The sequence below is a fragment of the Cervus elaphus genome, chromosome 15 (genome assembly GCF_910594005.1).
Source record: "Cervus elaphus chromosome 15, mCerEla1.1, whole genome shotgun sequence".
Classification (NCBI taxonomy): Eukaryota; Metazoa; Chordata; class Mammalia; order Artiodactyla; family Cervidae; genus Cervus; species Cervus elaphus.
The window spans coordinates 19807393-20095750 of NC_057829.1; the positions used below are offsets into that span (position 1 = coordinate 19807393).

Consider the following 288358-nt stretch of genomic DNA (forward strand, 5'->3'; position numbering starts at 1 on the left):
AAGAAAATATTTGTCAGTGATACGACCAATAAGTGGTTAATCTTCAAAATATATAAACCACTCATACAACTCAACATCAAAAAACAAACAACCCAACTAAGAAATGGGCAGAAGACCTGAATATACATTTTTCTAAAGACATACAGATGGCTAACGGGCACATGAAAAGATGCTCAAAATTGCTAAATGCAAATCAAAACGAAAATGAGGTATCACCTCACACTTATCAGAATGGCTATCATCAAAAAGAACACAAAATAACAAATGCTGGAGAGGATGTGGAGAAATGGAAATTCTTGTACACAGTTGGTGGGAATGTAAATTGGTGCAGCCACTGTGAAGACAGTATGGCAGTTTCTCAAAAAACTAAAAATAGAACTACCGTGTGTGCTTGTGTGCATGCTGTCGTGTCTGACTCTTTTGCAATTCTATGGACTGTAGCTCTTCAGGCGCGTCTATCCAGGGTATTTTCCCAGCAAGAATACTGGAATGGCTTGCCATTTCCTCCTCCAGGTGATCTTTCCCACCCAGGGACTGAACTTGAGTCTCTGGTGTCTCCTGCAGTGGGAGGTAGATTCTTTACCACTGAGCAAGTTGGGGAGCCCAGAACTACCATATGATCTAGCAATTCCATCCCTGGTTGTATATCTGAAGAAAACAAAAACATTAATTTGAAATGATATACGCTTCCTAATGTTCATAGAAGCATTATTTACAATAGCCAAGATAGGTAGCAACCTAAATGTCCATCAACAGATGAATGGATAAGGAAGATGTGATACGTATATACAGTGGAATACTAGTTAGCTATAAGAAGAATGAAATTTTGCCATTTGCAACAAAATAGATGGACTTGGAGGGTAATTTGCTTGGTGAAATAAGTTGGACAGTGAAAGACAAATAACTGTATAATATCACTTATGTGTGGAGTCTAAAAAATAAAACAGATTCCCAGACAAGGACAAATTCGGGGTAGAGGATTAAGAGTTACAAACTATCAGGATATATGGTACAGCACAGAGAATATAGCCAATATTTTCCCATAACTATATATGGATTATAACCTTTAAAAATAGTGAATTATTATATTGTATACCTGAAATGTATACTATACATCAATTAAAAAAGACAGGGGGAAAAAAATAGAACTAGCCTTTGCCCTCAAGGATCTTTTAGTTTATTTGGGAATCAGATAAAGTAACACATTGAGTGTGCTAAAGGGCTAAGCTTCAGATGTGCCTCCTGTTTTGTGGAAGTCCAGACCAAGGGACCAGGGAGTGGGACTTGAAAGATGAAGGAAAGTCTGCAAAGCAAAAAACAGGCTGGGGGTAGGATGGAACATCATCAGCAGTTTGTGTTTTTGTCATCAACACAGACAAGACAATAGGATAATCATGACTATAAAATCTAATAGCTTTAAAAATGTTAATCTCTCATGTTTTCAACAGGCTTGTGTTAGCTTGAGACTTAATGTACCTTAAAATCCAGTATTTGCCTACCATAAAGTGATAGGATGCTAGAACGTGAAAGCATATTAAACATCTTAAGTTCCTTTCCAATATTAAAAACCTCTTTTTAAAATATGAAAATGGGACTTCCTTGGTGGTCCAGTGGCTAAGACTCTGTGCAGGGGGCTGGAGTTTAATTACTGGTCAGGGAACTAGATCCCACCGGCTACAACTAAGACCCCTCGCAGCCAAAAATAAATATTTAAAAAAACCCAAAGTAATTCATGTTTTTATAGAACATGTGGATCAGAAAAAGCTGAGAAAAAAAATCATCTTTAATCCTGCTTCTGAACTGTCAGGACTATTTCGTAGCTAAATACTTGTAGATGCCTGAGATTATTCTCTTGAGGTAAATGAGGAGTCACTCCAAGATAGGAATTCAGACTTAAAGAAAATGCCCATTTCAAGGCTTTTCACTCAAACTGACAAATACAAGACAGCATTTACTTCTGGAAGCCTGAGTTCTGGAGTCCCAAGTTTTCTTCAGAGTCCACCATTACAAACTCTGAGACATGGCATGTTTCCAACCTTCCTAAGCTTTGGCTTTTTTGGCCAACGGGCAATTGCCCACAGAGCCGGGTGATCAACGGACTTCATTTGGCGGCAGCTGTGAAGACCGACCCGGGCAGCTGGAGGCGTGAAGAGCTCGCTTCCGGGAGGCGGCGGGCATCCTGAGGCGCTAACATGGTGCCCGCCTGAGGCGAGGCGGAGGGCAGGTACAGAGATCTGGCCACCAGTCTCCCCTTGCAGAGAGCACTCCAGTAAGACCCCGAATGTGTGTCAAAATCAGAGGCCTGCCCCTCAGGCCGAAGTTCGGGACAAGCAGAGGAGCCTCCTCCACACAAAGTCTGGGTGCCCAGCGGCTGCTCTGCGCTGGGCCCAGGGTCAGGCAAACCCGGGTTTGCTCAGGTCCCTGCAGTCTTCTGGGTCTTTGGCATGTGCGCCCCAGCTGATTTTCAAAGCTAGACATTTTGGGCGCTCACCTCTCAGGTACAGCTCTTAAAGGTTGGGGTACCTTGTGTGGGGTTCAAATCCTTTGCTCCTCAGAGGTGTCCTGGGTGCTGTTTCCTTCTGACTGAGGGTCTCCTGCGAATGCTGGCTGCGGGGAGGGGAGAGGGGCCTGTGTCCCAGCCTTTCCCACCTGCTTCCTGTGGACTTCTGCTTTGCCCCATGTGTAGAAGTTGCTCAGTTTTAAGGTTTTTTCCAGCGGAAGTTCTTCCATTTGTATCAGTGTGTGTGTTGTCATCTTGAAACTGATTTTTAAAAGGAAGTAGTTAGTCACATATATATTTTTTAACAATGTCTAAAGTAAATTAATATTTCTGTCTTCCTCCTGAATAAGATTAATAATTTTAGAAAGTCTGCTTTGAGTAGCTTTTTCATCTTCTGTGCTATTTTTATCTAGTATTTTAATTCCATTTTGTTTTCCGTACAAAAGGTTATCATCATGTATTTATTTTTTAAAAAGTAAACTGTTTTTAAAAGCAGTTTTAGGTTCATGGCAAAATTGAGTGGAAAGTACTTGGAGTTCTCATATACCTTGTGCCCCCATCCTCATTATTTTTATAGTCAATTAATTCTTGCTTAAATTTACCCCAATGGGTTTTCTGTTTTTTGGTGTCCATGCATCCCTTACCTTCCTTCTGCATTTATTTTCACTAATGTGAAGTGAACCTCAATTCTAATTTCTAGAAATGCAAAATAAATGTATACATACTTTTTCAGGGGTGAAAACTGTTTGTTGGGTCTGTGGACTGACTTAGTCATTAGAGTTCCTGTCTCCGCCCCCCCCCCCCCCCCATTCTTGGTGAGTGAGGTCATTTTCATGGACATTGTTTCTTTTGAGAGTTCCATGCATGCCTGGGGTTCCAGACATCCCAGGAGACATGTTTTCAGTTTGCCTCTGTTCACGTTCATTGGTACTCATGAGTCCCCAGTTATTTTTGTTGTAAATAGTTTTGGACTTAAAGAAGAGTTGCAAAGATAGTACAGGAAGCTCCCATACACCCTTCACCCAACTTCTATTACTGCAGCCCTTAGTGAGCATTTGTTTGGCCTTCAGTAATTTGTTAAACATTTCTGACTAAATTCTTAATGGCTTCTGTGGTGTCAGGTGTTAGTCCCAGTTAAGCAAAGGCCTGGGTCCTGTTTCTTCCTTGTGGATGCCTGTCTTTCCTCAGATTCTGTGTTGGTTATTGGCTCTGTGACCTCAGTTTTCTGATTTCATAAAAAATTGTTAATTTGCAGTTTCTTTAGCTTGTTCCTTGTTTAAGTGTAGGTGTGATGCTTTCCAACACTATGTCTTCAAGTGGAACCAGTTTTGGGGTTAGTTTTTTCTTCCAGATTTCTGTACTTCTCAGGTGATGGGAATTGGGAACTACACAGGCAGTCAGCATAGTTTTAGTGCTGCTGGTACAGTTGGCTATCGGTTGGTTTCCTGGCGCCTCAGACAGTAAAGAATCTCCCTGCAGTGCAGGAGACCCAGGTTCGATCCCTGGGTGGGAAAGATCTTCTGGAGAAGGGCATGGCAACCCACTCTAGTATTCTTGCCTGGGAAATCCCGTGGACGGAGGAGCCTGGTGGGCTATAGTCCATTGGGTTACAAAAAGCCGAACACGACTGAGCAACTAACATTTTCACTTTTCACTGGTTGCAATCCTAGGTTAGTAAGCAGAGATTCTTTAGTTTCTGTTTATGGACAGGTAGGTGGGTTTTATTTGTTTTTTTTTTTTTAATTTTAGTTTTGGTAGCCTTTGTAGAAAATAGTGATTACTAGTGACTCCATGGGGAGGTTCCCATGAAGATAGAAATTTCTTAGTGTTTTCTGTTTTGTAACTTATATGGACTGCCTATGCACCTCTATGGCACTTTCCATATAGTCTGTCCTACATGTGATTTTCTTCTATTTTATTCTGCTTCTGTTTGTTTTGTGTATTTTAGATTGGATGCACTTTGAATAAAGAGGACATAATTTCTACTTTTCTACACCATGTTATTGCAGAGGATATTTTTTCATTCAGCAAGTATTTTCTGATTCCCTGCTGGGTGCCAAGATCTAATCTAGGATCTGGGTGTACAGTAGGGAGCAAGCAGAGAAGTTCCTAACTTTTTAGTATTGTGAGGAGTCAGAGACAGAATAAATATGTGTAATTACCAACTATGGTAAAGAAAAGTACAGGGTGCTCTGAGGCCTAATTTTTGGTGGGAGCTTAGAAGGACTTCTCTGAGGGAAGGAACTTGTTTGATTTTTGGCCACACCATGCAGCTTTCGGGATCTTAGTTCCCTGACCAGGGATTGAACATGGGCCCTGTGCAGTGAAAGTGTAGAATCCTAGCCACTGGACTGCCAAGGAGTTCCCAGGAGAAACTTTTAAATTGAGACTTCATGGTGAAGAAGGGTTAGGTAAAGAGTGGGAGGGAATAGCATCACAGACAGAAAAGTATATGCTAAAATATTTTGGTGGCAAAGAGTGTGGAGCATTCACAGAACAGAGCAGTCAGTGAGGCTGGATGGAGTGAGGTGGAGTGTCGCATGAAATGAGCTAAAGGAGTGGTCAGAAGCTGGAAGGTACAGGGTCTTGGAGGAATTGATATTTCATTGTAGTCTTGCAGCCATAGAAGGGTTTTGATTTAGTTTACATGAGTAGAGGACTGATTATAAGGGACAGAGAATGGGAATGAGCAGATGATCTGGGTGGTCCAGGCAAGAGAGAAGACAGTGGCCAAGACAAGGGTAGTAGTAACAGGAATCAAGGAAAGAAGTACAGTCTGGATGTGGGAGGGGCAGGATGATGCTGTGTTTGGGGAGGGACGAGCGGGAGGGGGATGAAAGTACCAACAAATCTTTTCCAGTTGATTCATTCATTTCCTCCTAAACGAGGGAAGAAAATGGTGATGTGAGTCTGGTGTTTTTTTTTTTTTTTGGTGGAGGGGGCATTTTCATTGAGCAGACACCTGCTCTACACTACACAAGTCTGGTTTGTTCCAGCTGCTGTGTTCCATCCTACATTCTGTCTTGGTCTAGTGAGATTTTCCTCCTCAACGGGATCGTTATTTGATTGGGGGTGTGTTGAGGATAGGGGAAGGACTATGTTGCTTCTGTCTCCTCTGTCCATGGGATTCTCCAGGCAAGAACACTGGAGTGGGTTACCATTCCCCTTTCAAGGGGATCTTCCCAACCTTGGGATCAAACCTACGTCTTTTATGTCTCCTGCACTGGCAGGCGGATTCTTTACCACTAGCACCACCTGGAAAGCCCACATAAAAGTTAACACAGTCCTTGGCTTGATGCCAAAAGTCATTTTTGAAATACATTTCTTTTGAGCACTTTGTTTCTTCAGTTGGACAAGAGAGATTTTACTTTCATTTGGGCTTAACCCATCTTTCAGTTTTTAGTCCGTTGGTAAACTATGGTGCACTTGGCATGTTGACGATCAGTTTTTCCTCTGCTCTTTAATTTTAGTCTGCAATAGAATCAAATTGCTGGACCAGCACACCGCCAAGCACTTTATCCAAGCCTGGTATTTGTGAGGTGAGCTACTGAGGAGCACACTGAAGCATTTTGCAGATGTGTTTTTTTTTCTTTTGCCTCTGTGGTAAGACATTTTCCTAGCTGTGCTTCGAATTTTTCCCATTCCAGTTTTGAAATTTCCACATGGGGTTTAGCCACTGGGTGAAGCGCTCTCAGATTCTGTGCTCACCATCATGCTGGCTTCAGCTGTGAGACCTTTGATATCTTTCTGTTTTTCTGAGCTTGGGTTTACTGCCCCACTGGCTGGCCTCTGCCTTTATTCTTTCCCAGTATTTTATGGTTGTAATGTATGGGCTTTCCCTTTCAACAGTTCTCTGTCCTCAGGGAAGCACTCTGTCTTGTCTGTTCCGTGGTTTTTGATTTTGACTCTGTTGCTTCCCAGCTGTGATTATTGCAGTTTGAATCACAGTGCCCCAGAGCATGGACCATTTTTCTTCACTTTTGCCTGTTTCTCTCTTCCTCTGCTCTGACATTGTTTCAGACATAGTTTTTAATTCAGTAGAATTTTTCTCATTATTCTATTTCTTAGTTGCTGATTCCAGTCTGTCTCTAAAATAAAGTCGATTTTGTCAATTTCTTTCTTTCTTTCTTTTTTTCCATTTGGCAATGTGGAGATTGCCATTGCTCTTGACAGCTGCTTTCCAATATGTCATTACTCAGCCTGGGAAGTAATTTTAGAATGTTGTGTGCCCCTGACTGTGGAACACTGCGTTACCAATGTCCTGAGGGTGGTGCATCTGAAGGTGGGGATGACCTGGAGGAGAATCTGTGATATTTACACAGTGCCTTGTAGTTCACAAGGGACCTTTAAATCTGTGATTTTGTTTGGTATTCACAGTAAGCCTAAGAGGGTGGCAGGGCATTATAATTTCCTGTTTTAAAGTCAAGGAACTTGAAGATCACAAAGTAAAGTGTTTTGCCAATGTTGCCTAGCTAGAAGGTGCTGTTTAGACTATAGGATCTTGTCTTTTCAATATCATTTATTATTATCATTTTTAATATTTGTCTATTTATTTATTTGGCTGCCTTGGGTCCCATTTGTGGCATGCGGGATAGTTGGTGCACCATGTGAGATCTTGCGCTGGGGAAAGCAGACTCTCCAGTGTGGCTCATGGGCCCAGTTGCTCCTCAGACATGGGATCTCCATTCCCAAAGTAGAGACTGAACTCACATCCCCTGCATTACAAGACAGATTCCTAACCACAGGACCACCAGGAGACTCCCTTCAATATCATTTAAATTTCAGACTGGAATGGACAGGGTAGATTTCAGGCACAATTGGATATAGGAACTCAAAACAACATTATCAGGAGCGAGTCTTTCCCTCTCTTGGCTCTGCCTTCCTCTGAGTTGATTTTCTCTTTATCCAGGTTCTTCCCTTGGGGGGACATGTGGCTTCCAGTAGCTCCAGGCTAATATCTTCCAACATAAGGGGAAGGAGAACATGCCTCTCCTGCAGAAAAACAGCAGTTTGCTTTGCATTGGTCTTAAATGAGTTCTATTTCTGAGCCAGTTACCGTGGTTAGAGGGGTGTGGTGCTGACTAGGCAGGCCTGAGTCACAGGACCTCCCCCGCTGGTAGAGATGCTATCAAATGGGCTTAAATCATGTGACAGGAGAATGGGAGGGAAGGGGTTCCCCAGAAGAAAACTGAGGTGCTGTTACCAGAATAAAAGCAAATGCATGGGACTTCTCTGGTGGTTCAGTGGTTAAAAGTCTGCCTTGCAATGCAGAGGGTTTGATTCCTGGTGGGGGACCTAGGATCCCACATGCCTTGGAGCAACTAAGCCTTTGTGCTATAACTGGAGAGTCTGTGCCCTGCAATGAAAGATGCCACGTGAGGCAATGAAGATCTCTTGTGCCACAACCAAGACTCAATGAAGCCAAATAAATACATAAGTATTTTTTAAAAAAAGTGTATACATGCTGAGTGGTCTTCTCTGGTAGCTCAGATGGTAGAGTCCACCTACAATGCAGGAGACCCAGGTTTCATCCCTGGGTCAGGAAGATGCCCTGGAGAAGGGGATGGCTACCCACTCTGGTATTCTTGCCTGGAAGATTCCATGGACAGAGGAGCCTGGAGGGCTACAGCCCATGGGGTTGCAAAGAATCAGACACAACTGAGCTACTAACACACACACACACACACACACACACACACAATGCTGACATGACATGACATGAGATGTCCTGTGATATTTTCCATTTGCTCCTCAGATCTTCTCACTGCTTTGCTATATGTCCCAAGGATTTAACCTTGTATGAAGTGCACTGATGGACTTCCTTTTCCTCAAGTTTCCAATTATGTTTGGCCAATGGAACGCTCTGGCAGGAGATCAGAGTCAAGGAGAAGAGGTAGGGAAGAGTTTTTATTTCACCAACTCATTCCTGTGAGGCTACCATCTGAAGCTTAAGGTCACAGGTCCTGCCAGGCAATCCTCTTTACTTTGCTTGCTCTGTACCCAGGTTCTGCTAGCTGTTTTCCTTGTTTCTTCAATACCCTGGGATATCGTACAATCCCTTTTACTTTCCCTACCCTCTGCTCCCACTTTTGTAAATGGTCCTTTCATTATTCCGTCCACATGTTACTAAATTTGGGTGTGCCATATCTTTCCTGCCAGGGCCTGGTTGACCTCTACAGGCAGGAAAGTAAAAACTTAATCCATGGCACATGAAAAATGATTTGGACCATCTGTGGTATTGGGTTAGAAGTTGAGAAGGTATAGTGGGCTATGAAAACTATGATCAATGTAGGTGTGAAGGATGACCACAGAAAAGAGGGAGGAGTAGTTTTTTGTGATTTTATTCAAATCAGAGTTGTTAGAAGTTGCTAATAAATTGTGCTGTTTAAAAATGAAGTGAGCTGTCTTACGGGTAATGAGTTCACCATCATTGATGGTACTCAAATGGACAGCTGTAGTGAAACCCAACTTTCAGAATTTTTTTTTCGGAAGGGGATTCCTTCCTCAGATAGTCAGTGGACTAAATGGTCTTAAACTGACTTATTGGAAAAGACCCTGATGCTGGGAAAGATTGAGGGCAGAAGGAGAAGGGGGCGACAGAGGACTAGATGGTTGGATGGCATCACCATCTCAATGGACATGAGTTTGAGCAAACTCTGGGAGATAGCGAAGGACAGGGAAGCCTGGCATGATGCAGTCCATGGGGTTGCAAAGAGTCAGACATGACTTAGCAACTGAACAACAACAACAAAATGATTTTCAGAGTCCTTCTACAGTTCAGTTCATGAGGAACTGACTTTCCAGAGGAAATTTTCATTTTTTCTGTCCTTTGGATACCCACTGCTTTCTCACTGCCTGGCAGACTTTTTGGTGTTGAGACCAGAGTCTATGGGTACCCCTGCATTGATCAGTCTGCACTGATCTCCTGGGTCATCCTAGTTCCTAGCATCCCCCAACACCCTCTGGTGTGAATGTCAGGAATCAGACGTGGTGAGTTGTGCTTTGTTATCTTGTCAGTTACATGTTAAAGACAATGAAAATCCTCACCCAAAATTTTATCATCACAAACTGGCCAATGTCCCCAAGTGGACACTTTGGGGAGGTAACTGCTGAGGCTCAATACTAAAGGTACCAAGTTGTCACAAAGAAATCAGCTACTACTCCTAGAGAAGTAAGATTACATGGGCATCAGGAATTCACTATATGATGACTATTGGTACTAACTTAAAATCTGACATGATGATCATAATCTCCTTGTATGTTCCTGCATTCAAAAACTGAATTAAAAATCTCTTCTAAGGTTTTATAGGTTCAATCAAGACCTTTCTCCTGTAGTTCTGTTTTTTTTAGAAGGAATATGATTCCTTAGAGACAAATTCTCCTACCCTGCAGGTTTTTATGAACTGATTATATCAGCTGGGACTGGTTACAAGTGACCCACTGATCTGGTCAACTTGGTTTAAAGTGGAGCTTACATCTGAAGAACCAGGCTTGGGAAGGACTATTTGCAGAGCAGCAGGAATCAGGAATCTTGGAAGGACACTGCTGCAGGTACAAATCAGTTCTCACTAAATTTCTGGCCATGAGTTATGATATTCCAGGTGTGAAATTCTGGGAAAGGAGTCCTAATGGGCCATTTGAGTCTCAAGCCCGTCTTTGGTTAGAGGACGGCAGGGCACCTTGATTGAAAGTCCTGCCAAAACTGTACACAGTGGACGAGGCAACCTGCCTGGAAGTTGGAAAAATGGAAACTGCTATCCGCAAAGCTACTCTTACAGTGATTTGAGAAATTATCACATGAAACAGAGATTGAAACAGGTCTAACAATAGTTCTGTGATTGTATAGCCAATCCTAGAAAAGTGGATTATGGTTAATGTGGAAAAAGTCCCAACACATATACATGTATTTAAGAAATATCCACTGAGAGAAATACTATTTCAAAACATTGTGATTTCATTGTTCCTCTCACTCGTGGTTTTAGGATTATCTATAGGACAATGAGCTATTGCCAGTATAGTATGGGTCTAGAGCAGGGTTGACAAACTTTTTTTTTTGTAGTGGGCTACCTTGTAAATGCTTTAGATTTTGGAGACCATACAGTCTCTATTCAACTTTGCCATTGCAGTGTGAAAACAGCCATAATATGAAAGTAAATGGGCATGGCTATGTTCCAAAAAATCTACGTTTACAAAAACAAGCAGTGGTGAAATTTGGCCCACAGGTTACACTTTGCAGAGCCCTGGTCTAGAGGGATATTTTTATTGACTATGGTAGCTTGGTGGAGCCCAGTCAAAGTCAATGACTGCAGGCTCAATGTGAGTGACTAGTTTGTGTTACAGCTGAGCCCTTAAGCATGTTATGATGAGCTGTGGAAGACATGTCTGGTGTGGAGGAAAACACAAGGGACTTTACATCAGGTGGCCTGGGTTCATATCCTTGCTTAACCACTCTGTAATTGAGGGCAAGCTGCTAGATCTTCCTGAGTCTCCAGCAATGTAATTAGAACCCAACTTGAAGTGAAAGTGAAAGTTGCTCAGTTGTGTCTGACTCTTTGCGACCCCATGGGTATAGTGCATGGAATTCTCTAGGCCAGAATACTGGAGTGGGTAGCCTTTCCCTTCTTCAGGGGATCTTCCCAACCCAGGGATCAAACCCAGGTCTCCCACATTGTGGACAGATTCTTTACCAGCTGAGCCACAAGGGAAGCCCAGAACCTAACTTATTTATTTATGCTTTCCATATGACTTTAGGAAGGGAGGAGAAAGGAAACAGAGTGTCCAGTGAATATTATATGTCAAACTCCATGCTGAATATTTTTCATACATTACTTCATTCCTTATTTCATGGGTAGAAGGATAAAGAAGACCTGTTCCCCTTGCTTTCTTTACAATCCTCTTTCTAGCCTGGCTGCCTTAGAGCTGGGCAGACTCCCTTCCAGAAACTGGGTGGTTCTGAAGTGTATTGACAAGCAGGAGTTCCTATGGAGGGGCTGTTAGTCAGGCCCTGGGATAACACTTTAGGAACACGGGGATTTTCAGAAACATGATGATTTTACGTATTTGAAGGACTAAGCACCTTCTGCTGCATGGACCCAGAGGACAGAAGTAGAAACAGTAAGCAGCCAAAAAAGGCATGAACTGCCTGGCCAAGAGGGGAGTTTCCTATTGCTAGAGGTATACAAGCAGAGGGTTTCTGGTATGTTGGAGAGGGAATAAGATCTGGAGAGGGCTGTAGATCAGGCCTTCCAACTCAGGAATCCTTTCGGAGCCTGTGGAAGTTCAGAATAGACAGGTTCATGCACCAGTCCCCAGCTTTTTGGGCACCAGAGACCAGTTTTGTGGAAGACAATTTTTCCATGGCTGGGGGAGGGAGGATGGTTTCTGGAATGATTTAAATGTATTACATTTACTGTGCACTTTATTTCTAGTATTACTATATCAGCTCCTCCTCAGGTTATCAGGTATTAGATCACAGGTTGGGGACTCCTGGATTCTTCTTTGAGCTGTTCCTGAAGATATGTTGCCCCTAAATATTAGCAATAGTCCACCCCTAGCTGTGGATAGGCTCTTCTCCTTGATTGAAGAGTAATTAACGTGCCTTCTCTGGGCAAGGATATTAGTAGATAATATTTATTGAGCACTTAGAATGTGCCAGGTGCTCATAGATGCAGTGCAAATATTCTGTCTTCTCAAAGTTGCTTTAAGAGGTAGATGCTCATTGTTATGTCATTTTAGAGATGAACCAACTGAGGTCAAAGGAGGTTGTATACAGTTACCTAAGACCACACGGATAACTCCAGAGCCCACTCTTAATCCCAAAATAAAATCCCACTTGTATTCAAAATTAAATAATTAGGGGAGAGAGACCTTTCTGGCATGACATTGGGCTGTATTAGTGCTCCTAATGGCACTGACATAAATTCGCATTTGACAAGAAAATTGTATTTCAGGAGCTGAATGTTTGAATATTTAATGAAGACAAATGGCCACTGTTAGCAAAATTAAATAGTAATGTTTGAGCTGCTGGTATCCAGTTTAGGATTGCCCTCTCAGGGTAGGGAGCTTTCAAGTTTAGTTCCGGCTTTGACTGTTCCTTATCTGCATTATAACCTTGAGTTGAAATACATGCAGGGTGTTCACTGCAGACTCTGCTTTTGTGGAGGCCGTTAAGGAAGTGTCTCATCCTGGTAACTGGTGTAGGAAGGGGAGGAAGGGAATACATCAGCAAGTTCGAAAGAAGTCCTAAGACATGCATGCAGTTGGGTTAAAAAAAAATGCAAAAATTTATTTAGACAGCTGGGCTTGGGAGAGAATGGCCTTTGTTTGGGGAAACTGCTTAATCAGCCCTCTAGTGTAGAAGGCGAGGGCTGGAAGAATGATCTGCATGGCAGAATCTGGGAGAGGAGTTCAGGCCCTTTGGACTGATTCTCAAAAGCTGTGTTGACCATAGCTGACAGGTAGGTGGCATGTACATACAGTCTCTTAACCCCCGCTTCCCCTTCCTGGGAATAAGGCCACAGTGTGCTGGCTTGCTCTGCTGACATCTGACACATGCTGGGCTGAATGTTTGGGGCTTTACCATGTAAGGCTGTGCTAGAGATGTTAATTTTAACCTGATTTTCCTTGGATGTGAATGCTGAAAAGCTGAGGAAGGGGTGGCTGACAGTGATTTGCTACAGGCCTGGAAACATTTTAGATATGTGATTCAAGAGAAAAAAATAAAACTACAGAGAACACAGTTGGAGCTTCTATCCTGGAAAGCACAGTCCCCAAACAAGCCCAGGCTGCTGCTAGCTCCGGCTCTGTGGTGTGACCTTGGGCGAGGCATGTAGGTTGTCTCTCTGAGTCTTTTTTTCCCATTTGTAAAATAAGGGCAGTTGGACTGAATGATCTCTCAGGTCAGCCCCTCATGCTGAAAATTATGTGAGTCCTCAATATTTCTTTCTCGGTATTGAAGTGTTTATTCATTTTTAAAATTCTCTACTAATTTTAGAAGATATTGCAATTCAAGGAGAAGAGTAGTGACATGATCCTGGAAAAAAAAATCAGTGTATTTTCAGAATTTAAAAAAAAAAATGTAAATTCTATATGTCTGTGTGTTTCTTGCTCCCTCTTCTGTCCAAACTCTAGTTTACTCTGGGTATTTTCACATTTTGAAGACCATTGTATAAACTTCCTTACTGTTTGAAATCTGTGCTATTATTATAATTGTTGATATTTCCTGTCTCCTTTTAAAATTGAGGTGAAATTCAAATAACATAAAATTAATCATTTTCAGCTGTATAGTTCAGTGGCATTTAGCACATTCATAATGTTTTGCAAACAACACCTTTATCTAGTTCCAAAACATTTTCCTTGCCCTCAAAAAAACCCTACATCCATGAAGTAGTTACTGCCTGTTCCTTCCTCCCCTTAGTCCCTGGAAGCCATCAGTCTGCTGTCTATCTCTGTGGGTTTACATTTTATGGATGTTTCATATAAATGGAATCATACATGTAACCTGTTGTGACGGACTTCTTTCACTTGGCAAAATGTTTTTGAAGTTCATCAGCATCATAGCATGTATCAATACTGCGTTCCTTTTTATGGCTGAATACTGTTCCTTTTCATTGTCTGTATATACAATGATTTGTCTATCAATTCATTAGTTGATAGACACTTGTTTTGTTTGTATCTTTTAGTTATTATGAACAGTGCTACTGTGAATATATGTGTACAAGTATTTGAATACCTGTTTTCAGTCTTTTTGGGTGTATATCTAGGAGTGGAATTGCTATGGTAATTCTGTGTTTAACTTTTTGAGAACCTGCCTATTTTCTGCCACTGCACCATTTTATATGCCCACCAGCAATGTATGAGGGTTCCAGTTTCTCTACATTATCATCATGCTTGTTACTTTTTTTGAGTATAACCATCTTAGTAGATATGAAGTGGTATCTCATTGTGGTTTTGATTCTTACTGTGAGGAGATCACAAGATCCCACCACTGCAACCCAGTACAGGAATGAACAGATACCAGGCAAATCCTTTGGTAAAATTAATTTGAATCACCAATCTGTGCTGTATCCCTGGCCACTTAGTTTCATGCCTGTCTCAATCTTGTTCCTAGGGTACAACTCTGTGCCTTTCTGTGAAAATGTCTTTTACTGACCGTTTCTTTGTCCTTAACAGAAAATACTTTAAAAATCATATGCAGAAGAGGGTATGAAAGCCAAGAGTCAAGGAGGGAAATGATTTGGATTTGGTGAACATTCACTGAAATATACTGAATTCTTTTCTCTGGGTACACTCTAGGTGAGAAGTTTAATTACCCCTGGTTCTATGTGGAGTTGAGAGTTGAGAGCATCTTCCTGGACAGACGTCTTCTGGAGATCCAACTGTTTCAAACACTTGGTCTCTTACAGGGATCCTTGAAGCTGTTTTTTTTTCAAATAATTAAAAAAATTCATGTTTTTGTCTATGCTGGATATTCACTGCTTTGTGGGCTCTTTTCTAGTTGTGTTGAGACGGGGCTACCCTCTAGTTGTGGTGCTTGGACCTCTTATTGTGGTGGGCTCTTTTGTTTTTTTTTCCTTAATTTTAATTCTGTTTAACATTAAAAGCATTTTGTTTTGTAGTATAGCCGATTAACAATGTAGTGGTAGTTTCGGGTGAACAGTGAAGGAACTCAACCGCACATATGCATGTATCCATTCTTCCCCCAAACTCCCTTCCATACAGGCTGGCACATAATATTGAGCAGAGTTCCATGGGCTATACAGTAGGTCTTTGTTGGTTATCCATTTTAAATATAGCAGTGTGTACATGGAAAAGACTAGAGATCTCTTCAAGAAAATTAGAGATACCAAGGGAACATTTCATGCAAAGATGGGCACAATAAAGGACAGAAATGAAATGGACCTAACAGAAGCAGAAGATATTAAGAAGAGGTGGCAAGAATACACAGAAGAACTGTACAAAAAAGATCTTCATGACCCAGATAACCATGATGGTGTGATCACTCACCTAGAGCCAGACATCCTGGAATGTGAAGTCAAGTGGGCCTTAGGAAGCATCACTATGAACAAAGCTAGCAGAGGTAATGGAATTCCAGCTGAGCTACTTTAAATCCTAAAAGATTTGAAAGTGCTGCACTCCATATACCAGCAAATTTGGAAAACTCATCAGTGGCCACAAGACTGGAAATTGTCAGTTTTCATTCCAATCCCAAAGAAAGACAATGCCAAAGAATGTTCAAACTACTGTACAATTTCACTCATCTTACACACTAGCAAAGTAATGCTCAAAATTCTCCGAGCCAGGCTTCAACAGTACCTGAACCATGAACTTCCAGATGTTCAAGCTGGATTTAGAAAAGCCAGAGAAACCAGAGATCAAACTGCCAACATCTGCTGGATCATCAAAAAAGCAAGAGAGTTTCAGAAAAACATCTGCTTTATTGACAATGCCAAAGCCTTTGACTGTGTAGATCACAATAAACTGGAAAATTCTGAAAGAGATGGGAATACCAGACCACCCGACCTGCCTCCTGAGAAATCCGTATGCAGGTCAAGAAGCAACAGTTAGAACTGGACATGGAAGAACAGACTGGTTCCAAGTTGGGAAAGGAGTACGTCAAGGCTGTGTATTGTCATCCTGTTTATTTAACATATATGCAGAGTATATCATGCGAAATGCTAGGCTGGATGAAGCACAAGCTGGAATCAAGATTGCTGGGAAAAATATCTATAATCTCAGATATGCAGAGGACAAAACCTTTATGGCAGAAAGTGAAGAAGAACTAAAGAGCCTCTTGATGAAAGTGAAAGAGGAGAGAAAAAGTTGGCTTAAAACTCAACATTCAGAAAACTAAGATCATGGCATTTGGTCCATTACTACATGGCACATAGATGGGGAAACAATGGAAACAGTGACAGACTTTATTTATGGGGGCTCCAAAATCACTGCAGATGGTGACTGCAGCCATCAAATTAAAAGATGCTTGCTCCTTGGAAGAAAAGCTGTGACCAACCTAGACAGCATATTAAAAAACAGAGACATTACTTTGCCAACAAAGATCCATCTAGTCACAGCTATGGTTTTTCTAGTAGTCATGTATAGATGTGAGAATTGGACTATAAAGAAAGCTGAGTGCTGAAGAATTGATGCTTTTGAACTGCGGTGTTGGAAAAGACTCTTGAGAGTTCCTTGGACTGTAAGGAAATCTCACCAGTCAATCCTAAAGGAAATCAGTCCTGAATATTCGTTGGTGACTGACGCTGAAACTCTAATACTTTGGCCACCTGACTCGAACAACTGACTCATTGGAAAAGACCCTGATGCTGGGAAAGATTGAAGGTGAGAGGAGAAGGAGATGACAGAGGATGAGATGGTTAGATGGCATCACCGACTCAATGGACATGATGAGTTTGAATAAGTTCTGGGAATTGGTGATGGACAGGGAAGCCTGGTGTTCTGCAGTCCATAGGGTTGCAAAGAGTGTGGACATGGCTGAGCAACTGAACTGAACTGTGTACATGGCCTTCCAAAAATCCCTAACTATTCCTTCCCTCTGGCAAACACAGGTCATTTTCTAAGTCTGTGAGTCTCCTTTTGCTTTGTAAGTAGGTTCGTTTGTATCATTTCTTTTCAGATTCCACATATAAGGGATGCTATATGATATTTGTCCTTCTTTGTCTGACTTACTTCACTCAGGATGTTGCTCTGTAGGTCCCTCTATGTTGCTGCAAATGGCATTATTTCATTTTTTTAATGGCTGGATAACATGCCATTGTATATATGTACATCTTCCTTATCCATTCCTCTGTCAATGAACATTTAGGTTGTTTTCATGTCTTGGCTCTTGTAAACAGTGTGGCAGCGAACATTGGGATGCATGTATCTTTTTGTACCATGTTTTTCTCCGGATACATGCCCAGGAGTGGGATTGCAGAGTCATATGGTAACTCTATTTTTAGTTTTTTAAGGAACCTCCATTTTGTTCTCCAGAGTGGCTGTACCAGTTTATATTTGTGTGGTGGCCTCTCTTGTTTTGGAGCATGGGCTCTCGGGCTTCAGTAGTTGTGGTGTGTGGGCTCAGCAGTTGTGGCCCGCAGGCTCCAGAGCACAGGCTCAATAGTTTCGGTGCCTGGGCTTTGTTCCTTCACTGTAAGTGGGATCTTCCCAGATCAGGGAGCCGACATGTTTCTGCTACACTGGCAGGCAATTCTTTACCGCTGAGCCACTAGTGAAGCCCTGAAGCTACTTTTGGTACTACTCTATGCTCATCAACCCAAGAAGTGCTGCTTCGGCAGAGGAGGCCTGTGAATTTCTAACTGTAGTAGTTCCATCTTAAGGGGACTGTACTCAGCGGTTCCTCAGCCCAGAGAGAACGGTAGACACCTTCCCCTTCTGAGTTCCAGATTTACATGTGGCATGATCAGTGAGGTCTGGCAGGCTGGCAGATGGCTAAGGTTAGTAGGGATTAGTTCTTTCCCACTGCCATCTGAGTGACCTTTCATATCAGGAATTTCTTCTCTTTCCTTACACATCATTCCTCTTGCCAGTCAGTCAAGGCCAAGGTCAATATTTTTTTATGGACAGTTCACTTTGAAAAAATTGATGAGAGGAGGCTTCTCTAGTTTCTGTGGTAAATGAGATTTACCTACTCTCTACTACAAAATGAAGCATTGAGGAGTTAAAACTTACTTAAAAATTGGAAATAAGGCAAAAAGATGGATAATATGTCCTTTTAACATCATCTAGGGACATAGTTTAGCAGATCCACTCAAGAAGTATTTAGGCAGAAAAATATACTCTGTTCATCCCAACCATTATTATTCATTGAAGTCTCATGTTAACATATAGATTTGGCAAATAATTTCTGTCCAATAGAAAAGATAGCCACAAAGATTATTGCTTTTTGCTCGTCTAGGTCATTAGCCAGTTTTGTATTTAACCTAGTGATCTTGTTCTAATGTTCCAAATACTTATGAAAATCTAGATCCTGAAAATGCTCTTTCAGTGAGCTTTACCATCTTAATGGTTCCCTAGTTAATTAACAAATTGAATAACCTCTTTGACACATGTTCATCTGATATTTGGATGAGAATCATGTTTTTAGCTTTTTGAAAATTATGTTTTGACAAGTGTTTCAGATGATTTTACTGGAAACTTGGGAGGATGGAACTGGGTCAAAGCTAGCATCAGTAGGGACTTCCCTGGTGGTTCAGTGGTTAAGACTCCACGCTTCCAGTGGAGGGGATGTAAGTTTGATTCCTGGTCAGGGAACTAAGATCCCATATGTCACGTGGTAAAGTCAAAAAAGCTAGCATTAGTAAAGTGATTATGTCCCGTGAAGATTGCCATTTTAGCTTTCCCAGACAAGATGATCGCAGATCCATTTGCTGTGTCTAGCTGAGCAATGCAGATTTTGGGGGTGGGGGGAGGCATCTGACTCTTTTCACTTTAAGGCTATGTCTTAGGGTATTTCAGAGCCTTACCTTCCATTGTGTAGGTGCATTTGTGTGTGCTAAATCATGTCCAACTCTTTGTGAGCCCATAGATTGTGGCTTGTCAGGTTCCTTTCTGTCCATAGGATTTTTCAAGCAAGAATACTGGAGTGGGTTGCCATTTCCTCTTCCAGGGGATCTTCCCAACCCAGGGATCAAACCTGTGTCTGCTTTATCTCCTGCATTAGCAGGCAAATTCTTTACCACTGAGCCACCTGGAAAGCCCCTGCCTTCCATTGCCAATGTTAATTCTGCCCAACATTGAGACTTCTGCTCCTGGTCTCTCTGTGCTCTTCCAGCACTTCAGGATTATTTCTTTTCCCAACCTAGATAGACAATTGGCAAGCCCTTTCTCTCCCAACTTCTTTTAATCTTTCTCTCTTGAGTGTGAGACTTCTATACTTAGGGGTTCTAAAAGCTGGATTTCCAAGCCACTCAGTCCTTGTTGACACTTCTTTCTCCTCCTGTGTCTGTGAGGCACACATGTGATCTGGCTGGAGAAGAAACGCTAGGGAAGAATTTTTTTTTTACAAGAGCAGCTTGTTAGTTCTAAAGTAAAACCTTAGCTTCTAAAGAAAAACTTGAGTTTTTCTCATCTTTGGGAATGAATGATCCTGTGTGCTCAATGATATCACTGTTGCACTTGCTGTCATCGGTTCCTTAGGCTATTTAATCTCTTGGTCACTCGTCAGCAGCTTGGGCTGTTCTATTTTTCCTTTGATGTGTATATCTTCCCACAGGTCATACCAGGATTTTCTGGGCTGAAGGTTCATTTTGATATTCCTTCCTCTTTTCCCACCCCTGTGAGTCTTACTCCTCTTTCTTTTAGTTCAGAGTTAATTTGTGTTTCATCTCTGTGCTTTTTGGGTGGAATGAGCTCTTGAGAGCCAGATTATCCTGTCTTGATTTAGGCTGAGGAAAGATACATTTCATTTGGAGGCCTTCTTTCTTGCCTTTCTATTCTTCTCTATTCTCGTAATGTCTTTCCTGAGGCATCTCATTTCTCTCAGCATCTGGGATTCCAGGGGAGGCCAGGGCTGAACAGCTCTATACCTAGAGTTTCTGTCTGTCCCAGGTCAGCTCGGCTTTCCCCTCCAGCCATCTAACCACATTGACGGCACTCTGGGAGAATGCCAAAGTCCTCAGTTGTCCATCTTGGGGTGAGAGGTATTAGAAGGTCTGCTCTGCCCAGGCTTGTTAGAGTCTGAAGGAAGAGGTGACCTCACCTCTGCTTCTCAGGTTATCAGAATTTTTGTAATGGGCTTCTCAGCCTCAGAATCTGCCTGCAATGCAGGAGACCTGAGTTTAGTCCTTGGGTTAGGAAAATCCCTTGGAGAGGGGAATGGCAACCCACTCCAGTGTTCTTGCCTGGAGAATCCCATGGGCAGAGGAGTCTGGTGGGCTACAGTCCATGGGGTCGCAAAGAGTTGGACATGACTAAATGACTAACACTTTCACTTTCTCAGGGGGAGCAGGACACTGTCTTTACGCCTCCCCAGAAGCGCTTTTTATACTCTGCCATGGGATGTGTTTCTGTAAGCCTTATAGATCCCCCACAATGCCTAGAATAGTTGCAAAAAGATGTTGCTCAATCTGTGTTTGATGAATAAATGAATGAATCAAATTAGTGGGATTTATTTTGGCACTTGAGTTCCGCTTTGGTTAGAGCCCAGATTGGTTCACGTATAGCATTTCCATAGATCTAGCTTTGCAGCCTTCATTATTGAAAATGTTATTGTAATAGTAATTTAAGAAATTTCATTAAAAATATAGATGCTGATATAAATATAAATGCCTGTATAATTAAAAGCTGGGGTCTTCTGTTTTTAACATTTTGCAAAACCCAATTTCTATCTATTTTGAGAAAATGCCAGACATGGAAGGTCTGTTAGGCTCATGTCAGACCAGAACGGTACTAACAACTTAGCCACTGTTTGTGGTTGAACCGATAGAAGGAGGTCAGCTGTGGAGTTTTGATGTTGCATCCCTGACTGAAGACTAATTAATGTTATTAAATGGTTAGATTACTTAATACAAAAGAAGAATAGAATCTTCCTTACATAGAGTGACTGCACACTGAAAGTCAGTTTCTTTCTGTATGCAGACTGAAGAAAAATTATTTTAATTTTTAAGATTTCTTTCTTGCCTTTCTACTCCTTATTCTGTTCTCAAGCTGTTGTTGACGGGATCTAGGTTTTCCCAAATGGGACAACTTGAAACACAAATGAACTCATGCTCAATTGAAATATATGAGAAAAGAGAACAGCTCTCAAATGTATTTTGGTGATTAGCCATCAAGCCAGGAGAGAAAGGGCAGCAGTTGGCTGGAAATCATCCGTATGAAATCTGCATTCATTTAGCATCCTTCTTTATCCATATGTCACTTTCCTGTTTTAATCGAAAAAGTAAAACAAGTAAACACTTTTAAGCATGCATTTTTGTTGAGGGGGAAAAGATTTAGTCTTAAGATTATGCACAGTATTCATACAAGAGAATTTTGAAATATTTTAGAAGCAAATGAAATTAGATATTTGCAAATCCTTTACAGACTGAAGTGATGTGTACAAATAAATAAAATGAAGAGAGATTTCTCTAGTCATCTTTGGGAGATAAAAAGAGTACATTTAGAGGGATAGAATGAGTAACATTTTTATGAGAGGTTTATGAAACACTGCAGCTTTTAATTTGGATGCCGATGTACTTAGAAAAGAGAAAAGATGTCACTAAGAGAAAAGATGGAACAAAATATGACTCATATTATTTTTTTGTCTTTTTTTTTTAGTTTAAATAAATTGAATAAAAAACTTTATTCTGAAAAATTGTGACTCATAGTGTGCTAAAGAGCCTTCAGAGGTTATTTTGTCTGGTCTCTATTTTATACAAAGAAAATTGGTGCTTAGAGACGTTGAGTAACTTGCCCAATGTCACCCAATAACTTAATGGCACATCCCGGGGTTGAAATCTAGTCTTCTCTTAAATAAACCAATATCCCAGTAGTGTTATGACTCCCCAGCCCCCATTTACCTAATGTGGGCCAAGGTAAAGGTTTGGGAGAATCCAAAATGCTCCGATTGAAGACACAGAGAATTGCAGAATAATTTGCAATCCCCTGACCTTGCTTTGCAATTGCGGAGTGTGCAGCTCATTTTGTTTAAAATACGCTAGTCTCTAATGGATAGTTTTATGGCAGAATTATATTTAAAAATTTTTGTGTTAGACCTTTGGAAAGGAGTGAAAGTTCCCAAGGTCAATGCAGTTTCCTTGGATAGGCTTTGGCTGTAATTAAAATTTTCAGACTCTATTCTGCATTTAGATACATGTGAAACCAGGGCATTCTAACTTCATTATCCCACTATTTTGGTAGTTAAAAACTTGAACATTTACTTGATTATTCTGGCACATATCTCTGTGAACACATATCTAGTTGACAAACATTATCATATTTAGTTTTTTCTGAAAGTTTTTTAAGCTCTTAGCTTTTTTTATTTTATAAAGCTTTGTTTGTGTCTCCTGAAGATTTACCAATTTTGCTGACCATTTGTTGCCTAACTTTTTTCTTCTATCCTTTTGGCTAAATTAATAGATTTTATTCTATATAGTCCTCTGACCCTTTTCAGACCTTGCTGTTTGATTTTGAATGGGCAGAGATTTTCTCTATGGCTTAATTCATTTTTAATTGTGGTAAAACAGAGGCAAAATTTAACATTTTACCTATTTTTAAGTGTGCAATTCAGTGGCATTAAGTACATTCACAGTTTATGCAATGTTGTATAGCTAGTAATAGTTAATCATCTTCAGAACTTTTTCATCACCCCACACAGGAATTCTGTGCCCATGAAATAGCAATTTCCCATTCTTCTCTCCCCTCAGTCCTTGGTAACTTCTATTTTACTTTCTGGATCCATGAATTTGACTAGTCTAGGCACCTCATCTCAGTGGAATCATACAATAATTGTCCTTTTGTGGTTGGCTTATTTCTCTTAACACAATTGTTTTTTCTTTTAAAATTAATTTTATTGGAGTACAGTTGCTTTACAAAGTTGTGTTAGTTTCTGCTGTACAGAAAAATGAATCAGCCATACATATACATGTATCCCCTTCATTTTGGACTTCTTTCATTCAGGTCACCACAGTGAATTAAGTAGAGTTCCCTGTGCAATACAATATGTTCTCCTTAGTTGTCTATTTTATACATAGTATCAACAGTGTATATCTGTCAATCCTAATCTCCCCTTTCCTTCTTGGTGTCCATATATTTGTTCTCTACATCAGTGTCTTTATTTCTGCCAGCACAATGTCTTTTATTAATTAGTATTTATTTTTGTTAAACTATTGTTGATTTACAGTATTGTGTTAGTTTCAGATTCTTTTTCTTTTATAGGTTATTACAAAATATTGAATATAGTTCCCTGTGTGATACAGTGAATCTTTGTTCATCTATTTTATATAGTAGTTTGTATCTGTTAATCCGATACTCCTACTTTATCCTTCCCCGCCCTGTCACTTTCCTTTTTGGTAACCATAAGTTTGTTTTATATGTCTATAAGTCTCTCTCTGTTTAGCACAATGTTTTTAAGGTTCATATGTATTGTAGCCCATTTCAGAATTTTATCCTTTTTTTAAGGCTACTTAGTACTTTATTTTGTGTGTATGTGTATATATTTATCTGTATATCCCCAGGTGGCACCATGGTAAAGAATCCACCTGCCAATGCAGGAGATACAGGAGTAAAGGGTTTGATCCCTGGGCCGGGCAGATCCCCAGAAGTAGGTAATGGCAACCCACTCCAGTATTCTTGCCTGAAAAATTCCATGGGCAGAGGAGCCTGGTAGGCTACAGTCCATGGGGTCACAGAGAGTTGGACAAAACTGAGCAATGGAGCACACATAGGAACATTGACTACAGGTGTCTCTTTGAGTGCCAGCTTTTGATTCTTCTGTGTATATACCTAGAAGTGAAATTGTTGGGTAATATGATAATTCTATTTTAATGTTTTGAGTTAAACACCAAACTGTTTTCCACTACTGCAGTATTTTATATTCCTAACAGCAGTAAACAGGGATTCCAATTTCTCCATATCCTCACCTACACTTGTTATTTTCCTTTCCTTTCTTTTTTTTTTGATAATAGCCATCCTAATGGGCATGGAATGGTATCTCATTGTGGTTTTAATATGCATTTCCCTAAGACTAGTGATGTTCAGATCTTTTCATGTGTTTGTTGGCCATTTTATATCTTTTTTGGAGAAGTGTCCCCTCCAATCCTTTGCCCATTGTTCTGGATCAGGTTGCTTTTATTTTTGCTGTTGAGTTGTAGGAGTTCTTCAAGCATTCTTGATAGTAATCCCTTATCAGATGTAATTATTTACAAGTATTTTCTCATTCTATGGGTTGTCTTTTCACTCTCTTGATAGTGTCCTTTGTACAAAAGTTTTTAATTTTGCTGAAGTCCAGTTTATTTTTTCTTTTGTTGTCTGTATGAGGCTTACAGCGTGTTGAGCATCAGGTAGGCTTGTAACTGTGTTTCAGCTGTAACGTCAGGTGTGCAAGGATGGTAGTGTCTGGGTCTCCGCAGCTGCGATCATCAGCCATAGATACTCTGGGTTCCACCTTGCCCAGGGAGCACCTCTTACTGACCCTGTAGAGATGGCTGCTTAAAATCTGGCAGAGGACAAACAGGCCCTTCTCAGATCGATAACCCAACTGTACCACCGTGCAGACCAGAAGTCACATGCCATAAAGCTGACAAGAAATGTCAGTGTGGATCTGGCTGAGTGTAAGCCAGAGCTGGAGAGGCAACTGCAGTACTGTGGCTGGGACCTGCATCTTAATCCTGGCTGGGCTATTTACTATCTGTATGATTATTCAGTTCTCTGTGCCTTTTTTATTGTAGGTAATATGGGAATAGGTTTGGCAAAATTCGTAAGTTCGTACACATTAAGTGATTGGAGTGGTGCTTGAAGCACTCCTCCACGTTGTCTTTCTGTGTTTATTAACTCTGCTTGCTTTCCCTTGGATTTATTCTCAGGTACATCTCCAAGTGGTGATGAGATGACTCCCCTACTCTGCCCCTGCAGCTGCTGGCAAGCATAATCCTTAAAGCCTCTCAAGAGTCTCCCCATCCCTAGTTTAATGGTGGGATACGGACTGGTCCTATTGGTTATGTGCCTGCCTCTTAGACCAGTCCCCATAGTGAGTGTGACAACTTGCCAGTTTTTGCATGCCCCTTCCTGTGACCCCCACATAAAGAAGGGATATATGTATACAAATGTATAGATGTCTGCACTTTCCATTCATGACTAAAAAGATGGGAGTGTTTTTCCCTAGTCTTCTTATTAATTAAAAAAAAATTCATTTATTTGACTGCAACTGTCTTAGTTGCAGCTCGAGGGTGGAATCTTCAATCTTTGTGGCATGCAGACTCTTAATTGTGTCATGTGGGGTTTAGTTCCTGGACCAGGGATTGAACTCAGGCCCCCTGCATTGTGAGCATGGAATCTTAACCACTTACTCCCAGCTTATTAATTTAAAGGTTGTTTAGACTACCTTAACTTTACCCACTAGTCTTCAATTCTATTGGAGATGTTTTATATAAAATTAATAGTGGTCATTAGGCATTGTTTTAGGTGCCAGCATAGTGACATTAAGGCTTCCCAGGTGGTGCTACTGGTAAATAACCCACCTGCCAATGCAGGAGATGCAAGAAACTTGGGTTCGATTCCTGGGTCAGGAAGATCCCCTGCAGGAGGGCATGGCAATGCACTCTGGTATTCTTACCTGGAGAATCCCATGGACAGAGGAGCCTGGTGGCCTACAGTCCATAGGGTCTCAAAGAGTCGGACTTGACTGAAACAACTTAGCATGCACACATAGTGAAATTCAAATGAAGGCTGTGTATGAGCTCTACCAGCCCAGCTTCTAAATTTAAGAGCTGAGGTTAGGTCAACTTCTGGATGGCTTTCTCAGGTCACTGGGCTCACTCATTCATTGGGATCCCACTGCGCCGCATGTGTTGGGGTATAATCTGATGGAAGAGTAGTAGGTAATTTCATGAGATCTGTGTTTTGACTCTCCGTTGTCATACAAAATGTGTGATTCTTATTTTGTCACAAAGCAAATATGACTATGATTGGTTTTGCATTTGATGTAGCTTTTCTAGTGTATTATATTTCACATTGAATCATGTTTCGGACAGTTAGAGAAATAAAAATGGCTTTAGGAGTTTTATTCTGACTATAAAAATGATAAAGCCTCACTGTAAACAATGCAAGAAGTATGGGAAAGTATAAAGAAGAAAGAAAAATGGCCTCCAAATCTGTCACCCAGAGATAAATACTGTTAACATTTTGACAAATATCCTTCTGGATATCCTTCTGGGCATTTCTCTGTGCATATATATTGTTACCTGTCTAAAAATGCAAGAATGAAGGCTGCATTTCCTCAAGTGCCTTCTGGAACCCTTTGAAACGCGGGTATGATATATTGAGCATTTTCTATATGGACTCCTTAAAACAATGAAAAACAGTATTTGTCTCCATATTTATTGATCTGTGTATTTTTTCCTGTAGAAGCTACTGGGCTTCTTACAGAAAGACTGACATATCATTCTGATTTTCGAGTTCCTTAATTTATCCTTTTTTCCTATTGTTAATCTTTCTTGTTTTCCTTGGGCTTTTGTTGTTCTTTTTCTAACTTCTGAGTCATACATTATGGCAACCTAAGTTGAGTCCTGTTTTTTGACCCTCCTTTAACCACCAGAAGAAACTCAAGAGTTCACACTAAATAAACATCTCTCTGTTTTGATAACTCTTTAACTTGGAGTAGAGAGACAATGGGAGAGGCTGGTGACCTTTTCACATAGTCGGCTGTAACAGATGGGATTGCCATTTACTTGTGTTTTGGAAGCTCAAGGCAAATAACCATAGCATCTGGGATGAGATCAGTTACATTTAAGAATGGAAGAAAAGAATTTGGGTCTTTCTACAAGATGAAGATGTAACCGTTCGCTCTAAATGTCACCACCGAAGGAAATGTTACCCTCTGCATAAACTTAGCAGTGCCGGCTCACCCAGCAGGCTTAACAAAATTTAGTGTGGATTGTAGACTGAAGGGCCTGATGTGCTTAACAGAGTTTAGTGATTCCTATTATAACAGGAAGTTTCTGGAAATCATATTTCCTCTGTTGATATACTTAGTGTGGCTGGTCTTTTCAGCCTGAGGTCCTGAAATCTCCAGCATAAAACCTGCCCTTCTAGGAGGATCAAGAGTTCAGACTGGAGTCACGATCTGTGCTCAGTCACTATGAGCTGTGACCTTGTTAAGTCTCCTGCATCTCTGAGCCTTAGTCTCCTCTCCCAGAGTGCAAGACTGATACAAGAGTTAAATTGGCTAATGCATGGAATAAAGCACTGATTTTCCAACTGTTGAATGGGGGCATTGGCCAGTTGGACGAGGCACAGGTCACAGTGCTGAAGAGGGTCCTAGAAGCATCCTTTTATGTTTTTAGTTCTTGAAGAAAGGGGACATGGGAAGTTCTAGCAAAGGGAGCTCAGATAATCAGGGCAGCGGGGGCCTCTTAAGGGTACTCAGCGTAATGGCTGCTTGGTAATGAATGAGATAGTATTTTAATATTCATTTAAATAAGAGATTTTGATGTGGACATCTTAAAAGTCTTTATTAAATTTGTTATAGCACTGCTTTTATGTTTTGGTTTTTTGGCCCTGAGGCATGTGGGATCTTAGCTCCCCGACCAGGGATCTGACCTGCACCCTCTTATTCTGGAAGGGGAAGTCTTAATCGCTAGACCTCCGGGGAATCCCTTTAAATATTTTAATAGCTACCGGTTCAGCCTGGAAAAAAGCACTTAGCGCAGCGTCTGGTGTACCGTAAGCATTAAGTACATATAAGTTATGGTGGTTCCTGTTATTATTTAAAAACTAGTGAACATGATGATGACTATACATATTCCTGCCCACAGACTTGTGCTCTCATTTATGCTACTTGAAGGATGGTCATGAGTTATAAATAAGGAACATGGTCCAACATAGCTCTTTTTTTTTTTTTTCGCCAGTGCCATTTCTTATTTAGTCTTCCGTTTCTATCAGGATCCTTTTTATCACCATGTTAGCGCTCCCCCTAAGGATCACTTCTCATTGACAGGAATCACTGAATATTCAGGACCTCTGATGTGCTCAGCACCATGTTAGCACGCTGGCTCTGGTCCTTGTCTTCAGAGTCCTGAAAAACCTCTTTGATGGCTTCCTTTGGTTCTTTTAAAGCCTTCGGTGGCTCCCAATAAACTCTGGATTCTCCGTCAAAATCCCCAGTGCTATCCTCTGGCACTCTGCATATTACCAAACATTTTCACACTAGACAGAGTGTTCCACATTGTCTTTTATTTATTTATGGTTGCGCTAGGTCTTTGGTGCAGCACACAGGCTGTTACTGCAGTCTGGCTTTCTCCAGTTGCAGTGAGCAGGGGCTGTTCTCTAGTTGTGGTGCATGGGCTTCTCACTGTGGTGGTTTCTGTTGTTTCGGAGCATTGGCTCTAGGCTACTTGGGTTTCAGTAGTTGTGGTGCACAGGCTTAGCTGCCCAGCTGCGTGTGGGATCTTAGTTCCTGGACCAGGGATGGAACCCGTGTTTCTTGCATTGGCCGGTGGATTCGTAACCACTGGACTAGCAGGGGAGTCCCAGTCCCACATTCTTGACTGATGAGACTATTTGTCCCTCTTCTCCAACCAATTAGGTAACTTCCTGCCTTCTTGACTCATATTGTCCATATGGCATATCTTCCCCCCAATCTTCATCTGCCTGGCCTCCTCATGTTTCCTGAAAATGCCATGAGAGTTTCTGATCTTTGCTCAAGCTGCTTTCTCTATAGAATACTTTTCTCCATGCCTCTCTGTCATGTCTCCTCTTCTTCTAACTCCCCCAACCTTGTAATTATATCCTCTATAGAATTTTTTGGCATAGTTATTTGCACCATTAATTTGATACCTGATATTACTTTGGTTTTATGTCTTTTGAAAACTAGGTCCTACATAATTTCCATAATTGTATTATATGCTCCTGGACGGTGCTTTGCATCTGTACATCAAGCATCCATAATGAGAATGCAATAACTATTTGTGGATAGTAGTGATGATGAATCCACTGTTAGTTCTGAGTAGGGGATTTACATGTCCAATGCATGGGAGGCAGGAGAGATTTTGCAGCAATGTACAGAATGAATAGGATTAAGAGAATGTGGAAAACAAGAGACCAGCTAAAAGTCTGTTGAAGTAATTCATGCCAGGGCAAAGGTAATGGCACTGGGAATGAGGAGGATGAAACCAATCTTAGAGCCATCTGGAAGAGAAAACCTGCAAGATAAAAGTACAGATTCTGTTCAAGGGATAAAAAGCATAGTCAGAAATAAGTTCTGAGGTCTTTTGTTTATAGAACAAAAAAATTGACAGATAACAGGAAAATTTGGATGCACAGATAGTTTTGCTTTGTACATGTTGAATTTGAGAGGGCTCACAGACAAGTAAGAGCTGCAGAATAGAGTTAAAAATCATAGGTAAGGACTTCCTTGGAGGACCAGTGGTCAAGACTCTGCCTTCCAAAACAGGGGATGGGAGTTCAGTCTCTGTTTGGGGAACTAAGATCTCACATGTTGCACATTGAGGCAAAACAAACAAACAAAAACCCACCATAGGTATTGGTAAGGCCATTCAGAGAAAGAATTAATGGAAAAACTAGGTGGCACTAGTGGTAAGGAACCTGCCTGCCAATGCAGGAGACTTAAGAGACGCTGGTTCAGTCCTTGGGTTGGGAAGATCTCCTGGAGGAGGGCATGGCAACCCACTCCAGTATTCTTGCCTGGAGAATCCCATGGACAGAGGAGCCTGGCAGGCTACAGCCCATAGAGTCACAAAGAGTTGGACTTGTCTGAAGTGACTTAGCATGCATGCATACAAAGAAGAGTAGAAGCCCAGGGACTGAGCCAAAGATCAATCAAGAACTGGACACAGAGGAGAGAGAAGGGGCTGGGAGAAGACATGGGAAGAGGCTGAATCTAGAAAGCACAGTGCCTTGGAAACCAACAGAGGACAGTGTGAAGAAGGTTGGGTGGTTAGATTCTATTCGTACTTGTGGAGCATGAAGAATAGCGGACTGAGAAAACAGACAGGACCTGGGGTGGGGATTCACCTACTTGTGGTGGGGGGAGGACCTTTAGTAGGACAGAAGCTGGCCTATGAGAAAAGGGTATATGTGAATGAAAGGAAACTGATTTTAAAAAAAAATTATTTATTTGGTTGTGCTGTGCCTTAGTTGTGGCATGTGGGATCTTTTTCTTGAGGCATGTAGGATCTAGTTCCTTGATCAGGGATCAAAGCCAGGTCTCCTGCATTGGGAGCATAGAGTCTTAGCTACTAGACCTCCAGAGAAGTCCCTAGAGGAAACTGATTTAAACCACAGTCTTATCTAGTTATTGCTGATAAAAGGGAAATGTATTGAGAGGAATGTTTGGAGGAATATCGCATGGAACCTGGGGTTAGGTTCTACAGCCAGGCTGTATGAGAGTCTGGGGCAGGAACTTGACAGCCAATGGTCAGCTTCATTCTTTGTTCTCTCCACAGTATTTCTTTAAGTACTCCGGTGTGTGCACAACCAAAGCTCCTGGATTTGAGTATCTTCAGTCCAAGTCAGGAGTTCAGATGTGATTATGGACACCCATCATCTAATAAGCTGTGGCCAGGGCCAAAGGGTCTTAACACAAAAATGAGGATGAAGGGGTCCAGCCTGTGGGTGGGGAGGAAGTTCTCAGGAGAAAGGGTGTTGACTCTAACTGAAGAGTTAGATAGCAAAAGGAGGAGCAACCCAAGAGTAACAAAGGGAAGCAGCATCAAATACATAGGCTTAAGGTGGAAAGAAATGTGTTCCAAGGCAGGAGAGATGGGATCCTTATAAAGGGACAGCTTAGAAGAGGAGGTAATTTGGAGTCCCGGAGAAGGGAAGATTATATGGAATATAGTGAATAAGTAGAGAGGCTAACTTCCAGGAGAAGAGAGGAAATGTTTAGTCTGGTGCTAGGAAGACAAAAAAACAAAAAGTGATATGTTAATGTAAAGAAGGGGAAAGTAAGATTCCTATTAGAAATCTGTAGTAGATATATCCTGCCCCCCTCCCCCCAAAAGATGTCTTTATTCTAGTATCTAGAAACTGGGAATATGTTATATTACATGACACAGGACTTTGTCAATGCAATAAAGTTAAGGATCTTGAGAAGGGGATGTTCTCCTGAGTTATCTGCATGGGTCCAATATAATCTTTATAAGAGGGAGGCAGGAGTATCAGTGTTAGAAGAGGAGATATGACAATGGAAGCAGAAGGCAAAGAAAAGGGGAGGGAGAGAGAGAGAGAATAATTTGAAGATGCTGTGCTACTGGCTTTGAAGATGAAGGAAGGGGCCACCAGCCCAGGAATGTGGGTGATCTCTAGAAGCTGGAAAAGTCAAGGAAACAGACTCTCCCATAGAACCTCCAGAAAGAATACAGCCCAGCTTACATCTAGATTTTAGGAATTCTGACTTCAATAACTACATGATAATAAATTTGACTTATTTTAAGCTGCAAAGTTTGTGGTAAATTGTAACAGCACAATAGGAAACTAACACAAATTCTTAGTCTTTTCTGACAAGTGCGTGCATGCTTAGTCGTTCCAGTTGGGTTTGACTCTTTGAGACCCCATGGAGTGTATAGCCCACCAGGCTGCTCTGTCCTCCTCTGTCCATGGAATTCACCAGGCAAGAATACCGGTGTGGGTTGCCATGCCCTCCTGCAGGGGATCTTACCAATCCAGGGATCAAACCTGAGTCTCCTGCATTGCAGGTGGATTCTTTACCCTGTGCCACTGGGGAAGCCCTAGTAGAGGTCAGACCATAGAATCTGGATAATAATACTAGAAATAAAGTGCTAAGATAAGTATTAGAACTTATTGAGGGTTTGCTGTATGCCCAGGCACTGTTATAAGTGCTTTACATAAATTAAGTAAATAAATAAACCTTATATAAATAAAGAATCAGAAAATATTCTCAATAACTCCCTAGAATAGGTGCTATTTTGAGCACTATTTACTCATTAGGAAACTGACCTATTGGAAGGTTAAGTGACTTGCCTACTGCTATGCATAGTGGCTCAATCAATAAAGAATCTGCCTGCAATGCAGGAGACCTGAATATGATCCCTGAGTCAGGAAGATCCCCTGTAGAAGAGCGGGCTACCCACTCCAGTATTCTTGCCTGGAGAATTCCATGGACAGAAAGGACTGGCGGGCTATAGTCCTTGGGGTTGCAGAGTCAAGCTACTACCAAGCGACTAATACACAGACAGACAGACAGACAGACAGACACACACACACACACACACACACAGAGTAACATCAGTGCTGGGACTTGAACCCAGTAAGTCTGACTCTGAGGTCTGTGCCCAAGTTCTACGATGGACGTGATGAGGTGGGTCTGTTCTTTGCATCTCATTTCTGAAGGCTTGTGTCTGGGGTTGGAATCAGATGAAGGCCTGACACTGAACACTACCTGGCCTCCAGCTGACATTGCTCTAGCAAATGAACTCATAGTCTAGTGTGCATTAGGGTTAGGGTTGGGATAGCTTCACCTTCTCTTCTCTCTCATCTTCAGTAATCTCCACTCTTCTGCGTCAGCTCCTCTGATTGTCTTTTCCTGAACATCTACTTCTCCAGCTCCTCTTTGAAGAGCCAAATAATGGAAGCAGGATAATAGTCAAAGCTTTTCTAAGTGTCAGACTTAAAGACAGAGTAGAATAAGTTATACATTCCTCTTTGAGTTAAACACCTAATAAATGCTAAACACCTTTCTGTGGAACGTGTTTTGATTAGCTTGAGCTTCTATAACAAAACACCCCATTGAAAGGCTGATTTCAACAGCACACATTTTATTTCTTATACTCTGGAGACTGAGAAGTCTAAGGTCAAGGTGCTGGTAGATTTGGTTCTTGGTGAGAGTCCTCTTCCTGGCTTGCAGGTGACCTTTCTTCTCCCTGCATCCTTATGTGGTGGAGAGAGCGAGCTCTGGTCTTTTCCTCTTCATATAAGGTCTCATGACTTCATCTAAATCTAATTGCCTCCCAAAGTTCCCATCTCCAGATACCATCACACTGGGGCTTAAGGCTTCAACATATGGATTTGGGGATGAGGACAGAAAATAATGCAGTCCATAACAAAGGTATATTTAGTAACTGCAAAGAAGCACTTGTAATCTAAATGATTTCAGGGTTGAAGTTGCATAGCGTCTATAGGATGCAACCTTGACTGCTACTCAAGTTCAATTAACTCAGCACGGTGGTAACTAAATAAGGACTGTTAGAAGGATATTACAGACCATTTGTATTGCTACTCCCAACTTTCTTCCCCTGAGATCCTCACGGAGAAGGTCATTTGGACCTTGAAAGTCATTGACCAAAAATAAAACTCAGACACTATGATGCATTATGCATGCTGTGAAAGGTAATGTTTGGTTACACTTACATACACTGCACTCCAATTGTATTCTGAGATCAATGCCAGGCCCTTTGGGAGTACAGAGAATGAGCATGAGTTCTCTGGTTTCAAAGAGTCCTTTTAGTAGAAGCTTCTGGTTTAGAACCAAAGAGGGCTAAGGGTAAACATTTAGCTTCCCCCCCACCTTTTTTTTGCATTTCTAAATTAATTAATTTATTTTAATTGGAGGCTAATTACTTTGAAATATTGTGATGGTTTTTGCCATACATCGACATGAATCAGCCACGGGTGCCCATGTGTTTCCCCCATTCTAGTTTGCTTTTGGAAACTCTGAGAGGCAAATTATTGGACATATCATGATTCCAACAGCACAGAGCAGATGAGTTTGCATTGGGAGGCAGCATGAAATTGTCCTTACCTCTTGGGCTATGCACCTCGCACACTCCAGTTTGAGTTAGGCTCCATCACTTACTCATTTCATGAAGCTAGGTATGTTGTTCAGTCTCTCTGAGCTTCTCACCTATAAAATGAGTCTAATAATAGTGGAATCCTTCTTGCTCAAGGGTATGTTTTTCCTTGAGCTGTACTAATGATTATATAATGACAATGTATCTTGCTCGAGGACATGTTTCTCTTTCTTAACAAGAACCTTCTAACCAATCCTGCTGTCTTAAAATGTATGTTATGGGAGCGGGTCTGGTAAGACCTTTCTATTGTTAGTAACCAACTGAAAAATTATATAAGGCCTTGTTAAGACTGGCGAGTGGGGCAGCGTCTGGCCCCTTCTGATGTCTATAACAGAAGCTTTCTCTGTCCTTTCTTCAATGCAATAAAACTCTGCTACACACACACACACACACACAATAGTGGAATCCTTGTGAGGATTAAATGAGAACATTATAGAGCATTAAGAAAGCACTCAGTAAATTCAGTGTCTTTATTCTAGGCAAGAAGGAATCAATGCCACAGATATACTGGTAGTTCTTGGGCTTGGAAGCTTCTTGATGCAATATTATTTAATTATTCTTTGAGTTCTTCCATTATTAATAGGAATTGCAAGATTTAGCAAAACACAGGATACCCTGTACAAATATAGAACATCCAGTTAAATTTGAATTTCAGATAAGCAATGAATACTTCTTAGTATAAGTATGCCCCAAATATTGCATGGGACATAATTATAATAAACATTATTTGTTGTTTGCCTGAAATTCAATTTCAGCAGGGAATCCTGTATTTTATCTGGCATCCCTAGTAGCCTTGTGACTTAAGGCAAGTTACTTCTGTGTGTCTCAGTTTGCTCCTTTGTTAAATGGTTTGTTAAAAGTAAAGCACTTAGAACAGTGGCTCATAGTAAGTGCTATTTGAATTATTAAAATAATTATTACCATTCAGGAGAGGGTTGTACCTGAATAATGCCAGGGGTTAAGTCATAGAATCATAATATTGAGGACTCAAGTGACATTTAAAAAAAATTACATGTTCACTGCTATTGCATTTAGCACCCATTTGGGATTGTCTTTAAAATGCAACCTTCAAATGAAATCAAAAGAGGCTCCATCCTTATCATAGGCCCCTTTGACTTTAATGATTTTCACTCTCCCATAAATACTTACGACAGGATTGACAATCATCAAGGAAAATTCAATACTCACTCTCCATCTTCCCAGTTTTGCCCTCTGGAACAGAGTTAAAATGAAATTCAGTTTCCTCCTTTTGCTCAAGTTGCAGAAGGTTTTTCTGAAGAGTTTTTAGAAGTTTCAAACCAGTTCAAAACTGTTTCTTAAATAGAGGCCTCTGGCATTGAGAAAGTTTTAGATGAAAGACTGAATCGGAGGTGTAGCTGTGGTTCTGATGGGGGGAGGTGTTTATTTATTAATTTAACCCAGATATTGTATTTCAAATTTGTCAGAGGTTAGCACTTGCCGTTAACTATTTTTATTTTCTATCAGAATCTTAACTAGTTAAAACTAGTAGTTTTACATGTCTTTGATCTGAGAAAGTAGCTCAACTAAAATTATTTCTTTCCACTTAAAGTAGTCCTCCAACCCCTTATTCTTCTTGAACTCCACCGGTCAAAGTTCTGCTTATCTTTCCAGAGTCTAATAAGTTCTGCTTCCTTGAGGGCATCTCCAAGTCCTGCCAGAATTAATCTTTATGAGACCATTTGTCATAAAGAAATAATCTTTATGAGAACATGTATAATGTACATCCTCAGATGCTGGAGGGCATCTGAGAACATGTATAATGTACGTCCCTTAGGAGGAGGGACGGAGACCATGTGTAATTCATTTTGGAATTCCCTGTGATGCCTTACAGGTAGTAGACTGCTCAATAAATATTTGTGGTATTGAACTGAGAACATATGAACCTTTGGTAGGGCTTCAGTGTAACAACCAAAGACTCATATTTTCACAAATATTCACCTTTGCAAACCAATCCCAAGGAGCTGCTTTCACTAGAATTGGCGAAATTAAAATATGGAAGAAAATAGATATTTAATTCAAGTCCAAAGCATTATTCTATTTATAGTCTTAAGATAGGTTAAGATAGGTTGGAACATGAATAATTCACAGTAGACATAGGAAATAAGTGCTTTGATGGAAATTCTCTGTGTTCTTAATGAGAATTCCCTTTATTCCTACCTGAAGGAGAAGGAAGGGTGTTGCCTATGATGTGGATAATGGCTGGCTGGTATTGAGACTCCAGGCTGATGTAAAAGGACTGGAACTCTCACTGGGTAGGTTGCTTTCCATTCGCTGCTCCTGTCACTCTCCGCCATCATGCCCCGGAGGCTGACCTTCTCAGACTGCATCTCCTTTATTCACCTGCTGGCAGCCTTCCAGGTGGGTTTCGCCAACAGAAAGCACCAGCTGGTCAGGAAGAAGAGGTGGGGGAATTCTTTTTCGGTTTCTTCCCTGTTTTTACATTGTATCACAGGCAGCAACTGGATTCCTCCACAATGACAACTCCTGCTGGGCCCCTTCTCTGTAACTGGTTTAGCTCTCCTAGGTCTCATGGGAGGTAATAGGTCCTTCACCGTTGCTCACCTCTGGTACTTTAACAACTCTGTTTCCTAACCTCTGCCTTCACCTCTATGACAAGTCTGTTCATTCATCTTTCTTTATTTGAAATATCCAGAGTTGGTATTTTTGTTGTTACAGTCACACCATCCGAAGCAAAGACTTAATAAAAGATTAAATCCTTCTAAGCAAAGACTTAACAATATTTTTATTTATAGGAGCTTTTCAAATTATTTTCTTTCTGTTTACATTGGAATATAATTGCTTTACAATGTTGTGTTTCTGCTGTACAATGAAGTGAATCAGCTATATATATACATAAATCCTCCATCTTGAACCTGCCCTCAACCCCTCACACCTCTCCAGGTCATCACAGTATCAAACTGAGCTCCCTGCGCTGTGCAACAGCTTCCCGCTAGCTATCTGTTTTACACACGGCAGGTGATATATATCAGTGCTGTTCTCTCCATTTGTCCCACCTTCTCCTTCCCCCACTGTGTCCACAAGTTTGTTCTCTATGTCTGTGTCTCTATTCCTGCCCTGAGACTTAACATTCTTCACCTAGTAAGTCTTCATGAGGTTCCCTCCTATGTCCCAAACCCTCTTTAGGGGAGGGCAGAATAGGCAGTAGAGAGGAAAATATCGTTTGGGTGTTTTAAAATATGATAACATACTTTGTGTATTTCATTCCATAACTTTTTTTGCTTCAAAATTATGATTGTGAGGTTCATACTTGTTCGTCTGTATAGCGCTAGTTCATGTCATTTTCATAACTTCTTCATTCTCCTGATGATGGATATTTAGGTTGTTACAAGTTTTTTTTCTACTACAATTAATGCTAGCAATGACAGTAATTTCTGTACGCCTGTTTTACTCATTCATTAAATAAAATCAGAGCCTCTTCTCTGCCTATATTGCAGTATCACTTACAATGACATTTTTAGAGCATTTTCCAGTTTACAAAATGCCTTTAAATCTATTAAAGCCTCTCATTGACAGAGACTAGGCTTATGCTGGCCTTTTCTGGGTCTCAAATCAAGACTCGTTACAGTACCTTATGCTAAGAAACCTCTTTATGTTTATAAAGACTTTCACCAATGTGAAATAACATCATCACTGCTGAAAAGTACCTTTTGCAGTAGCTCAAAGCCCACTTGTTCTTTCTGTTTATCTTTCAAATAAGGCTTCAGATTCTACTGCTAAAGTTTCCCAAACCAAAGTATTACAAAAAATTTTCAATTTTCCATCCCGAGGTAAAAAATAGTTCCTTGCAATAACCTTGGCATTGCTGCCTTGTCAATGTGGCTTTTTAGTGAGTTTCTCTATAATCAAGATTTCCATGGATTTTTTTTAGTTGAGTTTTTACAACTATAAAATTAGTACAAGATTGTTATATAAGGATTTGGAAACTGTAAATGCAGAAAGAAGAAAAACTCACCCAGAAACAAGCACTGTTATCATTGTGATACATTTCTTTCCAGTTTTTTTTCAATATGTTTATATAGTTGGGCTTGTGCTGTTGATCCAGTTTTGTACCCTGCATTTTCCACTTAACTTGATAATGTAAGCTTTCCCTCTATGGACTTTTAGTGGCCAAAATTTACCCAGAAAGGAAGTCTGTGTCTCTAAGGAAGCTTATTCTCAGAAAGGAAAAAATTCTGTTCTTCACAAGGTTATGGGAAAAACGCCTCTGGTGGTTCAAGCTGTCCCTGAATAACTCTTTATTAAATGTGCAAGTAAACTTTTGTGTTCTGTTGGAGTTTGGTTTCCATGAAGATAATGGCTGGAGTAAATAAAATATGTAAAATGTGTATATATACCTCGTGTATACACGTGTGAGTATATATGTATATATGTGACTAGATGTTTATACATACATACACACACATTCACACACATAGACACACACCCCTTAAGGAAGGAGTTGTATAAAGACAGACATACCTACCACATTACTATTATTTTAGTATTTTGAAGTCATCTTTTTATGATTCTATGTTATCTTAATCTCAGGCTTCTTTCAGGAAGTAAAGTGAAGTGGAAGTCACTCAGTCGTGTCTGACTCTTTGCAACCCCATGGACTATACAGTTCATGGAATTGTCCAGGCCAGAATATTGGAGTGGATTGCCGTTCCCTTCTCCAGGGGATCTTCCCAACCAAGGGATCAAACCCAGGTCTCCCGCATTGCAGGCAGATTCTTTACCAGCTGAGCCTCAAGGGAAGCCCAAGAATACTGGAGTGGGAAGCCTATCTCTTCTCCAGTGGATCTTCCTGACCCAGGAATCGAACTGGGGTCTCCTGCATTGCAGGCAAATTCTTTACCAGCTGAGTTACCGGGGAAGCCCTTGAGGAAGCGGGTGACATAACTATTAATGACAGCTTGGAGTCCAAGTTAATTTGTTGTTGGAAGAACTAGTTATTCATTCCAGGGATTCTCCATCAGTGTAACAAGACAACCTCTACCCATCAACTCTTTTGTTTGTGATGAAGCTAATTAAACAGATTTGAGTTTACAATGCAAATAATTGCAAGTAATTAAGGTACACTAGGCTTGGAGAAGGCAATGGCACCCCACTCCAGTCCTCTTGCCTGGAAAATCCCATGGACAGAGGAGACTGGTGGGCTGCAGTCCATGGGGTCGCTCAGGGTCGGACACGACTGAGTGACTTCCCTTTCACTTTTCACTTTCATGCATTGGAGCAGGAAATGGCAACCCACTCCAGTGTTCTTGCCTGGAGAATCCCAGGGACGGGGGAGCCTGGTGGGCTGCCGTCTATGGGGTCGCACAGAGTCGGACACGACTGAAGTGACTTAGCAGCAGCAGCAGACTTGGAGAAGGAAATGGCAACCCACTCCAGTATTCTTGCCTGGAGAATCCCAGGGATGGGGGAGCTTGGTGGGCTGCCGTCTATGGGGTCGCACAGAGTCGGACACGACTGATGCGACTTAGCAGCAGCAGCAGGCTTGCAGTATATGCAAAACAACTATCTTCTTAAAAATTATTTATTTTTAATTGGAGGATAATTGCTTTACAGTTTTGTGTTGGTCTCTGCCATACATCAGCATGAATGGTATACATATGTCCCCTCCCTCTTGAACTTCCCTCCCACCCCCACCCCACCCCACCCCTCTAGGTTGTCGCAGAGCACCTGCTCTGAGGTCCTTGCATCATACAGCAAATTTCCACTGGCTATCTGTTTTACATATGGTAATGTATACGTTTCCATGCTACTCTCTCAAGTTATCCCACTCATTCCTTCCCCGACTGTGTCCACAAGTCTGTTCTCTATGTCTTCATCCCTATTGCTGCCCTGCGAATAGGTTCATCAGTACCTTATTTCTAGATTCCATATATATGTGTTAATATACAATATTATTTTTTCTCTTTCTGACTACTTCACTCTGTAGAACAGGCTCTAGGTTCATCCACCTCATTAGGACTGACTCAAATGCTTTTTTTTATGGCTGACCATTGTATATATGTACCCCAACTTCTTTATCCATTCATCTGTTGATAAATCTAGGTTGCTTCCATGCCCTTGTTGTTCAGTTGCTAAGTTGTGTCCAACTCTTTGTGACCCCATGAACTGCAGCACGCCAGGCTTCTCTGTCCTTCACTATCTTCCACATCTTAGCTATTGTAAATAGTGCTGCAGCGAACATTAGGGAACATGCAGATCTTTCAGTTGTGGTTTTCTCAGAGTGTATGCCCAATAGCAGGATTGTTGGATCTTATGGTAGTTCTAGTTGTACTTTTTAAAGTAATCTCCATACTGTTTTCCATAGTGGCTATATCATTTTACATTCTCACCAAGAGTGCAAGAGGGTTCCCTTTTCTTCACACCCTCTCTAGCATTTATTGTTTGTAGATTCTTTTTGATGATGGCTGTTCTGATAAGTGTGAGATGATACCTCATTGTAGTTTTTATTTACATTCCTCTAATAATGAGCAATGTTGAGAATCTTTTCATGTGTTTATTAGCCATCCAGAACAAATATCTGAAAATGGAATCGAGTTTCCTCAGATTCAGTGAACATGTTTGTGATATAAACAGAAATCAAGTCAAGAAGTCTGCAAGGAAATTTTTTTTCATAATCCGTCTTCAGCTTTTAAAAAAGTTACGTCATAGTTGGCTATTTTAATTTATAAAGTATGTAAGGGCATGAATTTCCCCAAACAAGGTATAGCATGCAGAGGAGCCCATGTGAGGTTATGGAATAGATTATTTTTTGGAAATGTTTTTGAAATGAAATGCTTTTGAAAGTCATAGTTAATAATATTGAAAGTCATTTTCCAGTTTACCTGAATTCTCTGTAGCCTCCTCTTTGATTCCAGACTGTGTAACAACTTCACCCCCATCGCCACAGAGGAGGTAGAAAACATTCCTTGATTCCTGGCTGGAATTCTGTATAGATGCCTGACAGGCTGGTCCCGCAGGGAATCATTCTTCTTGTTGTGGTCCCTGGGTGGCCAGTCCATCCCATCTCTGGGTCATTTTACAGGGGTGAGCTGGGAGGCAGAGCTAATTGTTACTTTCTGATGCAAGAGCTCTGCTTGGCCCATGATTGGGATTGTTTGATGAAAGAGAAGTAACATTGGTAGTTACTCCGTTAGAAGTGTCTATCCTTAGAAAAATACCCTAGTTGGGTAGCTTTTGCAAAAGGTTTATTCCAATCTTATTTCAACTTATTCCAACAAGAGCAGTGGCAATGAGCTCCTCTTAGGTTTTGAGCAGCTTCGTGCATTTTGAACTTGACAATACTCTCAGACTAGAACCACATTTCTTGCTTCCTGCCCTGGGGGTTCTGTGCCCTTGAGAACCTGCTTGGCACTCAGTATTCAAAACAGAGGCATATTGGAGAGTTAAAAAGCCCTGTTGGGCAAGCATTGACCAACACTTGACACATTCTTCTTTTCCCTTTTCTTTATGGGGAGTCCATTTGATAAAGTGACTGAACACTTAGAAGCTGGTAGTGTTGGCCAACTCAGTATCACATCTTTGAATTGGTCCTTTTTCCTTTCTTGTTTCACTCCCCTGTCCCTCACTTCTGACTCTGGGATCCCACTACCAAACAAACTACTTGAATGTAAGCCACTGTCTCTGGCTCTCCTTTTGGGATAAGCCAGGTAAGATATGTTAGGCTTGAATGCATGAAAGGATGGCGGGCTTGTAAAGAGGAATAGGAAACCATGGATGAAGGGCAAGCTGATGAGGTCAGTTTGGGTTACTCTGAGTCTGAAGCAGTGGATGCAAATCTGATCACAGAATGCTCAGTTAATATCTCAATGTTATTGCTAGCCAGGGTTTTCCTGAAGTTAGAATCCAGGTTTCTTAGCTGCTGATCTTAGCTTTGGATCTGTGTAACGACAATTCTTCAGTTGCTTTTATTTCTTTAGGGTTAGTAGTCTTTATTAGTTATTTACTGCCACACAAAAAATTACTCAAAAACTTGGAAGTTTAAAACAACAAATGCTTATGATCTTGTGCAGTTCCTGAAAGTCAGAAATTTGGGTGTGGCTTAGCTAGTTCAGGGTCACTCATGAGGCTGCAGTCAGTTGTCGGCTGGCACTGCCGTGAATGGAAAGTTGATTAGGGTTGGGGGTGGTCTGCTTCCATCTGATTCTTATTGCTGTTATCAGAGACTTTAGTTCCTCACCCTGGGGGCCTCACCACAAAGAGTTTTTTTGGAGTATAATTGCTTTACAGTGTTGTGTGAGTTTCTGCTGCACATGAAGTGTACACATGTAATGTGTACACTTGTGTGCGTGGTCAGTTGCTTCAGTAGTGTCCAACTCTTTGTGACCCTAGGGACCGGTAGCCTGCCCACTCCTCAGTCCATGGGATCTTCCAACCCACTCATACTGGAGTGGGTTGCCATTTCCTTCTTCAGGGGATCTTCTTGACCCAGGGATGGAACCTGCATCTCCTGTGTCTCCTACATTCCAGGCGGATTCTTTAACCACTGAGCCACCGTGAAAGTACCTGTTTGACACATGCTAGTGTATATAATGTCAGTCCTGTGCTCCCAACTTGTCCTATCCTCCATTCCCTACCCTGTGTCCACATGTCCATTCTCTATGTCTGAGTCTTTATTCCTGACCTGCAAATAGGTTCATCAGTACCATTTTCCTAGATTCCAAATATATGCATTAATATCTGATGTTTGTTTTTCTCTTTCTGGCTCACTTCACTCTGTATGACAGACAAATGACCCCATTTTGTTCCTTTTTATGGCTGAGTAATATCCCATTGTATTTATTTACCACATCTTCTTTATCCATTCCTCTGTTGATGGACATTTAGGTTGCTTCCATGTCATGGCTTTTGTAAATAGTGCTCTGAAGAACACTGGGATACGTGTTTTGAATTATGATTTTGTCAGGTTATATGTCCAATAGTGGGATTGCTAGGTCTTAGAGCTTTTTATTGTGGCTTCCCACAGAGCAAGTGATCTGAGAAAAAGATTTATCAAGAAAGAGAGCATCCAAGACAGAAACCTTAGTCTTTTATTAAATTTTAAAGTGACCTACCATCATTTCTGTCCTATACTCTTAGTCACACGGCCTTGGTACAATGTGGGAGGGAGACCATACAAGGGTATAAATACTGTAAAGTGGGATTATTGGGGACTGTCCTGGATAGGTCCCCAACCTTTTCATTTTATTTTCACAGTCTTTCACAGTCTTTTCATTTTCTTCTCTTAAATAGGAATCTTATTATAAAGTGCTAAAAAAACAAAACAAACAAACAAACAAAACCACTGCAGAAGATTTTAAATGAAGAGTAAAACTCTTCCTCATGTCCTATACCCAGGTTCAATCCTCATAGATAATCAGTGTTAAGAGTTTCATTTTTTCTTCCTAGTGTTTAAAGCTGTGTTAAATAACTATAAATAGTATACTTTAATTTCCAAATTTGTCAGAGATTTTTGTTCAACTCCCACTTTCATGACTCTTTTACTTCCCAAATGTGTTAGTTACATAATTATTTTTAATTCCTCTCCTGGTTACTGAAACGTTGCTGCTGAACCACGAAAGACGCCAGGATTCTTGGCCTCCAGAGGAGAAGAATGCAATCTGGGGCCAGTGACAAGGCTTGATTGCTCAGAGCTTTTGTGTAATAAAGTTTTATTGAAGTATAAAAGAGATAGAGAAAGCTTCTGACATAGACATCAGAAGGGGGCAGAAAGAGTCCCCTCCTGCTAGTCTTTAGCAGGATGTTATATATCTACTAGTAAGCTGTTCATTATAGAAAGGAGATGTCTCAGAATTCAGAGTGGCACCAGGCCCCTCACCCACAGCACACATTTTGAGATAACACTGGCACCAGATGAGTCATCCTGGGCCATAAAATGATTGACATGAATCTTGAAGAAAGGCAGGTTTCCAAGTAAATATAGAGTTTCATTAACATAGATTAGGAGGACAATGTATGAGTAAAACATACTGGTTTAACAAGTTGGTTCTGAGTCTTAGGTGGACTGACTTGAAGACAGAGTCTAGGGTAAATACATAGTTCATTAACATAGCTTAAGAAAAGCATTTCCATAAGAAAAACACATTGCTTAGCTCAAGGTTTGAGAAAAGTTAAGTTCAAGTGGAATCAGGTATTGTCATGGCAACACAGAATTTTAAGAGAAACCTCTTTTTAAATTTGTATAGAGAAGGGGAAAAAATATAACACTAGTAGTTTGTTTCCTCCTGCTGCTTAAGAGAGAGATAAAAAATGTCTGACACTTGCAGCCTATTTTCTCCTTTTGGACACCCCTGGCTTTCCTGCCTGTTACACTCTCATTACCTTAGATGTTTAATATGTACTTAGATCCTTGATTTACAAACATTATCTCTTGACTCCACTATAAAAGATGATGTAAGATGAGATACTTAGTAACACACTTCTCTTTACTTTTGACCTCTGTCAGCTATTTCATTCCTTTTGATCTTATGGGGGTTGATAATATTTATATTCTGTTCTGTAGGCATACTCGCTTTTCATTCTTTGACTATAGATTGACTATATATTTTAAAGCCGTGGAACAACACTTATGAGTATGTGAGTATTGGGAGTAAATGCTTTCTGCAAAACTAGGAAAGGCACTCAAAAAGCCAGTGTGCTAAGGGCAAACGGATTTATTTATTTTTCTTTCTTTCTTTTTCTTCCTTTTACAGCCAATTGATTGCTTAAAATATGTCAGATTTTAGTTTGCATCATGTTTGCACAATGGCTTTCTTTTTTAGTTTTTTACTGGTATTTTGAATTGCTTTTCTTTTTGTTTTGTTTTTTAATAAAAGAAATGTAATGCTTTCATTTTATCTCTAAGGAATTTCTGACTCTTAATCATACATTTGTGTAATGGAATTCTTCTTCAGCTTAATGACATTCTTCACAGAACTGACCTCCTGTTCTCATCTGTAACAATTTATATCCTGTCCTGATGCACAGTATTCCCTCACTGTTCCCTTGAGTTAGCTCTTTGAGTTAGTGTTTCTTCTCACTTTTAGATTCCTTTAATAATTTGTTGTAGTGTGTCCTCACATGGATGTTTTTTGAATGGGTTCAGAGGAAGTGAACTTTCTGAGTTCTTTTATGTCTGAAAATGTCTTTATCATGTCTTACATTTGATTGATAGTTTGGCTTAGTAAGGAATTCAAGTTTCAACAGTTTTTCTTAGAACTCCAAAAACGTTTGTTATTGTCTTCTAAAATCCAGTGATGCTGATAAGAAGTCTGATGTCAATGAAATTCTTGTTCTTTTGAAGGTAAACCTCTAAGGAAGCCTCTAAAATTATTAAGTCTTTAGTAGTTGAATGTTTGGACTACCTGGGTGTGGGTCTTTTTCTGTTAACCGTGTATGGCTCTTGATGGGTCCTTTCAATCCCAATACTAGAGCCTTCCTAGAGTCCAGCCTCTATGGGCTCACGTTCTCTGATTCTGTAACTCTTGTTACTCAAATTGCTCATCATTGTAATAGGAGTTTTTATTTTGAATTTTTGCTCTGTTTTGGGGGAACTAGCCCTGACTGTCTTTCAGATCAGGTAAATTCTTTAAAAAAAATTTTTTTTTAAATGTATTACTTTATTTATCTGGCTGTGCCATATCTTAGCTGTGGTTTGTGGGACCTTTGATCTTCATTGTGTCAGACAGAATCTTTAGTTGTGTTAGATGGAATCTTGGCATGTGAACTCTTAATTCTGGCATGCGAGATCTAGTTCCCTGACTAAGGATCAAACCTAGGCCTCTCCATTGGGAGCATAGAGTCTTAGCAACTGGACCACCAGGGAAGTCCCAGATCAGTTATATTCTTCTTTTACTCATTCATTCATTTATTTTTTTATTTTTAAATGTTAGGTAGGTAGAATAGGAAAAAGGAGTCCAGAATGGAGGTGGCTGAAAGGCAAGGAAGGGAAAAGCCCGCAAAAATAGAACAAAGGGAAGATCCGAGGACCAGAGTGAGGACCTCAGGTGAAACAAACAGCACTCCTAGTTAGCCCAGTTTACTAGGGCAGGCCCAGGGGGAGGAGAAAAAACATAAAAAGAGGAGCCAAAATTGGGCCGGGGGCCTCTCTTCTCTTCACATCTTTTGGGTCAGTATCCCCTCACTCCTTGAGGATGTATTTTCCTTTACTTTCTAAATAAAACTGAGCTGTAATATGAAGCTGTAACACTGGTCTGTCTGAGAGCTGTAACACTGGTCTTTCCGAGGGCTATAACGCTGGTCTGTCCGTCACTTCAAATTTTTGTTGCGACAAGACAGAACCAAGGAAATTACAAACTCCCCTGAGAAATGAAACAAAGATGAATATTTTTAATGATAAAAGGTACAATTCACAAAAAAGATAGACACCATAAATCTTTAGACATCTAGCAATCAAGAAACCAAGATACATAAAGCAAAAATCAGAAGAAATATAAGGGAAAAGGAGAAAAATATATAATTATAGTGAGACATATTAACATTTCTCTGAGAATATTTTATGAAGTGCAGAAAAAAATAATAATAGAAACATCCTGATGTCATTAATAATTTAAATATAATAGATTTATATTAATCTTATATTCTACACAAAAATATTTAAAATTAAAAAAATAAATTTAAAATCTCATATGTTGTTATTAGATTACCATAGGACATTCAGAAAAACAGGCAAAAAGATAAACATTACTAAATTTCAAAAAGTAGAATTCATTTTTTTGGTGATTCAGTTATTCATATACATAGGTTATTACAAGATTTTGACTATAGTTCCCTGTGCTATACAGTAAACTTTTTTTGCTTGTTGCATATTTATTTTTTAAAATTAGAAATCTAGCATTCTCTTCATACTGTATCTAAGAAGTGGAATCAAAATGTCATAAATTTTTTAGTTAGGCAAAAATTCATAAGTTTTCTGAAATATATATATTATACATACTATTCATGTATATGTATACAAAAGTGTTTCTACTTTGCTTGATAAAGGCTTGAGAAAAAACATCAAAAAGAAAAGAAGAGATGGAGAAACTGGAAAACGTAAGGTCAGGTACATTCTTAGTGGAACTGAGTAAGTTGCATTCCTCTTCTGGATTTGTGGCTGTTCTCCTGTTGCTCTTTCTTCACAGAAGCCTGTGCGCATTTGTCTCCTCTCTCATCTTTCTGAATACCCATAAGCATTAAAAAAAGCCCTTCCTTGTATTACTCCTTCCTCTCTGTTGGGATTGGTTCTTCTCTTCGTTCATCTTAGTCTTTCTCATTTATCCAGCCTCAGCACCAATATAATGCACTTGCCTCAGCATAATTGTTTATTGCCTTTAGAAAACAGTTGTTCAGGTCTCTAACAGGGTGACAATATTCAAGCCAGTCCTCTATATACTCAGGGAAAAGTGGTCCAACTTCTAATTCTGACTTTCCTGGCAGCCTGACTCTTCGTAGAGAAGACCTATTATCTGTTTTACGATGGAAAAATGTTAGCCTAGACTCCTTGTCTTAGAGGAATTGGGGATCTTTATCTATGGCGATCCTAACATTGAGCCATCATTTTATTAAGAAGGGCTTCCCTGGTGGCTCAGACGGGAAAGAATCTGCCTGTAATGCAGGAGGCCTTGGTTCAGTCCCTGGGTTAGGAAGATTCCCTGGAGAAGGGAATGGCTACCCACCCCAGTATTCTTGTGTGGACAATCCCCTGGACAGAGGAGCCTGGCCGGCTACAGTCCATGGGGTCCCAAAGAACTGGACATGACTGAGTGACTAACATTTTCACTTTATTAAGAATAACAATCATTTACAGAGTGTTGTCTGTTTGCCAGAGACATAACATATATATTATCTCTTTCAAACAACTTTGAGGAGTAATTACTGTTATTCCATTTTATAAAGAAACAGACAAAACCAGTTAGAGTAATTTCTCCAAAGTTACCTAAACAGTAAATTCAAAACTAAGGTTTGAACCTCAGACTGTTGGAGGCTCCAAGTCATAACTTCTGAAAGGCTTCTATTCTATGGCTTGACAAAAGATGAAGAAATACTGCAACACTTCAAAAAGGCTCAATTTTTTTTCTTAAGAGTTTTCTCAGCTTGCAAAAGACAGTGTTTTCAAAAGTAGCATTTGGCATAATTCTCATCTTCCCTCATGTACAATACTATTTTAAGATACCAGGACTTGTTTACTGGCAGAAAGCTTTTATAGAATTTGAAGAGCTCTCTTGCAAATAGATGGATCTATAATCTTGTGGAGAGAGAGGGGCAAAGTTATTTGTTTGTTTGTTTGTTTTAAATGAAGCTGAAGTTGGAGTGTATCTCCAGGGAACTATACTTGGTGCATTAGAGTAAATATTGCAAGAATATTACTTAAAGTGAGACTTAGGCAATTTGGGTAACGGAAAATCATTATCAAGATCTACAAGGGTTAATCAGATACTATAGTATGGTGGGGTGAGGGAGAGATTATAGGCCAAAGAGTTCTAGGATTTACATATTTATTTATGTATTTCCTATGGGAAAAATGAGTAGCCTACTTGTCAGCTAAAATCCTTATTTTGGACAGACACCCTGGCATAATGTGTGCTAGCAAAACAAACAACCATATGTACACAAAACCAAACAAGAAGTGGGGAGGAGATGCAAATATAGGGTTAAATAAATTATGTGACACATAAAATGAAATCTGTTGTGCCCCACAGTCAATTGCCACTCCCATTGGCTTCTAAGCCACTCCCACAGGCTACTATGTTTTATTCCAGGCATCTGGGCCCAGACAGTTGCACCAGCAGAAGTCTTATCATGAAAAATCTGCCTTAACTCTGTGTTTTGTTATAGCCCTAATTCGCAAGCAACTTCCTAGAATCTTCCCATAACCTCCCATTTCTGAAGATTTCTATTGCTAATTTGACTTGCACTCCCTCTACTGGCAGATCCAACTATTTTACCCAATTACTGTGGATTTCACCATTGCCAAAATCACATGATGTTTACTAAGTACCAAAAAAACCTTTCTCTTTAACTTGTTTTGCTGTTAAGACAGCCACATGGTGAAAAGGAATATTTTTCATAATGGACTTTCAACCTACAGGAAACCCTCTATGGATGATGACTTCCTTTATTCAGGTTCATTCCGTAATTGTTCATAATAACAATGCCCTAGACAGAAGGCCAAATTAAAATATGTACCCAGTAGAGCTATAATTTTTTAGTTCTAATAAACCAAATCTTTCTCTTTGAATGTAAATGATCTCTCTCTCTACTCTGAAAGTTTGCCACTTAAGATTTACCCAGTATGAATTTTAAAGTAGATTAAAAAACAAATCTCTTCAAATCTATTTCAAAGATAAATGCCTTCTACAAATCTTGTCATCAGATATGTACTACTCACTAGATTCATATGTGCCTGAGGCATTGTTGCTGATGCTTGGGGGTGGGTAGAGTTTTTATTTCTATTTTATATTCTCTTTTCCCTCTCCTAACATTTTGAGTAAATGGGGGTGGATGGATTAGTAGTTAGAATCTCTCTCCTTTCCCAGGACTGGACACAGAGAAGGTGAATGTTCTCTCCACAGAACTTTTTGAAGAGTGTAGCTCCTTCTTTTCAGGGGGGAGAAGTAAAGGAAAACCAAAATAACATCGTCCTTTAAAATGGTTTATAATTGCACATGTATGCAATCATAAATATATGTACTTTCAAGTTTCTGACACAGACCTCCTAGTTGTTCAGTCGCTCAGTAGTGTCTGACTCTTTGTGACCCCTTTGCAGCATGCCAGGCTTCCCTGTCCTTCACCGTCTCCTGGAGCTTGCTGACACTCGTGTTCATTGAGTTGGTGATGCCATCCAAACATCTCATCCTCTCTCACCCACTTCTCCTCTTGCCCTCAATCTTTCCCAGCATCAGGGTCTTTTCCAATGAGTTGGCTTTTCGCATCAGGTGGCCAAAGTATAGGAACCACAGCTTCAGCATCAGTCCTTCCAAAGAATATTCAGGATTAATTTCCTTTAGGGTTGACAGACCTCCTAAACCCTTTGCAAATAGAGGTGCTCAGTTCAGTTCAGTTGCTCAGTTGTGTCTGACTCTTTGCTACCCCATGAATCGCAGCACGCCAGGCCTCCCTGTCCATCACCAACTCCCAGAGTTTACTCAAACTCATGTCCATTGAGTCGGTGATGCCATCCAGCCATCTCATCCTCTGTTGTCCTCTTCTCCTCCTGCTCCCAATCGCTCCCAGCATCAGGGTCTTTTCCAATGAGTCAGTTCTTTGCATGAGGTGGCCAAAGTTTTGGAGTCTCAGCTTCAGCATCAGTCCTTCCAATGAACACGCAGGACTGATCTCCTTTAGGATGGACTGGTTGGATCTCCTTGCAGTCCAAGGGACTCCCAAGAGTCTTCTCCAACACCACAGTTCAAAAGCATCAATTCTTCAGCTCTCAGCTTTCTTCACAGTCCAACTCTCACATCCATACATGACCACTGGAAAAATCATAGCCTTGACTAGATGAACTTTTGCTGGCAAAGTAATGTCTCTGCTTTTAAATATGCTATCTAGGTTGGTCATAACTTTCCTTCCAAGGAGTAAGCGTCCTTTAATGTCATGGCTACAATCATCATCTGCAGTGATTTTGGAGCCCCCCAAAATAAAGTCTGACATTGTTTCCACTGTCTCCCCATCTATTTCCCATGAAGTGATGGGACGAGATGCCATGATCTTAGTTTTCTGAATGTTGAGCTTTAAGCCAACTTTTTCACTCTCCTCTTTCACTTTCATCAAGAGGCTTTTTAGTTCCTCTTCTAGGAGACTCTTTTATTCTGACATTTAGTCTGACCTTAGTTACTGACACAGAACTCCAAAATCCCTTGAAATTTCCTAGGTGATAGTAGTGTCTTTTGTTCTAATGAACTCACTCTTGTTGGCTCCTGTATGGGGACTGGTTACCAGAAAGATGAAGCCATGATTAGAAGCTTTGAATTTTCGACCCAACCTCAATTTGCAAGAAAGGGGAGTGTGGCTGGTAGTGGAGCTAATAATTGATCATGCCTAATGTGATGAATCATCTATAAAAATCCCAATGGTGGACTTCCCTGGTGGGCCAATAGTTAAGACTCTGGGCTTCCACTGTAGGAGGCATGGGTTTGATGTCTGAATGCTGCGTGGCATGACCAAAGAAAATATCCCAATAGTACGGGGTCTGGCGAGCTTTCAGGTTGTGGAACACACCCATGAACTGGGAATGTGGTGCACCCCAACTTCACAGAGGAAGAAGCTCCTGTGCTCAGTACCCTTTCAGTCCTCAGCCTATATACCTCTCGTGTATGTGTGTGCTCAGTCGTGTCCAACTCTTTGTGACCCACAGACTGTAGTTTGCAAGGCTTCTCTGTCCGTGGAATTTTCTCAGCAAGAATACTGGAGTGGGCTGCCATTTCTTCCTCCAGGGAATTTTCCCAACCCGGCAATTGAATCTGTGTCTCTTTTATCTCTGGCGTTGGCAGGCAGGTTCTTTATTACTGAGCCACCATGTACCTCTTACCCAGATGTTTATTTTTTATGACATCCTTCATTACATAGTAAATTGGTAAACGTAAGTGTTACCTTGATTTTTGTGAGTGGTTCCAGCAAATGATCAGATCCAAGCAGGGAGGTCATGGGAGCTTCTGATTTGAAGCCAAGCCAGATAGAAGTTGTGTGTAGCCTTGGGACTTAGTACTTGTGATTGGTGTTTGATGTGGAGGACAATCTTATGAGACTGAGCCCTTGACCTGTGGGTCTGTGCTAACCCTGATTAAGGTCAGATTTGAATTGTAGGGTACCCAGCTGATGTTATGGAATTGCTTGATGTGTGGAAAACCCACACCTCTGGGGTCAGAAGTGTTGTGTTTGGTAGTATTGTGGGGGTAAAGGTGAAACATGTGGGCTGTGTTTCTTTCAAATAACTGAGTGATTGTTCTGTTCTACTTGACATTTTCTGTGGAGTTTGAGTATTAAATAAAATGTCTTCTTTGGAAGGAGTGACTATGAGATATGTTGAATGCCATTTTTCTCATCTTGTCTTCTTTCTCAAGCATTATGATTTCTTACTTGAATTTCTGTCTTTCACATAATAAAAATGTAGAAATAAAGATCATGTAAAACTTCCTTTCACCCTAGATAACAGGTGACTAAAAAGCCATATTTCATAAATATGAATGCAGTTTTGAATCTTGGTTGGAAATCATACTTTTCTTCTTTCCTGTAAAATTAATTGAGACTTTTGCTATAGCAAAGGCAAGATGCAAATAGTTAAATCCAAATGAGAACTTGCCCAAGAAAATATTTTATAAAAAATAAAAATTGACTAACAATCCAACATTTGTGTTGCATTTTCTATTTAGCAAGATAAAGTGTGCTGATGATAAATACTTAAAAAACTGTGGCCCAAAGAAAAATTTTCTTAGATAGAAGGAATTTCCTCAGAGGCAGGAGCATAGTCTTAATTTGAGATCAAAAAGCATTATCATAAAACAGACTCCCTTCTGTTCTCACAGAAATTGATGATTATCAAAAGAATTTTAGAAGTAGTGAAGGACAAGGAAGCCTGGTCTGCTGCAGTCCATGGGGTTGGGTCTCAAAGAGTTGGACACATTGAGCGACTGAACAACAGCAACAATGGCCAATAGGTCTCAGTATGAGAAAAGGGCATATGCTAAATGCCTTTACTTGGGTCATTTTGGGGTTGGGAAGAATCAATTTGTTACATTTGTTGTTAAATTCTCCTTCCTTCTCACCTGCTTGAAATTTTCTGTCCTTGTTTTAGGTGGCCGTTAAGAATGATGGAGCTTAGTTGACAATTAGACTAAATGATTCTTCCTTGGGAGTCATTCATTAACAGTGCCAGGTTTTGTGGTAGAAGGACTCAACCCAAAAGGACTTTTCTGAATTTTCTGAAAGGCAAGTTCTCATGTCTGCTGAAGGTGATTGAAGAAGAAAGACTGGCCTTTCAGAATGCTTCAGTGCTGTGTGCAAGAAATGTGAAGTGACTAGAAGGTATAGGAATAGTGGAACAAAATAAAGTGTATGCCTACTTTTTCTGCCCAGTGAATGTAAAGGACATTTTGTTTCTCTGTCCAGCATTCATGTTATGGGGGATTGCTCCTTCTGTACTCTGCTGTCCTGGTGGGATATAGATCGTGAGACCTCACCCCATGATACTAGGGGGTGGGGCTTTGGTAGTAGGCACATGACTCAAGCTAAGCCAATCAAGGTCTTCTTCTGGAGATTTGGATCATTAGAGGTGATACCAACTAGAAAGTAGATTGGTATTGGGCCATCTGATGGCTGGAGCCAAGGCAGCTGTCACTGAATTACTGTTCCTCAGGTCCCTGGGAGTTTCCCCAATTCCTGTCTTTCTGGTGGCCGTGGTGTTCAGTGCTTCTTTCATAATGCTGACTACCCCAGTTAGCATTAATATTAATTACATTAATATTAGCATTAGTTGGGATTAATATTTTTAATAAGCCCCTTTTTCTTGTTTAATATGGCAAGATCAATTCCCATGGTTTACTATATAAAAACAAAAACAAAAACAAAACCCAACTAACAGGTTCAGGTCTAACAGCAATTTCTGGATTAGAAATTAAATTGAGTGTATGCATGAGAGAAAGAAATTCTATGGTACAATGGCTCTAAATTGTCAGTAGCTTATCTGCAAGCCTGGTTGGCATTATATCACCTTGAAGTTCTGCATCATGTGCTCTTTGCAGCTCTGAAGCTCAGTCAGTGAGACCAGAGAAGCTAGTGAGGCAATGGGGCCAGTGCCATGTTTCCCAGTGTGTTCTAAGAAATACTATACTAATCCCTTGAGAAACTACAAATAGAAACATCGTGTAGCTAAATAAATGGAGAAACAACTTCCCTTGTAAGTGTTTTATGGAGATTTATGTAAATCTCTGAGTTGCATGGGAAAGGAAAGTGTTAACCTTTTGTCTATCCCAGCATTTCCTAAGCTTGTTTAAATATAAAATCCTTTTCCTGCAAAATGCCTATTGATATCTCTTGCAACTAGAATTTTGTATAATGTATTTGGGAAAAAGCAGGTGTAGAGAAATTAGAAATTTAGATATTTAAACATTTATTTGGTAGATTGCTAACAGATGAATTTTTACTTTATTCTCTTTTTGCCTAAAACAATATTTCATCTTTAATCATATGATTATTTTTGATAATGATTTGGGGTATTTTACTGAGACCTCATTTGGGTCATTGTAGTGAGTATTTGATTCAATGGCTATTATGATTTCAAACACTCAAACACTAATTCTACCTTTCCTGAGGGAGAAAGATAAATTCTTTCAAAGATCACTAGCCCAAAGGAAACAAGTTCCAATTTTATTACTCTAAACATGTATTTTAAAATTATGGACTTTGAGAGAATTTATCACTTCTTAATGGAAAAAAAAATGAGCATATGTCAGTTAGAACAACGATTCTCAACCTGGGGCAATTTTATCCTCCAAGAGACTTGTGGTAATGTTTGTAGATGCTTTTTGGTTGTCACATCCGAGTTAAAGGGAATGCTACTAGCATCTACTGAGTAGAAAGGATGCTCTCAACATTGTACAATAGTATGACAGACCCCCACAGCAAAGAGTTGTTCAGCCCAAAATGTTAATAATGGGGCTGAGATTGAGAAACCCTGAGTAATGCAAGTGTTCCTGGAGAAGATGGAGAGAGCCCTTTAAGGTATTACCATATTCTTAAACAATTAGGTTCAATGATACACTCCTCATAGGCTTTGTGGCATTATGTTTGACAACCTAAGTCTAGACTTTGTCATAACTGAAATTTGACCTGTGCAAATCACTTGAGGGCTCAGTTTCTTTTCCTGAAAAAAAAAAAAAAAATGATTAGATGAGATGATTGAGAGGTTTCCTGTGATGTTGTGAGTCATGTAGAGCAATCCTGAGTCTTAAACACTTGTAATGTGAGATAAACGACATTGGGCTTACACTTTGGGACGTTTAACCTTGTAGAGTAGATCTGCATCCAGTGATGTTGCCACCTTGTGCCTGGATGTGTCTGGTACAGTCATGTAGTGATCATGGGCTGAGGGATAAAAGGCTCAGGTCTCCCAGAGAACCTCATCGACTATTGCTCCTCTCATCCCTTAAGTGAAAGCTGGGATCTCAGCCCTCTCCTCAAACTACACCCATCTTCTGGCCAGGTTCTCCTCTCTTGTTATGCTCCGTCCTAATCTCTGTGTGAGTATAAATACCCATTTCACAGCCTCATCTTTCTCATGAGCACTGGTTGCTGCTGCTGCTCAGCCGTGTCCTACTCTTTGCAAGCCCATGGACTGTAGCCCACCAGGCTCCTCTGTCCATGGGATTTTCCTGGCAAGAATACTGGGGTGTGTTGCCATTTCCTCTTCAAGGGGATCTTCCTGACCCAGGTATTGAACCCATGTCTCCTGCATTGCAGGCAGATTCTTTACTGCTGAGACACCAGGGAAGGCCAAACACTGACTCTCAATGGTTTTTTAGGCATCTCCATATGGATGACAGTGATGATGAGGGCGATGATAATAATCATAGTTAAAAAAAATAGCTAACACTGTTGATCTCTTGCTGTGATCCAGGCATTGTACCAAGCTCTGTCATTAGCTTAATAAGTAATTTGTTCAACATCAAGCAATTAGTATATGGTAGATCTAAGACAACACTGCTAGGGTTCAAAATTCCCACATGTTCTAATAGATTGATCAGCTTCTGTCTTACACAGTTCCTTTTGCTGTGTTCCCTATAATGATAGAATCCATTAACTATTAGTAGAATGGAGTTATCTCATATCCTTATATTTGCAATGAATTAGTTTCCAAGAATTTAACACAATTCATCTTTTCTTTTCCCCAACCACTATTCCCATCATTGCCTTGTCTGTACTGCACATCTTCATGACTCCCTATCTATAACCAACTAACAAGATGACTTGCTTTCATTTTTGTTTTGTGTTTTTGGCCTTGCTATGCACCATGCCAGATCTTAGTTCCCCAAACTCATGCTTCCTGCAGTGGAACCAAGGGTCCTAACCACTGAACTGCCTGGGAATTCCCCAAATGACCTGCCTTTAAACTTTTCCTTTTGGTGGTTCTTTCTGCAACCTTACTTTCCCTTGTGTAACAGAAATCTAGTCACTTCCTGCCAATCTCAAGAACTTGTATTGGCTTTTTCTTGCTTATGGAATAAAGTCCTCACTCTGGCATTCAACACTCTCCATGACTGAGTCCCAACTGTGGTATCAGCTACAATACTCACCAGTCATTTTCATTATTTCTTTGATCATATCATGTACTTTTACATCCAAATTTCTTGAGGGTGTGGTTTAAAGCTTCTCCTAGTTGTAACACTAGAACATTAGTTCTCTTGGTTGAGAAAAACTAGTTTACTTTTTCCTTGTACTCATCAGAGGCACACATTGACTCCTTGACTCCTTGCTTAGAGGACAGAATGGATGTGGTTTTCAGAATGGATCTGCATTCCTTTTTTTTTAAAGATTTTTTTTTTCATGTGGATAATTTTCAAAGTCATTATTGAATTTGTTACAATATTACTTCTGCTTTACATTTTGCTTTTTTGGCCACGAGTCATGTGGGATCTTAGATTCCCGACCAGGGATCTGATCTGCACCCACCCCTTTCATTGGAAGGCGAAGTCTTAACCACTGGACCAAAAGGGAAGTCCCTGCTTTCCTTTGTTTATTCGTGTTTCATTACCCTAGAATGCCCATCCTTTGCCCCATCACTTCTCTTTTCAAAGTCTAGATTTGAAGCTTCTTTCATCTCTGATGTATGTTCGTCAAGAAGTATTTATTCTTCTATGATCTCATAGGATGTTTTAATATGTTTCCCCTATACATTGTAAGCTTCTTGGGCAGGGACACTGTGACTCATTCATTTTTGTATTTCCTGAACTATCATCCATTACAGGGTGATATGTATGTATTGCCAACATGCAGAAAGGGATCAGTAAAGGTTTGATAATAGCCACATCTCTTGAAGCTCCTTTTAGTTCTGTGATTCTAAAATTATCATTCATTATCTACTTCTTTAAACTTCTTACTGCATCAGGATACATATTTCTCCCTGATGGTGGAAATATGTTAGAGTTAATCTGAAAATTGAAAGTACATAAGGATTTTAATCACAGTGTAATTAAGATCTAGGGTTTTTTTTTGAAATACAGCGACATTCATAAAGAATAATGAGCTCCTTTCTCATGAAAACAATATAGCCTGTGGAAAGTTTTCTTTTCTTTTTTAAAATTTCATTTTTTTAAAGCTTCTTCCATAAGCTAGAAAAGTGTCAATTTTATTACTATTGCATTTAAATTTTTTTGTCTTTATTTTCTGTATGAGACCAACCTATATAATATACTGATTAAATATCCCATGCATTTAAGTTGTTTGTATTAATAACCTCAGTACTTAGAAAATACAAGTTAGTAGTTTTGTATTTATGCTAAAATACTATTTGTATTATAGCAAATCTCTATGCAGTTCTCCTTTCCTTCCTGGGAATACAGGGCAAAACTTTGCAGTTTGCTAAATTTGCACCTAAGCAGAGCTGTGTGACAGCTGTGGCCAAGTAAATATGAATGGAAGTGATGTGTGGTGATGAAAAGCAAACACAATCCTCCCATTCTTTTCTCTTATCTTAAGCTGTCGTGAAGGAGGCCACATGGTGAGAGAGCTACGATGTGAAAACAGTCTGAATTATTTTTCTTTTAAAGCAAGTAATATGCATTTACCATCAATTTGAGGCAGATGTAAATGAACAGGAATATTTGGAGGATAATTCCTATTGAAAAACATTTCATGGTGTCTACTGCAGAGTACATCATGAGAAACGCTGGGCTAGATGAAGCACAAGCTGGAAGCAAGATTGCTGGGAGAAATATCAATAATCTCAGATATACAGATGATACCACCCTTATGGCAGGAAGTGAAGAGGAACTAAAAAGCCTCTTGATGAAAGTGAAAGAGGAGAGTGAAAAAGTTGGCTTAAAGCTCAACATTCAGAAAACTAAGATCATGGCCTCTGGTCCCATCTCTTCATGGGAAATAGATGAGGAAACAGTGGAAACAGTGTCAGACTTTATTTTTTTGGGCTCCAAAATCACTGCAGATGGTGATTGCAGCCATGAAATTAAAAGACGATTACTCTTTGGAAGGAAGGTTATGACCAACCTAGATAACATATTAAAAAGCAGAGACATTACTTTGTCAAACAAAGGTCTGTCTAGTCAAGGCTATGGTTTTTCCAGTGGTCATGTATGGATGTGAGAGTTGGACTGTGAAGAAAGCTGAGCGCTGAAGAATTGATGCTTTTGAACTGTGGTGTTGGAGAAGACTCTTGGGAGTCCCTTGAACTGCAAGGAGATCCAACCAGTCCATCCTAAAGCAGATCAGTCCTGGGTCCTCATTGGAAGGACTGATGCTGAAGCTGAAACTCCAAAACTTTGGCTACCTCATGCGGAGAGTTGATTCATTGGAAATGACCTAATGCTGGGAGGGGTTGGGGGAAGGAGGAGAAGGGGACGACAGAGGATGAGATGGCTGGATGGCATCACCGACACAATGGACATGTGTTTGGGTAAACTCTGGGAGTTTGTGATGAACAGGGAGGCCTGGTGTGCTGCGACTCATGGGGTCGCAAAGAGTCGGACACGACTGAGTGACTGAACTGACTGACTGACAGACTGGTCAGAATACTATGGTATTATGTGGTATAAACTACTCAGAGATATTTCTGTTTATTTCACCTTTAGTAATAAAAACTTTTTCTTATACATGATTGAAAAAATATTTTGCTTTAAAATTAGTAGTCACAATTGAAAGAATAAGGGTTTATTTTTCTAATCAAGTGACCAACCTGCTGAATCTTAAGACCATGATAAATGTCACACCTTATTATTTTAACTAAACAGCAGGACCTTCTATTTTGACTATTACTGGTAAATTGCAACTTTGTTTCTCAGTAGTTTCTAGTTGCCAAATAGGGGCCTCCCCAATGGTTCAGCTAGTAAAGAATCCACCTGCAATGCAGGAGACACAGGTGATGCAGGTTTGATCCCCTGGAGAAAATCAGGAAGCTCCCCTGAAGAAGGAAACGGCAACCCACTCCATACAAATAAATTTTTTTTTGGTATTTTTGCCTGAAAAATCCCATGGACAGAGGAGCCTGGTGGGCTATAGTCTAAAGGGCTGCAAAGAGATGGACATGATGGAGTGACTAAGCACACACATGCATGAAAATAGTTTAAACTGGTAGCTATGCTCTTGGGAGACTCTGTCCGATGAAGCTGCATTTCCAGTGCAACGCTGTTGGCAATCCTCCCCTGAAAGTTCATTCATCAGGACTTTTCTATGGTGGTTGGTCAAGAGTTGCTTTGGCTGCCAGGGCTTCATTCTGCTGAATAGGATATTCCTGAAATTTAACAGACATTCTTTGCATCACTTAAAAATACTTCTATAACCAATGTTCAGAACACATGATCTCATCAAGTTTTACTTCTCTTCCTGTGAAGTCTTTTAACAAAGTCCAATAACCTTGTTTCTTTGAGAGTAGGTTCCAAGAAATTCCTTGAACTGTTTGATCAGATTCTGGTATTTGTACAGCCATATATATTTTACTTTTAAAGATTTATTTATTGATTATTGGCTGTCCTGGGTCTTCGTTGCTGTACGAGGGCTTTCTTTAGTTGTGGAGAGCAGGGCCTCCTCTCCTGTTGTGGTGCTCAGATTTACTGCAGTGACTTCTCATTGCAGAGCACAGGCTGTAGGACACACGGGCTTCAGTTTGGGCTGAATAGTTGTGGGCTCGATAGTTGTGGCTCATGGACTTAGTTGCCACAGCATGTGGGATCTTTCTGGAGCAGGGACTGAACCCATGTTCCCTGCATTGATGGGTAGATTCTCTACTACTGGACCATCAGGGAAGCCCTGTGCAACGATATTCTTTCGGTATGTTAATCAGTCACTAATTCTATTGCATGAGTTTCCTATCTGTTGTAGATAAGCAGTTAAACTTTGCCTGAATGTCTCCAGTGAGGCCTGATTTCTTCCTTAAGCATAGGCTTTCCCATCTGCTACCAGTATGAGGCAGAGAGGCTAGTCTGGAGGTAGAGCATTGAGGTACAGGTGGGTGCTTGGCTGCTGGATGGCGGAGAATCTAAATTTAGCACTTGAATTGTTGAGTCACCTCATGGAGTCAGCTGTCCCAGAGTGTTACCAGGATGTATTCCTGTAATCTTTGCTTGAATGCAAAATGTTTTTAAGCCAATGAGATTTTGGATTAATTTGTCACTGAATTTGTCACAAGAATCACTTGACTTATTCTGACTAGTACAGGTGGCACTGGGAATTGCAGTCACTGGAGATAAAAGAAAGTCCATGATAGCAGTGCATGCATACATGCTCAGTTGGTTCAGTCATGTCAGCTTTTTGCGATCCTATGGACTGTAGCCCTCCAGGCTGCTCTGTCCATGGTATTCACCAGGCAAGAATACTGGAGTGGTTTGTCATGTACTACTCCAGGGGATCTTCCAGGCCCAGGGATCAAACCCACAACTTCTGGGTCTCTTTTGTTGGCAGGTGGATTCTTTACCCACTGAGTCACCTGGGAAGCCCCAGTAATAGCAATAGCTAGCCCTTATTAAGCACTTACTCTCCAGCACTTGTCCCATATATTTTGAATGAATTATCTTTTTCGACTCTCACAAATTTTACTTAACAGATGAGACTGAGACACAGAGAAAGTTAATAGCATACCCAGGGTCACAGATTTTATAAGGCTTAGAGCTACAATTCAAACCTGCATTTGATGTGATACCAAAATTCATTTACTTACTGTGTATGCTCTAAAGTCATTTGGTTTATTCACATATTTGTAACTTTCTAAGTAAATGAAAATATAGAGCTTGTTTCTAAGGTGTCAGGTGAAATAGTCTTTAGAGGAGCATAGTAGATCTTGTCTTCTGAGAAATTTGTTGGAATTTATGGAAACTTTATTTTCTTTGGGGTCAAAGGGAAAATTTCTGTTTCTTAGGACTGGCTTCGTTTTTATAGTACCCATATTTTGGGCATAGAGTAGTATTAGAGCCAAGTTCTTTTAGGATTTAGGAATGCTGCTGTGATTAATTTGATGTGATTTCACAGTGATGACAACATAGAGCAATCAGCAATTTAATAAATTAAATTTCATTTATGTGCCTTCTGGGAAAAGGACTCTTTGGCAGATTAATAAGACTTTGTGCCCTGATTGCTGATGGAGTTTTGAACTCAACCTGCCTCTGCACAGTGAGGATCAAATCCTGAAGTTCTGGCTTTACTCATCCATCATTTCTTTGACTCCTTAAGGAATCATTACTTTAATGAAGACAAATTCTATTACTTTAAACACTTATTCTTGATAATAAAAATTCAACCAGGACTCTAATTAATGAACTGGCAAATTATTTTACTCTAGCCTGATAAAGTATAAGTTGGTATGAGTTGTTCACAGGTGTGCATGTGTGCGTGCAAAGTTGCCTCAGTCGTGTCTGACTCTTTGCTACTCTGTGGACTGTGGCCTGCCAGGCTCCTCTGTTCATGGGATTTCCCAGGCAAGAATACTGGAGTTGGTTGCCATGCCCTTCTCAAGGGGATCTTCCTGACCCAGAGTTCGAACCCGAGTTTCCTGCATTGGCAAGCAGAGTCTTTACCACTAGCACCACCAGGGAAGCCCATGGGTTGCTTGGGGACATTTTTAAATATATTTTTTTGGGGTGGGAATTTAGAAATATTGGTTCTTTAGGGCTCCCTGAAGAATTTGAGAGCAGTTGGGGAGCAGGGAAAACATAAGATCAACTGAGATATCTTGTTGGGCAAAATGTAAGGGAAAACTCAATGACTAGTGGGTGTGTGTGTGTGTGTGAAAAGGTATTCAAGTCAGCTTGAATGGGCTGCTCTTGACAATATTAGGGGACTGTTTAAACGTAAAAAAATATTGACTGTGACTGATGGTAGAAAGAGAAGAGGAGTCTTTCGTAAGTATCTCAAGGCAAATAATTTGCTGTAGAAGAAGTATATGTGGGTTAAGAGCTTGGTCTGGGTTTTGTCCTTCCCTGGTGGTCTGGTGGTTAAGACTGCCTTCCAATGCAAGGGATGAGAGTTCAATCCCTGGTGGGGGAGCTAAGATTCCACATGCTCTGTGGTCAAAAAACCAAAACATAAAAAAATAGAAGCAATATTGTAACAAGTGGAATAAAGACTTTAAAAATGGTCCACATTAAGAAAATCTTAAAAAAGAGCTTGTCTGGGTTTGAATACTGACTCTGTTACTGAAATGGAGCAGGATGCTCTGGTCCTTGCCCACCAGCTGCCATGTCTTCAGTCTGTCTTAGTTAAAGAATGTTTTGTCAGAGAAATGAACAGGTGGAAACAAAGGAATACAGTCAGAGGAGACCAAATATTAATAATGTAGTCATTAAGCATAGTCAAGGGCATTTAGTTCCTTCTCAGGGGCCGTAGATAATACTCTGAGCCATATCCTGTGAGCTGTCTTATCTTAACATATACTGAGACACCAGGTGGAAAAAGTTAACTACATGATGATCAGACTGTAGCCACAACATAAGCTGCTGCAGTTTGGAGTATTGTCTTCAAACAAATGGAAGCAAGCTGACCCTGGAAATGAAGAGTAAGAGGCTAGTCAGACCACCAGCGCCCAATTTGAAGATGACTGTCAGAGCTGTCTGTACTGTGTCTGCACATAACCCCCACCCTCAGCCTTTAAAAGCTCTTGGCATACTGACTGACAGTAACGGGGAGCTGGCCTTTGGACATATACCCCTCTGCCCCAGTAACGGACATTAGAAATAAAGCAAATTTCCTTTCCACCAACCCGGCCTGTTTATTTGCTTTTGAGCAGCAAGCAGCTGGACCCCTCACCTTTTAGTAACATTACCTCTTTGCTGTTAAGTTTTTAAACTTTTCTATCCCTCAGTTTTCACATCTGTAAAGTGGAAATAACAATAATAATAACAACAACTTGGTAAGAGAATTAACTAAGACAAAATTTGTAGGTAAAGTGTTGAAAACAGTCCCTGGCACATGTATCGTGGACTAAATAATTTTTATTTATTATGTTATTTTTATTATTGTCTATATTGTCCATTACCCACTAGGGAACTGCCATACCAGCTCTGGGCATCTTGTTTTGTTGTTGTCATCATGGAAAATTGTTTTTTTTTTTCAGCTTTATTGAGATATAATTGACATATAACATTGTGAAAGTTTAAGGTATGCAATATATTGACTTGATACTACACATGTATTGCAAAATGATACCACAGTAGTGTTAGTTAATACCTCTGTCACTTTACCTAATTACCATTTCTTTTTTGTGGTGAGGACATTTAAGATCTACTCTGTTTCAAGTGTATAGTACAATATTGTTGTTTATAATCACCGTGCTGTACGTTAGGTCCTCAGAACTTATTCATCTTACATCTGGAACATTATACCCTTTGATCAATGTCTCCCCATTTCCCCCACACTCCAGGCCCTGGTGACCACCATTTTGTTCTCTTTTCTTTTGGTGTCTTTTTCTGGCTTTGGTATCAGGGGAATGCTGGCTTCATAAAACATATTTGCAAGTGTTTCCTCCACTTTAGTTCTTTGAAGAAATTTGAAAAGGATTGATATTACCAGACCATCTAACCTGTCTCTTGAGAAATCTGTATGCAGGTCAGGAAGCAACAGTTAGAACTGGACATGGAACAACAGAGTGGTTCCAAATAGGAAAAGGAGTATGTCAAGTCTGTATATTGTCACCCTGCTTATTTAACTTATATGCAGAGTACATCATGAGAAACGCTGGGCTGGAAGAAGCACAAGCTGGAATCAAGATTGCCAGGAGAAATATCAATAACCTGAGATATGCAGATGACACCACCCTTATGGCAGAAAGTGAAGAGGAACTAAAAAGCCTCTTGATGAAAGAGAAGGAGGAGGGTGAAAAAGTTGGCTTAAAGCTTAACATTCAGAAAACTAAGACCATGGCCTCTGGTCCCATCACTTCATGGGAAATATATGGGGAAACAGTGGAAACAGTGTCAGACTTTATTTTTGGGGGCTCCAAAATCACTGCAGATGGTGATTGCAGCCATGAAATTAAAAGACACTTATTCCTTGGAAGGAAATTTATGACCAACCTAGATAGCATATTTAAAAGCAGAGACATTATTTTGCCAACAAAGGTCCATCTGGTCAAGTCTATGGTTTTTCCAGTCGTCATGTATGGATGTGAGAGTTGGACTGTGAAGAAAGCTGAGTGCTGAAGAATTGATGCTTTTAAGCTGTGGTGTTGGAGAAGACTCTTGAGAGTCCCTTGGACTGCAAGGAGATCCAACCAGTCCATCCTGAAGGAGATCAGTCCTGGCTGTTCATTGGAAGGACTGATGCTGAAGCTGAAACTCCAATACTCTGGCCACCTCATGTGAAGAGTTGACTCATTGGAAAAGACCCTGATGCTGGGAAGGATTGGGGGCAGGAAGTGAAGGGGACAACAGAGGATGAGATGGCTGGATGGCATCACCAACTCAATGGACATGGGTTTGGGTGGACTCCAGGAGTTGGTGATGGACAGGGAGGCCTGGCGTGCTGTGATTCATGGGATCACAAAGAGTCGGACATGACTGAGTGACTGAACTGAGCTGACTGAACTGATATTAATTCTTTAATGTTGAGTAGAATTCATTGGGGGAAATCATCTGATTCTGGGCTTTTCTTTGTTGTAAGATATTAAAATTTTTTTTTTTTTAGTTATTTATTTTGGTTACATTGGGGCTTAGTTGTAGCATGTGGGCTTCTTAGTTGCAGCATGCAGTTTTCTTAGTTTCGGCATGTGGGATCTAGTTCCCCAACCAAAGATTGAACCCAGGCCACTGGGTTGGGAGTATGGAGTCAGCCACTGGACTACCAGGGAAGTCTCCATGTTGGAAAATTTTTGATTACTGACTCAATCTTACTTTTTTTTTAAACATTAAAAAAATAATTTTATTTATTTTTTTGGCTATGCTGGGTCTTCATTGCTGTGTGGCTTTTCTCTAGTTGCAGCAAGCAGGGGCTACTCTCTAGTTGCAGTGTGTGGCTTCACATTGTGGTAGCTTCTCTTGTTGAGGAACCTGGGCTTTAGGGTGCTTGGGTTTCAGTAGTTGTGGCTCCTCGGCTCTAGAGCACAGGCTCAATAGTTGTGGCACATGAGTTTAGTTGTTCCACAGCATGTGGGATCTTCCTAGATCAGGGATTGAACCCATGTCTCTTGCGTTAGCAGGCGGATTCTTTACCACTCAGCTACCAGGAAAGCCTCATCAATCAATCTTGCTAATTATTGTTGTTCAGTCATAAGTCATGTTCAACTCTTTGTGAACCCATGACCTGCAGGACGCCAGGCTTCCCTGTCCTTCACTACCTCCCGGAGTTTGCTCAAACTCATGTCCTCTGAGTCAGTGATGCCATCCAACCATCTCATCCTCTGTCGCCCCTTTCTCCTCTTGCCCTCAATCTTTTCTGGCATCAGGGTCTTTGCCAATGAGTCGGTTCTTTGCATCAGGTGGCCAAAGTATTGGAGGCTCAGCATCAGTTCTTCCAATGAATATTCAGGGTTGATTTCCCTTAGGATTGACTCGTTTGATCTCCTTGCTGTCCAAGGGACTCTCAAGAATCTTTTCTAACACCACAATTGGAAAACATCAATTCTTTGGCACTCAGGCTTCTTTTGATCCAACTCTCACATTCATACTTGACTGCTGGGAAAACCATAGCTTTGACAACATAGACCTTTGTTGGCAAAGTGATGTCTCTGCATTTTAATACACTGCCTAGGTTTGTCATAGTTTTTCTTCCAAGGAGCAAGCATCTTTTCATTTCGTGGCTGTAGCCACCATCTGCAGTGATTTTGGAGCAAAGAAAATAAAACCTGTTACTTTCCACTTTTTCCTTGCCTATTTGCCATGAAGTGATGGGACTGGATACCATGATCTTAGTTTTTGGAATGTTGAATTTTAAGCCAGGTTTTTCACTCTTTTCTTTCACTATCATCAAGAGGCTCTTTAGTCACTCTTCATTTTGTGCCAGTAGAGTGCTATCATCTGAGGTTGTTAATACCTGAGGTTGTTGATATTTCTCCCAGCAATCTTGATTCCAGCTGTGAGTCAGCCTGGCATTTTGCATGATGTACTCTGCATATAAATTAAATAAACAAGGTGACAATATACAGCCTTGAAATAATTATTTCCAAATTTTGAACCAATCAATTGTTCCATGTCCAGTTCTAATTGTTGCTTCTTGACTTGCATACAGGTTTCTCAGGAGATAGGTAAGGTGGTCTGGTATTCCCATCTCTTTAACAATTTTCCACAGTTTGTTGTGATCCACACAGTCAAAGGCTTTAGTGTAGTTAATGAAGCAGATGTGTTTTTTGAATCCCCTTGATCCAGGGGTTGTTGGTAATTTCATCTCTGATTCTTCTGCCTTTTCTAAATCTAGCTTGTACATTTGAAAGTTCTTGGTCTATGTACTGTTGAAGCCTACCATAAAGGATTTTGAGCATAATCTTGCTAGCATGGGAAATGATTGCTATTATATGGTAGTTTGAACATTCTTAAAGTCCTGTGGCCACTGGTGAGTTTTCCAAATTTGCTGGCATATTAAGTGCAGCACTATAACAGCATCATCTTTTAGGATTTGAAATAGCTCCACTGAAATTCCATCACCTCCACTAGTTTTGTTCTTAGTAATGCTTCCTAAGGCCCACTTGACTTCACACTCCAGGATGACTGGCTCTATGTGAGTGATCACACTGTTGTGGTTATCTGGATCATTAAGACCTTTTTTATACAGTTCTGTGTATTCTTGCCATCTTTTCTTTTAATCTTTTCTGCTTCTGTTAGGTCCTTGCCATTTCTGTCCTTTATTGTGCCCATCTTTGCATGAAATGTCTCCTTGGTATTTCCGATTTTCTTGACAAGATCTCTAGTCTTTCTCATTCTATTCAGTTCAGCTCAGTTCAGTTGCTCAGTTGTGTCTGACTCTTTGAGACCCCATGGACTGCCGCATGCTAGGCCTCCCTGTCCATCAGCAACTCCTGGAGTTTACTCAGACTCATGTCCATTGAGTCAGTGATGCCATCCAACCATCTCAATCTCTGTCACCCCCTTCTCTTCATGACTTCAATCTTTCCCAGCATCAGGGTCTTTTCAATTGAGTCAGCTCTTCACATCAGGTGGCCAAAGTATCCCATTCTATTGCTTTCCTCTATTTCTTTGCATTTTTCACTTAAGAATGCTTTCTTCTCTCTCCTTGCTATTCTCTGGAACTCTGCATTCAGTTAGGTAACTCTTTCCCTTTCTCCTTTGCCTTCTGGTTGTCTTCTTTTCTCAGCTATTTGTAAAGCCTCCTCAGACAACCACTTTGCCTTCCTGCATTTCCTTTTCATGGGGATGGTTTTGGTCACCACCTCCTGTACAGAGTTATGAACCTCTGCCCATAGTTCTTCACTCTACCAGATCTAATCCTTCAATCTATTGGTAACCTCCACTGTATAATAGTTGTATGATCTAGTGGTTTTTCCTACTTTCTTCAGTTTAAGCCTGAATTTTGCAATAAGGAGCTGATGATTTGAGTCACAGTCAGCTCTAGGTCTTGGTTTTGCTGACTGTATAGATCTTTTTCTTCTTTGGCTGCAAAGAATGAAATCAGTATGACTTCAGTATTGACCATCTGGTACTGTCCTTGTGTAGAGTCGTCTCTTGTGTTTTTGGAATAGGGTGTTATGACCACTGTGTTCTCTCGGCAAAGCTCTGTTAGCTTTTGTGCTGCTTCATTTTGTATTCCATTTTGTACTCATTAATAGTATGTTCAGATTTTCTATTGATTTATGATTTATTCATTCTTGGCAGGTTGTATATTTCAGGGAAGTCTATCCATCTCTTCTAGTTTATCCAATTTTTGGTGTATAATTGTTCATAGTAGTGTCTTATGATCCTGATCCTTTATATTTCTGTGTTATCAGTTGTAATGTTTCCTCTTTCCTTTCTGATTTTTTAAAAATCTTCTCTCTTTTTATCTTAGTTTCTTTCTAAATGTTTGTCAATTTTGTTAATTTTTTCCAAAAATAACTGTTTCATCTTTTCTATTGTTTTTCTGGCCTGCATTTATTTCTACTCTGATCTTTGTTATTTCTTTTATTCTGCCAACTTTGTAGCCTTGGGCTTTCTTACTCAGGACTTAAAAAAAATATGCACTCTTAATTGGATCTTTGTTACAGATGAATTGCTGTTTAATACAGTAAGTCATCTCAGAGGTCACTGTGATATCAGGAAGATGATAAAGTCAAAAGCTGTGAAATAGAAAATATGTAGAAATCCCACTGCTGTGTCAAAAGCAGTTCTATGGTTCACTGCCCTTTGGGACTCTATCCTCATGCAAAGAGATCTGGTGAAAGCTGCAAGGGAAGCATCCCAATTTAATGTCACAGAACTGATGATAGATGAAGGTAGAAACCTCAGGGCCCCAGAGACCCAGGGGATCAAAGAGAAGTATGGACATGAACTTCGGTGTTGAGATGACTTGGGCCAATTGTAGTTTGCTTGGCTGTTAATTTCCCTGCATGAATCCTAGGAAGTGTTTCATTAAGAAGTCTATGAGGAATTCTATCTTTATCTGCCCTTCTCTCTGTCTGGAGCATTTAAATACCTTCATCTTAATCCTATTTCAGTTAATGTTCAATGAAATTGTATTTGGACTGGTTTTAGTTTACCATAACACTTTTTAGTGTTCCTTTGAAAAATCTGCTTCTGGAATAAGTTATTTGAAAAATGTGCTTCTGGAAGAGGAGAAATAAAATTTTCATCTCATGGTCAGTTTACATTTCAATGTTTTAAACAATCTATGCAGAGTACATCATGCAAAATGCTGGGCTGAATGAAGCACAAGCTGGAATCAAGATTGCCAGGAGAAATATGAATAACCTCAGATATGCAGGTGACACTAAACTTATGACAGAAAGTGAAGAGGTACTAATGAGCCTATTGATGAAGGTGAAAGAGTGGAATGAAAAAGCTGACTTAAAACTCAGCATTCAAAAAACTAAGATCATGGCATCCATTCCCATCATTTCATGACATATAGATGGAGAAACAATGGAAACAGTGAAAGACTATTTTCTTGGGCTCCAGAAACACTGTGGACTGTGAAGGCAGCCATGAAATTATAAGATGCTTGCTCCTTGGAAGAAAAGCTATGACAAACTTAGGCAGTGTATTAAAAAGCAGAGATATTACTCTGCCAACAAAAGTTCATATAGTCAAAGCTATGGTTTTTCCAGTAGTCATGTATGGATGTGAGAGTTGGGCCATAAAGAAGGTTGAGCACCGAAGAATTGATGCTTTCGAACTGTGGTGTTAGAGAAGACTCTTGAGAGTCCCTTGGACTTCAAGGAGATCTAACCAGTCAGTCCTAAAGGAAATCAATCCTGAATATTCATTGGAAGGACTGATGGTGAAGCTGACACTCCAATACTTCAGCCATCTCATGAGAAGAGACAACTCATTGGAAAAGACTCTGATGATGGGAAAGACAGAATGTAGGAGGAGAAGGGGATGACATAGGGCGAAATGATTTGATGGTCTCACTGACTCAATGGACATGAGTTTGAGCAACCTTCGGGAGATGCTGAAGGACAGGGAAGCCTGGCATGCTGCAGTCCATGGGGTTGCAGAGTTAGACACGACTGAGTGACTGAACAAAAACAATGTTTCTAGAAATCATGTTTTAGTATCAAATGCATCCTTAATTTTTAATGTAAGATAATGCCAAAGATAGGGTCTGTGATTCAGGTTTTCACTAAATGCAAAATTTTCATAGGATAGAGCAAATGCCTATATGAAGGGAAGCCATTTTAATCCTTATTTTAAGCCCTTCAATAGTATTATTGGCCATATGAAAAAGTTTCAAAGTCAAGTAGCTGTATGTGCTCTTGGATAAATTAGTCTCTTTGAAACTTAGTTTCTTCATACATCAAAGGATGCCCATGGTGATTGTGAGTGTACTATAGTACCTGTTCAGTTCCCCTTTCTTCTTTTTTTGTTATGACATTTTAAAGGAACAGTTTTAGGTTCGCAGCAAAATTTATGGGGACAGAGACTTTCCATTTCTCTCCTGCGCCCACACTTATATAGCCTCTCCTGTTATCAGTATTTCCCACCAGAGTGGTGCATTTGTTACAGCTGATGATCTGACATTGATACGTCATCACCAGAAGTTCATAATTTACATTACGGTTCATTCACTCTTGATGTTGTGCGTCCTGTGGGTTTGGACAAATGTATTATGGCATGTATCCATCACTATGGGATCATTCAGAGTATTTTCACTGCTCTAAATCCTCTGTGCCCCACCTGTTCTATCTTACCTCCTGCCACCCCTTGGCAACTGCTATTTTTCTTACTGTCTGTCTCTCTAGTTGAATCTGTATGTAGCCTTTTCAGATTGGCCCCTTTCACTTAGCATTATGCATTTAGCTTCCTCCATGTCTTTTCATGTCTCAATAACTCATTTCTTCTTAGTGTGGAATAATAGTCCCTTTCCTGAGTGTAGCACCGTTTATGTATCAGTTACCCTACTGAAGACAATTTGGTTGCTTCCAAGTTTAGTTCTTATGAATAAAAATCCTATAAACATCTCTGTGCAGGTTTTTGTGTGGACATAAGTCTTCAGCTTTTTGGGGGTAAATACTCAGGAGTGAAATTGCTGGATTATATGGTAAGAGTATATTTAATTTTGTAAGAAACTGCCAAACTACCTGACAAACTGTACCATTTTGTATTCTCACTAGCAATGAAGGAGAATTCCTATTGCTCCACATCCTCATCAGCATTTGGTGCTGTCAGTATTATGACTTTTGGCCATTTTAAATAGATATATAGTGGTTTCTTATAGTTGTTCTAATTTGCATTTCCCTGATGACATATAATGTGGAGCATCTTTACACATACTTATTTGTCATCTGTGTATGTTCTTTGGTGAGGCATTTGTTAAGGTCTTTGGTCCATTTTTAAAAATCTTTTATTATTATTATTATTGTCTTTAAAAATTTTTATGTATTTTGGATAATAGTCCTTTATCAGATTTGTCTTTTGCAAATATTTTTTTTTGTCTTTTGCAAATATCCCAGTCTGTGGCTTGTCTTCTTATTCTCTTGACTGTGTCTTTCACAAAGCAGAAGTTTTAATTTCAGTTTTAATGAAGTTCAGCTTATCAATTATTTCTTTCATAGACCGTGCCTTTGGTGTTGTATCTAAAATGTCATTGACATACCCAAGTCTTTCTGGGCTTTCTCCTATGTTATCTTCTAGGAGTTTTATAGTTCTGCATTTTACATGCAGGTCTGTGATCCATTTTGAGTTAATTTTTATGAAGCATGTAAGGTCTGTATCTAGATTTTTTCTTTTTGGTACGTGGATATCCAGCACCATTTGTTGAAAAGACTGTCTTTGCTCCTTTGTCAAAGATGAGTTGACTATATTTATGTGTGTCTATTTCTGACTCTATTCAGTTCCAGTTTTTTCTTCCTGTAAATTCCTATTCTGTATTCTGTCACTAGCCCAGAGGAAAGGGTTAGCTTTGTTTGTGATACTGAGTATGTTGTCCAGCTCCCATGTCACTGTTTTCAACATAGTATACCATATATATTGTGAAGGATCATCACTTAGGACTTAGCAAATTTCCACCAGAATTCAAGGTCCTTGATGAAATATACAAGTAGCATGGTTGTTCTTCTTAAGAAACCAGTGTTCTAACAGGAAGAAAAATATCCTCAAGAGCATCTGTGTCTACTTTTTCTCCCCAAATTATCTAGATTGTATAAGGATTTTTCAGGAATACTTAAAGAGAGGAACAGATTCTGTTTCTTTTTCTTTCTCTGCCTATTTCTTTCTGTATTTTGTCTCCATCTGTTTGAATCTTTGTCTTGCATTCACAGTAATATTCCTCTTGTGAAACATTTGCATATGTGGATTTATTTCCAAAAAACTTGTCCTAAAACTGTAAAGCTTTCAGTTCACATTTTATATAAGCTTCAGTCAGCATTCATATGAATTTGCAATTACTCTCAATGGAGACAATTTAAAAAAGACATACCTGGGAGTTGGGAGAATAAGGAGGAGGAAAACCAAGTAGCAAAGCAGGAGCAGGAGTTTTTGCTGTGCATCTCTGGGTAAGAGCCAGGAAGCTGAGCCAAGGTGCACCTGAGCCAGAGGGCAACTCTCCTGCTTGTGAGTGGGAGGAGGGAGCTGGCAAGGTGAGAGAAACAGTTGGAGCTAGGGCTTGGGGTACTGAGACCTTCTGATATGTTTCCAGTCTGGAAGGATCATGATGGCAATAAGGCTGTAAAACCCACAGCAGAAATGGAAAATCTGAGAAATGCCAGTTTAGTTATAGGGTAGATAAATAATTTATAAACAGTTTACTCAGGAAGTTTTCATATAAAGGTTCAGACTGCTAGTGGCCTACTCAATACTAGTCTCCCTTATAGCCTTAATAAACAGAACCTTCTCTTTGATCAGAGTGGCAGTACATCAATGGAAAACTGCATTACCCAGCATCCTCTGCAGTTACGGGTGGACATGTGACTAATTCTGGTCAACGGGTGTAGGGGAAGTTACTGAGTGGGGGCTTCATGGAAAGTACCTTCAAAAGGGGGCTAATGCAGTCTGCAAGCTTCTTTTGCCCCTCCCCTTTCCTATCTAAAATAGAGTTGTATGAAATTCCCTGGTTGTCCAATGGTTAGGACTCTGCTCTTGCAATGCCAGGGCCTGAGTTCAGTCACTGACTGGGGAACTACAATCCTGGCAGTGTGGCCAAAAACAAAAGTGGTAAATGTGGTGAGTCTTGAGCTTAGAATACATGTGCTAAGGATAGTAGAGAGAAAAATTGGAAGCTGAAATACTAATGGCATCCTGGTGCCACCATATCAGCTAGGGAATTAGGGAATGCCTTTTTCTTTTCTTTTCTTTTCTTTTTTTAACATCTGAGAACAGCTCTGTCAAAAATGAATGTAATTTCTAATGGAGAGAGATCCTCCATCTCTTAGGCCATCTTTAGACATGGGAAGGAGAAAGCTTCCAGTCTGAGTCATAAAATCATAAAGGCATTTAACCTTGAATATAGGACCAGTTAATCTTTTTCTTTCAGGTTAGAAATCTCTGTTTTCCTTTGAGGTTATTAAAAAAAATACCCAAGTACTAGTTAAAGCAAGAAATGAAAACTAAAGTGTACAAAATGAAAAGTGAGAGTATCTTCTAATTTCACCCTTCAGAGTAACCATTGTTAACTGGGTTCTGTATTTTTCAAAACATCTTCTCTTCCTATTTGTATATAAAACATAAAATAATTTAAAAAGTATTCTTGATAAGCATATTTTCTACAAGGAAAATAAATTTGTAAACCTCTTGAGAGGAGAAAGTGATACTGAGAAGTGATTGTGACAATCAATTAATGCAATTAACTATATGGGGAGTATTATACCATGTTAAGATATGTAGAAGGTCATTGATAGTCTCATTTTGCTGAACGATGATTTCAAACCCAAGTTCCTCAGTGTCTGCACATAGCGTGATTTTTTTGCCCAAGGTAGTTTCCTTGTACCTTGGTGGGAGGTTACTGTTCCCGGAAGAAGGGCAGGATTTCGAATAGGCAATAATTTGGATTCTCTATTTTCTTTTGCTCTGTGAAATAAGACTGCATTTTATTTGACTTGTATCCCCCAAAGCTAGCATTGTTATTGTTTAATTGCTAAGTCATGTCTGACTCTTTACGATTCCATAGTCTATAGCCTGCCAGGCTCCTCTGTCCATGGGCTTCTCCAGGCAAGAATACTGGAGTGGGTTGCCATTTCCTTCTTCAGGGATCTTCCCAGCCCAGGGATCAAACCAGAGTCTCCTGTGTTGGCAGGTGGATTCTTGACCACTGAGCCACCTTGGAACTCCCAAAGCTAGCATAGGACCTAGTATAAGATATGTCTGCTGTGTGCTTCTGCCAGTAAGAGTTCTATTCAGAAAATGTGGAGAACCAGAAAGAGGTAGAGAAGCCCAGGAAAGAGTTCCAATTATTGTTCTGAGACAGGAGTGGCAGTGAGAGAATAAAATTGGGACAGTGAGAAGATAAAATTCATATAGAAGTAATTCCTTCTGAAGTTCATTTTTTTTTTTTTTGTGGCCAACTATATAAATATGTATGGGCTTTCCTTGTAGCCAGTCAGTAAAGAAGCTTTCTGCAATGCAGGAGACCCAGGTTTGAGAAGATTCCCTGGAGAAGGAAATGGCAACTCACTCTAGTATTCTTGCCTGGAGAATCCCATGGACAGAGGAACCTGGCAGATTACAGTCCATGGGGTTGCAAGAGTTGGACACGACTTAGTGACTAAACCACCACCACCATATGTATGTATATATGCATGAGAAACTATACACATGCAGAGGACTCTCTGCAGATCAGAGACTCTTTACTTTCAGTTTCCAGTTACATCAGCTCATCTGGTAGTTGATTATTGGTCTATTTTTGTGTTTTATGTTACAACTATACTTCTACTCTCTATCCACTGCCTTCAGGGTACATTCTTAATTCTTACCTGGCTTTTTACTCAGCAAATTGTTCAGTAAACACACAACAGTAAGTTACCACCCATGTTTCTACAGAATATTTTGATTTTTAAAAACATCCCATGTAGTTAACACTGAGTTTTTAGAGCAGACCATATAGGTGTAATTCCATCTTGCAAGAGCTAGAAGCTTAATTTCAAGTTGGATAGACTTTTTTAGTTTTTCATTAATGAGTTCAATCCCTTTTTTATACTGATGAACTTCTCATATTTCTTGGTTTCTGTGGGTTCATGCTGAGTTAAAAGAAATTTCATGCCACCATTCATTCAACAGTTTTACTTTTCCATTTTTACTTAATGTAGCAGAAAAACACAGAATCTTTCAATCATGGAAACCTGAGATATCAAAGGACATTTGATATTCATGGTTTGAATTTCATGATTTTACAGGAAATTGTTCCCTAATGAAAGTGATTCAGAATGGGCTGCTTGAAAATGTAGCAATGGAACCACTTCTGCATGTATTCAAGAAGCTGCTACATTCCATTTGCAGATTTATATTCAACATTTTAATTTAATATTTAAGAGGTAGTTTAGGGGTATCATCATCTCTCAGTGTTTATCTTTGCTAAAAAGAAATCTGAGGACTTCCTGGTTGGGTTGATAAAGTATATAATGAAAGCAATTCTTTCCAGCCAATGGCTCTCAGAGGCCATCTCTTGAGAAGACAAAAAACAAACGCTATAGGAGGTATCAGTATCAGTTCAGTTGCTCAGTCATGTCTGACTCTTTGCAACCCCATGGACTGCAGCCTACCAGGCTCCTCCATCCATGGGATTTTCCAGGCAAGGGTACTGGAGTGGGGTGCCATTACCTTCTCTGAGTCTGTGCTATAAGCATGGCTTTTTAGCAGTGAATTTCCTAAGTTGCACTTCCTCAGCTCTTTCACCTCTGATTCCTTGTGTTAAACCCTCTATGCTTGGAGTATGTAGAGTGGCTACTGTTTTCTAGACTTGATCTTGACTGACATGCTTTTCATGCTGGTTACCTCAACTTTATTGGAATATCAGACTTCCTCACTTCCCTAACATTTGGCCACAGAGGTTGTTGGAATTCTCCAGGATGACGGCAGAACTTAGAAGAAGTTCAAGAGCTAATACATAAAATTTCATGAATAGGAAATTGGGAAATGGCAGCTTGAGGAAGACCAGAAGGTGGTGTGGGGCTGCAGAAAAGGGTTAGGACATTCTGAGCAAAGAAACCTGCAATCTGGGTCACAGGACAAGTCTTATATCTTGTGGCTTAGATGGTAAAGAATCTGCCTGCAATGTAGGAGACCTGGGTTCAATCCCTGGGTCAGGAAGATCCCCTGGAAAAGAGAATAGCTACCCACTCCAGTATTCTTGCCTACAGAATACCATAGACAGAGAAGCCTGGTAGGCTACAGTCCAGGGGTTGCAAAGAGTTGGATATGACTGAGTGACTAACATTTCACTTCGCTAGATAGTAAGAGACCATCCTGAGAAATTTACCTCCCAAGGTAAATATTTACATTTCAGAAGAGGAATGAAACCTAATATCATGGAAATATTCCAGAGATTGTTAATTTGTAGATGCTTGACTTCTTCCTGGATCTTCCCAGGTGGCATTAGTGGTAAAGAACCTGCCTGCTGATGCAGGAGATGCAAGAGACATGGGTTTAATCCTGGGTCAGGAAGATTCTCTGGGGAAGGGAATGGCAACCCACTCCAATATTCTTGCCTGGAGAATTCCATGGACAGAGGAGTCTGTTGGGCTGTAGTCCATAGGGTCGCAAAGAGTTGGACATGACTGAAGTGACTTAGCACACATGCATGACTTCTTCCTGTAGACATTTATTTATATTTCAAAGGACCAGAACTCAGGACTCGTTCTCTTCTCTCACTCAGTCTGTATTAGGAAGAAACATTTTTTCCCTCTCATGAGGGGAAGGGGACAGCTGCTTTTATCCTAGGTAAACTCTCAGATTCATGTTTTGGGTTCCTTGCCTATCATGTCAATCCTAGTACAGGTAGGCTGACATCTGGTTCTCAATACATAGCCCCAATGAGAAGAATTGAGACAGACGAGAACTGATGTGGTTATTGCTGTAAGTAATAATAACTCTGCTCCAGAAAACTTGTGTATACTTTCAGGATAATGTAAACAAATATAGATACCAAAAACTTATCAGGAGCTAGAATCAGATGATTTGAGCTTCAAGGGCGGCAGTGGAGGTTTTGAAATACAAATAAGAACAACTTGGAGAAAGCCCTAAAGAGGTTGCCAAGCCTGATCTCAGGGATTGGGGAGGATAATGGCAATGAACAGTTTCCTCTTGAGGGCTATGAGAGAATTTTGTGCAATCAGTTCAGCTCCAATGGAAGAAGTCTTACTGAATGAGAGGCTTCAGATTTCAAATGAAATTTTTCCTCGTCTTTACTGGGAAGGAACATATGTAGTGGTAACAATTACGTAGTTTGGATTAAAAATGCAACTCCACCCATTATTCATTTAGACAATGTTTATTGAGCATGTATTAGGTACAAGGCTGTTCTGCTATGTGCTGAGGGATGATCTCTGCCCTCATGAAGCTTACAGTCTACTGCAAAAACCAGATAATGTAAGCAAAAAAAGGAGTAATAAATGTGATGAAGAAAAATAATAATGTGAGAGAAAATAGAGATGACCAACTTTAGATTGAGTGGCCAGGAAAGGCTGCTCTGAGAATGTAGCAGTTAAGCTAAAATCTGAAGGAGGGGAAGGAGCTGGCTACATGAGAAGAGGGGGTGTGAGCTTCCCAGGTGGAGTAACTTGATTTGCTAGCTGGATGTGAAATGCAACCCCTCAGAGGTGGTCTGCGTGAGATATTTAACAGTTGGGGCGTTTCTACACTGGACGTGAAATGCACCCTCAGAGGGGGTCTGAGTGAGGTATTTAACAGTTGGGGCATTTCTACACTGGTTTGTGGTTGGCTCTCTTTCTTCAGTCTGTATGAAGGAGATGGTAACACCTACTGCCCAGGCAGGAAGCTCTGCTGTCCAAGAGACTGATCTAGAAATGACCACCTTCCCCCAGCTTTGTGGTTCTGGTAAACTCTGTTTCTCATCCGAAGGTGAGTGACCATCACATCTCAGGAGGGAGGTATATACTGTTTGTTGTGGTTTAGTCACCCAGTTGTGTCCAACTCTTTGTGACTCTACGGACTGTAGCTCGCCAGGCTCCTCTGTCCATGGGATAGATACTGTTAGGGAAGTTTATCTGGAGGCAAGGAGGAGTGACTACAGGTGAGTTCTACTGCTATCCAAGGTCTTGATCTCTGATAATGCCTTCCTCCTTTAGAAGAAAAATTGTAGCATAGAAATTTCAGCCTTAGTACAAATGCAAGTGGGAAAGAATTTTTGAAGGCTCTTCTCTGGGTCCCTCATGGTGCATATGACAATCCATTTCACTTATGCGTGAGGCTGCTTTGACTTGGGATTCTGGGCCATCTCCTGTGACATGTCTGACTTGCAGGCAAGCAGGCAGTTGTCTGGGGAGGTTTGAAATGGGAGAGGGGTAATTAGGGATGATAGCAGAGAGGTGGAGTTATGTGATCTTCATCTTGGTATTTATTTCTAGAACTCTTTGACTCAAGGGTTGCTATAAGTGCATTTATTTTCCTCACAATAAAGCAGATGTGGAGTGGGATTGGGAACTAAAGCAATTGATTTTAGGAGTCTAGGCAAGGCTGGAATCAGAGGGAATTGCTGCCGTGATGTATACATTGATAAATCAGGAAGCAACTTGGCGTTTGTAATGACTTCTTAGCTATAATGCTGTAGACCATACCTTATTGGAGTCACAAGTCCCTGGGAAGTGTATTTGTTTCCTGTTTTGATCAGATAAGTAGTGTCTCTAATGATCATGATACAATCCATAAATCTAACTTTGAAAAGATTAGACACTGGCTTTTATAATTTTATTGCTGATGATTATTTTGATGAAGAAGGTACTTGCAGTAGGGTAAATGGGAAGCAATAATAACTCCCCTGGCCAGAATCATTCATTTACTGAATGTGTATGAAAAGAAAGTACAAAAAGGTCTCCAAGATGCACTTCACATTCTGTTAGTTTTCTCCATTGCTTCTTCCCCTATTGTCTCTGAGTTCTTGGAAATTCAAATGCATCACTTCTAAAATTGTGACTTGCTTCTCAGAATTGAAGGCTTTAAAATTTTCCACTTGTTCAGAATCTAGGAAAATGGTACAGATGAATCAGTTTCAGGGCGGGAATAGAGACGCAGTCCTAGAGAACAGACATGTGGTCTCAGTGGGGGAAGTTGGGTGGGATGAACTGGGAGATTAGGACTGACATATATACACTGTCATGTGTAAAATGGATAGCTAGTGGGAACCTGCCATATAGCACAGGGAGCTTAGCTTGGTGCTCTGTGATGACCTAGAGGAGTGGGATGAGGCAGGGGGTAGGAGGGATGAGGCATGGAGTGGGTGGGAACAAGGACCAAGAGGGAGGGGATATATGTACACATATACCTGCTTTACTTCACTGTACAGCAGAAACCAACACAACATTGTAAAGCTATTATGCTCTAATATGAAGAAATTTCTACTTCTTCAGAAAAGGCAATGCCAAAGAATGTTCAAACTATCACACAATTGCACTCATCTCACATGCTAGCAAAGTAATGCTGAAAACTCTCCAAGTCAGGCTTCAATAGTACGTGAACCGAGAACTTCCAGATGTTCAAGCTGGATTTGGAAAAGGCAGAGGAACCAGAGATCAAATTGCCAACATCTGTTGGATCATAGAAAAAGCAAGAGAGTTCCAGAAAAACATCTACTTCTGCTTTATTGAATACACCAAAACCTTTGACTGTGTGGATCAAAACAAACTATGGAAAATTAAGAAACGGGAATATCAGACCACCTTACCTGCCTCCTGAGAAATCTGTATGCTGGTCAAGAAGCAATAGTTAGAACTGGATATGGAACAATGGACTGGTTCCAAATTGGGAAAGGTGTACATCAAGGCTGTATATTGTCACCCTGCTTATTTAACTTATATGCAGAGTACATCATGTGAAATGCCAGATTGAATGAAGCACAAGCTGCAATTAAGATTCCCAGGATAAATATTGATAACCTCTGATACACAGATGATACTACCCTTATGGCAGAAATAGAAGAACTAAAGAGCCTCTTGATGAAAGTGAAAGAGGAGAGTGAAAAAGCTGGTTTAAAACTCAACATTCAGAAAACTAACATCATGGCATCCTGTCCCATCATTTCATGACAAATAGATGGGGAAACAGTGGAAACAGTGACAGACTTTATTTTCTTGGGCCCGCAAATCACTGAAGATAGTGACTGCAGCCATGAAATTAAAAGATGCTTGCCCCTTGGAAGAAAAGCTATGAGAAACCTAGACAGTGTGTTAAAAAGCAGAGGCATTACTTTGCTGACAAAGGTCCATCTAGTCAAAGCTATGGTTTTTCCAGTAGTCATGTATGGATGTGAGAGTTGGACTATAAAGAAAGCTGAGTGCCAAAGAATTGACGCTTTTGAACTGTGGTGCTGGAGAAGACTCTTGAGAGTCCCTTGGACTGCAAGGAGATCCAACAAGTCAATCCTAAAAGAAATCAGTCCTGAATATTCACTGGAAGGACTGATGTTGAAGCTGAAACTTCAATACTTTGGCCACCTGATGGGAAGAACTGACTCAATGAAAAAGACCCGGATTCTGGGAAAATTTGAAGACAGGAGGAGAAGGGGACAACAGAGGATGAGATGGTTGGGTGGCATCACTGACTCAAAGGACATGAGTTTGAGCAAACTTCAGGAGTTGGTGACGGACAGGGAAGCCTGGTGTGCTACAGTCCTTGGGGTTGCAAAGAGTTGGACATGACTAAGCGACTGAACTGAAATGAACTCAGAAAAGGAAGCGGACATGTCCGCCTTCTGTGTTTGTTCTATTTTTGTATCTGCCATTGTCAATAGAAGTCAGAGAAGACCAGATTGGAAGTCACATTGTGTGATTTAGAGCCTTCCAGTAGTCATAGCTCAGTCTTAATATTTTAAGCATCTTGATGAATACTTACTCCCATTTCCCCCCAAGACATGATGAATGGCTCCTTCCTCTGTGCCTCTATCAAGCTTAGTCCAGCATTCAATAGTATATATTTACTAAGTTTTAATTATATGTCATACTGAGAGAGTCATTGGGTGTGCCATGGTGAACAAGAAAGACGCAGTCTCTCTCTCTATCTTTTTCTTCTTTCCTCTTGCCCCATGCTTCCCTGCTCTCTCTCCTCTCCCCTTCTCTCCCTTACCTTCCCCTCCCCACCCTCCCTTTTTAACCCCTGCCATTCCCTTCCTTCTCTTTCCCTTCCCTCCCCTCTCCTCCTCTCCTCTTTCCTCCCTCCCTCTCTCTCTCATCTGATAGGAGGACAAACAAAATAAACAATTAACCCTGTGTGATGTGGGGCTCCTCTACTGGCCAACTTTGCCTTGAGAACCCCCTGTCAGCATTGCTGAGACTTTCTTAGAGTTGCCTGCAGTCTAAAACTCTTCCCACCTAGTCATCCTCTTTCCTATCCTTTCATAGGTGTCAGTGTGTGTGTGTGCATGCTGAGTCATATTCCACTCTTTGCAACCCCATGGATTGTAGCCTGATAGGCTCCTCTGTCCATGGGATTTCCCAGGCAAGAAAACTAGAATGCGTTGCCATTCCCTTCTCTAGGGGATCTTCCTGACCCAGGGGTCAAACCCATGTCTCCTGCATTGGCAGGCAGACTGTTCACCACTGTGCCATCTGGGAAGCTAATAGGTGTCAGACCTGCATTGAAATCCCAAGTCTCTCCCTGCCTACTCCTGCTTCTCAATCGTTACCCTTCACAGGCATTTCCCCCAATAAGTCTCCCGCACATCTACTCCCATCTTGGATCTGCTTCCCTGAGAGCCTGGACTAATAAGAGATTAATAGGTTTTATGCTGAAGAGTAGAAATGGGGATGGAGAGGGTTAAGAGGGCCAGATGATGAAGGGTTTTATCTGCTAGGTAAAGCCTTTTGGATGTTGCTCTCAGGAGTCAGTGGGAAGCTATAGACAGTTTTTAACTGATGAGTGAGAGGTTTTAGAAAAAAATATTCTTTTCTTTAAAAGTCTCAGATTATTTATTAGTCTGTGCAAATCCCAACATGATTTCATGTATTTCTAGGGGACATATTTCCTGGTTACATGGAAAATTGTGCAGTGGCTTCTGGAAGATCTTCATTCTAAGCAGCTTTATAGCAAAAAGTTTCATTTAGAAGTCTGGACCCTCTTTGTTCAGTTTACTGTCATGTGCATTCACTAAGTAGAACTTGTATTGATCATTGGGACCTTGTTTGTTCCAGGATTCTCGGTTATTCTTTCTGTCCTGACTGACACCTGGATTGAGCAATGTCTTGCCAGGCACAAGGCATACAGTGCTGCTCCAGTACCTCCTGCTCCAATAAATATGATGAAGAGGGGGATTGAGCTAGCATGCTTCTTGCCTGACCATGAGTTGGCAGAGCGTGGTTGTGACAGAGGCCTTGAGTCTAGAAGGAGAGAAAAATCAACCTGCAAGGCCCAGGACTAAGCAGTCTCTGCACCAAGGAGGAACAGACATCCCTAGAAAGAGAATTCTTTAAAAAATTTTTTTTTAAATTAATTTTTACTGGAGTATAGCTGCTTTATATTGTGTTAGTTTCTGCTGTACAGCAAAGTGAATCAGTTATATATACACGTCAGTTCAGTTCAGTTCAGTCGCTCAGTCGTGTCTGACTCTTTGCGACCCCATGAATCGCAGCACACCAGGCCTCCCTGTCCATCACAAACTCCCAGTTTACTCAAACTCATGCCCATCGAGTCAGTGATGCCATTCAGCCATCTCATCCTCTGTCATCCCCTTCTCCTCCTGCCCTTGATCCCTCCCAGCATCAGGGTCTTTGCATGAGGTGGTCAAAGTATTGGAGTTTCAGCTTCAGCATCAGTCCTTCCAATGAACACCCAGAACTGATCTCCTTTAGGATGGACTAGTTGGATCTCCTTGCAGTCCAAGGGACTCTCAAGAGTCTTCTCCAACATCACAGTGTAAAAGCATCAATTCTTCGGTGCTCAGCTTTCTTCACAGTCCAACTCTCACATCAATACATGACCACTGGAAAAACCATAGCCTTGACTAGTCGGACCTTTGTTGGCAAAGTAATGTCTCTGCTTTTTAATATGCTGCCTAGGTTGGTCATAACTTTCCTTCCAAGGAATAAGCGTCTTTTAATTTCATGGCTGCAATCACCATCTGCAGTGATTTTGGAGCCCAGAAAAATAAAGTCTGTCACTGTTTCCCCACCTATTTGCCGTGAAGTGATGGGACTGGATGCCATGATCTTAGTTTTTCTGAATGTTAAGCTTTAAGCCAACTTTTTCACTCTCTCACTTTCATCAAGAGGCTCTTTAGTCCTTCTTCGCTTTCTACCATAAGGGTTGTGTTATCTGCATATCTGAGGTTATTGATATTTTCCCTAGCAATCTTGATTCCAGCTTGTGCTTCATCCAGCCCAGTGTTTCTCATGATGTACTCTGCATATAAGTTAAATAAGCAGGGTGACAATATACAGCCTTGATGTACTCCTTTTCCTATTTGGAGCCAGTCTGTTATTCCATGTCCAGTTCTAACTGTTGCTTCCTGACTTGCATACAGGTTTCTCAAGAGGCAGGTCAGATGGGTAGTCTGGTATTCCCATCTCTTTCAGAATTTTCCACAGTTTATTGTGATCCACACAGTCAAAGGTTTTGGCATCGTCAATAAAGCAGAAATAAATGTTTTTCTGGAACTCTCTTGCTTTTTTGATGATCCAGAGGATGTTGGCAATTTGATCTCTGGTTCCTCTGCCTTTTCTAAAACCAGCTTGAACATCTGGAAGTTCTCGGTTCACGTATTGCTGAAGCCTGGCTTGGAGAATTTTGAGCATTACTTTACTAGCATGTGAGATGAGTGCAATTGTGTGGTAGTTTGAGCATTCTTTGGGATTGCCTTTCTTAGGGATTGGAATGAAAACTGACCTTTTCCAGTCCTGTGGCCACTGCTGAGTTTTCCAAATTTGCTGGCATATTGAGTGCAACACTTTCGCAGCATCATCTTTCAGGAATTGAAATAGCTCAACTGGAATTCCATCACATCCACTAGCTTTGTTCATAGTGATGCTTCCTAAGGCCGACTTGACTTCACATTCCAGAATGTCTGGCTCTAAGTGAGTGTGAGTGATCACACCATCGTGATTATCTAGGTCGTGAAGATCTTTTTTGTACAGTTCTGCTGTGTATTCTTGCCACCTTTTCTTAATATCTTCTGCTTCTGTTAGGCCCCTACCATTTCTGTCCTTTATTGATCCCATCTTTGCATGAAATGTTCCCTTGGTATCTCTAATTTTCTTGAAGAGATCTCTAGCCTTTCACGTTCTGTTGTTTTCCTCTATTTCTTTGCATTGATCACTGAGGAAGGCTTTCTTATCTTTCCTTGCTCTTTGGAACTCTGCATTCAAATGGGTATATTTTGCATTTTCTCCTTTGCTTTTTGCTTCCCTTCTTTTCACAGCTATTTGTAAGGCCTCCCCAGACAGCCATTTTGCTTTTTTGCATTTATTTTTCTTGGGGATGGTCTTGATCCCTGTCTCCTATACAATGTCACAAGCCTCCGTCTATAGTTCATGAGGCACTCTGTCTATCAGATCTAGTCCCTTAAATCTATCTCTCACTTCCATTGTATAGTCATAAAAGATTTGATTTAGGTCATACCTGAATGGTCCAGTGGTTTTCTCCACTTTCTTCAATTTCAGTCTGAATTTGGCAATAAGGAGTTCATGATCTGAGCCACAGTCAGCTCCCTGTCTTGTTCTTGCTGACTGTATAGAGCTTCTCTATCTTTGGCTGCAAAGAATATAATCAATCTGATTTTGGTGTCGACTATCTGGTAATGTCCATGTGTAGAGTCTTCTCTTGTGTTGTTGGAAGAGGATGTTTGCTATGACCAGTGCGTTCTGTTGGCAGAACTCTATTAATTAGCCTTTGCCCTGCTTCATTCTGTACTCCAAGGCCAAATTTTCCTGTTACACCAGTGTTTCTTGACTTCCTACTTTTGCATTCTAGTCCCCTATAATGAAAAGGACATCTTTTTTGGGTATTAGTTCTAGGAGGTCTTGTAGGTCTTCATAGAACTGTTCAACTTCAGCTTCTTCAGCATTACTGGTCAGCACATAGACTTGGATTACCGTGATATTGAGTGGTTTGCCTTGGAAACGAATAGAGATCATTCTGTCGTTTTTGAGATTGCATCCACGTACTGCATTTCGGTCCAAGTACTGCACTCTTTTGTTGACTATGATGGCTACTCCATTTCTTCTAAGGGATTCCCGCCCACAGTAGTAGATGTAATGGTCATCTGAGTTAAATTCACCCATTCCAGTCCATCTTAGTTTGCTGATTCCTAGAATGTCGATGTTCACTCTTGTCATCTCCTGTTTAACCACTTCCAATTTGCCTTGATTCACGGACCTAACATTCTAGGTTCCTATGCAATATTGCTCTTTACAGCATCGAACCTTGCTTCTATCACCAGTCCCATCCACAACTGGGTGTTATTTTGCTTTGGCTCCACCCCTTCATTCTTTCTGGAGTTATTTCTCCACTGATCTCTAGTAGCACATTGGGAACCTACCAACCTGGGGAGTTCATCTTTCAGTGTCCTATCATTTTGCCTTTTCATACTGTTCATGGGGTTCTCAAGGCAAGAATACTGAAGTGGCTTCCATTCCCTTCTCCAGTGGACCGCATTCTGTCAGACCTCTCTACCACAACCCGTCCATCGTGGGTGGCCCCACACGGCATGGCTTAGTTTCATTGAGTTAGACAAGGCTGTGGTCCTGTGATCAGATTGCCTAGTTGTCTGTGATTGTGGTTTCAGTCTGTCTGCCCTCTGATGCCCTCTCTCAGTGCCTACCATCTTACTTGGGTTTCTCTTACCTTGGACATGGGGTATCTCTTCACGGCTGCTCCAGCAAAGCGCAGCTGCCGCCCCTAATCTCAGGTGTGGGATAGCTCCTCTCGGCCGCGCTTGTGCGCTGTCGCAGCCGCCGTCAGGATTATATACACATATAATCCCCTCTTTTTTGGATTTCCTTCCCCTTTAGGTCACCACAGAGCCCTGGGTAGTTTCCTGTCCTAGAAACATTATTCTTGTTGCAGGGTAGAATGAACTGGAAGGAAGTAAAGTAGGCGGCATATAGATATTGCAGTCACCTCGACAAGCAATGATGATGGCTTTAATGGTAGTTCATTATATCAACTCTGTCTATCCTGGGAGATTCTGAACAACCTGAAGGCCAGAACTCAGTTTTACTGGCCCTGCTTCCCTTGCACAATGGTAGCTAGTCAACACACGTTTGCCAAGAATATGTAATTATTTTTGTCTCTGTAGAAATATGTTTTATCATTTTTAACCTGTTTATGTATGTACATTAGCCTAAAATCAATTGCTTTTCTCATACTGAGCTGTCAGCCTAAGCCGTGAGGCATTTTAGTAAATTATCTGTGATCACTGTTCTTTGCAATTCTGATTAATTTTACCATAGGAGCTACACTGTTTTGGTGTCAGTTTTGAGAGGGAAAAAACGTTAGCTATAACTTGACATCTTAAAAGTCAGTTTCAGTTTTGCTCTGTCAGTTATTCCCATAAGCAATTTATTTGTATATTCAGCTATTCATTATGGTTTTAATGACAAATTAGATACTAACATGGCAAGGGGAAGGATTTGGTAAGAAAATTTGTTAAAATGTCATTTATTACTTACATGAGCACAATGATAGATTTTTTTTTTTTTTTGGTATATCATGTCATATCATCTATCATATTCTATCTATGTGCTTATCCCTTTAAAAATATGTAGGAGCTGTCTAGATGCAAAGGAAGCTGTGATTAATGTGATTATCAGTATGTATGTTCCTATTACTATTTTCTTAATTGTTTTGGGCTTGTTTTTGTAGATCTTTTTTCCTCCCTTCCTCTTTTGTTCTTTTGTGGTTTGATGACCATCTTTAGTGTTGTGTTTGGGTTGCTTTGTCTTTTTTTGTATCTGTTGTTGCTTTTTGGTTTGCATTGGCAGATGTGATTAATAACATTTATATTCATTTAAAAGTCTAGAAAATCTTATTGTGGGTAGTCGGACATGACTGAGTGACTGAACTGAACTGAACTGAATGGAAAACTTTCTCCATGATTAAGGATACTTGTACTACACTCACCGTTTTCTTCCTTTATTTTGATCTTGATTGCTTTCTTTCAAAACTACACCCCACTTCAGACCAAGAACCAGTTCTTGTTGTTCAGAAGTAAGTCTGGAATAGCTCTCATTGTCTAGTCTATATTTGCTGGTCAGGTTTAAGTCCAGGACTCTGTTTCCATTACTTGTTCTATCTCCAGAGAGATTGGGTTGTCATTAGCACATACCAAGAATTTATTAGAATCTTTGCTTTTATCATATTTTGACTTCAGGCAGAAGGTAGGCTTATTTTCTTGTATTGCTTACTGTAGCATCACAGGCTTTAATTTTATTCTTTTAGCTTGATGTTTAGGTGTGTAAGGAATAGCTCTATGCTCTTTAAAAATTTTTTTTGAAAATTTTTATTTATTTAATTTTGACTGTGATGGGTCTTCATTGCTTTGCTTGGGCTTTCTCTAGTTGTGGTGTCTGGGCTTCTTACTGCCGAGGCTTCTCTTGTTGTGGGCTTCTCTGAGCACGTGGGCTTCAGTAGTTGTGGCACACAGGCTTACTTGCTCCACGGCATGTGAAATCTTCTAGGACCAAAAATCGAACCCGTGTCTCCTGCATTGGCAGGTGGATTCTTATCCAGAGAGCCACGAGGGAAGTCTCCTATACTCTTCTGTATCCCGGTGGCACCTTAAACAATGCTGAATAAAGCAGAAATTTTTATTTCTTTTTGTGTTTAATAGTGTTTCCACTTAGGAATTATTACTATTTTCATAGAGTCTTAAAGTGTTGGGGATGAAAGAGATCTTTGAGCTTATTTTAGTCAATTTCTCATCCATATATGATTAAACTGAGGCTCAGAGCAGTCTCATGACTTGCAGGCAAGGTCATAGTTGTATTAGTGCAGTGTTTTCATCTGGTCAGGGCTAACTGCTGAAAAAAAAAAACCTTATAAATCTTAGTGGTTTATAAGAAACAATAAAGGTTTATTATTTAATTACATGATAGTCTATGTGGGTCCTTGGGAATGGGATTTGTGTGTTCCATGCAGTCATTTAGAGACTCAGTGTTTCTATCTTTTAGGGTCTCAGAAACTGTCTCCTCTGCATCTTGGCTAACAGACAAGAAAAGAGAGAGACAGCATGAAAAAGGTTCATTTTCTCTCAAGTGCCTCAGACCCAAAGTGATAAATCATTTCCACTCATATGCCATTGGTGAGAATTAGTCATGTGGTCCCATCTAGATGCTAAGGGGGCTGGGAAATGTAGTTTACCTGTGTATCCAGGAGGAGAAAACAGGTGCGGTGAACATCTAGCCAGTTTCAGCCATATTTAATCTTTCTATATGGTAGCAATTTTCTAAGTGTCAACACAGCAGCAGCAGCATCACTTGAAGACTTGTTAGAAGTGCAGAATCTCAGGTCACACCCAGACCGACAGAATCAGAAACTCTGGGTGATTCTTGTGATTTATTTATGCTAAAGTTTGAGAACCACTAACACATTCTATTAGACATATTCCAGTGTTTCTTAACCCTCAGTTCAGTTCAGTTGCTCAGTTTTGTCCAACTCTTTGCGGCCCTGTGGACTGCAGCATGCTAGGCTTCCCTGTCCATCACCAACTTCTAGAGCTTGCTCAAACTCATGTCCATTGAGTTGGCGATGCCATCCAACTATCTCATGCTCTGTTATCCCCTTCTCCCCTGGCTACATGTTAAAGTCACCTAAGGAAACCTAAAACAAACTTAAACAACATTTCCTGAACTCCACCTGGATCAATTAAATAAAAATTTGTAAAGGGAGACCCAGGCACTGGTATCTTAGGCTAAAGACTACTCAGTTATTCTGAATGTGATCAGGATCAGGAACTATTATCTTAGATGATAAAAAAAATTCTGTTTCTTTTTTTGTGTAATTTAGCTTGCAGCTTACCACCTGTGTGCCTTTGAATAAGTCAGTTACCTTCCCTGAACTTCTGTTTTTCCCACCAGTAAAATGGGGCATAACCCTAGAATCTACTGGACTGTGAAGATGACAAAGAAATTGTATTTATAAAGTGTTTATATAACATCAGGCATGTAGTGAGTGCTCACGCATAAAAGGAAACATTTTTTTCAAATCACGTTTTGATTGCTCTGTTGAGAGAATGACAGAGGGAAAATAGAGCTGCTAAATCAGAAGTAAGGAGAGTATTCATTACATCTTCCTATATTTTCAAGTTATTTTCCCTCCCTCTCTCTCTCTCTCTCTCTCTCATCTTCCCCCTACATTGAAAATTTGAGATTTGGATTTTTAACAATTTGCCATTTGGGACTGTCAATATTATTCTTTCCTTATGGTGGCTACATTCCCATTGCTCCCTACTAGAGCTGTTTCAAGCATTGAATTTGGGCAGGACATTGATCTCATGTGCTAAGTGGAGACAAGGGAGTGGGGTCTCTCACCCTGAGAGCTGCTTGGCGACTGACCATGAGGTGCCTGGTTGGCAGCTGGACACGAGGGAGACCTAGTCATTGTCTGTGTGACACCTCCATGGTGTCTGAAAAAACGTAGAGATTCTTGCCTCTGTGTTTATTGTGCTGCTGGAAAGGAGGAAACAATTTTATGCCACGTGGTTGCATAGGTTTTCTTTTACATGCTGTTTGCTGATAAGGTGAAATTTTAGCAGAGTCTGGATCACCTAAAAAAGTGCTCAGGAAGTTCATCCATCTACTGTGGCCTTCTGGCAGGACAGCTTACTCCTGTAGAATTTTCAAGCAAAATAGCTCATTGACAGGGCAAAATAGCCAGCTCATTTGTCCTTATCTTAATGGAATTAAGATTAGATTCTATCTTTCCTTAGAATTAAATGGTTTTTCTGGTCTCTGTCTGCAAGCTTAGCTAAAATATTAGATAAAGGCTTATATTGGTTAGTGAAACTCTTCAACTTGAAGTAACTGTGCTTTGTAAAGAAAATGTGTTAGGTGACAGTCGTGATGGATTAAACCCGGAAACAAGGCAGAAATTGGTACTACATTTGATAGAGAGTAGATGAATCATGTTAGGGTTAATATTCTGACAGCAAAACACTTGCATTTAAACTTCTGAATGGATATAAATGGCTCATTCTATTCAGACATCCTGGCAAGACTGAATTTAGGATCCTGGTAGGATGCTGGTTTGTGAGAAGCATAATTTTCAAGGAAGTAATCACAAAGTTGGAGGTTGACACCTTTGAGTTTACATCTCAGGTTCTCTTTGTGATATTACATAAATCACTCAGTTTCTCTCTGGATCTTGTTTACTGCCTGTAAAATGTGATTCACAGTGTTTCTGTAATACATATCTTATTTTTTAAGAAGTTATTATTTTTGGCTGTGCTGGGTCTTTGTTGCCGTGCAGGCTTTTCTCCAGTGGCAAGCAGGGCTGTTCTCAAGCAGGCTTGTTCTCGAGCAATAGAAGCGGTGCACAGGCTTCTATTGTGGTGGTGGCTTCTCCTGCTGCGGAGTGCAGGCTCTAGAACATGGGCTGAGTAGTTGCAGCTCTTGGGCTTAGTTGCTCTGCGGCATGTGGGATCTTCCCAGGTCAGGGATGGAACTGAGTCTTCTGCACTGGCAGACAGATTCTTTACCACTAGAGAAGCCCCACATATCTTCTTGTAGTTCTCACTAAAATACTTCATATTTCAAGGATTGTGTGTTAGTCACTCAATTGTGTCTGACTCTGCGACCCCATGGGGTGTAGCCCACCAGGCTCCTTTGTCCATGGGATTCTCCAGGCAAGAATACTGGAGAGGGTTGCCATTTCCTTCTCCAGGGATCTTCTTGACCTAGGGGTTGAACTCGGGTCTCCTGCATTGCAGCCAGACCCTGTACTGCCTGAGCCACCAGGGAAGCCCCCCCCCCTTTTTTTGCCAAATTATAGTCATTTAGAAGACACATAATTTCCCCCCAGAAAATCCTTTATTCTCTGTGCCTGTTAGAAAAGTGGGGGAGTCTTACACCAATTAGATGCTAGAAACAACCTGAAGCATGAGTTCAGGGTAAGCCATGAACCAAGTTCGGTTATGGGAATAAGACGTTAGTGTTCTTCTTTTCTCTCTTTGATCATTTCTGTGAGCAAGAGGAAAATCTGAGTTTTTGAGAAAGCAATTTTACTCAGTGGGTTCATAATTTTGGCTGACAAATGGATAGGTAAATTGACAATGACTTTCTAGCTAAAGAATACTGTGTATGTTTACCACCATAGGGAGTCGGAATTTTGTCAGTTAACATGATGTCTTTTTAGCTTTCCTAAGGTTTCCAGCTAAAAAGAAAAAGCAGCAAGATTAAATTTCTCTCAATGAAAAAATGCCTTATAAAAGTCAGGGAGGTTCACTGTTGGTACTGGCTGTGTCTGTAGAGGATGAGATTGTGATGGACTGTCATCAAGGCTGTAATGGGGAGATTCTTCTTCTATCATCAGCAAATATTGAGTCTGCATGGATGAGGTGAAGGTTGTGGAGCCAGATGACAGGGATGCAGAATGTTCAAGGCATCCTAGGGAGACAGTGTAGCACTACAGGAAAGGCTTTGCTTAGGAGTCAGGGAGGCCTGGGAGGGAATCCTGGCTCAGCACACAATACATGTGCAACTTCAGATGGCTGACTTAAGTTGTTAAGTCTCACTGAGCTCAGCTGGACTTCCCTCATGGTCCAGCAGTTAAGACTCCATGCTCCCAAAGCAGGGGGCCTGGGTTTGATCCCTGGTCAGGGAACTACATCCCACATGTCACAACTAAAAGATCCTGCATGCGGCGACTAAGATCTTATATGCTGCAACTAAGACTCGGTGCAGCTAAAAATAAAATAAAAAAAGAGCTCATCTGTAAAATGGGAGCATTATCACATAACTTGTAGTTTAGGATTACATTAGGTTGTGTGTTCCAAATATTTGGCAACATCAGGGCCTGGCATGTGGCATGAGCTCAACCTTCTCAGGCAGCCCTCCTAATGGGCTTTCCTTTCTGGTCCCATTTATCAATGACAAAGAAAAATATCTGGTGTTCATTGCTCTGGGGAAGGATTTTGAATTGTTATTGACATTTTAGTATAATTTCAAGTCACTGACCTCCCTCTACCTCTGTATGAAGCAGGGGACTGAACTTGGGTTTAGGTACAGTACATGTTCCAACTCAGTCATTTCTAGGAAATGAGGTGGTAGCCCCAGGCCTGATGCTGTGCTATGTAACACCCTCTGATCCTGGTTCACTGCTTACGGACAGACCTGAAGCCTGAGATCGCTGTAGTTGGGGGTCTATGTATTGGATTGCCAAAACGTTTGTTTGGATGCAAGATGTTACAGAAATACCTGAAGAAAACTTTTGGCCAACCCGGTGTAAAATTCCCAAAGCAGTTTCATTAAAATCTCATTTGGATAATGAGGAAACAGGTTTTGGGTACCACTGATTTTTGTAATATTGACAGTAATGAGGAATGGTGCCTGTAACTTTATGGTAACTTTTTAGTAACGAGCAATAGCATTGTTGGTATTGGCAGTGCAGACATTAGCACTGTCAACATAAGGCGTTGTGTGCTTTGGACCAAAGGACACTACAGAATTGCAGCAGTAGTGGTGTCTTTTGTTAAGCTTTGTTAATGGTGGTTTTGGTATTAACCAGGGTATTAACAGGGTGTTAAAGATAACCTCAAACTTATGCCACCCATCTCATTAAGAGGTGAAATTCACTTTTCTTTCCCTTGAATCTGCATTGGTCTGCATTGGTTCTGTGACTTGCCTTACCAATGTGTTACTGTTCAGCTGCTAAATTGTGTCTTACTCTTTGTGACCCCATGGATTGCAGCACAACAGGCTTCCCTCTCCTTCACCATCTCTTGGAGTTTGCTCAAACTCCTGTCCATTGAGTCAGTGATGCCATCCAACCATCTTAAGCTCTGTCACCCCCTTCTCCTGCTCTGATTCTCTCCCATCATCAGGGTCTTTTCCAATGAGTTGGCTTTTCACATCAGGTGGCCAAACTATTGGAGCTTCAGCTTCAGCATCAGTCCTTCCAATGAATATTCAGGGTTGATTTCCTTTAGGATTGACTGATTTGATTTCCTTGCAGTGCAAAGGACTCTCAAGAGCCTTCTCCAGCACCATATTTCAAAAGCATCTATTCTTTAGTGGTCAGCCTTCTTTATGGTCCAACTCTCACATCCATACATGACTACTGGAAAAACCATAGCTCTGACTATATTGATTTTTGTCAGCAAAGTAATGTCTCTGCTTTTTATTATGCTGTCTAGAGTTTTCATAACTTTTTTTCCAAGGAGCAAGTGTCTTAATTTCATTGCTGCAGTCACCATCTGCAGTGATTTTGGAGCCCAAGAAAATAAACTCTTTCACTGTTTCCCCCTTTTCCCCATCTATTTGCCATGAAGTAATGGGACCAGATGCCATGATGTTAGTTTTTTGAATGTTGAGTTTTAAGCCAGGTTGTTCACTCTCCTCTTTCACCTTTATCAAGAGGCTCTTTAGTTCCTCTTCACTTTCTAACGTGGCTTTGTAACTTCAGAGGCCGGGCTTCCAAAAATCTTCAACAACCAATTGTACTGCTTGGAATACTCCATCTGGGAATTCAGTCCCCATGCTGTGAGAAAGCCCAAGCAGCCACATGACAAGAAGGGTGAGGCTCCTGGCTGACAACCAGCATCACTTCCCAGCCATGATGAAGTCATTTTGGAACAGGCCATCCCAGACTCCCAAATGACACCAATGAAGCAAAAAACAATTTGATCAATCCATGGAATTAATGGAAGTAGTATATTCTTGATTTTTTAAGCCATGAAGATTTGGGTGGTTTGTTATACAGCAATGGATGACCGCACAGTGGCTATTTGCATTGCAAGAGATAGTGCCCTAAAGCTGGAATAGAAAAGGAGGAAAATATCAAGCCCCATGGAATAGTTAATAGAACTAGTTAAGAGAACACACTTGAGCTGCCTTCAGAGGATTCTCAGAATAATAAGAAAGAAACTGTTTTGGGGGAATGGAGATGAGTTCATTAATAAGTAGGAGATAGTAGTACCAACCTGTTAATGATGTGATGAAGATTCAGTGGGATAGTATGTGTGAAATAATTAGTGCTCTTTTTGGCCTGAATGTACTCAGCAAGTAATAACCATTATTGTTACCCTCATCTTCTCTGAGGTTAGCCCACTAATTTGATGTTCAACAGAAAACAGCCATGTTAACTGTTATTGTTGCTTAGTTGCTAAGTCGTGTCTGACTCTTGAGACCTCCATTGACTGTAGCCCGCTAGGTTCCTCTGTCCATGGGATTTCCCAGGCAAGAATACTGGAGCAGATTGCCATTTCCTTCTTCAGGGGATCTTCTCAACCCAGAGATGAAACCCGTGTCTCCTGCAGGAGGATTCTTCACCACTGTGCCACCTGGAAAGCCCACATTATTTGTACGTACATCTTATTTCCACAGCTAGATGGACATTCTCTTAAGGGCAGAGTTAGTAGCTTATATTTCTTTGTGTGATATAGCTCTGAATAAATATTTGTTGATTGAGTAGCTTGAAATAGGGCAGATTATATCACCTAATTTTAGGATTCTATTTTCATTCACATTAGACTCATGTGTCAGTTGATAATCTTAGCTAAATTTCTAAAGCTGAAAGATGGAAACTGATTGGATTTCAACTAACATGGGCATGCATTGAAAGGGTGACTGTGTCATGTACATATATTTCAGGTGGTAATACAAAGCCAGGTGCTCTGTTGCCAAGGGGGTTTGTCTGTTTGATTGCACTTAACTGAATCAGCTAGACATCTGTTATGAACTCAGGTTGCCTATCTCCGGAGATTTGGGAAGCTTTCTTCAGTCAGTGTCAGGTACCAAAACAGACCCGTTGTTATAGGCAGGATAGCTACATCAGGGCTTGTGGAGCTAAAGTCTTTTAAGCCTCTATGAAGCTATGGTAGTATGTGATTGGCCCTTTTTAGCACTGCTCTTTACAGATTGGCTGTTACCACCTCTGTGGTACAAATAGCAGGTCATTGCTGCTGCTGCTGCTAAGTCACTTCAGTCGTGTCTGACTCTGTGCGACCCCACAGATGGCAGCCCACCAGGCTCCCGTCCCTGGGATTCTCCAGGCAAAAACACTGGAGTGGGTTGCCATTTCCCTCTCCAGTGCATGAAAGTGAAAAGTGAAAGTGAAAGTGAAGTCGTGTCCCACTCTTCGCGACCCCATGGACTGTAGCCTACCACACTCCTACATCCATGGGATTTCCCAGGTAAGAGTACTGGAGTGGGTTGCCATTTCCTTCTCCAGGAGGTCACTAAGGTTTCTTTATTTGTTGAGAAGGTATAATCTATAAAATACCGCCTGACTTTAAGGGGGTACATATTGATTTGAGGAGGCAAAACCTTTAACTATTACAATGTTCTGTGGCCCTTCCAAAGGCCGTGGTATATAAACTGGTATATAATATCATGGGGGAGGCAATTAGGAAAAAAGAATAAAAAAATGATCCTTATGGGAACAATAATAATAATTTAAAAAACCCCTGAGAAACACTGTTCTGGATCCAAGAAAGCTGATGTGTCTTAGGACATGAACCAGAATGAGACAGATGTTAGGAAACTTGTGATCAATGATGCAGCATGAGTTGCGAAAACAGAACCTGAGTTTGAACCAGCTCACTTTCTGGTGAAAATGACAAGTAACTTAAGCTCCTGGCACCTCAGTTTCTCTATGGTGATATTTTGCCATCGATCCCTCTTTTGACCCCTGGCCCCAGGCAACCACTGATCTGTTTTCTCTCATTATAGTTTCCTAGAATTTCATATGTATAGAATCGTACACATAGTCTTTGGTTTTGACTTCTTTTGCTCTTGTCTTTGAAATTACATGGACATCACCAGATGGTCAACACTGAAATCAGATTGATTATATTCTTTGCAGCCAAAGATGGAGAAGCTCTATACAGTCAGCAAAAACAAGACCGGGAGCTGACTGTGGCTCAGATCATGAACTCCTTATTGCCAAATTCATACTTAAACTGAAGAAAGTAGGAATAACCACTAGACCATTCAGGTATGACCTAAATCAAATCCCTTATGAATATACAGTGGAAGTGAGAAATAGATTTAAGGGACTAGATCTGATAGACAGAGAGCCTGATGAACTGTGGACGGAGGTTTGTGACATTGTACAGGAGACAAGGATCAAGACCATCCCCATGGAAAAGAAATGCAAAAAGGCAAAATGGTTGTCTGAGGAGGCCTTACAAATAGCTGTGAAACGAAGAGAAGCAAAAAGCAAAGGAGAAAAGGAAAGATATTCCCATTTGAATGCAGAGTTCCAAATAATAGCCAGGAGAGTTAGGAAAGCATTCCTCAGTGATCAATGCAAAGAAATAGAGGAAAACAACAGAATGGGAAAGACTAGAGATCTCTTCAAGAAAATTAGAGATACCAAGGGAACATTTCATGCAAAGATGGGATCAATAAAGGACAGAAATGGTATGGACCTAACAGAAGCAGAAGATATTAAGAAAAGGTGGCAAGAATACACAGAAGAACTGTACAAAGAAGATCTTCATGACCCAGATTATCACAATGGTGTGATCACTCACCTAGAACCAGACATTCTGGAATGTGAAGTCAAGTGGGCCTTAGAAAGCATCCCTATGAACAAAGCTAGTGGATGTGATGGAATTCCAGTTGAGCTATTTCAATTCCTGAAAGATGATGCTGTGAAAGTGTTGCACTCAATATGCCAGCAAATTTGGAAAACTCAGCAGTGGCCACAGGACTGGAAAAGGTCAGTTTTCATTCCAATCCCTAAGAAAGGCAATCCCAAAGAATGCTCAAACTACCGCAAAATTGCACTCATCTCACACGCTAGTAAAGTAATGCTCAAAATTCTCCAAGCCAGGCTTCAGCAATACGTGAACCGAGAACTTCCAGATGTTCAAGCTGGTTTTAGAAAAGGCAGAGGAACCAGAGATCAAATTGCCAATATCTGCTGGATCATTGAAAAAGCAAGAGAGTTCCAGAAAAACATCTATTTCTGCTTTATTGACTATGCCAAAGTCTTCGACTGTGTGGATCACAATAAACTGTGGAAAATTCTGAAAGAGATGGGAATGCCAGACCACCTGACCTGCCTCTTGAGAAACCTGTATGCAGTTCAGGAAGCAACAGTTAGAACTGGACATGGGACAACAGACTGGTTCCAAATAGGAAAAGAAGTACGTCAAGGCTGTATATCATCACCCTGTTTATTTAACTTATATGCAGAGCACATCATGAGAAACGCTGGGCTGGAAGAAGCACAAGCTGGAATCAAGATTGCCGGGAGAAATATCAATAACCTCAGATATGCAGGTGACACCACCCTTATGGCAGAAAGTGAAGAGGAACTAAAAAGCCTCTTGATGAAAGTGAAAGAGGAGAGTGAAAAAGTTGGCTTAAAGCTTAACATTCAGAAAACTAAGATCATAGCATCTGGTCCCATCACATCATGGGAATAGATGGGGAGACAGTGGAAACAGTGTCAGACTTTATTTTTTTTTTGGGCTCCAAAATCACTGCAGATGGTGATTGCAGCCATGAAATTAAAAGACACTTACTCCTTGGAAGGAAAGTTATGGCCAACCTAAACAGCATATTAAAAAGCAGAGACATTACTTTGTCAAACAAAGGTCTGTCTAGTCAAGGCTATGGTTTTTCCAGTGGTCATGTATGGATGTGAGAGTTGGACTGTGAAGAAAGCTGAGCACCGAAGAATTGATGCTTTTGAACTATGGTGTTGGAGAAGACTCTTGAGAGTCCCTTGGACTGCAAGGAGATCCAACCAGTTCACCCTATAGGAGATCAGTCCTGGGTGTTCATCGGAAGGACTGATGCTGAAGCTGAAACTCCAACACTTTGGCCACCTCATGCGAAGAGTTGACTCATTGGAAAAGACCCTGATGCTGGGAGGGATTGGGGGCAGGAGGAAAAGGGGACGACTGAGGATGAGATGGCTGGATGGCATCACCGACTTGGTGGGCATGAATTTGAGTAAACTCTGGGAGTTGGTGATGGACAGGGAGGCCTGGCGTGCTGTGATTCATGGGGTCGCAAAGAGTTGGAAACTGAGCGACTGAACTGAACTGAACTGATATTGTTGCCTATATTAGTATTTCATTCTTTTTTATTGCTAAGTTGTATTCCACTTATTAACTGATTGGCATTTGGGTTATTTCCAGTTTGGCATTGGAGAGCATTATGAATAATGCTGCAATGAACATTTGGGTTCCGGTCTTTCTGTGGATGTGTATTTTGAAACAGCTTTTCATCATTTTTGTTTTTTTGCTACCAGATGCCAATGGATGTCAAATATGCTATTTGGTCAATGCATACATAAACTACATCTGAAAACAGACAAAAGATGAAAGAAAAAATATAAATGGATGAATTTGATAAATTCTTTTTGAAATACTGCAGATTTTACAAGTACTTATTGCCAGAAATAGCACATTTCAAAAAATACTTGAAATGTAGAAAAGTATGTAAAAAAGAAAAAGGGCATTTAAAAATGTCCAAAATCCTTTCTCCAGGGACTCTTCCTGACCCAGGGATTGAATCTGGGTCTCCTCCATTGCAGGCAGCCACTTTACCATCCAAGCCACCAAGGAAGTCCCAAAACACAAAAAGGGCATTAAAAAATGTCCAAAAAATCATACTAGTGGTAAAGGTATGCTACAAAACTAAGGTATAATTAATGTAAAAATACAAAATTAGGTTCAAAGTATCTTTGGACAAATTGGTTATAAAAATCTTAATTTATAAACCCTAATTCAGAATTTTGGCAAAAAAAAATCAATAGGAAGTTAATCATTAGGCAAGTAGATTTCAAGTTAACACATTTTTGGCAAAGTACCTCAGGCAAATTTCACTGTTAATGGAAAGGGATTTGTTATTATTTGGATATAGATCGAAAAAGAAGAGGTCAAGTATGGACTGATTTTCAGATTTCTGCTGTGGACTACCAGGCATTAGAGGTGTCATTCATGATGATGGAAATTCAGAAATGGAAGGAGGATTCATGGTGGGGACGGAAGGCAGATGGTGAGCTGAAGTTTGTTTGTGTTGAGTTTGAGTTGCTTGGGAGAGGCAGCTGGTAGGCATTTGGATTTAAGGTGCTGAGGAAAGATCTGGTGTGGACATATGTAGAAAGCCAGTAGCACACAGGTGTTCAGACATATGTGGACATATGGGGAAGATTGTTGGGGCTGGAGGATCTCTGTAGAGGAAAATAAGGCTTTTTATCTGCTGTTGCCTTCTAGGAGCTTGTTTAGACTCTCCAGCGCAGCAGATGCATGCACAGGGCCCTGTGGCTCAGATGCTCAGGCTTTGGCTCACAAGGAGGGGTGGGGTGATGCCCTGAATTCAACCTTTAACCAGGGGTTAGTGTGTATTGGAGTCTATAAAGAAAAACTGTGAAGACTGACTGTCTGAAAACCATACTGGGTCTTTAAGACCCTTCCTACAGAGTGTAACATCAAAGGAGGAGAGTATGGCAGAGGCCTTTGGCCCCACACCCCCTCCCTCCTGCCTACCTCTACTTTCAGTTGTAGCTGTGGTGAACCCCTCTGGGGAACTCAGATGTACTTCGTCATTTTCTGACCTCTGCTTTGGGGGGCCTTCTCTGATTCTGTTGGAGTCCTCTTGGCCTGCATGCAATTGCCTAGAAATGCAGGAGTCATTGCTTCTATCACTCAAGGGGCACTGGGAACAGCCATCCCTCCTTCAGGAGGATGTCTTTGGAGACATCGTCTATGGTTGGACCAGACCCTGTTTCTCACATTGGTGACCTGAATAGCTTATCCTTGAACTACCTTTTCTTCCTTCCATCTCACCCTTGCATTCTTTCACTCTCGATTCCAGGAGCACCTCCCAGATAAATCGCCTACACCCAAATCCTTGCCTTAGACTCTACTTCTCGGGGACCCCCCCCACCCCAAGGTGATCTGCTATGTGTACTGTTCAGTAGAACATTGTCAGCTGGGTTGCCTCCCACAAACCTTGACTGAGGGAAGAGACTGTGGTGCCCAGCAGAAACAGCAGAGTGCCTAATGGATGTAGTAATACCCAGCCAAGAGAGTAGGGGATCAGGGGGTGACAGTGGAAATTAAGATTGAAATCTGCAGAACTGTGGGCTGGGTGTGTCTATGAATATGTGTGAGTCACCCTGGGGAACTCCAAAAGTACTTAGTGACACTTTTGCTGGAGGCTTCAAATATGCATTCTCAGGAATGGGTAAGAGCCAGTTGGACACTGGTTATGGGAAGATTTGGAACTTCACAATGTGTGTGATTGTAGAGTCAGCAACCAATGATGATGAGTGACATTTTCTGGGAGCAATGCAGGATTTCTCAACTTTTGGTGCACATCATAATCACATGAGGAGCTTAAAAAATGCAGTTGTCCCCAAAGGAGAACCTGTAGGGGTCTGGCCATATGTAGTTTTGAAAATTCTCCTGTTGATGCTATGTCCAATAAAGTTTGAGGACCTCTGTTTAGAAGTGGGATGAAACAAACATAAAAAACAGGGACAGAAGTCAGAGGAGGCGTTAACACTTAAGACACAGGCAGAGAAAGATGAGCCCTAAGAGGAAGGTAAGAAGGAGCAGTCAGAAAGTTAGGGGAGGAAGTCTCAAGCAGGTGTATAGGCCCATTAAGGGAAGGTTGAACAAGAACACGGGGTGGGAACACTGGTAGGATCAGTTTCAGGGAAATAATGGGGGTGGCTGTCAGGTCACAGTGGATGCAAGTGTGAATTGAAGAGGAAGAAGCACAGGGTGCATTCTGTCACTTTCAGATGGCTCACATATCAAACCCTGCCTCTCTCCACATCATACCCACCATAGGAGAGCATCTGTGGTGGCAAGCCTATATATAACCCTGGGTTTAGCATGGCCCTTCAGCACTAGGGAGTCTGTGATTGAGCCACCTTTAGAGAAGGATCTGTGACATGCAGAAATCCCTTGCATTCCTATACACTAACAGTGAGAAAACAGAAAGAGAAATTAAGGAAACAATACCATTCACCATTGCAACGAAAAGAATAAAATACTTAGGAATATATCTACCTAAAGAAACAAAAGACCTATATATAGAAAATTATAAAACACCGATGAAAGAAATCACAGAGGACACAAATAGATGGAGAAATATACCGTGTTCATGGATTGGAAGAATCAATATTGTGAAAATGAGTATACTACCCAAAGCAATCTATAGATTCAATGCAATCCCTATCAAGCTACCAACAGTATTTTTCACAGAACTAGAACAAATAATTTCACAATTTGTATGGAAATACAAAAAACCTCGAATAGCCAAAGCAATCTTGAGAAAGAAGAATGGAACTGGAGGAATCAACCTGCCTGACTTTAGTCTCTACTATAAAGCCACAGTCATCAAGACAGTATGGTACTGGCACAAAGACAGAAATATAGATCAATGGAACAGAATAGAAAGCCCAGAGATAAATCCACGTACCTATGGACACCTTATCTTCGACAAAGGAGGCAAGAATATACAATGGAGAAAAGACAACCTCTTTAACAAGTGGTGCTGGGAAAACTGGTCAACCACTTGTAAAAGAATGAAACTAGAACACTTTCTAACACCATACACAAAAATAAACTCAAAATGGATTAAAGATCTAAATGTAAGACCAGAAACTATAAAACTCCTAGAGGAGAACATAGGCAAAACACTCTCCCACATAAATCACAGCAGGATCCTCTATGACCCACATCCCAGAATATTGGAAATAAAAGCAAAAATAAACAAATGGGACCTAATTAAACTTAAAAGCTTTTGCACTACAAAGGAAACTATAAGCAAGGTGAAAAGACAGCCTTCAGAATGGGAGAAAATAATAGCAAATGAAGCAACAAAGAATTAATCTTAAAAATAGACAAGCAACTCCTGCAGCTCAATTCCAGAAAAATAAAGGACCCAATCAAAAAATGGGCCAAAGAACTAAACAGACATTTCTTCAAAGAAGACATAAAGATGGCTAACAAACACATGAAAAGATGCTCATCATCACTCATTATTAGAGAAATGCAAATCAAAACCACAATGAGGTACCATTTCACGCCAGTCAGGATGGCTGCTATCCAAAAGTCTACAAGCAATAAATGCTGGAGAGGGTGTGGAGAAAAGGGAACCCTTTTACACTGTTGGTGGGAATGCAAACTAGTACAGCCGCTGTGGAGAACAGTATGGAGATTCTTTAAAAAAACTGGAAATAGAACTGGCATATGACCCAGCAATCCTACTCCTGGGCATACACACTGAGGAAACCAGATCTGAAAGAGGCACATGTACCCCAATGTTCATCGCAGCACTGTTTATAATAGCCAGGACATGGAAGCAACCTAGATGCCCATCAGCAGACGAATGGATAAGGAAGCTGTGGTACATATACACAATGGAATATTACTCAGGCATTAAAAAGAATGCATTTGAATCAGTTCTAATGAGGTGGATGAAACGAGCCCATTATACAGAGTGAAGTAAGCCAGAAAGAAAAACACTAAGAGAGTATACTAACTCATATATATGGAATTTAGAAAGATGGTAACGATAACCCTATATGTAAGACACAAAAAGACACACAGATGTATAGAACAGACTTTTGGACTCTGTGGGAGAAGGCGAGGGTGGGATGATCTGAGAGAACAGCATTGAAACATGTATATTATCAATTGTGGAACAGATCACCAGTCCAGGTTTGATGCCTGAGACACGTGCTCAGGGCTGGTGCACTAGGATGACCCAGAGGGATGGGATGGGGAGGGAGGCGGGAGGGGGTTCAGGATGGGGAACACATGTAAATCCATGGCTGATTCATGTCAATGTATGGCAAAAACCACTACAATATTGTAAAGTAATTAGCCTCCAACTAATATAAAACAACAACAACAACAACAACCAAAAGAAGGATCTGTGAGAATCTCTGGTAGAGAAAAATCTCCAATAAACTAAGAGGAAAAAAAACTTGGAAAAGGAAAAAAACCACCAAGCATTTCAAAACAGTGGATGCAGAGATTGGGATGGTATTTTGATTTTTAAAATGAAAATTGTCTAATTAATACCTCTTTCCTCCTTGGATGGCTCACAGGCTGTCAGTCCCTGGCGTCCTGCCCCGTGGGCGGCTGTGGTGTCCTAGAGGGAAAAACTCCCTTCAGAACATCTCCTGGGTCACACTCATCTTGCACTGTGGCACTGTGTCCTCTAGATGGCGATAAACCTCCACCTTTGAGTTCCCCTCCTGGCTTCAGGTCCTTTGAAAATTGCTTTCTGGTAGAGAAAAATAAGAGGCATTTCTTCAGAATTGACTGGAAGCTGCTGAGAAAGCTCTTCCTTGCCTCTTAGTTTTAAAAGGCCTTTCCAACACTGGCAAGAGTCCAGTGTTTGGAATATTGATAGCTTAGCGAGGAAGGAGCTGCTGCATTTATGACTACCCTGGAGCCAGGATTTGTTGTTAGGGAATAAAGAGTGCCCAGGGCAGCGACCTTGCTCTTTGGGAAGCTGTCTTTTCCTTTGTGCTCAGTGCCTGAATAGTTCTTACCCTTCGTAACAGGGTCATGGCATTCATCCCACCTCATGAGCCAGCCTTCCTGTTTTCTGCACTTACCTGCCATATGCCATCAAAAGCCAAGTGTTTTAGAAGTCTCATTCAACTCTCCCAGGGAGGTTCTGTTATTTTGTTATTTAAATAGTGAACTACTTGACCAGTATCAATCAGATTAGAGCTTGAATTATTTTTTAAATTACTTTTTATTGGAGTATAGTTGATTTACAATGTGTTATTTTCGGCTGTACCAGAAAGTGATTCAGTTATACGTATACATATATCCACTGTTTTAGATTCATTTTCCATATAGGTCATTACAGAGTATTGAGTGGAGTTCCCTGTGTTATGCAGTAGGTCTTTGTTAGTTATCTATTTAATATATAATAGTGTATATACGTCAATCCCAATCTCCCAGTTTATCCCTTTCTCTCTGGGTAGCCATAAGTTTGTTTTCAACATCTGTGACTTTATTTCTGTTTTGTAAATAAGTTCATTTGTACCATTTTTTTTAAGATCCCACATATAAACAATATCATGATATTTGTCTTTCTTTGTCTGACTTACTTCGCTCAGTATGACAATCTCCAGGTCCATCCATGTCATTGCAAATGACATTATTTCATTCTTTTTAATGGCTGAGTAATATTCCATTGTATATATGTACCACATCTTCTTTATCCATTCCTCTGTCAATGGACATTTAGGTTGCTTCCATGTCCTGGCTATTGTAAATAGTCTTACTATGAAGTGCAGAGATTGAATTTTTAATCACTATATTGCCTCAAGGACTAGGTTAAAAAACACCTGCAAAACTCTCTGGTAGCAGCCCTGAGGTGGGTCAGAGAATCCGTGTCTCTGGAGAGTATTGTTAAGGCCATGAGCCTCAGACTGTCTGAAGGGTTTCTAAGGCTCTCCAGGTGTCCTGGAGAGGGCCAGAGAGTTCTGAAGAGAATCAAGGTGTATGTGGGAAACGAGGATAAGACAATTCTGACTACTGCTACTAGGGGCCAGCTCCACCTGTGACTTGGGACTCAGTTTAACAGTGGGTATATGACACCATCAAGCTTCCCAGGTGGCACTAGTGGTAAAGAACCCACCTCTCAGTGCAGGAGATAAAGGAGACATAGGTTTGATCCCTGGGTTGGGAAGATCCCCTGGAGGAGGGCAAGGACTCCCAGCCCAGTATTCTTGCCTGGAGAATCCCGTGGACAAAGGAGCCTGGCGGACTATGGTCCATGGGGTCACAAAGAGTTGGATACGACTGAAGTGACTTAGCACGCATGCATACATGCACCTATGACACCACTGCATGCATTCAGACTTTTTTGTTTAATAGTAACTTTCTTGAAAAGCAGTCAACCTAGCGGCCTGTTCAAAGCAGTAAGCACATGCAGATCGGCTCTAGGGACAGAATTGGCAATCGCTGGCCTTTTGTGTCTTTGAGTGGGGGCAGCTTTGGTTTCCAGCTGATGTCAGAGGAAGGTCATACATGACACATGAGCTGGGAGCCCTTGGGGTCGGGCTTGGTGCAGATGTCTCTACTGTGAATTTCTTGCAGGGAATCACCAGGGTGAAGGCTCAGGTTTTCCTTTGGAGAACACAGATGGCAGAATTGAGGTCATATTCTCTCTCCTTTCCCCAGGTTGCCTTTAGAATGATTAAGAATATGAAAACCATTGTTGTTTATGGGTTATATGTTTACTGTGTATATGGCCCTGTAGTGAGCTGTTTTTGTACACTGTTTCATTTAGTTGTCAGACAACATGGTAGGTAAGTATTATCATTTCTCTTTTGCAGATGAAGAAACTGAGACTCAGAGAGGTTAAGTACCTTCCCCATGATCACACAGAAAGTAAGTGACAGAGGTCTGGTCTGTGTTACTCCATGTGGCGCTTTGCCCTCCACCACCCTCTTAGGCAGACTCCTCCTTCGTCAGTGCATAGGTGGGAACATCAGAGGGCTGAGCATCAGAGTGATCATTCCTGGAGGCAGGGCCAGAGGTGTGGGGACGAGTGCATAGCCTTAGCTAAGACTCCGAAATCTCAGGCTCCTGTGTGTCTCTCTCCAGAGCAGACAAGATTCAGACTACAAGTGAAATTTGAAGGGAGCTTCTGAGAGCCCTAAAACTCCTGAACCTAAAGGAATGACAGCATTTATGCTCCCTGGCTGTGTCTGTGGGGGAGAGATATGTGGGTGGGAAGCAGGCCCTGCACGTTTTGAATGAAATCCTGAAGTCAGCCCCCTGCTTCTAGTCCTTTGCTTGGCCATATGGCTGTTGCTAACTCCACTGTACTTTATTCAACTAAATGTATTTAATAGCAGCCATAAAGCCTGTGACACCTTGATTGCAGCACTGGGTTGCAGTGGATGGCCCAGTCCTGGTGATTGGTGTGGTGATGGAGGCTGCAGTCATGTTTGTCTCACCTGTCTCGAACGCTCAGAAGGCTCTACATGTATTACCAACACCCATCCTAAAAATGCTGTCAACAGCTATTTCCCCTTTCCCTGAGGATCCTGAAATACTTTGCATGTGTTCCTCCCTCTGAAAGATACAAGCCTGGTGTTATAGGTGAACCCCATTTATGAGATGAATGACCTTAGGAACACAGTGGGAGCTGAACCGTGCCTCCACGCAACAGCCTGCTTTCATAGTTCATGTTTCTCTCCAGAGAAAAAGAATATGTAGAAATATAGAAGCCATATTTATGGAAACACAGAAGAAAACATTTTGAATATCCATTTTTATCAGCACTGCATTTTTCTACTTCACATGAATCCTTGGGTTCATTTGGATTCTTTACTGAAAACCGCATACCCATGTTAGCTAAAGAAAGAAAATTAAAACCTTTTCAGTCATAAAAATGAGTTGGTTGTCTAAATGTTTTTATCTAAATGTCTTTATCCATATCTTAGCCTGATTTTCCCTCTCCATATATTTTTAAGAAAAATTTGTGCTTCTTCGAGTTGAATTTATTAAAGTCTTATTATGTTTGTGGCTCTAGTGAAGGCTCTGTGGTGGAATACAGGTTTGTGGATATTTTCCCCTCTATAAAAGAGCTTACAATTTAGCTGGGAAGAAACCTGCCTATCCATGGCTATGTCAATAGTCATTGCTTCTATTGTTAGTTGTGACAAATGAGAGAGACAGATGAGTCCTTTAGAACTTCATAGAAAGGAAAAAGCTCCATGAATTGGCTATTCAGAGATCGGCTCTGGGAGCGGGGGCAGGGAATCATTCATTTATCCATTCAACAAATATTTGTTGCCAGTTTTTGAGCAGCTTGCTGTGGCTAAGGTGATGGGTTAGAAAAGCTCTTTGAAAAAAACTCACAGCAGATAAATAAACAGCCCATTATAGTCCAAGCCTAGGTGACTGGGAGGGCTTCCCTGGTGCCTCAGCAGTAAAAAAAAAAAAAAAAAAAAGTCTGCCTGCAATGCAGGAGGCACAGGAGACGTGGGTTCGATCCCTGGGTGGGGACAATCCCCTGAAGGAGGGCATGGCAACCCACTCCAGTGTTCTTGCCTGGAGAGTACCATGGACAGAGGAGCCTGGTGGGCTACAGCCCATGGGGTTGCAGAGTGGGACACAACTGAAGTGACCGAGCACATGTGCAGGTGACTAGGAAAGTCTGAGCAGTGTGTGCACTGTGTGAACTTCCGGGGAGAGAATGGAGGCAAGTGGAACTAAGATCCAGCCTCTAGTCTCTGCTCAAGAAGTGCCTGGAAATGTGAATAAAACAGGGAAATTTGCGATGCCTTTTTGCAAATCCTTCCAAGGTGCCGTGTGGTCACTGGCTGCTGTCTTGAGTGTAATTAAATTTTTTTTTCTACTTTCAAACTTATTTTAAGATTCATATACAATAAAATCCTTTTGGTATACAGTTTTATGAGTTTTGGAAAATTCATAGAGTCCTATAACCACCACCACAATCATGGTACAGAACAGTTCCATAATACCTCTTAAAAAAATTCCCTCAGCAGATCAGTGGTTTCCAGGGTCTGGAGATGAGAGTTCTCATCCCCAGCCACTAGCAACCACTGAAGTGTTCTCTGATCCTATAGTTTGTCTTTTCCAGAATGGAAATCATACAGAATGTAACCTTTTCAGCCTGGTTTCTTTCACTCAGCACCATGCGTTTGAGAATTATCCATGTTGTTGCATGTATTGATTGTTCCTTTTTATTGCTAAGTAATATTTCAGTGAATGGGTATATCACAGTTTGCTTATCCACTCCCATGCTGAGGGATATTCTGTTGTTTCCAGTTTTCGGCTGTTATGCATAAAGCTGCTATAAACATTTGTATATTTTTGTGTATGTGTGTGAACATAGGTTTCTATTTCATTTCAGTAATTAGCTAGAAGTAGGATTGCTGGGTTTCATGTTAGGTATATATTTAGCTTCATAGGAAACTAGTTAAGGATGAAACTAAGGTAAAAGCTCCATAATGACTGTACCAGTTTGCATTCCTATTAGCGATGTGTGAGAGTTCCATTATTCTGCATCCTTGTCAGCACATGCATTGTTAGCTTTTTTTTTTTTTTTAATTTAGCTGTTCTAATAGTTGTATAGTGATGTCACATTGTGGTTTTAACTTGCGTTCCTCTGATGACTAATCATGTGAACATCTTTTCATCAGTTTATTTGCCACATATGTTTCTGCTTGGTGAGATGTCTTGACAACTTCACCATTAAAAAATTTTGGGCTTCTTACTTGTTGAGTTTTGATGGTTGTTTACATATTCTGCATACAAGTCCTTTGTTTGGTACATAATTCACAGTTATTTTCTCTTCAGTTTATGGCTTATCTTTTCTTTTCCTAGCAGTGTCCTTCTCAGAGTAAACATGTAAAATTTTGATAAACTCTAATTTATAAATTTTTCTTTTATTGATTGTACTTTTATCAACTGTCATATCTAACAACTCACTAACTTGAGATTATGAAGATATTTTCCCTATATTTTCTTCTATAAATTTTATAGTTTTAGGTTTTATATTTAGGTCTGTTATCCATTTTGAGTTACTTCTTGTCTATAGTTCATGGTATGGGTTGAAACTCTCTCTCCTTTTTTTTTTTTTGGTCCATGGAATTTCTCAGGCAAGAGTACTGGGGTGGGTTGCCATGCCCTCCTCCAGGGGATCTTCCCAACCCAGGGATCGAACCCATGTCTCCTGCATTGCAAGTGGATTCTTTACCATCTGTGTCACCAGGGAAGCCCATGAATACTGGAGTGGGTAGCTATCCCTTCTCCAGGTTATCTTTCCGACCCAGGAATCGAACTGGGGTCTCCTGCATTGCAAGCAGATTCTTTACCATCCGAGCTACCAGGGAAGCCCTTTTTTTGGCCATGTGGATGTCCAGTTGTTTCAGCATCATTTGTTGAAAAAACTGTCCTCTCTTCATTAAATTGCCTTTGCTTTTTGTTAAAAATCAACTTCCCATGTTTATATGGGTCTGGTTTCTATTGTACATAGAATAGGCAGGAAGGGTTGGAGGCTGTCCAGGGCATATAACCGTCAAAGTGAAGTCCATATAGATTAAGAGTAAGTCAGGAGAAGAGGATGGGCAAGTATTTTTATCTAAAAATGTATTTATTTGGCTGCACTAGGTCTTAGGTACCACTTTCAGGATCTTCACTGTGCGTTCAGGATCTTCTAGTTGTGCACGCAGGATCTTAGTTGAAGCATGTTGGAATCTAGTTCCCTGACCAAGCATTGAACCCAGGCCCCCTGCATTGGGAGCGAGGAGTCTTGGCCATTGGACCAGCAGGCAAGTCCTGAGGATGGGCAGGCATTCTAAGTCGTTTCAGGCCTTGGGAACATCTTGTGAAAGGCTGGGGGGCAAGGGAGAAGTGGTAGGACAGTGATAGGAGTCACAGTGTGGTTGGAATGGAGTACTGGAGATGGGCTGGAGACGTTCCGAGCCAGGATCAGGTCAAGGCAGGCATGGATTTGATCCCAGGGTAGAGTGGATGTGTTTATTTCAGAAGAGGGAATTTAAGTAGGGTCTCCAAGATGAGGAAAAACACCCGATCCAGCAGTTCTCTTCTGTCACTCAATCAAGTGCACCTTCCCTATCTCTAAAACAAGGAATCGGGCTTCTCAAAGTAAGCAGACCCCAATTGCAGCTGCCCAATCACCTCCCAGAGGGAACAGCCGGCTCAGACCAGGACTGATGCTATCCTATTTGTAAGTACCCTATGAACTGAAACTGAACTGTGCCTCCCTCTTGCCTCCGGGTCTGTAAAGAGGCCTTGGTTTGTCTTAAGTGAACTTCCTGCAAAAGACCTGCAGGTGGTAGCAAAACCAAGGTTCGTTGAGTGGAAGCCGCCCAGTTTTCTCACCTTCAATTCAGAACAGCTCTAATGTTGCAGTAATTTGGTGCCTGCATTATAGCAGCCTTGTTTTTAACACCTGCCAGCCCCACCGGAAATAATATTCTCTAAGTCTTTTGGAACCAAATCTGCCAAATAGAGTGTAACGTGTTTCCCAATCATTTGAGCCTCTCCTTGGAAAGGATGTTGGTCTCAGCAGGTTTCTGCCACGGTGGATCATTGAGAAGATGGTCTGGACCTGGTCTGGTAAGCTGAGGAAATAGCCAAGCACGTGGCATGAGGTGAAATGAGGACAAAAGCAGGAGACACTGGGTAGGCAGGCAAGTGGGGCAAAAGAGAGGCAGAGAAGGCAGGGTGGCAGAGTGGATGCCCACCTGCCCAGCATGCTTGCTGAGGTGCACCTCTGCCAGGTAAACCTCTTCCTCAGAGAATACTCACCCCCTACTGCTCCAGAGTTCTGTGACGGAGACAAAATTTTTCACAAAATGCAACTGTTACTTCCTTGTGGAGGTCATTTCCCCAGCATTCTCCCTCTCCCCCTTCTCCCACAGTGCATACTTATTTCCTGGTGCTTTTCACAGTATGTAATTACATAACTGTGGGATAAGGTATTTAGCATCTCTCTCCTCTAGCCTGGGAAGCCTGGCGTGCTGCAGTCCATGGGGTTGCCAAGAGTCGGACATGAGTCAGCGACTGAACCATGACAACGTCCTCTCCTAGATGGTAAATCCCTTGAAGGCAGACATAGTCTTGTTTTGCCTCATTCTTTTTTCTGCAGGCCTACTTTAGCTCCTAGCACAGCTATGGCACAATTATTTATTAATTCCATGATTATATAAACAGAAGAGGAAGTATAATAAAAAGATGGAGATTGATTTTGGTGGAAACCTTGTATCTGTCAGGGGCTTCCCTGGTAACTCTGTTGGTAAAGAATCCACCTGCAATGCAGGAGACTAGGGCTTGATCTCAGGGTTGGGAAGATCCCCTGGAGAAGGAAATGGCCACTCACTCCAGTATTCTCGTCTGGGAAATCTCATGGACAGAGGAACCAGTAGGCTACAGTTCATGGGCTCCTGAGAGTCGGACAAGACTTAGCAACTAAACCACTATCACCACCCACCTTGTGTTTGTCATTTACGTACTGTGTGTGCTTGAATATATTGCTTAAGCTCTCCAAATCCCAGTTTTCTCATCTGTAAAGCAGGGAAAATAATGCCTATTTTACAAGGTGGTCATCTATGTAAAGTGTGAAAGAAAGTGAAAGTTAATCACTCAGTCATATCCAACTCTTTGTGACCCCATGGACTGTAGCCCACCAGGCTCCTCTGTCCAGGGAATTCTCCAGGCAAGAATACTGAAGTGGGTTGCCATTTCCTTCTCCAGGGGATCTTCCTGACCCAGGGATTGAACCCAGGTCTCCTGCATTGCAGGCAGACTCTTTACTGATTGAGTTACCAGGGAAGCCTAAAGTGCAGTGCTTAAAACTAAGCACTCAAATGTGATAGTTCTTTTCATCTTTATGGAGAAACCTTTATATGCAATTTGCTGGGGAGAAACAACATGGATTTGAATTCACAATGCAGTTGGAGAGTTCTTGGAGGTGGTGGTGCTCCTGCTGAAATGAACAACTTGGAAGTCCTAAAACTGTTAAAATGTGTGCTAAGGTGTTGAATGGAAAAATTCTGCTTAGAGTCAGAAGAAAATAACCAGCCAACTAGGTGAAACCATACTCTAGTTTAAAAAAAGAATGTGTTTGGTTCGTTGATATAAGTGTCATGAATGTAAGGCTGAGCAAAATAATAAAAAATTTAATTTCCGACAAGTCGAGTAAGTGTTTGGTGCTGCTATGTGAAAAAGAAGGGTGGTGTGGTGAAAAGAGGCCCCAGATGAGAATGGTGGGGATTGGTGTCCTCTTCCCAAGAAATGCATTCAAACTGCTGCATACCTGCTTTATATTACTTTAAACACAGATATTTTACAAGTGCTTTTAAATATTAGGGATACTCATAATAGCTAAGAAGTAGAAATAATCCAAGTGTCTATCAACTAATGAATGGGTAAACAAAATCTGGTGTAGCCACATAATGGGATATTATTCTGGCATAAACAGAATGAAATACTGACACATGCTGTATGTCACTGAATGAAGCTTGAAAATATTACGCTAAGGGAAATAAACCAGACACAAAAGGACAAACATTGGATGTTTCACTTATATGATGTACTTAGAATAGTCAAACTTATAGAGACAGGAAATAGGACAATGGTTGCCTACGGCTGGGCATGGCGAATTGGGAGTGAGTACTGATGGATATGGTTGTCTTTTGTGAGTGGTGAACATATTCTAAAATTAGATTGTGGTGATTGTTTTACAACTCTATGAATACACTGAATACCATTGTGGCATTCACTTTAAAGCATTCATGTTAAATGCATGAATTTTATGGTGTGTGGATTTTATCTCAATAAAGATATTAAAACTATTAGGGATAGACCAGTGATTCTTAACTCTGGCTGCCTGTTACAATCACTTGAGGCTAAAAAATACAGATTCTCAGTGTCCTACCTACAACCAATTAAATCAGGATACCTGAGAGACAGGACATGGCCCTGGGCATTTGAGAAGCCTGAACTGTGAATTTCTGAACTGAATGTATGTATGAGGAGTAGATTTTATACCTTCTATGGGCAAAGTACTCAATTTTGTTGTTGTTGTTGTTTTTAAAAATCTATGGGTCTGAAATAATTTCTGTTTAGTTTTTCTTGAAAGCTGAAGAATGGCTGAACTACATATCCTTACTAGAATTGTTCCCATTTTAGGATTTTGTGATGAAATTCATCTGTTGCAGATGTGATAAAAAGAGACAAGCATTTGTTCTAGTAATGTCTGGAGCTTTAGTACAACTAGAAACATTCTGTTCATTTAAATTTAGTAAACAGAGGTAATGACACGAGTAATAACATGAACATTTTCATGCCAAAATTGTACTTCCCACTTAGACAAATTAAAATGATTAAGGTCTAGGAAGAAACTTTTGTTTCATTACTGTTGTCATCACTATCAGTATCATGATCAAAAGCAGTTAATTGTCTATTTATTTTCCACCCTGGAGGGGGCAAGTCAGACCTGTCTTGTTAGGCCAACCACTGGAGTAGATGAATATCCCTGTCAAAATCCTTATGAGAGCTGAACAGAATCTGTTTGAATTGCAATAACCTTTTAAAGAATGAAGAGGGTCCATTGATATCTTAAATTTTGCAGTGTAAGAAATAGTATTGGACACTTTCAAAATAAACACATTAGAATAGAGCATGTCATTCTATTAAATTAGATTTTGAAAGGGCAACTCTAGTAGTATGGAAGGGGGAAGAGATAAAGGAGAATAACATTTCTTGAGCTACCATGAGTCTGACATGAATCATTATGCCTTATACATAGTATATCATTTCATTCTATCCCCAGTCGTCTTTCTGGGTAAGCTTTTTTCTTTTTCTTTTTTTTGCTGGTAAGGAAGGGAGTCCAGGGAGGCCACCTATTTAGCTCCAGGCCCCAAGTTTGTGAGTGGAGGTCCTGACCCAGCCACGTGTACCTCTGCCAGCCTGTCATTTTGAAGAAAGGCCAGATGGTTTCTGTTTGACAGCTTTGTGTAGGAAAGAGTGCTGAACATTAGAAGACCCACTTTCAAATTCTGTGTGGTCTTGGGCAAGTCACAACCTTTGTGTCTCAGTTTCCTGAGCTAAAATCGAAGGTGAGAGCATTTGTCTTGGGGGATTGTTAAGGGGCAAATGAATTACTGTACTGAAACACTCAGCTTCTTGCTTGGCACAGCTTAGTTGGGAAATTTCAGTTGTCATTCCTGAGACTCTTGAGTTTCTAAGTTGTGGAATAGCTCGTGTGGAAGAGGCAACCTGTGGTGGTAAAACCCCCAGCCTCACTCTATCCACCATCTTTGAAAACCATTTGCACCAGGGTCAGGCCTGAAAGCCCAGGTTGGAGAAGGCTCCCATTGGGTTCTGTCAGTATGGGTAGCTGTTTTGGTTTTTAAGGGAATTATTTCCTTCCTTGAATTCTTTCAGAAATCCATTAGTCTATAAACCAAGAAGAATATATTAAGTATCTGCATGGGCTTCTGTGATGGCTCAGTGGTGAAGAATCTGCCTGCTAATGCAGAAGACATGGGTTTGATCCCTGGGTCAGGAAGATCCCCTGGAGATGGAAATGGTAACGCACTCCAGAATTCTTGCCTGGGGAATCTCATGGATGGAGGAACCTGGCAGGATATAGTCCTTGGGATTGCAAGAGTTGGACACGACTGAGTGACTAAACAGTAAGAACAACCTATGCTAGGTGCTCTGGGGATTATCTCTGTCTTTAAGGAATTTAAAATGTAGTTGCAGAAGGCAAAGAAAATGTATGTGCACAATGGTACTAAACTAGATGGCATTGATGAACAGAAATAACTTACTCACATAGTGAAAATTTGCTGAAGGAAGTATAGTGAGAAGTAAGTGCGCCTTTCACTCATGCCTTTCTCACTGTGGTTGTCTTTCCCTCTAATCAGTTTCTTCATACTTTCTGGAGATATTTTTTTTTTTCTGTACACAAACATATAGGTACATGCAGCAGCTTCCCTTCTATCAAATGAGACCTACTATAATGCTATTCTGCAGTTTGCTTTTTAAAATTCATAACAGATCTCAGATAGTGTGCTGTATCAGTACATATTGATCTCCCTCATCCTCTCTAATGGAATCCCTTTGTGTGAATGCACCGCATTTTATTTAATAGCCCCTTATCAATGGTCTCTTAGGTTGTTTCCAGGCTTTTGCTACCTGAACAATGCTGCAATAAATTCTCCTGACAAAGAGCCATAATTAAGGGCTAAATTGTGTGGTTCAGACTGTAAGTGATTCTCATTTCACAGTGTGTGTGCTAATGGCATTTTGGGTGGGACAGTCTTTTTGCCGTGAAGAACTGTCTTGCCCACTGCGTGATTTTTGGCATTTCTCCTCCCTCCCTGTTCCCTCCAGCCAAGTTCAAGTACGTTTCCCACTGCAACAACCAAAAATGCCCACCCCTTCACTTTTCTAAGTGCCCTGTGGGAGATGCTGTTGCTTAGATGGAAACTGTAGCAAATAAAGGGAGTCAGAAGCCTAAGGAAGGAGGAGAGGAAGGGGCTTCTGAGCAGGACTTTGAGGATTGGCACAGGCTTTGGGAATGTGAGAAACACCAGAGGCAGAGTCACTGCACTCTGGGCTTCCTTCTGTTTCTGCACCTACTTGCTTACTCCCATAGAGTTAGTGCAGTGTCTGTAAAGCTGACTGCCCTGCTATGTGGTCCACAGCCTCTAGTCTGGGTCCTGCAAGCACTCCTGCATCCTTGCTTCAGCTTCTCCCTCCAGCCTCTCACATTGGCCCCAGGTCTGCAGAAGCCTCCAGTCATAGGAGTGCAAGTGCTAGCCCAGTGACCGTTGGCCAATGGAACACGGAAGAGCATGACATAGCCGGATGGAACTGCCAACCAGGCTGAGGACAGATTTACTCAACGCTTGAATTTTCACTCTGCTGTTTTCTGTCAGTGAATCATAAACTTCTAGGAAGTCAAAGCTGGAAGGGACTTAAAAACAGTCATCTAGACCTCTGTCCGTATCCTTGGGTTCCACATCATACTTAACCAACTCCAGATTGTAAATATTTGAGGAAAGGATTTCAGAAAGTTCCAAGAAGCACTGGCAACTATTTCCATAGCTTTTGCATTGTATTAGATATAAGTAATTTGGAGATGATTTTAAAGTATATGGGAGGATGTGTGTAGGTTAAGGGCTTCTCAGTTGGCTAAGTTGTAATCTGCCTGCTAATGCAGGAGATGCAAGAGATGCAGGTTCAATCCCTGGATCTGGAAAATCCCTTGGAGGAGGAAATGGCAACCACTCCAGTATTCTTGCTTGGGAAATCCCATGGACAGAGGAGCCTGGTAGGTTACAGTCCATAAGGTAGCAAATAATTGGACATGCACACATTCACATGTAGCTTATATGTAAATAATATGCCATTTTACATAAGGACTTAAGCATCTGTGAAGTTTAGTGGTGATTCTGAAACCAGTCCCTGTGTATACTGAGGGATGACTGTATGCATCAGTTTGATGCAAGAAGCAATAATGCAAAAGGAAAAAATGTTAATGCTGATAAGGGGTGATATGGACTAGTGAAACCACTAGGTGTTGTTTCAGGGGACTCTGAGGAGCTCTGGTTCTTTATGTATCAGTGCAGAAAGAATTCACTGAGAGGGGAAGCAATATGTAAGAAGTGATTTATTAGAATAGGACGTTTGTGAGGCTTACAGGCAGATGGGAGAGAGGGTGCCTTGCCCCAAGAACTTGATTTTATAATCAAGAGAAAAGTGGGGAGGGGAAAAAGACCAGCTTCTTCCTCATTCTTAATTAGGTATCTTCCATCATCAGTTCCTGCTCCATGTTGGGCAGGGAAGTTTTTTGTCCCTACATAGTCAAGCTGGACTGTGATCGTTGGAAATAGGCAAAAAAGGCAGTAACATATGCTAAAAATGGTAAATCATCTCAGGTTTTAGTTTAATGTTGTCTTTTCTTTATATTTTTCTTACTAGTATGTGCAGAGGAGTGTGTCTTAGGAATCATTCACTTACTGAGTTCACTGGGCAGGATGTTTGTTTCATTCCGCCATTGTTTTCTTGTTTGGGCGCATGCCTCGTGCTTCTATTGCATGGTTTTGTTGCTAAGCAAGCTTGCTTGGTTTTGTGGTTAAGTAAACCTACTTTTGTGAGTAGTTATTAACCTGTACATTTTTCTCTACTTAAAATCCCCTACTGAAATTAGCTATTTAATTACCTACTTTGTCCCTTTACTCTTTCCCTATCACTAAGGGAGGAGCGTAGAGATAGCTGACTGTCATGACTGTATACAAAGGAAAAAATGATCAAAATCAGTGAGTTTTACATCAGAATTACTTGGAAAAGTTATAAAAAGAAAAACAAATGCAGATTCTCAGCTTCACTGCAAAAAAGAAAAGACTGCTAGGACCAGGGTTTCAAGATCTGCATTTTAATTATAATACTCAGGTGATTCTGGTAGTGGCTAGACAATCAAGCTTGGGAAACTCTGATTTCAATAGAATCCAATTAAATAATTCCCACATCACAAATACAAGTGTTAAGAGGAGCCTGGAGAGCTGCTTTGCTGGCTATTTGCCCTATTAGTAAGGGGAATAGAAGATAATATGCTAGGTGGTTAATTACATTGGCATTTATTCATTCTGAAATGTTTACAAAAGTAATTAGAAGTCAGATTAGGTTTGATGCTCCCTGACCTTTAAGGAAGGGCTTGACTTCAAACAATCAACCAAAAGATAAAAAAAAAACAAAAAGAAAAAAAAGAAATGCTTATTTCAAAGGTTAATCAGAGCAAAACACAGCGTGATTAGCAGGGATCTCTGTCTTGCAAAAAGGATGTTTTATTTTGCATTGAGGATGAGAGTTCGGAAATGGAAGATCATCACTTCAGGTTGTTTTTCTGGATTTAGAATGTGAAGGCAAACTTCTTAGAAATAAGAATCCTTTTAAGTATGAGCCTTGTTTTATACTGGTCTCAGCCTATCAATAACCAATGTTGTGTTTGGATCAGCACTTGTGGTTCTTACTATGATTGCAAGATGCCCTTCAGCTATAACCATCAGGGAGCTTTGAAAAAAAAATAAAGGTTTATTACTTACAAGACGTGGAAATTACACAGTGCACCTGGGGCCACACAGTGTGGTTATGGGCAGAGAGAGAGTGCCTGGGCCTTGGTTCTGCTCTTATTGGCGTCAAGGATGGGGGCCTAGGGTTTCTCAGGCTCACTCTTTTTTGAACTTAAAACATAAAGAGTGGAAATTTAAAGCATGGGAGAGAAAAAACTAAAAAAAAGAAACAAACAAGCAGCCTAAATGATCTGTTATGGAAAGCAACTGAGAGCTCTAAGACAAAGAAGCCGAGATCTCTTAAGTACAGGGAGAATCTTCATCTGTCATGTGGCTAGCAATGTATTTATTTGAGATAGCTGTCTTTGAAGTGGATGCCTCTTTGAAATGGATGCCTTGGCAATCAAAATTTATCAGGTGCTTAAATTACAGAAAAGAAAGAAAAAAAATTAGGATTTACACTACCATCACCCTGTGGTGCCGAGGCATCAGAGTCAATGATGAGGACATGAAATACCTGGGTAGCTGATATGCTGAAGGTCAGGAGTAGGGCATGTTGTAACCCTGAAAGTACACATCTACATAAGAGTATACCTGCAAATTCTATAACAATTATACCAGCAATAGTTTGAAATCTGGAATTCCATGGTAGTTCAGCTGGTAAAGAATCCTCTGGCAATGCAGGAGACGCTGGTTCGATTCCTGGGTCAGGAAGATCCGCTGGAGAAGGGATAGACTACCCACTCTAGAATCCTTGGGCTTCCCTGGGGGCTCAGCTGGTAAAGAATTGGCCTGCAATGTGGGAGACCTGGTTTGATCTCTTGGTTGGGAAGATCCCTTGGAGAAAGGATCTTTCACTCCAAGGGTAGTGAAAGGCTACCCACTCTGGTATTCTGGCCTGGAGAATTCCCATGGACTGTAGAGTCTATGGGGTTGCAAAGAGTCGGACACAATTGAGTGACTTTCACTTTCACTTTGAAATCTAGTTTGTACCCATTGTCACAAACTTGAAAAGGTCCTGAAACTTAAGTCAATCATCTCAGGTACCTAGAACTGGAAAAGGTCAGTTTTCATTCTAATCTAAAAGAAGGGCAATGCTAAAGAATGTTCAAATGACTGCACAATTTCACTCATCTCACATGCTAGCAAGGTAATGCTCAAAATCCTCCAAGCTAGACTACAGTATGTGAACTGAAACTCCCAGATGTACAAGCTGGATTTAGAAAAGGCAGAGGAACCAGAGATCAAATTGCCAACATCAACTGGACCATAGAAAAAGCAAGAGAATTCCAAATAAACATCTACTTCTGCTTCATTGACTACACTAAACCCTTTGTGTAGATTGCAACAAACTGTGGAAAATTCTTAAAGAGATGGGAATACCAGACCGTCTTACCTGCCTCCTGAGAAGTCTGTACTCAGGTCAAGAAGCAACAGGTAGAACTGGACATGGAACAATGGACTAGTTGAAATTGGGAAAGGAGTATGTCAAGGCTGTATACTGTCACCCTGCTTATTTAACTTATATGCAGAGTACATCTTGCGAAATGCTGGGCTGGATGACTCAGAAACTGAAATCAAAATTGCTGGGAGAAATATCAATAACCTCAGATATGCAGATGACACCACCCTAATGGCAGAAAGTGAAGAGAAACTAAAGAACCTCTTGATGAAGGTAAAAAAGGAGAGTGAAAAAGCTGGCTTAAAACTCAACATTCAGAAAACTAAGATCATGGCATCACCAACTCGATGGACATGAGTTTGGGTAGACTCCGGGAGTTTGTGATAGACAGGGAGGCATGGCATGCTGTGATTCATGGGGTCGCAAAGAGTCAGACACGACTGAGTGACTGAACTGAACTGAACTGAACTGAAGTAAAGATCATGGCATCTGGTCCCATTACTTCCTGGTAAATAGATGGGGAAACAATGGAAACAGTGACAGACTTTATTTTCTTGGGCTTCAAAATTGCTGCAGATGGTGATTGCAGCCATGAAATTACAAGATGCTTGCTCCTTGGAAGAAAAGCTATGACAAACCTAGAGAGTGTATTAAAAAGCAGAGACATTACTTTGCAGACAAAGATCCGCCTAGCCAAAGCTATGGTTTTTCCAGTAGTCATATATGGATTTGAGAGCTGGGCAATAGAAAAGGCTGAGTGCCAAAGAAATGATGCTTTTGAACTGTGGTGCTGGAGAAGATTCTTGAGAGACCTTTGGACAGCAAGGAGATCAAATGAGTCAATCTTAAAGGAAATCAACCCTGAATAGTCACTGGAAGGACTGATGCTGAAGTTGAAGCTCCAGTACTTTGGCCACCTAATGTGAAAAGCCGACTCATGTGAAAAGACCCTGATGCTGGGAAAGATTGAAGGCAGGAGGAGAAGGGGTCGACAGAGAATGAGATGGTTGGATGGCATCATTGACTCAATGGACATGAGTTTGAGCAAACTCTGGGAGATGGTGAAGGACAGGAAGCCTGGCGTGCTATAGTCCATGGGATCCAAAAGAGTCGGGCACGACTGAGTGACTGAACAGCAATAACAGCAACCTAGGAGTCTGTTCAAAGATTTAGGTAATATTGTGGAAAAACTTATCATCATGGGCCATCTGGGAAGTAAGTAGGTTTGAACCTGTTTTGTGTTGGCGGATTGCTTCATACATCTTGAACCTGTCTCTTAGTCCTAAGACTAGGTCAGTTCAGTTAAAAGGCTGTATCTCATTTCAGGAGGCAGGATGCAGGTGGGCTCCCAAAGGTAGACCAATGTGGTGGAAGTATGCCAGTATTTAATAAGAGGCAATTCTATGGAAACAGAAGAAAATGATTGATGATTGGAGCAAACCATAATCACAGTTTGTAAGTTCTGATGGCAGCCAATTAAGAAGATTTTTAGATGTCTGGCTGAAGCATTTTTAGATGAAGTGAGGGCAGGCCATGGCAATTTGATAGATTTCCCTGGTTTGTAATTTGAATGTCTCTGGTGATCTTTCTGATTGGTCCACACAGCAGTAGGCACAAAATTGTCCATACACGGGCTGTTGTATTGATTTCTTTGAAGTTTATATCAAGTTTCCAACTTTCAGCTTGCATGACTTCAGAAAAAGGGCTATTTTGGTTCTCAATGATTCCAACTCAGGAGGATGGGAGAAAAATTGGAAATGTTAGTATGGAGAGTTGTAGTCAAATATTGGAGGAAAGTAGAATAGTTCAGGATCTAGTCTGATTTGGAGGTAGAAACTCAGAGACAATTAACAGCACTAGATTTTGATATCCACAAAGGTGTATTATAGTTTCTAATGAGACAGAATTTTTCCTTCTACAGTCACCCAAATTTCTATCAGAGATAACCAAAATAAGACTAATTTGTTTGTAAAATGAGTTCTGTTTCCTTAAACGTGGCCTGGTTATTTACATAAGTGCAGCAAGAATAGTGATTGATCATATGGACTCTTAAATTGGCTTTCCTGGAACTTTTCATAAGGTGTCTCGGATTGAACTTTTAAATGCCTCTCAAGGTAAGGAACCCATTCCAGTGTTCTTGCCTGGAGAATCCCAGGGATGGGGGAGCCTGGTAGGCTGCTGTCTATGGGGTTGCACAGAGTCGGACATGACTAAAGCGACTTAGCAGCAGCAGCAGCAGCAAGGTAAGGAAGCCAAGCCAAACCAACTGTGCCATCAGACTCACCTGCAATATCTATAGATTTGAGTGAACTCCTTCTCAAGGTCCTGCAAGTATTGTGAAATTCCTGCACATGCCAGGAAGTAACTTCCTTTTTCACTTGGTAAGGCTTCTGGGAACCCTGAAAGTGAGGTGCTAGGCTCAGGTGTTCTTCCAAGGGACTTTATTGGCTCCCTAAAGTCAATCTTAGTTCCTTAAAGCTATCTGGTCATATCTGAGTCTGTGTATGTTTCTTCTTAAATATGACATTTCAATCAAAACCTTGGCAGTACAACCAATGTTTTCAATTGTGTCTTGTTACAAGGAGAACAGATTATATTGAACTTACGCAAGTAACTATATTGCCATGAAAATAAGAGTACTCACTGAGAGGTTTTGAATTCAAGAGGGATCAGGTAGGGAGAAAAAGAGAAGTGGTTCAATCCTGCTTATAAAGGCATAATTTACCTCATTCCCATAAGTCATAGTTTAAGAAGAAAATTTTCCTTATAATCTGGAAAATGAAAGATTAAAGAATCAGAAATAAGGGACTTCCCTGGTGGTTCAGTGTTTAAGACCCACCTTGCAGTGCAGGGGATGTAGGTTCGATCCCTGGTCAAGGAACTAAGATCCCACCTGCCATGGAGCATTTAAGCCTGCACGCCACAACTACAACTACTGAGCCCATTCTCCACTACTAGAGAGGCCATGTGTCTCAGTGAAAGATCCCACATGATGCAATGAGGATCCGGCATGCTGCAAGTAAGACCCAAGGCAGCCAAATAAATAAATATTTAAAAATCATCAATAAAAAGTCATAAAAATTATAATCATTCTCTTCTGTTCATTCAGTTACATGTAATTAATACTTGTTCCCCTTGAATCTAGCTTTTTTCCACATTAGTTTTGGAAGTTTTTATCTCTTTCAGTTTTATAATCTTAAATTCATCAGAAACCTGTTTCCTAGAGTCTTTGCTAAGAATCTCCTTGAAGGTGAAACATTTTTGTAGAAACACTTTTGTAAAATCATAACTGTGTCTAAATGACAAAAGACAGAAAAAAATGGTTATTGTTAGTCATTCATTATACTGGGATTGACAAGAAAATTTGGTTATTGTGATAACATTTTAAGGTAATAAATGGAATTATGGCTGATAACATTATATTAGGACATACTGATTTCTAGGAATTTCACATAATTTCTGAAACATTTAATACATATACCTACAAAACACAACATAAAGAAGGCTTTGTATTACTTCTTATTTGACAATGCTTCCCATGTGATTTAGTATATAAACAAGCCTAATTAGTAAAATATCTCTCTTTTTCATAAGGAGAAAGAACACATCTTTTGAAATGTTCCAAGGGCCCTCTGAAAAATTTCAGTTAGTTTGAGGTTAAAAAAAAAAGGACTTTGTTTTAGATTTTGATATTGTAAAGTTTGTCAAAAACATCAAAGAGATTTTAAAATTACCGGACAAATAGGATCATAGGTTACTCTGAAATAATATCTAGTTATCCTTTTAACCATTTTGACAAAGGCCTTAAAGGCAACTACAGAAGATTACATAGTTCTGGGCAAAATTTAGCTCTTAATCTTGAGAAGGCCAGGTTTATTTCAGTAAGTAAAGACCTGATGATAAAGATAACATGAAGCACAGTAAGTTATTTTTATCAGACACAAAAAATCTTTGCTTTCCAAATCGGTTACCCAAGAGAAAGAAAGGAGGAAATAAAACTTTTGTAATTGTTTATCAAGAGCAGACCAGTAATCCAATAAAACTTTTTTCTTTCAGCAGATGAAGAAAATGTTTAGTTTTACATAAGGAGACTGTTGGTGTGTGTGTATGTGCTAAGTCATTCAGTCATGTGCAACCCTGTGGACTGTAGCCCATCAGACTCCTCTGTCCCTGGGATTCTCTAGGCAAGAATACTGGAGTGGGTTGCCACTTCCTACTCTAGGGGATCTTCCCAATTCAGGGATAGAACTCACATCTCTTATGTCTCCTGCATTGGCAGGTGGGTTCTTTACCACTAGTGCCACCTGGGAAACCTCAGACTATTGGTATTAAAGCTCAATTTAAAAGATCTCTTCAAATAACAATTCAATTTTTAGCCAAATTGACCACACAAGATTTCTTCTTTTTTCTTTCTCTTTTCGTTTATGATCACTGATTCCTATATTATCTGTCTAGATGATCTGTCCCTTGATCTGAGTTGGGGTCTTAATGTCCACTACTATTATTGTATTGCTGTCAATGTCTTCCTTTATGTCTATTAATATTTGCTGTAGTTAGATGTTCCTGTGTTAGATGTTTGCAAGTTTACAACTGTTATATCCTCTGTTTGAATTTCCCTTTATCATTTTTAATGACCTTTTTTGTCTTTTGTCAAAGATTTTGTTTTAAAGTCTATTTTGTCTGATATGACTATTGCTGCCCCAGCTTCCTTTTGAGTTCCATTTGCATGGAATATCTTTTTCCATCCCCTTTCTTTCAGTCTGTGTGTATCTTTAGCTAGGAAGTGAGTCTTTAGTAGGCGGTGTATAGGTCAGCCTTTAAAAAAAAAATCCTTTCAGCCAATCTGTGTCTTTTGTTTGTAACATTTAATTCCATTATATTTAAAAGAATTATTGATAGGCATGTATTTACTGCCATTTTGTTTCTTGTTTTCTGGTTGTTTTGAGGATCGTCTCTGTTCTTCTTTCAGTCTCTTCCCTTGTAGTTTAATGCTTTTTCTTTAGTGTTATGAAACACTAAAGAGTTTCTTTCCTTTTGTTGTTTGTATATCTATTGTAGGCTTTTGGCTTTTGTTTACCATGAGGTTCATATATATTAACCTATATATATTTGTTTTAAACTGGTAGTCATTTAATTTAAATGCATTCTAAAATCTCTACATTTTTATTTCTTCCCCTATGTTTTATGTTTTTGTTCCATATTTTACATCTTTATGTGTATCCTTTAACTCTTTATTGTAGCTAGAATTGATTTTATGTCTTTTGTTTTCTAACCTTCATACTAGCTTTTAAAGTGGTTGATCCACTGCCTTTATTATTTATTTGCCAGTGAGATTTCTTTATTTTAAAAAATTTTAGTTGTGAACCAGTTATTACAATATAAAATTCACTACTTTATGCATAATAGTTGGAGTGAGGTTTTTTTGCTCAGATGGCTAATTTACTGTTTGTGAGTAAGACTCTTAAGATTTGAGTTTGTTCTTGAGAAGCAGTCTTAAGGAGCTTGTTAAGAGTTAGGGCAAGAGAGCTCTGTTAGCAGTTTGCATTTAAAAATGCATTTAAAAACTCCCTTTAGTCTCAAGAGAGTTTTAGTTACCTCCTCCGCTGTTTACATTTCAAAGACATAGTAAGATTTATGTGGCAGAGAAAGAAAATGTAAGTTTTCTCCTGGGACTTTCTGTGCTTTTTGGATGGTTTTGGCAGTTTCAGTTAAAATGTAGTATAACCAACCTGTAAGTAGGGGGTGTGTGTGGTGCTAAGTCACTTTAGTTGTATCAGACTCTGTGGGACCCTATGAACGGTAGTCTGCCACGCTCCTCTGTCCATTGGATTCTCCAAGCAGGAATGCTGGAATGGCTTTCCATGTCCTCCTCTAGGGGGTCTTCCTGACCTAGGGATTGAACCCATGTCTCTTCTGTCTCCTGCATTGGCAGACCAGTTCTTTACCGCTAGGGCCACCTGGGAAGCCCAAGTCAGGGGAATACCCTGTAAAGAATAATTTTCTGGACCTAGGGTCAAATGGGGCCTCTTCACTATTGGAAATGAAGGAGAGGTCATTTGGGTCACCATGGTCATGGAAGTGATAAAACTAGTTTACCTAGTTTTGCACAGCAAGGAAATGAACTTTATCTCAATGTTTTCTTTTCAGTGTGAGCCTTGGCAGCAATCCCTATGGTGGAAGAATGAGCATGGTGTCAGGCAATAAACACCCAAATGAGGAGACGGTGTTACAAACGTCAGGGGCTCTAGAGGCCTTTTTTTTTGTGTGTGTGTGTTTTCATACCTAAAAGAAGCAGAAGATTTTAAGAAGAGGTGGCAAGAATACACAGAAGAACTATACAAAAGAGATCTTCATGACCCAGATAACCAAGATGCTATGATCACTTACCTAGAGCCAGACATCTTGGAGTGCAAAGTCAAGTGGGCCTTAGGAAGCATCACTACGAACAAAGCTAGTGGAGGTGATGGAATTCCAGCTGAGCTATTTCAAATCCTAAAAGATGATGCTGTGAAAGGGCTGTGCTCAATATGCTAGCAAATTTGGAGAACTCAGCAATGGCCACAGGACTGGAAAAGATCAGTTTTCATTCCAGTCCCAAAGAAGGGCAATGACACAGAATGTTCAAAATACTTCACAATTGTGCTCATTTCACATGCTAGCAAAATAATGCTCAAAATTCTCCAAGTGAGGCTTCAACAGTATGTAAACTGAGAATTCCCAGATGTTCAAGCTGGATTTAGAAAAGGCAGACATCAAATTGCTGACATCCATTGGCTCATAGAAAAAGCAAGAGAATTCCAGAAAAGCATCTACTTCTGCTTCATTGACTACACTAAAGCCTTTGACTGTGGATCACAATAAACTGTGGAAAATTCTTAAAGAGACAGGAATACCAGACCATCTTACCTGACTCCTGTGAAACCTGTATGCAGGTCAAGAAGCAACAGTTAGAACCGGACATGGAAAAACAGACTGGTTCAAAATGGGGAAAGGAGTACGTCACAGCTATATATTTAACATATATGCAGAGTACATCATGTGAAATGCTGGGTTGGATGAAGCACAAGTTGGAATCAAGATTGCCAGGAGCAATATCAATAACCGCAGATATGCAGATGACGCCACCCTAATGGCAGGAGCTAAAGAGCCTCTTGATGAAGGTGAAAGAGGAGAGTGAAAAAGCTGGCTTAAAACTCAACATTCAAAAAACCAAGATCATGGCATCTGGTCCTATCACTTCATGGCAAATTGATGGGGAAACAGTGGAAGCTGTGGCAGACTTAATTTTCTTGGGCTTTGAAATCTCTGTGGATGGTGCAGGTGGTGACTGCAGCCATGAAATTATAAGATGCTTGCTCCTTGGAAGAAAAGCTATGACATACTAGACAGTGTATTAAAAAGCAGAGACATTACTTTGCAGACAAAGATCCATCTAGTCAAAGCTATGGTTTTTCCAGTAGTCATGTATGGGTATGAGAGTTGGACTATAAATAAAGCTGAGCACCAAAGAATTGATGCTTTTGAACTGTGGTGTTGGAGAAGACTCTTGAGAGTCCCTTGGACTGCAAGGAGATCAGACCAATCAATCCTAAAGGATATCAGTCCTGAATATTAACTGGAAGGACTGATGCTGAAGCTCCAATACTTTGACCACTCGATGCGAAGAGCCAGCTCACTAGAAAAGACCCTGATGCTGGGAAAGATTAAAGGCAGGAGGAGAAAGGGATTATAGAGGACAAGATGCTTGGATGGCATCACTGACTTAATGGACATGAGTTTGAGCAAACTCCGGGAGATGGTGAAGGACAGGAAGCCTGGTGTGCTGCGTCATGGGGTTGCAAAGAGTCGGACAGGACTGATTGACTCAACAATAACTAGAGGCCATTGCTTGCCCATTTCTTTCTCTCTTCTCACTGGAGGCCTTAAAAACCCTGCCAGCTTTTCCCTTGGTGGCAGGGAGGACTCACGAGGTGTGTTTGGTAGTCCTGCCTCATTCAGGGGAAAACTGCTGGAGCTCAGGATCTGTGGTACCTTAGTGAAACAAGCATATTGCCCAGATGCATCTTTAAGAATTTTAAAGTCTTTAGAGACACCAGTCAGTTGGTGCATTTTGGCAGCTGTAACAATTCAGAAAATATTACAAACAAGCAAGCAATAGCCAATTAGTTCACCTCACTCCTTCCTGCTGCATACAATGTTTAATAAATGTTTGAATTTCAGTTAAGGTATAGTTTTTGATCTCAGTTGCTGCTTGTTTTTCCCTGTTACCTTAATCTTATGTGTTTTTATCAGAAAAATGTGGCTGATGTCACTGTGAGTCCCTTCATAGGTGGCAACTTCCCAGGGTGTCCCAGGAGACCTCCCTGGAATTGGGTTCTGTCTCCATTGTCAAATGTGTCTTTGACAGAAGCCCCTTGGCTTCTGAAGCATAATACCAGAGTCTTAGAATCTTGGTATACATGACGTTGAATAACACCCAGGAGATATCCATGGGATTTTGCCTTTACTAAGGATCTGGGTACTTCCCTAGAGTTTTTTTAGGAGGTGCTGGTACCACATAATCAAGACATTTATATTTACTCATCACTTTTTTTAAAAAGTAACATCATGCTGGGATTAGACCCATAATATCCCACTGGGTCAGGAGATGAAGAGCAACAGTAGTGAGTGAAGTGGTAACACAGAGACTATAGGCCTGTGTTATATTTTCCCTCCTCTGGTGTCATGGGCTTCTGGTTTCAAGGCTACTTCACTATTCTGGGTTAGGACATGTCATCTGTGCGTGGCCCACTGTCTCTGTAATTGTAGGTAGAGGTCTCCCATCCTCCTCACCTACTGGAACATTTTTCTCATTCCTTTTAGCCCAGAGCTTCTCCTTGCGTCTTCCCTGGTGGCTCAGTGGTAAAGAATCCACCTGCAGTACGAGAGATGCAGGTTCGATCCCTGGGTCGGGAAGATCCCCTGGAGAAGCAAATGGCAACCCACTCCAGTATTCTTGTCTGAGAAATCCCATGGACAGAGGCTCCTGGTGGGCTACAGTCCATGGGGTTGCAAAATATTGGGCAGGACTTAGCAAGTCAGTGATAATAACAACTCTCCTTGGATGGTGACAATAGCCTTGTGATCCAGTTCACTCTCCTTAGTTCTCTTTTGCCTTGAGGCATGGAGGACTCTTATGTACATTAATGGTCAATTAAGGTCTTTATACTTAGTGGTCTTATCATCTCCTTAGATCATGTGGTCTTGATTATGCTTCTCTGGATAGGTCATTGGATTATTATAGCAGCTGTGACATTTTGGGTTGGATACCATAGGCAACACACAACAGAGGCAATCTGAGAAAGCGTGTAACAGTCCAACAGATCCTCAATAGGTAGGTGGTGTTGGTATCTGAGTTATGTGGTAGGTACACAAGTTACAGGTAAAGCACATTCCCTTCTGTTAATTGCAAGGGCAATCATGCAGTCCTGCCAACGACACCAATTGTTTTGTACCAGTCTCAGGCTCTCAATAGTCAGTGATATGGTTGGATTGGCCTTCGTGGTTCTTATTATGATTGAAAGATGCCCTTCTTAATAACCATCATGGAACTTTGAAAAAATAAATGTTTATTACTTTGAAGATCTGGAAATTACACAGCACACCCAGGGCCACACTATGAGGTCATGAAGAGAGAGAGAGACAGGGAGACATGCAGAGAGAGAGAAAGAGAGAGAATGGGCCTCAGTTCAGTCACTCAGTCGTGTCCGACTCTTTGAGACCCCATGAACTGCAGCACGCCAGGCTTCCCTATCCACCACCAATTCCTGGAGCTTGCTTAAACTCATGTCCACTGAATCAGTGATGCCCTCCAACCATCTCATCCTATGTCGTCCCCCTTTTCTCCTGCCTTCCATCTTTCCCAGCAACAGGATCTTTTCCAATGAGTCAATCCTTCACATCAGGTGGCCAAAGTATTGGAGTTTCAGCTTCAGCATCATGTGCACACCAGGAGAATGGGCCTATGATCCTGTTTTTATTGGCGTCAAGGGTAGAGTTTGAAGTGCTCACTCTTTATTGGTGAATTTAAAACCTAACAGCAGGAATTTAAAGTGCAGAAAGAGAAATAAACCAAGTAGCCCAAATGGTCAGTTATTAAAGTCAACCAAGGTCTCTAAAAAAAAGAACTTCCACGCAGGGAGCTGGGCCTGGCTCTTACATCCTGTGGCTAGCAAAGTGTTTATTTGAGATAGACTTCTTTGAAGTGGGTGCCTCTTTGAAAGGGGTGCCTTGGCAATCAAAGCTTGTCAGGCAGTTGCATTCAAAAAAGAAAAAGGAAAAAAAAAAAGCCAAATGTTAGGGCTTACAGTACAAGCCTGGCGTGGTGTTCTGAGAAAAGATATCTATCAACTCTTCTTAGACCTGAACCTTTCCTGGAAAGTCTCTCAGTTTTCAATTTTTGCCTGTTTTTCTGGGAAAGCCGTTTCAATTGTGAATTCACAGTTTTTGCTCTGAATGGGCTCATGATCAAACAGGACTGTTGTCGATTCTCACCTCAGTGCCTGGAGTCTACCATCCTACCTTGTGATGGTGCTAAGTCCTCCAGAATTGCTCAGTCCTTTGCTAGGGTTGTGCATTTGAGATCTTTTCTTGGTAATGGCATGAGGCTGGCTAGCTATAGAAGCTTAGGTAAGTCTGCAACTTTTCTTTTTTGGCCTTTTGCTCCTCTGGATCCATTTTTCCATCCCACTCTGTGCCCTGGGAGGCTGAGTTCAGTAAACTGCATCACTTGGGTTTCCTTGCCAGCTGACTGCCTGCTGGGTTCAGACTGTGGCAGTCCCTTCCCTGCCTGGTTGGTTGCCATGGCTACATGGATGGCTTCCATCCTCCTTGACTCCCCTGCACAGCCACTTCTGCACACCTGAGGCTCTCACATGGCTCCCTTTGCATCTTCCAGTCCAGAACCAGTGATGGCTGCCCTTGTTTGTAGTTGCTGGATACTTCATTCACCCTTGGTGTTTCCTTGATTGCTATTCACTTCAGTGGCTCAGTCGTGTCCGACTCTTTGTGACCCCATGGACTGCAGCAAGCCAGGCTTCCCTGTCCATCACCAACTCCTGGAGCTTGCTCAATCTCATGTCCATCAAGTTGGTGATGCCATCCAGCCATCTCATCCTCTGTCATCCTCTTCTCCTCCTGCCTTCATTCTTTCCCAATATCACGGTCTTTTCCAGTGAGTCAGTTCTTCACATCAGGTGGCCAAAGTATTGGAGTTTCAGCTTCAGCATCAGTCCTTCCAATGAATATTCAGGATTGATTTCCTTTAGGATTGACTGGTTTGATCTCCTGAGTCCAAGGGACTCTCAAGAGTCTTCTCCATCACCACAGTTCAAATGCATCAATTCTTCCGCGCTCAGTTTTTTTTATGTAATCCAACTCTCACATCCATACATGACTACTGGAAAAAACATAGCTTTGACTAGACGGACCTTTGTTGGCAAAGTAATGTCTCTGCATTTTAATATGCTGTCTAGTTTGGTCATAACTTTCCTTCCGAGGAGCAAACGTCTTTTAAATTCATGGCTGCAGTCACCATCTGCAGTAATATTTGAGCCCAAGAAAATAAAGTCTGTGACTGTTTCCATTGTTTCCCTATCGATTTGCCATGAAGTGATGGGATCAGATGCCTTGATCTTAGTTTTTTGAATGTTGAATTTTAAGCCAGCTTTTTCACTCTCTTCTTTCACTTTCATCAAGAGGCTCTTTAGTTCCTCTTCACTTTCTGCCATAAGGATGGTATCATCTGCGTATCTGAGGTTATTGATATTTCTCCCGGCAATCTTGATTCCAACTTGTGCTTCATCTAGCCTGGCATTTTGCATGATATACTCTGCATATAAGTTAAATAAGCAAGGTGACAATATACAGCCTTGATGTACTCCTTTCCCAATTTGGAACTGGTCTTGTTCCATGTCCAGTTCTAACTGTTGCTTCTTGACCTGCATACACATTTCTCAGGAGGCAGGTAAGATGGTCTGGTATTCCCATCTCTTTAAGAATTTTCCACAGTTTGTTGTGATCGACATAGTCAAAGGCTTTGAAAGTGAAAGTTGCTCAGTCGTGTCCAACTCTTTGTGACCCCATGGACTATAGAGTCTATGGAATTCTCCAGGCCATAATACTGGAGTGGTTAGCTGTTCCTTTCTCCAGGGGATCTTCTGAACCTGGGAATCAAACCCAGGTCTCCCACATTGCAGGCCGATTCTTTGCCAATTGAGCCACAAGATCAGCTGAGCCATAAGGGAAGACGCAAGGGAAGGCTTTGGCGTAATCAATAAAGCAGAAGTAGATATTTTTCTGGAACTCTCTTGCTTTTTCAATGATCCAATGGATGTTGGCAATTTGATCTCTGGTTCCTCTGCCTTTTAAATCCAGCTTGAACACCTGAAAGTTCATGGTTCACGTACTGTTGAAACCTGGCTTTGAGAATTTTGAGCATTATTTTGCTAGCCTGTGAGATGAGTGCAATTGTGTAGTAGTTTAAATGTTTTTTCGCATTGCCGTTCTTTGGGATTGGAATGAAAACTGACCTTTTCCAGTCCTGTGGTCACTGCTGTCTTCCAAATTTGCTGGCATATTGAGTGCAACACTTTCACAGCATCATCTTTTAGGATTTGAAATAGCTCAACTAGAATTCCATCACCTCCACTAGCTTTGTTCATGGTGATGCTTCCTAAGGCCTACTTGACTTTGCATTCCAGCATGTCTGGCTCTAGGTGAGTGATCACAGCATCTTGGTTATCTGGGTCATGAAGATCTTTTTTGTATAGCTCTTCTATGTGTTCTTGCCACCTCTTCTTAATATCTTCTTCTTCTGTTAGGTTCATACCATTTCTGTCCTTTATTGAGCCCATTTTTGCATGAAATGTTTCCTTGGTGTCTCTAATTTTCTTGAAGAGATCTCTAGTCTTTCCCATTCTGTTGTTTTCCTCTATTTCTTTGCACTGATCACTGAAGAAGGCCTTTCTATCTCTCCTTGCTGTTCTTTGGAACTCTGCATTCAGATGGGTATAGCTTTCCTTTTCTCCTTTGCCTTTTGCTTCTCTTCTTTTCTCAGCTATTTGTAAGGCCTCCTCAGACAATCATTTAGCCTTTTTGCATTTCTTTTTCTTGGGGATGGTCTTGATCACTGTTTCCTGTACTGTGTCATGAACCTCTGTCCATAGTTCTTCAGGCACTCTATCAGGTCTAATCCCTTGAATCTATTTGTCACTTCTACTGTATAATTGTAAGGGATTTAATTTAGGGCATACCTGAATGGTCTAGTGGTTTTCCCTCCTTTCTTCAATTTAAGTATGAATTTGGCAAGAAGTAGTTCATTATCCGAGTCACACTCAGCTTCTGGTCTTGTTTTTGCTTACTTTATAGACCTTCTCCATCTTTGGCTGCAAAGGATATAATCAATCTGATTTCTGTATTGACCGTCTGGTGATGTCCATGTGTAGAGTCTTCTCTTATGTTGTTGGAAGAGGGTGTTTGCTATGAGCAGTGTGTTCTCTTGGCAAAACTCTGTTAGACTTTGCCCTGCTTCATTTTGTACTCCAAGGCCAGATTTGCTTGTTACTCCAGGTATCTCTTGACTTCCTACTTTTGCATTCCAGTCCCCTATAATGAAAAGGACATCTTTTTTGGGTTTTAGTTCTAGAAGGTTTTGTAGGTCTTTATAGAACTGTTCAACTTCAGCTTCTTCAGCATTACTGGGTGGAGTATAGACTTGGATTGCTTTAATATTAAATGGTTTGCCTTGGAAATGAGCAGAGATCATTCTGTCATTTTTGAGATTGCATTCAAGTACTGCATCAGACTCTTTTGTTGACTATCAGGGTTGCTGCATTTCTTCTATGGGATTTTAGTCCACAGTAGAAGATACAATGGTCATCTGAATTAAATTTGCTCATTTCAGTCCATTTTCGTTCACTGATTCCTGAAATGTCTGTGTTCACTCTTGCTATCTCTTGCTTGACCACACCTATTTTACCTTGATTCATAGACCTGACATTCCAGGTTCCTATGAATATTGGTCTTTATAGCATCAGACTTTACTTCTATCACTAGTTACACCCACAACTGGGTGTTGTTTTTGCTTTGACTCCATCTCTTCATTCTTTCTGGAGTTATTTCTCCACTCTTCTCCAGTAGCATATTGGGCACCTACTGACCTGGCGAGTTCATCTCTCAGTGCCCTATCTTTTTGCTTTTTCATACTGTTCATGGGGTTCTCAAGGCAAGAATACTGAAGTGGTTTGCCATTGCCTTCTTCAGTGGACCACATTTTGTCAGAACTCTCCACCATGACCCGTCTGTCTTGGGTGGCCCTACACAGCATGGCTCATAGTTTCAGTGAGTTAGACAAGGCTGTGGTCCATGTGATCAGTTTGATTAGTTTTCTGTGATTGTGGTTTTCATTCTGTCTGCCCTCTGAAGGATAAGGATAAGAGGCTTATGGAAGGTTCCTGATGGGAGAGACTGACTGTGGGGGAAGTTGGATCTTGTTCTGTTGGGCGGGGCCATGGCTCAGTAAATCTTTAATCCAGCTTTCTGTTGATGGGCAGGGCTGTGTTCCCTCCCTGTTGTTTGACCTGAGGCCAAACTATGGTGGAGGTAATGTTGACCTCCTTCCAAAAGGACACTGCTGCACTCAGTGTCCCTTACCCTGCGTCAGGCCTCAGTGACCCACGCCTCCACTGGAGACTCCTGGACACTCACAGGCAAGTCTGGGTCAGCTCTTGTGGGGTCACTGCTCCTTTCTCCTGGATTCTGGTGTGCACAAGGTTTTGTTTGTGTTCTCCAAGAGTCTGTTTCTTTAGGAAAGTCTTTTTAAGTTGAATACCTGGAGGGAATCTGTGTTTTTATTTTAGTCCCTGCCTAAATGGGGAAGCAGATCTTCCTTCACTTGTCTTAGTGTAACCGAGAGGGTGATGTGAGATCCTGTGTGGGAATGTGCTTCAGAATTGGAAGCATTCAATTGCAGGGTGCCATCTATGGTGCTATGGTGACTATTCCTGAAGTCTGAGATATATTCCTAATCCTCAGGCATTTTGGACAGTTTTCAGCATTTGATATTTACACAGTAAACTCTTAATTAAATCAGGGAGCAGAATGTGGGGAATGATAGCAGGACCATCTACTTACTTTCAACTGTACAGACTCGCTGTGTTTCTGGGAGATACAAGAGTGCCCAGTTTAATTGTCTTTGTTGTTAACGAGAAAAATATTCAGATTCTGCTAACAGGTTGGTATATAGCCCAGTTTTCAGAGTTTCATTGTTTTCATTTCAATCTTGTTTCCAAAAGTATTTATTTGAAAGTTAGATGATATATTAGGGTCACTGAAATATTTCATATTAACTTAAAAAACATCAAAAATCTAAGTTTAAAGTAAAGTAAAAGAGAGAGAGAATAGGTTGCCTATTGAGATAGGGCAGTCACAGGAAGACTTTCTGACATGGTGACATTTGAACTGAGATCTGAATGATGCAAGGGAGCGAACTGGACACATATCTGGGGGAAGGGCATTTCTGGCAGAGGGAACAGCATGTGCGCCAGCCTGGAGGAAGACTGTGCTTGGCGTGCTTGAGGGACAGCATGGAAGTTAATGAGACTGGAGAGGAATGAGTGAGGGATGACGGTAAGAGCTGAAGTCTGAGGGAGGACTGGGAGAAGGCTTGAAGTGTCCTGTTGGCCACTGGAAAGAAGGTTCTGACTGATCCTTATGATGATGGGGGGCCTTGGAGGGTTTGGAGTGGAAGAGTGACATGATCAGACTTTAAGAGACTCTCTTTGGCTGCTGCATAGAAAAAGTTCTGAAGCGGGTGAGGGTAGAGTGAAGATGGCCAGTTAGGAGGCTTTTGTTGTAATTCAGGTAGAGATGAGGGGTGGTTTGGACTAGAGTTATTGCAGGATTGGTCATGAGAGATGGTTGGATTCTCCAGATGTTTTCAAGGCAGAGATGGCAGATCTTAATCATGGATTGGATTCAAGGTATGAAAGAAAAGAATTAAGAATGGCTCTGGGTTTTGGCCTGATGCGTGGTGGTTGAAGTGTAAATAAACATCTGTCTAGTTAGGGCAGTAGTTCTCAACGCAGGCAATTTTACTTCCCACAGGACATTTGGCAATGTATAGACATAGTTTTGTCACATCTGGGGTGAGGAGTATGTGTTAAAGAAATCTATTAGGCAAAACCCAGGGATGCTGCTAAACCCCCTACAATGCATAGGACATCCGCCCACAACAAAGAATTACCTGGCCCCAATGTCATTGGTGCTGCGACTGAGAAACCTAGTTAGGAAGATCACTGCTTTTCTCTTTTGTCAGCCTCTTTATTCTCTTGGCTTTGTTCTTTCCTCTGCACACGGATTTCTTTGCTGCTTCTTGGACAAGTTAGGAAACAACTGGCCCAACTCTTCTACCTCCCTCCTGTCAAATGTGAACCTTCAAGCTTTCACATCCAAATTCGACTCAGTATACACTATCTCTTTTTCCCAATTTCATATTACTGGGAGAGAGATTTTCATTGGTTCAGGCATTTCCTCTCTTCCAATCATGCATGTCAAAAGGTGGTCTTGTGTGGGTCCCTGTTCACTTAAGAAAGACTACAGGAAAGATATTCTGGGAAAGAGTGAGGGTTAGATAGGAAAATTAACTGGACTGTCTACTGTATGAACTTGGAGGATTCAACCTAAAGCTTTGACTCCTAGGGGCCAAACAGGATTCTCCAGGCTTCTGCAATTTTAGTCCATTCCTTTCAAGTAGCAGGAGAGGAGAACTATGGTTATGGGTCATGGTTAAGGACCTCCTGGACAATGTTTGGAATCTAGATCTCCACTGAGCTGGACGCAAAGGAGAAAGCTATTTGCTGTGTTCTTCCTCTCCCCTTCTGATTGAATTTGAATCCAGTATTATCTTCAGAGGAAATCATCTGGAGCAACAAGCACTCATAGCTAGTGACTGGCATGAAAAATAACAGTGGGGAGGAAACATGGAATGCAGTATGCATTTATTGTGACATATGGCTCTCCTGGTTTTTCATTCACTGTATTATCTAGGCAGGAACTTGTTTTTAGTGAGAAGGAGGTATTCTGCAGATGGCAGCATATTGGAATCATTGTCAAAAAGAGGAAAGATTATATCAGACTCATATTGAATCAAATGTTCAGTTATGAATTAGTCTGAGATCATTTTTCCATGCAGTAATGAGCATTTTAATATTTCCAGCCTGCTGTTCCACATGACTAATGCATTTCTCACAAAAGGATGTCTCTGAGGGCCTCAAAATAATGCTAATAAAAACTGTCATAGAAACAGAAGGATGATGGTGAGGAGAAAGGTAGCCTGATCAGGCCCAGGGCTGTGCTGGCAGACTCCTGGCATGGGCAAAGCAGGAGACCCTGGTGACCAAAATGTTTTCTTTGCTTCTCCTGCCCATTGAAAGTGCCTGCATTTCTGAGACCTTTGAGGTAAGGCTTTGAAAGTCCATGTACTGAGTCATATATCATCTAATAATTCAGGCATGAAAGGTCGTTTGCCCTTAAATATTTTTATTGATATGTAATTTATATACAGTGTAAGTCACCCTCTTAAAAAGTACAATTCAATGGTTTGTATATTCACAGAGTTGTACACTGATCATCACAGTGAATTTTAGGACATTTTCATTACTCTAAAAAAAAAAAACCACAACAGAACCCTCAAAACAAAGCATGCTCATTTCCCTCAAAACTTCAGCCCTAGGCAACCATTAATCTATTTTCTCTGTAAATGTGCCTGTTTGGAAGATCTCATGTAAATGGTGTCGTGCAATATTTTATGTTTTGTGTCTGGCTTCTTTTAGTTAGTATATCAATAACATTTTCAAGGGTCATTCCTGCCATGCCATGTATTATTTTTTATGGCTGAATAGTATTCCACTGTATGGATGTCTCAGGTTTTATTAATCCATTCGTCAGTCAATGGGCATTTGGGTTGTTTCCAGTTTTTGGCATATGAGTAATACTGCTATAGACATTCATGTATAGGCCATTTGCCTATAATTAGTTTATCAACTAAAATAGCCAACTGCTCTAGGCATCTGCTATGATTTGCCCACTTCCCTCTTTGCCCTTTATCTCTGCCCAAGTTAATTACACTTTCCATTCTCATAGCATCTGGTATATTTTCCCATTACTAGTACTTGTCACACTCTACTGTGATGATTTTATTATCTTACCTGTCATCTCTGTGAAAGCAAGGGCCATGGCTTATTTATCTTTCTATCCCCAACACCTATTAATATCAAGTTCACAACTAGTTCTACTTCTTAATTAACTGCTGGATGGCATTTAAAAACAATGAGTATCTATCTCTCTACCTCCCTATCCACCTACCTACCTGTGCCAGGTCTTAGTTGCAGCATACAAGATCTTTAGTCGTGGCATACAAACTCTTAGTTGTGGCAGGTGGGATCTAGTTCCCTGACCAGGGATCAAACTTGGGCCTCTTGCTCCCCTGTGGGAGCATGGAATCTTAGCCATTGGACCACCAGGGAAGTCGCAAAATGAATTTTTATACCAGACTCAAAAAGAATTTCAGTTTCAATTTGACCTAAAATTCCACATATTTTTCTGTCTAGTTTCTCTCTAGTTTCCATGGGTTCTTTTTGGTTAGAGGTGGATCTGCTTGGTCTGTCCTGGTCATTCCTGGTGGATCAGAAGGAGGCACCAAGAAGATTTGGAAAATTAGACTTTTTTTGCTTATATTTGTAATGCTAAGTGATATTTTTGTGTCTTTCCTTTTATTTTTTGTTTTTGAGCTCTGCAGGCAGGGGAGCACCTAAAACAGGGATATTGATTCATTGACACATTGGGGTAGGTGAATAATAACCATCACACAAATGTGGGCGGCAGTCAAAGGGGAGACTTCTTGGGCCTTGCTGAGGACAGCCTTGCTGTTGATGACACAGATGAGCCTTCTCTTCAGCATCTGCTCAGTCTTTTTTCTTTTTACAGGAAATGATCAGATCTTCTTTGAGGACCTCAGGGCTTTGTGTGCTCACTGTGGCCTTTCAAGGCGGTACAGTCCCTCACAGACAAGTGACAGAGGTCACACAACTGGACTGAATCCTCTGACAGGTTGGTTTTTGGACTGGCATGGCCAAGGCTGCTGCTCCTGCTTCTAGGTCACTCCGTCGCCCTCAGTGCTCCTGAGTCCTCACAATGGGGGGAGATCCTGGAGGGTTTGGAGCAGAAGAGCAACATGATCAGACTCTTATTTGAAAGGCACTCTCTGATTGCTGTGTAGAAGAAGCTCTGAGGTGGGTGAGGGTAGAGCGAAGGTGACCAGTTAGGAGGCTTTTGAGGTAATTTGGGGAGACATGATGGTGGCTTGGACTAGGATTGTTGCAGTGGAGGTCATAAGAAATGGCTGAATTCTGGGTATATTTTGAAGGGAGAGGTGGCAGATTTTAATCATGGATTGGATGGAAGGTGTAAAGGAAAGGAGTTAAGGATGACTCTGGGTTTTGCCTTGAGTAATGGTGGCTGGAGGATAAATGGATGTCTAGTTAAGACTGTAGTTCTCACCCTTATGTACCCTCTCAGAGTGCCCAGCTCCAGTTTTGAGTCTTGTGTGCTGGCTGAGGCCTCAGTGGTGTTCATGGCCTGGACAATCACGGTTTTGTTTCAGCTCTATGTTCACAGTGCCGAGCACAGTGCTATACCCCTGTCTAGGTGACTGTTTTTGAGTGGACCACTTGGCATCCCTTTAGGGCTTGTTGAGGACATAGGTACATGAGGTACAAGAGCTCTCTGGGTGTGGGAAGCAAAGTATGTATGAGTCTAGAATGAAACTAGAGACCTTGGCACATTTTTGCTTAGAGAGAGAGGCAATCCTGGAATTCAGGCATGACCTGGTGAACAGAATGTTTTTTTTTTCATATAGTTGTATGGTGTCTCTTCATCTACTCTTGGGGAGCTAGACATTTGTGTAGAGCTTCTAAGATGATTTCTAGTTCTGAGCATTCAGGAAAGGCATGGGCTTCAAGATTATTTTCCTCTCCTGACCTGAAGTTGCTTCAGATTATTGAAGGTAAAGGACCCGTTTGTTTCCGTCCGAATAGTAAATCCTTGGACATGTGTTGCCTTTGGTACTTTTTCCAAGTGCTTTTAGAGAATTCTTTCAGGGGACCCACACAGCCCCAGGGGACTGGGACCGTGTCTTTTCCTTCTATAATCCTGACTTCTGACATGATGCTGCCTACCTGGAAGATACTAATTCCATCTAACTTCAGTGAGTACATGGCAAGGATTTGCTCCTCCTTTTCACAAATAAAGCAATGAGGACTAGACAGGTGATCACTGTTTAAAGACAGATAGACGTTTTCTTTGGAGGAGGAAATGGCAACCTACTCCAGGATTCTTACCTGGAGAATTTCATGGACAGAGAAGCCTGGTGGACTACAGTCTGTGGGGTTGCAGAGAGTCGGACACAACTGAGCTACTAACACACACAGAGGCTGTCTTTGTCTTTTCTCATCATGTCATACATCTCTAATTAGTTTGCTGATAATTTGTGCTGATGACATGTGGCTGCTTCAAATAATTGGTGTGTTTTGATAATAAATCCATTCTTGTCTTTTCTTTGGGCTCACTGTTTAGATTTCCTTTGCCTTCCCATCCTGTTGTCTTCCCTTTGAGAATGAATAGCTGGGTAGTCATATCAGTGAGGTATCTGTATAAACAAAACGAAAACCCAAAACAAATAAGGGTGACAGGTTTTGAGAGAGTCCGACTACAAGGTGCTAACATACTGAATAATTCTGAATTCCAAGGCTCAGAAGGCCCGTCTTTCTTTCCATAGCAGCAACAAGGGGCATTTTAAGTGCGTGGAACATTGGGAGTGACTAATGTGGATTTTCCTCTCTCGTTTAAGTAATCAGTAGTGATACCATTCACCCTGAAATTGATCAAATCCATGTGAGGAGGAGTTGTGTATCTCTTCTGATGTTTGCCTGTCTTCCTGCTCCTGAAGACTGTAAGCCTCATGAGTTCATGTCTTCTGTGTCTGTACAACTCTTGAGTGTCTCATGGACTGGAGCCCAATGAACAGTTGATTTAAAATAATTTTATCCATTGGATATTTCTCCAGGAATATACCACAATTAGTTTAAGCTCATTGTGAGTTAACTTAGTCCCCTCTTTGTTCTCAAAAGGATTTAAGTCTCCTTATGTGGATGTCACATGGCAAGAAAACAAATTAGAGAAAGATATGACAATATAAGGGCTTCTCCAGTGGCTCAGTGGTAAAGAATCCACCTGCAATGCAGCAGACGCAGGAGACACGGGTTTGATTGCTGGGTCAGGAAGATCCTCTGGAGGAGGAAATGGCAACCCCCTCCAGTATTCTTACCTGGAGAATCCCATGGACAGAGGAGCCTGGCGGGCTGCAGTCCATGGGGATGCAAAAGAGTCAGACATGACTGAAGCAACTGAGCTCACATGCATGCAGGACAAAATAAGAAAAAGAAGGGTGGGGTCATAATATGGAGCCTCTGTGGGCCACACGTGCTATAGGCAGACCACAGATTTGGCTTTATAAGACTAAATAGGAAACCCTACTGGTTACACAGTTCATTGTTCATATGATAAAAGCAAGTCAGCTTCTCAGGAGGAGCACAAGCACTGGCTTCTAAGAGTCTAAAGGAGTTTCTGGAAGGCTGTCCATGAAATTCATAACCCTCTCCTGGCTGGACTCTCCAAGGGGTAGATTTTCAAGTACAGAGTGGAATGAATAGACTGGACAGCTCTCAACCAGTCCTTTGTAAATTGTATTTTTCTCAGCTGAGCTTTTGTTCAAATGCAGTTTATTTTTAAGAGACCATATTCATTTTTCTCCCAAAGTAACTCTCCCTTCTGCTTCTCTTTTTCTGAAAGAAAACTATAACTGTATAGGCACATCAGTCTGTATGACTGTAGCTGTGTAAGACTCCTTTGTTTATTCTCCAATCAGTTATCTTTCTCCTTTTCTTCTCTCCTTCCTCCCTACTTTGTTCTTTCTTCCATCACTTACTATGTACCAGGAACTGACTGTGCATTTGAAGGCATGATATTAAATAAATGTAACAATTGGCAAGAGGACTGGCCAGTCCAAAAGAATATCAGCTTTGACATAGGAACAAGGTTTTCAAAGACTTCTCCTGTGTCAGGCATAAGCTGTTTGATTGCCGACTGGGGAGGGGTGTAGTTTTGGAAAATTCCAGGCTGGGATGGTGGGTAGGCACGGGGATAAACGCGTGGTGGTTTCAAGTAAGGATCTATTTTTTACTCCCAAGTATGAAAGTGCCTCAATGTATTAATAGCTGATCCAGCTGCACTAGAGAACGCTGATGCGTATCAGCCCTGGGAATATGTGGTCGCAAATATGACTCAGCCATGGTTCGTATCCCAAAGGACAGTGGCATTCACTGTCTTCAGAATGTGTTCTAGGAATATCCTTTCCTCTTTCTGTCTTTTGCTGCAACTGTAATTTAAGTCCTTTCTATCCCAGAGTCTATTGATTATAATTATCTCTTTACTGATCTTCTAAATTTCTTTATTCTCTTATTTTGCCTTTTTCCAATGTTTCAAGTATGCTCTGCCAGAGAAAATTTCCTAAAATACTGCTTCTATCATGCCATTACTTTCTACTCCAAAACCATCATTGGCTTTTCTCTTCTTTCTATGGTAATATTCATACTCTTTAGCTGAGCATTCATGGCTTTCTGTTTTATCTACACCACTGCATCAAGGTATGTGATGTCATAGAAGGACAAGCTGTGGTCCTCCCCATTCTTAAGTAGTTTAGAATGGTATAGAAGGGATGTCTATGATGATTATTACGTAGTAAAAGTGAATGTGGGAAGCAAGTAGGTGATGGGGGTGTGAGGTGGGGCAGGCTGACACCAGTAACAGGATTGGACAGTCAGAAAATAAAGTCCTTTCAAGCCTGACTTTTCTTAGGAAGCTGAGAACAATAGATTCCTGGGTATAGGCCCCTGATTTCCAGGTTGTTGGTCTTGGAATGGACAAGGGGGTTTGTCAACCCCAAAATGAAACTTTTTATAATTTCTGAGATGCAAACCCAGAGTGCAAAGCCTTTTCAACATTTAAGACCCTGAATAAATTCCAAACAGGACAGTGCAAGTATATTCAAGACTTGCTTTCATGTCTTACCACCTCCCTCATAATTTTATCTTCAACTCTCAGTGGACATCTGGCAGTCCTGGGCCTGATTAGATTAATAGGATAAGACCTGCAGGGTGTGTCCTTTCTCTGAGCTGTTTATGAAAAAGCTTGGCTGAGCAGTCTTCGGGCTTAGCCTAAGAGAAGCTATTCCTACCTATCATGTACTCAGAGCCTACAATGACCTTATGCTCAGCTGCTCAGTTGTGTCAGACTCTCTATGACCCTGTGGACTGTAGCCCGCCAGGCTCCTCCATCCATGGGATTTTTCAGGCAAGATGGGCTGCCATCTCCTCCTCCAGGGGATTTTCCCAGCCCAGGGATCGAACATGTGTCTCTTGCGTCTCATACATTGGCAGGCTTGTTCTTTATGTGCCACTTGGGAAGCTCTTGTACTACACTCAATCTTAGTCAGAAGGCCTAGAATTTGGCTATAAAAGTTAGGCATTTTGCTAACATTTTCAAGCACAATCTCATTTAATCCTCACCACTATCTTGTAAGGTAGGTATTATAAGTAAAGCGAGTGAAAGTGAAGTCGCTCAGTCGTGCCCACTTGTTGCGACCCCATGGACTGTAGCCTACCAGATTTCTCCATCCATGGGGTTTTCCAGGCAAGAATACTGGAGTGGGTTGCCATTTCCTTCTCCAGGGGACCTTCCCAACCCAGGGATCAAACCCAGGTCTCCCAAATTGCAGGCAGACATTTTACCCTCTGAGCCACCAGGGAAACTGAAGCCCAAAGGCTAATTTATCCAAGATTACCCAGTGGATCTATCCTTGTCAGGACTGTAGAGTCACCAGAATCTAGGCTCATTCCTTGGTGGCTCAGAGGGTTAAAGCATCTGCCTGCAATGTGGGAGACCTGGGTTCGATCCCTAGGTTGGAAAGATCCCCTGGAGAAGGAAATGGCAACACACTCCAGTATTCTTGCCTGGAAAATTCGATGGACGGAGAAGCCTGGTGGGCTGTAGTCCATGGGGTCGCAAAGAATTGGACACGACTGAGCCACTTCACTTCACTTCACTTCAGCCTCATTCCACTCTATCACTTTGCCCTTCTAGAATTAGTACAGACATTTTCCTCCACTATCTGAAAGTAGAGAACTAGTATGAAATCTTTTGTAATCAGAAATGGCGTCACAGGAAGAGGCAGTTACCTTGGAACATGACTTGCCCACGGATGCCCAAATGAAGCATAGATGCTCACAGACACAGTTCAGTGCTCTGGCGGCTTGATGCTGAGATGCTGAATGTAGTTCCCAGGGAAGGAGCTTGGTGGGACCACTCTCACTGCGGGTGCACGGCTTTGTTTGCAAAAGAAGCACTGAACACGGTTTTGCTTTTACCTTCTTACATTGTAAAAGTTGAAGTCCACTGGATTTCTTTTGGTTAGTGAAAATAGGTAGGTCTTTTGTAAAAAGCCAAGTGGCGTAAAGGGAACTTTTCAAAAGTGGGGGATACCTGTGCTTCCTGCGAGTGCTGGCAGGACAAGGATTGCACATGTATTTCATCTGGCACTTTGTGATTGAAACTTTTAAATCCCTAAGTTCCACTGCTCTTTCCCCTTATAGATAAAGGCAGTTGACTGCTCATCTGCCCTGGAGCACAGGGATACCTTCTTTCTTAGATACAAATGTCTTCATTTCATGATTGAGTGACCACAGCAAGACTGTCTCAAGTCATCAATCATATACTTCTACATTAACTGCAGTGCCTTTTTTGGTTTTAGACATTGAAGGTCCTTTTAGAGAGGGCATTATGCTCATTTTTTTCTTTAAACTTTTTATTTTTGTGTTGGAGTACAGCTGATTAACGATGTTGTAATAGTTTCAGGTGAACAGCTAAGGGATTCAGTCATACTTATATATGTATACATTCTCCCCCAAACTCCCTTCCCATCCAGGCTGCCACAGAACATTGAGCAGAGTTCCATGTACCATATGGAACTTGTTGGTTACCCATTTTAAATATAACAATTTGTACATGATGATCCCAAACTCCCTAACTATGCCCTCCCCTCATCCTTCCCCTGGGCAATCATTTTAAAAAAATGATTTCTCCTTCTCTGTCTGACTTCACTCAATGTGAAAATCTCTAGGTCCAACCATGTTGCTGCAAATGGCATTTCATTGTTTTTAATGGCCAAGTAATAGTCTGTTGTATATATGTACCATGTTTTCTTTATCCATTCCTCTGTTAGTGGACGTTTAGGTTGCTTTCCTATCTTGGCTATTGTAAACGGTGCTGCAGTGAACACAGGGATGAATGTATCCTTTCTTATCATGTTTTCCTCTGGATATATGCCCAGGACTGGGATGGAAGGGTCATATGTTAGCTCTATTTTCAGTTTTTTAAGGAAATCCATACTGTTCTCCATAGTGGCTGTACCAATTTACATTTCCATCAGCAGTGTAGGAGGGTTCCCTTCTTTCCACACTCTCATTTGTTTTTTTAATTTTTTTAAAATCATAGTGAAACATATAATATATGACATACTATTTTAACCATACGTAAGAGAGTTCCAGAAAAACATCTACTTTTGCTTTATTGACTATACCAAAGCCTTTGACTGTGTGGATCACAACAAACTGTGGAAAATTCTTAAAGAGATGGGAATACCAGACCACCAAACCTGCCTCCTGAGAAATCTGTATGCAGGTCAATAAGCAAAAGTTAGAACTGGACTTGGAACAATAGACTGTTTCCAAATTGGGAAAGGAGTACATCAAGGCTGTATATTGTCACTCTGCTTATTTAACTTATATGCAGAGTACATCATGTGAAATGCTGGGCTGGATGAAGCACAAGTTGGAATCAAGATTGCCAGGGGAAATATCAATAACCTCAGATATGCAGATGACCCCACCCTTTTGGCAGAAAGTGAAGAACTAAAGACTGTCTTGATGAAAGTGAAAGAGGAGAGTGAAAAAGCTGGCTTAAAACTCAACATTCAAAAAACTAAGATCATGGCATCTGGTCCCATCACTTCATGGCAAATTGATGGGGAAACAATGGCAACAGTGACAGACTTTATATTCTTGGGCTCCAAAATCACTGCAGATGGTGACTGCAGCCATGAAATTACAAGATGCTTGCTCCTTGGAAGAAAAGCTATGACCAACATAGACAGCATATTAAAAAGCAGAGACATTACTTTGCCAACAAAGGTCCGTCTAGTCAAACCTATGGTTTTTCCAGTAGTCATATGTGGATGTGAGAGTTGGACTATAAAGAAAGCTGAACACTGAAGAATGGATGCTTTTAAACTGTGGTGTGGAGAAGACTCTTGAGAGTCCCTTGGACTGCAAGGATATCCAACCAGTCCATCCTAACGGAGATCAGTCCTGGGTGTTCATTGGAAGGACTGATGCTGAAGCTGAAACTTCACTACTTTGGCCACCTGATGTGAAGAACTGACTCATTGGAAAATACCCTGATGCTGGGAAAGATTGAAGGCGGGAGGAGAAGGGGACGACAGAGGATGAGATGGTTGGATGGCATCACCGATGTGATGGGCATGAGTTTGAGCAAACTCCGGGAGTTGGTGATGGACAGGAAGCCTGGTGTTCTGCAGTCCATGGAGTCGACTGAACAACTGGACAGGACTGAGCAAATGAACTGAACTGTATAATTCAATGACACTAAGTGCAATCACTGCATTGTGGAACTCTCCCCACCTCCTGGATTTTTCACCTTCCTAAACTGAAACTGTCCCCATTAAACACTAGCTCCCCACTCCCCCTTCCCATCCCCTGCCATCCCCTGGCTCTTGGCATCTACCAGTGTACTTTCTGACTCTATGAATTTAACTATTCTAGGTATCTCATAAATGGAATCAAGTAGTACATTTGTGTACCTGATGTATGTTGAAATGCGTTTTTAAGGTTAACTTAATATGCGTCCTACAAACAGTTTGTACCTTTTTTCCTCCTGTGGTATACCGTGGGTTCTAACTAGTTATCTGGTTTATACATAGTAGTGCATACAGAGGGCATTATGCTGTTACTTGCCAATATCCCCACTATTAGCCCTGGTTTACTTCAGTCATATGTGCCTGTGGGATAACCAGTTGACAATGTAATGTAGGACATTGGCGGAGGGACACTGGAGAAGTGTGCTGGCAGAAGAGGAGGATTTTTTAAAAAGTTTATTTGGCTGTACTGGGTTTTAGTTGCGGCATGCAGGATCTTCAGTCTTCAATGCAGCATATGGGATCTTAAGTTGTGGAATGTGGCATCTAGTTTCCTGACCAGAGATCAAATTCCAGGTCCCCTGGATTGGGAGATTGGAATCTTAGTCACTGGATCACCAGAGGAGTCCCAGGAGGGGAGCATTTGAGAGTCATCATTGTACAAGGCAATAATTACTAGAGTCAAAGACTGTGGGTTTGGTGGGGAGACAAGAGGCTCTGATGGCAAAAGGACTTGATTAGAAGTCAAATAACCTCACTTCTTGAATTGTTTTGTGACTCGCTGGCTGTTTAACCTTGGAGACATGACTTAACTGTATTGAAATTGTTTTCATAGCAAATATAAAACAAGGTGGTGACTATGATGTTGTAAGATTTGCAGTCTAACTGGGAGACAAACTATGAATAAACAGAGATTAATGATTGTATTCTCAGGTGCTATATGGATGAGAGCCCCCCATGGTCTTCCTAATTAATGGCTATTATTTAGTGCGAAGAAAATATAGAAAAATCATTGAAGATGGTTTCATGGAATAATAATAATAGCAGCAACAGCAGCAATGACTAACTTTAATTGAGTGCTGACTGTGTGCCAGGTACTGTGTGCCCATACCATGTCCTATGGGCCTCACAAGTATTAACATTTTAACATTCACAACAACCCTTTGAAGTAGGGGTGATTAGGAGCCTCCATTTCACAGATGAGGAAGATAGGCATGAAAAGGTTAAACATCTCATTCAAAGCCATAAAGGTAGTAAAGATTCAAAACTAAGCTGTCAGGCTGCAGAGCCGAAGCATTTAATCCCACACTGTCTATTCACAGTGAAAATTGTGAGCTCTAGGGAGATAAGAGTCAGTGCATACACACTGGAGCTAGTAATGATTTTAGGTTATTACTAGTAGTGATTTTACATTAACCATAATTTTAACAGAGTCAGAAAACAGACTTATCAGTTGTGATGTATATACCTGTTGTAGGACTCTTGGTTGCTGACTAGGATTTTCACTACGTTTGCAGATACTGAATATAGTTTTGATCAGTATATTTTGGTAAGAAATTTAAGAATAATATATTAACACACATACTATATATATTGATTTTACATTAACCATAAATTTAACAGAGTCAGAAAACAGACTTATCAGTTGTGATGTATATACCAGTCGTAGGACTCTTGGTTGCTGACTAGGATTTTCACTACGTTTGCAGATACTGAATATAGTTTTGATCAGTATATTTTGGTAAGAAATTTAAGAATAATATATTAACACACATACTATATATATATATATATGATGTACTTACATATATTAATATAAATTTGATCTTCTGTTCATGTTACTTCCTACCCATCTGCCTCTAAGAATTACCTTTTCTGAGTTGTGCTTGGCTATGTTACTATCAATTACAATGAAGGTAGGTGAAAATAGTTGAAACTTATGAGTGTTGTAAGGATATTGTTGACACCATTGCTTATTTATATTCTATAATATCCCTATTTTGAGGATTCCTCAGGTAGAATTCTCTTGTGGGCTTGTTGATAATAGTTGTAATTCCTATAGCAGTTGCTTTGGTTTTTCATAGAGACTCTGTGACAAAGAAACGGATCAAGATTTTCTTTTCACTTTGGGTCCTTGAAGGTTTCAGAGCCAAATCTGTGGGCAATGAAGAGGATAAGTGCTATGCATTTTTAGCTTTACTCCTGTCCCCACTTTATGATCCTCTGTTTTTTTTTTTTAACCTGCTTTTATTTTGTGGCATCTTGTAATTTATGTGACCATAATCAGAAACAAGGCAGAATGTAAATAATGTAAATAATTATATGTATGCATGTAAACCCACTTGCATATACACATTCACATACACAGTGCATTTTGGACTCTCAAGGAGGCTAGTGGTGGCTTGCCGGTAGAGGGACTATTAAGGTCCTATCAGCGTACTTGCTGATAACAAGGAGGTCATCAACAAGAATCTGGTGATTAGGAGGATTATCACAACCATCAGTTTACCATTTCTTGGAGTGTTGGTTGCACTCTATGACTCACTGTGAAGATCAAGTCACACTTGCCTTTCAGCAGTAATATGAGTTTAATAAGCATTAGTGTGATGATGTCAATGAGTAAACAGTCATCTTCATAATGATAACAATTTGATCCAGGCAGGAGGGAAAATATCCCTGACTGGGCTTGCTTGACTGTGACAGGAGATGGAAAGGCAGAAGCTGGCAGAGGGAATGAAGGGGCTCGTGGGGTCAAGAAGTATCAAGCAAATGAGTTTAAGACACATGGAGTTGGATGGGGGTGGGAGTGTGTGTGCAGAGTTGGATGACGTTGTGATGTGAATCTGGTTCAGAGCAAGGAGTGCAAGAGGCGTGACACCAGCACATGAAGAGGGTGTGCGCTTGAGTTGGATTGCCGGCTCTGTTACTTGTTGTGTGACCTCGGACAAGTCACCTGACCTTGATGTGTCTCAACTCCTTATCTGGAAAAGCAGGAATGCAAAGAACCTACCCCATGGGACTGTTGAGAGATTAAATGGTATAATTCATGTCAAATGCTGGAGTCAGTGCTTGGTGCATCCTGGGTGTGTAAGCCTTGGTATTGCTTTGGCAGCTGCTCCGAGATGCTAGTACAGACACTGCAGAGATCCTTATCTCAGGCTTCTAAGGGGATTGGCAGCATTTTGAAAGTGGGAGTGTAATTGTGGGAGCCATCTTATGCTGTCTGAGCAGCATATAGATCATCATTTGTACTATGTACTATATGCCATATGTTTCATTTGACACATGTTTATTTTGTTCTTAAGCTCTCATCTCCCCATGTATGTTACTTTGCATCACATTGAACATCTTCATGGTAGGTGGTCAAGAAATACTCACTGAGATGAATTAATGAGTGTACTTAATATTTTGTGATAATAAATTAGTGAACTTAAAATTTCAAGCAAAATGTTATCATGAAAATATCAATAATAATATTAGTAAGCATGAGATTGTATAGGCTTTTTGACCTGTATCAGCACATCAGTCCCCATAAACTCTGTGAGAGAGACAACATGCTAGAGTAAGCAGTTGTACAATTGTACAGTTTTACAGAGGAGGAGACATATGCCTTAGAGGTCCAGTCTTGTGCCTCTCATAGTGAGTGATGGTGCTCAAATCAGCGTTCAGGCCTTTTGACATAGGACGCATAAGACTCTGTGTTTGCCAAAGAGGAACACAGGTGAAGGTCTGATGGAGTGGGAGTTTGGGCTTAGCAGATGCAAACTTTTATGTCTGGGATGGATAAACAGCAAGGTACTACTATATAGCACTGGGAGCAATATTCAGTATCCTGTGATAAAGCATAATGGAGAAGAACATGAACAAGAATGTATATCTGTGTATAAACTGACGCATTTTGCTGTACAGCAGAAATTAATACAATGTTATAAATCGACTCTACTTCAATAAAATAAAAAGAATTCAGGTCTTTGGACACCTCCAACAAATAAATTCTTCAACTGCTTTTGGGTTAGGAAACCGGAGATCGGTGATTAACTCACTCTTAAAGTTCCTTGGAATTTCTCACCCGTAATGTGAAGGGTGTTACAAACTCAAACTTAAGCAGGGTCTGAGAAGGTCACATGCATTTGTGCAGCAGGGTGAGTAAAGATTAAATCTGGTAGACAGAGTGCCTGAAGAACTATGGACAGAGGTTCATAACATTGTATAGGAGACAGTGACCAAACTCATCCTAAAGAAAAAGAAATGCAAGAAGGTATAGTGATTGTCCGAGGAGGCTTTTCAAATAGCTGGGGAAAGAAGAGAAGCGAAAGGCAAGGGAGAAAGAGAAAGATACACCCATCTGAATGCCAAGTTCCAGAAAATAGCAAGGAGAGATAAGAAGGCGTTCTTTTTTTTAAAAAAAAAAAATTATTTATTTTTTAATTGAAGGATAATTGCTTTAAAGAATTTTGTTGTTTTGTGTCAAACCTCAACATGAATCAGCCATATACACATATCCCCTCCCTTTTGAACCTCCCTCTCCTCTCCCTCCTCATCCCACCCCTCTAGGTTGATACAGAGTTTCCGGAGAAGAAGGCCTTCTTAAATGAACAATGCAATGAAATAGAGGAAAAACAATAGAATGGGAAAGACTAGAGATCTCTTCAAGAAAATTGGAGATATCAAGGGAGCACTTCATGCAAGGATGGGCTTGATAAAAGACAGAAACGGTAAGGACCTAACAGAAACCAAAGAAATTAAGTAGAGGTGTCAGGAGTACACAGAAGAACTATACAAAAAAGTCTTAATGACCCAGATAACCATGATGGTGTGGTTACTCAACTGGAACTGGACATCCTGGAATGTGAAGTCAAGTGGGCTGTAGGAAGTATTACTACAAAGCTAGTGGAGGTGATGGGATTCCAGCTGAGCTATTTCAGAGCCTAAAAGACGATGCTGTTAAAGTGCTGCACCTAATATGTGAGCAAATTTGGAAAACTCAGCGGTGGCCACAGGACTGGAAAAGATCAGTTTTCATTCCAATCTTAAAGAAGGGCAATGCCAAGGAATGTTCAAACTATCATACATTGGCGCTCATTTCACATGTTAGCAAGGTTATGCTCAAAATCCTTCACGCTAGGCTTCAGCAGTGTGTGAACTCAGAAATTCCAGATGTATAAGCTGGATTTAGAAAAGGTAGAGGAACCAGAGATTTAATTGGCAACAATCGTTGAATCATGGGGAAAGCAGGGGAATTCCAGAGAAGCATCTACTTCTGCTTTATTGACTATGCTTAAGCCTTTGACTGTGTGGATCACATCAAACTGTGGAAAATTCTTCAAGAGATGGGAATACCAGAGCACCTGACCTGTCTCCTGAGAAACCTGTCCGTGGGTCAAGAAGCAACAGTTAGAACCAGACATGGAATAGCTTTCTGATTCCAAATTGAGAAAGGAGTACATCAAGGCTATACATTGTCACCCTGCTTATTTAACTTATATGCAGAGTACATCATGTAAAATGCTGGGCTGGATGACTCACAAGCTGGAATCAAGATTGCCAGGAGAAATGACAACCTCAGATATGCAGATGATACCACTCTAATGGCAGAAAGTGAACGGGAACTAAAGAGCTTCTTGATGAGAGTGAAAGAGGAGAGTGAAACATCTGGCTTGAAGCTCAACATTCAGAAAACTAAGATCATGGCATCTGTTTCCACCACTTCATGGCAAATAGAAGGGGAAAAAGTGAAAGCAGTGACAGATTTTATTTTCTTGAGCTCCAAAACCACTGCTGACAGTGACTGCAGCCCTGAAATTAAAAGACGTTTGCTCCTTGGAAAGAAAGCTATGACAAACCTAGACAGTATATTAAAAAGCACAGACATCACTTTGCCAACAAAGGTCGATATAGCCAAAGCTATGGTTTTTCCAGTAGTCATGTACATATCTGAGAGACCATAAAGAAGGCTGAGTGCCAAAGAATTGATGTTTTTGAATTGTGGTCCTGGAGAAGACTCTTGAGAGTCCCTTGGACAGCAAGAAGATCAAACCTGTCAATCCTAAAGGAAATCAACCCTGCATATTCATTGGTAGAACTGATGCTGAAGCTCCAATGTTTTGGCCACCTGATGCAAAAAGCTGACTCATTGGAAAGGACCCTAATGCTGGGAAAGAATGAAGGCAAAAGGAGAAAGGGGAGGCAAAGCATGAGATGGTTAGATAACATCAACTCAAGGTCATGAATTTGAACAAACTCTGGGAGATAGTGGAGGACAGAGGAGCCAGGCATACTACAGTCCATGGGGTTGTAGAGAGCTCAGATATGACTTAGTGGCTGAACAGAAGCAACAGCTGAGTGAGAAATGGGAGTGGGGAGTAACTGCAGATCCACCCCCACCTGGAAAGGGCAGCAACCTCTCAGGTCTGGCTGATAAAATTGGTAGGCGGAAAAAAAAAAAAAAATTGGTAGGCGGGAGAGGTCCAAAGTGGTTAATACTTCTCCTTTTATTTTTTTGAGAAAAGCCCTCATTTTGGCTTTTTATGTGAATCTCCCAATTTTAAGTATTGATAACTAATTCAGATTAAAAGCAAACAAAAAAATTACAAGGGTCATATTAAAAATATGTGGGCCAGGGGCTTCCCTGGTGGTCCAGTAGTTAAGACTCTGCACTCCCAATGCAGGGGGCATGGGTTCAGTCCCTGACTGGAGAATGAAGATTCTGCATGCTACATGGCATGGCCAAAAAAAAAAAAAAAAAAAAAAAATTGGGGGCCAAATCAGGCCTAAGCTGCAGTTTGCTACTCCTATATCAGATGATTTTTTAAGGTCCCTTCCAACTGTAGGATGCAATGAAAAAGGCCAATGACTTCTTGCTGAAAGGCGGGGAGCCATTTATCTCCACTCATCATCGAAACTCATCATATTCATTTCCATTAGAGAATATTCATTGATATCAGGGGACGATGCCACCCGAGCCTCCATGTTCTCACTTACACAGAGAGATGGAAATACCATGCTATACTACAGTGAGTGACAGATGTGGATGCAGGGGAGAGAAAAGCAGGCCTGGATTTAATTATGTAAATCCGTGGCTGTGCTTTAATAAGGCATTGCAATAAAACTGTCAGAACTGCCAAGTTTGGGAAATAGGTTGAGCAAGGTTTTCATTCCTGGCACTATATTTAGGAAGAAAAAAAGAAAGAAAAATGCAGAAGAGCTAGTTCATCTTTGAAAGCCTTCAGAAACACATCAGGGACTCTTGAGCTTCTTGCTGCTGCCAAGCAGCATTTGCAGTGACAACTGGAGCTGAAACCCCAGCAGCCCACACAGAGTCCTCGGGAAAGGAGAAAGCTGAAGTTTCAAGGTGGATGTTTTCCAAGGAGCTCGCTGAGACTGAGCTTTCCATCATCACCTGCCGACTATTCCTCAGACTTGTCACCCCCTCTTTTGACTCACGACCCTGCTTCCACTGCCTGTTCTTGGAATGTGACAAAGGTGACGAGGTCTTGGTGGTGGTGGTGGGTTTTTTCTTCCACATCAGGTAGTGGGGACGTGGGTGCGGCCACCTTTATTTAAACCATCCAAACACATTTTTTTTTTTTTTGGTTTGTTTGTTTTATTTCAGTATTGAAAAAATATTCCCCATCTTGATATTATAGGACTAGAATTCTCATAGGTTTTATTGGTTATGAACAGCAGAGGCCCATTCTGAGGAGCTGAGTCCACAGAGCCCATAGCAAAGGAGTTCGCAGAGCTGGTGTTTTGTACTTCATAGATGTCCTGTGCTGTTGCCTGCTGAGATCTTTTTCTAGTGAAGGAAACTGAAAGGGCAACCCACTCTTCATTTCTTCAATCAATAACCAAATAAGCTGTATAGGGGGGTAGATTATAGATGAAAAGTGTCTTCTTTTTTAATTTAAAAAAAATTTGAATTGAAATACAGTTGCTTTAAAATGTTGTGTTAATTTCTGCTGCACAATAATGTGAATCAGCTGTCTATGTATATACATCCTCTCCCTCTTCAGCCTCCCACCACCCCACTCGCATCCCTCTGCGTCATCACAGAGATTGAGCTGAGCTCCCTGCGGTATACAGCAGCTTCCCACTAGCTATTTTATTCATAGTAGTGTATACATGTCAGTGCTACTGTCTCATTCCATCCCACTCTCTCCTTCCCGCTCTGCGTCCATAAATCCACTCTACCTCTATGTCTCTATTCCTGTCCTGGTTCATCAGTACCATTTTTCTGGATTCCATATTTATGTGTTGATATGTTATTTGTTTTTATTTTTCTTACTGAGTTCACTCTATAGGACACACTCTAGGTTCATCTACATCTTTACGTGTGACCCCATTTTGTTCCATTTTATGGCTGAGTATTATTCCATTGTATGGAAAGAGTCTTGTGACACCTATCAATCCATGAAATATAAGAACTTTTAGAGATTATTGAGGAATTATTACTAAATGCTATATGTGATGATGATATTGTGGATTTGTTTTCTAAGCATTTTTATTTTTTAGAGATGCATGTTGAAATGATTATGGATAATGTGATATAATGTCTGGGATTTAAAAAAAGTGGTCTGGGAAAGGAAGAGTGCCGTGGTGGGCTCGATCTAGCTCACTGGCAAGAGCTGGCTGTTAGAATTTAGGAATTTTTTGAACTAGTTGGTTGTGTGTGTTAGTTGCTCAGTTGTGTCTGACTCTTTGCAACCCCATAGACTGTAGTCAGCCAGACTCCTCTGTCCATGGATTTCCTAGGCAAGAATACTTGAGTGGGTTATCGTTTTCTTCATCAGTGGATCTTCCTGACCCAGAGATTGAACCCATGCCTCCTGCATTGCAGGCAGATACTTTACCATCTGAGGCACCAGGGAAGCCCATAGTCATTATTGAAAATTGAATTCTATAAACATGTGATTAAATAAAATATATTGTTATAGAGATAATAAGCACTCAAAACTTACTACTTCCTAATTATATTTTATTATGGTTACTATTAGCTATGTTCTTGAAATGATTCCATTTATCGTATCTATATGGTGTGGATACTATATAACCTTGTGTCTCCGCTCATTTCTTCCCAACCCACACTTAGAACCATTATGCTGGTAAGTTGAAATAAGTGTCAGAGAAATCCCCAAACAAAGAAGTCATGGGAGAGATGGTTGTTAAGCATCCACCACCACACCACTGGAGAAGTGGGACATGTTTGAATGAAACAAGATCCTTCATGAGTTAATGATTGCCTTGAAGTGGAGAGAAAGGAATTATGGGCTTGTGACATCCCTCTACTCTTATATATATTAAAATTGTGTATACTTAAAAATTTAAAGAAATGTGCCAGTTCAAGCATTCTTTTGAAGATATGAAGGTTGCAGGATTGCAGAGTCAGATAGGTAATGGAGAGCCCATGGTGCAAAGAAAAGTGGCAGTGGTCACAAGGATGAGAAGTCCTTGACCAGTTCTGTTCCTCATGAGCTGTGGGACTTGAGGAAGTCACTTAGGTTCTCTGCTTGTCATCACTCCTAAAAAATAGCTTGTACATAAATTTTGTGGCATTCATGACTACTGGTGAGGGCAAGGATGAGTCAGAACAGGTGAGTACAGGTTAGTACAGGTGAGGCTGTGGAAACATGTTGAAGAAGGATTGCAAGACTAGAGAATTACCCTTCACTACTAATTTTCATTTATTCTAGATAAAAACCTCCAAGAGACTATCTGCCAGAATGTTTTCTTTGGAACAATTTTAGCTTCTTGGCTTATGATGATAGGTCCTTCTGCAGAGAGTATTATTTATGATTATGAAAGTAGTTACAGTGTGCTATTTAAAACTGCAGGCAGGCAAAAGTGGACATAACCCAAATGTCCATCAGCTGATGAATGGGTATATGAAATGTGAAGTACTCATATGATGGAATATTATTTGGCTATAAAAGGAATGAGGTACCAATACATGCTATAACATAGATGAAACCTAGAAAACATTAGGTTAAGTGAAAGAAGTCTTCCCTGGTGGCTCAGATGGTAGAGAATCTGTCTGCAGTGCAGGAGACACAGATTCGATCCCTGGGCTGGGGAGATCCCCTGGAGAAGGGAATGGCTACCCACTCGAGTATTCTTGTCTGGAAAATTCCATGGATAGAGAGGCCTGGCAGGCTACAGTCCATGGGGTTGCAAAGACTTGGATACGACTGAGTTACTAACACTTTCACTTTTTTCACTTAAGTGAAAGAAGCCAGTCACAGAAGACCACAGTGTATGATTCTATTTATGTAAATGAAATGTCCAGAACAGGTAAATCTGTTGAGACAGAAAGTAGATTAGTAGTTGCCTGGGGCTGGAGATGGGGAGATTGGGAGGTGACAGCTAAGGGCATGTGAGGTTTCTTGTTGGAGTGATGAAAACATCCTAAAATTGATTGTGGTGATGGTTGCATGACTCTGAATATACTAAAACCATAGGCTTCTATATTTTAAATGGGTGAATTGTGTACTATATGAATTATATTTCAATAAATCTGTCAAGAAAAAGTCTAGGCTGACTGGATTCAAATTCTGGTTCAATTTGCTTCAGCTGTGGGACCTGGGGCAAATTTTTTTTAACATTTCTCTACTTATTTCTTCATCTGTAAAATGAGGATAAGATGGTACCTGCCTCATGGGGATTTTTAATGAAGATTTAATTTAATCATCACATAGAATATATCAAAATGCTTACAGTGTGCCCTACACATGGTAAAAAGGCAATAAATGCTAATTACTGTCACTTGTTACAGGGGAATAATTTTTTCTAACAGTTGAGGAGAGGGGAAAAGAATCCACTGGTGTTTATACTTATTTATTTGGCTGTGCTGAGTCTTAGCTGCGGCAGGCGGGATCTCTAGTTGCAGCATGTGAACTCTTAGTTGTGGGCATATGGGATCTAGTTCCTTAACCAGGGATGGAACCTGGGCCCCCTGCATTGGAAGCATAGTGTTTTAGATGCTGGACCACCAGGCAAGTTCCTGATGTTTGCTTTTCTACTATTTAATTCTGGCTTGATAATAGAAGTGTTAGTCACTCAGTCGTGTCTCTTTGCTACCCCATGGATTATAGCCCTCCAGGCTCCTCTGTCCCTGGAATTCTCCAGGCAAGAATACTGGAGTCTGTAGTCATTCCCTTCTCCAGGGGATCTTCCTGACCTAGGGATTGAACCTGGGTCTTTTGCATTGCAGGCAGATTCTTTACTGTCTGAGCCACCAGGGAAGCCTGATTCTGACTTGGGGAAGAAAAAATATATCCAAACAGCTTCAGATAATACTAGTTGTAGTAGTTTGAATAGGGTTCTTCAAAAGATACAGCCATGTCCTATCCCCACCCCTAATTTGTAAATGTGATCTTTTTTTTTTCCAAATGGGTTTTGCATATGTAATTAAGTTAAAGTTCTTGAGATGAGATCATCTTGGACAATCCTGGTGAGCCTGAAATCTCATATCAGGTGTCCTTATAAGAGAAAAGTAGCAGGAGATTAGACATACATAGGGGAAAGCCATCTAAAGTGGGACAGAGATTGGAGTTATGCAGCCTCAAACAAAGGGAAAGCCTGGAGCCTCTGTAAGTTAGATGAGACAAGGAAGGATTCTCCCCTGGAGCCTTCGGAGGAAGCGTGGCCTTGCTGACAGCTTGATTTAGGACTTCCGGTCTCCACACTGAATGAGGACGCACTTCTGTTGTTCCGTGCCACCAAATTTATGGCAGTGCTTAGAAGTTAGTACCCAATGAAAGGCTATGTTTTCTAAAACTGCTTTCAGGACAGCATTCTTTATAATATCCCCTCTGTTGATTTGTGTATCAAAGATCAATTTTTCATTCAGAAGCTTGAGTTCTTTATAGACTCATCCTCCCCTTCTCACCTCTCAAAGGCTCCTTCAGGTCTTTGTTCTCTTGGTTCAGAAGGCCTTTGACCTGGATGAATGGGAGATATCCTTCACCCTGAGCTCAAGCTCCACTTTGCACACTTGGTTCTTACCCTACGTGCTCCTTGAAAGCAGGGGTCTTCAACCTCCAGGATCTAGTGTCTGATGATCTGAGGTGAAGCTGATGTAATAATAATAGAAATAAAGTGCACAATAAATGTAATGCACTTGAATCATCCCCAAACCATCTCCAACCCCCCACCCCCACCCCCATCCATGGAAAAATTGTCTTGCATGAAACTGGTCCCTGGTGTCAAAAAGGTTGGGGACTGTTGCTCTAAAGTACTTTCCACTGATGCCACCCAATTTCCTAATGTGCTTATCTGCCATCTTTTAGTATTTCTGATTATATTTATATATAGTGATGTCTCTACAAACAGACTGTGAATGAAAAATATTACCTGCCCTATCAGTAAATGGAGGATGTTGCAGCCATCAAGCCATCACACTGGGGCCTCCCCAGTGATGAACCTTGAGGGGACTCAGAATGGAAACAGGAAACCCACCATCTAGGGAGCAGCAACTGTAGCCAGCTCCTACACTGCACCCTGAAGAGACTCAGGATGAGAAAGCACAGGATTCTGGCCCTGGATAGCTGAGGTGCATATCAAAGGAATGATTTCCAAGAGCCCAGACTCTTGCATCTTCTCATACATAGTAATGTGCTAAATTGTGTAACTTGCAATATCCTGTTTTCTTTGATTAACAGCAATCTTCTGATGTTCTGACCACATGGTCTTTGTTGCAAAAGCTCCTATATATTCTAGCTCTTCCTTTTGTTTGTTCACAGCAATATCACAAAGTTACCTGAGATGGATGTGTCTTGGGCTTACGTCCTCAGTTTTGTCCACCATAGAAAACACAATTCTTAACTTTTAGGTTGTGCTTTATTTATTTATTTTTTCAGTCAAGAGACAGTTATTGAGTATAAAGTATCTTCTGCTTCTTCAGAATTAATACCTAGCATGGTGTTAAACACATAGTAGATGAGTGAATAAAATGAATCTAGGCAAATTAGATATTCTGAAATGTCTGGGAGAATGTTATCTTTCTCCTTTCTTTCCTGATCTCTGTTTTTCTCCCTCTCCATTTTTCAGGGCTAGATCACTTTCCTAATAGTGGATAAAAGATATTAAGAATAAACGCTAGAATGATTCTTTTTCTCAAGGACAGGCTACTAGACCTAATAGATTCTCCTTTGGCCAACTTTTGCATTATTGGTTAACTCTCTTGAATCTTCCAGTAAGTTTGACAAAGGATAGCATTTTGGGTTTCTTATTACCTAAGCATTCTTTCTTTGTAGACAGATAAATTGCTTGGTAAGAAAGACCTGTTGGACAGAACAGATCAATGATATGGAGCTGAGAATTTATTCAGAATATAGCCTCCTGATGCCTCTGAGCTCAGGAGCAAGCACGGGCACTTTGTACAATAGATGTATCACAAAAAGTGCTGGAATGGGGGTCAGGAAGCTCAGACTCCAGTGCTGGGCCAGTCGTTCCCAACTGTGACCTTGAGTGAGTCAGCCAATGTTAGAGTTGAACTAGGTGATCTCCAAGGCCCTTCTGTGTCTGAATATCCTATACTTTTGGATCCCATTCTTACTCATCTGATTTCTATATGTCTAACTTAGGATATATCATTTAGGATCTAGTCGGGGAACAGAAACTGTACTAGGTATTTCAACAGAGGGAGTTTAATATGGGGATTGGGCACACTGTTGTTGGTGGTCTGAGATAGTAAGCAGAGAACCCTTAGGTAATCCAGAGTTGATAACTGTGAGAAGCAGCTGCCACAAATGCGGTAACAAAGGAAAGGTGTTGGGGTTGCCAGAACCTGGAAACGGGAAAGAGGAGCCCCCCCCGGTCCTGGGGCTCAGGTATCTAAGAAAGGCATTCTGCTTGCCTGTTACCTTTGGGCCCAGAGGAGAGGGCTCACAGATCTGGGACTTCTGAGGAGGTGCCCTAGCACCTCTGAGGGGGCATGATGAGTCTGTTCTGGAAGTGCCGAAAGCAGGTGGAGGCTGGTATTAACTGCTGTGCTGGGGGAAAGAAGTGAAGGGTCAATGATGGGGTAACAGTGCTTATAATGGCAGACATTCTTTTTGCTCATCCTTCAGGCTCCTTCTAGGACCCATGTGAGCAGAAACTCATATGGTACCAGCTGCCAAAGGAGAAATGCAGTTTTCAGAGTCCCAACCTCAACACCAAAAGGCAGAACAAATAAAGACAAATTTGGAGCTGAGGCAATAGCCTAATGATGAGTGCATTCATTTCATATTTATTCATGGGTATCCAACATATGTGTGCTGAAAAATGGTGCTCTTACAATAGCAATTTTATCGTCTGTCTTTGGGGCAAGAATTAAGGGAGATTCACTTAGTTGAGAAATGAGTATTTGCTTAGAACAGTAAGAGATGTTATGGTGACAGAGAAAATATGAGCTGGCAAAAGGGAAAGATGGGTCTGTTATCCATGTGCTAGATCAGTAACAGAACTCTTTCAATAGTGTGATTTATGCAGTGTGAGTTTGGCCCAATTTTGGACTTTATAGATGAGCTTTTATTGTACAAGTGCTTAACTGTAAAATAAGAGATTCTTGGGACTGCTTTGGCAGTCTGGTGGCTAAGACTCCACACTTCCGCTGCAAGAGATGTGAGTTCAATGCCTGGTCAGGGAGCCAAGATCCCATGTGCTGTGCAGTGTGGCCAAAAATAAAAAGAGACACCAAAAGGAAGACCTTTGTGGGTCTGAGGAAGGAGGTTCCAGTTGGGCAACTGTGGGGCAACTGTTTTAGTCAGAATTCTATACACATCTCCCCAGATTCCTGTCCTTGGTTATTCAATCAAATGCTAATCTAAAAACTCCTGGGAAGGGATTTTGTGAATGTGTTAAGATTATGATAGGGAGAATAGCTTCATTTATCCAAGTGACTCTAGTCTGAACAAATGAGCTCTTAAAGGTAGAGAAATTTCCTTGGCTAGAGCCAGATAATATGTGGCAGAACATGAAGGTGGTTGGGGTGATGAGGCAGATGGAATCATCAGAAAGATTGTTAAGTGTGAGCCGGACTTGACCCATTGTTGCTGGCTTTGAGGACAGAGGTAAGTGGCTGTGAATTAGGAACATGTGCAGCCTTTAGAACGCAAGAATTACCTTCAGCAAGAAACAGAGACCTCATTCCTACAACCTCAAGGACAATCAGCCAGCAAATCAGCCAGCAACTTCAATGACCTTGGAAGTGGGTTCATCCCTAGGACCTCCAGAAGGAACTCAGCCCCGCAGATACCTTGATTTTGGTGTAGTGAAAGCAGAGAATCAGCTGAGCCACCCTGTGCTGGAATTTCTATGAAGTAAGTGAGTGTTTTTTTCAGCCACTTCATTTGTGGTAATTTGTTACAATGAGGAGCCGAGAACAAATACAGCACTCAGCTGGTGCTCCAGGGAAAGCTGTTTTTGCTATCTTTTTCTTTATGGCTCCTTCTAGTTGCCTAGTCATTTTTCCAAAGGGAGGAGGTGGTCCATGGAGTCCTTATAGAAGTGGAATCTGGAAGCTGCCACTGTTGACTGTCCTGACTGGTGTGAATCGCTATGGTGACCCCACAGAACAGGAACATGTTGGAGACCCTTCTTCCACTGCCCCGTGGATGAGTTCAGAGAGAACTCAGCTGCTTTCTCTATGTATTGTCAATGATAACCAATAGCAGTCAGCCTGTTGCAGCAAAAGGAATGATAAAGACTGGAATGGATAACTAATATAAATGTTGAAGGCAGAGTTGGGTTGATTCAAAGAACTTAAATTCTTTTTTTCTGTTTCTCTTAATAATGTTTCTGTCTCTCAAGGAAGCATTATTTTATTGGCCATCAAGATAGAGAGGTTATCAAATTGCAAATGTAATTGTTAAGATAAATTAAACTGTCAGGAGCTCAAATGAGACTTCTGTTGATTGGATCTCAGTTCACTCAAAAACCAGAATATGGCTTGTGATTCCTGTCCAGATAATGGGCATGACCCCTGTGGAGGAAGAATTGGCTTTCATGGTGTTTTTAAAAGACTCCTTTGGAGAAGAGGCTGGGTGTCAGGTTGGATCTATTTCTTTTGATTCATGGTTCACAGGGAAACTGTTATTACAGAGTGTTTCTGGTCTTGGACAACTGCTGTTTCATTAAGTAACTTCAGAGATTTGGACACCAAGGGGTTAGATGAGCTGTCAGGAATTTCATACTGCAGAAAATGGAAGGCTCTTATTGTTTTATCTATTGCTTATTGCTAGATTCCATCTCACATTGGTTATAATTCTCGGGGCACAGCATTTCAAGGTTTTATTGTGCTCTCCTAGTTGTCAGCCAGCTGATCTTTGGCCCCAAGCCTTCTTGTTCCTCCTAAGTTAGTGTTTGTCATTCCCTAGGAGAGGTTCTGTAACTGTCCAATGCAACTTTTTTTTTTTGGCCCTATGGCTTGTCGTAACTTAGTTCTCCAACCAGGGATTGAACCCATGTCCCCTACAGTGGAAATACAGAGTCCTAACCACTGGACAGCCAGGGAATTCCTCCAGTGTGGCTTTAAAAGTGCTTTTACTTTACTTTTTTGGTTATTTTTATGTATAGCAATGCTTATCACCTATTTTTCATAGACCATATTTGAATTTATAGCACTGCACAAAAGGAAATGTTGCTTCATCTCTTTGCCTGTTAGTGAGGACTGCTCATTTCTATAATGCTGTTACCTTTTCAAAGAGTGCTTCATGTATTTTCATTATATGAAATGGTTCTGAAATGTGACATTTCCAATAAGGTGCTGAAAGGGGTGCTGTGCATTTGGTCATCTTTCTCCGGGCCCAGACACTTAACTGTGTGCAAGCTAGGACCGCCTCTTTAAAAACAAGTGAGGAGTTCTTTCAGATTGGATCTTTTACAAAAACTAAAAGAGATTGACTTTATGTAGTGAACTGATTTAAAAAAAAATAAAAGCTGTAATCCATATGGGAGTGAAGAAATTCTTGTCCTTTAAAATCAGATAAAGTTTGATTCAATACTAGGAATAATACCCTTTTTCCAATTCCTAGATTATTTTATTATCACAGGCACCTTTGTTTCTGGCTTTCTATCCCCTCAGAATTCCTATTCTCTTCTTTGGGTCTGATGCTGGCCTTTTCCCTCTGACCTCGATGTGGAATTCAGGTGATTTCCTTACTTTACACACACAGACACACAAACACCATCATCTGTACAATCCACTCATCTAAGGTCTTTGCATGTGGCAGCCTTTACTAAAACTTTGGGGAGATGAGTGGATTTGGATGATAACAGTGAAAACAACTTCAAACTATGAATTAGACATTTAGCACCTTAAAAAAGAAACTCTTATATATCCAACTCTTTCATTTCCTATTATTATTATTATTATTTTGAATTTGTTTGACTGCTCAGGACCTTGGTTGTGGCATGCAGGATCTTTTAGTTGCAGCATGTGGGATCTAGTTCTCTGACCAGGAATGGAATGCAGGACCCCTGCATTGGGAACCTGGAGTCTTAGCCACTGGACCACTGAGGAAGCAAAGAACGTTTAGTTCTTAAAAGTCCTCTAGCATCTTTGGCATGTTATTCAGTCATTTTCTCTTCTAGCTTGCTTATCCACCTCTCTTTTTCCTTCTCTTTTTGCTGGTTCCTGTTGACTCCTAGTGCAGAACAGCTTATTGGTAATGTTCGCTCCTTTATCTTCTCAGCTAACCTCTGCAGTATTGGAATTTGGGGCTGGATATAGTAGTTGGTAAAGAATCTGCCTTGCCAGTGCAGGAGACATAAGAGATGCAGGTTTGATCCCTGGATCGGGAAGCTCCCCTGGAGGAGGAAATGGCAACCCTTTCCAATATTCTTGCCTGGGAAATCCCATGGACAGAGGAGCCTGGCGGACTATAGTCCATGGGGTCACAAAGAGTTGGACATGACTGAGCATGCATATGTGCACATGTACACCACACACACACACACACACACATGCACATACATAGTAGTTCCCCCATATCTGCTGGGAAAATGTTCCAAGATCCCCAGTGGATGCCTGAAATCGTGGACAGTACTGAACCCTATATAGACTCTGTTTTTTTCCTATGCATACATACTTCTGGTAAAATCTGTAAGTTAAGTGTAGTAGGAGATTAATAGTAATACCATAATCAAATAGAACAACTATAATAATATACTGTAAAAGAAGTTATGTGAATGTGATCTTTCTCTCTCTTCTAATATCTTATTGTACAAATTTAACACATTTTCCATCTTAACTAAGCACTTATCATGCACTGTGACGTAACTTTTCTAGTTTGAGGTGTAATAGCAAAGTTAACAACAATTTCCTTTCTCTTCCTCACAATTTCATGGATACAGTTCCTTTCTTACTATAGATTGTAGCAACCTCCACATATGATTTTTATCCTTCTTGAGTAGAGAACTTTTACCTTTTCACTTAAAAGAAGCACTTTATGACTTCTCTTTGGCACAGGCAAATTGCCACCATTTCTGCTCTTGTGCTTTGGGGCTGTTGTTAAGTAACACGAGAGTTACTCAAACACATGCACTGTGGTTTGAATGGAGACAGTGGATTTGGAAACCCAGAGGGCTACTACCTGTGTAATGGGCAGGATACACCGGGCAAATGGGTGAGTCACAGCAAGGGCAGAATGGAGAAGGACGGCACGGAACTTCATCATGCTACTCCGAAAAGCGAGAAATTGAAAACCTCGGAATTATTTATTTCTGAAATTTTCTATCTAATATTTTTGAACCACGGTTGATTGCAGGTAATTGAAATGTGGAAAGTAAAACTGTGGATATGGAGGGACCACTCTAATTCTTTGTTCCAGAGAACAACTCTATTCTTCGCTGAATGTTTAGTAGTATTCCTGACTTTCATTCACCAGATGCTGGTAACACTGCCTGCCACCCCCTTCCCCTTAATATGTCTCTAGGAAATCTACCTCATCTAGAACCATAGCCCATACCCTCCAGTTTCATATTACATCTCAATGCCTTGTTCTACACAAAACCTCTTCTTGCCTTGAAAGAAATTCTAGGACCAGGTACTAAGATACCTTTTGTTGTCTTCTGCTTAAGAAATATTTATCAATTGACATTGTGTACCAGGCACTGTGCTAAGCATTTTATATACATTATATTATGTACTACATGCAGTTAGAAAAATTTAATTCAAGTATATATGCACATATATTAACTCTGTGCATCAGACATATATGCATATATTTATATATATAAGCCAATGTATACACATACATATATGTAAACAAAATATTCAGGAATCATCTGGCCTATGGAAATACTCTTCCTTGTGATAGAATGGTTTAAGCAGCTTAAATATGCTTCATCTCAAGTACTGTGGGGATCTTCTCCTTGATATCCCTGAGGATTCCTGAGGCAGAGCTTGTGTTTCTCGAGTCAGTGCCCACTGGGACCTGCTTCTCTGTGGTCACGGTCTCCAGTCAGTAATGCTAGACCTCAGGGTCACTTCCCTGTTTGCTTTTCTCCAGGCAGGACTCTACTCCCCACTCTGTAATTTTCAAAAGCAAAATTAATGCAATCCTGTTTGTGTTGTGAATTGTAGCTTTTTTCCTTTTGATGGTTTGGAAATAATGGAAAAGAAACACTGCCCCAGGAAGATGAGAGAATGATTTAAAATTTAATATTAACATCACTGATTTCTAACATCCCTTGGGCATTCTTTTGGCTGGGAATTTCTCTCTGGTTGCCTGTATCTTCAGTCCTGAGTGTCCTGCCTCATTACCAACCTCTTTTTTCCATCCTTCTTTTTCACCACATGGCAGCCCCAACCCACGAGTCACCTAACACTATGATCATGCTGTGTCAGTTCCTGTCACCTACTGGTCCACACTGGGCACGCTGAACTGGTTTCTTTTTTGTATCAGAATTCATATCCTGACTGTAGACAGTAATGGCTTATTCAGTCTTTGACTGCCCTACATCAGAAGTTAAAATACAATGTCTCCATCCCTTGTGTTTTTCTTGCTCTAGACATCTTTTCCTACTGGATTCTGTACACTGCAGGAAGGGAGGTGCTGGAGCTGGAGGAGTTGGGGCTTGGGAGTGTATATCTGCCAAGTGTTTCTTGATCATATATCGATAGCTTGGCCACATCTGCAGGACTACAGGTCACAAGATGAAGGAATCTTATATGTCCCCTTGGTTTTTTTTTTTTCCTTTGGTTTTTGGTGGGAAGAGAACAACAATGAAAAGTCTTTCGTAATAAGTCAAAAAGCAGTTATTCTGTTCTTATTTTCCTATGATCATATGCACTATTCTGGCAGAGATAGGAGAGTATTTGCTCCTTAAATGTTTATGCTCATTCACAATCTTGGGTAGTTACTGTAACAAATCAGTATCACAACTGTACAGAACAAAAGAGGAGCAGCAACAGAACAGCAAATACCTAGCAATATTTATCATTTTAAAATTCCCTCTTCCACTACATCCTCCTAACTTGTTCCTCAATGAGCTACATTTTTAACTTCACTTATAGTTAATTATTTACAGTTTATGGATGAGAAAACTGATGCTTGGACAGTTAAGTGATTTGACTAAAAGGAAGTGATAGAATTAGAAAAAAATTTTATAGAGCATGCAAAACTTTTGCAGTTATTATTCTTAATATCCTGTGGGATTTAAGGAAGACTGGGGCTTAACAAGGATTTAATTCAGCACTGATGACAAACCATGTACTTGAAAATGCTTGTCAAAGGATGAATGAACTCTGTCATGCAAGTCTAATTGTACCTTAAAGAGCCAGTAATTGTTTTTCTCGATATGAAAAGCAAAGCCTGGAGAGGAAAAGTGACTTGCCAGAGATAGCATGGCTAGGAAGCAGCAAAACCAGGACTCAAATGCAAATGTTGACTTCAAAGCCTATAACTCTTTGATATGACTCTTTAATATAACCCAGTGTATCACCTTAATTGTTCTTCAGTCACTCAATTGTGTCTGACTCTTTGTGACCCCATGGACTGCAGCACTCCGGGCTTCCCTGTCCTCCACTGTCTCCCGGAGTTCACTCAAACTCATGTCCATTGAGTCAGTTATGCCATCCAACCATCTCATCCTCTGTTGTCCTCTTTTCCTCCTGACTACAGTCTTTCCCAGCATCAGGGTCTTTTCTAGTGAGTCAGCTCTTTACTTCAGAAAGCCAAAGTATTGGAGCTTCAGCTTTAGCATCAGTCCTTCTAATGAATATTCAGGACTGATTTCCTTTAGGATTGACTGGTTTGATTTCCTTGCAGTCCAAGCAACTCTAAAGAGTCTTCTCCAACACCACAGTTCAAAAATATCAGTTCTTTGGTGCTCAGCCTTCTTTATGGTTCAACTCTCACATCCATACATGACTACTGGGAAAACCATAGCTTTGACTAGACAGAACTTTGTTGGCAAAGTAATGTCTCTGCTTTTTAATATGCTGTCTAGATTTGTCATAGCTTTTCTTCCAAAGGAGAATCTTTTAATTTCTTGACTGCAGTCACTATCTGCAGTGATTTTGGAGCCCAAGAAAATAAAGTCTGTCACTGTTTCCATTGTATCCCCATCTATTTGTCATGAAGTAATGGGACTGGATGCCATAATCTTAGTTTTTTGAATGTTGGGTTTTAAGCCAACTTTTTCACTCTCCTCTTTCACTCTTATCAAGAGGCCCTTTAGTTCCTCTTCTTTTTATGCCAGTAGAGTGGCATCATCTGCATGTCTGAGGTTATTGATATTTCTCCTGGCAATCCTGATTCCAGCTTGTGCTTCATCCAGTCTGGCATTTCGCATGATGTACTATTCATGTAAGTTAAATAAGCTGGGTGACAATATACAGCTTTGAGGTACCCCTTTCCCAATTTGGAGCCTTTCTGTTGTTCTATGTCTGGTTCTAACTGTTGCTTCTTGACCTGCATACAGGTTTCTTAGAAGGCAGGTAAGGTGGTCTTGTATCCCCATCTCTTTAAGAATTTTCTGCAGTTTGTTGTGATCCACACAGTCAAAGGCTTTAGCATAGTCAATGAAGCAGAAGTAGATATTTTTCTGGAATTCTCTTGCTTTTTCTATGATCTAGTGTGTGTTGGCAATTTGATCTCTGGTTCCTCTGCCTTTTCTAAATCCAGCTTGAACATCTGGAAGTTCTTGGTTCATGTACTGTTGAAGCTTGGCTTGAAGAATTTTGAGCATTACTTTGCGAAATGAGTACAATTGTGCAGTAGTTTTAACATTCTTTGGTATTGCCCTTCTCTGGAATTGGAATGAAAACTGATCTTTTGCAGTCCTGTGGCTACTGCTGAGTCTTTGAAATTTGCTGGCATGTTGAGTGCAGCACTTTCACAGCATCATCTTTTAGGATTTGAAATAGCTCAGCTGGAATTCCATCACCTTCACTAGCTTTGTTCATAGTGATGCTTCCTAAGGTCCACTTGACTTTGTACTCCAGGATATCTGGCTCTAGATGAGTGATCACACCATCATGGTGATCTGGGTCATTAAAAGATCTTGTTTGTATAGTTCTTCTGTGTATTCTTGCTACCTCTTCTTAATACCCCCTTAATGTAACTTCTTAATATATCTGCCTCTTATAATATTTAAGGAGGTGCATGCATCACAGACATGTCAGAGGATTTTGTTAAGTAAATAAAGCTGTTTTAAAGACAGAGCCCACTTACCTGTATTCCTGGTCACTTACACCTGTCTGGTGTAGTGATGGTATTTTGGAAATGAACATAATATCCACAAGAATCTGCCTACCCACAGTCTGAAGACTGAATAACTTCTGTGGTAGCCAGCCTCCAACATGTCCCCAGAGACCCCTGCCTCCTGGAATTCACACCCACTCTGTGTAGTCCCCTCACCCGAGGTGTACCAGGTTTGTATGGACAATACTATGGCAGTATAATAAGATGACAGCAGCCATGAAATTAAAAGATGCTTGGTCCTTAGAAGAAAAGCTATGACATATCTAGACAGTGTATTAGAAACTGCAGACATCACTTTGCCGACAAAGGTCCGTATAGTCAAAGCTATGGTTTTTCCGGTAGTCATGTATGGATGTGAGAGCTGGACCGTAAAGAAGGCTGATTGCTAAAGAATTGATACTTCAGATTGTGGTGCTGGAGAAGACTCTTGAGAGTCCCTTGGAAAACAAGGAGATCAGACCAGTCAATCCTAAAGGAAATCAACTCTGAATATTCATTGGAAGGACTGATGCTGAAGCTCCAATGATTGGTCATCTGATGTGAAGTGCTGACTTATTGGAAAAGACCCTGATGCTGGGAAAGATTGAGGACAAGAGGAGAAGGGGGCAACAGAGGATGAGATGGTTGTATGGCATCACTGACTCAATGGACATGAGTTTGAGCAAACTCCAGGAGTTAGTGAAGGACAAGGAAGCCTGGTCTGACTGAACAATAGCAATAATAATAAGATAGTATTTTGAGATGGTGACCAAGCAGACGAGGACATATACCGTTTTTAAGAAGAGGTTATAAAAGACAATTGCAGTTTCTATCTTAGGCACTTTCACTCAGGCCCCACTCTAGGGAAGTTCTCATGAGTACCCCCTACAATTCTCACCTGGCCTTGTCTTTTGCCTCACTCTAGTCCCTGTCCCCCACCTCTCTTCTGTCTCAGATCTCTGGGTTGTGGGGGAAATTGGTCACCATGTGTGTGAATATGACTGTGTAGCTGGAAGCATCGGCCTCAGCTCAGTAGCCAGTGAGGAACTGAGGCCTGGCAAAATGAAGAGAGTGAGCTTGGAAGTGGATTCCTCAGCTCCAGTTGGACCCGGAGATGACTGAAGCCCCCTCTGATCGTTTGACCACAGTTGTATGAGATTCCTTGGGCCAGAACCACTCAGCTAAGCTGCTTTTACATTCCTGACAAAGCAATTCACAATTCAACTCACCATAGCCCTTCTCAAGTCACCATTGGGTCCATCTTTGTAAAGAAATGGCTTTGACTATTAACCTCTCCTTTCTTTCTCTTGCCAGGATCCCCTTTTCTTAAGGGCCATTGTGATTTTACAATTAAAAAAAATTAATCTATTTATTTTAATTGGAGGATAATTACTTTACAATATTGTGATAGTTTTTGCCATACATTAACATGAATTGGTCATAGGCATACATGTTAATTTTTGTTGGATTATAGTTGCCTGCCTGCAGTGCAGGAAACCCGGGTTCAATCCCTGTGTTGGGAAGATCCCCTGGAGAAAGAAATGGACACCCACTCTAGTATCCTTGCCTGGAAAATCTCATGGACGGAGGAGCCTGGTGGGCTGCAGTCCATAGGGTTGCAAAGAGTCTGGCACGACTGAGCAACTAACATTTACTTATAGTTGCCTTGTAGTGTTGTGTTAGTTTCTGCTGTACAATGAAATGAATCAGCTATACATACACATATATCCTCTCTGTTTTGGATTTGCTTCCCGCTTAGGTCGCCACAGAGCATTCTGCAGAGTTCCCTGAGCCACACAGGGGGTTCTCATCAGTCATCTGTCTTATGTTGTTTTTGTTTGTTGAGTGTGTAGTGTCAATCCCAATCTTCCAATTCATCTCAAACCTCCTTTTCCCTCTTGGTGTCCATACCATTGTGATTTTAAATAATAGCTTGTCTCCCTTATCATGATTCAATAGAAATTTGTCTGTGACCACCCCAAATGTGGGGGAGACAACACACCTGTTACCTGAGTTTCCACATTTGTTCTCTGACTGAAACCCATCAAATCTTGCACCATCCCTTCTAACACAATAAGTGGGTGTGATGCTTAATTTTATGCCTAAACTTGACTGGGTCACAAGGTGCCCAGAGAGCTAGTAAAGCATTTTTCTGGGTGTGTCAATGAGGGTGAGATTAGTATTTAAATTGGTGGTCTGAATAGAGATGTTCTCATCAATCTGTGTGGGCATGATCCAATCCACCAAGGGTCTTAGTAGAACAAAAAGGCAGAGAGAGAGGGAATTTGTTTTCTGTGCTTGAGCTGGGACATCCATCACCTGCTCTCAAATATCAGTTCTCTTGGTTCTGAGGCCTTCAGATTTGAACTGAGACTTGTCCTACTTGCTCTCATGGTTCTTGGATCTGGACTGGAACTAAATTCCTTGCTTCCCTGAGCCTCCAGCTTGCAAAAGGCAGCTCATCGGACTTCTCATCTGAGCCAACCCCTCATTATAGTAAATCTCTTCCTGTGTTTCTCCATATATCTTATTAGTTCTTTTCTCTGGAGAACCCTGACTCACACGGAGGGATTGTGAGGAGGTTTATGGCGATGTGTGTACAATGGTATTTGGTGAAGTGGGTATCAGCACTGATGTAGCAGCAGCAAGGGGAAAGCCTGGGATGAGCAGACCAGGCCCTGATTTCAGTCCTGACTCTGCTTTCAACCAGCTTTGTGACTTTGATCAAGTCCTGCTACCTTTCTGCCTCATTTCTCATCTGTAGTAGAGAAATGAGATTTTTACCAGGATAGGCAGAGATAATAAATGGGACAATGCATTAAAAAGTACAAAGGGTAATACAAATGCTGTGTAGCATTTATCAGGGTTCTGGTTATTATGACTGTGTTAAATAATCCATCACATGATAGATAGTTTTCAGTGGGAATAAGGGATCTTCCCCTCAACACAAGTGAATTTGCTTTACAGAATGGAAATAATTCATCATTACCAGGTTAGGTGATGATGATGAGCCCATGGACTCACTCATTTATGCATTCATTCAACAAATATTTACTGTGTGCCTTCTACATACCTGGCACTCTTTTAGGCTCTTGGGTCACCTAATAAACACAGTAAACAAAGACCCCTGCCCACACAGATCCATTTCTCATGGGTGAGGGGTAGGGTTGTAGTCCCTCTTGGCCAAAACCACGCTGATTGGAGCCCAGGAAGAATGGCTGAAAGCTACAGTGAGCAGTCCAACTGAATCCTCTGAATCCAAACAGGCACTGAACTAGAAGAGAATGCTGGGGTGCAAAGTCAAGATTTCAGGACAAAGGATAGACAGTGAGTGAGGGGTCCAAGGGTCTGTAAGGAAGGCAAGATCTGGAGGAGTTTCTGAACCAAAAGAGAAAGTGATTACAGTAGGGTTTTGGGCAAATCAAGGGCCCTAGAAGAGAGGGGATTAAAGATAGGAAGGAGGAATGAATAGTCAAAGCCCCTTGATGTACAAAGGTGGACCTGATAGTGAGATTGAAGGATAGGGCAAGTAAAAGCAGAATTGCTCTGCCTCAGACAGTCAGAAGAAGCAGGAGTTTTGGCGAGAGGGCAGATTGACTTAGCTGGAGTGGGAGGATCCCCAAGGGAAGAGAGATATGAGGCTGAATGGTGGGCTCGGCCCACATGTAGAGAGCCTTTTACCTGGCTAAGGATTCGGAATATAATTCCTCATGCAAAAGGGATGTTATGAATGATTTTGGAGTAGAGGAATGATGTGATTTGAGCAGATCCATCTGGTAGCAGGCGGTTGAATTGACTGGAAAGAGAAGACCTAAGAGGTTATTATCAGAAGGAAAGGAATTGGTAATCTCTCTTCAGAGCAACATAAGTTTTCCCATTCTATCATGTGAGGTGGTCCTCAATTCTGGCTGCACATTTTTCTTCTCTGTAGAGTGCTTAAAAATTGATTCATAGGACTCAGCCCTGACTCATTTAGTCAGAATCTGTGAACTCATTTTCTGGAAATAAATCTTTTGTTTTAAACACCTTTAAGTGATTTTGATGTGTAGAAAGGGTTGGGTACCAATGCTCTATATGGAAGAACTGAACTAGATTCTCATGGTTTATTGCCATATATTCATAAACATTTAAAAAGGAAAAAACTATCATCACTGTGGCTTGACAAGTAAGATTTAATCCTTAACTGGATTGTAGTGGATCCTCTCAGAATTGAAGAATATGGTTTATAGAAGTATAACATGGCATTTGTGTGCATGCTAAGTCACTTCAGTCATGTCCGATTCTTTGCGACCCTATGGACTGTAGCCTGCCACCACTTCTGTCCATGGGATTCTCCAGGCAAGAATACTGGAGTGGGTTGCCATGCCCTCCTCCAGGGGATCTTACCGATTCAGGGATTGAACCTGTGTCTCCTGCATAGCAGGCAGATTCTTTGCCACTGTGCCACCAGGGAAGTCCAAGATGTCATTTAATGCTGGTCATTCAGTTCATAAGGTTGTAGACTGGAGCATGTGGCACAGTGTGGAAGTTTGGTGGCTGGATCTTTCTGCTTGGTCCATTTTCTAGCCAGGTTAAATCCTTATTCAAATATACTAGCTGTGTTTCTAATTATAAATTGCTTAATCTCACTTTGCCTCATTGTACTCCTGGCATATGGTAAATATTCAATTCATGTTAGTTTTTGTGAGTGATCCTGAAGAATTTTAGCACAAACCCAAATACTAAGATGTTGTTTTAGATATGCTTTGTTTGAGTCACTTCTGATTAGTTTTCTAGTTAGTTAGGCTCATAATAGATAATGGTTGACAAAGATCCAGCTGATTCATAAGATAATTCCAAACCTCATCTGTGGATTTTCCTGGAAGTCTCAGTTTTCATCAGAACTCTGAAGATCCTCTCTGTACATGAGAAGGATACCAATGCAGAAAAGAAAAAGAGTCATCTACAACTCTCTATGTTTACATCTTACAGACCTGAGACTTTGAGGCCATTTGAAGATGGCTTTTATTATATTACAGAACACTTTTTCAAAAGTGACTCTTTGAAATAAACTATACTTCAGTCCAAAAAAAAAAAAAAAAAAAGAATTAGTATGGAAATTGACCTTTGTCAAAAGTTAAAAAAAAAGCGACTCTTTGATATCTTTCAAAAATCTGAGTTAAAGGGATTGAATTCCATTGGCCATCCTCTTGCTTAGCCCACAGGGGCATGCAAGAATCTTTCTGGAGAGTAGTGATGGGAGTCCCATGGCTTAGCAGCACACCAATCTTATCTGTACCCTACCAGCTTCAAGTTGGGCTTTACAAAAAAAAAAGAAAAATTTTTTTTGGCTGTGCCACATGGCATGTGGGATCTTATTTCCCTGACCAGGGATTGACTCTTCATCCTCTGCATTGGAAACACAGAGTCTTAACCACTGGACCACCAGGGATGTCCCTAAATAAGCTCATTATTCTGCTAAGCACACCGTACCTTGATGAGAAAAGGGACTAGTGTTATGGGTACTATCCTCAGCAAATAGTTTTTGCTGTTTTGACCTATTGAACTTGGGGTCTATCTTGGTACTGAACTTACCTCCTTTGAAGTCTTTGATTTGATTGGTTGGCTTATCTCCAGGATAGAACTAGATTTATTCTCTTTCACCCTAGTGTCTAATGAAATTGGAAGGTTCTTTTCTGGTTTCTGAGAAGGAGAGGTAAATCAGTGCAGGCTAGAATGGACTGGTCTTAGAGTAGGGTCCTGGGACAACCTTGAGAACATGAGGTAGAGAATTTCCTCCCCTTGAGTGGCTGGACTGTGAGCCTCTGGAACGCAAAGGCTGTAATTTACAGACCACGTATTTCCTACAGTGCCAGTATGACTGCTTGCTCTTGGTAAATCTCAATAGGTATGCATTGCCTCAGAAAACTGTGTTTGGTTTGGATTATGACCTGCTGCCAGGTGCAGCAGAGACCAGGGCTATGTTTCAGGGCCACTGCTTCTGAGCCAGGGGTAGGAATCCTCAAGCGATGAACCAGTCACCAAAAAGAAAGCTCAGTCTAACCCACTGTTCAAAGGCTTCTGTGTTAGGTAAGAATATTGAAACAGGGCCAGATAAAGACATGATCTCTAATTAGTACTTTTAGTCCATAAAACCCCCAAAGTTGTCACCCTGTCTGTCTCTTGCAGTCAGACCAGACTAGATTTTTGACAGTTGAGCTATGTAAGGAGTGATGGCACCTGTTTACACTGGGGACTTCTCGGCCTTAATTCATGAGTTTGCCTGTGTACTAAATCATGGAAGTTTTCTGCTTGCTTTTCAGTGAAAACATTTGACTTCCTTCCAAATGGAAGCACATAATGAGTTGACACATTCTTCTCTCCCTCAAAGCTGAGCCACTTAAATTTGCCTCCCTTGTCTTTCTTCCCCTCTCTATGACTCCTGTTTGCTGTTTTTAAAGTAGTGCACCAAAGTTTAATTGCTCAGTGCTTTGTTAAGTGTTTAAATTCTCTGGGGGGCACTTATATGTTTCCCAATGCAGGACCGAATCTGGATGAGTTTCAAGCAAGTGGATGATGTGGCTTGGCAGGAAATAAGGAAAGCCTTTACTCTTTGAAGATACGAGGATAGCATCATTGTCAAATCAGCAAATCTGAATAATTCCAGAGCACTGGGGCATGGGTAATGTCTTGCCTATGATGTGGGTAATATGGCAGAATCAGTGATAGCTACTAAAGTGCTTTGAATTTCTTAAGAACTTAAAAATCACTCTCGGGCATTAATTAGAAAAAGGCTGAAGATTTATGGAAGCTACAATAGAAATGTGTGGATGATGGAATACAAGACAGTGATTCTCATTTTACTTGTGATAGTAATTGCCATTACCACCGCTGCCACCAGCACCACTACCTGCTCAGTTACTGTTACTTCCTGTGTTCTAGGCACTGTATTCATGGCTTCATATGCATTCTCTTACTTTATGCTAATTAGCTTCCACCAATCGTCTGAAGTAGACACCGCTGTTATTCTTAGCCTACACTCAAGGGAGCAGATGCTTAGAGTGATTAAATAATTTGCCTTAGGATCTCTAGCCATGAAGTGCTAGAGGTGAGACTTAAACCCATGTATATTTTCTCAAAGCTCATATTGTTAACTGGTGTACTTCATATAAACATAGTCACTGTAAATATGGATGTTCATTCAATATTGTAAGATTATATTGTTAAGACTGGATACTTTTTCTTAACATCATATGTGTATGTAGTGTTCATGGGTATGTGTGTGCTTATCACGATGTGCTGATGACAAAGTTATAGAAATGTGCAAAGCTGTTAACCTGAGCTGGGAAGGATAAGACCCATCAGTGGGGACTAAGGATGCCTCTTCTTACTATTGTGAGAATGGATGATAAATGTGATATCTCTGAATCAGAAAAATCAAGTCTGAAGGGGAGAATGTTGGGGTCGGGGGGAAACATTAGATTCACCTAAAGTGGTTCTGGCATTTGTTGTTGATGATAGGAAGATATTTAGTTAGACTGTGGTCATGTGGTAAGAGACAAGGTGGTCCCAGTATGTGAAGACCAGAATGTAGAAGTGAAGAAGTTCAGGCGAGGTGCCTGTGAGCACTACTGGCCAAATTAGAGGCAAAGCTAATCATGATGATGCCTCTTTGAGCAGCTTTTAAAAAACCTGCATTAATAATATCCTTTTTATATTATATATACTGCTTATTTTCACTTACTTTTTCTATCTTCCTTCAATAAAAATTATTTTTGAAAATGTCAGTTTGAAGTAGTCCCAGTGAGAATGAAAGTTTGGGCCAAAGAAGAACCCATTTGGGGAGGATTGATCCCTGAGGAACTGGAGTGGTTTTATTGGGATAAAAATGAGGGTACTGCAGAATTTCCCTGGTGGTCGAGTGGTTAATGCTTCACCTTCCAATGCAGGGGTGTGGGGCTGATCCCTGGTCAGGGAGCGAAGGGCTTCCTAGGTGGTTTGGTGGTAAAGAATCCACCTGCCAATGTAGGAGTCTCAGAGGACATGGGTTCGATCCCTGGGTCAGGAAGATCCCCTGGAGAAGGAAATGGCAACCTACCCCAGTATTCTTGCCTGGAGAATTCCATGGACAGAGGAGCCTGGTGGGCTGCAGTCCATGGGGTCACATAGAGTTGGACATGACTGAGTGACTGAGCATGACTGTGATGACCAGGATCTACTATCCCACGTGGTTTGCAGTCAAAAAACAGAAACGTAAATCAGAAGCAATATTATAACAAATTCAATAAAGATTTTAAAAATGGACCATTTAAAAAACCTTTAAGAAATTAGGGTAATGCAAGGCAAGGGGAAAATTTTAGGCAGAAGTTGACAACAATTCTGCCACTGAATTTCCTCTCTGGAAGTCTACTTTGTTTAGCCTTTGTAGGATTTTTGTTTGATTTCTTTCAGGCACGAATCTTTAATGGAATTAAATATAGAAATTTTAAGATTAAATGGATCACCTTGTCCTATAAAGGATAAAGAAAACAAAGACAAATGAACTTGCTAAATGAATGGAATTTATAGAAAAACTTTAACATGAATCTTGTATATAATAAATTACACTTTTGTAAATTTGTGATTTTAAGCTTTATTAGTTCTTTTTTGAGATCAGCTGTCACAAGTAATTTGCTACCAGTAGTACAGAAAAGATGTTTGCAAAGACTTTATTCATATTTTAAAACATACATTAGAGTGGAATTAAGGTTGTATTGGTCAGTACAGGATAGGTTTTGTGCAGTAACAAACAATCCCAAAGTCTCAATTGCTTAAAACAATGAAGTTTCATCTTGTTTTTTTACTGTATGTCTATTGTGGGTAATCTGTACACTTTGCTTTAGAATATTCATCATCTCATTCAGGGATGAGAACTGATGAAAACTTATCATTTGGAGTATTCCTAGTCAGTGTGGCAGGCAGGAAGGAGGTGAGCAAATCACTCACTGGTCCTTGAAGTTTGGAGGAGACACATATTACTTCTGTTTACATTTTATTGCTCCAAGTAAGACATATAGACTTGCTTAACTAGAGGACAAAAGGGAAGTATAAGCCCCCCATGTGCTTAGAAGGAGAAGAATTAGATTTTTGGGGAATAGGCTGTTGATTACCATAGAGGTTGATCCCTACTACCATGAATCTCTCTCCTTTGCATTCTGTAAGGGTTGTAGGAGTGGGGAAGTGAGGCTTACAGTCAGGAGTTATCCCTACCCTACAGCCCACAGCCCAATGTGGTGTCTGTAAGTGAACGTCACCCATTGTGTCACCCCAAGGACCGAGATGGTGAACTCTTGCCTTGAATAAGGAGACGAGACTCAGTTGTTCTCTCCAGCTGCTGTCGTTTAGAAGGCCTCTGACTTTTACAGTGAGGACAGGGGGACCTCTGCACACAGTTTCTGGAATGTCTTCCACAACTAATGTAGGCTTCTAGCAGCAATATTCTAAACCTTTCCTCTAAGGGGTTTCCCAGTCTCATCCCCAGTTCCCCAGCTAAAACCTGGTGCTTGAACTTCATGCCTTTCTTTAAAGATTCTATTTCTACTTTTTCCTAATTGTTAGCATTTTTTTTTAGTATTTACTGTATGCCAGTTACTGCTCTAAGCATTTCCTATGTATTACTCACTCAATCCTCATAACAACTCAGGGAGGTGGATCATTTTATTACCCACATTTTACAACTAAAGCCCAGTGAGGTGAAGGAACTTGCTGGAAAGTCGGGGAGCTGGGATTCAACCCCAGGCAGTGTGGCTCCAGAGCCCATTGTGTGGCCTCTTGGTTACTAGCACAGTATAATATTTGGAGAAAATGAACTCTATTTGAATGTGGGTATGAGCAATGAAATGCTCAATGATGCCAACTGCAGCTCACAGAGGTTTTCAAGGAGTGAAATCCTCACAATCTCACATTCTCCATTTAAATACATAGGAAAAAATGAACACAGATGTACCAGTGACCCAGCAGGCACTTACATCCTTACAGAGCTAAGTCAGAGCAAATTTACATGATTGAGTACTAGTAGAACCTCTGTTATGACCAACAGATAAACTGAAGTATCTGTGTTTTAAAGAAACATAGGTTTCTGTAGGCCTAAACTCATTATGACAAGGGAAGCTTGTAGAATTCCTGTCGGAAATCATTGTTGCAAAAATAAACTAAAAAGATCCTTCAAGCAAAAGGGGGCTGTCTAGGAATCAGTGCCAAAGTCATGAGAACATATCCAATCATGTGCTGGTAAATATTTAACAATTTGTTCTCTGAAAAAAAAAAAATCTATTTTCAGTTCAGTTCACTTGCTCAGTTGTGTTCATTCTTTGCAACTCCATGGACTACAGCATGCCAGGCTTCCCTGTCCATCACCAATTCCCTGAGCTTGCTCAAACTCATGTCCATCAAGTTGGTGATGCCATCCAACCATCTCATCCTCTGTCGTCCCCTTCTCCTCCTGTCTTCAATCCTTCCCAATATCAGGGTCTTTTCCATTGAGTCAGTTCTTCATATCAGGTGGCCAAAGTATTGCAGCTTCAGCTTCAGCATCAGCCCTTCCAATGAATATTCAGGACTGATTTCCTTTAGGATTGACTGGTTGAATCTCCTTGTAGTCCAAGGGACTTGCAAGAGTTTTCTCCAACTCCATAATTCAAAAGCATCAATTCTTTGGCACTCAGCTTTCTTTATAGTCCAACTCTCACATCCATACATGACTACTGGAAAAACCATAACTTAGACTAGACAGACCTTTGTTGGCAAAATAATGTCTCTGCTTTTTAATATGCTGTCTTGGTTTGTCATAGCTTTTCTTCCAAGGAGGAAGCATCTTTTAATTTCATGTCATCAGTGTTTCCATTGTTTCCCCATCTATTTGCCATGAAGTGATGGGACCAGATGCCATGATCTTCATTTTTTGAATGTTGAGTTTTAAGCAAGCTTTTTCACTCTCTTCACTATCATCAAAGGCTCTTTAGTTCTTTTTCGCTTTCTGCCATATGGGTGGTGTCATGTGCATATCTGAGGTTATTGATATTTCTCCCGGCAATCTTGATTCCAGCTTGTGCTTCATACAGTCTGGCATTTTGCATGATATACTGTGCATATAAGTTAAATAAGCAGGGTGACAATATATAGCCTTGATGTACTTCTTTCCTAATTTGGAACCAGCCCATTGTTCCATGTCCAATTCTAACTGTTGCTTCTTGACCAACAGTTAGAACTGACCATGATACTATTTGTAGTGGTTGCCAATTTCTGTGGTGTTGGCACTCCCACTATTTCAGTTTCATGTTACCTTTTGGTATCACTGAAGACAGAATTGGAAATAAGGGCTAAAAATTGGCTCCCAGGAGCAGTATGGATGGACTTTTGCACACCAGTAACAATTGATGGGAGAGATAGCCCATGGCTCAGATTTATGAAAATACACATCAGATTTGAAACAGCTTAACAGAAATGAGTATACCATTATATCAAAGCTGTAAATGAGAAACGTGTTATTTTTCTTCTTTTACCAGTGAAACAATTTTTTTTTCAGACATATCCTTGTAATTCCTTTTTTTTTGCAGTTCTTTTGAGTTGTTCTCTGGAAAATTTCCTGAAATTGCCAAGAATCTGCCACTTTCAATAATATCAACTCTGAAAGAGAGAGAAAGGCTAGGATGGAGACCATGGGGGACAGAAGTGTTGAGTGCTGCCGATGGCTATGCTGGTGAGTAGCTGTGACTCACCTCAGATTGATGACACTCCATTAGATTCTGAGCAGAATCTCTCAGATTCTGCTGAGAGTTTATGGTTTTAGGTTCAATTAAAGGGGATGGCAAGAAGGAGAAGAGCGTAAGGTAGATCAATGGAAAGAAGGCAGAAAATGGAGAAATGGGAAGGAAAAGACTGAGTGGGGTTGCTGGGAGAGAGAAATGGATTTGAGAGAAAGATGGAGAAATTAACATTTATTGAGAACCTACTATATGCCAATGATGATGAGATTGTGAGTGAGTATGAGATTATGATTATGTGATTCTGAGAAGCACTTTATGCTGTCTAATTTCTGTATCGATTTTATGAAATAGTGGTCACATTCAGTGTTTTACAAATGAGGAAAATGAGCCCAGAGCTCTGTTTTTCACCCAAAGTCACCCTTTTAGTGAGAGAGATGAGCTGGAGATCCAAATGAGGTCTGAAAATCTGTAAATCCTGTGCCCTTTTCACCGTCAGGGCTGTAGGAGGTTTGAGATGAGTGTTGGATTAAGATCATTTCCAGGAGAGCTTTTGGGCTGTGACTTTTATGAATTATCCTTTGACAAGTTTGTTGATCCTGTTTGCTGTTCATTAGCTGCTCAAATCTTTAGATCTTAAGAGGCTCCAGTTGGAATAGGATGAATAGAGCAGACTATTAAGGCAGAAAGTGATGCATTCACTGGGATGATGCATTCATTTCCAGAGCAATAGAACCCTGGCAGTTGGCTAGCTCTGTCCCTGGGTTGAAGGTTGCCTTGTGGATCTCTCTGAAGGAACAGTGGCAAAAAATAGGTGTCAGCTGGGCTTGAATTTAAACATCAAGGTTCGGAAAGACAGAAGAAGAAAGGGAGAAGGAGAGAGAGATACAGGGATGCTGAAACACGGGGCACATTTTTGTTGTCAAGTCAAGACTGAACCATCAGAACACTGATTCTCAGTCTCTGAGTTTGGCTTAAAATAAAAATTGGAAGCAGACATCTGCTTTAATGAATAAGAAAAGATTGATTAAAGGGGGCAGACTTCCTCACCTTCTCAGCTCTGGAATCTCACTGCTTTGACAGCACAAATCAATACTCTCTTGTGAAGGTTTAAACTCTGATTTGTGAGATAGGAACTGCATCAGGGTCCAATAAGATCTGCCCTCAGGGCAGAGCCAAAGCATTCAGCAGAGAAACTATAGCAAGACACTGGCCCAAGACAAGGGCATTTACCACTCGAACTGATTTCACTCAGGACACAGAGCGCTGGTTCAGAGTTCTGGGCAGCTTCACCAAAGTGACCTTGTGCCATGGACAGGATCCCAGGAAGGGATCAGATTTCATGAGTATGCTTCTTTATTTTACTGTATGTATGTAGATGGATATATTCCTCTATTATAGAGTACCATGAACTTGAATCATTAGGCATGACCCTGAATGTATTTGCTGTTGGGTCCTTTGTCTCATGCAGGCTGGTTATGCCTTTTCCATTCCACCGGGAGGTGCTGAGCTGAATGACTCAATTCTGGTGCTCAGAATACACACACACATCCTCTTTGCTCAATGCAATGTGAAATATTTTTCTAGGCTGGAGAATGAACACACAATTTGGAGTCAAATTGTGTTCAAATCTTGTGTTCACCAACCACTAGCTGTGTGACAGTGAGGAAACTGTTTAACCTTGCTGAGCCTGTTTTCTAGACTGAAATGTAAATAACGGATTTTACCCACTAGGATTGTTGGCAGGGATTCAATGGGATTTTGCAAGGAGGGTGTTTAGTGGACTGACTGGTACATAGTAAGCAGTCCCATAATTCCAGTAACTCTCCTATATATGGTATATGTCAGATATGTCACAGTACTTGTTGAGGTCTGAATAAATGGTGAAGTAGCATGACTTTATCTAAGCAACTTTTCTTCCTCATCCACCTTGTATTTCTGACTCTAGACTCAAGTCAGCCATTAAGTAGTTTCATAGGTTCAGGAAGGCCTTCCTGCCTGTCCATTTCCCATTACCAAATGTTAAACAGTCATAGGGTGTCAGCTTTGTATCAGCCGTGTGGCTTCAGGGGCAGACACTTATGCTGTCTGGATCTTAGTTCCCTTATCTTTACAGGAGGCTGGTGTCATAAGGAATTTGACATCCCTAAGGCCTCTCTCAAGGCTATGGTTTTTCCACTGGTCATGTATGGATGTGAGTGTTGGACTGTGAACAAAGCTGAGCGCCGAAAAATTGATGCTTTTGAACTATGGTGTTGCAGAAGACTCTTGAGAGTCCCTTGGACTGCAAGGAGATCCAACCAGTCCATCCTAAAGGAGATCAGTCCTGGGCGTTCACTGGAAGGACTGATGTTGAAGCTGAAACTCCAGTACTTTGGCCACCTCATGCAAAGAGTTGACTCATTGGAAAAGACCCTGATGCTGGGAGGGATTGGGGGCAGGAGGAGAAGGGGACGACAGAGGATGAGATGACTGGATGGCATCACTGACTAGATGGGTATGAGTTTGAGCAAACTCCAGGAGTTGGTGATGGACAGGGAGGCCTGGTGTGCTGCGATTCATGGGGTCGCAAAGAGTCGGACATGACTGAGTGACTGAACTAACTAACTAACTAAGGCCTGTCTCTAGTGGGGATATTTCTGTATGGTTCTATGTTTTGCTTCCTGGCACTGTGTCTTTTTCTTCTTAATGTCTGCCTATGGCTTGAAGAACTTCTCTGCCCTTTCCACAGTCTTCTCTTTCTCCAAGGTTAGGGACTTTACTGTCAGCTGTTGCTCTTTCTTTCTACCTTTGTGGGTTCCAATTACTTGGCCTCACTGACCGTTTCTGTGTGAGTGATTCCTTTTCTGTCGATGTTCTCTGGTCTCTACTCCCAGCTTCTTCGTCCCTAAACCATGAACTTGTCATGCTAGAGAATGAAGTAAACAGGTAAACATTTTGCCAGTGTTTAAATCAGATCCTTCCCTCTAAGCTACTGGTTAAAGCCTGCATGGCTTGTTTCAATGACGACCGGAGGAAAAATTCTTCAGATGATATTATCAGGAATAGGTGTGTGTGTTTTCTAAATAGTTCTCTTTATTCCCGCCTTTTTCTTTTCTTCTTTGGTCTAGACCTTGTGGCATGTGGGATCTTAGTTTTCCCACCAGGGATCTAACCTGGGACCTCTGCAGTGGAAGCATAGAGTCCAAATCACTAAACCACCAAGAAATTCCCAGGAATAGATGTTTTTAAAGGCAAGCAATCAGACGTAGAGCCACTATGAATTATTAATACTTAATTGATAGTGTCTCTCTCTTTGCCCTGATAGCTGGAAAGCTGAGAGCCTGATTTTGTGGTTCACTTATAGAAAGATTTTGTGGCAGGTGTTTTGTCTGTTGACCTGTACTCTGAGTTTCCTTTTCCTCAATTTATTTTTCCCTCCTTTAGATTTCTCACTTACTCATTAAAAAATCCTGTAATATTTTTTTCCCTGTAATATTTTTGAAAGATATGTTATGCACTTTTAGAATAGGGTGAAGGCAAGGTAAGGGCTTCCCTGGCAGTGCAGTGGTAAAGAACCTGCCTACCAGTGCAGGAGACACAAGGGATGTGGGTTTGATCCCTGGGTCGGGAAGATCCTCTGGAGAAGGAAATGGCAACCCACTCCAGTATTCTTGCCTGGAAAATTCCATGGACAGAGGAACTTGGTGGGCTATAATCCATTGGACCACAAAGAGTTGGATATGACTGATCACACAAACACATACATAAGGTAAATAAATGAATACATGCTGTGTATTTTGTATAGTTGAGTACTTTACCCAAACTCAGGGAAAAAGAGAGACAGCTTCCTGGAGGAAGGTGCTGGGAGAATACACTGTCATCATTTCTTAGGTGGTTTAGTCAATGATGAAATCCCCAAAGCGGCTTGTGATTTGAGGTCAGAAGTTGTAGGAATTAAAGTGAAACAGAAAATCTTGTAAGACATTTTCATTAGAGTGGGAGACATTTGCCATGTAATGTAGCCTAATCATGGGAGTAAAATCCCATTATATTTGTGTCTACAGTGAAGGGGAGGAGATTATACATTCTGTCTACCACAGATAACTAATGTGATTTAACAGCAGATTTTGTCTCAGTAAGAAGTAAGAACTTCTTCTATGCCTCTGGTCCTTTTTTTGAGCGTCACTTTCATAAGTGATCCAAGGGCATCATTGTGAATGGGAAGCACTTCAAGACCTCTACTCACCAATTATGAGACTCAAAATGCCTTCACCTTCCTAATTCTGGCTTATCCCTTAAGGTCCAGACAATCCATGCAGAGTTGTCTCACTCTCTAGAATAACCCATAGCCTATACTGACCTTGAACTACTACCTGATCCCCATCACCACTAAAGCCATATCCACCTGTTATATCTGTCCCAGCTCACAGCCCACTTTCTCCCACTGCTCTTTCTCGAATGTAAAGGCATAGATGGAAACTTACCTGGCGGTTCAGTGGTTAGGATTCTGCACTTCCACTGCAGGGGGCATATGTTTGATCCCTGGTCTAGGAACTAAGATCCCACAAGCCATATGGCACAGTAAAAAAGAAAAAAAAAAAGGCAATGGATGCCTTTTTAGTAATGGGTCTTTGAGGAGATTGAAAAAAAAATTAGTATTCAGAAAGATAATGATGCAGATTGATATGATAGGCAAGATGATTAACAACTTTTTTTAGGGTCTACCCTGTGACCTTCAAGATCTCCATGTGAGTTTCCAGCTACAGAATTTGCTTCACGAAGTATCCTTTCTTAGAGTGGCTGGATGCTGTCTAGGAGCAGGGTTTGTTTTGCTTCCAGTGACTGCCTTTAGAGAGTATGTGTATTCTCCGACCACCAGCTGAAATGAACCATCTAAATGTTTGCTAACACCAAGTATCCTGCCTAAGAGGGCACCATGGTAGAGGCTGCTTAGTCATTGCAAGTCTGTCTTGATGCTAAGCCCACAGAGTCTAGCTTTACCCAAAGTCGGGGATGACCCTGTCATTGGACTAGATGCACCTTTTTGCAAGCAAAATCCTGCTTTCAAAATAAAATAAACTCTCTAATAGTGGGACTTTTCATCTTGGCCTTTTCTGTCTTAAGTTTATAAAACCTCCTGCATATCACCACGGCCTTCCCAGAAATCTATAAAATGCTAATATCAAACTGTGCTCATTTTCCAGATCTGACAACCTGTCGGGGATGTAGCACACAGCAGTTCCCGAATATCTGGAATATCTGAATATCAGGATGGACAGCTGATTATAAGTCATATATTCCAGCAGACCTATTACAACATCTTTGCATTCTGTCTGCTTTGCAAAACCCATTGTCCTTAAACATAATGTTGATAACTTGTCACATGGCTCCAGTTAAATGCAGGGAAGACTGGGAAATGCAGTCCACCCACCAGTCTACCCGGAAAGAGTAGCCAGACTTGGTGATCATCTGGATACCTCTGTCACAGTTTCAAAAACAAAATGGAATGCACCCCTGAAAAGCTGAAATACACCTTCTAAATGTCTGATAACACAAAAATCCAAACCAGTGTCACAAAACTAATTAGTAAAAGCCAAGGCACTTTAGCTACAACAAATAAACTATGGCCTGGAACTGTAGTTGCTCACATTTCTCAGTGGGAGAACATAAAAATGAAACAGATTAAACACAGATCTCAGTCAAATCTGACTTTTGACTTGGTTGACATTCAGTACAATGAGAAATCAATAGTGTGAGTTTTAGCCACACCCAGAGGCAGAGATGAAAGTATCAGAGATGAGTCACCCAAGGTTCTAAAGAAAAGGGAGATGCTCTGCTTTGTCCAACTGGCATCAGAACATTAAAGAACAGGATGATCTATGACCTTATTAAAAAAATCCTCTGTTAGGACGTGGGACTTTCCTGGAAGATGAAATAGTTCTTTCTCTTGAAATTCCAATATAACAGTAAAAGTCACAAAAGTGAATCTGAGCACTTACCCTGGGCCAGGCAGTTCCCCTGCACTATCTTAGTTTTCTTCACAAAGAGGTAGGCACTATTAGCCTTACTTTAAAAAGTAAGTAAAGCACTATTAGATGTACTTCATCTTACAGATGAAGAGCCAGGACTTAGAGAAGTTAAGGAACTCTCCAAAGTCACATAGCCACTAAACGGTATAATTGATATACTGATCTCAACGTGTCTAACACCAGAGACCATGCAGTCCAAGGCCATCACTTGGAAACTGTTAGTGCAAGGCCTTGAACCTTATAAGAATTTTTATTAAGAAGTGATATATGTACTAACAGCTTCCACTTATACGAGGTACCTAGAATAGTCAGATTCATAAAGTACACTGGCAGATGCCAGGGCCTAGATAGTGGATGGGATGGAGGAGGTGGGAAGGGGGCATGGAGACTTAGTGTTTTATGGGACATCCTCCTTTGGATGATGGTGTTTGAGCTGCACAACAATGTGAATGTACTTAGCGCCACTGAACTGTACAGATAAATATGGTTAAAGTAGCGTGTTTTATATTATGTGACTTATTGCAATAAAAAACATTAAAAAAGAAGTAATGAATGATAATATATCTGATATTATCATGCTAATTGGGTGTTGGGGAAAAGTGAGCCGGTAAATGGATGAAATAAATGTGGTCACATATTGAGTCTTAGTGAAGCTAGGAAATGGTTCATGGAGGTCATGATGTTATCCTTTTTACTTTTTTATATGTTTCAAGCTTTGTGTAATATAAAAAAGATTCCTGAATGAATATACAGTTATGTTTCAGGTTGAAATAAGCTTTCAAGTTTGACAAAGAGAAATTTCAGATATTTATGTCTGATCTTTCCGACACCCTCTGCCCCTAGTCTAACTGCTCCAGCTAGAATTTTACTCTCAGTGGAGAACAGTGATTTGTATTTTCTCTTGATGATGGTGACTGTATTTGCCTTTTTCAAATATCATGGTATTACTGGTTTCCATGTGTATAGATAGCCACACCCTTTCTCTTTAAAGTCTCTGCTCTTTCTCTTTGAAAACTTCAGCAGGTTTGCCTGTTCCTCACAGTTGGGCAATGGGGCTTCCAAGGAACACAGAAAATACCCTGACAGACAAGAAACAGAGAGCGGGGGCATGGGATGTGACGGATTTATGTGATGGATTTAAAGAGTGAAGACAGACAGTCACTGTTATTTAGATCAGAAACCAATGTGAAAGCAGGGATTGAAAAAGGAGAAAGCAGAAACATCCATTCAGTTATTTAAGAGAAAAAGAGCCCAAAGTACATCGTAAAGGATAAAAATGTGGACATTTATATCTCCATTAAGGAGCTTATTAATTAGAGTTGAGTTGTTAACTGGTTTATAGTTCCCTGGGACTAGAACGAGCCTCTGAGAGGAACCCAAGCAGAGAACAGCCAGTCTGGATAATTACCGTGGTTTGCCTCGGGGTTTACCACAGCCTCACAGACAACTTAATAGCCAGTAGTGATGCTGTCAGGCCTTTGCTTCTCCACCGTAAGGCAGGACATTTCCAGGCTCCTGAGCAGCTGCCAAAGTGGGCTCCTCCCTTCCTTCGTTGGAAGTGAGAGACAAACTGAGTGGTCTTACATGGCAGTGGCCTGGACTCTAGAAGCCTTTCCTGATGTGGGAATGCTCTCCCACAACTGAGGTGAGCTTACGCACTTTGTGTCTCTTAACCACAGTGATGCACGGACACCATGGTCCCAGCAGCATGGAGTGAGTGGTGTTTGTGTCAGTCAGAGTGTAGCCTTCTGTTCCAGCCCTTTCCTTTTCGTTTCTCTCCCTTGGTCTGTCTCTCATTTATGATCCCATACCATTGGGATTGATGATTTCGTTTATTTTCATCAGATCTTGACTCTTCAATTATCCTTTAAGGAGGGGGAAACGAAACAGGCCAGGGGTGGCTAGGAAGGTAATATCAATGTGCCAATGCTGGATAAAAAAATGATAGAAAGAGAAGGTGAGGACATGCTTTGAAGTGGACTTCCCTGGTGGCTCAGTGGTAAACAATTCACCTGCCAATGCAGCAGATGTGGATTTCATCTCTGGGTCAGGAAGATCCCCTGGAGAAGGGAATGACAACCCACTCTGGTATTCTTGCTTGGAGAATTCCATGGACAGAGGAGCCTGGTGGGCTACAGTCCATGGGGTCGCTAAAGAGTTGGACACGACTGAGCAACTGAACAGCTGCCACATACTTTGAAGTGGAGAGTGCATGTCCTATCTAAAGACATTCAGAGCACTGTTTCAGAGCAAATCCTGGCTTGGACAAACAAAATATACCAGAGGGTGGGTCTGTCCTGTGGGTCTGCAGTTGGGAACTGGTGATATTGTTTGTCACTTTGGGACCCACCCCATGTTTTTGTGGGAATGTTGCCTGGGTCTGTCCTACGGTGTGGGTGCGGATCGGGTATCTGTGGTTCAGATTTGGGTAGGGAGCACCCCATGATGAGGGTACATGGATTTTCCTCTCTTGTTCCTGATCCTGATCAATCCCTAGTGACTATGTTGAGAGAGTACATTTCTTGCCACAGTGGTCTAATGGCTCAACTGCACAAAAAAATAAACCACATGTTGAGCAACCAATGTCTGTCCCCTCCCTATACCTGCATTTATTCTCTTCTGTTTCCAAGTTTCTTTTCTACCCCTCTGTAAAGACTGCTGGCTTGGTATATCTGGACTCTAGTAAGTAATTAATACTTAATGGACATTTGAGTGTTAAAGGCTTAAAGTTGTACTTGTTTCAGGAGTTGTTCCTTTGGCTTATGGAGAGGCTAAGGCTTAATCTGAAGGAATATTCTCTAATTATAGTTCTCCATGTATTTTAGCACTAGAGCAATGAATATACCTGGGGAAGTTAAAAAATATATGTATTTATCTATTTACTTGGCTGGATTTGGACTTAGTTGCAACACAAAGGATCTTTGCTGCTTCATGCAAGATCTTTCATTGTGGTGTGTGGGCTCAGTAGTTGTGGCATGTGGGCTTAGTTGCTTTGCAGTAGGTGGGATCTTAGTTCTCTGACCGAGGATCAAACCTGAGTCCCCTGCATAGCAAGGAGGATTCTTAACCACTGGACCACCAGGGAAGTCTTGTATCTTGGGAAATTTGTAGCAGTAATTTGGTAGATTCAGTTGATGGAGTTATTCAACCTCCATTTTTAGTTAACCCTCCTTTATGGAGATATTAGAATGCTAAAAAAAAAAGACATTTTCAATAGCTCTTAACAGTTATGGCTCTGGATATGAAATAGATTCTTCCAACTGGATGGATGAAAATATAGAAGGTGGGAGGATGGTGAAGACCGTTCTCTTGGCTCTTTTGTCTGTTTCTTCTGGCAAGCAAGGAAGGGGAAATATGAACAGAAGCAACTTGTGCAGACACAAGCCTTCCAGTGTCTAATCTTGAATATCAAGAGGCAGTGATGGTTTCAATGGATTCTTGATTCTGCTCCTTGATTCTAGGGCTCCAGGCACAGGGATGTGATTTTGTATGTCTTCTCCGGTGGCAGCCTTAGTGGTGGATCAGTTTTACATTGTTCTGAGAGTGATTCCTGGAGGCCCATCTCAGAACCTCCTCCCTGAGCCCTTCCATCAGTTCTGTAAACTTTGAATTCCCTGCATTAAATCCCTTTGTACTCAAAATACCTACAGTGCTTTATACTTTCTGTGTGAAAACTTGACTATTAGATCCTTCAAGTGGTTTATATTAAACTTCACTCCTGAACCTATTTCTACTCCTAGAATCTGAATCCTAAGTTTGACATGAATGTGGAGATGAAAAATAAGGGCCCTGTTTGTAGAGAAGACAATGCAAGTATGCGAACTAAGTGTCACAGACTGTGTCATTGGCTTGAGTCTGGCTCAGTGATTAGTTTTTACCGGACCAGGTGTTCCCTGGTATGAACATCAGCAATGTCTTGTGAAGGGTTTAGGTCATTGCAGATTGTATTGGCAGCCAGGGCTTTTATTTTTTAGCTGCCATTGTGCTAAAAGGCAGGTGAGGATGGGCTTCCCTGGTGGCTCAGATGGTAAAGAATCCGCCTGCAATGCAGGAGACTTGGGTTCGATCCCTGGATTGGGATGATTCCCTGGAGAAGGAAATGGCAACCCACTCCAGTATTCCTGCCTGGAGAATTCCATGGACTGAAGAGCCTGGTGGGCTACAATCCATGAGGTTGCAAAGAGTCAGACGTGATTGAGTGATGAACACACTGGTGCTAAAAGGCAGATGAGGGTGGCTTAAATAAGGATGGGTATGTGTGTTTGCCTGTTGCCTAGCCCTTTCTTAATTGTTGAGATAGATCAGTGAGGATAATGTAGTCATATTTCCTAGTGGGGAATGTAGTTTGGTGAGGAAATAATTGAATTGGTAATGAGAAAGTGGAAGTGTTGTTTTGTGTTGAAATATTCATTTCTCCCATAACTGTTGAGTAAATGTAGCCATTAGTGTATGCATACAATCTTCTTTAATCCTCTGAGTATTCCAGCAGCAGGGAGAACACTTCCTGCTGAGAAACATATTTGGGTACGATGAGCATTTTAAAAAGAGCATGAATCTGTTTGCCATCTGGGACGGCAAGAATTATTCTTCTGTGTTCAGCATGAATTCAGGTGAGTTCAGGAGAGGGGGAGCAGTGAATTTGCTATAAATTTGGCTGCCTACTGAATTCAGCTTTCCTTGTAGCAACTGCAGCTGGAGATACTCCTGAGCAAACAATAGCGTAATAGGCAGAACATCATGGAAAGTGAAGAATACCTTTGATGTCTTTCAGACAACGAGTAATGAGAGGTCGTGCCAGTTTTTGTACTAACACCATCATGCTTTCCAAGATGGTCCTGTAACCATTTTTAGTCTTCTGTAGAAATTTTCTTCAATGCTTGGTTGCTTTGTAGCAAATGGCCTTGCTTCATATAGAGAAAACATCTCCATTCTCTTTATGCTTTTTATTTCATTCAATTAAACCTCATGTAAATGGTTATTTTTGTTGTTCAGTTGCTCAGTTCTGTCCAACTCTTTGTGACCCCATGGACTTCAGCACATCAGGCCTCCCTGTCTTCCACTATCTCCTGGAGTTTGCTCAAGTTCATGTTCATTGAGTCAGTGATGCTCTCTAATCATCTCATCCTCTGTCGCCCTCTTCTTTTGCCTTCAATCTTTCCCAGCATCAGGGTCTTTTCCAACGAGTTGGGTCTTCACATCAGGTGGCCAAAATATTGGAGCTTCTGCTTTAGCATCTGTCCTTCCAATGAATATTCAGGGTTGATTTCCTTTAGGATTGGCTGGTTTGATTTCCTTGCTGTCCAAGAGGCTCTCAAGAGTGTTCTCAAGCACCACAGTTCGAAAGCATAAATTCTTCGGTTCTCAGCCTTCTTTATAGTCCAGTTCTCACATCCATACATGACTACTGGAAAAACATAGTGTTTACTATATGGACCTTTGTTGGCAAAGTGATATCTTTGCTTTTTAATAAGCTGTTTAGGTTTGTCATAGCTTTCCTTCTGAGGAGCAAGTGTCTTTTAATTTCATGTCTGCAGTCACCATTTGCAGTGATGTTGGAGTCCAAGGAAAGAAAATCTGTCACTGCTTCTACTTTTTCCGCTTCTATTTCTCATGAAGTAATGGGACCAGATGCCATGATCGTAGTTTTTTGAAACGGTTGTTACTATGTACCAAATATCAAGTCAATTCTTAGAACAAATCTTGGAGGTAGGTATGATTATTTCCTCCATTTTCTAGATGGAAAAATTAAGGAATAGATAGATCAAGGAACTTAGCCACAGTCATACAGCTAGTGAACCAGGATTCAAAACCATGCAGTGGTTCTACAGCCCTGCTCTGAGCCACTGTACCATAGACTGCTCATCTTTTGCTTCTTCTTCATCTCATAGAACATGCCATTTTGCCTACTTTCCAAGGCCAAGAATGTTGCATTTTGTATAGATTGTTCACTCCATAAGAGAGCCTAGACAAGGAGGCTTGGAGAACAAAGTCTAGCCTATCCTCTAGTCCCTATACTGCTGTACCCACTCGGAGTCTGGTTTGGACTAAGGTGCTGTCCAGGGTAACAGCAGCTCACCCTAAGGCTGACATCTCCATCTGCACACTGGATCCCACCCCTTCCTGGCTCTTCCAGCACCTTGTAGCTTCATTGACTTCCCAAGCATGGGTAAGAGTTTGACATTTTAAAAATGAACCTATACTTCCTATATATATTTATTTTCTGAAGGTAGTTTAGGTTCTCTTAGGCAAGAGTACCACAAAACTAATGTTCAGACCCTTTCATTAGTCTTTTTCAAGGAATCTTTTGAAGTCTCTAAGTCCCTTCTAATTTTAAAGCTACTCAAGAAGAAAAGCAAAGTCACCATAAAAAAAGTATTCATTAAACTATGAAGCCCAACTGCCCTTTATAGCATTGTTTCTATGGGAAAGTGTGTGCTGAGTTTCATTGTAGGATGCCTAAAGGGCTTTTTCCTCTAACCTAAGGGGTTGAGGATGTGGAGTGATAAGTGCTGACCATGAGATGGTGGCTGCTTACGTGACCTGGCCAACTACAGCTGGGTATTTATAGTTTGGCGCGCTGCTTCCAACTGGTTTCCTAAAGCCACTCTTGTTGTTGCTGTTCAGTTGCTAAGTTGAGTCCAATTCTTTGCGATCCCATGAACTGTAGCATGCCAGGCTTCCAAATCCCTTCACTGTCTCCCTGAGTTTGCTCCAACTCATGTCCATTGAGTCAGTGATGCCATCCAACCGTCTCATTCTCTGTTGCCCGCTTCTCCTCTTGCCCTCAATCTTTCCTAGCATCGGGATCTTTTCCAGTGACTTGGCTCTTCACAGCAGGTGGCCAAAGTATTGGAGCTTCAGTATCAGTCCTTCTAATGAATATTCAGGGTTGATTTCCTTTAGGATTGACTGGTCTGACCTCCTTGCTGTCCAAGACACTCTTGAGTCTTCTCTAGCACCACAGTTCGAAAGCATCATTTCGTCAATGTTCAGACTTCTTTATGGTCCAACTCTCACATCCAAACATGACTACTGGGAAAACCATAGCTTTGGCTGTATGGACCTTTGTCAGAAAAGTGATGTCTCTGCTTTTTAATACACTATCTAGGTTTCTCATAGCTATTTTTCCAAGAAGCAAATGTCTTTTAATTTCATGGCTGCAGTCACCATCTGCAGTGATTTTGGAGCCTAAGAAAATTAAATCTGATTCTGTTTTGACTTTTTTCCCATCTATTTGCCATGAAGTGATGGGACCAAATGCCATGATCTTTGATTCTTGAATGTTGAGTTTTAAGCCATCTTTTTCACTCTCCTCTTTCACCTTTATCAAGACCCTCTTTAGTTCCTCTTCACTTTCTGCCGTTAAAGTGATATCATCTGCATATCTGAGGTTGTTGATATTTCTCCTGGCAATCTTGATTCTAGCTTGTGAGTCATCCAGCCCACCATTCTGTGTGATGTACTCTGCATATAAATTGAATAAGCAGGGTGATAATATACAGCCTTGATGTAGTTCTTTCCCAGTTTTGAACCAGTCTGTTGTTCTGCATCCAGTTCTAACTGTTGCTTCTTATCCTGCATGCAAGTTTCTCAGGAGGCAGATAAGGTGGTCTGGTATTCTCATCTGTTGAAGAATTTTCTACAGTTTGTTGTGATCCACACAGTCAAAGGCTTTAGCATAGTCAATGAAGCAGAAGTAGATTTTGGGGGAATTCTCTTACTTTTTATATGATCTAGCATATGTTAGCAATTTGATCTCTGGTTCTTCTGCCTTTTCTAAATCCAGCTTGTACATCTGGAAGTTCTCAGTTCACATACTGTTGAAGCCTAATTTGAAGGATTTTGAGCATAATCTTGCTAGCATGTGAAATGAGTGCAGTTGTATGGTAATTTGAACATTCTTTGGCATTGCCTTTCTTTGGGATTGGAATGAAAACTGACCTTTTCCAGTCCTGTGGCCACTGTTGAATTTTCCAAATTTGCTGGCATACTGAGTGCAATACTTTAACGGCATTATCTTTTAGGATTTGAAATAGCTCTGCCACTCTTGTCATCCTCTAATTCACTTTTTTAAAATTTATTTTTTATTGAAGGATAATTGCTTTACAGAATTTTATTGTTTCCTGTCAAACCTCAACATGAATCAGCCATAGGGATACATATATCCCCTCCCTTTTGGAACTCCCTGCCATCTCCCTCCCCACCCCACCCTTCTAGGTTGATCCAGAGCCCCTGTTTGAGTTTCCTGAGCCATACAGCAAAAATTTGACTATTTTACATATGGCAATATAAGTTTCCATATTACTGTTTCCATACATCTCACCCTCTCCTCCCCTCTCCCCATGTCCATAAGTCTGTTCTCTATGTCTGATTCTCCATTGTTGCCCTGTAAATGAATTCTTCAGTACCATTTTTCTAGATTCTGTATATACGTGTTAGAATACGGTATTTATCTTTCTCTTTCTGGCTCACTTCAGAATGTATAATAGGTTATAAGTTCATCCACCTCATTAGAACTGACTCAAATGTGTTCCTTTTTATGGCTGAGTAATATTCCATTGTGTATATATACCACAACTTCTTTATCCATTCATTTGTTGACAGACATCTAGGTTGCTTCCATGTTCTAACTATTGTAAATAGTGCTGCAATGAACAATGGGATACATGTGTCTCTTTCAATTTTGGTTTCCTTAGGGTATATGCCTAGGAGTGGGATTTCTGGGGCATATGGTGGTTTTATTCCTAGTTTTTTAAGGAATCTCCATACCATCTCCCATAGTGGCTGTATCAATTTACATTCCCACCAACAGTGCAAGAGTATTCCCTTTTCTCCACACCCACTCCAGCATTTATTGTTTGTAGACTTTTTGATGATGGCCATTCTGACTGGTGTGAGGTGATATCCCAGTGTAGTTTTGTTTTGCATTTCTTTAATAATGAGGGATGTTGAGCATCTTTTCATGTGTTTGTTAGCCATCTGTATGTCTTCTTTGGACACCATACACAAAGATAAACTTAAAATGGATTAAAGACCCAAATGTAAGACCAGAAATTGTAAAACTCTTAGAGGAAAACATAGGCAGAACACTCGATGACATAAATCAAAGCAAGATCCTCTATGACCCACCTCCTAGAGAAACGGAAATAACAAAAGTAAACAGGTGGGACCTGATTAAACTTAAAAGCTTTGCACAGCAAAGGAAACTATAAGCAAGGTGAAAAGATATCCCTTAGAATGGGAGAAAATAATACCAAATGAAAAAACTGACAAAGGATTAATTTCCAAAATATACAAGCAGCTCATACAACTCAATACCAGAAAAACAAACAACCCAATCAAAAAGTGGAAAAAGACCTAAACAGACATTTCTCCAAAGAAGACGTACAGATGTTTAATTCACTTTTGACATAGGCAGCCAGACTGATCTTTAGAAATGATTAGAATAGTCCTCTTCTTAAAATCCTTGAATAGCTTCTAACTGCTGTTAGCGTAAGATCCTTAACACGGCAGATAGAATGATCTGGCCCTTGTCTAGCTCTTCAGTTGCCTGTTGACCTGTTCCCTCTGTCACTGAACTTTCACCACTTTGGTATCCTTTTAGTTAGTTCTCGTGTTCTAAGTTCTCTTCCACTGTAGTTTTTTCATATGTGCTTTCCCATTTACCTGAAATATTCTACTGCCTTCTCCTCACCTGGACAACTGACACCTATCCTTCAGGTCTTTATCTTAAGTGTGACTTTCTCAGGAAAAAAATGTGTACTCTAGGCAGCAAGGGGTTTTCCTTTAGAGCCCTTATTATAGGTTGGCATTAAGTGTATTTACTGTCTCTCTTCCAGTGAAGACTGTAACCTCTGTTAGGTAGGACCATGTTTGTCTTATTTTTCCCTCTGCACCTACGTTTGAATAAGTATCTGTTGACTGAGTGAGTGAGTGAGTGAATTAACCAGATTGGACTTGCATGTCTGCCTCTTTTTTACCCCCAACCTAGGCTTCAAATTTTCTGAAGGCAGAGGCCATATCTTTATTCATGTTTATAGGATCTAAATGGTCTAATGCAGTGCTTTGTAAATATGGAGACTCAATGAAGAAATCCCAGTAAATAAATTGACCTGCCAAGCTCAAATGAATTAGGTAAGATATGGAAAGAATAAGGAAAAGGTCACGATGAAATATATTGAGTCATTCTGATGAAAGAGTATGGTCTGGTGTTTCAAAAATACAGTGACATACCGGTTCCTGCTTATGTCCAGTGATCAGCAAATTAGTAGATTATACCCTGTATTGAGCTCTGTGTTTTCAGCCTGATAGCTGATGATTTTTGTCTTCACTAAAAGTCTTTGTTGAGCATAGACTTTGGGCTGGGTTAGTAACAGCTGCTAATTGTATTTAATCTTTTGTTTCTGAGAGTGATTGGTGTTTTGCTTCAACTTGTTGCGATGCCCAGGACCTCCTGTAATAGTTAGCTGATTAAACTCACCGTGAGGATGGAAACAAGATATCTCAGGGTTTATCTTTTAATTTATTGATTTTTGGTGGGGACTAATTTTCCTGGCTACAGACCGAATGTGTGCCGCAATGATCTGCCTTCAATTCTTTCTGTTGGAAGAAGGCAGGCTGGACTACTGAGCCTCTGGTTCAGAGGGTCACAAATCAATGCTTCACCTGTGCCTATTGATTCCATCTTAAATTAGTGAAGTTCTACTCTGTGTCTTTTTCTTTCTTTCTTTCTATGTTTAAAAAGATTCTCTGCTATGCTGTGAAGAAAGATAGGGAAGCAGAAAAGTAATGGGAGTAGATTTTGCATCTTCTTTTGCGCTGTCTGAATTGTCAGCATCATTGATTTGTTTTCTTTCTTTCTTTGGTCATGTGGCATGTGGGATCTGAATTCCTGGACCAGGGACTGAACCTGCACTCCCTGCAGTGGAAGCACAGAGTCTTAACCGACAGCTAGGAAAGTCCCTCATTTCCTTATTTTCAGTACTCTTTTGGCATATTGTGCTTTCAAAGCCCTTTCACACATGTTTATCTCACATGCTTCTCTTTCAATCATTGCCCAGCTTATAGCTGAAGAATCTTGGGCTCACAGAGGCCAAATGACTTAGTTAAGTGAGTGTGTGTGGCTAGACAATGAGTGAAACTGGGTATGTTTTCTAGGACTCTGCTGGTTGTAAGGAATAAAAAATGAATCCGAAGCAGCTACTAGCAGAAGAGAAAAGGAATATATTGCAAAGAGTTTGGAGTTGGGGACAGGGCTGTCAGGAGGGCGGCCATGTATTGTGTGCAGTGTCCGTTCTCCATCTAAGGGGTCACTGATCGTACCTTAGAAATCAGATTTGTATGTTTTATTAGGGCAGATTTCCAGCAGATGGCAGTAAAGTGTCTTTTCTAAAGAAAGTCAAGAAAATGATTTGAAGAGGAGGTACGTTTCTCTGGTTCTCAGAGGAACCAGAGATCAAATTGCCAACATCCGTTGGATCATTGAAAAAGCACAAGAGTTCCAGAAAAACATCTACTTCTGCTTTATTGATTATGCCAAAGCCTTTGACGGTGTGGATCACAATAAACTGTGGAAAATTCTGAAAGAGATGGGAATACCAGACCACCTGACCTGCCTCTTGAGAAACCTGTATGCAGGTCAGGAAGCAACAGTTAGAACTGGACGTGGAACAACAGACTGGTTCCAAATAGGAAAAGGAGTACATCAAGGCTGTATATTGTCACCCTGCTTATTTAACTTATGTGCAGACTACATCATGCAAGACGCTGGGCTGGATGAAGCACAGATTAGAATCAAGATTGCCAGGAGAAATATCAATAACCTCAGATATGCAGATGACACCACCCTTATGGCAGAAAGCAAGGAGGAACTAGAGAGCCTCTTGATGAAAGTGAAAGAGGAGAGTGAACAAGTTGGCTTAAAACTCAATATTCAGAAAACTAGAAAACTAAGACCATGGCATCCGGTCCCATCATTTCATGGCAAATAGATGGGAAAATAATGGAAACAGTGACAGACTTTATTTTTTGGGGTTCCAAAATCACTGCAAATGGTGACTGCAGCCATGAAATTAAAGGATGCTTGTTCCTTGGAAGAAAAGCTATGACCAATCTAGACAGAATATTAAAAAACAGAGTCATTACTTTGCTGACAAATGTCTGTCTGGTCAAAGCTATGATTTTTCCATAGCTTTTCCATGGTCATGTATGGATGTGAGAGTTGGACTATAAAGAAAGCTGAGCACCAAAGAATTGATGCTTTTGAACTGTGGTGTTGGAGAAGACTCTTGAGAGTCCCTTGGACTGCAAGGAGATCCAACCAGTCCATCCTAAAGGAAGTCAGTCCTGAATGTTCATTGGAAGGACTTATACTGAAGCTGAAACTCCAATACTTTGGCCACCTGATGTGAAGAATTGACTCCTTTGAAAAGACCCTGATGCTGGGAAAGATTGAAGGCGGGAGGAGAAGGGGATGATAGAGGATGAGATGGTTAGATGGCATCACTGACTCGATGGACATGAGATTGAGTAAGCTCTAAGAGTTGGTGATGGATAGGGAGGCCTGGTGTGCTGTAGTCCATGGGGTTGCAAAGAGTCAGACACGACTGAGCAACGGAACTGAACTGAACATTTCTCTTTCTTGTCTAAAGGTGCTTAGGGGTACTGGGGACGTTGTCTTCTGGTAGCTTTGAGATCATGCTCTTCTTGAATATAACCAAAGAAAAAAGAAAAACATTTCCCATAACAGAAAGAACCTAGACAATAACTTTGGTGTATCTGGCTTGGGCTCCATCTTGGATCAATTTCTGTGGTTGGGAATGGTTTGTGATTGACTCCTTATCATTTTCCCTGTAGCTGTCTAGTGTATATACATCCACAAACACTCATCTTTCTGTATATGAAATTCCACTACTACTGCCAGTGAATTCACATATAACCACAGATATATTCCCCACCCCAACTCTTTCACAGAGGTATTTAAAAGTATCACCAACTATTGCATTTACTAATAAGTCCAGGATATTTGGGAGACATGGCACCTCAAGATTCTGAACCCTGTGGGTACTGGGACTAATTTAACCATTTCTGACCCATCTAAGATAGTGCAGGAAGAAGTAGCCACAATAAGAATTCAGGTTTGGAAATGAGGGAGAAAGGTAAGCAACATGAGTGGCACATCTCTAGAGGATACGCCAAATCCCACTCTAGAGGACTGGTAAGGCATATCCATTTTTGTAAAAACCTTTTTATTTTGTATTGGCTAATTAGCAAACAATGTTGTGATCGTTTCAAGTGAACAGCAAAGGAAGTCATCTATACATAAACATGTATGCATTCTCCCCCAAACTCCCCTCCCATCCAGGCTGCCACCTAACATTGTGCAGACTTTCTTGTGCTGTATGGAACTTGTTGGGTGTCTGTTTTAAATATAGCAAAGTGTATATGGTGATCCCACACTCCCTAACTATGCCATCCCCACGTTCTTCCCCCTAGGCAACCATAAGTTCATTTTCTAAGTCTGCGAGTCTCTTTCTGCTTTGTAGGTAAGTTCATTTGTATCATGTCTTTTTAGATTCAGCTTATAAGGGATGTCATGTTATATTTCTCCCTCTCTGTTTGACTTCACTCAGTATGACACTCTTTAGGTCCATCCATGTTGCTGCAAATGGCGTTATTTCATTCTTTTTTAATGGCTCAGTGATATTCCATTGTATATATGTACCATGTCTTCTTTATCCATTCTTCTGTCAACGGACATTTAGGTTGCTTCCATGTCTTGGCTATTGTTAACAGTGCTTCAGTGAACATTGCGGGTGCATGTATCCTTTTGGACCATGTTTTTCTTTGGAATTTTCCCAGGAGTGTGATTGCAGCATCATATGGTAGCTCTATTTTTAGTTTTTTAAGGAACCTCCATACTGTTCTGCATAGTGGCTGTATCAATATACATCCCATCAACAGTGTAGGAGGGTTCCCTTCTCTCCACACCCTCTACTGAATTTATTGTTTGTGGATTTTTTGATAATAGCCATTCTGGTTGGTGAGGTGAAATCTCATTGTAGTCTTGATTTGCATTTCTCTAATAATTAGCAGTTGAACATCTTTTCCTGTGCCTTTTGGCCATCTGTATGTCTTCTTTGGAGAAATGTGTATTTAGGTCTTCTGCCCATTTTTTGAGTGGGTTGTTTATTTTGATGCTGTTAAATGTCATGGGCTGTTTGTAAATTTTGGAGACTTAATCTCTTACTGGTCACATTATTTGCAAATATTTTTTCCCAATCTGTGGGTTGTCTTTTCATTTTGTTTATTGTTTCCTTTGCTGCTGTAAGGCATATCCATTTTTAAAATTGAATTTTATTTTTAATTGGAGGATAATTAGGCATATCCATTTTTGACTTAGTCTCTTGGCTACTGTTAGGTCCTTGGTATTCTGTCCTCAGGAGGCTTTGCCTTGATCATTTCCCTTCATGGCCACAGTAGGCAAGAGGACAGCTCGTGCAGGGCTATATTCTTACAAAAGCCCGGTTGCTACCATTAATATAGAAAGACCCAGGAATTGCCTTAGAGATGGAGCATTGCAGGCTTTTCATTTAAGAATTCTTATAGAAAAGCACCATTTAAAAAAACTAGTTGGCTATCAACACTGAGTTCACTCTGATGGGCTCTGTTAGCTTATAACCAGCCAGAAATCTTGTTGAGTCATAATATTTGGCTCTAGACTCTGCCTTTGAAATTTATGTCTTCTAGAAACACACCCGTAGGACTTTGACAATCCTCCCGTGGCCTCTGTTTAATAACTTCTCCCTTAGCCCCTGCCTCAGGGCAACTGAAGCTTTAGGCTGAAATGGTAAAATAGAGCTCGGCTGCCTTCTGGCCCCTGGTTGTTTCCCAGTCATTTTCACTTTATGATGGAAGAATTGCTACCCTTTCTTAGGGGCAAGTGCACAGCAGAAGTGGGTGGTCAGGCTTTTCCCATTTCTAGGTTACTCCTGGGTATCCCTTCTCCTTGGTGAAATCACTTCACCATAAGACAGAAAATTCATCTCTCACAGTTTTGCAGGCAGCATGGATTTCAGATCTTTAGCAGTTTTGGATCAGTAGCTACATGCAGAAAGGGCCTCTGTTTTAACAATGCTATATAGCTATCTTTTCATTTCCTATCTATTTTAAGAAATGTCAACTTGGATTAAAGCTTATTTTCCTTTTAAGGGACTTTACCAAAGGCCATAAGAGGTATCCAATGTGCTCTTGTTTCTTTTTTTTCCTTTCATTTATTAAAGTAATTGTTTTATCAGTCCTTTTTCTGGTACAAATATAAATGAAGTCACTGTTACATCTCTTGACCTCCTGTCAATATTCTATTGATACATTCTAATTTGAAAGTTTTTTAGATTGAAGTATACTTCATTTATGTTGATTTATAATATTATATTAGTTTAAGGTGTATATAATAGTGATTCAATATTTTATAGATATAAATTTTGTACATTTAAAAATTTAGAAATTTTAGTTTATAGATTTTATCCATTTGAGGTTATTATAAATACTGGCTCTTTTCCCTGTGCTGTATCATATATGCTTGTTAGTCATTTATTTTATACTTGGTAGTTTGTACCTCTTAATCCTCTACCCCTCTCTTGCCCTCTTCCTCACTGGTAACCACTAGTTTGTTCTGTATATCTGTGAGTCTGTTTCTGTTTTGTTATATTCATTCATTTATTTTTCAGAATGCACATGTAAGTGATATCATACAGTATTTGTCTTTCTCTACCAAACTTATTTCACTAAAGCACAATACCCTCCAGGTCTATCCATGTTGTTGCAAATGGCAAAATTTCATTCTTTTTTATGGCTGAGTCTTAGTGCTTTTCTACCAAGCCACCAAAATATTATTGTCTGTCTGCCAATATATAGCAGATAATAATTAATATCTACTTTGCTTTCATGTAAGAAGAGTTCCTGTCTTTCCCGCAAGGGAGTGGTATGATTCTCACTTCCTCTACCACTTATCAACTAAGTACACAAAACTGTCCCAGAGAGAGCAAGCATACAGAGAAGTATAGCCTCTCACCCCCAGTCCCAAGGAATTCACAGTCAAGCTGAAGCTGTGTCCTGCTAAGCCCAGGCTATATTTCATATTCATTTCTGTAGTAATGAGTAATCTTTATATTGCTAGTGACATAAACTCAAGTGTAACTAACTTAAAGAAAAAAAGTGAGGAGGGGAGGAGGGAATTGTTGGAAGGATCTTGGGTCACTCACATAAGAACTACAGAGAGAGGTGGCTCTGGAAACTTCTGAGACTGCAACTGGGGAGTCGACTCCCCATCTCCTATTCCATACACTGTTGGCTCCATTTGCTCAGACTCATCCTCATGGTTACAGGCACCTCTGGGCCACATGCTGTACCTCACAGTCCCAGCAAGAAGCAGGGTTCTTCCCCTTTGCTCCAGGAGAAAGGTACTGGAGGAGGGCTCTTATGAGCTTAGCCGGGATCCGTCATTGAGGCTGAGGGGTGGAGTTGACATCACTTAAATGACTCAGTGAACTAGAAAAGTATGGTTTGGGGATGCTCTGATCGTACTGGAGTGGTAGTTGCTGAATTCTTGGTTAGTGTCTTGTTTCTTTCTTTTTTTTAATGGTGGTCGAAATTAAATACCTAGTACCTTTGAAAAAATTTCTTTCTTTTTTTGTTTTTGGGCCATGCCGAATGCCTTGTGGGATCTTAGTTCTTTGACCAGGGATTGAACTGGGCCCTCAGCAGTGAAAGCATAGAGTCCTAAACACTGGACTGCCAGGGAAATCCCTACTCAGCACTTAAAAAAAAAATTGAAATATACTGATTTTGCATTGTTGTGCTATTTTCAGGTATACAGCAAAGTGATTCAGGTATATATATATGTGTGTGTATGTATGTTTGAGATTCTTTTCCATTATAGTTTATTAAGATATTGAATATAATTCCCTGTGCTATACAGTAGGCCTTTGTTTATCTATTTTATATATAGTAGTAGAGGGCTTCCTTGGTGGCTCAGACAGTAAAGAATCTGCCTGCAGTGTGGGTTCGATCCCTGGGTCAGGAAGATCCCCTGGACAAGGGAATGGCTACCCATTCCAGTATTCTTGCCTGGAGAATTTCACGGACAGAGGAGCTTGGCGGACTACAGGCCCTGGGGTCGCAAAGAGTTGGACACAACTGAGTGACTAACACTTTCACTTTCATATAGTAGTATATATCCCAGTATGGTATATATATCCCAGTACTTTGAAATCACACCTGAGGAACTGATAATTTATTTTTAATGATAAAAATAAAAATCATTATCCATTATCCTCAGAGTCAACCAAGTTTCTTTTTAAAAATGCTACGAATTTTTCTTGCTGATGCTATCCCTCCAGTTTTGGAAAAACAGCCACGTTCTGCCCAAATTATGCTTTTGATGAATGTGGTCTCTGGATGTTCAACTGGGACGGTGATCTACCAAGACAGCAATTGAAATGGTCAATCACCAGATACACTCAATCATGCCTGACTCCAGGTGTGTGATTAACAGCAGGTGCTAGAGATACCAGAGCTGGCAAATTAGAGTCTTCCCTGCTTCTCACCTTAGCCATGCTTTAGGCTTCCCTGGAGCTGAAATTCCTACAGAGAGGGAAACTTGGTTACAAACAGCTGCTCACTGGATACTTAGAATAGACTGCTTGGCAGTGGGAATTACTTTTAAAAGTTATATTTCCTGTCCCTCTGGGCTTCCCAGGTGGCACTAATGGTAAAGAACCTGTCTGCCAATGTAGGAGAAATAAACAATGTGGGCTGGATCCCTGGGTCAGGAAGATCTCCTGGAGGGAGAGCATGACAACCCTCTCCAGTATTCTTGCCTGGAGAATCCCATGGACAGAGGAGCCTGGCGGGCTACAGTCCATAGGGTTACGAAGAGTTGGACACAACTTTAACTTGACTGTGAACTTCTTGGGACTGGGGACCAGAGTCTGTACTACTTTGTATATCTGCTCTTTTTGGGAGCAGATATATTTGTGTACACAGAGCATGTGTAGCCAGAGTTGGAATGTTGTCATGAAGGCATGGTCTGAGGCAGGATGTTGGCACCCCTGGCTTTAAAAAGTGTTTTGGAAACTCTCCAGTCTCTGGTGAATGGGGAACTATGCCCATGGAATAAGCATTGATCTTGGAACCAATAGCTTCTGGTTATCTTTCCAACCCTGACTACTTTTTTGAGCAAGAATATTTATTAAATCAACAAACATTTGATTGAGTGACTATTAAGTGCTGGGACTGGGGAGGAAGAGTGGCCCTGATTTAAAAAAAAATCCCTTCCCTCATAGAGTTTTATTCTAGTGAGAGAATACAGAATACAAATGAGATAACAAGGGAGATAGTTACAGGTGATCAGAAGGTGTATAAAGTAAGGATGATATAATAGTGAGTAGCTGAAGTCTTCAGGTTAGGGAGGAATGGAATAAGATGCATTGGAGTTATGCAGGCCCTGGAATAAGACAGATCTGAGTTTGAATCTTGACCTCTCACTTACTCCCTGTGTGTTGTATGGAGAGTTATGTAACCTCTCTGAGTCTTTATTTTTTTCATTTAGAAAATATACTTACAAGGTTGTAAAGAGAAATTAAAAAGATATGTAAAATGAGTAATAAGTACTTATTGTAATCTGGTCACTGTCTTCTGGGTTGTGACAAAATGATTTTGAATGTCTTATATAGAAAGTTTTGAATTTCTATGACCTTTGCGGTCCAATTTTCTTGCTTTCTTTAAAAAAAGAAAAACTTTTCAATTACTTTTCAGGTTTGAATATCTTTCAGTGAAATGAAAGATGGATAATTGTTATTTACACTTAACTTTGCAGTCTTCTGAGCTGAATGTCTTTAAGAAGGAAGACATAATCATAAATCTTGCAAAATTTAAAATCCATTACCCAGGGATATGGTTAATGGTCTCCCATCGTGAAGTGTAATTATCTGTTTAAGAACAGAAATGACTAAAGAAATCTTTCATTGATTAAAGAAGATTCCAAACCAACCATTAAATCAACAGTTGCTCTTAATTTAATTTGTTGCATGTGGTCCCAGGTGTGGGTGTGACAAACCAAAGGATTTGTTGGATGAACAGAATCAGATTTTTTATCTACATGTATTTACATGTAAACAGATTAGAAAGGATAGTTTCTGTTCTTTCTTTTTTTTTTTCAGAAAGGATAGTTTCTTATAAAATACTATGCAGTGCCCTGAAGCACACATTACCTCCACCAGAGGTGGGGATGGGAAACCTAGTCCTATTGGGGTGTAAGGCAGGAAGGAGCACATGGCAAGGCTCATATCCATTGGTTCAGTTTCAGTGCAGTCGCTCAGTCATGTCTGACTCTTTGCGACCCCATAGACTGCAGCATGCCAGGCCTCCCTGTCCATCACCAACTCCCAGAGTTTACTCAAACTCATGTCCATTGAATCAGTGATGCCATCCAACCTTCTCATCCTCTGTCGTCCCCTTCTCCTCCTGCCCTCAATCCCTCCCAGCATCAGGGTCTTATCAAATGAGTCAGTTCTTCCCATCAGGTGGCCAAAGTATTGGAGTTTCAGCTTCAGCATCAGTCCTTCCAATGAATAGTCAGGACTAATTTCCTTTAGGATGGACTGGTTGGATCTCCTTGTAGTCCAAGGGACTCTCAAGAGTCTTCTCCAACACCACAGTTCAAAAGCATCAGTTCTTTGGCACTCAGTTTTCTTTATAGTCCAACTCTCACATTCATACATGACTACTAGAAAAACCATAGCTTTGACTAGACAGACCTTTGTTGGCAAAGTAATGTCTGCTTTTTAATATGCTGTCTAGGTTGGTCATAACTTTTCTTCCAAGGAGTAAGCATCTTTTAATTTCATGGCTGCAGTCAGCATCTGCAGTGATTTTGGAGCCCCCCAAAATAAAGTCTGTCACTGTTTCCACTGTTTCCCCATCTATTTGCCATGAAGTGATGGTACCAGATGCCATGATTTTAGTTTTCTGAGTGTTGAGTTTTAAGCCAACATTTTCCCTCTCCTCTTTCATTTTGATCAAGATGCTCTTTAATTCTTCCTCACTTTCTGCCATAAAGGTGGTGTCATCTGTATATCTGAGGTTATCGATATTTCTCCCAGCAATCTTGATTCGGCTTGTGCTTCATCTGACCCAGTGTTTCTCATGATGTACTCTGCATATAGGTTAAATAAGCAGGGTGACAATATACAGCCTTGATGTACTCCTTTCCCGATTTGGAACCAGCCTGTTGTTCCATGTCCAGTTCTAACTGTTGCTTCCTGACCTGCATACAGGTTTCTCAAGAGGTAGGTCAGGTGGTCTGGTATTCCCATCTCTTTCAGAATTTTCCACAGTTTGTTGTGATCCACACAGTCAAAGACTGGCATAGTCAATAAAGCAGAAATAGATGTTTCTCTGGAACCCCCTTGCTTTTTTGATGATCCAACAGATGTTGGCAATTTGATCTCTGGTTCTTCTGCCTTTTCTAAATCCAGCTTGAACATATGGAAGTTCATGGTTCACATACTGTTGAAGCCTGGCTTGGAGAATTTTGAACATTACTTTACTAGCATGTGAGATGGGTACAATTGTGCAGTAATTTGGGCATTCTTTGGCATTGCCTTTCTTTGGGATTGGAATGAAAACTGACCTTTTCCAGTCCTGTGGCCACTGCTGAGTTTTCCAAATTTGCTGGCATATTGAGTGCATTACTTTCACAGCATCATCTTTTAGGATTTGAAACAGCTCAACTATTAGAAAATGAAATGGCTCATATCCATACCTCATCAGAAATATTTAAGGCATTCTGTATATATAGGCTTCTCAGGTGGCACAGTGGTAAAGAATCTGCCTGCTAACACAGGAGATGCAGGAGACCAGAGTTCGGTCACTGGGTTGGAAAGATCCCCTGGAGGAAGAAATGGCAACCCACTCCAGTATTATTGCCTAGTGAATCCCCTGGACAGAAGAGGCTGATGGACTACAGTCCATGAGGTCACAAAGAGTCAGACACAGCTGAAGGACTGAGTATGCATGCATCTATATATATATGACCTGTGAAGTCAATTCCATGGAGGCTAAAATCTCTATCTCTTCTCTGAATTCAAAGCTTGTCCCTAGAAAGCTTTTGCTTTGATATTTATGGTGGGAGTAGCTTGTAAAGGAACTAATCATAAGTATCAATGTATTGATACTGTTGTTGGAAGTTAAGGGTACCAGTTACCCATCTTTGCTATGTATTTGAGTAATAGACAGTTAAGAACAATTTGGTGGTCTGCCTTCTATGGGGTTGCAGAGTTGGACACGACTGAAGTGACTTAGCAGCAGCAGTATCATATGGAATCAAAACGCAGCTTTATTAATTGCTTAATAGTTGCCCTCTTTCCCATCAGTGATCCTGATATGTTTAACTTTACTGTGTTTGATGAACTTAGACCAGAGGCTCAAATGGGGTTTCCTAGTACCCCACCAAGCTCTCTCTGATTTCAGGGCAGCTGATGTAGACTAGGGCTGGTGTGACTTTCTCAGTCATTGGCTTTTTCCATGGGCAGGGACAGTTTATGGTAGGCTACCTACACAGGGACAGATAGGAAATGAAGGGGAGTGGTGGAGGGGAGAGAGAAAGAGAGAGATGCTCCTGGTGAGTGTTCCGAGTCACCCACTAGTTCACGGAGTTTCTGATGGGAGGAATATCAGTTGTCTGTGTCTGTGAGAAGAGTTCAAATTGTTCATGTCTTTTCCCATTTTCAGTTTTATTTTCATTTTAGGTGTGTGCTTTCACTAGTCCAAGTTCCTAGGTGCCCCAGCACTCGGGCCTTTGTCCAAGATCACCCCATCCTGATGGCCTTTGTCCTCTTAGCTTGTCTTGTTCCGCAGGTACTTTCTGCCTTTCTCACCCTCCTCTAATGTACCCGCCTCATGATCTGTTTCCTCAGCCTTCTGTATCATTTCAAGAACTAGTTTCTTTATTGATGTTCACATTTGGTCTTGCCATCATATTTGCTTCTTTTTTTTTTTCATAGTACTCTCATTAGACTCTGCATAGTCTAATGCAAATTTGTGACTTACATGAGAACTTCAGGTTTCAAGGCAGGCAAATGGGGAAAATGTTTTATTCACAGAAAATATCTCTGCCTTGCAAATCACGGAGAATAAGCAACAACCTGCTCTGCCTATGCACATAATTCGCTGTGATCATCTTCCATAGCTGGATTTTTTTCTTTACCTGGATCTCTGACAAGCTGAATCAAATTGATTCCAGAGTGCTTCAAGGAACAAGAAGAAACTATCCTCTCAATATGACAACATCTAATTTAGTGTTAGAAGAACGGGAGGAACTGGAGATGTTTAGTGTAGAGATGAGACATGATCTGCAGGACATGATAATCTGCTTCTTACATTTGAATAAGTGTTATTTGGAGAGGGTTTGTTCTTTCATGTACAAAGGGTATGAGTTAAAGAGAGGCAGATTGGGAGCTTCTCATAGACAGACTTGCAGACATGGAAGGCTCTTCATTCTTGGAATAGACTGCTTTAGCTTCCTGACCTTGAAGAGGTTTTAAGCAGAGGCTAAGTGACTTCCCGCTGCGATGCTGCGGGACGCCTCCTGTGTGCAGAATAAGGTTAGACTAATGACTTCTGGGGTCCCTTCCCATGCTGAGATCTAATGGTCTTTCAGTATCTTCTCTCCTCTACTGCTCAAGGGCTGGAGGAAAATCTGAGGAAAAAGACCTCAGACTTCCACAGGTGCCAAATTTCTTAGCTTTGTTAAAGGTGAAACAACTCTGGGAAGCCTGGGCTATGAAAGGTTAGAATAAGCTTTTAGAGGAACTGGTGAGCCAGAGGATGTTGTCCTCATATTTGAAAGATGCCTTAGGATCGCAAGATTTCCAGAAAATTAATAACCTGCATTACAGTCTGGCTGATTTTGACGAGTGAAAGTGAAAGCGTTAGTCACTCTATCGTGTCTGACTTTTTGTTACCCCATGGAATTCTCAGGCAAGAATATTGGAGTGGGTTGCCATCCTCCTCCAGGGGATCTTCCCAACCCAGGGATCGAACTGGCATCTCCTGCATTGCAGGCTGATTCTTTACTCACTGACCCATGGGGGAAGCAGTTATTAATTTGCATTTCCCTGATGACCAGTGAAGTTGAACACTTACTAATGCTGTTGGCAATTCAGATGTCCTCATTTACAAAGTACCTGTTTATTTCATTTTCCTCCCTTTCCTCCCACCCTCCCTCCCTTCCCCTCTCCATTCCCACCTCCCTTCCTTCCACAGATACCTTGTATCTGATTAAGAAAGTTTATTTCTAATTTGCTGAAAAAACGTTTTCCTTTTTACCATTAAGGATATTGACTTTTATCAAAAGTGTTTTCTACATTTCTAATGAGAGAATCACTGGTTTTTCTTCTTTATTCTGTTAATACAGTGAGTGACATTGCATTTCTGGAATAAATCAAATTTGGCCACATAGCAGTCTTCTTATATGTCTGTGGATCTGCTTTGGATACTTTAATGATTTGCAGTATGGAATTGATGAAATATTTCTGCAAAAATAATTTTTATACTTTATCTGAGCTTCTGAAAAGGCATGAATACCATTTTTTTCTTTTAAATGAATTAGATATTTTGTCTGTGGTTGTATTTACGCTGACAAGTTGATCAGACATCATTCGGTTTGAATATAAGTAATATAGTATCATTGTAGATGAAAAACTCACTATATGTATTTACAGCTTATCTTCTCTGGAAGAACTTTATTTTCTACTAGAGCCAGAGTGTAGGATTTGCATGTTTGTACATGGATAGAAATTACAGAAGCTATTCTGTAATTACAGAAGCATTACTTTATTCTTTATTCCTTGTCAGCTAAAAAAGATGCTCAGTGACTTATATCCTGTGCATTTTATGTTCTCTAATTAATGTAAATCAATAGTTTAAAACTTTTTATAGTGTTCAGGGGACTTTTTACCTCCATTATCTAATTTATTCCTTACAATCTTATGAAATATGTAAAGTTAAGGTTATTGTTAATAAGAAGGTCTCATAAAGAGATTTTATTTTCACACTGGAGGATAACAGGTTTTAAAATTTTTCTTTCCCACTTTCTTTGCTTCTATCCAAAACTCAACATGAACCTCAGCCCTGAATGTTTTTGATGGAGACTGTTAAGTGATTTAAAATGTCTTCTACATTCTGTATTTTGGTGGCCCTTTTGAAAGGAACCCACTATTCCTGGATCTGCAGTTTAGAATGTTTGATGCTAGACGCTGGGAGAATACATAAGAATTTAAAATATTTTGAGGCTATGGGACACAAGGAATGGTTAGATACAATGACCTCTTGTTTGGGTTTATGGATTGTCAAGGAGATGAGGCCCAGGGAAGCTCACCCTCTGTTCTTTTGTTCCTTTATCTTTGGAACATGACTTGGTTATGATTGTAGGATAGGGAGATAAGTATATAGACTTGAGACAATATAAAATTGAGACATACAACATCTTTGTGACAGTTTTCCTTTCTGTGTGATGTTTGGAGCAGAATTTAGCACATTTCCTTGGCATCCTGTGAATCAGTACCACCTGTGCCTTCTCCAGGCCACGCTGGATCCTAAGGGACATGCAGACCATTCGGGGAGGGAATGCTAGTAACACTAACACTTAATTTTCAGATCAGGTAACTGAGAGACTTGTCAGTTCTACACAGTTGAGGGCTAGAGTTGGCAGTGGGGCTGGAACCAAGGTATTCCGACTCTAGTCTCTAAAATCTTAATTTTGGCTTTTATATAACTTTCATTTGTCTATTATAAATACCACTTGGCATTTGACATGTTTCAGTATTTGCATTTCTGCAGGGGAGCGGTGAACGATCATCAATATTTGTACCTCAGGATGTTGCCTGCTATTGATACCACAGGAGTGTGCCTGGCTAGGCTGATGAAATTTGTTCAACCCCTCTTCCCTTCTCACTTTTGCCTACTTATGTTTTCGAAAGCAAAGTCCAACTTGCCAAACCCTCTTTCACTGAATTTGATAGCTGCATGTTTGTTTTAATTCTTTTTATGTTCTTCTGTTATATGAGGTAGGGTAGATAATTTTGTCATCATTTTCTTGCTAGAGATGTTCAGGCCCAATGAAATGGAGAGAACCCTCCTGAGTCAAAGAACAGCTAAGTGAGGGGCTGATAGTGCAAGGCAATGGTCCTCAGTCCCTAGCCGGCACTACTGCAGAGTGGAGACACTGCTCCTCCTAAGCCTGGAAGTTGTTCTTGTTTTTTATTTATTAAATAACAATCTTATAGCAGCATTAAACACAAGTGTAAAAAGGAAAAAAAAATCTGTCATTCCTTTATTAAGGATTTGTCTCAATTTTTGTATGTTTCTCACTAGTCTATTTTAGTTATTGTTTGGTTATTAATTTTTGTTTGGTCTAGGGCTTCGTTGCTGTGAGGGGGCTTTCTCTAGTTGTGGTGGGGGGGGGTTACTCTTTAGTTGCAGCAGACGGGCTTCTAATTGCAGTGACTTCTCTTGTTGTAAAGCACAGACTTTAGATGTGTGCGTTCACTAGTTGTGGTGCATGGGTTTCATTGCTCCATGGCATGTGGGATCTTCTCGTACCAGGAATTGAACCCATTGTCCCTTGCATTGGCTGGCAGATTCTTAACCATTGGACCATAAAGGAAGTCCTTCTCACTAGTCTTTATTATATTATACAATTGGTAAGTCGATGTGCTTTAGAAATGAGAACCCTTTTGGACAAGCTAAACGCAACAGAAAGGTAATGAATGTGGCATTTGTTAGAAAAATCTTAAACTCTGGTTTTCTTTCTCAGGAAAATTATAGTGGTGACAGCTATGGGGCTATTCACAGACTTCTTTCTATTTTGATGTAGTGGTTGTGGTGTCAATTATTTTATCTTGATTTTACTCTAGGGCTTTTAGAATTAGATTTTGCTGGAGTCAGCTTTGATTTAACGCTTGTATGCATTACAGGTATTAGAAAAAAATCCCATTTGCCCCAAAGTCTTTGGAGTACCAGCAAACTAATTAAAGCTACCCAGCTAAGTAAATCCATTTTCTATTATCAGTAACACAGTTTTTTTTTCAAAAAGTACAAAGTTTGCTCAGTACTTGAATAAAAAACCAATCTATCATATACAATGTTTGACATTCACTCAAAGTGTACCTGTAGATTTATAAATGTTTCAGTGTCTTTTTACTGCAAAGACCATGGATTAGCTCAGATGGCTAAATTAAGGTGTTTCAGGGTCCAGGGACATGGATTTGAATGTTAGATAGGAACTAATTGGCTTTGTCTGTTTCATGACCTTACTGTTGCTTCTGACATGAATGACTCCATCAGTAATTATTGAATGTCCAATATTCTCTCACAGAAACATTTGATGTGATTTTTACAAAGTAATTTTTAAGTTATTAATGAAGCAAAAGTGTGGATGGGCCATTGTAACTGCAACTGTGAGTTTAGGGTAAACATCTCAATGCTCATCACACGGGATGGTGGTTTAGTGGTAACATCTCGTATTTAAAGGGATCAGGAGGCAGTCACTCTGGTCCCTGCTTTGTCACACATTAAAAAATAGGGCAAAAACTTTCTAGGCCTACATTTCCTAATCTGTAAAACAGGGTTAATAATACCTGTCCAATTTATCTTCCATCTTTGAGGTGAAGGTCAACATGGAAATTGAAAGTATACAGACTCTTGATTAGAATCCTGGTGATAGACATGGTTTTGATTATCTGTCTTTCATGTTGTTTAATATACACTTGGTGACTTAGGATGATATTTGGCTACACTTACAAACCACTGGCTAGGTCAGAAACTAATAAAGGATTGGCTTATGGTGCTTCCCTGGTGGCGGTAAAGAATTGCCTGCAGTGCAGGAGATCTCGCTTGGATTCCTGGGTCAGTAAGATCCCCTGGAGAGGAGAATGGCTACCCACTCCTGTATTCTGGCCTGGGAAATCCCATGGACAGAGGAGCCTGATGGGCTACAATCCATGGGGTCCCAAAGAATTGGACACGACTGAGCAATGAACACTTTCACTTAAGAAGCAGTGTGGGATAATGAGTAAATCAGGAACCTCTGAAACTGGTGTTTACACTGGTTTTGGAAGTGAAATTGCTTTGACAGAGTGTTAACATCTCTTCTATGTTAACCTGGAGTTTGAAACCAGCTAAAACTCTTCAAACCCTTCTGTAGCCAATGATAAAGACTTCTTCAATTGTGTTTTTTTGGTTTTTTTTTAATCACCAAGGCTCTTTTCAGGACCATAATACGGGGATTTGCAACTCTCTCCTTCTTTTCCCCAGTTCTATCTCTTGAATGCTTTACCTTACTAATGGAGACTGACCAAGTAGACGGCAGTGGGAGATAGAAGAAAATAGAATCCAAAGAGTCTGGGCTCTTTTCCAAGAGAGTCAATTATTCATTCTTTTTTTAAAAAACAAATTTATTTATCTAACTGCACTGTGTCTTAATTGCAACATGTTGGATCTTTGATCTTCGTTGCGGCATGTGGGATCTCTCTGTTTCTCTCTCTCTCTCTTTTTTTTTTTGGTTGCTATAGGTGGGATTTGCTTACTCATTTGTTGTTGCTGGCTCTTTTGTTCGTTTATTCATTTAGAATTGATTGAGAACCTATTATGGACCCAGTTATGTGTTAGGTGCTACATTTATGAACATGAGTATCTCCATCTTGAATCAAATGAGAGAAATCAGGTAGTAAATAAATGTTTATTGTATTCTTTAGTCCACAACAACTCTGACTCCTTTTTTTTGGGTCTGTGTTACTGGGGTTTATGTTAACTTCTCAGCTTTAGTTTCCATGATTTCTGGTAGCAAAGCCCCGTATTTCCCTTCAGAAGCTGTCCTCATACAACCTTGATTCATGTAGTTTGGGTAGGGATGTCCTCTGGGGATCTGGCATCAGACTGACTTAGGGCTACCATTTGCTTCCTTTCTCTACCATAGAGTAGAAATATAATTCAAGCAGAATCAATGAGACACTGATAAAACATAAGCAGACATTTTCTGGGGCTTCTCAGAGAAATCATCGTTCTGCTCTGGATCATGTGAGAAAAGGTTATGAGGTCTTGAATGGTTCTTACTTCTTTGCTAACAAGATGGGTATATTTGGAGTTGCTAGGGTACTGAGACTCCAATACTTTGGCCACCTCATGTGAAGAGTTGACTCACTGGAAAAGACCCTGATGCTGGGAGGGATTGGGGGCAGGAGGAGAAACGACAGAGGATGAGATGGCTGGATGGCATCACCGACTCGATGGGCATGAGTTTGAGTAAACTCCGGGAGTTTGTGATGGACAGGGAGGCCTGGCGTGCTGTGATTCATGAGGTCGCAAAGAGTCGGACACGACTGAGAGAGTGAACTGAACTGAACTGAACTGAGGGTACTGAGATGGTAGAATCTGAGGGTTAAACCAACACCACAGAAAGCATACACAAGAGAATGGAATCAGATATTGGTGATGATATTTTGGCTGCTGGATCAAAGCTACTTGTTGTGGGAAATTCAAGCTCATTTCAATTACATCAGGCACTAAATTCTCATTAGGTTTTAAAGCAGCTTTATTGGTTTAGTTTACATATCATAAAATTTATTCTTAAATGTTTAAAAAATAATTTAAGCAGTTAAATTGTTCTAAAATGCTGTACAACGCAATGGTTTGTAGTATGTTCACAGAGTTGTACAACTTTTACCACAGTCAATTTTAGGATATTTTCATCACTTCAGAAACAAACTCATTTTTGATGAGCAGTTACTCTCCATTCTCCCTCAGTTTCTCTTCTGAATCCCCCACCCTGCTGCCTTCCAGTCCTAGGCCACCACAACCACTAAAATACTTTGTCTTGGTATATTTACCTGTTCTAGACATTCCATATAAATGTGAATATGTTGTCTTTTGCAACTGGCTTCTTTTATGGAGCATAATATTTTCAGGTTCATCCATGTTGTCGTGTGTATCATGATCCTCTTTATTTATTGATTTTTGGCTGCACCAGTTGTTCCTTGCTGTGAGTGGGCTATCTCTAATTTTGCTGAGAACAGGGCTACTCACTGCAGTGGCTTCTCTTGTTGCAGAGCACGGGCTCTAGGTGTGCAGACTTCAGTAGTTGTGCCGCACAGCCTTAGCTGTTCTTGGCATCTGGAATCTTCCTGGACCAGAGATTGATCCTGTGTCTCCTGTATTGGCAGGCGAATTCTTATCCACTGCACCACCAGGGAAGTCCAACTTTGCTCCTTTATATTTTTCAGTAATATTTCACTGTATGACTATACCGTACTTCACTTATCTACATGTTGAGATACATTTAGATGGTTTCTGCTTTTGGTTATTAATGAATAATGATACTTGAATGTTAGCACATAAGTTTCTGTTTTGGATTGAGTTTTCATTTCTCTAGTGTACATACCTAGGAGTGAAATAGCTGGATCATATAGTAACCCTAGATTTACCATTTTGAGAAGCTGCCATTATCTTTTCCAAAGTGGCTGCATCATTTTACATTCTCATTATCAGTGAGAGTGTTCTAATTTTTCCATTTCCTTACCATATTATTGTCTGATTTTTGAGAATCATCATCTTAGTGAGTGTGATGTGGTATCTCACTGTGGTTTGATTTGCATTCTCCTAATGACTAAAGAGGTTGAGCACTTCTCATGAGCCTTGGTGGCTACATGTATACCTTCTTTGGACTTCAGTTTTCTAGTCGGTTTGAGTTAGATTTTTCTTTCTAGAGTAACATAGAGTCCTATCCGATTCAAAGAGGTGTATTTCACCTCTCTCTCTCAGTTATCTTCTAATACAGTTTAAATATAACAAAGAGAGAAGTATAAAAGCAATAAGTAGAATTCTGAACTTTCATAGGAGCAAACCTATGCAACCATTACCTTCAGTTCAGTTCAGTTGCTAAGTTGTGTCCAACTCTTTGTGACACCATGGACTACAGCACACCAGGCCTCCCTGTCCATCACCAACTCCCAGAATTTACTCAAACTCATGTTCATTGAGTTGGTGATGCCATCCAACCATCTCATCCTCTGTTGTCCCCTTCTCCTCCCGCCTTCAATCTTTCCCAGCATCAGGGTCTTTTCACATGAGTCAGTTCTTCCCATCAGGTGGCCAAAATACTGGAGTTTCAGCTTCAACATCAGTCCTTCCAAGGAACACCCAGGCCTGATCTCCTTTAGGATGGACTTGTGGGATGTCCTTGCAGTCCAAGGGACTCTGAAGAGTCTTCTCCAACACCACAGTTCAAAAGCATCAATTCTTTGGCACTCAGCTTTCTTTACAGTCCAACTCTCACATCCATACATGAACACTGGAAAAAACCATAGCCTTGACTAGATGGACCTTTGTTGACAAAGTATTGTCTCTGCTTTTTAATATGCTGTCTAGGTTGGTTATAACTTTCCTTCCAAGGAGTAAGTGTCTTTTAATTTCATGGCTGTAGTCACCATCTGCAGGGATTTTGGAGCCCAAAAAAATAAAGTCAGCCACTGTTTCCACTGTTTCTCCATCTATTTGCCATGAAGTGATGGGACCAGATGCCATGATCTTAGTTTTCTGAATGTTGAGTTTTAAGCCAGCTTTTTCTCTCCTCTTTCATTTTGATCACAATGCTCTTAGTTCTTCACTTTCTGCCATAAGGGTGGTGTCATCTGCATTTCTGAGGTTATTATATTTCTCCTGGCAATCTTGATTCCAGCTTGTGCTTCATCCAGCCCAGCATTTCTCATGATGTACTCTGCACATAAGTTAAATAAGCAGGGTGACAATATACAGCCTTGATGCACTCCTTTCCCAATTTGGAAACAGTCTGTTGTTCCATGTCCAGTTCTAACTGTTGCTTCCTGACCTGCATACAGATTTCTCAAGAGGCAGGTCAGGTGGTGTGGTATTCCCATCTCTTTCAGAATTTTCCACAGTTTGTTGTGATCCACACAGTCAAAGGCTTTGGTGTAGTCAATAAAGCAGAAGTAGATGTTTTCCTGGAACTCCCTTGCTTTTTTGATGATCCAGAGGATGTTGGCAATTTGATCTCTGGTTCCTCTGCCTTTTCTAAATCCAGCTTGAACATCTGGGAGTTCACGGTTCACGTATTACTGAAGCCTGGCTTGGAGAATTTTGAGCATTACTTTATTAGCATGTGAGATAAGTGCAATTGTACAGTAGTGAGCATTCTTTGGCATTGCCTATCTTTGGGATTGGAATGAAAACTGACCTTTTCCACTCCTGTGCCCACTTTTGAGTTTTCCAAATTTGCTGACATATTGAGTGCAGCACTTTCACAGCATCATCTTTTAGGACTTGAGATAGCTCAACTGGAATTCCAATACCTCCACTAGCTTTGTTCATAGTGATGCTTCCTAGGGCCCACTTGACTTTGCTTTCCAGGATTTCTGGCTCTAGGTGAGTGATCACACCATCGTGGTTATATGGGTCATGAAGATCTTTTTTGTATAGTTCTTCTGTGTATTGTTGCCACCTCTTCTTAATATCTTCTGCTTCTATTAGGTCCATACAATTTCTGTCCTTTATTGTGCCCATCTTTGCATGAAATTTTCTATCTCTATCTATCTATCTCTAATTTTCTATCTATCTATAATTTTCTTGAAGATATCTCTAGTCTTTCCCATTCTGTTGTTTTCCTCTGCTTCTTTGCACTGATCACTGAGGAAGTCTTTCTTATTTCTCCTTGCTATTCTTTGGAATTCTGCATTCAAATGGGTATGTCTTTCCTTTTCTCCTTTGCCTTTCGTTTCTCTTCTTTTCACAGCTATTTGTAAGCTATTTGTAGCCATTACCCTCATGTCAATGTATGGCAAAAACCACTACAATATTGTAAAGTAATTAGCCTCCAACCAATAAAAATAAGTGGAAAAAAAGTAAATAAAAAGAAAAAAAAAAAAAAAAGAAAACATTGCTGGCACCATAGAAAGCAGCTTCACACTCCTAGTTATTCTGCCTCTGAACTTTTAACACCTTAGCTAAATTTTGCCTATTTTTAAACTTTATACAAATGGAATCATACAGTGTATATAAAATCCATTCAGGCTGTTGTACTTAGCAGCAGTTTATTGCATTCATGTTGCAGTACAATATTCCATTGAATGAATATGCCTTACTTTATCCATTCCATTGTTAATGGACATTTGAGTTGCTCTTAGTTTTTCAATATTAGAAATAATAGTGCTATGAACATTTGTATACATGTGTTTTGTAATACTTCCAGTATCATATCGATTTTCAATGGTATATACTAAAAGCTTTATTGTCTAACCTTTCACTACAGTTCTCCTGCAGTTTTGCACATATTTAGTAGATTTATTCCTGGGTATTTGATATTCATTGGTGATACTATAAATCCTACAGAAAGGATTTACTTTTGCTACTAGCATGTAGTTAGGATAGGGAAGCTTATCTTATTCTGATTTTGCATTGATCTAAACCAGATCTGAGCTTCATTCCTTTTGAGGGTTAAGTGTCTCCTGTTACCCTTATGCAGAAGACTTGTATGTATCCCTCCAAAATTAATATGTTGAAATCCTAACCCCAATGTCATAGTGTTTGGAGGTGGGGCCTTTGGGAGGTAATTTGGTCATGTAGGTGGAGCCCTAATAAATGAAATCCATGCCCTTATAAGAAGAGGCCAGAGAGCTAGCTAACTCTCTCTCTGCCAAGGGACAGAATCTTCAGCAAGAAGCTGTCCTTGCTGGCACCCTGATCTTGGACTTCCAGCCCCCAGAACTGAGAGAAATAGATGCTTGTTGTTTACTTCACATAGAATATGGAAATATGTTACAGTAGCTTAAACCAAGACATTTTACTCGTGGCATATTAGCCTTCAGAAATCCCAAATGAAAGCTTCAGTGTTTTCCAAGAGCCATCTTCTTTAGTAGGTCCTGAGAAATTGTTGACTTTTCTCTTCATTGATGATGCTGAAAGCTCTGCCCAACTCCTCTGTCTGTTAGCTATGGCTTCCTGCTTAGCTTCTCATATACTGTTGATGGGTCAGCAAATACAGCAAGGGGAAAAGTCATGCCTAACATCAGACTCATTTCTTAGCAGTTGCCCTTTCTCAAAGAGGTCTTAGACTCTTAAGTTTTGGCTACCTTGGTAGCACTTGACTCCTTCAAACAAAGAAATTAAAAAATCTTTTACACAGCTTTTAAAAAATTTTATTTTTTAATTGCTGAAAAATTGCTTTAAAATTTTGTGCTGGTTTCTGCCATACAACAACATGAATCAGTCATAATTATATATACATATACATATACATATCCGTATATACATATATCCCTTCTCTTGTGAATCTCCCTGCCCTCCACTATCCCAACCCTCTAGGTCCTCATAGAGCACCAGGCTGGGCTCCCTGTGTTACTTAGCAACTTCCCACTAACTGTTTGTTTTACAAATGATAGTGTGTATGCATGTCAATGCTACTTTCTCAATTCATCCCACCCTCCCTTTCCCCTGCTGTGTCTACAAGTCTGTTCTCTACCAGATTCATCAGTACCATTTTTCTAGATTCCACATATATATATGTGTTAATATATGATACTTGCTTTTTCTTTCTGACTTCACTCTATATAAGAGACTCTAGTTTCATCCACCTCAGTACAACTGAGTCAAATTCGTTCCTTTTTATGGCTGAGTAATATTCCATTGTGTAAATGTACCATAGCTTCTTTATCTGTTCATCTGTTAATGAACATCTAAGCTGCTTCCATGTCCTAGCTATTGTAAATATTGTACACAGCCTTTAAAAAATTTGACCTTTAAAACTTGGTAGATTTTCTGGAGGGGAGCATGTCTTTCTTTCCCTGGAATCTATGCATAATTTCTTTTCTCCATTTTCTAGTTTTGTTTTTTTTTTTCCCCTCCAAGTGATTGTTAGATAGAATTCATTTACATTTCAGGGAACTTTAACTTGTCAGAAATGTTTTCCTATTTGCTAGGAAATTTTGATCTTACCTTTAGAGTTCTCAGGAATTAAAGCATATGTGTGTGTATCAACTTACTGTAGGTTTATTTAAATTTAAAATCTCCTTTTCCTATGAAAACAGTGTATGCTTGGGTTTCTATAAAAACCTGATATTTGAGGGAGGAGCCAAGATGGCGGAGGAGTAGGACGGGGAGACCACTTTCTCTCCTACAAATTCATCAAAAGAATAACTGAACGCAGAGCAAACTTCGCAAAACAACTTCGGATCGCTAGCTGAGGTCATCAGGCGCCCAGAAAAGCAGCCCAAGGTCTTCGAAAGGAGGTAGGACAAAATATAAAAGATAAAAAGTGAGACAAAAGAGCTAAGGACGGAGATCCGTCCCGGGAGCTCTTAGGCGGCATTGCTTGGGGTAGGGTCCGGGCCCGAGTGCCCCGAGGACAATCGGAGGGAACTTCTGTGAGTTGCCAACTTGAACTGTGGGAGACCAACAGAGAGAGAGTAAATTAACCGGCCGAACACACTGCCGGCCGTTCGCAGAACAAAGAGACCGAGAGGGTCCAGAGAGGAGCTCGCAGGCTGCGGACCGGCCCAGCCCCGCCGGAGGCAGGAGGCAGGGGGGAGGGGAAGGTCGCGGTGAGACACAGGGCGCAGGCACCCGACCGGCGCGGGCGGGGACTGGGGCTGGGGACGGAGGGCGGAAGGCGCGCGCACCCGACTGGCGCCAGCGGAAACTGAGACTGGGTCCGCAGAAGGGAGTGGGCGCGCCACACCTGGGTAGAGTGCGCCCACCAAGCCCCTGGCTGCCTGGACCGCTCTGACGGGGAAGGCACAGAGAGCAGGCGCAGCTTTTCCTTCCGCGCTTTTGTGGAACACCCGAGGGCTGGAGCCTCGCGCAGCGCGGGGCGCGCTCCATATAGAACAGCCAGGAGCCTGAGCAGCACAGACGGAAAAAGCAGTGTCAGCCCCTCCCGGCAGCCCCAGCCCATCCCCGCGGCGCAAGCCTGTCCCCACAGCGCAAGCCCCTCCCTGCCTCGCAGAGCGATGGAACTAGCTACCTGAATAAGAGTCCACCTCCGCCCGCCTGTGTCAGGGCGGAAATGAGGCTCTGAAGAGACCAGCAAACAGAAGCCAAATAAACAAAGGGAACCGCTTCAGAAGGGACTGGTGCAACAGATTAAAATCCCTCTAGGAAACGCTGACTACACCGGAGGGGCCTGTAGATATCGAGAAGTGTAAGCTGGAACGAGGAGCTATCTGAAACTGAGCCGAACCCACACTGACCGCAACAGCTCCAGAGAAACTCCTAGATATAATTTTACTTTTTTCTCTTTTTTTTTTAAATTTTTTTTATTTTTTTCTTTTTTTTCTTTTTTCTTTCTTCTCTTTTATTTTCCTTTAAAATCCCCTATTACTCCCCCATTACTCCTTAACTTTCATTTCCACAGACTTTTACGATTTTTTAATTAGGGGGAAAAAAAAATTTTTTTTTTTTTCTTTTTCTTTCTTTTTTTTTCTTTTTTTTCTTTCCTTTTTCTCTTCTATTTTCTATTTTTCTTTTTCTCTTATTTCTTTGAAAGTCCTCTAGTACTCCTCTACTACTCCTTAATTTTCATTTTCAATACACTATAACCTTACAAAAAAAAAAAAAAAAGAAGAGAAGCCCTATTTTTAAACCGAAGATTATTCTCTCCCAATCTTGACTCTCTGTTTTCTACCTCAGAACACCTCTATTTCCTCCTTTCCCCTTCTCTTCCCAATCCAATTCTATGAATCCTTGTAGGTGACTGGGCTACGGAGAACACTCTGGGAACAGACAGCTGCGTAGATCTGTCTCTCTCCTCTTGAGTCCCCCTTTTTGTCCTCCTGTTCATCTCTATCTCCCTCCTCCCTCTCCTCTTCTTCATGTAACTCTGTGAACCTCTCTGGGTGTCCCTAACGGGGGAGAATCTTTTAGCCATTAACCTAGAAGTTTTCTTATCAGTGCTGTATAGTTGGAGAAGTCCTGAGACTACAGGAAGAATAAAACTGAAATCCAGAGGCAGGAGACTTAAGCCCAAAACCTGAGAACACCAGAAAACTCCTGACTACATGGAACTTTAAGTAATAAGTGACCGTCCAAAAGCCTCCATACCTACACTGAAACCAACCACCACCCAAGAGCCAATAAGTTTTAGAGCAAGACATACCACGCAAATTCTCCAGCAATGCAGGAACATAGCCCTGAACATCAACATACAGGCTGCCCAAGGACACACCTAACACATAGACCCATCTCAAAACTCATTACTGGGCACTCCATTGCTCTCCAAAGAGAAGAAATCAAGTTCCACGCACCAGAACACTGACGCAAGCTCCCCTAACCAGGAAATCTTGACAAGCCAATCGTCTAACCCCACCCACTGGGTTAATCCTCCACAATAAAAAGGAACCACAGACCTCCAGAATACAGAAAGCCCACTCCAGATACAGCAATCTAAACAAGATGAAGAGGCAAAGAAATACCCAACAGGTAAAGGAACATGAAAAATGCCCACCAAGTCAAACAAAAGAGGAGGAGATAGGGAATCTACCTGAAAAAGAATTTAGAATAATGATAATAAATATGATCCAAAATCTTGAAAACAAAATGGAGTTACAGATAAATAGCCTGGAAACAAAGATTGAAAAGATTCAAGAACTGTTTAATAAAGACCTAGAAGAAATAAAAAAGAGTCAATTAAAAATGAATAATGCAATGAATGAGATCAAAAACACTTTGGAGGGAACCAAGAGTAGAATAACGGAGGCAGAAGATAGGATAAGTGAGGTAGAAGATAAAATGGTGGACATAAATGAAGCAGAGAGGAAAAAAGAAAAAAGGATCAAAAGAAATGAGGACAACCTCAGGGACCTCTGGGACAATGTGAAACGCCCCAACATTCGAATCATAGAAGTTCCAGAAGAAGAAGACAAAAAGAAAGGCCATGAGAAAATACTTGAGGAGATAATAGCTGAAAACTTCCCTAAAATGGGGAAGGAAATAGCCACCCAAATCCAAGACACCCAGAGAGTCCCAAACAGGATAAACCCAAGGCGAAACACCCCAAGACACATATTAATCAAATTAACAAAGATCAAACACAAAGAACAAATATTAAAAGCAGCAAGGGAAAAACAACAAATAACACACAAAGGGATTCCCATAAGGATAACAGCTGATCTATCAATAGAAACCCTTCAGGCCAGAAGGGAATGGCAGGACGTACTGAAAGTAATAAAAGAGAATAACCTACAACCTAGATTACTGTATCCAGCAAGGATCTCATTCAGATATGAAGGAGAATTCAAAAGCTTTACAGATAAGCAAAAGCTGAGAGAATTCAGCACCACCAAACCAGCTCTTCAACAAATGCTAAAGGATCTTCTCTAGACAGGAAATACAGAAAGGTTGTATAAACGTGAACCCAAAACAACAAAGTAAATGGCAACGGGACCACACCTATCAATAATTACCCTAAATGTAAATGGGTTGAATGCCCCAACCAAAAGACAAAGATTGGCTGAATGGATACAAAAACAAGACCCCTATATATGCTGTCTACAAGAGACCCACCTCAAAACAAGAGACACATACAGACTAAAAGTGAAGGGCTGGAAAAAAATATTTCATGCAAACGGAGACCAAAAGAAAGCAGGAGTCGCAATACTCATATCAGATAAAATAGACTTTCAAATAAAGGATGTGAAAAGAGACAAAGAAGGACACTACATAATGATCAAAGGATCAATCAAAGAAGAAGATATAACAATTATAAATATATATGCACCCAACATAGGAGCACCGCAATATGTACGGCAAACGCTAACGAGTATGAAAGAGGAAATTAATAGTAACACAATAATAGTGGGAGACTTTAATACCCCACTCACAACTATGGATAGATCAACTAAACAGAAAATTAACAAGGAAACACAAACCTTAAATGACACAATGGACCAGCTAGACCTAATTGATATCTATAGGACATTTCACCCCAAAACAATCAACTTCACCTTTTTCTCAAGTGCACATGGAACATTCTCCAGAATAGATCACATCCTGGGCCATAAATCTGGTCTTGGAAAATTCAAAAAAATTGAAATCATTCCAGTCATCTTTTCTGACCACAGTGCAGTAAGATTAGATCTCAATTACAGGAAAAAAATTGTTAAAAATTCAAACATATGGAGGCTAAATAACACGCTTCTGAATAACCAACAAATCATAGAAGAAATCAAAAAAGAAATCAAAATATGTATAGAAATGAATGAAAATGAAAACACAACAACCCAAAACCTATGGGACACTGTAAAAGCAGTGCTAAGGGGAAGGTTCAAAGCATTACAGGCTTACATCAAGAAACAAGAAAAAAACCAAATAAATAACCTAACTCTACACCTAAAGCAACTAGAGAAGGAAGAAATGAAGAACCCCAGAGTTAGCAGAAGGAAAGAAATCTTAAAAATCAAGGCAGAAATAAATGCAAAAGAAACTAAAGAGACCATAGCAAAAATCAACAAAGCTAAAAGCTGGTTTTTTGAAAAAATAAACAAAATTGACAAACCATTAGCAAGACTCATTAAGAAACAAAGAGAGAAAAACCAAATTAACAAAATTAGAAATGAAAATGGAGAGATCACAACAGACAACACTGAAATACAAAGGATCATAAGAGACTACTACCAGCAGCTCTATGCCAATAAAATGGAAAACTTGGAAGAAATGGACAAATTCTTAGAAAAGTATAACTTTCCAAAACTGAACCAGGAAGAAATAGAAGATCTTAACAGACCCATCACAAGCAAGGAAATCGAAACTGTAATCAAAAATCTTCCAGCAAACAAAAGCCCAGGACCAGATGGCTTCACAGCTGAATTCTACCAAAAATTTAGAGAAGAGCTAACACCTATCTTACTCAAACTCTTCCAGAAAATTGCAGATGAAGGTAAGCTTCCAAACTCATTCTATGAGGCCACCATCACCCTAATTCCAAAACCAGACAAAGATGACACAAAAAAAGAAAACTACAGGCCAATATCACTGATGAACATAGATGCAAAAATCCTTAACAAAATTCTAGCAAACAGAATCCAACAACATATTAAAAAAATCATACACCATGACCAAGTGGGCTTTATCCCAGGAATGCAAGGATTCTTCAATATCCGCAAATCAATCAATGTAATACACCACATTAACAAATTGAAAGATAAAAACCATATGATTATCTCAATAGATGCAGAGAAAGCCTTTGACAAAATTCAACGCTCATTTATGATTAAAACTCTCCAAAAAGCAGGAATAGAAGGAACATACCTCAACATAATAAAAGCTATATATGACAAACCCACAGCAAGCATCACCCTCAATGGTGAAAAATTGAAAGCATTTCCCCTGAAATCAGGAACAAGACAAGGGTGCCCACTCTCACCACTACTATTCAGCATAGTGTTGGAAGTTCTGGCCACAGCAATCAGAGCAGAAAAAGAAGTAAAAGGAATCCAGATAGGAAAAGAAGAAGTAAAACTCTCACTGTTTGCAGATGACATGATCCTCTATATAGAAAACCCTAAAGACTCTACCAGAAAATTACTAGAGCTAATCAATGAATACAGTAAAGTTGCAGGATATAAAATTAACACACAGAAATCCCTTGCATTCCTATACACTAACAATGAAAAAACAGAAAGAGAAATTAAGGAAACAATACCATTCACCATTGCAACAAAAAAGAATAAAATACTTAGGAGTATATCTACCTAAAGAAACAAAGGACCTATACATAGAAAACTATAAAACACTGATGAAAGAAATCAAAGAGGACACAAACAGATGGAGAAACATACCGTGTTCATGGATTGGAAGAATCAATATTGTCAAAATGGCTATTCTACCCAAAGCAGTCTATAGATTCAATGCAATCCCTATCAAGCTACCAACGGTATTTTTCACAGAACTAGACCAAAGAATTTCACAATTTGTATGGAAATACAAAAAACCTCGAATAGCCAAAATAATCTTGAGAAAGAAGAATGGAACTGGAGGAATCAACCTGCCTGACTTCAGACTCTACTACAAAGCCACAGTCATCAAGACAGTATGGTACTGGCACAAAGACAGAAATATAGACCAATGGAACAGAATAGAAAGCCCAGAGATAAATCCACGAACCTATGGACACCTTATCTTTGACAAAGGAGGCAAGGATATACAATGGAAAAAAGACAACCTCTTTAACAAGTGGTGCTGGGATAACTGGTCAACCACTTGTAAAAGAATGAAACTAGAACACTTTCTAACACCATACACAAAAATAAACTCAAAATGGATTAAAGATCTAAATGTCAGACCAGAAACTATAAAACTCCTAGAGGAGAACATAGGCAAAACACTCTCCGACATAAATCACAGCAAGATCCTCTATGACCCACCTCCCAGAATATTGGAAATAAAAGCAAAACTAAACAAATGGGACCTAATGAAACTTAAAAGCTTTTGCACTACAAAGGAAACTATAAGCAAGGTGAAAAGACAGCCCTCAGATTGGGAGAAAATAATAGCAAATGAAGAAACAGACAAAGGATTAATCTCAAACATATACAAGCAACTCCTGCAGCTCAATTCCAGAAAAATAAATGACCCAATCAAAAAATGGGCCAAAGAACTAAACAGACATTTCTCCAAAGAAGACATACAGATGGCTAACAAACACATGAAAAGATGCTCAACATCACTCATTATTAGAGAAATGCAAATCAAAACCACAATGAGGTACCATTACACGCCAGTCAGGATGGCTGCTATCCAAAAGTCTACCAGCAATAAATGCTGGAGAGGGTGTGGAGAAAAGGGAACCCTCTTACACTGTTGGTGGGAATGCAAACTAGTACAGCCGCTATGGAGAACAGTGTGGAGATTTCTTAAAAAACTGGAAATAGAACTGCCATATGACCCAGCAATACCACTTCTGGGCATACACACTGAGGAAACCAGATCTGAAAGAGACACGTGCACCCAATGTTCATCGCAGCACTGTTTATAATAGCCAGGACATGCAAGCAACCTAGATGCCCATCAGCAGATGAATGGATAAGGAAGCTGTGGTACATATACACCATGGAATATTACTCAGCCATTAAAAAGAATTCATTTGAACCAGTCCTAATGAGATGGATGAAGCTGGAGCCCATTATACAGAGTGAAGTAAGCCAGAAAGATAAAGAACATTACAGCATACTAACACATATATATGGAATTTAGAAAGGTGATAACGATAACCCTATATGCAAAACAGAAAAAGAGACACAGAAATACAGAACAGACTTTTGAACTTTGTGGGAGAATGTGAGGGTGGGATATTTCAAAAGAACAGCATGTATACTATCTATGGTGAAACAGATCACCAGCCCAGGTGGGATGCATGAGACAAGTGCTCTGGCCTGGTGCACTGGGAAGACCCAGAGGAATCGGGTGGAGAGGGAGGTGGGAGGGGGGATCGGGATTGGGAATACATGTAAATCCATGGCTGATTCACATCAATGTATGACAAAACCCACTGGAAAAATAAATAAATATATAAATAAATAAAAAAAGAAAAAAGAAAAAAAAATACCTGATATTTAATTATTAGTGTCTAAGTGAAATATTGCATATTTGTTACTTCAAAATAAGAATATCCTTGCACATCAACTACATCTTGCTACTTTAAAAGTGCTTTTATTGTAAAAAATACATACAAAACCAGAGAGAATGTATCACATATATGGACAGTTTATAAAAAAGTAATAGAAAGATGAGGCACTTCCCTGGCTGTCCAGTGGTTAAGACTGTGTTTCCAAATGCAGGGGATGCAATTTTGATATCTGGTCATGGAACTAAGATCCCACTTGCCGAATAGCCAAAACCAACCCACCACCCATGAATCCATAGTGTGGCTTAAAGATACAGAAGCTCCCCTCCTCTTTGACATACTCACTCAGTCCACTCTCACACCATCCTTTTCAAGAAACCTCTCTGTGAATTAGGAATGGGTGGGAATCTCCTTCACATGATGAAGAGCTTCTAAAAATCCTTCAGCTAACAGCATTGCTGAATGCTCTTCCCCTAAGATAGGGAACAGTAAAAGGATATCCATTTGTCTCCATTTGTATTCAGCACTTTGCTGGAGCTTTTAGCAACTGTGGAAGGTAAGAAAAAGAAAAGACATACAGGTTACAAAGGAAGAAGTCAGACTGTCATTATTTGTGGAAAACATGGATTGTGTATGTAGAAAATTCTAAGACATTTATGAAGAAACTACCAGAAGTAAAAGGTGAATTTATCAAGGATGCAATATACATGCTAAATATGTAGGAAACTGTAATATTTTCTTTTTTTAAAAATCTTAATTTTATTGGAGTATAGTTGATTTACAATGTTGTATTAGTTTCAGGTGTACAACAAAGTGATTCAGTTACTCACACATATATATTCATTCTTTCTAAGAATCTTTTCTCATACAGATTATCCCAGACTATTGGGTAGGAGTTCTTGTGCTGTACAGTCGGTCTCTGTTGGTCATCTCTCATATATAGTAGTGTGTGTCTGTTCATTCCAAGCTCCTGATTTATCCCTCCCCCCACACTCACATTCCCCCTTGGGTAACCATAAGTTTATTTATAAGTCTGCTTTGCATAAACAAACTTGTAAGTCAATGTCTATAAGTCTGCTTCTGTTTTATAAAGAAGTTCATTTTTATCTTTTTAAAAAATTAGATTTCACATATGAGTGATATCATATGATATTTGTCTATCTCTGACAGACCGACTTCACTTAGTAAAGAACTACTATATGATCCAGCAATCCCAATCCTGGCATTTATCTGGAGAAAACCATAATTGGAAAAGGTACATTGAACCCCTATGTTCACAGATCACTATTTACAATAGCCAAAACATGGAAGCAACCTAAATGTCCATCAACAGAGGAATGAATAAAGAAGTTGTACATATACACAGTGGAATATTACTCATCCATTAAGAAGAATAAAATAAAGCCATTTGCAGCAATATGGATGGACCTTAAGATTATCATTGTATTGTCTAACATGTGACTTTTGCAGCCCAGATGAGGACGCTTGGGGTCTTGCCTTTGTAGGGCTCCAGGCAGAAGCATGCCTGGCTCCCAATGCTGGAGAGCTCCCTGGAGAAGGCAGTGTCTAGAGCTCTGACTTAAGCGTGAGGCTTGGCGGTGGAGCATCGTCTGTGATAGTTGTTCACAAGGAAGACCCTGGGGGCACTTGTGTCTGTGCTGCTCAGGGGTCTGTCCCCACCTTAGCACTTGCCAGCCTGCAGCCAGCCCTGGCCACCAGCGTTCTCTGGTCATCGCATGGTTCTGGGCCTCCCTGGGACTTGACCATCCCTCAAGTCGGCCCCCACCCTCACAGGAGATGGGTTGTTCCAGCACCCTGGCTCTGGTCAGGGACCTGGCGGAAAGGGCTGGAGGATGCGCAGGCACTGATTTCCAAAGTTGCCATTGGGGCCTGCAGGCGCCTGAGCAGGGCCGGCTGGGTGGCCTGTGGGTCTCTGCAGTCTTGCTGAGTCTCCCGGAGTGCAGGGGCCCAGACACCTGCGTCCAAGTTCCAGGAGGGAGCAGATGGCGGTTGGGCCGCCCTTTGCCCGTTGACCCTCTTGGCTGGCTGCCCTTTTTCTGACTCGGGTTCCAACGGAGTGTCTAGAGCATGTTGAGTGTGGGGTCGTCAGCCTCGCCCCGAGGAGTCCGTAGCCAGGCGACCTGTCCCGGCTTAGGCCCCACTCCAAGGGGCATACAAACTGCTCTTCTCTGGCAACGGCCTCGGAGAACCTTGCCTCTGCTTGCCCATCGCCTCTGAGTTCATCCCGCCTCTGTGCGCGCCATCTTTCCTAGGAGATCACTCCGCAGGCCACATCTCCCCTCCTCCTCTTGGGCAGTTCCGTGAGGATCTTATGCTTTTACCCGTTTGGGTGTACAATTAGAGCTCCCAGAAGAGATGGTGTCCCATCATACCGGCTCAGTACTTGTCCCCGAGGCTCCTCTCTGCATCCTCAAAGAGGACCACTCACGTGTGACCACTCAGAAGAGCTAATATGGTCTGCTCGCATCTCCGAGAATTCTCCAAGGTAGGGGTCACCCGGGAATGGTAAATGTCCCTCCTCCAGGGAGCAAATGGACCCGCTGCCATTGGCCACAAGAACTGTTAATTATCTTTATGAGGCCAGTGCCATCAGTCATCCTCCGGATCCTTGCTCAAAGGAGACTCAGCTGAGGGCCCCAGGAGAAAGCAGGGCAGGCCCAGGAAGGAGAATGGACAACTAGTGATCAAAGGCAGGATGTTCAGTGAAGAGGCCCCACACAGTGAGAGTATACTGTCAGTATCTATGCCTCTGGAAGCCACTGGAGTGTCAGTTCCTTAAGGTGTGGTCCAGGGTTTCTGAACGGAAACCTCCAGTCCAAGCCCCAGGAGATTAAGGAAAACCTCTTGTCCTCTAAGAGGTGCTTCAGCCAAGGCCGGTGCCATGAGCTTCTCACAGCGCCGTCTGCTGGAGATGTTCTACCCCTTTGGAGGAGTGAGCTGGTGGAGCAGGGCTGTGTGGTCCAGCCTCTTTATATTGCTGCTTCTCAAGAAACTGTCAAAGGCAGTGCTTGATGAAGGCCTAGGCTCAGTTCTCCATCTCACTGATGTCCAAGAAGACCACAGGGACAGATGCTTTCAGACCTGTCAAGCAGGATTTCTCTGCCATATCTGCCAGCTGTAAACTCTGCAAGTGGGACATTCCAGTGCCGCTGTTGTGCTCCTGCTCTTGGTGTAGGATGGAAGAGGGCTGCCCTTCCCTCCCCAGCTTTCTTGTACAGTTATTGCTGAAGACCTGGGTTTGGAGAAGACAGCCGAGCACCAGTGATTTAATAAGGCTTCAAAGGATAGAACTGAACCCACTCATCCTGTCCTTACCTACATTCACCTTGCAGATCCAGGTTACTAAACCATTACCAGTTCTTGAACTGGCTGACCTGCAAGGTCCTCAATCCTATGTGCCCCTCTGCCTTCTCTCACACCAGAGACTGATTATGAAATGAGATGTGCAGTTCCTAATTCTTCTTATGCTGTTCATGCTGACTCTCCTTTTAGGTCAGGCTCGTTTTGGGTGTTTTCATTTAGTGAGTAGAGAATGACAGCCCTTGCATTCACATCACTCAGTCATAGCAGCTTCTAGTTTGACCTCCCACACCTCCTAGCACCTCAGTCCTATCCTTCAGTCTGTCTCCTATGGAATGGAGTCACCTACACCTATGTGTATGGATTCTCCTCCTTTTCTAATACCCCTCCTCCGGTCACCTCCACCAGTTCTCAGATGTTATTTGCCAGCCCATCCCTGTCTCTAGAGCTGTCTCCACTCCTGTGATCAGCACCTTTGCACACTGCATTGAGACCTGCCTTTGACTCTGAAGAAATTGATGCGGTTACTGCGCCCCCTCCCCAGGCGGTCATCTCTAGTCTCCTTTCTCCAGTGACAACATCTTCCCATTTTCCATGGAGCTCCTTGGTTCTGAAAGCATGTCACCTAGTGATAACATTGCCTCAGGCCCAGTTTCCACCAGCTTGCCTGCATAGTTGGTCAGCAGCCCACATGCGACTTTCCAGGAACCACCCCTCAGCCCTCATTTGGAGTTCCATCCCAAATGGACTACAGCCTGGGGCCACCAGTGGCAGCTCTTGAAAACCAGGCAGCCCCAGTACAAGCTACTAATTTAACCTCTGACACACCCTAGCCATCCAGTGGTGGCACAACTCAGCCAAGTTTCTGGGTTTGACATCCTCATTTTCCGCCTTTGGCATCCCTGTCTGTACCCAACCTGCCTTTGGAGATGCCCCTGGCATTTTCCCCATTGGCACAGCCACTACCTCTGGCTTTAGAGCTGATCCCAGCATGGCCAGCACCAAGAACAGCAGCTCACTGTTTGCTAACACTATTGAAGACCCATTTGCTTTTCTGGGATCTGCAGCCCTATGGGCAGAAGTGACAGCTTTGGGATGAGTGTGGATGCCCCGGCCCCAGCTCCATTCTGGAGCACTCAGCTTTGGTGCAGGACCAAGCAGAAACTAGTCCTCTAAGTTGGGGACACTTAGACCTGAGCAGCAGTGTCCTACTGGCTTATAGGACTCCACTTGCCGAATGGAGAGTCCACTTCTACCGAGAGCAAATCTGTCCTGGCAGACACTTTCCTTCCTGCCTATCGTCAGAGCACATGGGGCTGGCCTGGCAAAGGCACTTCTCTGACTATTGGAGGAGTCAGCACCACTGAGAAGAAATGAGTGCTGTCTCACACTGTTGTTCCTCCTGGCGATAAGATCAGCTGGCATCCTTCATGCCAACGCACATCTGTTGTAGTGAGAGGAACAAGCACCATGTTTTGGTTGGGCAGTGCTCCTCTTACTGCCTCTGGCAGAGCTCCTTAGGGTCCCTCTGGCCACAGCACATATGCCTGGAGGATCAGCAGCACCCTTGTGCCTGGAGGTACACAGTACCTGAGGCACAGATGGCCAGAGTTGACCCTAGACGTTGCGGCAGCCAGTGCCATTTCTATGCTTGTAGGCCCTTATGCTCCCGCCTACAGTTGGAGCACCTGGATATGGTACAATGGAAGAAGATATCACCAGACCTGTGCTTGGGACCTTCTCACCATCATTCTGAGCTCCTGGGGTGCTCATGGTCAAAGCACTTTTAGTACAGTCAGAGGGACAATGCCCTCGAAGATTTTCAGGGAGACATTTCTACTTTTGCCTCCAGTGAGAATACCTGGTCATCCAGCCATGGTACCCTCCTTGACTTCTTGTGACAACACTACAGAGAAAACACCTGTGTTTGGAGGCACTTTTGTTCCTCCCTTTGGTCAGAGTAGTTTCAACTCTGGTGTGGCCACAGCAAACTTCAGCTTTGCCTTTGGGGCATCTTTGTTACTTGTGGAAAACAGAAGTATAGGACCACCAACCCTTTATTTCTCTTAGTGCAAGATGCAGGTCTCAGCAATTGAGAAGCAAAAGCTTCTATAAATGAGACTTGCTGTGCTGCAAAGAGTCTCAGTTCCTTGTAGTTGTGTCAAACAAACTTAACCTTTCTCTGTCTTCTTACTGCAAGCCAAAAGTCCCATACCTCAGGGCACGTGTATGTGTATGGACAGATAAAGCTGGTCAAAAGTCAACAATCAGGACCTGATAAGTCCCACTGTTGAGAGTTGAAGAGAGCTCTGCATATATCAACTAACCCCTTCCTGCCTTTGGCCATTATCCTAGATAATCCAAGTTCCAAGTCAATTTCTGTCTCATTTTGGAACTGGTTGGATGTCCTTCTCCTGCCTACAGCTGCCCCTGTATGCTTCCTTGTTGCCTCAATGGGCCCTTATCTTTTTGGCCCCTGAGTATATATATAAAGCCTTGTTCTTGCTAACTCATCCCCTGCTCATGTGCCTTTGCTCCTTGACTCAACTTTGGAAGAAGAGTTGGTGTGTATGAATGCTGATGTGTTTGGCCAAACTCAACCGTGCAGAATTTTCTGTAGCCCACTGAATAGGGAGTGGATGTTCCCATATTTGATGACTTCAGGTGTTGACATCTGTAGTCTCTATGCTTCTAGTATAACGGGTTAACTGTTAACTAGTATAACAAATAGTCTCTGTGCTTTAGGTATAACCAGGAGAACATGAGATCCAGAGGACAGAGACACAGGTGTCTGCCCCCTGCCTCTTTTCTCTGGGCTTCTGTCCTACTATCTAACCTTGCTGTAGGCAAAACTATTGCTGATGTGTATTCAGAAACCACATTTTAATTTTAGTCATTTAAAATTATTTTTTAAATATATATTTAAAATATATATTTTAAAAATATATATTTATTCAATATATATTTTTGGTATGTTTTCCTTTAATTTGGGGTTAGGCCAGTTATCACACATGAACACTACCCAGAGAGGATGGACTTGACATCTGGGCTCGTGGACCTATGGGAGTAAAGGCCAGAAGAACTTACACCTGCTCTGTAATGATTGAAACTATAAATATATTGCATATTACAGTTGTTATACTGCTTAAAAAATCAGAACATGTCATCTTTTTAGAGCAGTAATATAGGGACTATTTGTGAAAACAACCAGTTTGGTTCTTGCTTGTACCACGAAAATATCAAATTGCAAGAATTACCTTTTCTCCCAAATCTGGCTGACTTTGGAGTCCTGCTGTCTCCACTAGACTTAATAGCTGCCAATGCAGTCTTTTCTAAGGCATTCACAACAGGAGAACCTAACTTATTATGGAAGAAGAAAAGTACAAGAATTTCCCCTAGAAATATCCATATTACTTTATTAGGCATTTATTCAGTTATGACTTTACACCAGATCTGTGCTAGGCCCCAGTGATAGAGAGTTAAAAGAGGTATACTGCCCCAGAGGAGTTTACAATTCAGTGGGGAAGACAGATGAATAGACCAAAAATTATAATTGGAAAGGTAAGTGCTAGGGTAATTGGAGCAGGTAAAAGAACATAAAGCTAAGTCTGGAGTAGAAAAAAATCTGAGTTGCTCCTTAAAGAGAAAAGAGGAAATAGCTAGGTGGAGAAAGGTTATTTTCAGGTCAAGGAAATAGTATTTGAAAAGTCTAGGAATAAAGTGAGCTCATGAATCATTGGGGCACCAGGCAGGAGTCCAGTGGCTGGTGACTGAATCCAGGGGTGGGACACACTGCTGTAGGTTTCAGGAGGGGCAGATAATGGACAAACTTACATACCGTGATGAGCCATTTATCTGTTATCTCGAAAGGAAGCACAGCCATGAAAGGATTGTGAGCAAATAAGGGACAAGATTATAGGCAGACACTTCCCTAGTGGTCCAGTGGCTAGGACTCCGTTCTCTCAATGCAGGGAGTTTGGCTTGATCCCTGGTTGGGGGAACTAAGACTTTACATGGCATTGGCCAAAAGGGAAAAAAAAGATTATGTGTAGACTTTAGAAACATCCCTGTGGTTGTGTGAGAAGGAAAGTTAAATGGGAGCCAGAGCAGAGGCAAAGAAACTTATAGGAATCTTTGCAGTGACCCAGGCAAAGACATGGAGTAGGAAATGGCAACCCACTCCAATTTTCTTGCCTGAAAAATCCCATGGACAGGGGAGCCTAGTGGCCTAGTCCATGGGGGTCTCAAAGAGTTGGATGTGACTGAGCATGCACGCATGCACAGGCAAAGGCAAGACAATAAAGCTCTCAGCTGGCAGAGGGGAAGGTGAGGAAGTAACAGAACAGGGAGGCGATAGAGGTAACTGCAGCAAGACCAGCTGTGTTTTAGTCATCTTTTGTGGGTAAAGTTGACAGAAGCAGTTTTGGCAAAAACCATGTAAGCTCATTTTTAATAGTTTCCTGTGGAAGATCCAGATATCCAAAAGACAATTCATTCACTCTATCAATTTAACACATTTATTGAGAACCTGGGGCGTGCTAAGGGCTACTGTAGGTGGTAGCATCAATTTAAAAATGGGCAAAAATCCCTACTTTTGTAGAGGCTATATTCTAGTGGGAGGGGAAGAAATAATAATAGATATAAGTAAATTATCAGGTTAGCCAGTAGCAAGTGCTAAGGAGATTACAGCAGTATATCAGGATTGAGATTACAATAGAGAGAAGCATAAGTGTCATTTTTAGAAGGGTGAACAAAGCAAGCCTTACCGGGAAGGTAAGATTTGGGCAATTGACTGAGCTACACAGGTCCAAGGGGAAAGCATTCCAGAATGTGGAACCAGGCCCTACAAAGTCCAGAGGAAGGATGTCAGGTGTTCTCAGGAGCAGAAAGTAATCTAGTAGATCAGGAATGGGATCAAGAAGTGGGAGAATGTGAAGCAAGGAGGATGGAGAGAAAAGGGCTCCCAAGCTATGGAGGGCCTTGTAGGCTCTCATAAGAAAGTTGCCTTGTAATTGGTGTTGAGAATGTTTGGAGCATTTAGAGCAAAGGATGATGTGATCTGACAAGTTTTAACAGAATTGTTTTGGTTGCTGGCATGATTGTAGAAACAGGAAGACCAATTGAGAGGCTCAGTCCATAGTCCAAATCAGGTGTTGTGATGGCTTGGACACAGTGATCATGATGGAGGGGAAGAAGTAGACTTGTGCATACTTAGAAATATTTACCATTAAGTTGGTTGATGGACGTGTGTGTAGGTGAGGGAGAGGAGGGCATGGAGTTGCATCCTGGCCTAGAGAAAGATTATGGCCTCATCGTTGTATAGTTGGTAATTGGCCCCATGGAGACAGAAGGCTGAAGGAAAAAAACAAAGGGAAAGTAGGAGGGTAAAAAGACTCCCCAACTCATGTAGTTAAGATCTTGGTTGTATATTTGGGGGAAATGCTGAGATCTTAGGGCTTCCCCAGTGGCTCAGCAGTAAAGAATCTGCCTGCAATGCAGAAGATGCAGGAGACCAGTGTTCGATCCCTGGTTGAGGAAGATCCTCTGGAGAAGGGCATGGCAACCCACTACACTATTCTTGCCTGGAGAATCTCATGGACAGAGGAGCGTGGCAGACTATAGTCCATAGGCTTGCAAAGAGTCAGACATGACTGAAGAGACTGAGCACATTGAGATCTTAACCTCAACCCATCTCAAAGATTTTAGATAGATTTAAGACATTAGATATTAAAAACATGATTAGGATAATTAAAAAAAAATATAAGAGATACTATTTACATTCTTGGGGTATGAAGGATTTCTTAAGATTAAAAATGATATAATATGGAGAAATATACATTGAAATTAAAAGCTTTATGTTTGAAAATGAGATTAAAAGAGAGAGGATAGGCTTTCAACTTCTTCTCATCAAAAGACACAACTCAGGAAATGAATGGCAACACACAGACTGGGAAAATACTTGCAAAGCATATAGCTAACAAAGGTCTAGTGTGTGGAATATATGAGGCCCTACAACTCAATAACAGAATGCTAAGCCACTCAATAAAATATGGATAAAACATTTAAACAGTCCTTTTATGAGGATGATTCACTGGTGTCCAATAATCACATAAAAAAGTGCTCAACATCATTAGTCATCAGGAAAAGGAAAAAAACCACTGTGAGATGCCATTACACGCCCGTCAGGATGGCTAGAGTTTGAAAAGCCTGACAGCTTTAAATGTCAGCAGATATGGAGCAGCTGGAACTCTACTAAACCTGAGTTAAGAGCATAAAATGTACAACCACTTTGAGAAAAGTTTATGCAGTTTCTCATAAAACTGGATGAGAAACTACCCTGAGCCAACCATTTTATTCCTAAACATTTACTCAAGAGAAATGAAAACTTAAGTACATAAAAAGATTTGTTGTACTAGCATATTCACAGAAGCTTTATTCAAAGTAGGCAAACCCCAGAAATATTTCAGCCATAAGAGAACAGAAAACAAGCTTTGTGTTCACACTACTCAGCTATCGAGGGGAATGGATCTGTTAACAGGTGGAGGAATCACAAAATCTTGATGCTGAATGGAAGATGCTCTGGACAGAGAAGTGCATCGTATATGTTCCCATGTTCAGGAAATGCTAGAACAGCCTGAGTTAACTTGAAGTGGAAATAATCTCTGAAAGACTGGGCATGGGATTTGGGAAGACTGTTTGCACCCAGAGGTGCAGCTGGCCCTCCGTAGTGAGCAGAGCGGGGAATTGCCCGCTGAGAGGCCAGGTCAGCCCCAGCTGGGGGTGACCTCCAAGAGCTGAACTGTTCTCTCCCTGGGCTATCAGCCTGCTCCAGATTTAGGGTATCATTTCATGGATGAAGTTACCAGTTTAACTCTGCAATACCAATTGAATAATAAACAAATACTGGATGAGATTTTGTTCAGTGCATTATCTGCAGCAAAAAGCTGCAGTTGTCCTTGATGGAAAGGAGGGAGGGAGTGCAAATGGGAGCTTCTGGAACTCTACCCCTTTCCTTCTCCCTTAAGTGAGATTTATGGTTCCATTGTTTATTTTTAAATTACTTGTTAAAATGAGCAAATATATGAGAAAATGTTTAAAGAAGATAAAGCAGGGAGTGCATTTTAGATATTTTCACTGTGATAGATAGGATTCTAAGACACCTCAAGATTCCCACCCATTGATGTAGATGACCTGTGTCACCCCCTGCTCTTGAAAAGGCCTCTGACCATGGTGTGCATATGACTCTCAGAGTATGATTATGTTCCCCTTTATGGCAAAGGAGAAATGATCCCATTATCTGGGGTGGGTGCGTGCATGCTCCTTCATGTCTAACTCTTTGCGACTCCCTGGACTGTAGCCCACCAGGCTCCTCTGTCCATGGGATTTTCCAGGCAAGAATACTGGAGTGGATTGCCATTGCCTTCTCCATGGGATCTTCCTGACCCAGGAATTGAACTCACATCTCCTGCGGCTCCTGCATTGGCAGTGGATTCTTTACCCCTGGGCCATCTGGGAAGCCCTTATCCTGGGTCAGCCTGCCCTAATCAAGTGAGTCCTTCCTTAAAAGTAAGGAGAAGCCACACCAGACTCTCCTTCTGGCCTGGAGGAAAGCGAGAAACTTTGTTGTGGACCACCTCTAGAGGGACTGGGAGGTGAGGACTTGAGGGCAGCCCTCAGCTGACTTTCAGCCAGAAAATGTGACCTTAGTCCTGCAACTGCAAGGAATAGAATTCAGCTAAAAATCTGAATGAGCCAGACAGGATTCAGAGTCCCAGATAAGACAGGAGCCCTAGCCCACACCATGATTTCAGCCTTGTGACAGCCTGAGCAGAGAGCTCAGCTCCACTGTCCCTGGGCTTCTGACCCATGGAAACTATACAACAGTAACTATGAAAGTAAGTCATAATAAAAATGAATAAATGATAGTTATTTAAGCTACCAGGTTTGTGGTGGTAATTAGAATTTTTAAAAAAATTTTTAAAGTTTTAAATTTTATATTGGGGTAGTTGATTTACAATGTTGTGTTAGTTTCAGGCATACAGCTATATATCCATTCTTTTTTAGATTCTTCTCTCATATAGGTTATTGAATATTAGGTTTCTCATATAAGTTATTCAGAATATTGAGTATTCTATTCTGGTGCTATATTGTTGACTTGACTATTTTTTGTATGTGTTAGTTGCTCAGTTCTGTCTGACTCTTTGCAACCCCTTGGACTATAGCCTGCCAGGCTCCTCTGTCCATGAATTGTAGTAGTGTGTATATGTTAGTGCCAAATTATAAATTTATCCCTCTCCTCCACCTCACCTTTCACTTTTGGTAACTATAAATTTATTTTTTGAAGTCTGTGAGTCTTTCTGTTTTGTAAATAAGTTAATTTGTATCATCTTTTTAGATTCCACATGTGATATCATATGGTGTTTGTCTTTTTCTGACTTACTTTACTTAGTATAATAATCTCTAGGTCCACCCACGTTGCTGAAAATGGCATTATTTAGTTCTTTTTTATGCCTGAGTTGCATCCTCTTGTATATATGTACCACATCTTTATCCACTCCCCTGTTGCTGGACTTTTAGTTTGCTTCAGTGTCTTGTAGATAGTTCTGCAATGAACATTGAAGTACATATATCTTTTTGAAGTATGGTTTTCTCTGGATATACCCTGGATTTGGATTGTTGGATCATATGGTAGTTCTATTTTTAGTTTTTAAGGGAACCTCCAAACTGTTCATAGTGGTTATACCAGTATACATTTCTACCAACAGTGTAGGAAGGTCCTCTTCTCTCCATACCCAGTATTTATTGTTTGTAGACTTTAGGATGAAGGCTGTTCTGATGGGTATGATGTGACACCTCATTCTAGTTTTGATTTGCATTTTCATGTAGCAATTGAAAATGAATATATTCAGATAGCTAATGCCTTTGGTAGACCCTGGAAAAGTTTCCAATTCAGGAAATGTTACTAGAAGTAAGACGAGAGGCTGACAGGGACGGCAGGGCATGAACCAGATCCCTTGGGAATCGAAACACAGGGAGATTTGGAAGGAGTCCCAGGAGTGCCTGGGAGGCATGTTCCCTGAGGTGAGGCAAGAGGAGGGGTCTTTCTCTTTGGGCATGAGCTGGGTGTGTGCAAGTCAGGTGTGAAACTGCCTAATCTGGTTGTGGCCAGAGTGTTTGTGTCCGTATTTGGGGTAAAGGATTTTGACTGAGAAAAGAGGCTGGTTCCCTCACACGTAAGTGTGACTCTGTTCATGCTGGTTAGTGGGTGAGTGATGCTTTCACTGTCATGTGTGCTTTCCCTGTGGCTTCATTTCCTGGGGTCTTTATTCTGAGGAGAGCGGAGTGTAGAGAGCGTGCTGCGCTTGTCCACTTTGCATCACAGATACTTTTATTTGGACATGTCCTTAGGGGGTGCCCATCCTGACATCCTGAACCCTCTGGCAGAGGGTTCTCCAGACTCTGCTCTCACCAGCGCAGTGAGTACCACTGTGGCTTTGTGAGGCCGTCCCATTCTTGGACAGCTTGAGTGGTTTAGCATAGAGCTTTTAAAGACAAGGTCCTTCAGATATGTGAACCTAAGTAACATCATCTTCTAATTGGCCCTATTGTCCCCATTTAAATATATATATATATGCTATATATATATATATATAAATTATTCTACCTCTCCAGAAAGTTCCAGAACCACCACCCTCCTCCCTGGAAACCCTATAGAAACTCTATGTCACACAGTGGTGCTCTAGGTAAACTAGTTGTCAACACAACTCGAAGCCACCTTCTTCCATTTAGCACTGACTAACATGTGAGAGTTGGACTACAAAGAAAGCTGAGCGCAGAAGAATTGATGCTTTTCAACTGTGGTGTTGAAGAAGACTCTTGAGAGTCCTTGGACTGCAAGGAGATCCAACCAGTCCATCCTAAAGGACATCAGTCCTGAATATTCATTGGAAGGACTGATGCTGAAGCTGAAACTCCAATACTTCGGCCACCTGATGCGAAGAGCTGTCTCATTGGAAAAGACCCTGATGCTGGGAAAGATTGAGGGCAGGAGGAGAAGGGGATGACAGAGGATGAGATGGTTGGATCATGTCATCAACTCAGTGGACATGGGTTTGGGTGGACTCTGGGAGCTGGTGATGGACAGGGAGGCCTGGTGTGCTGCAGTTCATGGGGTCGCAAATAGTCGGACACGACTGAAAGACTGAACTGAACTGAACTGAACATGGCTTTGTGATTAACCATTACCTTAGTAACTGTAAACATTCTAACAAGCTTTAGTGAGCTTATGGTGGTGGTTTAGTCACTAAGTTGTGTCTGACTCTTGCAATCTCGTGGACTGTAGCCCACAAGCCTCCTCTGTCCACGGGATTCCCCAGGCAAGAATACTGGAGTGGGTTGCCATTTCCTTCTCCAGGAGATCTGACACAGGATTGAACCCAGGTCTGCCTGTTTGGCAGGCAGATTCTTTACCAACTGAGTTATGAGGGAATCCCAGGTTAGTGAGCTGATGGGTGCCTGCAATTTTTTAAGGATCAAGGGCAGTAAAAATAAAATGACATAACTCTGCTTTCTTACTACCAGGACTTAAAATTTAGTTGGAGAAATAGCATGTGAACAGTTAATAAAATGTTATATGTGAGTATGTAATAATTATTTGTATGAATTCACAGCTTTGAAGGAATTCCAAGTCCTGTGTAATACCCACTCTCTCTCTTGGTTTACACCAAATTTTATGAATGGTGACTCTTGGCAATGTTCAGACTCTCTGAGGATATTGGTTAAATGTTCCCATCTCCTGTGCCAACACCAGTCTCAGCTGCTGCAGCAGGGACTTCAGTGGTAAGTAGTCCTGATGCTTTTTCCTTGTTCACGTCCTGCAAAGGACCTGAATTAAAGAAAAACATGTCTCATATGAAATGAGAATCCCTATGCAGGCCACTTCTGTATGTTTGACTGTTTTAGATTCTTCCTGTGAGATCATGCAGTGTTTGTATCTAGCTGACTTCATTTAGTATTCCTCGGGTCCATCCATGTTGTTGCACATGGCAAAAAACATTTTTTAAAAGGCTGAATAATATTCCATTGTAAATGTATACTACCTGTACTTTATCCTTCATTTAGCATTTAGGTTAAAAAATGGGTAAAGGACTTGAGTAGACATTTCTCCAAAGAACACATAGGGACGTGAAACATATAGAGCAACAAGGATATGGAAAAGGTGCTCAAAATCACTAGTCAGGGAAATGCAAATCAAAACCATAATGAGATATCACTTTACATCTGTTAGAATGGATATTACCCACTTAAAAAAAGTGTTGCTGAAGATGTGAAGGAAAGGTAACTACTGCTGGTGGAGGGATTGTAAAATGGTACAGCTATCATTTTACGGAAATGGTACAAAAAGTATGGAAGATACTCAGAAAATTAAAAATTGAACTATATGATCCAGTAAACTTATTTTGGAGTATTTATCTAAAGGAGTTGAAATCAGGATCTCAGATGTTTGCGTTCCCATGTTCTCTGCAGCATTATTCACAATACCTAAAATGTAGAAATGGTTATTTTTTAAAGTTGAGGAATCCTCATTTTTATGTTAAATCCTTAATTTTAAAAGGGACAAAATATAAATCAATGAAACTCTTTGCAAAGCAGCAAAAGAGGTCTGCATTTGGTATTAATGTGTGGTGAACATTGTTCTAAGTACTTGTACAAACTTACTCTGAAGTACTAGGTGAGAATCATCCATAGAGGTAGGGGGCCTAGAATACAGGAAAAATGGGTTGGGGTCCCATGGCCCAGATGGATCAACTGGAACCCTCACGGTGGAGGTTACAGGTGGCCTGACCCTCCCCAGTGCCAGACCCACAAGCTCTGCTAACACAGAGAATGTTCCCTCTGTCCAGCTCTCTTCTTTTTTTTCCTCTTTGCTCTCCTCCTCTCTGCTCTCTGGTTTCCCTGGTGGAAAGTGGAAGAAGGAGCAATAAAACTTTCCAATAAAAGTGCTAAGTTACAAGCTTTTGTTCCTAACAAGCCATGGGCAGAATTCTCTGTTATTACTACAGAGGAACTTAATTAATGAATTGTATTTTCATTCAGAACCTACACAGGAATGTATAGGCACTGGAGAAACACTGTTCTCTCCTGTTCTATTGTTGCCCTGGAGCTGTTAGAAAGAAAGTGTCACTGCCCTGCATTCAGGAGGAGAGACCCATCAGCCAAAGTGGCGTTGGGGTGGATGTGTATGCTTTCCCATAGCCTGTGCTGAATGCAGCCTTCAGAGGGGCTCAGCCCTCTCCTAAGGGCAGAGAGAGAAATGGTAACACCACTGAGTTGGCAGCCCATTATACAGAGAAGCCTGAGTAGAGCTTCCAATTCAGCCCTCAATGCTAAGGTCTCAAAAGACTGTTTGGAGAGTCGCAGGTAAAGGCCAAGCTCTATATCTGACTAATAACAGGAGGTAAGAAGGAGGCATCTCCGGCATAGGACCTGGAGGAGAGGGTCTAGGCTGGACCAAATAGGGTCTTCGCTCATGTCCTTCCAGAAGAACTGGGGACTGACACACTCTCTATGGCTCTTGTACAGGGTGTTCCAAAAATCTTGGTGTGGTTTTTAAGCTTTAAGAACTTTAAAGGTGAAAATGCTATGAAATTACAAAAATACCACTTGAACATTATTTCTTATATCTTCTTGTTGAGATTTATGAGCTTTAATAATAAATGGGTATAAATATATACACAACTAAGAAATGGTAAATTTAATTTTTTTGGCCTCTATCAAGGTGACAGACATTGAAACAAAATGGTAAAATAAAACATTTTTTAAAATTCACAAAGCTATATGAACATATAAAATGTAAATAATTTATCTTTCAAATTATACTTTTGTTGGCTTATAGTGTTTACACTTCTAAAGTTATTAAAGCTTAAAACACCATTAAGAATTTTGGGACACTCTGCTATTGTAGACCATTAGATACCTGTATAGTGCACATGGATCACTGTGAAGTATTCATACAGCATATGAGCTATAATAGTTCATTTATTCAATGGCTGTGTTTGCTGTGTGTATTAACTAGATGCTAGGCACTGGGATTCAATGGACATGAATTTGAGCATACCCTGGGAGATAGCGGAGGACAGAGGAGCCTGGTGTGCTGCAGTCCATGGGGTCCCAAAGAGCTCGACACAACTTAGCGAGTGAACAACAACAGAGCACTAAGAATACAACAAAGTAAAAGTTTCTGATTTCATAAATATATGCTTTTTAAAAAGCAGTGTATAACATCCTTATTTTAGAATTTGGGTTCAATCATCAGCCATCAGTGCTTTAGAAATTGTCATAAATTTTGAGAATAAGAATCTTTTTTCCCCCCAAATGTAATTTTAGAAAATTATTATCTCACCTTAGGAGGAGAATCATGCAGGTCATGGAATAATAGAATTTGAGTCTGCATTGTTTGGGTTCATTTGTGTTCACACAGTTCTACTAGGCTGGTCAGCAGTCAATCCCACTACATTTCCCTAATCAACTCATTTGCCATTTCACACCACTCCTCTATTAAAACCACCAACCCTCTTACCTCAACTTAAACATTTTCTTTCATTGAGAAAAAAACAACTCATCTTCCCATATGGAGTCTTCTAACCCACCTGTATTTGTGCCCAGATACTCTGGCTCCCTTCCATCTCTGGATGCCCAGTGGACTGCTGGCTAAAGTCAACCCTACTACCTGTACACTGGACGCATAATCTCTTTAACTTACTAAGAGCTTTGTTTCTTAAATTTATCCTCTTTCTTCTATATCAGCACCATTTCTGTCTCTGCTGGGTCATTGTATCAGCACACAAACACAGTGCAATTTCCATAAGGAAAAAGCTTCCTTGACTCTACCTTCCAATCTAATTATGATTCAATATCTTTGGTCCTGCTTACAGGAAATCTCAGAAGAATTGTCCTTACTACTTGTTTACACTTTCCTCTCATTCTGTCTCAAACTGTCACAACAGGCTTGTATGTATCACCACTCCATTGAAAAAACACGTCAAGACCCGACTTAGTGACTACTCTATAGCTAAACACAAGGGTCAATTCCCAGTCCTGTACTTTTCTTTTTAGTGGCATTGACTCACTCAGACACATCCTCTTTGAGGAAATCTCTTCTTCACTTGCTTCTAGAACACATTTACTGACTGTGGCCTCTCTGTCTGCTTTCTTGGCTCCTTCTCATTTTTCTCTAAATGATGGGATATCCAGGCTTCATTCTTAGACTTTTGCTGGCTTAAAAAAAAAATACACACATACAATATGAGAGTTTCAAATTAAGTTTATTTGGGGCAAAATTCTCCAAGCCAGGCTTCAGCAATATGTGAACAGAGAACTTCCAGATGTTCAAGCTGGATTTAGAAAAGGCAGAGGAACCACAGAGATCAAATTGCCAATATCCGCTGGATCAATGAAAAAGCAAGAGAGTTCCAGAAAAACATCTATTTCTGCTTTATTGACTACACCAAAGCCTTCGACTGTGTGGATCACAATAAACTGTGGAAAATTCTGAAGGAGATGGGAATACCAGACCACCTGACCTACCTCTTGAGAAACCTGTATGCAGGTCAGGAAGCAACAGTTAGAACTGGACATGGGACAACAGACTGGTTCCAAATAGGAAAAGGAGTACGTTAAGGCTGTATATTGTCACCCTGCTTATTTAACTTATATGCAGAGTACATCATGAGAAACACTGGGCTGGAAGAAGCACAAGCTGGAATTAAGATTGCCGGGAGAAATATCAATAACCTCAGATATGGAGATGACACCACCCTTATGGCAGAAAGTGAAGAGGAACTAAAAAGCCTCTTGATGAAAGTGAAAGAGGAGAGTGAAAAAGTTGGCTTTAAGCTCAACATTCAGAAAACTAAGACCATGGCATCTGGTCCCATAACCTCATGGGAAATAGATGGGGAGACAGTGGAAACAGTGTCAGGCTTTATTTTTTGGGGCTCCAAAATCACTGCAGATGGTGACTGCAGCCATGAAATTAAAAGACGCTTACTCCTTGGAAGGAAAGTTATGACCAACCTAGATAGTATATTAAAAAGCAGAGACATTACTTTGCCAACAAAGGTCCATCTGGTCAAGGCTATGGTTTTTCCAGTGGTCATGTATGGATGTGAGAGTTGGACTGTGAAGAAAGCTGAGCATGGAAAAATTGATGCTTTTGAACTGTGGTGTTGGAGAAGACTCTTGAGAGTCCCTTGGACTGCAAGGAGATCCAACCAGTCCATCCTGAAGGAGATAAGTCCTGGGTGTTCATTTGAAGGACTGATGCTGAAGCTGAAACTCCAATACTTTGGCCACCTGATGAGAAGAGTTGACTCATTGGAAAAGACCCTGATGCTGGGAGGAATTGGGGGCAGGAGGAGAAGGGGACGACAGAGGATGAGATGGCTGGATGGCATCACCGACTCCATGGGCATGAGTTTGAGTAAACTCCGGGAGTTTGTGATGGACAGGGAGGCCTGGTGTGTTGCGATTCATGGGGTCGCAAAGAGTTGTACATGACTGAGTGACTGAACTGAACTGAACTGACTAAATAAAGACTATAGCCTGGGAGACAACATTTCCAATATCTCTGAGAAACTGGTCCAAGGAGGCAAGGGAAACAGTATATATGTGATTTTGGTGAAGGGGGGTTGCATGCAACCAAGCACATGTTTTTGCAGGTGGTTTCTGCTAGTCACGAGGAGTAGACATCACTGTGCAAGAATTTAGTGCTTTTCCAGCTCTGAGGAGATGCAAGGATTGGCCTCATAAAATCTGGTCCTGAAAATATCTAGCCATCTAAAGACTTGTTCTGCCAATTTTTGCCTGAGCACAGCTGCTCATTCCTGTTCTTCACCCTGAACTCGCTTCAGGGGGTGTTGAAAGTCAGCAGCTGCGGTAGTCCATGATTTAATCCTTGTAGAGGTGGATGGCAAGTGCCCATGGCAAGTCCCAGTTTGTAGTTGACACTCTTCTCTCTCTACCTGTATTCTGGACCCATGCTCCTAAATCCTGTTTCTTAGATGACTCAGATTTATATTTTGAGCCGCCATGTTGCTCTTCACCTCTAGATTGGTATACCCAACTCTTACCTCTTAGAATTCAATGGGTATTTCAAGCCTAACATGTTCCTGAAATAATTCATATTTTTCCTTCCAAACTTGCTCTCTTTACTCCCTCTCTAGTAGTCAATGGCCGAACCATTTACCAGGTCACATACTTTAGAGTCATTTTTAGATTTGATGTTTTATCATTTTCATTGTGGCTACTCTTGTTAACCCTGGTTCTTGCCCACCGTTGCCCACTTCTGCACTACTACAATAACCTCCTCATTATTCTCCTCCCTTTTAACTTACCAGCCCACAGAACTTGTCTACACAGCAGTCAAAATAATTCCTCTAAAGCATCAAGTTTGATATTGGCACTCCCCTGCCTAAACTTTTCAGGTGGCTTTGCACAATACCTGGAATACATTTCTGTTGATCATGTGCTGTGAAGCCCTTCCTTATTTAGTTCCTGTTTACTTCTCTAACCTCATTTCTTTCTTTAAAAAAAATTATTTATTTGACTGTGCTGGGTCTTAGTTGTGGGATGTGGGATCTTTAGTTGCAGCATGTGAGATCTATGAACTCGAGCTCCTTGCATTGGGAATGAAGTCTTAATCCCTCTGACCTCATTTCTTACTACTCTCTTCATTAGTGCCCTTTAGCCTGCTGCTCCTGCTGCTCCTCAGGATCACCCCAAGACAGCCCCTTCCCCAGGCTCTGGGCCTGGAATGCTCTTCCCCTATGCAGTTTCCGTAACGTCTTTCATGACTCTGCTGCAATGTTGCTTCTTCAGAGAGGCCCCTTCTCATCATCCTGGGTAAAGCAATACCCTTTCTGAACCCAAGACTCATATCACATCTTTTACTCTGCTTTGTATTTTTATAAAACTTATCCCTTCCTGATATTAGATTATAGCTTGACTTAAAAAATTAGTAACTATCTTTCCCTAAAAGAACAGAAGTTCCCTGAGGGTGGGGACTTTTTGGTTGGCTTTATCTCGAGTGCCTTTGAACAATCCTTGAAACAAGAGGTGCTCTGTAAATATTTGTTGAATGAAGAAAATAACATAGGCTGGAATCAGAGAAAATCTTCTACTCATCAGCAATGCTTTCTTCTTCTTCTCCTCCTCTTCCTTCTATTTCATCCTCTTTTCCTCCATTTACCTTCTCTTTCTCCTCCTCCTTCTCCCCTTTCTTTTTTCCTCTTACTTAAAAAAGTTACTTTTAAAAAATATTAAGTAAAACAAAGTAGTTGAAACCATCAGGAATAATTCCCTATTTCTTATGTAGTAACCTCTGTGTGTGTGTGTGTGTGTGTGTGTGTGTGTGTGTGTGTTGTGGAGGAAGGAGTGGGCAGTGGTTGCACATAGTGGATGGATGAGTGAGGGGCAGAACTCTGCCTTTAACAGGTGTCAGAGAAAAAGCTGCAGTCTGAGGTATAAGCCAGAATCAAGGAGACTTGCATTCTGCTTTTTCAACTTCCTTTGTGTAGATGCTAATGGGGAGCCCAGCTGGGGTCAAGTCAGGGGTCAAAAGGGCTCTTTAATATTGCTGGTTACATCTACCTCAACACAGTCCTCAAGCTGATCCTGCCTGGGGACAAAGGGTCATCTATTGTATGGATGGACAGTCGGTGCTACTTCTTTTCTTTACTCTGAATCCTTAATAAATAAGCTTGGCTTAGCCCCTGAGGGTTTCCTGCGCTTTAGGTGTATTACAAAGGGTAGTAACCCTTCCCTTATTTGTTGAGTTAATCTGGAGAACACTGAGAATTGTTTCCTAAATGTAGATCCTACATAATGAATAGAGGTCTTAGAATTCTATATAAATAAGGCGGATTTCAAAGGAGCTTCCCATTTCTGTTCTCTTTGCCTCCTCCTCTCAGCACTCGGTCAGTTCCTTTTGGCTATTGTTTATGGTGAAGTTACTCATTCAGAAAACTCAGATTATGATGTCTGGTCCCATCACTTCATGGCAAATAGATGGGGAAACAACGGAAACAGTGACAGACTTTATTTTTCTGGGCTCCAAAATCACTGCAAATGGTGGCTGCAGCCATGAAATTAAAAGATGCTTGCTCCTTGGAAAAAAGTATGACCAACCTAGACAGCATATTAAAAAGTGGAGACACTACTTTGCCAACAAAGGTCTGTCTAGTGAAGGCTATGGTTTTTCCATCACATGTGGGGATGTGAGAGTTGGGATATGAAGAAAGCTGAGTGCCAAGGAATTGATGCTTTTGAAATGTGGTGTTGGAGAAGACTCTTGAGAGTCCCTTGGACTGCAAGGAGATCCAACCAGTCCATCCTAAAGGAAATCAGTCCTGAATATTCATTGGAAGGATGGATGTTGAGGCTGAAACTCCAATACTTTGGCCACCTGATGGGAAGAACTGACTCATTTGAAAAGACCCTGATACTGGGAAAGACTGAAGGCTGGAGGAGAAGGGGACGACCGAGGATGAGATGGTTGGATGGAATCACCAACATGATGGACATGAGTTTGAGCAAGCTCTGGGAGTTGGTGATGGACAGGAAAGCCTGGCGTGCTGCAGTCCATAGGGTCACAAAGAGTTGGACATGACTGAGTGACTGAGCTGAACTGAACTGAATCATTGAAATAATACAGAATCCTTGACCGGCCAATTCTATCCAGGCCATGAATGGAGAGTTTTCACAAGTTCTGGGAACCATCTAGTTTTCTTTCTAGGCAGCTCTGGAGAACAAATTGGAATTGTAAAAGAAATCTTCATGTCTGTAAAGTAAGTTCTGAACTCTTCTAAGTTTATGAAAAATAATTTACTTGGCTGACAGAGAGTTAATTATAAAGGGATTTACTGAAGAGTGCTTGAGGTTTGGTTCAATTAAAAAGTACCTACTGTTCAGCTGAGAGCTGAACAAATCTGCTCCCTGCATTCTTTGGTCAGTTGACGTGTTAACTTTCTAATAGGTTGATTTTTGTCAGGCAGATAAGCATAGACCCTCCTGCGTTGTTTGTCTCCAGCAGTGTACATGAAGTGGAGCCCGTTGGTATGGTTTTGAGATTGGGGTGTGGGAAGAAGACGAACATGAATAAACATGAAGGTCAAGAAACCCAGAGTACAGAGGGTTTTGTTATTCTTTCAACATTTGTCACCAGATGCTTGCCTCAAATAAGTCTGGCTTCGAGAAACGGTTTTTAAGACTTGCTTAGATGTGACAGCTGTAAAAGTCCCTCATGAACTCTGAAAAGGCAATCTCAGCCCAGCTGCTCATGTTTAGGGCTATCCAGAATGAAAATGCTGTTAGCAACAGAATTCACTTCTCCCCCAGTAATGGCTCTGGCAAACATTCAGTGCCAAAGATGAGACTGTGTTTTTCTTTTTCTTTTTGGTATTTTTCCTCCTATCTGAACTTAACAATGGTACTATGTTCTTGATCACCAGGGGTGTGCAAAAGTAATAATAAACCTCGTGGGTAGTGAAAGCCACCACAGGGCACAGTAAGCATATGAATGATCTCAATTGGGGGAGGGCTGAGTTCCTGTGAGCACCTTGTGAGACAAGACTACGGAGCATCTAGAGAGAGAGAAGTGCAACAAATTAATGAATTATATTGGAATGCATGCCTTTTAAAAAATACTGTTCATGGGGTTCTTAAGGCAAGATCTTATACTGGGGTAGTTTGCCATTCCCTCCTCCTCCTGTTCCTTCCCTGATGCTGGGAAAGATTGAAGGCAAAAGGAGAAGAGTATGGTAGAGCTTGAGATGGTTGGATGCCATCACCGATTCAATGAAAATGAACTTGGGCAAACTCTGGGAGATGGTGAGGGTCAGGGAGGCCTGGTGTCCTGCAGTCCATAGGGTTGCAGAGGCAGATAAGATTTAGCCACTGAGCGTGCACGCGCGCACACACACACACACACACACACACACACAGGAATGCATGTAGGAGCTTGCCTGCACATCTCATGCATGTGAAGTACCCTTAAGAATTTCCTTACGGTGACTGAAAGTGAAAGTGAAGTTGCTCAGTCATGTCCGACTCTTTGAGACTGCATGGAGTGTAGCCTTACCAGGTTCCTCCGTCCATGGGATTTTCCAGGCAAGAGTACTGGAGTGGGTTGCCATTTCCTTCTCCAGGAGATCTTCCCAACCCAGGGATTGAACCCAGGTCTCCCGCATTGTAGGCAGACGCTTTACTGTCTGAGCCACCAGGGAAGTCCTAAGGTGATTGACTGGTGTTAATAAACAGTACAGAGTCATACAAATTTATTTATTTCAATAAAGTTAAGTTTGCTGTACGTATTTGTGAATAGATATATCTCTCTTATTGTCAACACTTTGAGGATGTGAACCATGTCTCGTTATGAAGAACAGTATCCTTCATAAACTCTAACATCATGTCATGCACCTCAGTTCCCCCAATTAATTTTGTTTTTGTTGAGTGACACAGTAGGACATTAAAGCACTCAGAATCAACTGAAATGAAAACCATGTCAGGATTTGGAACTGGAAATGGGCTACCTGCTACCTGTCAGTTTGACAGAATGGCCTTCTCTGCCTATGTGTACTTTACTATAGAGCCCGAGCCAGGACGTCAAGAGTAGTTCCTTGCTCTCTGAATCCTTGTCTGTCAAAATTCTACTTCTCTTTTCATGGTCTCACTCAAATATCCCTATCTCTAAGAAGCTGCCCAGATCCCTCCACTAAAGTTAACTTTCTCCTCTCTATTCCTAGAGGAGGGTTTCTTAACCTTGGCATTATTGACATTTTGTGCCAGATAATTCTTTGTTGCTCTGGAGGGGGTGGGGAGAGAGGGGGCTGTTCTGTGCATTGTAGAGTGCTTAGCAGCATTCGTGGCTCCTAGCTACTAGATGTCAGCAGCACCTCCCCAGCTGTGACAACTGACAGTGTTTCCAAATACTTCCAGTATCCCTTGGAAGGTGACGTCACCCTGGTTGAGAATCACTGTCCTTCAGCAGATTTTTGGACTGTCATTATAGCAGTTGTCATCTCTCTCATTTTATGAGTATATATACTTGACTGTTAGAATTTTAACCTCTTTTGAGTCTGGGGATAACCTATACTTTTCAATCTTGGTAAGCTCTCCCTACCAAACTCTTAGCATATATATATATATGCTAAGGTATATAGATATATACCTATCTATCTGTCTGTTTATCTATCTATATGGTGTAGAGAGCTTACCAAGATTGAGAAATATAGATTACCCCTATACTCAAAGAGATTAAAGTCTAACAGTCTATATCTATCTATCTATCTATCTCCCTAACTCCCTGCCCCACAGCAACCACCAGTCTGTTTCCTATGTCTGTTTCTGTTTCCACATATGTGATATCTGTATACGATGTTTGTCTTTCTCTTTCTGACTTACTTCACTTAGTATGATAAGCTCTAGTTGTGTCATGTTGTGGAAAATGGCATTATTTTGCTCTTTTTTTGTGGTTGAGTAGTATTCCATTGTGTATGTGCACTAGGTCTTCTTTATCTATTCCTCTGTCAACGGACATTTAGGTTGTGTCCGTGCCTTGGCTATTGTGATTAAGGCTGCTATGAACTTAGGGGTGCATGCATCTCTTTGAATTATAAAGTTTTGTCTGAATATATTCCCAGGAGTTTGAACTGCTGGATCATACGGAAATTCTAGTTTTAGTTTTCCGAGAAACTTCCATACTGTTTTCCACAGTGACTGCACCAATTTACATTTCCACCAACAGTATAGGAGGTTTCCCTTTTCTGCATGTCCTCTCCAGCATTAATTAACTGTAGATTTTTTGATGATGGCTGTTCTGACTGGTGTGAAGTTGTACCTTACTGTAATTTTGATTTGCATTTCTCTAATAGTGATTTTGAGCACCTTCATGTGCATATTGGCCATCTGATGTTTTCTTTAGAGAAATTTCTATTTAGGTTTCCTGCCCATTTTTGGATAGTGTTTGTTTTTGAGTTGTATGAACTCTTTGTATATTCTGGAAATTAAGCCCTTGTTGGTCACATCATTTGCAAATATTTTCTCCATTCTGTAGGCTATCTTTTTGTTTATGGTTTCCTTTGCTTAGCAAAAGCTTGTAAGCTTGATTAGGTCCCACTTATTTATTTTTATTTCTGTTGCCTTGGGAGACAAAAATGGTCTTGATAGTTGAAATGGTAGACTGAAACCAACAAGAATATAGTGAGGATATTGGAAAAGACTTCTCAAAGGACCTATGGAATGATTTTGTTCTCTACTGGGAATAGAGGTTGTTAATCTTGTAATAACTTTTCCTTCATATGGTGTGATACAGTTTTACCTAAAAAATACCTTTGTGTCTACACTGGGGAAATATATAACAGGTAACATAACAGAGCTATGTTTGTAGTTCCTTTTGCTTTGAAATTGGGATTCTTTGTGCTAGCCCAATTGAATTAAATGTGGGCATTGGGGATTTTTTAGTCTTGAGACAGATTGTATGTGCTTGTGTGTGTGTTTTGGTTGGTTTGCTTGAACCCCAGTTGGTTCCCAGGGTAACCTACTTTAAATTAATTTGAGAATGTCAGAACTTACTTGATATACTAGAGACCATGAGTCCTTAAAGTATTGTCCATGAATCCCTCGGGTGCCTGAATCCATTTCAGGGAATCTGCAAGTTCAAGCTATTTTCATAATAATAGTAATACTAAGCTGCTATTTTTCTTTTTCACTGTGTTGATATTTGCATTATATTGATAGGTCAAAAGTGGTAGTGGGTAAATTTCTGGCTCCTTAGCACAAATCAAAGGAATGGCATCCAACTCTGCTTGTGGTGATTGTACTTTTCACTGCCATGCATTTTTTGATTAAAAAAAAAGCCAGTTTTACTTAAGAATGCCCTTGATAAGACAGCAAAAACTATTAACTTTAACAAATCTCAACTCTTGAGTGTATATCTGCAAGCATCAGGCATAAGTACAAGAGAATTACAGACACTATTTAGAATAATTACAGAGACTATTTCCCACAGTTGTGGAAAGCTATCCACTTGTAATAAATTCTTGTTCTATGTATCATTTAGTTTCTCTGATAGAATTCTGACTGATACAGGTCTAGGGGAGGGAGTTTGAGAGCTACCAAGTGTTTGCATGGCTATTATATAACTAAAAAAAGTTGTTTTCTTCTGTGTTGATTCAGAGACTAGAATGATGTCATCATGAGAGAAGTGAGAGGCAGGATAGAATTGGAACTCTGGAAACAGATTAATTTAGTTTGGCTTAGATTCCATCTCTGCCATTTACTTGTAGCTCTAGTTTTCTTATCTGTAAAGTGGTGATAATAATAGTATCTGTTTCATGTGATTGTTATGAGAGTTAAATGAGTTACTCTTTGGAAGGTTCTTCAAATAGTGTCTTTCAGGTAGTAAGCACTATTTAAGGTTCTGTCAAAATTTTTAAAGTTTTAGGGAAATAGACTTTGCCTCTTCAAGAGTTTTTAAATGATCACAGCTGTCCAATGAAGTAGTGGAATGCTTTGCAAAGAACAGAACCTCACTTGACCCTTGCCGGGAAGACAACAGGGAAAAGAAATACAGATTTGGAGTTTAAGGACTTAATTAAAGTCTTGGCTCAGCCATTTGTTAGCTGTGTCATCCTAGCAAGTCATTTAATCTCTCAAAATCTCCATGTCATCATCTGCAATATAATTTAGGTGAAGTCAGTCGATTGAAGGTGCTTTGCTATCTGCAAAGCGCCATATAAATGTCAGTCTTCATTATTTCCTTGAAAACTTTGAGGCAGAATCTGGTTGAGCGTCTCTTTGTCAGTGACACCAGAGAAAGGATTCTTGTGTCAGAAGTTTGTACTCGATAATCCCTTTCCAGTTTGGAGAGTTTACATACTTTTCTAAGTAGCTTCCCTGTCAAGGTTTGTGATCATGTTAAAGGAGTTAATAAGTGAAGTTTTTTTTTTTTTTGACAGAATGAATGAGATGGAGCTGTATGAAATAAGGAAATTAAATCAAGAAATCAGTGGGGAAAGTTAGCTCCTTTTGCATATGTAATTGTCATGATTTTGGTTGAGGCTGTTAACTTATTATTTCAGAGGCCCTTCATTTGAATCACAGCCAGTTAACTTGAAAGAGTGCAATTACATCTTCTCTATGAAGGTTTAGGACAATTTGACTTTCTCGTTTTCCCTCTTAGAGCTTCAGATTGTTATGGTTAAAAATAAAGTATTTATCTTCGGTTTAGAAATCTCATAAAACTTTGACATGAGTGTGAAATGGTATAAAGCATCTCTTCAGCAAATCCATCTCAATAACACTTCCTGACAATCAAAAAACCTTCAGGGCCGCTCCTTAATGATTTCTGAAGTTTTAACGGATTTGTACTAAGGATGTGAGAATGACTGGAAATGGGTTTTAAAGCAGCACTAACTTGTTTGTTTTAAAATCTACTTTCTGGTTCAGTTTTTGAGAAGGGTTTGAGAATATACTTCCATTAAAATGTAGACTGATGAAGTGATTACAATAATAAGTGCTGCTTGCCTCTGGTTTGGAATTACCAGGGTATAGCTCCATGGTAAAACTTTTGTAAAGGGAAAAATAGTTTTGAAAAGGTTGGAATTGGGGAAAAAGGGTAGCTAGCAATCTATTGTTGAAGAGCTGAGTGATTGTCAAGATTATGAGGCCTTGGGTAACAGGACCTAATGCAGATTCAAACAGCATTGGGCAGGTTTAAAAGATGCAGTGCTTCTTAAACCTTGGGCATAATCATGAAAATTAACTGGGAGATATTTTTAAGATCATGATGCCAAGACCTTAGTCTAAGAGGTTCTGACTCAATAGATCTGAAATATGGGCCAGGAATTTATAGAATTTATATAAATATAAATTTCCAGATGTTTCTGATGGTCAGCAATGCTTAGAAGTCACTAGAATGATGTTCTCAAGAGCTTATGTTTACATGAAAAAGAGTGGGATTTATAGAGTGACATTAAGAATGAAGTCATTATAGGTAATCTTTAATTTTTTTTTTTTTTGGTTACACTACACAGTATTCAGGATTTTAGTTCCTTGACCAGGGATCAAACCCATGTCCCCTGAAGTAAGCACAGAGTCTTAATTACTGGACTACCAGGAAAGTCCCTAAAATTTTTTAAAATTATTTTTATTTTGGGAATTTCCAAACTTTCTCAAAGGTAGAGAGACTAGTAGAAACAGCCATGTAGCCTGGGATGTATCTGTCACCCTGCTTGAAAATTATTACCATGCCATTGGTCTTATTTTACCTGCTTTCCTCTCCTCCCCTATTAAAAAAAAAAAAATCAGAATGTTATTTATAGCAAATTCCAAACATCAACATTTCTTCTCTAATGGATAAGAACATTTAAAAAAGTAAATGTCATGCTATTATTATGTCTAACAAAATGATAAATAATTCTTTAATAATCCATACTCAGATCCCTCAGTTGTCTCAAAACTGTCACAAGAGTGAATAAGTGGTAGACGCTGGGATTTGAACAGGCATTTAGACTCTAGCAGACTCTAAAATCCATTGGTGGACTTCCTTGGTGGTCCAATGGTTAAGAATTCGCCTTCTAACATAGGGGATGTGGGTTCGATCCCTGTTTGGGGCCCTAAGATCACACATGCTACAGACAAATAAAACCTGTGTGCCACAACTAGAGAAAGCCCAGACGCTACAACAAAGAGCCCACACACTGCAACAAAGACCTAGTATAGCCAAAAAAAAGTTCATGACTTATGGAAAGAGAAAAGATGTTGTAGGTAATCTTGATGCCTTTGAATTGTGATTGCTGGTCTTGAGGATCTTAGAGAACTAAGAACCAGTTCTCAGTTCTGGTGGGGGCACTTGTAGACTGGAAGAGGTTTAGAGAATGGGTCAGCTTCAGTGATTTAGTTGTGTTATTCTGAGGCCTTGTGATGATAGCAAATGGCCCTCTGTCAACGTCTGACAGACAGAACTTAATGCAACTTGAACATATTCTTTCAGATTTGCTGAGGTCTGAGGACATTTTCTGGGAAGGAATACAGATGCAAATTTTTGACTGCAGGTTGTCATATGGAATTTCATCTCATCTTTTCATCACATGTAACTGTATTGTATCTTGGAGGCTGGGCCTTTGGTCCTTGGGTTCAGGATGAAACAAAGTATACTATATGTTTAGTCTGTATTTATTGAATAAAAGAGTGAATGAGCTATAGCTTGTATTTGGCATTCAGTACACCATAGATGAACTCTGCTATATCAAATCCATGATTCTAATTTGTTGTGAATACAATTTTAGTAAATAAAATGTTTAAAATGTTTTTTTTTTTTTAAATTTTAAGTGTATTCAGAGAATTTACTGTTAAGAATTATCTGGCAATGAATTCTTTCAGAAGGGAAGCAGCTTTATGCTGTGGGAATGACATATCTTAATATGTATATAGGACAAGCAATAAGTTTTAAATATTTTTTTCTCAAAGTATGACTGACATACGCTTGTATTTTAGAGATGCATATGTATAATTATATATATATAATTATATATATTAGGTAATATCAGAATAGGGATGTAGGAGAACCTATAGTTGCTGAAGGGTCACAATGGTTTAGAGCAAGGGTCTCCAACCTCTGGGATCTAATTTCTGATGATCTGAAGTGTAGCTGATGTAATAATAATAGAAATAAAGTGCACAATAAACATAATGCACTTGAATCATCCCAAAACCATCCTCCTGCTGCCCCAGTCCATGGAAAAATTGTCTTCCACAAAACTGGTCTCTGGTGCCAAAAAGTTTGGGGACTGCTGGTTTAGAGGAAGGAATGGAAAAGGGAAAGCTTGCAGGATAATTGAAGAGAAAGGTCTCTACTGCTTTGATTCTAAGTCCTCTGATGAAGCATCGAAACATGTGTATTATCTAGGGTGAGACAGATCACCAGCCCATGCTGGATGCATGAGACAAGTTCTCGGGCCTGGTGCACTGGGAAGACCCAGAGGAATTGGGTGGAGAGGGAGGTGGGAGGGGGGATCAGGATGGGGAACACATGTAAATCCATGGCTGATTCATGTCAATGTATGACAAAAACCACTACAATATTGTAAAGTAATTAGCCTCCCACTAATAAAAATAAATGGAAAAAAATATAAAGTCCTTTGATGCTGGGCTTAAATCTTAAGTCCTGTTGTTTTCTTGGGTAGAGGCTATTAACATTTTCCAATATCTGCCTTCTTTTCTGCCTGGGCTCACAGCTGGAGCATGTCTCCTAGCCTGCCTTACAAGTTGACATGGTTATATGACTGAATTCCGGGCAGTAGGATGTGGCTTATAGTGATGCCTATTACTCTTGGTGTGAAGGGTCCTAACTTTTCATGCATGGCCCCATTCTCTTCCTCTGTCAGCAGACTGGATACAAGAGGTCAGGCAGAGAACTCCAAGGCTCCTTCCATCCTGTGGCTCTGCCCTCTCTGACAGCCTCAGACATTAGATGAGAGAGAAACCTATACCTTGAGAGCCATTGGAATATGGCTGTTGTTTGCTACAGTAGTTAGTTTAGCCTGGCTTTTATAGTTTCTAAACAAAAATATGAAGTTGGCTCTCTTTAGGAATTTATAGAGGTATTATGAGAGAGAGGTTTAACACATGCCTGAGCTTAGAAAACAGAAGACTTCTTGAAGTAAAGTCTAGTCCCATCTCTGTTATGTAGCTCTGCAGCTTTGGGTCAATTACTTAACTCTTTTTAGGTGTCAGTTTCTTCACTTATACAATGGAGACAATCATAATACCCACTTCAGAGGATGATTGTGAGAAATGAAATTGCATCTCAGAACAAATAGCTGTTAATAAAGTTAGTGATTTTTATTAAAATTGACCACAGATACTTTCAAATTTATTCCAGTACATTTTCTAAGTGCTTAGTAGGTCAGGCCAAGGTGTTTGGAAAGGATATAAAGATTAATGCCACCAGTTTTTGCCTTTGAAGAGTCCCCAGTCTAGGAAGACAATTGAGGGGCAAATGAATAATTACAGTATGTGAATGGCTTTGTGAATCTGTCAGCTTTAAGATCTGATGAGTATAATTTATTAAATATTCCTGTGCTAAAAATATGTGTTAGTGGGTGGAGGAGAAAAAGGCTTCTCTTGGGGAGGGGTGAAAAAAATATTATATATATATATATTATATATATTACTGAAGCGCAATTGACCTGTGTAATTATGAGTGATAAAAGTAGAGAATTGGTCATTTCAGGGAAATGTTTGGAACCTTGTAAACAGCTTGAGATGATTAATTTACTCTAACAATGAATAAGAGAGCTGTGCTTCACTGTATCCTCAAGGCTGACTTTTTAGTGGTAATTTTACTCAGTCAATTACCTCTTTTTCTCTTCATCAATTTCATATCCACCAAGCCATCACAATATGCAGAGGAAAACACAGGTAGGTGATGAAACATAGGGTTTGGGAATCTTTCCATGCCTTCAGGGCATCTGGGAATTTTACCATGAAAAGGGTATGGCATATTGAAACACTAATTAGACTTCCATTTAAAAATTTTCAAGCTTGTATGGTCTTTGGAATCAAAGAGATATCCCTCAGGATAATCCTTATTCAAGAGCCTAGTAAACATTCTTTCTGACATGTGAACAAATTTTTTTTTAATCTGTTAGCTGCCAGGCACTGTGCTGGAAGCTTTGGGCTAAAAGATGAGTAAACAAGATCCAAACTTTTGTGAAAATTTCATTTATACAAATAGTTACAATTTTATAAATTTTATAAAACAAACAACTCATTGGAAAAGATCTTGATGCTGGAAAAGATTGAGGGCAAGAGGAAAAGGAAGCAACAGAGGATGAGATGGTTGAATGGCATCACTGACTCAATGGACATGAGTTTGAGCAAACTCCAGAAGATAGTGAAGGACAGGGAAGCCTGGTGTACTGCAGTCCATGGGCTCACAAAGAGTTGGACACAATTGAACCAAAAATAGGTAAATATTCTAATTGTTGTGGTGTTACTGAAGCCCACGCTTGATGCTGTATCATGAGAGATGCTTGAGGTTGTCATGGTTCAGCTGTGTCTTCAAAGGAGAGTGGGAGCTCCTGGGTAGCACGCTTTGCAGGCAGTAGAGACAGGATGTGCTTGTATAGGGCCCTTTTAAATTGTCATGACTTTTTGGAATCTGGGATATCTTAAAAGATGTCAAGAATCTCTGGCTCAAAGAACTGGGAGATTTTATTGAACACATGACACTTGCCAAACCAAGGATATTGACACAACTTCTAAACTTGATTCAAAAAGTTTCATATATATTTCCCAAACCCCCAAATGATTATTTTCTCAAAACAAATGCTCCCATTGCTATAATAACTCTCCTAATGAAAGGAGCAGGAGGAGAAAATGTCTGCTGTTTTCTTGTCCAGAGGCCCTGTTCTCTTTGCTAGCTTATGATTTATAATAGTTCAGCAAAGTGCTCCAAATATCCCAAGTTACCTAAAATTAACATATCAGTTAATTGGGTTTGATACTATTAGAGGGATGGGGAGATATTCTAAAGCAATTGGTTGGAGTCAAGGACATAAAAAAGCAAGGCATTATGCAAATGTTTGGTTATTAAGATATTCTGCCTAGAGGGGATAAAGTCAGATAATGAGAAATGAATAAGAATCAAAAGTTTCCTGTGTGTTTTAATATTAAATTTCTTTAAGAGTATTTGGCCTCTTTAGTAGCATGTCTTTGCTAATACGAGGGGACAGAGGCATAAAAAAAAGTACTGGATACCCTGGGGGTGGGTGGCGTGTGGACATGGAGTGTTGGGCTTAAGATGGGGATGAGATGGTGTAAGGAAGGCCTGGGGCCATGAAGTGGATGGTTTGATTATGGAGCACTTTACACATTGTATGGGGTTATTTTTTATATAGGTGATAATTTGTTCCTGAACATCTAATGAGGGTAATAACTGTTTATATACCTCCCAGGTTGCAAGACAATTTCCCATTCATTATCTCATGTGACAATTACAGTAGTTTGGAGATGGCCTGGTGACTGCCCCAGGTCACATAATTAGAGATAGAGATGGATCTTTCTGAAGCTGCTTTCTCTCATTTAATGGCTGAAAACAATTGGGATGACAGACCATGAATAACTTGTTATCTTTGGGCATTTAGATAATAATTGATAAATCTGGTTGGTAATGAGATTTTTGAACTTGATGAAATTTAATTCTGGGGTTGCTGCATCTGACTTGAAGAATTCAGGCCACTCACTTCAGTGCGAATCTTTTTTGCTTGATCAGGTCTTTTAAGGCTCCTTGACTGGGCACTGCAGTCCCTGGTACCTCAGATATTAGTTGAAGAAAACCCAACTTTTCTGGCACTGCAGGACTTTTCTGAGAGAAACTCCATCCTCAAGCATTGTGTGAACTGTCAGTAAGAGGGATGCTGAGGACTTCAGTTATGCCCCTCACGGTTCCACAGGGCACATTAGCCCACGGCTAGGGTGTCTGAGGCCAGAAGTCCTCACATAGTGAATCCTCATAGGGGGTAGCCTGTTCATTATTTCCTTTTTGTATGAGTTTATAAATTTCTAGTTTGTAACCTTAAAGTTGGAGAGAACTGAGCTGGAAAGGAGTGCTTAGGTCTGATTCACATTTTCTAGCAAGACAGTAAACTTCTTTCTAAATAAATTTTCTAAGTCTTGTCCTTCTGACAGGATTGTACGTTACTGGAGGGCAAGGATCTTTCTTTTAGATTATTTGTTTTTTACATATGATCATTGGCCTCTGAGCCTTTATAGTTTGGTTTTAGAAGGGCTCCCCTAAAACCTCCTGTCTCATGGGAACAGCAAAATGGCCTGGTTAAGAGTCAGGCTCTAGAGGCAGTGCCAGATCATTTCAGTCATGTCTGACTCTTTGAGACCCTATAGACTGTAGCCTGCCAGGCTCCTCTGTCCATGGGACTTTCCAGGCGAAAATATACTGGAGTGGGTTGTCATTTCCTTCTCCACTGTAGGCAGATGGCCTGGTTTTTAAAATTCCAGCTTCATCACTCACTGGCTGTATAACCGTTGGCAAGCAATGTGACTTCTCTACAGCTGTTTCCATTTCCTCAACTGTAAACTGGGGCTAATATTTAAAACTACCTAATATTATTGTTATGGAATTAAATGAGATATTACATTTAAAGCAGTTGGCACAGGGCTTCACGTATGCTGAGCAATAAATGTTAGGGATTGTCCTCATCGATCACTACGATCGTCGTCATCATTGCTTTTATTTTTATTTATTTAAAAATTAATTTCTGGCTGTGCTGGGTCTTTGTTGTGGTGTGCGGGCTCTCCCTAGTTGTGGCACTCGCCTTTCTCTTGCTGCAGAGCACAAGCTCCGTAGTGCGTCAGCTCAGTCGTTGTGGTGCACTGGATTAGTTGCCCCATGGCCTGTGGGATCTGTTCCCTGACCAGGGAATAAGCCTTCATCCCCTGGATTGGAAGGTGGATTCTTAAGCACTGGACCACTGGACAACCAGGGGATTCTCCATCATTGCTTTTATTCTTGTCATTGTTGAGGACAGTTGATGATAATGCAGGTAGACCTATCATTAAATTGTTAATTTTGATTATTTTCAGTCTGAAAAGTTGTTCTCGATGTTGCACCACCAGTCTCTGTCCTCTGCTTTATCCTGTTTAGGTGAAAGGAAGGCAGCATTGGCCAGTTTAGGGTGGTACATTAGGGTGATGTAGGAAGATTAAGAAATATAGAACTGACAGCATTCAGGTTTGAAATGATGAGCTAAAACTGGTAAAGCTGCATACAGTGGAAGCAAGTATATAGAATTACGTTCAAATTAAAGGTCAAACAGATAAACGTAAAAGTGCCTACCTACAGGATGGGAGATACCTGGCTAGATGTGTAAAGGTCTTGAGGGTTTTGTTGATCAGAAGTTGAGTCTGAGATGCTGGCTTGAGGCTTTTCTTAGCAAATACAACCTTAGCCTACTGCCACAGGCTGAATGTTCATGTCTTGCCCCAAATTCATACATTGAAAATTAATCCCTAAGGTGATGTATTTGGAGGTAGTGCCTTTGGAGGTGATTAAATCATGAAGATGGTGTCCTCATGAGTGGAGTTAGTACCCTCATCACAAAGACCCCAGAGAGCTCCCCTGGCCTTTCTGTCATGTGCGCGCTAAGATGCTTCAGTCATGTCTAACTCTCTGAGTCTCTGTGGACTATAGCCCACCAGGCTCCTTTGTCCATGGGATTCTCCCAGCAAGAAGCTGGAGTGGGTTGCTGTGCTCTCCTCCAGGGAATCTTCCTGACCCAGGGATTGAATCTGAGTCTCCTGTGGCTCCTGCATTGGCAGGCAGATTCTTTACCGCTAGTGTCACCTGAGAAGCCCTTCTATCATGTGAGGACAGGAAGTGGACCCTCATCAGATATCAAACATGCTGGCACTTTGATGTTGGACTTCCCAGCCTCCAGAACTGTGACAAACAAATTTGTGTTGTTTATAAGCCACTCAGCCCATGGCATTTTGTTATTAGAGCCTGAATGGATTAAGACAGCTACATTAATCAGAGTGCAGTGTTCAGATCAAGGAAAGCAAAAGATCTGCTGTTTATTGCACCAGAATGAACGCTCTTGAAATATTATGTTCAGGTACCTTTGCAATCACCTTTTTTATCATTTCACTGAAGGTTTGAGCTTCTCTCTTAGCAATGGATAAAATGAATTGGCAGGAAGACAGATTTGTAACATCATCCAAACTGCTTATCATTTTGTAGTTGATGACTTTGATGATAAATTTCGATTTGGGGGAACTTTCTTTTCTCAAGTGAGATGCTTCCTCTGGGCTTGATCTGAAAAGCCAGTTATGTTGCTTAATTTTCTGTTTAAGAGAGCCAGGCCACATTTCGTTTTGAACATTTAATTCTCGTATTATGTTACCTTTTCTTAATCTCTCCACTCTACGCCTTCTCAATATTGCACCTCTTTTTCTGCTCCTTCCCAATTATGTGCTCCCACCTTGCCTGCTGGGGTAGTTCCTAATTTGCTACCTTTCATGATCTACTCCCTCTCTTTCTCTTCTAGTTAAGGGTTTCATTTTTATTGCAGCTACTCAGATAGCTTAATTTCACCAGGGACTTTCATAGCTTGCTAATGACTTGTATAATAATACAACTTTGAGATTATACATTTGTTTAAAATATAGTGACATTCAGTGCTCTAGCCAAAAGGAGATTAATAGCAAGAATTTCAGAACTTGTAGCAAGCTGGTGCATGGGAGCTTTCTTTCTTGAGGAGCCTCATCATTATAGTGGGCAGTGCATGGTGGTCGTGGTGGGCAAGGATGACTGGCCTTTCAGCACTTGTGATGTTCATTTCTTGTGTAGAGGTGAGGGCTTGGCCCGGAGGAATTAGAGACTGGGGCAGAAATTTTTGTTATTGAGGTTATTTGACTCTGCTTTTATATCCTGTGGCCTGAAAGGTCTGCTGACACTTGGATATTAAAAAAAACAACAACATTATTTATTTTCTGTCTGTGCTGGGTCTTTGTTGCTACACTCAGGCTTTCTCTGGTTGTGACGAACAGGCTTCTCATTGTGGCGGCTTCTCTTGTGGAGCATGGGCTCTAGGGTGTGGGCTCAGTACTTGTGGCACACAGGCTTAGTTGCCCCGTGGCATGTGGAACCTTCCCAGGCCAGGGATCAAACCCATGTCTCCTGCATTGGCAAGCGAATTCTTCATCACTGGACCACGAGGGAATTCCTGATATTTGGATTTGATTTCATTTAGCTGGGGGTCTTCCAGAAGCAGTGACTGGCTTTTATTATGATGGTGACTATTTTAGGCCATGCTGAACCAATGCAGGAAGGATATGAGGTGAGCGGAACTTTTAGAGACCAATTAAGCCAGGTGACTGAAGCTGCAATTTAAATAAATTGCAGAGTACTTATTATTCTGTGCCTTTTCACACCTTAACTACACACATGGATCTCAATTTACATCTATATGAATCTCAGTCTCGTCTATAGTGAGGGGAACTGGTATATCTATTTTGCAGTCATTTTTACTGCAGAGCTCATACACTCCTCTTGGAGATCTTCCATGATTTATTTATTTTTTTGGTTACAAATTATGTCAGTCATGGGAAGTGATTAATGTAAGAGGTGAAGACTCAGGTGGAAGAAATTTTAATGTGGCACTAAGCCAGTTGTGATTGCCTTAGTCCCTGCAGAGAAAAATGTCGCATGACAATGTCTTCAAGTAAAGTGAAAGAAGTGAAAGGGTTAGTTGCTCAGTCTTCCTGTGTATTTTCACAGATGCATGTCTTCTATGCTTTAAGGAAAGGAGGTTGCAGAAAGGATGATGAAAAGGAAGAAGAAAAAAATAAGTTTTTGTTCTTGAGTTTTATAATTTTGGAACCCAGGGCAGAGCAATAGTAAGAGAAAAGGTGCAAATGGCCAATTTTTGGCTCTGACCTTGAGAGAGACACAGGAGAGCTGTGGGAAACCAGTGGGCCCTTTGAGCCTTCAAGTCTGGGAAAAGGGAAATAGGACTGGAATTGTAAAATAGGCAGCATGAAGAGGCCTGGTAGCAACATAGATGGCAGTCTCAGTGGATGCAGCATGGAAGGGTGATGACATCTTGGAACTAAAGGGATGAGTCACATCTCAGGGACACTCACAGAACAGACACCTCAAAAACCTTAACACTGTGTAGTCTCCCCTACCCCTCCACTCCACCCTGGGTACAACCCTTAGAAAATAAGGAAGTCCTAAATTGACTAAGTGTACTCCCCTCTTTCAGTGAGAGAGTCTAAAGGTTAAAGCCTAGGTTTAAATCTTATTCTTTTTGTCTACCTGTGTGACTCTAGCTGAGTTACCTAACCTTTCTGAGCTGGTTTACTCCCAAGATAAGTCTTAACCTCATAGGAATTTAGGAAGACAGAATGAGATAAACTTGTGAGCCCATTATGTTGTCTAGCAGGAAAGTATCTCAAAATTATTTCTCTTAATGCTCCTCTGGAGAGCCTATTTAATGTAAAGGTGTAAAACATAAATTAAAACTGGCTTGAATGTAAAAATTGTAATTTAAACATCAAATCAGCAGCTATTAAAGTCACACGTTCACTTGCTACCTTGTCCAGGGCTGGGTTGGAATCGCCCTATTCATGGCAACCAATGATCAATGCAATTGGACCACCTAGAAGGCAGAGTAGGCATGGGGCCCTGTCTCTCTCGGAAGCTTGCAAGAGCTTTCACCTGTTTTCATCCCAAGTCTTCCTTTCCTTCTGGCAAGCACTGAGAGCATTGTTTAGTGGTTTTCATTCAGCTGCTGCCAAGCTTGAAAATCCTGGAGGTGCTCTTTATTGTCAGATCTTGAAATGGAACTTGAATGGAGAGAATGTGCTTTCAGAGCAATGTATTTTGAATGCATTCTCACTTTGGTGGGGAGAGGAGGCGCAGATGGCTGACTCAGGACATGTGCCAGTCCCTTCCTCGTGCCAGGCATCGAGTGGATCCAGGCTGTGGGAGAGGAGCTTCAGGAGACCAGCAAAGGCTGAAAGAACTCAGAAAGTACTGCATGATACGGTCCCTGGGCCACCTTTAAGAGCAACTGTTTTGGATAATCAAAGGGCCTCCCCTGAGAGATAATGCTGACTTCTTGAGTATTTATTGCTTTGTAGACCCTGAATAGTAGGAGTTGGTCTCTGTTAGTTTCTTCAGAAGCTGCTCTATTAGAGACAGGGGCTTGGATGAGAACAACCAGTGGCTGGGAGATCAGATCTCTCCACCCAGCAGCAAGCTTGTCAAGATGTAGGTTTCCTGACTGTACCTGCTACCTCCAGCTGGGCCAAGTGGCGAGGCTGCTGGCTGAATGACACTCTTGAAGCTCTTCTTCAAAGTTGTTGCAAATTTCCTGATCCTCTGATCTGAAGATCCCCAAACAGCAGCTTCCTTGTTTCTAACTGCTTCATTTTCTCATTCTTAAACACTGCTGAACTCTCACCAAGTTGGCTAAATTCATTCAGGTTTCAGAGAACAGAGAAGCTCAGGTTATCCACAGTGATTGGCATTATTGTTGGGAGGCGTGAGCAAGAGAGAGATGGAAAGTCTGCTTAGGAGCCAAGTAATTTGCCTCAAGGAGCTGAGCAGATGTTTCTGTTTTAACAGTAGCTCTACATACATGTCTACGGGGCCTTCCCCAGTGGCTCAGTGGTAAATGCATTGCATTCTACCAATGCAAGAGCCGCAGAAGACACAGGTTCGATCCCTGAGTCAGGAAGATTCCCTGGAGAAGGAAATGGCAACCCATTCCAGTATTCTTGCCTGGAGAATCCCATGGACAGAGGAGCCTGGTGGGCTACAGTCCATGGGGTCGCAGAGTCAGACATGATTGAAGCAACTTAACACACATGCACGCTAGGTGTCTGTGTTCGTTTGCTAGGGATGCCTCAACAGACTTCATAACTTGGGTGGTTTTAGCAATAGAAATGTATTATCTCACATTTCTGCAGGCTAGGTGTCTGAAATCATGTATTGGCAGAGTTGCTTCCTATGAGGACCATGAGAGAAACTCTGTTCCATGTCTCACTCCTAGCTTTTGATGCTTTGCTGGCAATCTCTTGCATTCCTTGGCATGTAGACACTTCACCTGTCTCTTCCTTTATCCTCATGTGGTCTTTTCCCTGTGTATGTGTCTGTTTCTGTATTCCCGCTTTTTGTAGGAGACCAGTCATATTGAATGAACACCTACACTAATGACTCGATTTGCACTTCATTGCCTCTTTAGGGACCCTGTATCTGAATAAGGTCAAATTCCAAGATACTGAGGGTTAGGATTTGAAAATAGGGTTTTGTAGGTAACAAAATTCAACCACTAACAGTGTTTAACAGTCACTCTTAATTCTTGGTCCCTCAGACTAAGCCAGATTCCTGAATAAGTTTATCCTACCTCAGTTTCTTTAGAGATTTTATCTTATCTGCTAGAGTCTTTGGGCAATATTCAAACTCCCTGAGAATCCCACTGGCTTAATTGTTCACTGTCTGGTACAGAGCATCCCTCTGGCCAGGTTCTGCTGTGGGCTACTCCATGGACTTCCGTTGACCTTGCAGGACTGACCCCTGGGCCAATCAGCTGTGGCCATGATCTGGTCTCAAGGACAGATGTCAGCCTGTGCAGAAATTATCTCCCATGGCTGCTTTTCTCAGAAGGTGGCTGTGGACATGAGGATATGCCTGGCTTTCAGAGTGGCCACATGACCTGCACTGTGCCAAGCCTTTGGGGTTCAGAGAAAAACTATTGTTCCTCTCCAGTACATTCTTTGTGTAGATGTGCTAAGTGCTTGGCTCATAAAATGGAGGAATCTCTGGCCTGGGAAGATTTGATTTTCATGGTTCTCCTGACTTTGAGAAGCTCCTCACAGAGCCATCACTAGTTTCAGAGGCTACTGGTATATTAAAAAAAAAAAAAATTAAGAGACAACTGTAGGAGATTATAGATATTGCAATAGAAATGCTTATATGTAATTGCTTTTAATCCTTTTGACTATTCCTAAGATAATTACTCATTAGACAGTTTAGCAAAGAAACACAGGCTTATAAATTGTAAGATGACTGTCTTTTAAAAATATAATTGTTGAATTAATTAAATTATTTGGCTTCACTGGGTCTTAGTTGCGGCATGCAGGATCTTTTAGTTACAGCATGTGAGATATGGTTCCCTGATTAGGGATCGAACCTGGGCCTCATGCATTGAGAGCGGAGAGGCTTAGCCATTGGACCATCAGGGAAGTCCTTTGACAGTCTTCTTTGTTCTACCCTGTCAGAGTGTCTAGTGAAAGTGAAAGTTGTGTCTGACTCTTTGCAAGCCCGTGGACTGTAACCTGCCAGGCTTCTCTGTCCATGGAATTTCCCAGGCAAGAATACTGGAGTGGGTTGCCATTTCCTTTTTCAGGCAATCTTCCTGACCCAGGAATCAAACCTAGGTCTCCTGCACTGTAGATGATTCTTTACTGTCTGAGCCACTAGGGAAGCCCAGAGTACCTAGTGGCTATGTTGAATCTCATTTGAGGATTCTATCAATGTCTAAAATTCAGGAGCTTTGTGAATGTGACTCCAAACTGGATGGTGCTCCTATCTACTCCAAATCTACTCCCTTTGCTTCCTCAGGAAGGATTGGAGACCAGAAATACAGGCCCAGAAGGGATTTTACTAAATTCACTTGGTTTTCTCTAGGTTCTAATATCAACCACTGAATTGTTACGTAAGTCAAGTAGCCTACATTCCATGTAAAAATTCCCTTTGATTTTATAGGGATCATTAAGCTACACTCTGTACCTAATGGTGCACTAGGCTCCCAGGAGAATACAAAATTCACTGAGGCAAAGTGTTGTTTCTGAGAAGCTCTCAGTGGGTGTAATTCCTTGGTGATAATCACCTTGTATTATTATGAATCTTTCATTTCAGCTCCGGGTTGCAGGCATTTGGGTGGCACTGCCCATAACCCTTGCATATCTCTAGCATTCCTCCATGTGTATTGACTCTAGAATTTCTTATCAACTTGTAGATTTTATGGTTCTCATTTTCCTTTTGATGAGACTAGCCATTTAGCCTTCCTGCTTCTCCACCAGCATTTCCCAAGGTTTATGTGGCTCAACTAAGTGTAAAGGTTTTTTTAACATACACTTCCATAATGTTCTTCTCAGTGTTTTCAACTTAATGTCCTCATTTCTGTTTTGAAAGCAAGATGATTTGTGAGGGGTTCACAGAGAATTGATTTCTTGAGATCTGGGCGATCCTTGGCAACATACATCGGGTTTTGCTGACTAGTTCTCTAGGGTAAAAACAGAACAAAACAAAACAAATAAGAAGACATTACTTGAGAGAGATTTTATTTATCTGGCTTTCTCTGATCAAATAAAACCAGTGAATTCCGTTGTTTTATTTTTTCAATGGTGAAATTCACTCAAATACTCCTGGTTCAAGAAGAGACTATTTTTTGTTTGTTTTTGCAATAGTCACCTTTCTATTAGAAGTTAGAAGTTGAAATGGCCTTTCCTTTATCTTTCCCTTGCCATCTTTGTGCTATTTGAGCACTTACGTCTTATTCTGTTTTTTCTTGAGTGACTTCTTCCTGCAGATTTTAGCAATTTAAACTCTCGGGATATTAAAGCCAAAACATATTAATAGCTTAGAAATCTCTTGTTTTCCAGCTTTTTCCTTATTAGAAATACCCATTGGATTTCTAAGAATTTTATGGTTTGTAATCCTTAAATCTGTCAAAAATTCATTAGAATAAGTAACTGAAGGCATAGAGTTGCCATTCTGACTTATTATCAAGCTGAGGAGTAGCTAAACACAAAGTAACTTTATGTTCTAGTTTGCTTGTAAGGTTTGGTGACTAATAAATTAGAAAGTTTTATTAACTATTTCAAAATACCAAACATATCAAAGACCCCTTTACCTCCAGACTTCCAATTTTATGAGCCATTGATATGAGTTTGTTCAGTTTAAATACTGTGACTAAAGGTCATATAGATATTTTATTTTCAAGATGAATAAGAGTGATAAACTAATGGACAATGATTATAGCTTTGGTAATGCTCCAGTGGGATAGAGCCCAGAGTTTGTACAGCTTGCTTACATCAAACTATTAAAAAAAATTGTGAGTCTTTCTCTCTGTTTGTCTCTCTCGGTCTCTCTCATCTCTCATCGTAATCTCTTACATTCTACCATCGCAGTGCCAGTATAGGTATTTATATTTTGCCTTGATACTGTCTTCAGAGCAACAGAGAAGAGCACAGGAAGTAAGGCAGGCACGAGCTGCTCACAGCTCAGAGGAAAGGATGTGAAGCAAGAATGAGAAAGCTGGCAGGCATCTTTTCAGTCTCCCTCTGAAGAGACCTCATGTCTCTGTCTCCCAGGGACTTCTGTTCTGCTTTTCCTTTCCTTTCTGCAGATGCCTTTCTTTTCTGTCAGTGTACAGGGAAAAAGGTGGCTCAGGTGAGGTGCCCAGCTGAGAATGACCAGAGCTTCTGAATTCCCAGGGCAGATCTGATCTACCTCCTTGGGTCAGCTGGCTGTGCATGTTCCTTGAATGATCTCAGAGGATGGCAATTGGAAGACTGCTCTCTGACTTCGAGAGTGTCAGAGTCATGGGTTTAATGCTCTATAGTACACAGACTGCTTTCCCCAGGCATTAACCACATTAATTTTCTTTTTTTTTTTAATTTAAAAATTAAAAAAAAAATTTTTTTTTTCATTTATTTTTATTAGTTGGAGGCCAATTCCTTTACAATATTGTAGTGATTTTTGCCATACATTGATATGAATCAGCCATGGATTTACATGTGTTCCCTATCCCAATCCCCCCTCCTACCTCCCTCTCCATCCCATCCCTCTGGGTCTTCCCATTGCACCAGCCCTGAGCACTTGTCTCATGCATCCAATCTGGTGATCTGTTTCACCCTTGATAGTGCACTTGTTTCAAGGCTGTTCTCTCAGAACATCCCACCCTCGCCTTCTCCCACAGAGTCCCAAAGTCTTTTCTGTACATCTGTGTCTCTTTTTCTGTTTTGCATATAGGGTTATTGTTACCATCTTTTTAAATTCCATATATATGCATTAGAATACTGTATTGGTCTTTATCTTTCTGGCTTACTTCACTCTGTGTAATGGGCTCCAGTTTCATCCATCTCATTAGAACTGATTCAAATGAATTCTTTTTAATGGCTGAGTAATATTCCATTGTGTATATGTACCATAGCTTCCTTATCCATTCATCTGCTGATGGGCATCTAGGTTGCTTCCATGTCCTGGCTATTATAAACAGTGCTGCGATGAACATTGGGGTGCACGTGTCTCTTTCAGATCTGGTTTGCTCGGTGTGTATGCCCAGGTGTGGGATTGTTGGGTCATATGGCAGTTCTATTTCCAGTTTTTAAAGGAATCTCCACACTGTTCTCCATAGTGGCTGTACTAGTTTGCATTCCCACCAACAGTGTAAGAGGGTTCCCTTTTCTCCACACCCTCTCCAGCATTTATTGCTGGTAGACTTTTGGATAGCAGCCATCCTGACTGGCGTGTAATGGTACCTCATTGTGGTTTTGATTTGCATTTCTCTGATAATGAGTGATGTTGAGCATCTTTTCATGTGTTTGTTAGCTATCTGTATGTCTTCTTTGGAGAAATGTCTGTTTAGTTCTTTGGCCCATTTTTTGATTGGGTCATTTATTTTTCTGGAATTGAGCTGCAGGAGTTGCTTGTATATGTTTGAGATTAATCCTTTGTCTGTTGCTTCGTTTGTTTTATTTTCTCCCAATCTGAGGGCTGTCTTTTCACCTTGCTTATAGTTTTCTTTGTTGTACAAAAGCTTTTAAAGTTTCATTAGGTCCCATTTGTTTATTTTTGCTTTTATTTTCAATATTCTGGGAGGTGGATCTATGATCTGTGGATCCCAGATCTGTGGATCTGGGAGGATCCTGCTGTGATTTATGTCAGAGAGTGTTTTGCCTATGTTCTCCTCTAGGAGTTTTATATTTTCTGGTCTTACATTTAGATCTTTAATCCATTTTGAGTTTATTTTTGTGTATGGTGTTAGAAAGTGTTCTAGTTTCATTCTTTTACAAGTGGTTGCCCACTTTCCCCAGCACCACTTGTTAAAGAGATTGTCTTTTTTCCATTGTATATCCTTGCCTCCTTTGTAAAAGATAAGGTGTCCATAGGTACGTGGATTTATCTCTGGGCTTTCTATTCTGTTCCATTGATCTATATTTCTGTCTTTGTGCCAGTACTATACTGTCTTGATGACTGTGGCTTTGTAGTAGAGCCTGAAGTCAGGCAGGTTGATTCCTCCAGTTCCATTCTTCTTTCTCAAGATTTCTTTGGCTATTCGAGGTTTTTTGTATTTCCATACAAATTGTGAAATTATTTGTTCTAGTTCTGTGAAAAATACCATTGGTAGCTTGATAGGGATTGCATTGAATCCATAGATTCCTTTGGGTAGTATAGCCATTTTGACAATATTGATTCTTCCAATCCATGAACACGGTATATTTCTCCATCTATTTGTGTCCTCTTTGATTTCTTTCATCAGTGTTTTATAGTTTTCTATATATAGGTCTTTTGTTTCTTTAGGTAGATATACTCCTAAGTATTTTATTCTTTTTGTTGCAATGGTGAATGGTATTGTTTCCTTACTTCTCTTTCTGTTTTCTCATTGTTAGTGTATAGGAATGCAAGGGATTTCTGTGTGTAAATTTTATATCCTGCAACATTACAGTATTAGCTCTAGTAATTACTGTATTAGCTCTAGTAATTTTCTGGTAGAGTCTTTAGGGTTTTCTATGTAGAGGATCATGTCATCTGTAAACAGTGAGAGTTTTACTTCTTTTCCTATCTGGATTCCTTTTATTTCTTTCTCTGCTCTGATTGCTGTGGCCAATGCTTCCAAAACTATGTTGAATAGTAGTGGTGAGAGTGGGCACCCTTGTCTTGTTCCTGACTTTAAGGGAAATGCTTTCAATTTTTCACCATTGAGGATAATGTTTGCTGTGGTTTTGTCATAGATAGCTTTTATTTTGTTGAGGTATGTTCCTTCTATGCCTGCTTTCTGGAGAGTTTTTTATCATAAATGGATGTTGAATTTTGTCAAAGGCTTTCTCCACATCTATTGAGATAATCATATGGTTTTTATCTTTGAATTTGTTAATGTGGTGTATTACATTGATTGATTTGTGGATATTAAAGAATCCTTGCATTCCTGGGATAAAGCCCACTTGGTTATGATGTATGATCTTTTTAATATGTTGTTGGATTCTGTTTGCTAGAATTTTGTTAAAGATTTTGCATCTATGTTCATCAGTGATATTGGCCTGTAGTTTTCTTTTTTTGTGGCATCCTTTTCTGGTTTTGGTATTAGGGTGATGGTGGCCTCATAGAATGAGTTAGGAAGTTTGCCTTCTTCTGCAATTTTCTGGAAGAGTTTGAGTAAGATAGGTGTTAGCTCTTCTCTAAATTTTTGGTAGAATTCAGCTGTGAAGCCATCTGGTCCTGGGCTTTTGTTTGCTGGAAGATTTCTGATTACAGTTTCGATTTCCGATTACAGTTTCAATTTCCGTGCTTATGATGGGTCTGTTAAGATCTTCTATTTCTTCCTGGTTCAGTTTTGGAAAGTTATACTTTTCTAAGAATTTTTTCATTTCTTCCAAGTTTTCCATTTTATTGGCATAGAGCTGCTGGTAGTAGTCTCTTATGATCCTTTGTATTTCAGTGTTGTCTGTTGTGATCTCTCCATTTTCATTTCTAATTTTGTTGATTTGGTTCTTCTCCCTTTGTTGCTTGATGAGTCTGGCTAACGGTTTGTCAATTTTATTTACCTTTCCAAGAAACCAGCTTTTAGCTTTGTTAATTTTTGCTATGGTCTCTTTTGTTTCTTTTACATTTATTTCTGCCCTAATTTTTAAGATTTCTTTCCTTCTACTAACCCTGGGGTTCTTCGTTTCTTCCTTAGGTTATTTGTTTGACCTTTTTCTTGTTTCTTGAGGTAAGCCTGTATTGCTCTGAACCTTCCCCTTAGCACTGCTTTTACCACATCCCATAGGTTTTGAGTTGTTGTGTTTTCATTTTCATTCATTTCTATCCATATTTTGATTTCTTTTATGATTTGTTGGTTATTCAGAAGTGTGTTATTTAGCCTCCATATGTTGGAATTTTTAATAGTTTTTTTTTTTTCCTGTAATTGACATCTAATCTTACTGCATTGTGGTCAGAAAAGAAGGCTGGAATGAGTTCAGTGTTTTTGAATTGAAATAAATCTACCAAGGCTCGATTTATGGCCTAGAATGTGATCTATTCTGGAGAAGGTTCCATGTGCACTTGAGAAAAAGGTGAAATTGATTGTTTTGGGGTGAAATGTCCTATAGATATCACTTAGGTCTAGTTGGACCATTGTGTCATTTAAAGTTTGTGTTTCCTTGTTAATTTTCTGTTTAGTTGATCTATCCATAGGTGTGAGTGGGGTATTAAAGTCTCACACTATAGTTGTGTTATTGTTAATTTCCCCCTTCATTCTTATTAGCATTTGCCTTACATATTGTGGTGCTATGTTGGGTGCATATATATTTATAATTGTTATATCTTCTTCTTGGATTGATCCTTTGATCATTATGTAGTATCCTTCTTTGTCTCTTCCCACAGCCTTTATTATTATTATTTATTTATTTATTTTTTGTTTTTCTTTCTTTCTTTATTTTTTCCCATTTATTTTTATTAGAGGCTAATTACTTTACAATATTGTAGTGGTTTTTGCCATACATTGACATGAATCAGCCATGGATTTACATGTATTCCCCAGCCCAGGCTGGATGCATGACACAGCCTTGATTTTGAAGTCTATTTTATCTGATATGAGTATTGCGGCTCCTGCTTTCTTTTGGTCTCCGTTTGCATGAAATAGTTTTTCCAGCCCTTCACTTTCTGTCTGTATGTGTCCCTTGTTTTGAGGTGGGTCTCATGTAGACCGCATATATAGGGGTCTTGCTTTTATATCCATTCAGCCAGTCTTTGTCTTTTGGTTGGGGCATTCAACCCGTTTACATTTAAGGTAATTATTGATAAAAATGGTCCTGTTGCCATTTGCTTTGTTGTTTTGGGTTCACGTTCATACAACCTTTCTGTGTTTCCTGTCTAGAGAAGATCCTTTAGCATTTGTTGAAGAGCTGGTTTGGTGGTGCTGAATTCTCTCAGCTTTTACTTGTCTGTAAAGCTTTTGAATTCTCCTTCATATCTGAATGAGATCCTTGCTGGGTACAGTAATGTGGGTTGTTGGTTATTCTCTTTCACTACTTTAAGTATGTCCTGCCATTCCCTTCTGGCCTGAAGAGTTTCTATTGAAAGGTCAGCTGTTATCCTTATGGGAATCCCTTTGTGTGTTATTTGTTGTTTCTCCCTTGTTGCTTTTAATATTTGTTCTTTGTGTTTGATCTTTGTTAATTTGACTAATATGTGTCTTGGGGTGTTTCGCCTTGGGTTTATCCTGTTTGGGACTCTCTGGGTTTCTTGGACTTGTGTCACTATTTCTTTCCCCATTTTGGGGAAGTTTTCAGCTATTATCTCCTTGAGTATCTTCTCATGACCTTTCTTTTTGTCTTCTTCTTCTGGGACTCCTATGATTCGAATTTTGGGGTGTTTCACATTGTCCCAGAGGTCCCTGAGGTTGTCCTTATTTCTTTTGATTCTTTTTTCTTTTTCCTCTCTGCTTCATTTATTTCCACCATTTTATCTTCTACCTCACTTATCCTATCTTCTGCCTCCATTATTCTACTGTTGGTTCCCTCCAGAGTGTTTTTGATCTCATTTATTGCATTATTCATTTTTAATTGACTCTTTTTTATTTCTTCTAGGTCCTTATTAAACATTTCTTGCATCTTCTCAATCCTTGTCTCCAGGTTCTTTACCTGTAACTCTATTTTGTTTTCAAGATTTTGGATCATTTTTATTATCATTATTCTAAATTCTTTTTCAGGTAGATTCCCTATCTCTTCCTCTTTTGTTTCGCTTGGTGGGCATTCTTCATGTTCCTTTACCTGCTGGGTATTTCTCTGCCTTTAGATTGCTGTGTTTGGGGTGGCCTTTCTGTATTCTGGTAGTCTGTGGTTCCTCTTTATTGTGGAGGTTTCTCCCATTGGGTGGGGCTGGATGTTTGGCTTGTTGAGGTTTGCTGGTTAGGGAAGCTTGTGTAGGTGTTCTGGTGGGTGGAGCTGGATTTCTTCTCTCTGGAGTGCAAAGGAATGTCCAGTAGTGAGTTTTGAGATGGGGCTATGGGTTTTGTGTTACTTTGGACAGCCTGTACATTGACATTCAGGGCTATGTTCCTGTGTTGCTGGAGAATTTGTGTGGTATGTCTTGCTCTGGAACTTATTGGCTCTTTGGTGGTGGTTGGTTTCAGTGTAGGTATGGAGGCTTTTGGATGATCTCTTATTAATTAATGTTCCCTGTAGTCCGGAGTTCTCTGGTGTTCTCAGGTTTTGGACTTAAGCCTCTTGCCTCTGGATTTCAGTCTTATTCTTCCAGTAGCCTCAAGACTTCTCCATCCATACAGTACTCCTTTCTAAGACAATAGGTTGCTTTTCTGGGTGTCTGATGTCCTCTGCTAGTGATCAGAAGTTGTTTTGTGGAGTTTGCTCAGTGTTCAAATGATCTTTTGATGAATTTGTGAGGGAGAAAGTGGTATCCCAGTCTTATTCCTCTGCCATCTTCCCTTAATTTTCACTACAAACCTAAGAGTGGATATTTACTAGTGTTCCCATTATATGCAAGAGGGAACTGGGGTGAAGAGGGAATATATAGTATATTTGTTTCTAGGGATGCTGAGCAAAGCACCGCAAACTCAGTGGCTTAAAACAAGAGAAATTTATTATCTCACAGCTAGAAACCTGAAATCAAAGTGTCATCAGAGTTGGTTTATTTTAGGGGCTCTGAGGGGAAATCAGGTCCATACTTCTCCCCTAGCTTCTTGGGATGACCAGAAATCCTTGGCATCCTTGACTTGCAGCTGCATCATTCCAGTCTCTGCCTGTGTCTTCACAAGGCCTCCCCGCTGCCTGTATCTGTGTCCAAATTTTCCTCTTTTTAAAAGTACCCTGGTTGGAATGGATTAGGCTCCTCTGGTGGTGCTAGTGGTAAACAACCCACCTGCAAATGCAGGAGATGTAAGAGACAAGAGTTTGATCCCTGGATTGGGAAGATCTCCTGGAAGAGGTATGGCAACCCACTCCAGGATTCTTGCCTGGAGAATCCCATGGTCAGAGTTACCTGGCTGGCTACAGTCCATAGGGTCGCAAACAATCAGATAGGACTGAAGAGACTTAGCATGCACACATGCATATTGGATTAACGGTCGACCCCACTTTAGTAAGACCTCCTAACTTAGCTAATTACATCTACAAAGACCCTATTTCAAAATAAGGTCACATTCTGAGGATCAGGATTTAAGATTTCAGCATAATGTAACAAGGATTAGTCTGTAACTGAGAGCTTGCCAAACTTTGAACCGAAACTCAGAACTCCCACCTTTTCCAAGGAACTCACCATTTCACTGGTTGCTTTGGCAGTGCTAAAGTGGAAAATTACCATGACTCATTTACCCTCTTTTGTTTGTCCCTGAATCAAACAGTTATTTGATGGAGTAAATAAAGCCCTGGCTGCTTTGTCATTCACCATACTTAATTATACCAGATGCGAGGGTTGGAATTTGGAAAGGAAAACTTTGTGACCAGCCAATTGTTTTGTCTCTTTCCAAGGAAAATAAAATGACACGGAGGTTCCTTTAAAAACCGAAAATAGAGCTACTATATGTTCCTGCAGTCCCAATCCTGGGCATATATCCAGAGAAAAACATGATCTGAAAGGATACATATACTCCATTGTTCATTGCAGCACTGTTTACAATAGCCAAGACATGGAAGCACCCTAAATGTCCATTGACAGAGGAATGGATAAAGAAGATATGGTATATATATGTATATGTGTATATATATATATATATATACACACATACATGTATATATACATATATAAACATACACACACACACACACCCCAGAATATTGCTCAGCCATTAAAAAGAATGAAACAATGCCATTTGCAGCAACATGGATGGACCCAGAGAGTGTCACACTGAGTGAGTCAGTCAGACAGAGGAGGAGAAATATCATATGACACCCCTTATATGTGGAATCTGAAAAGAAATGTTACAAATGGACTTACAAAATAGACCCAGAGTCACAGACTTAGAGAAAGAACTTAAGGTTGCCGAGTGGGAGGGTAGGGGGATGTGATAGTGTGGGATAGACGTACACACTGCTGTATTTAAAATGTATAACCAACAGGGACACGCTGTATAGCACAGGGAACTCTGCTCAGTGTTATGTGGCAGCCTGGATGGAGGGGAGTTTGGGGGAGAATACAGGCATATGTATGGCTGAGTTCCTTTGCTATTCACTTGAAACTATCCCATTGTTTGTTAATCAACTATAGTCCAATATAAAATAAGCAATTTTAAAAAGGGGGTAAAAGTAAGGCTTTAAGAAGGACTGACACAATAAATATACCTGATGCTATTGCTAAGTGGTTAGTATGGATAACCTTGGTAATTTACTTTCAGAGTTTTCCAGTTCTCCCAGCCCACCACAGTCTCAACCACATTGAAATCTCAAAACGTTGGATGCTTAAAAGAAAAATAAATCCTTTGAATGTGACCATGCACTGAAAGGAAAAGATGGAAATGATGCTAGTGTCTGAGTTCTCTATTGCCCTACCTTTTGACCCAGAATAGGAAATTCCATTTATTTAGTTTTTTTTTTTAGGATGGCATATGGCTAGAGTGATCATATAATTTATCACAAAGACGGAATTTTCAACAGTGAAAGGTATGCTAAGAAGTCATTAAAATTGTATTGTTTGAAAATATTTGCTGATCATCAAATCACTCTATTTTTATTGGTGAATATATAGAATAGACTCATTCAAAGTCTACTTTCAAAATCTATTTTTTAAAATTTCTAAATTAGTTTTTATTGGAGTATAGTTGTTTATGTTGTATGTATTAGAATATGTTGTGTTAGTTTCTGCTGTATAGCAAATTGAATCATATACATGTATACATAGAGTCCCCATTTTTTGGAGTTCTTTCCCATTTAGATCACTACAGAGCACTGAGTAGGGTTTCCTGAGCTATATAGTAGTCAAAATCTATTTAAAAAATAAAATTTGTATGTGAATAATAAGGTAAAAGAGACACAGATATAAAGAACAGACTTTTGGACAATGTGAGAGAAGGCGAGGATGGGACGATATGAGAGAATAGCATTGAGACATGTTTATTACCATGTGTAAAATAGATGACCAGTGCAAGTTTGGTGCATGAAGCAGTGCACTCAAAGCTGGTGCTCTGGGACAACCCGAAGGGTGGGATGGGGAGGGAGGTGGGAGGGGTTTTCAGGATGGTGGGACACATGTACACCCATGGCTGATTCATGTTGATGTATGGCAAAAACCACCATATTATTGTAAAGTAATTAGCTTCCAATTAAAATAAATTAATTAAAAAATAAAATCTTAATTAAATATCCAAATATAAATATTTGAAAACAATATAAGCAGTGTAATTATTCCTGATAGGCATGTATCTTGATTAGTTTCCTAGCAGTATCTACCTCTAATGTTGTGTCACTATAGTCTTTCTCAAGAATGTATTTTTTTTTAATTGTTGTTATTGTTCAGTCGCTCAGTCATGTTCGACTCTTTGCAACCCCATGGACTGCAGCATGCCAGGCTTCCCTGTCCTTCACTATCTCCCTTCACTAAACCCCATGGACTGCAGCATGCCAGACTTCCCTGTCCTTCACTATCTCCCTTCACTAAACCCCATGGACTGCAGCATGCCAGACTTCCCTGTCCTTCACTATCTCCCTTCACTAAACCCTTCACATGAGTTTGCTCAAACTCATGTTCGCTGAGTCAGTGATGCCATCCAACCATCTCATCCTCTGTCATCCCCTTTTCTTCCTGCCCTCAGCCTTTCCCAGCATCAGGGTCTTTTCCAGTGAATCAGCTCTTCACATCAGATGGCCAAAGCACTGGAGCTTCAGCTTCAGCATCAATCCTTTCAGTGAATATTCAGGGTTGATTTCCTTTAGGATTGACTAATTTGATCTGATTGCTGTCTAAGGGTCTCTCAAGAGTTGTCTCCAGCACCACAGTTTGAAAGCATCTATTCTTCAATACTCAGTCTTCCTTATGGTCCAACTCTCTCAGCTGTACATGACTATTGGAAAAACCATAGCTTTGACCTTTGTTGGCAAAGTGGTGTCTCTGCTTTTTAATTCACTGTCTAGGTTTGTAATAGCTTTTCTTCTTTTTTTTTTTTCAATTTCTCCTTTATTTATTTATTTATTTATTTTTTTCAGTGGGTTTTGTCATACATTGATATGAATCAGCCATAGATTTACACGTATTCCCCATCCCGATCCCCCCTCCCACCTCCCTCTCCACCCGATTCCTCTGGGTCTTCCCAGTGCACCAGGCCCGAGCACTTGTCTCATGCATCCCACATGGGCTGGTGATCTGTTTCACCATAGATAATATACATGCTGTTCTTTCAAAACATCCCACCCTCACCTTCTCCCACAGAGTTCAAAAGTCTGTTCTGTACTTCTGTGTCTCTTTTTCTGTTTTGCATATAGGGTTATCGTTACCATCTTTCTAAATTCCATATATATGTGTTAGTATGCTGTAATGTTCTTTATCTTTCTGGCTTACTTCACTCTGTATAATGGGCTCCAGTTTCATCCATCTCATTAGAACTGATTCAAATGAATTCTTTTTAATGGCTGAGTAATATTCCATGGTGTATATGTACCACAGCTTCCTTATCCATTCATCTGCTGATGGGCATCTAGGTTGCTTGCATGTCCTGGCTATTATAAACAGTGCTGCGATGAACATTGGGGTGCACGTGTCTCTTTCAGATCTGGTTTGCTCAGTGTGTATGCCCAGAAGTGGGGTTGCTGGGTCATATGGCAGTTCTATTTCCAGTTTTTTAAGAAATCTCCACACTGTTTTCCATAGTGGCTGTACTAGTTTGCATTCCCACCAACAGTGTAAGAGGGTTCCCTTTTCTCCACACCCTCTCCAGCATTTATTGAATAGCTTTTCTTCTAAGGAACAAGCATCTTTTTATTTCATGGCTGCAGTCACCCTCCACTGTGAGTTTGGAGCCCACAAAAATAAGATCTATCACTCTTTCCACTGTTTCCCCTTCTATTTGCCATGAAGTGATGGGACCAGATACCATGATCTTAGTTTTTTGAATGTTGAGTTTTAAGCCAGCTTTTTCACTCTTTTCTTTTACTTTCATCAAGAGGCTCTTTAGTTCCTCTGTGATTTCTGCCATAAGGGTGGTGTCATCTGCGTATCTTAGGTTATTGGTATTTCTCCCAGCAATCTTGATTCCAGTTTGTGCTTCATCCAGCCCAACATTTCACATGATGTACTCTGCATATAAGTTAAATAAGCAGGGTGACAATATACAGCCTTGACGTACTCCTTTCCCAATTTTGAACCAGTTTGTTGTTCCATGTCTGGTTCTAACTGTTGCTTCTTGACCTGCATACAGATTACTCAGGAGGCAGATAAGGCAGTCTGGTATTCTCATCTCCTGAAGAATTTTCCACAGTTTGTTGTGATCCACACAGTCAAAGGTTTTCACATAGTCAATGAAGCAGAAGTAGATGTTTTTCTGAAATTCCTTTGCTTTTTCTATGATCCAGTGGATGTTGGCAATTTGATCTCTGGTTCCTCTGCCTTTTCTAAATCTAGCTTGAACATCTGAAAGTTCTTGGTTCATGTACTGCTGACGCCTAGCTTGAAGGATTTTGAGCTGACATCTGAAATGAATGCAATTATATGGTAGTTTGAGCCTTCTTTGGCATTGCCCTTCTTTGGGATTGGCATGAACACTGACCTTTTCCAGTTCTGTGGCCACTGTTGAGTTTTCCAAATTTGCTAGTATATGGAGTGTAGCATCATCTTTTAGAATTTAAAATGGTTCAGCTGGAATTCCATCATCTCCACTAGCTCTATTCATAGTAATGCTTCCTAAGGCCCACAACTTCACACTCCAGGATGTCTGGGTCTAGGTGAGTGACCACACCATCATGGTTATGCAGGTCATTAAAACCATTTTTGTACAGTTCTGTGTATTCTTGCCACCTCTTCTTAATCTCTTCTGCTTCTGCTAGGTCTTTACTGTTTCTGTCCTTTATTGTGCCATCTTTGCATGACATGTTCCCTTGGTATCTCTAATTTTCTTAAAGAGATCTCTAGTCTTTCCCATTCTGTTGTTTTCCTCTGTTTCTTTGCATTGTTCATTCAAGAAGGTTTTCTTGTCTGTCCTTGCTATTTTGTGAAACTCTGCATTCAGTTGGGTATATCTTTCCCTTTCTCCTTTACCTTTCACTTCTCTTCTTTTCTTATGTATTTATAAGGCTTCCTCAGAAAACCATTTTGCCTTCTTGCATTTCATTTTCTTTGGGGTGCTTTTGGTCACTGCCTCCTGTAGAGTATTATGAACCTTTGTCCATTGTTCTTCATGGACTCTATCAGATCTAATCCCTTGAATCTATTTTTTTTTCAATACAGTCTTATTATTTAAATTTTTTTTCATAAATTGCCTGCAATATTCTTCAAAGTTGCATTTGATGATTCACAAATGTGAAATTGGTGTCATATTCAGTGGGCTTTTCATGATAGGCTGTAATATTTTTTATCAATAAAATAAAATGATTGCTCTACCAATGCTGAGATACCTGGTAGATTGAGAGCGAATTCAGCTAAATGATCAGCATTCTCATTTTTTTTCTTCAATTTTTTTTTGCACTTAAATGTGTAAAGATTAGTATAAATATTTTGACAGGTATTTTTTTGGGGTTCAGAGCTCATTTATTTAACAAATATTTTTACAAGTTCAAAGCCTCATAAATAAGTTTTTTTAATAATGATTTTGGTTGTTTCACCAAACTTAAATATGACAAAATCATATACCTTATCAATTTATTTCTGATATTTTGGAGAATAAAGATTAATCAATTTGGGAGTAAATATGCCATCAAAGTATTCTTCACTTATGAAGATGGCATGTTATAAAAGTCAACTTTAGAATTTTAAAATTAAATCATCAATTCCACTTGAGCTTTCCTAGATTTCTTCCTTACCTTTGAAGGAAAAACATTTTAATTTCTTCCTATGTGCAAGCTCTGACTTTGATTATTGCAATTTGTAAAAAGCTCTAGTAAGTTTTTTATCTGAAGTACATTGATATACAGTATTTGTTAAGTTTTTTTCTTTATTAAAACATTTTAACTGATTTTGACAAAATACATATACAGTATAGAGGACTTATTTACAAGGGTCAGTATCATGGTAGTATACATAGTTTGAATTATAAAGTGGTTTTATAAAAGCTCAAAGCTTTCTAAAATGTAATTGATGGTGAGCTGCAAAAACTGTGTATTGACATGCTGAAGTTTGTTTTCCTTCAACATTAGTTTAATCACAAAAATCTGTACTTCAGTTATTCTTTGTATATAAAAGAGAAACAGTATAGCTTCTATTTTGATGGGTAGAAATATAGGTTATTTGGAGGCAATTGTTAATTACTTGTGCAACATAACTAATTCCAAGAACATCTCTGCTCCATAGGTTTCTTAATTTAGTAAAAACGTTGTTTCTGCCATGCTATTGTACACCAAAATTTGTGCTTATATTACCCCTGCAAAAATACTTTTTTTCCCCCTCAAATGAACTTTTTAGCTTAGTTTATAGTAATATCTGAAAAAATGTCTGATGTTTTACTTTCAACAGAAGAAACTTCTCAAAACTTTACTTTGATACTGTGAATCAGATGGAAAAAAAGAGAACTCTTATGGAATTAAGTTGATTGATTTTCTATTTGAAGCACCTAATAATTCTGATCTAAAGCTAGTGTCATCTGTGTGCAGAGCTTTTCTTCTGCTAATGGAGCCAACACATTGACAGCTATTACTTATTTTTTATACACACAAGAATATTTGAGACAGAAAGTGTAGAACCAATTTAAATGATTTTTGAATTTGAAAAGTCATGCTTTGCCTAGTGATATAGAAATGTATTTTCTGCAACTTTATTTGTTGAATCCACTTTTCACCTCTTAAGAGTACTGCTAATCTTGGAAGAGACTGCATGCGCTTGGTAGCAAGACTGCTTAGACTCAGTTTTTCACATCGATTTCTCATATATCTAAGCTTTAATTTCTCCTATTTGCCATTGAACCTTCCCTTTCAAGGCCTGGCAGCTTCATGTATCTTGCAGACTTCAGCATAGGTTGTGGGAGTTGTCCACCCACTGACTGACCATTGCCAGCAGCAGCACAAGATACTTCCTCTCCCGACACCTTGGCTAGAAGGAGGTTCCAGTCCTTGGATGCTAGTGGCAGAGCACACCTTGTTTATCAGGGGGTACTCTGCCTGTACCCTGGGACTGGGTTGTCTAGAAAGAGTCTGAAAAGTAGTTGAGTTGTCACTGCTTATCTTTCGGATTTAATTAACCAAAAATGAAAGTGCTTATGAATTTTTGTTTTTGTCTTACCTATTAAGCGATCATTCAGATTTCACACCTGTTAGAGAGTGAGAACGCTGCTCAATGCACGTGTGTCTCACACACTGGACTGATCCATGGCAGAAGCTAGAAGCACAGAGTAGAAATCTGTAGGTTCCATTTCAACTTTCAAAAGATACAACTGTTAGGGAGAACACTTTTGTTATAAAATGAAAACTCTGGAATAAATTCTAAATCAGGCTGGAAACAGACATACACATGGAAATGGGTGTTTAACTGCCCTATGTACTACAGAGATGAGGTAATGGCTTCTAGCATGGCTGTGCAACTTCTTACATCAATTTGGATCTGGGAGCTGGTGGTAGAGTTGTGCCAAGGGTATCATACTAATAGGATAAATGCAAACCCTACATAGCAGCCGCATTCTGGGACTTAGAATGAGATCATTCATAGTCACCTCCACTTGATAGTGTGTTGCTAAGTGTTCAGCAGGTGGCTGGGGCAGGGTAGAGGGGAGAGAGGGAGGAGGGAAGATTTGTAGTATTTGATGATTTTTATGATAGAAATGCTCTTACCACTGCTGCACAGCTGCCAAACTTGGAGCTGGGAAGGGATGCATGCAGTTGGCCAGGGCACATGGTTATGTTCTAGTCTGCCTCTCTGGAAGCTCTGTGAGCCCTGTTGTTTGTTTTCTTATAGAGGCTTCATTACAAAGGCATGATCGATTAAATCATTGGCCATTGGTGACTGATTCAGCCTGCTCCCCTCCCAGGAGGTCAGGGGGCTTAGTTGAAATTTCAACCCTGTAATCACAAGGTTGGTTCTTCAGCCCCCATCCTTAGAGTCATTTGTGGGTCACCTCATTAATGTAACAACAGAAACCTTTACTGTGCTCATGCTTAAGAAATCACGAGTTTTAGCAGCTTTGTGCCAGCTACTGAGACAAAGACCAAATATTTATTTCATGTTATAAATCATAATACCACATATACCATTTATATTTGTGATAGGTACTGAGCCAAAATATGCTGTCTAAACCTCAAGCAATTTGCATAATTCTTCCACCTGTGACCCTACCCTCTACCCTGGTCAGTACCGAGGGAAGAAAAAACATTGTAGATAACTTTAGCATCTCCTTCTTAAAAAAAAATTATTTGTCTGCACCAGTTCTTAGTTGCTGCATGTGAACCCTCAGTTGTGGCATGTGGGATTTAGTTCCCTGACCAGGGATCAAACTCGGGCTCCCTTCATTGGGAGTGTCTTAGCCACTGGACCACTATTAGGGAAGTCCCCAGCATCTCCTTTTAAATGTCCTAGCTTCCCAAATTATATAATGATAAAAAGATTTTTAAGGTATATTGTATACAAATTTTAAGACCTAAACTATTCAAATTGCAGAGCACTGACTTAAGTTTGTTGTGTTCTAAATACCACAGGGAAAGTTTCAGTGACTTGAGGAACCTCAAGTAATAAACCCGTGATATATGTGAGTCTGTTCTTGTGTATAAAAATAGAAAACTTGTGTTTTATGCATCAGTTATGGATGTTATTCTGCAACATTTCCTCATAAAACAGAATGCACCTTATGCTAATTTGACATGAATATTTCAATATCATTTGGCAAAAAGAGCAGAGATATGACCCTGTCAAAAAACACCTCAACTTTGGGGTTACCACATTCCACAGTGGTTTCTTTAATTACAGGTTTATGAAGTGAGATGGTCCCAAGCAGGACAGAAATTGAATATACCAATCAGGAAGGAGGAGCTATTTAATAGTAGCAACTATGGAACACTGAAACTAAGTAGGTACAAAGCGAGCAGCACCAAGACAAAAAATGCTCCATGCTTCCATTACATGGAGCTGTGACAAGTCACTATTCTGTCTTAAGAACTGATGGAAACTGAAATCAGCAAGAGTGAGCTGCTCATAAAACACCAGTGGACATTTTTTAATAGGTGTTCCTGGGACACAGGAAGAGGATAGAAGTAAATCAACATCCTACTCTAGGAATTTTTCCTGACCTTTGCTGTTTAGGAATTGCCCGACCTCTGCGGTAGTTGTTATTTGTCATTCCCATTCTGGAGTTAGTTTTACAGTACTCCTTTTTGATGTATAATGTAGTACCCTTTATGTGTATAAGGGAGGCTCCTGACAGCTTCATACATATTGATGCAAGAGATTCTTCCATGGAGAAATGATTTATTGTAATGGTTTTTATGTTGTTAGAGCTAGCACTGAGACCATGATTTGATCTACTCTGTAGCTTCATCCTGAGAAGAGAATTCTTTCTTTAAATGTCAGAGATCTTTGCCAGTCAGCTGGACCTGCCCCTCCCAGGTTTATTTTTGCTTCAGTGTATTCTATGAGAAGCAGAGAAAAGGGCCCACTTATAGTGCTCCTTAAACCTCCCCTGTTGATAAGTGGTAATTTCTTGCCCTGGAGGAGTCAGGAATGGGTCAAATCTTTGTAATACCTCTTTGCCTGGGAGCATAATCACTTTTCATATTATTGGCAACTTTAATGGGGTGGGGAACATATCTTTTTGTTTGTTTAAAAAATTTATTATTTATTTGTATTATATTTTTAATTGGAGTATAATTGTTTACAACGCTGTTAGTTTCTGTTGTACAATGAAGTAAATCAGTTATGTGTGTGTGTGTGTGTGATCTCCTCTCCAGTTAGGATTGACATATATATATTACCAGGTGTAACATAAATAGCCAGTGGGAAACTGCTCTATAGCACAGGGAGCTCGAGTCAGTGCTCTGTGATGATCTAGAGGGGTGGGGAGGTGGGTAGATGGGAG

At 40.7% G+C, this 288358-nt stretch overlaps 1 long non-coding RNA gene across 1 annotated transcript; it reads left to right on the plus strand.

Annotated features, from left to right (window-relative positions):
- The first annotated feature begins 12870 nt into the window (after window positions 1-12870).
- Window positions 12871-125284, plus strand: LOC122709406. The gene is made up of 3 exons (XR_006345505.1): window positions 12871-12957; window positions 105381-105435; window positions 125179-125284. It is a non-coding gene; the product is annotated as an uncharacterized LOC122709406 (long non-coding RNA).
- The last annotated feature ends 163074 nt before the right edge of the window (window positions 125285-288358 follow it).